We start from the raw sequence: 285,912 nt of genomic DNA, 5'->3' as shown, positions 1-285,912 counted from the left end.
CGGTCTGGCCAAGAAGGCCTTAAATGCCGCCGCTCCCGCACCTCTCCCTCCCGCGGGTGAGGAGATGCTTGCATCTGCCTGGGAGGGCCACGGCGCGGCGGGCCACGGCGGGGCCCTCCCACGGCCCCTGGCCAGGCTGAGAGCTGGCCGGCCTTCCCTCCGCCCAGCCAAGGTGGAGCGCGGGCCACCGAGGTGTGCAAGCTAAGATTCGAATTACCAACTCTCTTTTGGCAGCAGGCCCTTTTCTTTCTTCAATGTATTCGTCATGGATTTGTTTTTCCCGAAGACTGAAATGATTTGAAGAAGTGTGTTGTGGAACACTGCTGAAACAAACGGCTTTTTTACGCTACCTAAGGTGATAGGCTCATCAGAAATCCTAGCCACACTTACACTTGGGTTCCACTGAGTGGGTTAAAGAAAGACACTGGACCTATTCTATCTTTACACGAAATAGACCCCGCTCTCTACTTTACTGCTAGGTCTCGGGTCTGGTGCTCCCCATGCAGAGTCCCGGAGGCTGAGCAGGCGGCCAGCCAGGCCACATGACATTAGCCTGCCTCTAAAAGAAAACTTCAAAAACAAAACCACACTTTTGTCCTTAGGGTTGTAGGAAAGCTCTGACGTATATGGACTCCATTGATTTTTTTTTTTTTTTGGTCAGTCGTGGGGCTTGAACTCTGGGCCTGGGCGCTGTCCCTCAGCTCTTCAGCTCAAGGCCAGCGCTCTGCCACTTGAGCCACAGCACCACTTCCGGTTGTCTGAGTGGTTCATGGGAGAGAAAAGTCTCACGGACCTTCCTGTCCAGGCTGGCTTTGAACCTCGATCCTCAGATCTCAGCCTCCTGAGTAGCCAGGATGATAGGCGTGAGACACCGTGCCTGGCCTCCAGTGAAATTTTTTTTTTAACAAATGCTTTCTTTTTAAAAAATTTAATTTTAAATGGTAGCAAGGAATCAGACCCAGAGCCTCATGCATGCTAGACAAGCATTCTACCATTAAGCCACATTCCTAGCCTCCAGTGAAATTTTTTTTAAATAACTTTAATGGTTATTTTCCCCTTTCTTTTATTTATTTATTGTGTATGTGGTACCAAGGAATCGAACCCAGGGCCTCATGCATGCTAGGCAAGCATTCTACCACTAAGCCACATCCCCTGCCCTCCAGTGAAATTTTAAAAGCATCTAACTGTATTTAAAACTTCCATCTGAGAGGGAAGCAGGAAGATTACAAGTTCATGGCCAACATGGGCTTTATAGCAAGGTCTGTTAAAAATAAGATAAAAAGAATGCTCATGTGGGAGCTAAGCTCACATCTTCTGTAATAAGTGGTTTACATCTCCCCATTCTCATTCATTTTATTAAAATTTCCCATTCTCTCCAGGGATTGTACATGAAAGGCATATGCCTCTCTCCTGAGTTGTATTTAAGACCCTGCCAGATAAGTCTAGGCCTTTTTATTGTTAGCACCTCTGCTTTAAATATTTAGGCAAATATTCTGGCCACATTGTGTTGACCAGTGCTGGTTTATTTTGTATTTTAAATATTTAGAAGGTTTTTGTGGTGTTTTAAAAAATTAAACACTTGGGCTGGGAAGGTGGCTCAGTGGTAGAGCGCTTGCCTTGCATGCCTGAGGCCCTGGGTTTGATTCCTCAGCACCACATAAGAAAAAAGAAAAAAGCTGGAAGTGGCGCTGTGGCTCAAGTGGTAGAGCGCTAGCCTTGAGCTGAAGAGCTGAGGGACAGCGCCCAGGCCCAGAGTTCAGGCCCCACGACTGGACCAAAAAAAAAAAAAAAATTAAACACTTAAGCTAAAGCATGTTCAATTCTAACTTGTAACTTTAGTGTTTTGTTGTTGTTGTCTCAGCTTTTTTGCTCAAAGATAACAGTCTACCACTTGAGCCACAGTTTCACTTCCAAAGTGTTGGTAGTTAACTGGAGATGAGAGTCTCAAGGACTTTCCTGCCTAAGCTGGTTTTGAACGGAGATCCTTAGATCTCTGAGCTAAGATGACTAGTGTGAGCAACCAGCACCTACCTAGAGTTAATTTTAAATACTATCCTGATGACTACTTATTTATCCTCCAAGATGTGATGATTAGAAGCAATTTTTTTTTTTTTTTTTGTCGGTCATGGGGCTTGAACTCTGGGCTTGGGCACTATCCCTCTGCTCTTCAACTCAAGGCTAGCGCTCTACTGCTTGAGCCACAGCGCCACTTCCGGTTTTCTAGAGGTTTATTGGAGATATGATTTTCACCGACTTTCCTGCCTGGGCTGGCTTTGAACCCCTATCCTCAGATCTCAGCCTCCTGAGTAGCTAGGATTACAGGCGTGAGCCACTGGTGCCCAGCTCAGAAGCAAAATTTTAAGATGTTTTTCATTACAGACAACTCATTTTAAAAATCAGTGTGACATAGACTATGCTAAGGAATCAGTAACTCACAACATGGTGGATATTGCCACCTAGAAGCATTTTGGAAACTCATAGGGACTTACTTAGTACAGAGGGATATAACCCTAAACTTAAGTGATACAAAGTGTAAGGGTGAGGAATGGTACATGTCCTGTACACAGTGTTACCATCCACTGGAAAAGCATGTTTGTGGTTATCTAAGCCTAGCACCTAACTCAGATTTACTTCTGAACTATCTGGGCATACGTAACTTTATAAATTTATTACTTTCTATTGAATCCTTAATTTGTTTTTTGGTTTTTTTTTTTTTTTTGGGGTTCGGTCGTGGGGCCTGAACTCTAGGCCTGGGCGCTGTCCCTCATCTCTTCAGCTCAAGGCTAGTGCTCTACCACTTGAGCCACAGCGCCACTTCCGGCTTTTTTCTTATGTGGTGCTGAGGAATCGAACCCAGGGCCTCATGCATGCAAGGCAAGCATTCTACCACTGAGCCACCTTCCCAGCCCTGAATCCTTAATTTGTAAAAGACTGACTTGCATTTTTTTCAAACTCATACTAGAAGTATCCTATTTAGATTATCACAAACTATTTGATCATTTGCCATCCAATAACAATAACCAGGATTCTAGGGAAGCTCCATATTATAATGACAACTATGAATTTCAAGAGTTACATACATAGATGTGTATTATTAATTATGGGAGTTCATCGGTCATGGAGAATTGAGATGAGAAGACTATTGATATCAAAAGTTTCCTTCATGTTAAGATGCAGTGCCTCATGCATATAATTTCAGCTATTTAGAAGGTGGAGATTGGGATGGTACAGGCCAGCCCAGACAAAGAAATCAGTGAAACATCATCTCAATAAAATGAGTATGATGGCACATATTTGTTGTCCAAGCTAACAGAAAGCCATAGGTAGGAGGATGATAGTCTAGGGCCAGCCTCAGGCAATAACATGAGAAACTACCTGAAAAATAACTAAAAAAAAAAGAAAAAGAAGACTGGGTATGTAGCTAAACACCTACTTAGCAAGCATGAGGCCATAAATTCAAACCCCAGTAGCACCCCTGAAAAATGGTTTCTTTCAGCAAGTGTGGTGTGATCCCAACTACTCTGGAGGAGGAGTCAGGGAAACAAATTTCCAGCCATGCTGGAAAACCAGAGCAAAGTAAGCAGGACCCTATCTCAAAAAAAAAGGAGGATGAGTGAGGAAAAATATAGCCGTCCCCCCCCCCCAAACAGTAAAACCCATGGAGATTGTTTAAGAAGAGAAAATGGGGAGAGAGACCACCTTCATGCTAGTCTGGAGGTGTGGTTCAAGTGCTAGCGTGTGAGTTGATCAAACAAGCCTCATAAGCTTAATGCCATGAATTCAAATTCCCGTGCCAGAAAAAAAATTGCAGCCAGTATGATGGCTCACGTTTATAAGCTCAACTTCTCATTTTGGTAGTGATTAGAAGAACCACAATTGGAGGTTAGACAAGGGGAAGTTAGCATGGCAATATCTCAACAAATAAGCAGAGTATAGTGGTACTCTTTTATAATGCTAGCTGTGCAAGGTAAGTTAGGAAGACTGTGGTCCAAGATTGACTCCAGGCAAAATATCTGGGCAGTATTTAAAAAAAAAAAAAAAAAAAGTAACATATCTGGGAGAATGAAATAGTGGAGCACCTGCCTACAAAGCATAAGGTCCTCAATTCAAACTCTAGTACCTAAAAACCAAACAACTGCAAAAAAAAAAAACAAGGGCTAGTACCATGACTTCAGTGATAGAGCACATGTCTAGCATGAAATGAAGAAATCCCTAAATTCAATCCCTAGCATCAACAACAAAATATTAGTCTCTCACTAAGACCTCTAGAGTTTTTCTTTTTTCTTTTTCTTTTTTTTTTGATGAGTGGCTGAACTCTGGGCCTGGGCGCTGTCCCTCAGCTCTTCAGCTCAAGGCTAGCGCTCTACCACTTGAGCCACAGCGCCACTTCTGGCTTTTTTCTTTTTGCTTATGTGGTGCTGAGGAATCGAACCCAGGGCCTCAGGCATGCAAGGCAAGCGCTCTACCACTGAGCCACCTTCCCAGCCCTATAGAGGTTTTCTTTAATTGAAAAGGATCTCTTTTCCTAAATTCCAGCTCTCATTCAAAATGGCTTCAGAACATAAAGACAAGAGCACTTAGGCTTCTTTTATGCCTTTCTCATTCTTATGGGTATACGTACAGAACAATAAATGGATATATGTGTTCTTTCTAACCTGCTTGTAATGGCTTTATCATCACAGGAATTGTATATGAAAATCTGAAGGTGAGATACACAGAGGAGGGCGGGGGAAGCGAGCGCCATTCCTGGGGTTTAAACTCAGGTCCTGGGTACAGTCCCTGAGCTTCATTGCTCAAAACTTGCATTCTGTCATTTGAGCCACATCTCTACTTCAGCTTTTTGGTGATTAATTGGAGGTAAAGTCTTGTGGACTTTCCTGCCCGAGCAGACTTAGAACTGTGATCCTCGGATCTCAGCCTTCTAAGTAGGAATACAGGTGTAAACCTGATGTCGGGCTGAAGATGAAGTTAAAGATTGCTAGACTTTGAGAAATGCTAATGGGCTTTGCTTTTCTACTACTAAAGATCTCTGAATTCAGCCGATAATGCTTTCTATAGGCATTTACTTATCCAAAACCCTTTATTTGAAATTAACAAAATTGAAACAGGCTGTTTAGAGTTAGTAGTAAACTTTTCCTTATGGGAAGAGTATGCTTATAAAATGCAAAATCAAATTTGTTAAAACCAGAAATTCTTTAATAATAATGCATTATAGGTTTATATTCATATATGTTTACCTCTGTAGGTTTCTTCAGTTATTGGCGTGGCAATTTGGCAAATGTTATCAGGTATTTTCCAACACAAGCTCTAAATTTTGCTTTCAAGGACAAATACAAACAGCTTTTCATGTCGGGAGTTAATAAAGAAAAACAGGTATCTATATTTCAGTTTCTCTAAAATTTTGTAAGAAATCGTTGAATTTGTCTTGTGATGTTTTATTTGTGGAGGAAGTATTCTAATGGTGGTGGAAATAATAAAACTGAATATTAACTTCACAAATTTATATATTCAGTTACAAAAAAATATCAAATGAATTCTATTAGCTTTAACAAGTTTCACTGAATCTCTCACATCTTTAATAATAGAGAAATCTTTTTGTCTCAAGGCAGTTTTCTAACTATTAAATGTAATTTTCAGCTTATAATTACTGATTTTCTTAAGCATTAAAAACAGGAAGTACATATTTCCCATCACTAAGGTAATTTATTTCCTAAAGTACTAATTTTTTTTCTTTGTAAGTCAGTATCTGTTTAGCTGCAATTGAAATGTGTAGGAAGACCAAATCATCAACAGGAAAATGATACATTTAAGGTAGAAAATTCTGGGTTTTTTAAAAATTGAAAGTGCTTTTTATTTTTCAAGGTATATAAATTACACATTATTTGTCCTGATTCCTATTTGTTTTTATGTGTCCAATACATTGTAATTACATCATTTCCAGGGTCTTCCCCTCACCCTTACAAAATCTCTGTTCTCTCCCTCTATTAACTCTTTCTCTTCATCTTGTTGTTCCTCATCCCTACCTCAACCAGGCTATTGGAGCAGATAATTAAAAAATAATTGCTGCTGGGCGCCAGTCTCATGCCTGTAATCCTAGCTACTCAGGAGGCTGAGGATTGCAGCTCAAAGCCAGCCTGGGCAGGAAAGTCCATGAGACTCTTATCTCCAATAAACCACCAGAAAACTAGAAGTGGTGCTGTATCTCAAGTGGTAGAGTGCTAGCCTTGAGCTGAAGAGCTCAGGGAAGTGCCCAGGCCCAGAGTTCAAGAACCACCCACCACTGACAAAAAAAAACAAAAAAAAAAGCAACTGAGCACCAGTGGCTCACGCGTGTAATCCTAGCTACTCCGGAGGCTGAGATCTGAGGATCCCAGTTCAAAGCCAGCCCGGGCAGGAAAGTCCAAGAGACTCTTTATCTCCAATTAATAACCAGGAAAAAAACAGAAGTTGTGTTGTGACTCGAGTGGTAGAGTGCTTGCCTTGCTTTGAAGCTCAGGCTCAGAGTTCAAGCCCCACAACCAACAACAACAACAAAAAAGCAACTGCTGACTGGGGTGCTGGTGGCTCATGTTGTAATCCTAGCTACTCAGAAGACTGAGATCTGAGGATTGCAGTTTGAGGTCAGCACAGGCAGAAAAATCTGTGAGACGCTTATCTCCAATTAACCAGCAAAAAGCTAGACCTAGAGGCGTGGCTCAAATAGTAGAGCACCAAACTCAAGCAAAAAAACAAACAAGCAACACCCAGGCCCAGAGTTCAAGCCCCAGGACCGACCAAGACAACAAGAACAGCAACCAAAAAAAAAAAAAAACCAACAATTTCAGCAACTTGAAAAAAGCCAAGCAAGAGTACAAGGTCCTGAGTTCAAGCCCAGTATCAGAACACACACACACAAAATAAAAACTGTGGAACATTTCTTTGTGTCCTTTAATTTCCTTTTTATACTCATTTCCTTTTTTCATACATTTATTTCACTTAAAATATTTGTTGTTATTGTTGTCAGTTGTGGGCCTGAACTCTGGGCCTAGGCGCTGTCCCTCAGCTCTTCAGCTCAAGGCTAGTGCTCTACCACTGAGCCATTTTCCCAGCTCCATCACTTAACGTTTTTACTGAATGCTTTTCACTGCCTTTTATCTTGTAGAGGGCCCAGAGGTAACTGAGGAAATTATTTAGACTTAGAATTAGATTTGGATTTGAGTTCTGGCATTGTTCATTTAGTTGTGTTTGTTTTTGAGAGTCACTTTTCTAATTCCTAGTTTCCTCATCTGATAATTAGATATAATAACATCAACTTCAAAATTTCATTGTGAAGTTTAGATGAGATTGTATTTGATGTGCTTAGCATAATGTTTGTCTTATAAAAATAGGTATTAAAGATTCTCACCTTTTTAAGCTGACAACTCTAATAATTGGAAGTTTGGGCTCAGACTTTTCTGTGTCAAGGGTCCTAAAACTACCCTGTGGTTTAATGATTCATTAGAATGATCCATAAACCTCAGAAAAATGGTATAAACTTTGAATGTGAAGCTCCCCTCCTCCACCTACACATAGGCTCAAGTATTGAAGTGTTGGTCTCCAGCTTGTGTATTGATAGGAGAATGAATCCATTGGTGAAGGTTCATACTAAATGGGCTATAAGGAGCCAGGACCTGAATGTATGTCTGTGAAGTGCATATTTTGTCCATGGCTCTTTCCTGTTATTCTCTGTGGCTCCCATGCTGCCGTGATCTTCTGCCTCACCATGGCCCTGGAAACAGCCTAGCCAAAGGACCCTAAATGGAAACCTCTGAAACCATGAGGCAAAATAAATCTGCCCTCTTTTTGTTTATGTTGGGTATTTTGTCACAGCACTGGAAAGTGACTAAAGCTATTTTGAGGTTTTGTTTGTTGGTTTGCTTTCTTTTGTTTTACAGTGCTAAGGATTAAACTGAGAATGCTACACAAGTACTCTACCATTAAGCTATATCCTCAGCCATATCATGGTTTATTACAACAAAAAGATTCCAGTTACAAGCAGTAAAAGGGGAAGTAGCACATAGCAAAGAGTCTAGGAGAATCCAGATACAAGCTTCTAGTTCTCTTTCCTAGTAGAGTTTCATACTTCTCCCAACAACTCATGACAAAACATGAGATGTGTTCCCAACCCAGGGAGCTTCCTGAAACCTTGGTGCCTATTCAGTCAGTTGCACAAGTGTAGAATGTAACTGACCATAGCTACTCAGTATCTAGTCCCCTTGACAGGTCAGACTTAAAGCCTACCTAAAACCCAGGCACACCATAAATCACAAATGTTAACACAAATATTCCAGTAATTCATTGACCTCATTCCATTGTAGACCTTGAAATGGCTTGATAAATGTGCTCTATCCCACTTTGATGGCAATCTGACACCAGGACTGCCCACCAAGGGACTTCCCAGAAAACATAACTTTCTGTGACCCCAGAGATAGGCCTGATGATGTTGGTCTGAGCTGTAGATCCTGAAACAACACTATGATAGGATGGATTCTAGCCTTCCCTGCCCAGCTGTGGACTATGAACATTCAGCCTGTCTAAAGACCCACCTAGTGATCCGCCAGGAACCAGATGGAAGAAGCCACTTCTGTCAGCACTTGTAGTATAAGTACCACCATTTTAAAACCATAAAGCAGGGCTGGGAAGGTGGCTCAGTGGTAGAGCACTTGCCTTGCATGCATGAGGCCCTGGGTTCAATTCCTCAGCACCACATAAGCAAAAAGGAAAAAGCCGGAAGTGGCACTGTGGCTTAAGTGGTAGCACGCTAGCCTTGAGTTGAACTGCTGAGGGACAGCGCCCAGGCCCAGAGTTCAGGCCCCACAACCGGACCCCCCCAAAAAAAGCAAAAAAAAAACAAAAAACAAAAAAAAAACCATAAAGCAGTTTCTCATAGCAGAAGCTCTTGGATTAAGGTTTTGAAGACAGTCTAGTCCACTCAAGGACTAGATAGGATCCCCACCTGCTAGAGATCCTGTAAGAGGCATACCAACTGCAGTCTCCACTGAGGACACAGAAGCAGACGTTATTTGGATCTAATGCCACAATACTGGAAACAGTACCATCTGAAACTAGTATTGATGAAACTAATCAGTAAAGACTTAAAGGTTCCCACAAAACAATGAAAGGCAACATGGAAAATAAAAATTAGACAAACAACACCGCCAGAGGAAACTAATAAAGCTCTAATAACTTGCCCTAAAGAAATAGAGATATTAAACGTGTAAAAATAATTTTAAAAATCTTAAAGAAACTTAATAAAATGCAAGGAAACAGGAAACTAAAGTAAGAAAATAGTGCACAAACAAAGTGGAAACTTACTGAAGTAGAAAACAAAAAAGGGCCCAAAGTCAGATGCTAGTGGCTCACATCTATAATCCTAGCTACTCAGGAGGCTGAGGTGTGAGGATCATTGTTCAAAGCCAGCTCCAGCAGGAAAGTCTGTGATACTCTTCTCTCCAATAAAAAAGCTAGAAGTGGCACTGTGGCTCAAGTGGTAGAGTGTTAGACTAGCACAGAGAGGCTCAGGGACAGAGCCCAGGCCCTTAGTTCCAGCCCTACAACCAGCCAAAAAAAGGATAAATAGAAATCAAGTAACTAGAAAGAATGGTGACAGAAATGAAAAACTAAATAGCTTCAACAATTGATTGATCCTGCAGAAGAAAGAATGAATGAGTCAGCTGAGATTGGTCAATTAGAAAAAATAAAAATTGAGTGAGTAAAGCATGAAGACTTATAAGACACCACCAGACATTCACAGGTATGAATTGCTGGAGTATAAAGAGGAGGAAAATAGAGCTTTTTAAAGAAAATGATCTTGGATCTTCAGATTAGAGCTAATTATCAGATTAGAAAGCTTTGAAGACTCCAAGATCAATTTAAAAAGTAATACTCAGAGCCACATTATAGTTAAATTGTCAGAAGTCAAACCCAAACAATCTTGAAAGCATCCAGAAAGAAAAAAGTGTGTATAAGAGCCCTTATAAACCTATGAATGGGGTAGGGGTATGACTTAAGTTTGCCTTACAAACATGAGGCCCTAAGTTTAGACCCTAGCACTGCCCAAATTAAAAAAAAAAAAAAGCCATATGGATGGACTTCTCAATAGAAACCTTGTAAGCTGAGAGGGAATGGGATGCATATTCAAAATACTAAAAGAAAAAAAACAAATCATTCATACTATATCTGTTAAAAGTCCTATAATGATGGGTGCACACGCACAAACACACACACACACAACTGGCACTGGTGGCTCATGCTTGTAATCCTAGCTACTGAAGAGTCTGAGATCTGAGGATTGCTATTTTGCTATTTGAAGCCAACTCTGAGGGGAAAAAAAAAGTCCTTAGATTCTTACCTGCAATTAACTGCAAAAATCTAGAAGTGAAACTATGGCTCAAATAGTAGAACACAAATTTGAGGGGAAAAAAATCTGAGGAACAGTGACCAGCCCCAGAGTTCAAGCCCTAGTACTGGCACGAGGAGGGGGGAAAAAAGCCTCCCCAGAGAATTCTTTACCACCCTTGAAAGAAATGCAAAAGGGGATTCCTTGAGTTGAAATTAAAGGACACTAACATCACAAAACATACTAAGGTATAAATATCACTGGAAAAGGAACATACAAATTGAGAATATTCTAATAATGTAAAGGTCATACATACATCATTTTTTTCACAGTTGCCAGACAAGCAAGCTCTACCACTTGTGCATGCCTCTGGCAATTACAGGTTTATTTTATTTTTGTTCTCGCACTTTTACCTGGACAGCCTCCAATTACAATCCTCCTCCCTTGCCTCTACATTAGCTGAGGTTAAGTATGCCCCACTGGGCTTGTACGTCATTTTTAATTCTATTGTGTCAGCATCTAAACTACATCTCACTTGAGGGGATGGAGCATTTGGGCTAGGTGGAGGAAAGAAGTGTAATAGGATGGTGACACTAATCAAAAGGCATCGTATGCATAAATTGGCATGTTGAATCGAAACCTCTTTGTACTACTATTGAAAGATAATGATAAAAATAAGCAGGAAACAAAGGATAGGGATTAGGGGTATATCTCAGTGTTAACAGAAATTGACTAACATGTGAGGTCTTGTTTTCCATTCCCAACATTACAAAAAAAAAAGATTACATGGGTCTGAGGATATGCAGGAAAATACTTTGGTAATATGGTATGCATTATCAGACGTTTGTTTTATAAAAGCAGCTTGTGACCAGACTGCTGGCTCACTCCTGTAATACAAGCTTCTCAGGAGGCTGAAATTTCAGGATCAAGGTTCAAAGCTAGTTTGGACAAGAAAGTCCATGAGGCTCTTAACTCCAGTTAACAAAAAAATGCAAAAAGTGGATCTGTGGCTCAAGTTATAAAGTGCTAGACTTAAGCAAAAATGCTCACGGATAGTTCCCAGTTCCTGAATTCAAGCACCAAGATCGGCATACACACATAAAATAAGTGCCTTGTAAATCTAGTTTTATTTTGTTTATGTTTGATAAGAGTTTATGGATATTTTAAGTTAATTCCATAGTTTAATAAGTCTTTTCTTAATTAATACGTTTCAGTTCTGGAGGTGGTTTTTGGCAAATCTGGCTTCTGGTGGAGCTGCTGGGGCAACATCCTTATGTGTAGTATATCCACTGGATTTTGCCCGAACCCGTTTAGGTGTTGATATTGGAAAAGGTATGATATTTTTATAAGTATTCTTTCTTTTTTGTGTTATGTATTATAGAAGTAGGCTGTTTCATCATTATTGCCAGATATAGTCTAAAAATTTTATTCCCAACAAGTTTAGAATTATAGGGACTAAAGTATGCTACTTTTTTATATCTTATAGAGAGAGGGATTAGACCATTGCATTGAAAGCCTGACACAAAGCCTGCATATAACTTGGTTTCATTTTTTTCACTTAGATCTCTCCATATACCTTATTCTTGTCTACATTATGGTTACACTTAAGTGAAATGTACAGGTTTCCCTTATCCTTTTCCCAGTTTTTTTTCTGTAGTAACTTCTGGCAATTTTAGTGAAGTGTTTCAATTCAGATTGCTTGAATTAGATTGCTTTTATGATAAATTAATTTCAGTTTATTTCTTGTAAAATTCTACTAGAAATCTTGATTATACTAAAAAAATGCAAGAGTCTTGTTTGTGTCTTCATGTTAGATTTCAATTTGGCAGTTTCAGTATTTAAATCTTTAAAGTGTTTGATTTACTTTGATTAAAATGTATATTTAATATATAATGTTACTTATAGTTTTTAATGGTTTTGTTTTAGGTCCTGAAGAGAGACAGTTCAAGGGTTTAGGTGACTGTATTATGAAAATAGCAAAATCAGATGGAATTATTGGCTTATACCAAGGATTTGGTGTTTCGGTTCAGGGCATTATTGTGTACCGAGCCTCTTACTTTGGAGCTTATGACACAGTTAAGGTACCTTGAGGATTTTAACTTCTGTATATTAGATGATTTCCTTTTATTGATTGTTCTAATTAGTAATATATTCAGCATATATGATTTCTTTCTTTCTTTCTTTCTTTCTTTTGCTGGTCCTGGGACTTGAACTAGGGGCCTACACTCTATCCCTGAGTTTCTTTTGCTAAAGGCTGGCACTCTACCACTTGAGCCATAGTGCCACTTCTGGCTTTTTCTGAGTAGTTTTTTGGAAATAATAGTTTCATGGACTTTCCTGCCCAGGCTGGCTTCGAACTGTGATCCTCAGATGTCAGCTTCCTGAGTAGGTAGGATTACTTACAGGGGTGAGCCACTGGCACCCCCCTTTATGATCCTCTTTTTTTTTTTTGGTAGGTTGTGGGGTTTAAACTCAGGGCCTGGGCACTATCCCTGAGCCTCTCTATGCTCAAGGCTAGTGCTCTATCACTTGAGCCACAGTGCCATTTCTGGCTTTTTCTGAGTAGTCCACTGGAGAGAAGAATCTCACAGACTTTGCTGCCCAGGCTGGCTTTGTACCTCAATCCACAGATCTCATCCTCCTGAGTAGCTAGGGTTACAGGTGTGAGCCACTGGCACCTGGTCTTTATGATCCTTTCATATACATTTTTAGGTGATAAAATCAAAGAGAAGAAATTCTATTTACCCATGCATAATTGCCATAACCTGATTAAATGTAAATATAGTGTGGATCTGACTTTGTGTATAAAGTATGTATCAAGATATATTGATACATACTTTATAAATATAAAGTATATGTAAAATATATATATCTTCTGTGAAATTTTCACTGTATGTACATCATGTTGCTTGTGGAAATTATACCTAATTAGGCTTATATCCTAATCAAAATCTTTCACCTAAAGACATCTAACGTTTTCCTTATTTTATTTTAACTTTATTACATAGAAAGTTTATTACATTTTTTACATAGAAATAGTCAATTTACTATTATTGTGGGAAATTTGAAAATTTTAATTAAGTAAATGTTACTATGGCTTAGTTATCTGCTGGATACTGTTTCTGTGTTTTATTCTCTGGGTTTCTTGAATTTTACCTCTATTTCAGATTTTTTTTTTTTTTTTTTTTTTTTTTTGGGTCCGGTCATGGGGCCTGAACTCTAGGCCTGGGCGCTGTCCCTCAGCTCTTCAGCTCAAAGCTAGCGCTCTACCACTTGAGCCACAGTGCCACTTCCGGCTTTTTTCTTTTTGCTTATGTGGTGCTGAGGAATCAAACCCAGGGCCTCAGGCATGCAAGGCAAGCACTCTACCACTGAGCCACCTTCCCAGCACCTCTATTTCAGATTTTAATAGCACTTCCTTTAAGAAAAAGAAAAATGATGATAATGGCTACTGTGTTTAAACTATTACTTAGTTTTAGAAATCTTATACCCTTTATGTTCTGGAATGGCTTAAGAATTCTATTTGGAGGATAAGTAGCTTAGGAATGGTTAAGTAATTTATTTAATAAACAACAAGCAATAACCTTTTATTCTAAGTCACTACAGCAAAATACTTCCAAAGAGAAATAATGAAATTGTTATCAGCGTTATTTAATAAAGGAGATTAAACTTAAGGAAATTTTTATAATAATATATATCTGCCCTTCCTCAGTATAGATGTAATTGAATCTCATTTTTACTGTTGTCTGGAAAGATTAGTTTTAGTTTTTAGACAAATATGTTAATAGAAAAAAAGTATCACAGATTTTTTTTTTTTTTTTTTTTTTGTCGGTTGTGGGGCTTGAACTCTAGACCTGAGCGCTGTCCCTTAGCACTATCAACTCAAGGCTAGTGCTATACCACTTGAGCCACACCACCACTTCCGGTTTTCTGGCAGTTTATTGGGATAAGAGTTTCACAGGCTTTCCTGCTGGGGCTGGCTTTAATCTGCAATCCTCAGATCTCAGCCTCCTGAGTAGCTAGGATTACAGGTCTGAGCCACTGGCACCGGCTTCACAGAAAATTTTATGTGCACTCCATCTCTACTTTTCCCTGTTATCTCCAGTGGTAGTTGTGAAATGTGTGTTTCTTCACTAGCTTAGAGCTTTAAAGCTGATTACCAGAGTAATTGTAACCCCTCTGTACAGTATGTTCTCAAATAAAATAAAATAAAATTTAAAAAAAAAAAAAAAAGCTGATTACCAGATACCAACTACTGATGAAAATAGCTATCATTCTTTCTCTTTTATTTTTTTTCAACTCCATAAGGAAGAGACATAGAAGATTTGGTTTGATTAGTGGCTGCTACCTTCCCAGTTTTAGGTGCCATTAGTAACAAATCCCTTGTAATAGCAAGTATGCTCTTTTTTCTAAATATACCTTTGAAGTTTAGTCATATAAATCATTCTTCTTTGTTATTGTGTCTGTTACTATTAAATCCAACTAGTTTTATTGCATTTTACGTATAATTATACCTCTTATACATTTATAAGAATTCTTTTGACTTAAGAAGTTAAGATATTTTAGAAAATTGGTTACTTGATACATTTTTCTTTCCTAGGGCTTGTTACCAAAACCAAAGGAAACCCCATTTCTTGTCTCCTTTATCATTGCTCAAATTGTGACTACATGTTCTGGAATACTCTCTTATCCCTTTGACACAGTTAGAAGACGTATGATGATGCAGGTATTTCATATTTAACTTGCAAACTTAATTGAATGCTCTACTATTTCTGATATGCATGTGTAATGTATTGAAATTTCAGAGAGATTTTCACTGAAAGAGAGCATTTGTTTTACTTAGCTAAAATAAATATGTACTATTAAATTTTCGTATACGTGTTACATTCTTTTTCATCCTAAAATGGCATCAGCCAGCTGAGCAACTTCTCTGGCATCAGAACAGAAATGCCTTCTACTCTGAAAGCACATAATGCTTGGAGGGTAGAAGTGGATGAAAGAGATTGGATGAGTATGTATATCTTACACTGGAATATTAAGGAGAATAAGTCCATTGTCAAGCCATTGGCATAATTATTAGTTATAGTTTATTTTGATAAAAGCAAACAATTTTTAACTCCAAGGATGAAAGTTTATAATTGTTTGTGTTCTAAATATAAATCCCTAAACCAAAATTTTAAAGATTTCAACTATAACCCCTACTTGTTATTTCCTCAGAAAATATCAGAATACTTAATGTGCTACATTCTGGTGACACTAATAAGATAGAACCTGTACCCAAATCATAGCCTAGTATTGAAGACATGCAATTAATAGAAATGTGTCAGTTCCAGGAATGCATAGAAGAGGGATGCCCACAGACTTTAGGTGGTCCAATGTGACCTTCTAGAAAATCGCAGTAAATAAGCTATCTTTAGACAGGAAGAGAACATTCTAAGCATAGCAGTGTGGAAAAGTACAGTTTGAGAAGTTCACTATAGTCATTCACATGTTTTACAAGGGCACATGAAAATAATCACACCAGAAAGCTAAAATAGAAATGTAGTGCCTATGATGTGTCATATACTGTGCTCAAAACTATCCAGTGAGATTAGGTTACTATCATTGTTTTTACTTTTTGTTGTTGTTGGTGGTGGTGGTCATGGGGCTTAAAGTCAGGGCCTAGGCATGTTTTTGCTCAAGGTTAGCGCCCTACCACTTTGAGACACAACTCTACATCCAGTTTTTAGGTGGTTAATGAGAGTTAAGGGTCTCATGGACTTTTCTGCTTGTGCTGACTTTGAGCCATGATCCTCAGATCTCAGCCTTCTGGCTTTATCTCTGTAAACATCCTGGAAGAATCAAGGAGGGCAAATAGAAGTATAACCTCTTACTTGACTTGTGGATTACCTTCAGTGCTTGGTTCCTTTTACATATTCCTATAATTAGTTCTAGTTTAACACATATACACTTTTATAATTTAATTGATATATGTATTTATGGGTCACAGTCTGATGTTTCATTGCATATATACATGTACTCAATCAGAATAATAGCATATTAGTCACTTCAAACATTAGAACGTCAAGCATGATGCCAGTGATTCACACTTGTAATCCTAGCTACTCAAGTGGCTGTGAACTCAGGATTGCAGTTCAGATCAGCCCAGGCAGAACTAGCAAAAAGCCAGAAGTGGAGCTGTAGCTTACATGTTAGCATGCCAGCCTTGAGTGGAAAAGCTGAGGGAGAGTTCACTGGTCCTTGAGTTAAAACCCCAGTGCTGGCACCAAAAAGTAAAAAATTAAAAAAAAATTAGAATATCTTTATAGTGGGAATATTCAAAATCCTAAGTTTCATGATTTTTTTTTTGCCAGTCCTGGGGCTTGAACTCAGGGCCTGGCACCGTCCTTGAGCTTCTTTTGCTCAAGGCTTGTGCTCTACCACTTAAAGCACAGTGCCACTTCTGGCTTTTTCTGTGTATGTGGTACCAAGGAATTGAACCCAGGGCTTCATGCATGCAATGCAAGCACTTTACCACTAAGCTACCTGCCAAGCCCATCATGAGTTTTTGACAGCTATACTTTGACTAAGAAAATAATCATTGTTTTGGGAAGTATTTAAAGATGGAATGTGATATAAACAACTGCTTTCCACCTGATAACACAAAAAATTGGAGATTCAGGCCAGGCGCCAGTGGTTCATGCCTGTAATCCTAGCTACTCAGGAGACTGAGATCTGAGGATCAAGATTCAAACCAGCCCAGGCAGGAAAGGCTGTGAGACTCCTACCTCCAATAAACCACCAGAAAACTGGAAGTGGTGCTATAGCTCAAGTGGTAGAGTGCCAGCTTTGAGCTGAAGAGGTGAGGGACAGCGCCCAAGCCCAGAGTTCAAGCTCTATGACTGACCAAAAAAAAAAAAAATTGGAGATTCAAATTAATGTGTTAGAGATGCTATAATAAGTACAGGTCTCACAGCTCTAAAGGCTTGAAATCTAAGACCAGGGTATTAGTTTCTTCTGAGGGCCTACCTCAGTTTGTAGATGGCCATCTTCCTCCTGATGCTTTTCATGGTCCTTCCCTGTTGCTCCATATTAGGGTCCATTCTAGTGATCTTATTTAACATTAATTATCCTTAAAGACTGTCCAAATACAGTCCCACTCTGAGGTACTTAAGGGCTTAGTTTCCAACCTATAAATTTGGAGGAGACATATTCAATAATTAGACTGTTTCATTTTTATATTTTATTTTTATATTCTACAACTTTGTTATTCTTACTAGAAGTGCTAACTTATATATATATATTTATATATATATATATATATATATACACACTTTGAGGATTATTTACATGCATAAATGTCTAATTGGCAAATAATGATTATCTCTTTTCAGCTGTTACACCTTTAATATTTTCTGCACTCATTGAGACCTCTAATTCAGTTTTATAACAAAGAAATAGTAACTGATGATCTTTTTGTTTCTGCTTTTACAGGGGATACCTTCAATGTTTTATGTTAGCTGGCAGGGAGGGGAGAGGGGAGTTGTAATTATTATCATGTTATAGCAGTTCTTTTCTGTTTGTGGTTTACAGCTTTTCCTGTTCTGGGACTTGATCTCAGTGCCTCACCTGTGCCTTGGCTTTATTGCTCATGGCTGGCCCTCTACCACTTGACCCACACCTCCATTCTGGCATTTTGCTGGTTTTTTGGAGATAGGGTCTCTAACTTTCCTGCTCAGACTTTGAATCATGATCCTCTGATCTCAGCCTCCTAAGTAGATAAGGTTTTAGGTGTGAGGGTTTCAATTTTTATTTTATTTTATTTTGGTCATGGGGCTTGAAGTCGGGGTCTGGGTGCTGTCCCTGAGCTCTTTGGCTCTAGGCTAGAACCTACCACTTTGAGCCACAGCATCACTTAATGGTTTTCTGGTGGAGCTAAGAGTCTAATGAACTTTCCTGCTCAGGCTGGCCTTGAACTGTGAGCCTCAGATCTCAGCATCCTGAGTTGCTAGGATTACAGGTGTAAGCCACCAGCACCCGGCATCTTTTAACTTTTGATATACTTATTTTGTTTATTCTCTATTTCCTTTATTGTTAGTGGTTATTTTGTTGTTTATTAGTCATATATATTTAGGGGGGTGGGGGATGTCCGGTTGTGGGGCCTGAACTCTGGGCCTGGGCACTGTCCCTCAGCTCTTCAGCTCAAGGCTAGTGCTCTACCACTTGAGCCACAGCGCCACTTCTGGCTTTTTTCTTTTTGCTTATGTGGTGCTGAGGAATCAAACCCAGGGCCTTATGCATGCAAGGGAAGTGTTCTACCACTGAGCCACCTTCCCAGCCCCTAGTTTTATATTTTTAAAAAATGTTTATGTTGGCCATTATTTTCTTTTCTAATACTAATTAATTTCCTTATAAATTACTATTCATTTCCTTATAAATTACTATTCATTACTATTCATCTTACAGATATAGATAAGAAATTGTGTTTTCTTTGTTTTTATGGTACTTAATTTGGAATCCTTTGTGCTTTCTAGGCAGGTACTCTACCATTAGAGCCATGCCTCTAAGCCCAGTTTTCAGAATTTTCTGAAAAGTGTCTTTCTAATATCAAACTGTTATTTCTCTATGTTTTTTGCTCTTAAATTTTCGCTTAACTGTGGTGTGATAAAAAGATGAATCATAGTCTGTGGAAAGCCATCCTTTGCGATTCAGTCAGCTTTCAATGTCTGAAAGTGAGGTAAGATACGCTCACTAACTCAACGTAGTGTTACTGTTATCTATCCTTAGTGCTGCTAGAAAGCAACCTTAAAAGATAACAAGATAATACAAAAGTTTCTGTCTTTCTTTATACAGAGTGGTGAGTCTCAGCGGCAATATAAAGGAACCTTAGACTGCTTTATGAAAATATACCAACATGAGGGAATTGGTGCATTTTTTCGTGGTGCCTTCTCCAACATCCTTCGTGGTACAGGGGGTGCTTTGGTGTTAGTGTTATATGACAAATTTAAAGAATTTCTTAATATTGATATTGGAGGTAGTTCATCAGGAGTTTGAAAAATGCATGCATTTAAGTTATTAGGCATACAAACCACAGCGATGTGATAGTGTATTTTGATAGTGTATTATTACTGTCAGTATTTCTTACAGTGCTAATTGTTTAATAAAGCATAAGATTTTCAAGGATTTAAATATTAAAAATCAGATAAATGTGAATTTCCCTTCTATTTGCACTCAAACATTTCAGTGAGAAATTTTACTTTTATGTTGTATATGTTGTTTCTGTTAATTTAAAATTCTTTTCTTACATGTATGATAAAAATTAAATTATATAATGCTGAAATCTAAGAAACTCTTTTTAAGTAGTTATTCATTTAATGTTTTCCCATTTTTTAAAAATCATTTTGCCTAACAATTATTTCTTAAAGGTTATCAAAAGTTACCATCATAATAACTTAGACATAAGCTTGCTTCTACATCTCTACTAATATAGTACTTATAGTACTGTAAAGCTTCTGAAAGGCACAGATTATAGATCTGATCATTAAAAAATAATGACTTGGGGGGAAAGGTGGCTCAGTGGTAGAGCACTTGCCTTTGCATGCATGAGGCCCTGGGTTCGATTCCTTAGCACCACATAAGCAGAAGGAAAAAAAAGCCGGAAGTGGCACTGTGGCTCAAGTGGTAGAGTGCTAGCCTTGAGCTGAAGAGCTGAGGGACAGCGTCCAGGCCCAGAGTTCAGGCCCCACGACTGGACCACCCTCCCTCCCCAAAAATAATAATAATGACTTAAATGACAATATACAACTGAAGTTGGAAGATAAAATATATACAATGATTTGTCTGCTAGTCTTTAAACAAAGTGAATCTATTATCTTGGAGCAAAAAAAAAAATTCCTTACAAATTAGTTTTAACTTTCTGTATTGATAATAAAGGAAGTTTAAAATTGTTATGAGGTTTTTTCTCTCTAACATTACCTAGTAAGTAGAAACAGCAACTTTTCTGTCAGGTTCATTTTGATTTTTGTCTTCACAAAACAAAACCACTGTGTAGCCCAGACTGGCCTCAAAACTTTCAGTCTTCCTTCCTCAGCTTCCAAGGTGCTAGGATTATGGGTATGCACCACCACCATGCCTAGCTTTTGTCTTTTTTTTTTTTTTGCTGGTACCTGGGCTTGAATTCAGGGTCTCAAATTCACTATGCTTAGTTGCTCATAGCTGGCATTACACCACTTTGAGTCATGTTACAGCCTGTGTTTTTGCCCATTAATCTAGTCTCACAGACTTTTCTGTTGAGGCTGGGTTTGAACTGAGATCCTCAGATCTTAGCCTCCTGAGTAGCTAGGATTGTAGGCATGAGCCACTGACACCTAGGTAGATTTTTCTTAAAGATATATGTTTATCAAGCTGAGCATGGTGAGACCTGCCTGTAATCCAGACATTCCAGAAGAAGACTAAGAGTTCAAGACTATCCTCTCTCTCTCTCTCTGTCTTTCTCTTTCTTTCTCTCTCTCTCTCTCTCACACACACACACACACATTTCTCTATGAAGAAATAGAAGCAGCATTCTCAATGTTTTATAGAAAATTCTTAGAAAATGGAATACTTGAAATACTTTAAAGTTTTACATATTCCGTATTCTTACAATCTAGTAAAGTTATAATCTAGAGTTCATACCCTAATAAATGGGAAACACAAATAATAATAGAATGTAGAAAGAAACAATAAAAGAAAGTAAAAAGTGCTAGCATCATGGCTCACACCTGTAATCCTAACTACTCAGGAGGCTGAGATCTGAGGATCTCAGTTCAAAGCCAGCCTGGGCAGAAAGTCAGTGAGACTCTATCTCCAATTAATCACCAGAAAACAGGAAGTGGCACTGTGGCTCAAACTGGTAGAGCCTTCTCCTTGAGCAAAAAAATTCAGGGACAGGGCTCAGGCCCTGACTTCAAGCCCCATGGCTCCTGGTAGGGTGGGGATAGAACAATGTCCTAAAGAGAGGCAATAGCACAATGGCTGAATGAAGTAGAAAAACTAACAGGAAAAAGGGTTGGAAAGTAGATTCGCAGTTGTCTTAGTTCATTTTGTACTACTAGAACAAAATATTTAAGACTGGGTAATAAAAAAACAAAAAACTCGTTTCTCAATTCTGGACATATGAAATCAAAGCACCAATGTTTAAGTTATCTGGTGAGGGTACAACTCCCACAAAAGACAGATTGTTGTTCATCTCATGGCAGAAGTGCTGAAGAGCAAGCCTTCTAAGGTCCTTAATTCCATTAATGAAGCAGAAACCCTTATGGCCTAATCAATTTAAAAAATTTTTATTATTTTAAAGGTGATATACAGAGGAGGTTACAGTTACATAAGTCAGGTAAAGAGTACTTTTTTTTTTTTTTTTTTGTCCAGTTGTGGGGCCTGAACTCTGGGCCTGGGCGCCGTCCCTCAGCTCTTCAGCTCAAGGCTAGCGCTCTACCACTTGAGCCACAGCACCACTTCCGGCTTTTTTTGGGGGGAGGGGGGGGGTCCGGTCATGGGACCTGAACTCTGGGCCTGGGCACTGTCCCTCAGCTCTTCAGCTCAAGGCTAGCGCTCTACCACTTGAGTCACAGCGCCACTTCCGGGTTTTTCCTTTTTTGCTTATGTGGTGCTGAGGAATTGAACACAGGGCCTCAGGCATGCAAGGCAAGCGCTCTACCACTGAGCCAACTTCCCAGCAAGAGTACATTTCTTTATGGACAATGTCACTTTTTCCTTGCTCTTTCCCAGTTTCCCCCTCCATTCTCACCCACAAGTTGTATAGTTCATTTGCTACCTAGTGTCTAGTGAGTACAACTGCTGCATGTTTAATCTTTCTCTGCCATTTCCTAATCAAATTGTAAAGGCCTCACCTCTTAATACTGTCATATCAAAGAAGACACAGTCAAACCATAGCAAGGACAAAGCTGAAGGAAGAGCTGTAGATCTGAAGAATGAAAATTTCAGGTGGTAGAAAATCAGTGCCTTTTTAAATCAGGTGATAACAAAAATCAAAGCAATGCTTTGGAAATACTGATTTAACACTGTAATGGGCGGGGGGACGAAATGAGAACAAATTGAAGTAGAGATTTTGTATCTTTACATATTTATTGCAAAGAATGTGTTACATATCTAACAGCATGGGAGATTGTGCTAGATGTGGAAGTTAAGTCTAAACTATAAACGTAAGAAAAATTGACCAATAAATGGTACATTTAGGGGGAGAGTTCCGATGGTATAGATCCTTTGAACAACTAATAAACAGCCGAAAAAATGAATAGCAGGACTCTGAAACTTGTTTGGGTGGTAGGCAGATGGAGAAAGGACAGGCCAATACATATGTGTACCTATGTGAAATGAATCCATGTAACGAGGGAATAGAAGGGATTGGGAAAGAAGAGAACAATGGAAGGGGTGACATAGATCAAGATGCATTGCACTCATAATCTGGCTTGTTGAATTGATACCCTTTGTACAACTACTTAAAGGTAGTATTTTAAACTACTTCAAATTACATTTATTCTTAGATATGTACATGAGATATTCTGTGCAACTTTCCTTCATGGACAAAACTTCACACAGAACTCACCAACAGGTACTCCAAAACTAGTAGTTTAAGCTTTGAGATGAAACCACACAAGTGAATACAAAAGTCCATGTTTCCTATGCAGAATGCATGATCTGGTCTTGGGATAGGAGAGGTTACCAAATTCATGGCTACAGATAGCTATGACAGAGAGAAATGTCTTTGAACATCTGAGTACTATAATCTACATTAGATTATTTGTCCTTTCTTGCTCCCTTGAAAACACCAGTAGTCCAATTTCAAATGACTATAGTCATGAGTTAGCTACATGTAGTAGGTAGACTGAATGGCCATTCAGTAACCTAAATTGTGGAGAGATAGGTGACCAAACATGGATTACTACATTCATGTTTCAGAGTAGAAAACTAACAATGGTAAGGCAGTAGTGTATACTCTCAATGAAAATATATTGTTGGCATTCATAATTCATATGGCCAAAAAGGACTAGAAATATGATGTATTTTATTCTATAACAAAGTGATGGACAAGCTGCACTTAATATTTGTAAACATCATCTGAAGTTTCTGAGATTGATGATCATGTCTACATAATAGGAGATGTTGTCTTTAGAACAGAAGAGAATATTAGTCCTGAAAAGAACACCTGGACTTAAATTGTAGCATTGAACATAGCTAGCCAAGAGCTGGAGTGGCAGTTCTTAACAGATAACTGTAGAGGGAGCTTTGGTTGTTTTCATACCATCCTTTGTGTGGTGCTAGATCATCCAACTAGAAATGATTATGGGAAATATGACTTCTCCAAAGAGAAATCCTGGATAGCAACTGAAGGTAACATTTATGCAGTAGGAGGATTTGATGGCAATTTCTAAACACAGCAGAAGTCTAAAGATTTGAGCCCCTATACAAAGATTTTCTAGTTTTAACAAATTCAAGATCCTCTCAAAGCAGTAATTGTGTTTAATAGGTACATTTGTGACTAAAGTGGCTATAGATGTTGCCACAGCAAAACAATACTTCTGTATAATATTAAACTTGTCTTTTTTGTGTGTGTTTAGAAGGGAATTCAAAAATGAAGGTTTTGGGCTGGGAAGGTGGCTCAGTGGTAGAATGCTTGCCTTGCATGCATGAGGTCCTGGGTTCGGTTCCTCAGCACCAAATAAGCAGAAAAAACTGGAAGTGACGCTGTGGCTCAAGTGGTAGAGTACAGTCTTGAGCTGAAGAGCTGAGGGATAGTGCCCAGGCCCAGAGTTCAGGCCCCATGACTGACCACCCCCTAAAAAAGGTGTTGCGTTTTTGTTGTTGTTGTTGTTTTCTTTGAAAGGTGATATTTGATTTGAACACATCAAGAAGTTCCTTCTCCTCAATATTTGTTTTGCCAGTTTACACATTTGTTGACTTGTCCCTCAGTGTTTATTATTAGGCAAGAGGGAAAAAAAAGTAGCTTTTTTCAGTTGTGGGGCCTAAACTCTGGGCCTGGGCGCTGTCCCTCAGCTCTTCAGCTCAAGGCTAGCAACCTACCACTTAAGCCACAGCGCCACTTCCAACTTTTTCTGCTTATGTAGTGCTGAAGCATCGAACCCAGGGCCTCATGCATGCAAGGCAAGCACTCTACCACTGAACCACCTTCCCACATATTTTGATGTCTTGAGAGTAGGACATTTTATAGCAGTAACGGTGAAATATTTTATCTTGTGTATAATCCCCTTCTTAAATAAAAAAAAAATTCAAAATGGGAGCCTTTGATTGAAAAAAGTCATTTTAAATTGTAATGGGTTTTTAAATGCACCTTTTTTTTTTTTTTCTGCTCCAGGCACTGATTTTGGGTTTTGGGTTTTTTTGTTTTTTTTTTTTTGTTTGTTAATGGGAGAGAAGAGTGTCACTGACTTTCCTGCTGGGCTGGCTTCAAACAGCGAGATCCTCAGATCCCAGCTTCCTGAATAGCTAGGACTTAGTCACTGGTGCTCAGCTATGGATGCAGTTTTTATCAGAACTGCTTTTGTTCAGTTTTAATATAACTGTGGATAAATACTTTTGGAATAGCTAGGTGTCTTTAAGTGTGTAATGCTACCCACCTAATGTACAGGGCCCAAATCAGCATGCCCTTAAGCTTGTCACAGATGCAAAACTTAAAGGTAATTTGCAGAAAATCCTTGCAACATGGGATGTTAATACCCAAAAGATGTTTCTGTGCTCATTCATTACTAAAAATTTGAGGATATTTTTCCCCAGTAACGATGAGTTTAAGGTATTTACGGAAAATATTCACCTGGCATATCTTACATCTGAAATAAGGGATGGTGTATTTTTTTTTCTCCAATGAAAAATGAAACACACAACCTAATGAGCCAATTAGGATGAAATAACTACTCAGGAGCTCAAGTGTTAGGAAAAAACAAAATATTTCTTCAGATGTTCCACTAGTCCTTTGCTACCTTACATATTTCTTTCAAAAAGAACCAACAAGCAATTTAAAGTGTCAAAATTTATGAATTAGAAAACAGGAAAGACTGAAAATTAATGAGCTAGGTGTTTGATAGAAAAAAATCAGTAAAAATATAGAAGGGAATAAAAGAGCAGATGAACAAAAAAAAGATATAAGGAAAATTAAGCATCAAAAGCTGATTCTTTCAGCAAACTAGTAATGATAAAAACCAAAAGTAGAAGAAAAATACATAATATTAAGAATGAAAAAGATGTGTAGGTACATAATTGATTTTTAGCTTATAATCAACTATGTACCAACAAGTTTGAAGATTTACGTAAAGCTTTAAGTTTTTTTTTTTTGTTTTGTTTGTCATGGAGCCTGAACTGTGGGCCTGGGCGCTGTCCCTCAGCTCTTCAGCTCAAGGCTAGCACTCTGCTTGAACCACAGTGAGTGCCACTTCTTTCTGACTTTGTCTGCTTATGTGGTGCTGAGGAATCGAACCCAGGGCCTCATGCATGCAATTCAAGCACTCTACCACTGAGCCACATTCCCAGCCTCAAGCTTTAAGTTTTTAATAAAAATATAATCACTATCCAAAATAGCACCAATCATGAAACAAGTACAATACTAAATTTGATCAGTGATCATAAGTCTACTCATAAGGTTCAGCCCAAGATAGCTTATAAGCATATCAAAACTGCCAAAGACAAGAAACCTCTTCAACTTCTTCCATACTACTAGTGTAATTTGGTCTCAGAAGGCAAAGTTAAGGTAGAAAAATGAAAGACCCACTCTCATTTGTGAATATAGATGCAAATATCCTATGTGAAATCACCAGCCAAATCTACACATCGCGAATCCATGTCACTACAAAAAGCCTGTTATTGTTTTGGTCAGTCCTAGGCACTGAAATCAGGGTCTGGGCACTGTCCGTGAGCTCTTTTGCTCAAGGCTAGTGCTCTACCACTTTGAACCACAGCCCCACTTGCAGTTTTTTGTTGGTTGATTGGAGATAATTAGAGTCACAGGGACTTTCCTGCTGGGGCTGGCTTTAAACCAGGATCCTCAGATCTGTTTCCTGAATAGTTAGGAGTATGGATGTGAGCCACCAGCGCCTGGCCTACCTGTTAGAGTTTTTACTACTAGGTACTCTCTCGCCCTCCTGTTATTTGTAAAGAATGTGGTAACCCCTGTTCCTACCATCAACTTTTTGGTATTTTTATTTTGTAGGTAGTGGGTCTTCAACTCTGGGCCTGACGCTGTCCCCGAGCTCTTCAGCTCAAGGCGAGTGCTCTACCACTGGAGCCACTTCCAGTGGTCAGTGGAGATGAACGGGATCCTCCCCTCTCGGCCCCCCGAGTAGCTAGCATGACACCCTGCTTATATTTTCTTGGCAAAGTCATTCTTCCACCACCAGTGGAAGCAGAGCCTCCAGCGCTCCCGGTGGAGCCCCAGCGCGGATGGCGGCGGCCCGCGGCCCCGGGACGGTGGCTGGTGAGGCAACTGAGCCGTGGAAGCCGGGGACCCCCGGGGTTCTGCGGGACACAGCGGCAGCCAATCCGGCGCCGCCCGCGAGGCCCCCCAGCCCGCGCTCCTCCGAGAGCCCCGAGCCCCGCCACCCGTGGATCCCGGCGCCCGCGGAGCTGCCGCGAAGATGGATTTGCCATTCGTCCCGACCACACTGGTGGGCGCCATCGCCACGCTGGCCGCGGCCGCCCTCGTGCTGCTCCTCGTGAAATGCCTGAGCTCCGCCAGGCGGCGCCCTGCGCCCGGGGCTCCCGCCGCGCCCGGCGCCGGCCCGGCCGCTGTCACCGCGGCCGCCCACCGCGGGACGGCCCCGCCGGGCGCGGGAGGCGCGGGAGGCGCGCGGGGACCGGCGGCGGGCCAGGCGCAGGCGGAACAGGAAGGCCGGGCGTGGTGAGTGTGAGGTGCCCGGGTCACCGCGGGGAGGGCGAGGCTGCACCCCGCCCGGGCCAGGCTCAGCAGGCGCGGGGCCCGCCGGGCACACCGGGCGACCACCGCACACACCCGGCCACGCCGGGCGACCACCGCACACACCCGGCCACGCCGGGCGACCACCGCACAGACCCGGCCACACCCCTCCCCTCACAGACCCGGGCACACCCGTCACCGCACAGACCCGGCCACACCCGTCACCGCACAGACCCGGCCACACCCCTCCCCTCACAGACCCGGCCACACCCGTCACCGCACAGAGCCCGGCGCGGCGGCGGCAGGACGCGCCATCCGCGGAGCGCGCCGCGCCGCACGGGCCCCGTGGGGCGGCGAGGCCGGCGGGTGTGCGCGGACTGCGGGCGGCTCGCGGTGGCCGAGAGGCGGCGCCGGGTGGCCAGCGCGAAGGCTCGGGGCGGGCGCCGGCCGCGCCCGGACGCGGGGCCGCGCGGTGACAGGCGCGTCTCTGGTTGCCGAGCGACCGAGGAGCCGGCCGCAGACGCGCCCCGCAGCGCGCGCCGGGCCGCGGGCCTCCCAGCCCCGCCGCCTCGCCGCCCGCCTCCTCCCCGCGCGCTCGGCCCCGCCTTGCCTTCCCCTCCGGCCGTCCGCACCGGCAGCGCGGGCTCCGCTCTCCGGGTCTTTCTCGCGCCCGCGGCCGCCCCGGCGGCCGTTGCCCGGGCGCAGGCGGCCGCGGCCGAGGTCGCGGCCCCGCTGCCGAGGCCGAGCGCCGCTCGCGCGCCCCCGCGGCCGAGCGCGCAGGCGCAGACCCCGTAACCGCCGGTTGGAGGCGGCCGAACCGCAGTGGCGAGGCGGGGGCGTCGGGACGCGGCCGCGGCGCTGGGTGCGCGGCCTCGACCTCCGCAGTGGCGCGGCGCCCGGCCCCGGATTTCGGAGTCGCCACGCGCGTCCTCTCCCCTGTGCTTCTCGTAGGAGTCGCGGCCCCCGCGGCCCCGCGCCGAGGCGCCTGGGCGGCGGGATGTCCGTGGTGGGCATCGACCTCGGCTTCCTCAACTGCTACATCGCCGTGGCGCGGAGCGGCGGCATCGAGACCATCGCCAACGAGTACAGCGACAGGTGCACCCCGTAAGTGCGGCGCGAGGGGCCTGCGTGCCCGCCGCTCGCTCCCGCCTGCCGCGGCCCCGGCTGCGGGCGCGGGCGCGGGCGCGGGCGGGCGGCCTGGCCTCGGCCCCGTGCCCGCGGCGCCCTCCGCCGTGCTCCCGCTGCTCGGACCGCGGCCCCGGGGCAGGAGCAGGCCTGGAAACGGAATGGCGGGCGCCCCGAAAGCGCCCCCCGCGCTGCCGTGCGGAGGGGTCGGGGTCGGGGACTTCACGAGAGGGCTGGGCCGGGGACGCCGGGCTGGCGAGGCTCGACCCCGAGACGAGGTCGCTGCAGCCCGGGTGGCGTCCTTCCAGAACAGGACCAGGAAATTCCACTCCGCAACCAAAGGCTAGTCGCCAGACGTTTTTGTTGTTGTTGTCGGCCCCTGGTCTTGAACTCCGGGCCTGCCGCTGTCCCTCATCTCTTCAGCTCTACCGCTGAGCCACAGCGCCACTTCCCGTCTTCTGGTGGTTCATTGGAGGTCAGAGTCTCACGGACTTTCCTGCGCAGGCTGGCTCTGAACCGTGATCCTCAGATCTCAGCCTCCTGAGTAGCCAGATGACAGTGAGCCCCCGGCGCCGGCTTGTCATACTTCTTGACTTGAGGGATTCAGCCTAGAAACAAAAAGGGGTAGAGCTCAGCTGAACATTCTCTAGCATTTTAAAGTTTTATTTCTAGAGCATCAGAAATCAGAACCAGAAGAAAGATAATGAATTTCCGGGCTCAGAAACCTTCTCAGTAGAGAGTTAATGAAACTAACTTAATTTTTTGTGTGTGCCTGTCCTGGGGCTATGGCAAACAATACTGCAGTGAACTTGGTTGTGCTGATGGCTTTAGTGTGGCCCGGTTTGTGGTCCATTGGATAATGCCAAGAAGTGGGATTGCTGGGTCATAGGGAAGGTCTACATTTAGTTTTTTGAGGAATCTCAATACTGTTTTCCAGAGTGGTTGAACAGGTTTAGATTCCCACCAACAGAATGGTAGTGTTACCAGTTTGACACATCCCTGCCAGCATCTGTTACTGTTAGTGCTCTTGATAATGGCCATTCTAACTCAATGTTGTTTTGGTTTGCATTTCTTTTATGGCCAGAGATGTCGAATATCTCTCACATGTCTATTGGTCATTCTTTCTTCTTCTGAGAAGTCTTTCTTTAGCCCAGTTATTAATTGGTTTGTTGTTTCCTTGAGGATTTGTTTTTTTGGGAGTTTCATTTTTTTGAGCACTAAGTATATTTTAATAAAGATCTTCTCCTGTTCTATGGCCTTTCTATTTGTCTTGCTAGATATGTCCTTTGTTGTGTAGAAACTCATGGATGCACTCCTATTTATCCAATCTTAATATAGTACACATCTCAAACATAGATAAGCACCCATCCTAGATAAGTACGAATCATGTCTGTGTACATAAATAGTACACATCTCAAACTTGTACATAGATAAGTTATTATGTGTAGTTACTATTTTTTTGTCTTTTCTGTGGTACTGTAGTTTTAATTCGGGTCTTCATACCTGCCTCCACAGATATGTCCTATTATTGTCTTTGAAAAACAAAAATTTGGTGAACATGATGGCCTTTTTCTTTTAAATCAGATATGTTGAGGTAACTGGAAGGGCAGTCAATAGAACTTGAGTGTAGCCAAAGCTAAGACTAATTTTGAAAAAGTCTTTTAATACAAATGCAACAAAACACATCATAAATGTACTCATCACCTTTATCTTGTGGGTGAGAAATTCTGCATAGTTCCAAGAAGCCAAGGAATGGTAAATACAAGTGGTATATCTTGAGTGCTAAACATCTGATATACCACTGATAGTCTTTTAAATATATAGTCATTAGAGTAGAAATTAATGGCCATTACTATGTTCCAATAAAACTTAAAAAGAAAACCTGCTACAATGAGTTCCAGGAAGTTATAATTAAAAAGAATGTTAAAATTGTTATATATCAGTATATTTGTGTTTGTGTTGAATAAATTTTTATGACCACTTTAAAAAATTATCTAATGTAACAATATAATAATTAAATAATGTTAGTACTCTACCTGATCAGGTGTTTTGTTTTGTTTTGAGACAAGGTCTCACTATGTAGCCCAGGCTGACCCCAAACTCCCTGGCTTAGGTTAGCCTTAAGCTCATAATCCTGCTCAACACCCAAAGTTATGGGATTATAGGCATACACCACCATGCCCAGCATGTGATCAGCTTTTAAAATACTAGATCTCTATTTAAATGTCTGTATGGTATCTATTAATGGCTTCTAATGAACAGACGCCAGGAATACTCCTAAAATGCTACAGTATATACCTCTCCATTCTTCTAACCAAGAACTAGTGCAAATGTTAGAAGTGTCAAAGTTGAAAAATACTGCTTTCTGGATATCTTAGCAACCATTGTTGAAACTAGATGCCCAGCAGTTGAAAATTTGCACTTGATTTAAACCTATTGGTTGTTATCTCACTATTATTAACCAACATTATGTTGTTGATATTGTTTAGGAGTGTTGGGGTTTGAACTAAGGGTCCTGCAACTCTGCTTGCTTGTTCAGCTGGCATTCTACTACTTGAGCCACACCCCCATCTCTGCTTTTTTTTTTTTCTTCTGGTTCTGTTAGAGATGGAGTCTCTTGAATTTTTCTGCCCCAGCTCATTTTGAACCATTGGCTCAGGCGCCCCATCCCCCCGACCCCCCACCCTCCCACAGTAGTTAGAATTTCTGGCATGAGCCACTGGCACTAGACTAAGCTGTGTTTATTAGCATCAACTCTATGATAGCAGAAAAATAAAAAATACTGTGATCTTATAACTGACAAGGGAAAAGTAAAAGTAAAAATAGGGTTATTTTTAAAATGTGTATAATAAAATTGAGAGGTTTTTGAATTCTTGGTGGTAAGGAGCAAAGAAAGGAGCAAACAGCCAGGCATGGGGAATATAATCCTAGCTACTCTGGAGGTGGAGGTGGAGGTAGGAGGATCATAGTCCAAGGCTGACCTGGGCAAAAGAACAAAGCAGCCAGGCGTAGGTGGCTCACGCCTGTAATCCTAGCTACTCAGGAGGCTAAGATCTGAGAATCACAGTTCAAAGCCAGCCCGGGCAGAAAAGTATGTGAGATTCTGATCTCCAATAAACCACTAGAAAACTGGAAGTGATGCTGTGGCTCAAGAGGTAGAATGCTCGCCTTAAGCTGAAGAGCTGAGGGACAGCGCCCAGGCCGAGTTCAAGTTCTATGACCAACAACAACAACAAAAAAGAACAAAGCAGACTAAACATATGCACACACCCATGCTCAAAACATGATACTGATGGCTGGAGGATTCAAATAGCACTATGTTGGTAATCTAGCCAGGGTCCTTCAGCTGTGTCACATGTCAGAGATCCAAAGAGGGGCTTGGCTTGCCATGTGTAAAATGGGCCAAGCACATAGGAAGCCACATTTGTGACAGACTACTCTGTTGAGAACTAATCCAGTCACAGGATACCTACTTTATTCCTCTGAAATAGGTGTTAATCCCATGCAAGGGTGGTGCTTCATGATCTAAACATATTCTACTATGCCCCCACATTAATGCTGTTACAGTGAGTACCAAATTTTGAACACATGAACCTTTGGGAGACTAACTATATCCAAACCACAAGTATACCTTTGAACTAGGAATGTCTCTTTCAGCCAGACATATATATGTATATATATTTGGAAGGTCCGAGACACACACACACACACACACACACACACACACACATTTAGAGAGTGGGGGAGAAAGAGATAATATTTTTACCACCTATCAAGTCTGAAGTCAGGTTTCCTCTGGCTTTTCCTAAACCCTATTGTCTATAAGTGATGATTATCAGTCCTATAGACTATAGGTTCTCTAAGAACAGGAATTGTGGCATCTAGCTAGCTAGCTATCTAGCTATACACACAGACACACACAGACACATATACAGTTGCTTGACTGATAGTTTCTATACTTAACTAAAATCACAGAAACATGAAATGCAAAGAATTTACCTATATTCAATCTCCCAATTCTCACATAACCTTGTATTATCATATCTTCTATACAAAAAGCTGAAGCACATAATGATTATGTGATTTCTACAAGGTTTTTTAGCTATTAAGTGGCAGAGGTATGCTGTAAATTTAAGCAGCCCTTCCTCATTAAATATGGATAATTTTTAAAACAGGTCACAGAGCAATTGAATTTGAAAGTCTATTTTTGTAATTAATGTTAAGAACATTTTAAAGAATTCAACATTCTGACTTGCATTCTGTTACTTAGAAAAGTTTAAAAATACATTTTTATTTATTTAGTTTTGTCAGTTGTGGGTATGAACTCAGGTCACTGTCCCCGAGCCTTTTTGTGCTCAAGGCTAGCACTTACTTCAGCCACAGTGCCACTTCTAAAACACATAAATTTTTAATTTAAATTAGTTAAAAATTATTATTCTAATTGATTCTAATCATTTCATCTTAATCCTTTAAAATTTATTTTTGTATAAAGAGTAACAAGCATACAATAAAATGATATCATTTAAATTTTTAAAATCTCTTACGTAGGGCCTGTATATCTTTGGGATCAAGAACTCGAGCCATTGGAAATGCAGCTAAGAGCCAGGTAATTGTTATGTGGATATTTTGCCTTAGGAATTAATCATGTAACTAAGTTATAACATTATATAATTGAGATTGCAAATACCTTCATATTTGACTAGATTTAATTTGTTTATATTTTATTAGAGATACTGTGTTTGGAGTTGTAAAATATTCTTTGAATTTTATTTTTATGGTCATTCGTTTCCTATTAGTGAAAATGATAGAAAAGGAACACACTTTTAATAATCTGAGGTGGTCATCTCGAGGGTGACAAATACTCATATGGTCACTTTGTGTGAGAAATAATCCTTTTTTTATTTTTGGTCGGTCCGTGGGTCTTGAACTTTGGGCCTGGGCGCTGTCCCTCAGCTCTTCAGCTCAAGGCTAGAGCTCTACCACTTGAGCCCCAGCACCAGTTCTGGCTTTTTCTGTTTATGTGGTGCTGAGGAATCAAACCCAGGGCCTCATGCATGCTAGGCAAGCACTCTACCACTGAGCCACCTTCCCAGCCCCGTGTATGAGTAATACTCTTTTTTTTTGGTTGGTTGTGGGGCTTGAACTCTGGGCCTGGGTGCTGTCCCTGAGCTCTTCAGCTCAAGGCTAGCACTCTGCCACTTGGGCTACAGCACCATTCTGATTTTCTAGTGGTTTATTGGAGATAAGAGTTTCACGGACTTTTCTTCCTGGGCTGGCTAGAACCGTGATTCTCAGATCTCAGCCACCTGAGTAGCTAGGATTACAGGCATGAGCCACTGGCACCGGGCTCCCTGGATGAGTAATACTCTTTAAAGCTACATTTTAGTAATTAGTAAGCAATGTCTTTGCTACTAATTAAGTATATTTTAATATTTTTGTACTATAGCTTGATTTTTTTTGTACTTTATTTCCTTGAACTAAAAGCCCTTACCATTATTTTTTAAATTTTATATAAGCTACATCTATTTTTTTCATTCTCTTAAAATACTTTTCTTTATTAGGTTTTTTTCTTACTTTATAGAAATAACTGACTCTCCAGAAATTTTTGCTTATGATTTTTAGTAAGTCTGTCTTTTATAATTCTCCTATATATTTACGTTTTCTCCCTTTGTATTGGACATAAATGCTGAATTTGTGCTAAAATTACTCCCTTAAATTTGTATCTCACTTTGACTTACCTTCTAAGTATACCATAGATTATCAGAGTTTTAAAGAAAGCAGTCTATAGAATAATTTCTCCTAAGTACAAATTAATCAAGCTTCTCTATAGTTTTCATCTTATAATTGAAGATCAAGATTTATAGGTCACTAAGATACTGGATCTTGAGGGAGTGGTAGTTGGGGAGGTGGGGAAGGAAGGGATGGTAGGGAAAAAACAAAGGAGGAAGCAACAATACTTGATAGGAAATGTATTCATTACCTTTCTCATGTAACAGTAACCCCTCTGTACAGCATTTTTTCAGTAAAAAACTTATTTACAAAAAGATACTGGATCTCAGTAGTAGTCTGTAGTTTAAATTGCATAGTAATTGGATAAAATATTACTGTATAAAAATACAGGTCATTTATATATTATAGTACATGGAATGAATTTTAATTTACTAGCTTAAGAGTAATTCTCAATAATGAGATCATCATACAATATCATTAAACTTACATATTCTGAAGAAAATAAAAACTGTGTATATATGCACACAAACATATATGTAAGTTTTTTTGGTGCTAGTACTGGGACTTGAACTCAGGGACTCACACTCTTGCTTGTTTTTTTTCATTCGAAGTCGAGCTATAGCACAACTTCCAACTTTTTGGTGGTTAACTGGAGATGAGTCTCATGGACTTTTCTGCCCAGGCTGACTAAAAGTTGCAATCCTCATATCTCAGCCTGCTGAGAAGCTAGGATTACAGGCATGACCCACTAGCATCTGGCTAAAACTAGATAATAGTTTAAAAAGATAGTTTTAAATAAAAAGACAGGAAAGTAAAAAATCAAGGCTACTCACCCACTAGAATAAATATATTCAATAAATAAAGGTGACTTGTAAAATTTCATATTAATATTTGAAAAGTTTTAAGCCTTTATTCTACTTTGAAGAGAGAAATTCTTAGAAGAGAATTTGAGACAATACTTAAGATACATACATTCTCATTGCCTCATAACTTTACTCTTGGCTAGAACTCAGAAAAATGCTGTGTAATTGTAAACTTGGATGTATAGGATAAAGGGATTTGGTGGATTTAACTATTAGGATAGTATTTTATTTTGCATTTATTATATAATTGGTAATTCAAAGTTTTACCCAATGCAAGTGTTTTACTGCCAACAGATAGTCACAAATGTAAGAAATACAATACATGGCTTCAAAAAGCTTCATGGGCGAGCATTCGATGATCCCATTGTGCAAACTGAAAGAATCAGGCTTCCCTATGAACTGCAGAAGATGCCTAATGGAAGTGCAGGAGTTAAGGTAATTTTTATTTCCCTAGGGTACAACTACAAGGTCACACTAAAGAAGAAACAAAAAAATGAGTTTTGTTAGTTGTAAATTACAGTTTAACATTTGTTCCTTGGAATATAGTACGAACACACCCAAGAGCCAATTTTTGAAATCATTTTTAGTGAATGCTAAAAAAATCAAATTTAGATAATTTTAAAATCCAAATAGTACTTTGATTGTCAAGGAAGAAAGTATTATTATTTGGAGAACTCTTAAGAGGTGATGGGGCTGGGAAGGTGGCTCAGTGGTAGAGTGCTTGCCTTGCACGCCTGAGACCCTGGGTTCAATTCCCCAGCACCACATAAGCAAAAAGAAAAAAGCCAGAAGTGGCACTGTGGCTTAAGTGGTAGAGTGCTAGCCTTGAAGAGCTGAGGGACAGCGCTCAGGCCCAGAGTTCAGACCCCACGACGGGACCCAAAAAAATTAAAAAAAAAAAAAAAAGAGGTGAAAACTTTTAGGAGCTAGAGGTTAGAAGCCTATGTGGTTTGGAAAAATAGACCCCAACAATATAACTACTATGAGTTGTTAAGGGTGTGAAAATGTCATACTGTGTCCTTCCAAGTCTTTTTTTTTTTTTTTTTTTTTAAACTGGGGTTGAAATTCAAGGTGTTGAGCTTGCCTACAGGTACTCTGCTACTTAAGCCATACCTCTTTTTTTTTCTTTCACAAAGGGTCTCATGTGTTTCCTTGTACCAGGATCATATTTATTCCTCCTCTGTAGTTGGTATTACTAGCATGTGAATTATCAGTGTGCAATACTAACTATACCCATTTTGATAGTTGAAATGAGGTCTTGATCTCCAGGCAAAAAAAGGGCAAAATCCCGATGCTCTTGAGCTCTGACTTCTGAGTAGATAAGAGGCATGGACCACCAGGCCTAGCAGTCATAGTTTTCCTCCTACATTTTATCCATTTATTTTTTGTACACTTTTTGAAAATTTTCGTCTAAATTTTAAACAAAGGAATACTGTTCTGTTGTGTCTCTGTCACACTAAGACCATGGTATATGTTTTATTTCTGTCTACTTCCTTGGCTTTTTGCTTGCTTTTGTGTTTTGTTTTGTTTTTTGGTTGTGGGGCTTGAATTCAGGGGCTGGATGCTGTCCCCGAGCTCTTTTTGTTCAAGGCCAGCATTCTATCACTTTGAGTCAAAGCTCCACTTCTGGTTTTTGAGTGTCTTCAAACCACGATCTTCAGATCTCAGCCTCCTGAGTAGCTAGGATTACAGGCATGAGCCACCGGCACCTGGCTACTTTCTTGTTTAAAAGGCGATAATTTGACTAGCGTTTGATTTGAAAACAAGTGGAAATCAATGTTAGGTCTGACTTAAATCCCTATCTATCCATATTTATACACATAAATACATTATGCTCCAAAAATCTAAACTTTAAAAGTTTGTTTTATGGAATAAAATTACTCTACTCTGGAAGTCCAGAGATAAAATAAAATTTAAGTTTTTAATTGTTGCATTTAATATAGTTATATTAAATGAGTTCCAAGATAGCACTTCTGTAAAGAAATTACTTTAGGCAGGTACCAATGGCGCACACCTGTAATCTGAGGCTGAGATCATAGTTCAAAGCCATCTCTGGCAGTAAAGTCCATAAAACTCTTACCTCTAGTTAACCACCCCCAAAAGCTGGAATTGGAACTGTGGCTCAAATTATTAGAACATTAACCTTGAGCACAAGAGCTTAGGAACAATGCCCAGGCCCTGAGTTCAAGCCCCAGGACTAGCACCAAAAAAAAAAATTATTTGATACAAGTTTAGGAATTTTTACTTTTTGTGATTCTCATAAACATTTGATTACTTGAATAAAGTATGAGTTCCTCACCTATTTGATTTTATGTGCCAAAATGCAGTCTAATCATTAAAATGTAAGTCATTAAGGTAATTTTCAAATTTCCATATTCCAATACTACTACTACTACTTATTATTATTATTATTATTATTATTATTACTACTATTATTATTTTGCCAATCCTGGGGCTTGAACTTAGGGCCTGGGTTCTTGAGCACTCTACCACTTGAGCCACAGTGCCACTTCTGGCTTTTTCTGTTTATGTGGTACTGAAGAATCGAACCCAGGGCTTCATGCATACTACGTAAGCAAGCACTCTACCTCTAAGCCACATTCCCAGCCCTAACTCCATATTAATACACATTTAATTGTCTTTTTTTTTTGGTCAGTAGTGGGGCCTGAACTCTTGGCCTGGGCGCTGTCCCTCAGCTCATTAGCTCAAGGCTAGCGCTCTACCACTTGAGCCACAGCGCCACTTCCGGCTTTTTCTGCTTATGTGGTGTTGAGGAATCAAACCCAGGGCTTCATACATACAAGGCAAGAGCTCTACCACTGAGCCACCTTCCCAGCCCTAATTGCCTATTTTTATTAAGGAATTTTTTCTGATGTCTTTATTTCCTTTTCTTAAAACTAAAGTAGGGGCTGTGAAGGTGACTCAGTGGTAGAGTGCTTACCTTGCATGCATGAGGCCTTGAGTTCGATTCCTTAACAACACATAAGCAGAAAAAAAACTAAAGCTTTTTTTTTGGGGGGTCCAGTCGTGGGACCTGAACACTGGGCCTGGGTGCTGTCCCTCAGCTCTTCAGCTCAAGGCTAGTGCTCTACCACTTGAGCCACAGCACCACTTCTGGCTTTTTTCTTTTTCTTTTTCTTTCTTTTTTTTTTTTTTTTTTTTTGCTTATGTTGTGCTGAGGAATCCAACCCAGGGCCTCAAGCATGCAAGGCAAGCGCTCTACCACTGAGCCACCTTCCCAGCCCACTAACTAAAGTTTTTAATGTTAACTCTCAACTAAAGCTTTTAATGTTAACTCTCAAGAGAAATTATTTGATCTTTTTCTCCTTCATTGTTTATCACACTTGCAAAAGCAATGAAAAAAATTCCTTTTGTGGGAGGTGGAGTCGGAAGAGGTTAGAGAGGGGCTGGGAAGGTGGCTCAGTGGTAGAGCACTTGCCTTGCATGCATGAGGCCCCGGGTTCAATTCGGCACCACATAAGCAGAAAAAGCTGGAAGTGGTGCTGTGGCTCAAGTGTTAGAGCACTAGCCTTGAGCTGAAGAGCTGAGGGACAGTGCCCAGGCCCAGAGTTCAGGCACCATGACTGGCAAAAAAAAAAAAAAAAAGAGGTTAGAGACACTTGAAGATAATTTACTTGGTCAGACATTGGAACCTTCTTTTTTCTTTTTTCTTTTTTTTTTTTGTTTTTTTTTGTCAGTTGTGGGGCTTGAACTCTGCGCCTGGGTGCTTTCCCTGAGCTCTTCAGCTCAAGTCAAGTGCTCTACTGCTTGAGCCACAGCACCACTTCTGGTTTTCTAGTGTTTTTTATTGTAGATAAGAGTCTTATGGAGTTTCCTGCCCCGGGCTGGCTTTGAACCGTGATCCTTAGATCTCAGCCTCCTGAGGAGCTAGGATTATAGACGTGAGCCACCGGCGCCCAGCTAACACTATAACCTTCTAAATAAGAGTTTCAGTCACTGTTTTCAAGGAGGTAATGATTATGAAATGACAATCTTTCTTCAGTAAAACTCCCTTTATTTTGTCTTTTTCACTAACAAATAGCTCATGTATAGTGTGGATGCTGACTAAATATTTGTTGGATAAAAAATGACAGTATCACAACTTTTTGTTCTAGGTGCGGTACTTAGAAGAAGAGAGACCTTTTGCAATTGAGCAAGTTACTGGAATGCTGTTGGCTAAGCTTAAAGAGACTTCAGAAAATGCTTTGAAGAAACCAGTGGCTGACTGTGTAATTTCAGTAAGTTTTATTACTTTAGTAAATCATATTTTCCGCTAACGTTGTATAGAAAGGTTTTTCTTCCCTGTATACTTTGGTTCCTATTCTAGCAAATAACCTGAATTCTTTTTAACTTTACCTTTTTTAAAGAAATTACTTTAGGCAGGTACCAGTGGTTGCCTCCAATTGACCCAGCTTGGACCTATGCAAGATCTACATTGTGAATAGTTCCAAACACATGAACCTTTGGGGACAAACAATAGCCAAACCATACCAACCAGACTACAGAGGAAGAGTTTAGATTAGCAAAAGTTTGACTATCTTGTCATATTATTGATTGCTTTAGTGCTCTTTCTTTGGGTTAAATCTTTATGATAAAGAAATTGTGGGGGGGGAAGATAGGAGGGCAGGGATGGTAAGGGGAAACAAAGGAGGAGGCAACAATGCTTGATAAGAAATGTACTCGTTACCTTGCTCATGTAATTATAACCTCTCTGTATGGTAAATTCACAAAAAAAAACTTATTAATAATAAAAATAAAAAGAACTTGTAAAATAATGGGTCTGGGAAAGTGGCTCAGTGGTAGAGTGCTTGCCTTGCATGCTTGAGGCCCTGCGTTTGATTCCTCAGCATCACATAAGCAGATAAAGCTGGAGGTGATGTGGTGTCTCAAGTGGTAGAGCACTAGCCTTGAGCTGAAGAGTTGAGGGACAGTGCCCAGGCCAGAGTCCAAGCCCCGTGATGACCAAAAAAAAAAAAAAAAATTGTAAAATAAAAAAAGCACTAGTATTTTTTTATGTAGTGAACATCTAGTGCTCAGTCTCTCATGCCTGTAATCCCAGCTACTCAGATCTGAGGATTGTGGTTTAAATCCAGCTGGGGCAGGAAAGTCGATGAGACTTTTGCCAATTAACCACCAGAAAACTGGAAGTGGTGCTGTGGTTCCAAGTGATAGAGGGCTAGCCTTGAGCAAAAGATCTCAGGGACAGCACTACCCATGCCCTAAGTTCAAGCCCCATGACTCACCAAAAACAAAACAAAAGAAAACAAAAAACCTCTTTTGCTACAACTTACATGAGTTTTAGTGCAATTATTGTACGTTTTTTAATTGAAAAATATTTACGTAAAATCTTTTACATACAAGTGGGTACAAGTGGCTCACACTGATAATGCAAAGTACTTAGAAGGCTGAAAGCAAGAGGATCAAGGTTCAAGAACGAACCAGGCAAACACTGAAGGCCCCTTCTCAACCAATAGCTGCATGTGGTGGGATTTGCCTGTTATCCTATGTACAGGAGAGGTTGAGATGGAAAAGATTGTGGCTCCAGGCCAACCCAGGCAGAACAATTGATGAGATTCTATCTCAACAGAAAACGGTGCTGTGTGAGGGCTTGTGCTTGTCCTTCTAGCAATGATGAGAAGTGAAAAATAAGAGAAAGGCAGAGGTGTCATAGTCAGGAAGTGTAACTATATAAAAAAAAACGCAAAATAAAATGGGGGGGTTGGCGCTATAGCTCAGAGGTATAGTACTTTGTCTCACAAATACAAGGCCTTGAATTCAAACCTTAATACTGCCAAACTAATTATTATGTTTTAAATATCAGATTCCTAGCTTTTTCACTGATGCTGAGAGAAGATCTGTGATGGCTGCAGCCCAGGTTGCAGGCTTAAATTGTTTAAGACTGATGAATGAAACCACTGCAGGTAATCAGTCTATAATTTAAAACTTTTTTTCTAATTTCACAGCATCTCTTTTGATGTCTTTCTATGTACTGCTTCTTATAAGCTTGTTGCTTACAAAGCTTACATTTATACCTGAATTTGAATAATTGTTACTTTATAGAGTTATACATGAGTGGGGGAAAATTAAAACTAAATTATGAAGTTAATTTATTTTGAATCTAATAGTGTAGATTTATAGATTATTGTACTGTGTATTAAAGTACAGTATCAAAGTGACTTTTCTCTTGTTTTCCAAGTAATTGCTACACTAGAATTAACCTAATTCTTTGTTCCTACACAGTTGCACTAGCATATGGAATTTATAAACAGGATCTTCCCCCATTAGATGAGAAACCAAGAAATGTAGTATTTATTGATATGGGACATTCTGCCTATCAGGTTTCGGTTTGTGCTTTTAACAAAGGAAAACTTAAAGTAAGTAAATACATGATTTACTATATTTAACTTTAGTGATTAAGAGCACAGACTCTATAGAGAACCTTAGTAGCTGGGCTTATATTCTTCCTCTGCCCTTTAAAAATTGTGAGCATACCTTAGTTTCCTTGTCTGAGGACATCATCAGCAATTTTACGGGTGCTGTCCCTGCGCTCTTCAGCTCAAGGCGAGTGCTCTACCGCGTAAGCCACAGTGCCACTTCTGGTTTTCTAGTGGTTTATTGGAGATAAGAGTCTCATGGACTTTCCTGCCCGGGCTGGCTTTGAACCACGATCCTCAGATCTCAGCCTCCTGAGTAGCTAGGATTACAGGCGTGAGCCACTGGCGCCTGGCTTTGCTAGGTTTTTATTACTATTTATTGCTCTAGGCATTTAAGCCAGCTGTCAGGGAATATACATTATCCATAAATATAAACTACTCATACTTAATAGGAAACATTTTCTAAAATATTGCATGTTTTTTAGAAACTTTTCTATTTAGGACACTCATTATAATTTCTGTATATGTAGCATTAAATCAGTGGGCTAATGATCTTATCAATACTTGGTTTTATTTTCATTTCAGAATTACACTCTATTATATATGTGAATATACTTAAAGTGCTTTGATTTTACCTAAAAGAGTCTATTGTCTTATAGTTATAGTACTATAACATCTTTATAATAAGAAAATTAAATGCTTAAATAAGGATACAGGTTGACCTATTGTAACAATGAGATGTACAAAACACTATGTTGAAAAAGAACTTTACAACTTCGGCGGGGGTAAAGGGGCAGTTGTGGAGGAGGGAGGGAAGGGATATAGGGGGAAAACAAAAGATGAGGCAACAATGCTCAATAGGAAATGTACTCATTCCCTTGCTCATGTAACTGTAACCCCTCTGTACAGTAATTTTACAATAAAAACGTACAAAAAATTAAGGTGATGTTATTCCAACTTAATATAAGACAGTTTAGGGTATAAATTGGTTTATTGCTTGGTCTTTATCATTTTTATTAGCTTATATTAGATATGAAAGACGATTTCATTTTTATATTTTCCACACAAATTTAGTGTTTTCCAATCTCACCCTTTCTATCACTCTCCTATGCCCTGCTGCCCCAAAACCATTTCGGCAGTTTTCATTGTTCTATTTTAATAGTTGCAGATAATCTCTTTGGACAATATTCAACCTCCTTCATCCTCTTTCTTAAATTTTAACTATATTTAAAAAGAACATTGTTTTCCTTTGTAGTAGAAAATCTTAAGAGATCAATCATTTGTACTTTTTATATCATAAGAGCCTTTTAAAAGTTTAATAGATGTCTGTGGCCTTTCTTCAGAGAATAATACTCACTTGTACTAATCACCTACTAAGATCATTTTGCATGTAATTTTGGGTAATTACATTTTATAAAGTCTATGCAAAGGTTCTTTATGGTAGTCTGTTGTTAAGATATATTTAGATTGTACTTCCATCATATTGTGATTCTTCATCTCTCTCTCTCTCTCTCTCTCTCTCTCTCTCTCTCTCTCTCTCTCTCTCTCACACACACACACACATTTTTTTTTCCGGTCCTGGGACTTGAACTCAGGACCTGGGTGCCATCCATGAGCCTCTCTATGCTCAAGGCTGGAATTCTACCACTTGAGTCACAGCACTACTTCTTGTCTTTTTTCTGGGTAGTTTATTGGAAATAAGAGTCTCACTGACTTTCTTTTTTTTTTTTTTGGGTCCAGTCGTGGGGCCTGAACTCTGGGCCTGGGCACTGTCCCTCAGCTCTTCAGCTCAAGGCTAGCGCTCTACCACTTGAGCCACAGCGCCACTTCCAGCTTTTTTCTTTTTGCTTATGTGGTGCTGAGGAATCGAACCCAGGGCCTCAAGCATGTAAGGCAAGCGCTCTACCACTGAGCCATCTTCCCAGCCCCTCACTGACTTTCTTGCTCTTGCTTTCTTTCTCTGGCTTTGAACCATGATCCTCAGATCTCAGCATCCTGAGTAGCTAAGATTACAGGTATGAGCCACTGGTGCCCGGCTCACAAACATCCTAATGAAGAAATTTTTTAAGAATTAGACGAGCAGTGGAACTCACTCTTTAGTAGTGAATTTTAGTAATCATTTTACACTAGGGAGAGAGACTAAAAGTCTTGGTCCTAGAGTGCTCAAGTTCTGTAACTTGTTTACCTATGTTCACACTATAGTCTGGGAGCCTTATTGCTAAACAAATTTATTAAATTCTGTTTAAATTTTACTCTTTGCATATTTTGTTTTATTTGTTTTTATAAATGTCTGCTGGGATTTTAAAAATAATAGTAGACCAAAAGTCTAAATCCTGACTTAAATCTTTAGACCCTTTTTTTTTCAGTTTTTGGTCTTTATATATTTAGAACTGTTTCTTCTGCTGCTTTTAATTTATTATTATTATTATAAAGGTGATATACACAGTTTACATAAATCTGGTAAGGAATACATTTCTTTTTGTTGTTGTTGTTGTTCTTGGGACCTGAACTCTGGGCCTGGGCACTGTCCTTCAGCTCTTCAGCTCAAGCTGAAGCAGGCTCTACCACTTGAGCCACATTGCCACTTCCAGCTTTTTCTGCTTAGTGGTGCTGAGGAATCGAACCCAGGGCCTCATGCATGCAAGGCAAGCACTCTACCACTGACCCACCTTTCCAGCCCAGAGTTAATTTCTGTTTGGTCAGTGTCGCCCCTTTCCAGTTTTTTTTTGGTCAGTTCTGGGGCTTGAACTCTGGGCTTGAGCGCTGTCCCTGCGCTCTTCAGCTCAAGGCAAGGCGAGCACTCTTCCACTTGAGCTACAATGCCACTTCCGGTTTTCTGGTGGTTTATTGGAGATAAGAGTTTCATGGACTTTCCTGCCCCAGCTGGCTTTGAACCTCGATTCTCAGATCTCAGCCTCCTAAGTAGCTAGGATTACAGGCGTGAGCCACCATTGCCCAGTCCTTTCCAGTTTTTCCCTCCATCTCCACCCACAAGTGGTATAGTTCATTTTCAACAAAGTGTCTAGTAGTATATTTATTCACCCTTTGCCCTTCAATTTCTGTGTCCTGCCTTACCCTCCCAATTCAGATAAACAAACAAGACAAAAAGAAAACAAAAACAACAACAAAGAAAAAACCTATTGTTTCCATTTCCTGGGGTTCATTTTGATAAATATTTCTTCTGCTTTCTTAAACTTGATTTCTGCTTCAGTGCTAGTGTAGAATCACTAGTGAGTTGAGGAAGTTCTTGTTTGTTGTAATTCAATTGTTTTAGAACATTTAGAGTAGGACAATTTATAAACTAGATATAAAGAAGAATTTAATTCCAAATTTGTCACAGATTTGAGATTTGGAAAAGTCCCTCAGCTTTGTTTTAACTTTTAACCTTTTGTATTAGAAGTTTTTGTTTTTTGGTGTTTTGGGGGTTGGGGAGATAAGAAGAAAAATAAGTTCTTAAACTATAGTTGGGCTGGGAAGGTGGCTCAGTTGGTAGAGTGCTTGCCTAGCATGTATGAAGGCCTGGGTTTGATTCCTCAGTACCACATACACAGGAAAAGCTGGAAGTGGCTCTGTGGCTCAAGTGCTAGCCTTGAGGAAAACGAAGCTCAGGGTCAGTGCCCAGGCCCTGAGTTCAAACCCCAGGACTGGCAAAAAAACAAAAAAAGTTCTTAAAGTATAGTTGTGTTCTTTCCATTAAACAGGTATTGGCTACTACCTTTGACCCATATTTGGGTGGCAGGAACTTTGATGAGGCTTTAGTAGACTACTTCTGTGACGAGTTCAAGACCAAATATAAGATAAGTGTGAAAGAAAACTCTCGAGCCTTGTTGCGTTTATATCAGGAGTGTGAAAAACTGAAGAAGCTAATGAGTGCAAATGCATCAGATCTTCCTTTGAACATTGAGTGTTTCATGAATGACCTTGATGTTTCTAGTAAGATGAACAGGTGAATATATATATACATATATATATTGTTATTTTTTGTCGGTCATGGGGCTAGCTTTTCTGCTCTAGGCTAGTGTTTTACCACTTTGAGCCATGGCTCCATGTCTGGTTTTTGGTGCCTAATTGTAGATAAGAGTCTTTTCTGCCTGGGCTGGCTTAGAACCATGCTCCCCAGATTTCAGCCACCTGAAGCTATATATATTTAAGTGTGAGCCACTAGAACCCAGCCCATATTTATTTTTAGTCTGAAAACTGTGTGCTGACTTTATTGCTCACATCATATTTGTTTTTTTTTACTTGTTATTTTTGAAGTAGAAGAACTCTTTTTATCTCAAAATGACAAAATTTTATTTTCTCACAGGGCTCAATTTGAACAATTATGTGCTTCCCTCTTTGCTAGGGTTGAACCACCATTAAAAGCAGTAATGGAACAAGCTAGTAAGTGGAAATTATTGTTATATAGAAAGTATATCATGTGATAAAAGCAATTAAAACTTCATTTTCTTTAAAAGATTCCCATTTCTCATTAAAAAATTTATTACTATTATAAAGCTGACATACAGAAAGATTACATTTACATATATTTGGTAAAAAGTACATTTCTTTTGGGACAGTGTCATTCTTCCCTCATCATCTCTCATTTTATTTTATTAATTTATTAATTTATTTATTTATTGTTGGTCATGGGGCTTGAACTCTGGCTCAAGGCAAGTGTTCTACCGCTTAAGCCACAGTGCCGCTTCCGGTTTTCTGGTGGTTAATTGGAGATAAGAGTCTCAAAGCCTGGTCTGGCTTTGAACTGTGATCCTCAGATCTCAGCCTCCTGAATAGCTAAGATTACAGGCGCAAGCCACCGGCGCCCGGCATCTCTCATTTTAAAAGGAGATTATACCTCAGAAGCCAGGCAATGTGAGGAGTTATCACTTGAGCTATATCCTACTGAGCCATGCCTCCAGTCTTGTTTTTCACTCATTACTTTAGGTAGGATCTTGCCTCCCATCCAGGTATGCACCTGAGCCACTAAGATCGCAGGCATAGCCCACCACCTTCAGCTTTCTTTCATGGGAATAAATTCCTGCAGACTTTTCGTGAATGAGCTGGCCTGGTACCATGGTCCTGTCAACCACACAGCTTGAGATGACAGGCACATGCCACTGTGCCCAGCTGTGGGTAGAGCGGCTGCCTGTGTTGGATTCATCACTCCCATTTTCATTTTCCCAAGTAGTTAGGATTAAAGGCATAAGCCACCTGTACCCAGCAATATACAACCCCTCCTCCCCCAGATGGGATTACAGGTGTATTCCACCCTTACCTGGCTTATTGACTGACTGGAGTTTACTTAGATTTTTTCCTGGGCTGGCCTTGAACTGGGATTCTCTCAGCATTCATCTCCCAAGTAGCTAGGATTACAGTGGTATACCAGCATGGCCCCTTGATAAGTCACTCTTTTTTTTTTGAGGGGGAGGGAAAGGTTATTGCTATTTGGATTCAAACTCTGTGCCTTGTACTTGCCAGGCTGCACGCTGTCACTTCAGCCCATACTCCAAGCCCTTTTCACTTTCATTATTATTTGAATAGGGTCTTTCATAGACTGCGTAACAATACTTTCTTGAGTAGCTTTTATTTTATTCTTTAAGTAGTTGTGTGAAGGAGTTGGGAAGTAGTTTATAGGCATCAGCCTCCACATCCAGCTCTGTAAATCATTTTTCTTTCTTTTTTTTTTTTTTTTGGTCAGTCCTGGGGCTTGAACTCTGGGCTTTGGCGCTGTCCCTGTGCTCTTCAGCTCAAGGCGAGTGCTCTACGGAGTAAGCCACAATGCCACTTCCAGTTTTCTAGTGATTTATTGGAGATAAGAGTCTCACGGACTTTCCTGCCCGGGCTGGCTTTGAACCGAGATCCTCAGATCTCAGTCTCCTGAGTAGCTAGGATTACAGGCGTGAGCCACTGGCGCCCCGCTTATAAATCATTTTTCATTCATAAAGTAGGACAGATACTACAAAGCAAACTTTGTAATAATTTTTTCTTGTTTATTTGTTTATATCATAAGCTAATGCCCTGGGATGTTTATATGTAAGCATGGTTTTAAAATGAAATTGAGGTAGAAAATTGGCATGATTGCTTTTTTTGAAAAATTTTCGTGGTACTTTGAACTCAGGATCTTATACTTTATTAAAGATTTTTAGTATTTTACTAAAAATACCTTCAATATAGATTTGTGGGGTGAAATCAGAACATTGAAGAACTCCTTTAAGACTCAGAATATCTCTGCTGTCATTTTTCAAATAATACTTTCCAAAGCCCAATTATTTTAAAGACTATCTTGTTTTTCTTTTTAAAAACCATTTGACTTTCCAGACTTACAATGTGAAGACATAAGTAGTATAGAAATTGTAGGAGGAGCAACACGAATTCCTGCAGTGAAGGAACAAATCACTAAATTTTTTCTTAAAGACATAAGTACCACCTTAAATGCTGATGAAGCTGTTGCAAGAGGATGTGCTTTACAGGTATCATTTTCTTTTAATGTGTATTTTGCTAGAAATGGATGATAGCTCTGAAAGGGACTTTTAATGTTATCTGAACTACTTGTCAGTAGAACAAAGTAAATTATTCCTAATAAGTCTTATTTCTTGTTATGTATGTGTATAAACTTAAATAGGATAATATGTCTACATACTGAGAGAACATTTATTTTTATGAATTCTTGGGATTATGTCTATATAGAATTCCTTTTGTAAACTTACATTTTTATATTATTTTTGTAAGGTCACATAAGAATTACCTTGCTCTTTTTAAAACTTTTACTAATCATTACCAAAATGCAATAGCATTTTGTTTATTTATTTATTTTTATTTCATCTTTTCTTGCCATTTACTGGGGCTTGAACGGGGTGCTGTCTCTCTTAGCTTTTATACTCAGGGCTGGTGCTTTACCATTTCAGCTGTAGCTCCAATTCCAGGTTTTTTTGCTGCTTAATTGGAAATGAGAGTCTCATGAACTTTCCTGTTCTGGCTACCTTCAAACTATAATCCTCAGATCTCATCCTCCTGAGTTGCTAGGATTACAGATATGAGCCACCAAGGCCTAGCTTTATTTTTTGTGTTTTTGGAGGTACTGAGTTCTGAGTTCAGGGCCTCACACTTGCTAAGCAAGTGATCTCCTAGTGATCCAGGATCTTGCTGGATCACGCTCTTCTAGCTTTGCTTTATATGTCGCTGGAGGCACAGTATGAGTCATCTTGCCAAACAAAAAGTATTTTAAATGTAACAGTTTTATTGTAAGAACTTTCCTAGGCAACTAAGTCAGTTTACTTATAGTTTGTATTTGTTGATTTAAATATGATATGTTTATTTTCAGTGTGCCATTCTCTCACCAGCATTTAAGGTGCGTGAATTTTCAATAACAGACCTTGTTCCCTATTCAATCACACTAAGGTGGAAGACATCTTTCGAAGATGGAACTGGGTAAGTTGTATTTAAAGTCTTGGAAAGAACTTATAAATTTTAACCAATTAAACCTACTTGTCTAAATTATAAGAATTCTTCTTGAAATTCTGTTAAATTGATATAAAAATAATATATCTTAAAAACCACGATAGGCATATTTGTTCATATTTTTTATGAAAATAAAACATCTCGTTTTCTCCTTTCTTTACCTTTTCTCTTTTTATGTGTGTGTGAGTGTGTTCCAGTACTAGGACTTGAACTCAGGCCCTCACACTGTCACTCAGGTTTTTTTTTGCTCACAGCTGGCACCTCAGCTCTTGAACCACACTTCCACTTCTAGCATTTTGCTGGTTAATCAGAGATGAGTTTCTCAAATTTATCTGTCCTGGCTGGCTCCAAACTTCAGTCCTCATTTCAACTTCCAGAGTAGCTGGGATAGTAGACATGAGCCAAGAGCACCCAGCTTATGCCTCTCCAATGAAAACCACAATAAAAAAAAACCCACAAATTTTAAAAGACCTTTATTTGGCCATGCCTAGACTCCTTTAGCCCATTTTACAAAGGTGTAACCATTTTTAACAGGTAGTATATATGTTTAGGTCTTTGTTTTGAATATCTTTAAGTATGCATCTATTTAGTATCCATGATGTGACAGATGTGACACTGTGGCACTGTGACCCAAAGTTGTAGAGTGCTAGCCTTGAGCAAAAGAGATGAGACATAGTACCCAACCCCAAGTTCAAGCCCCGTAACCAACAAAAATAAACATAAAACTAAAAAAGCTGGGTGCCAGTGGCTCATGCCTTTAATCCTAGCTACTCAGGAGGCTGAGATCTGAGGATCCCAGTTCAAAGCCAGTCCAGGCAGGAAAGTACCAGAAAACTGGAAGTAGCACTGTGGTTCAAAGTGAGCAAAAATGTTTAGTAATAGAACCCAGGCCCTGTGTTCAAGCCTCACAACTGACCCCCCACCTCCAAAAATAAAAAGCTGACAATAATTATTTTTCAGTAGTATTTGTGCAATATTACACTTAACCCAGTCATAATTTTCAAGTGATATTTTTGTTATTTTAAGCAGTATCATTTATATATAGCTTTTATACATACAGCCTTCTCCAGTTATGTTTGGTATATATACAGAATAGCAATGTAGTACAATTTTGAACCTGAGTATATCAACTAACATTGCCAAGTTAGTCACTTAAAAGAGTATTTTTTTTAATTGTGAAAATACTGTACAGAGGGGTTACAATTACATGGGCCCATGTAATTGTATCTTGCCCATGTAATTGTAACCCCTCTACACTGTATTTTCACAATAAAAAAAATGTGACTAAAGGTTTGAAAAAAATTTCTAGACTTAAATGAAGTATTATGATGATTATGTACAGTAGTAAACTGTGTAGACAACTACAAACAATAGTCATAACATTGTATTTGCTTTGTACTATCTGAAGAATAGGAATTGCTGGGTATGTTTAAAACTTTGTGTATTAGAGAGCAGAAAATAACATTAAGGGCATTACCTGAAAATATTGTAATATGGGTGATAGGTTAAAATTAAAATGTTTATCTCTGCTGGGAAGCACACTCCCAAAGTATGTAGGTATAAAAAATGGCAATGTTTGTATCATTCCTAGGAAAAAACTTGTAAGAGTGTACATTAAAAAGTTGAACTATAAGCTAAATTTTGAAGATTATAGTTCAAAGCCTGCCCAGGCAGACAAGTCCAAGAGACTCCTACTTACTTCCAGCTAACCAGCAAAAATCCAGAAGTAGAGGCCTGGCTTATGTGGTAGAGTGCCAGCCTTGAGTAGAAAGTAGGTAAGGCCCTGAGTTCAAGCCCTAATATTGGCACCAAAAACAAAACAACAAAAAAGATGAGACACACATAGGATTTAACAAAATAATAGCAATTCTAAGTTTAGGATAATAAGGGTTTATTGTTTTGCCTTTATTTGTGTACCCTTCTGTAAGTGAAAGTATTTCCAAAGTAAATGTTTATTTTTTCAATAGCTGAAATACAAAGAAGTGCATATGACAAGTATTTTGGAAGTTAGTGAGTAGGGCTTGGTTCTCAACTGCAAGCAAAAAAATTACACTCTACATGCTGATATTGAAACATAAATATACTCAAGTATTTTTCTCTGTTTAATAGTATACGTTTACCTTATTACTATGGTAGACATTCTGAAAACTTGGAGCCATAAACTTGCCAAAATGCAAGTTTATAGCAAAATCAGTTATTTTTCTTTGTATTTGTAGAGATCTTTACAATTGAAATCAGTTTTGTTTACTAGGTTAAATAGACAACTTTCTATTTGTTTTTAAATAGTGTATTTTCCACTGCATTTTAGGGAATGTGAAGTATTCTCTAAGAACCACCCTGCCCCATTCTCAAAAGTCATTACTTTCCACAAGAAGGAACCATTTGAACTGGAAGCATTTTATACTAATTTGCATGAAGTGCCTTATCCTGACCCCAGAATTGGTAAGAGAACCCAAGGAAAACAATTCCATAAATCTTTGGCTTTTTATAAACAACAAAGAAACAGCCCTGGATTAGAAAAAAAAGATATTCCTACTTTGTTATAGCTATGCACTTTTTAGAAACGGAGCATGCTATATTCTTATAGTAACAGCAGGTTGAAATGTTCTTAAATCATTTAACGTACCTATTATTGGCTTGAAAAGTTTGGTTAAAATTGTGCTGAGAGACTAACTTAAGATTTTAAACACTCTTAGCTGGCAACAACTACAATGAGTAGATTAATATCAACCTGGCAGTACAGGACTACAGTATCCATTTTAACTTCATAATCACTTTAGATTATATTAAAAATGATGTTACACATTGGAATATGGCAAATACACAGAACTCCAGATACTCAACACACAGTGAGACCAAAAGAGGATAGTGTTAGGAGAAAATGACAAGGTGCAGTATCCAAGTGCCTCTTCAGATATGTACAAAATAATACCATACTGAAACAAACTCCAAGTATATGGAAACAAAGGACCTTTTTCTTAATTTGGTTTTTCATTTGCAGATGACTCTGTATTCTTTTTTGGGGGGAGGGGGGTACGGTCATGGGGCCTGAACTCTGGGCCTGGGCGCTGTCCCTCAGCTCTTCAGCTCAAGGCTAGCACTCTACCCCTTGAGCCACAGCGCCACTTCTGGCTTTTTTCTTTTTGCTATGTGGTGCTGAGGAATCGAACCCAGGGCCTCAGGCATGCAAGACAAGCGCTCTACCACTGAGCCACCTTCCCAGCCCTGACTCTGTATTCTTTACCTTATATATATCATGTACATCTGGGGGATGGTGGAGAAGGACACAGCATCAGGAAAATGGAGAAAGAGTGCAGCAGTGGAGCGCACTGGCTCCACAGGCTATCCAGGAGGAAAGTGAGCTATGCAGTCTGTGGGTGGAGGGGGCAGGGAAGGAATAGGTGAGAATGAGGGAACAGAAGACACTAGGCAATAGAAAGCGTACTTATTGATGTATGTAAAGGTAACCCCACTGTATGTCACCTTTAAAACAACAATAAAGTAATTTAGAAGAAAAAAAAACAGATTTTAGCCAGGTGCTAGTGACTCAGGTCTATACTCCTAGCTACTCGAGGCTGAGATCTGAAAACTGAATTCAAAAGCCAGCCCAAGGAGAAAAATTCATGAGAGTTTTTATGTAACCAAAAGAGCCGGAAGTAGAGCTGTAGATCAATGTAATAGAGTGCTAGCATGAGCAAAAGAGCTCAGGACAACAACAAGAAGCAGCCAGGCAACTGTGGCTCATAACTGTAATCTTAGCTATTTAGGAGGCTGAGCTGTGAGGATCAAAGTTCAAGAAGCCAGTCTAGGCAAGGAAGTCTGTGAAACTTTATCTCCAGGTACCAAAAAGCCAAAGTGGAGCTATGACTCAAGTAGTCGAGGGCTAACCTTGAGCTGGGATAGCTGTCACCTAGGACAGGTGAGAGGGGCCATACATGCATGTACTTGCGTGTGCGCACGTGCACACACACAAGTTTTTAAGTTTAATTTTTTTTCTATATTAACAGACTAGGGAGGAGACAAATACTTTCAAGTATATTATTAAAAGCTATATTAGTTTGCTAAGGTTGCTACTTAATAAGTACCATTGGATAGATGGATTAAAGAATATAAATTTATCATGTCAGTGATAGAAACTAGAGTTATAACCTCAAAGTAATGTATTATCTAAGGATCTTTGGGTTTGTTGTCTCAATCTGACAAAGAATTAAAGGAAAGGACACAGAAAATAGGATAAGAAGTTGAAAACTTTAGTAAAAGAGCCAAATTGTTAAAAGAGAAGTCCCACTAGATAGAGAATTAGGAGGCAGGAAGAATGGCAGTAAAGACGGCTTATTTCAAAGTAAGAGTGAAATGCCAGGGAAAACAGGAAAAGGCTCTTAGCTGTGGGTTTGGTATAAGCCCCTGACTTGGACCAGGAGGACTATCTTAACCTTATGTGGTAGAGTGCCAGCCTGGGCAGGAAAGGCCATGAGACTCTTATGTAACTCCACTTAACCACCAAAATGTAGTAAGTGGAGCCGTGACTGAAGTGGTATAATACTGGCCTTGAGCACAAAAACTCAGAGATAGCTCGGAGGCCCTGAGTTCAAGCTCCAGGACTGGTGCCAAAAAGAAAAATAAAAAAGTTATACATTGCCTTTGAATCAAGCTGTCCAATGTTAAAATCCCTTTTCTTTTTAGCTAGCATTGATGAATTAGTGCAAATTAGTTAACTTTTTCATGTCTTAATACTAGGCTTGTTATGATGAAGATAATCTGGGGAAACAAAACCTGTACCATAGCAGTTAATTAGAATATAATTAAAGTTTCAGAATTATCAAAAAGATGACATTCAAATTATTGAACAAAGTAGTTTTGAAGCTCCTATACTGATCGAATCTCTTCTTTTTCTAAGGGAGCTTCACTATTCAGAATGTTTTCCCACAATCTGATGGTGATACTTCCAAAGTAAAGGTTAAAGTTCGTATTAATGTCCATGGAATCTTCAGTGTGGCTAGTGCATCAGTAATTGAAAAGCAAAATTTGGAAGGAGATCACAGTGACACTCCTATGGAAACAGACGCTTCATTTAAGAATGAAAACAAAGATGATGTGGTATGTAAAAATCCTGTCAAGGTTGTTTCTTTAATCTATAACATGTACGTACGCAGTGTGGTAACCAATAACGAGTACTTTAATAAAAGAATGCATTGCGTCTAGAGGTTTGAATTTCTACTGTAAGATCAGTGTGATTTTGTATTTTTTTTAAAAAAAGCATTAAAGAATATCTGGGGATCCAGCTTATACCTGTAATCCTAGCTTTGCAGGAGGTTGAGATCTGAGGATCACAGGCAGGAAAGTCTGTGACACTCTTATTTTCAATTAACCACTAAAGAGCCAGAAGTGGAGCTGTGGCTCAAGTTGAAAGAGTATTATCCTTGAACAAAGCAGCTCAGGGACAGTGCCCAGGCCCTGAGTTCAAGCCCCAGGACTGTCAAAAAAATTAAAAAGAATAATCTTTCTCTTCTAAATTGTAATGCATTCCTCAGGGACTTGCACATCTTTTTTTCTTTTTTTCTTTTTTTGTCAGTCATGGGCTTAAACTCTGGGCCTGGGCGCTGTTCCTCAGCTCTTCAGCTCAAGGCGAGCGCTCTGCCACTTGAGCCACAGCACCACTTCCAGACTTGTACATCTTTTATAGCATTATACCGAACCAAGTGAATTTGACACTGTCTTTAACTTCTTAGTGTCCAGTAAAAACATTTATTTTGCCAAGTGAGAGCACAGGTCCTTGATTCAAGCCCTGGTACCACCATTTTAGGTAATGGATAAAAACAATTAAGATTAAGTTTTATACTCTGCACACATTTTTAGACTGAAAATATAAACGTCAGGGTTTAGTTAAGCAAAGGAATATACTATATATTCAGTAACATTCAAATGCAGATTTTTCTACTTTTTTATGAAAGATGGGACACTGAGTTTAGTCTTCTTCATGTATATTATGAAGGAAAATGAACGGAATTTAATTGTATTGCACTGCATCACATTTTCAATATTTTTTTGTTTGTTTGTTTTTTGGGGTCTGGTCGTGGAGCCTGAACTCTGGGCCTGGGCGCTGTCCCTCAGCTCTTCATCTCAAGGCTAGTGCACTACCACTTGAGCCACAGCACCACTTCTGGCTTTTTTCTTTTTGCTTATGTGGTGCTAAGGAATCGAACCCAGGACCTCATGCATGTAAGGCAAGCGCTCTACCACTGAGCCACATTCCCAGCTCCACATTTTCAACATTTTAAACATACTATTTGAGAATTGTTAATGGTTTTGTTAGATTTTTTTTCCCCAGTTATAAAGGGAGATCTGCCCTACAGTTTTCCTTATCTTTATGCGTGGTAGGACTGGCCTTTTTTAGCCAAGCATGGTGATATGTGTCTGTAAGTATCAGTTACACAAATGGCTAAGATGGGACAATGGCTAATGAGTCCATGAGTTCAAGACCAACCTGGACAGCATGGCATGTAACCCCTATCTCCAAAAATGAAGGTTACTTCTGTAGATTTCAAGACAATTTCCCCTTTTTTAAGCTTTTCTTCTTTCCCCTCTTTTGTCTGTTGTTACTAGCAATTATTGCATAATCTTCTAGAATGATGAAAATACAATCACTATCATATAAAGAAGTTTATTTAGGGCATGATTCATTTTTCTGTTTCCTAAGTATTATTTAGTTATCACATCATTTATTTAGTTTTTTAAAAAGGAACTCTCATTACTAATGAAATAATTTTTCATAAATTAACATGGGACAATTACGCTAATTTTATACCTATGTTAATTTAGCCCTATCCTAATTTTTTGTCTTTGGTTGGTTGTGGGGCTTGAACTCTGGGCTTGGCTGTTGACCTTGAGCTCTTCAGTTCAAGGCAAGTGCTCTACCGCTTATGCCACAGTGCCACTTCCGGTTTTCTTGTGGTTTATTGGAGATAAGAGTCTCATGGACTTTCTTGCCTGGGCTGGCTTTGAACCGTGATCCTCAGATCTCAGTCTCCTGAGTAGCTAGGATTACAGGCGTGAGCCACCGGTGCTCGGCTCCTATCCTAATTTTTAAGATTGTAATTCACAATAAACTTAAATCAGACATGTAACTTTAATCCATTAAGACATACTCTTTTGCCTTCTTAGATCAATTATTCATAATCATTTCATTTTCATTACTTCTCTTTTTTTTTTGGGGGGGGTCCGGTCATGGGGCCTGAATTCTGGGCCTGAGTGCTGTCCCTCAGCTCTTCAGCTCAAGGCTAGTGCTCTACCACTTGAGCCACAGCACCACTTCCGGCTTTTTTCTTTTTGCTTACGTGGTGCTGAGGAATCGAACCTAGGGCCTCAGGCGTGCAAGGCAAGCGCTCTACCACTGAGCCAACTTCCCAGCCCACCTTCTCTTTTTTTTGTTGAAAGAATCTCTATAGAAACCTTTAGTTTTCTCCATATAAGGTGAGTGAATCCTAGGAACTGAAAATATAGTAACAATAGTATGCTATACCAAAGAATATAGCACTTTCTACTTCCAAAAACATTCTCTTATTTACTGCTTGTTTGTCTGAGACTAGTTAAGCAAGGCGTTAGGATGATTTTTGGATTCAGACTTAAAATAACTAACCCATGAATAAAGCACATGGATTTTTGGTAGCTTTGGTCACTCAGACACTTGTTTGTAAGTATTTAAAGCTTACTTAGAACAATTTCATGTAGTTGAGGTTCCCTATATAAAGAATTTCCCTATATAAAGGCACTGGTGGCTCACACCTGTCATCCTAGCTACTCAGGAGGCTGAAATCTGAGGATTGTGGTTCGAAGCCAACTGGCAGAAAAGTCCCAGAGACTCTTTGTTTTTGTTTTGTTTTTTTTGTTTGGTAGTGTGGCCTAAACTCTGGACCTGGGCGCTGTCCCTCAGCTCTTCAGCTCAAGGCTAGCGCTCTACCACTTGAGCCACAGTGCCACTTCCGGCTTTTTTCTTTTTGGTTATGTGGTGCTGAGGAATCGAACCCAGGGCCTCATGTATGCAAGGCAAGCACTCTACCACTGTGCCACCTTCCCAGCCCTCTCAGAGACTCTTATCTCCAGTAAATTACTTGTAAAAAATAAGAAGTGGCACTGTGGCTCAGATTGGTAGAGTGCTAGCCTTGAGTACAGAGGGGCTCGGGGACAGCTCCCAGGCCCTGAGTTCAAGCCCAATAAGAAGGAGGAGGAGGAAGAGGAGGGGAGGAGGAGGGGATAGGAGAGGAGGAGAGAACAAGAAGGAGGTGAAGGAGGAGGAAGAAGGAAGAAGGAATGATTCCTAGATAGATAAAATGTTTCTAGAAATTCCTTCTACAGTTTATATAACCAAGGGAAAATAATACTTTGGATCATGTCACTCCCATTGTAGGCAAACACATTGACATATTTATTTTCTTTTAAATCGGTATGTAGCTGATACTAAATACATTGTACTTTATTTCATTATTCTTCCTAAAGTAAGGTGATATTAGTCCCTTGTGTAGAGAGAGTTCTGGGTATTTTATTTCTTTTTGTTTTGTGGGCATGGAAGCATCTCATTTTTGTTGCCCATGCTGCCCTTGAGTCAGGATTCTCCTCCTTTAGCCTCCCAAATAGCTGGGACGTACAGGTATGAGCCACATGTTACCTGAATATTTCTTAATAGTTCTGTGTAAGATTTTTTTTAACCCAATGTCCAGAGGTTTTTTTGTTTTTTGTTTTGTCAGTTGCCAGGCTTGACCTCAGGGGCCTGGGCACTGAGCCTCTTTGTGCTCAAGGCTAGTGCTCTACCACTTCAGCCATGGCACCACTTCTGTTTTTTTATTGATTAACTGGAAATAAGAGTCTCACGGGGACTTTTCTGCCCAGATTGGCTTTGAATCATGATACTCAGATCTCAGCCTTCTGAGTAGTTAGGAGTTGTGAGCCACTGGTGTCCTGCCTACCTAGAGGTTTAAAAAGAACGATTATTTATTACAAAGTCATCTTATTTTCATCTCCCCAAATGTGAAACAATCTCAGGTTTAGAGGGAAAAATAAGGTAATAAGTTGTTGTTACTCTTTCCTCACTGCTAACATTGCTATCTCTGAGACAGGTAAAAGAAGCCCAGATATATAAGAACAGTAGGAACCATTTCCCCCCAGAATGTCAGTTTCGGGCATGTTATTTAACATGCATTGCTAAAGTTTATAGATTGCCAACATTTCTTCAGTGTAAAAGCTTCTCAAAACTGATATTTCAGTTACTATCTTTATGTTATTTATCATGCTAATGTTCCACAATATAACTGTTTCTCACCTGTTGACCATTGAGTTATCTTTGTAGCCTCTTATTGAATTCACAATATTTGAGCCAGATTCAGCTGGCTCATGCCTGTCATCCTAGTTACTCAGGAGGTTAAAATCAGAGAATCTCTGTTTGAAGCCAGCCCTGGGGAGAAAAATCTTTAAAACTCTGAGGTTCTGTCTCTAATTAACAAGGAAAATGCCTTACTGGAGGCATAGCTTAAGTGATAGAGTGCCAGCCATGAGCAGGCAAGCCAAGTAAGAGCATGACACCCTAAGTATATATGTATAGTAGAGACTTTTGTAGGTACTTCAGAAATGGGGGTAAACAAAGAAGGGCTTGTAGTCATCTGTAACTTACATTCTAGTAGAAAAAGGACAGTCAAGCAATGAGATAGCATAAATACAAAGGAAGTTAATGAAAAATGAAGATATATGGCAGAAATTAGTAGTGATCATGTAGGAAGAAACTGGTGTAAACTAGCCTGAAAGATTTTTCTAAAGCTGTTTGAAAATAAGGAATACTTACTTACCTGAATTATACCTAAAATAGTGGTTGAATGAGTCAGAGAAGCCATTTAATTTTCCCACTATTGATAGTATTCCTGTGAACTGTGTGTATATGTGTGTGTGTGTGTGTGTGTATGTGTGTGTGTGTATATGTGTGTGTGTGTGTGTGTGAGTTTGTATGTGTGCACCAGACCTGGGGCTTGAACTCAGGGCCTGAGCATTTTCCCTGAGTTTTTGTGCTCAAAGTTAACATTCTACCACTTATCACTTGAGCCACAGTTCCACTTCCAGCTTTTTGAGGTTAATTAGAGATAAACTCTTGGATCTTGCATAGCTAGGATTTACAGGTGTGAGTCACTGGTGCTGAGCCTGAACTTTCTTTTTAAACTCATTTAGACTATTAATAAATTACTACCATTTAATAGCATTTATAAAATATATGAATTGTAGTGTGTGTGTATGAAATTGGTATTTAGAGTTTAGGGATGTTATTGGTTGAAAGTCTGTTCTTTAAACATAAGGTAAAAATATTTCAAAAGTTTACATTTTAATAATTCAGAGACATCTGTTTTGATGAATTTCTTTTAGTATTTTACAGTATTTCAAAAATATGTGGTTGTGTGATTTATAGATTTTGTATCTTTCATTTTATATTCCCAGTTTATTAGTTTGTTAATATTTTTATGTCAAGTTGAATGGTCTCTTGTTGGTAAGCTTACTTTTGTGAATCCTGTTTTGCAGTTCAAGAGCAGTTTTCTATATATTTCTTAATTTGAGCATAGTGGAATGACACAAGATTTGTTCATATAGCACCAAATAGGTGTTTATTTCACTTGTTAACCTATTGTTACTATTTTTATTTGAAAAGTGAGCTTCTGCTTAACTATCCTCACACATCTCAAAATAGACTTTTGAACTCTTTTAAGTGAAAGAGACTATATATGTGTGTGTGTAAATATATATAAATAATCACACGTGTTCTTTCCAGGATAAAATGCAAGTTGACCAAGAAGAAAGTGGTCATCAAAAATGTCATGCTGAACATACCCCAGAAGAGGAAATTGACCATACAGGAGCCAAAACAAAGGTTTGGTTTACTGTTTTTGTAGTTGTGAAGAGGGTGGGTGGCTATTTTGGAGTTTTTTTGTGGTTGGTTTTGAGGACTTTTTTTTTTTTGGATGTTTTTCTTTTTGGTAGAAAATGTCTCGCTTGCTTGCCCAAGCTTGTATCACTCAGAATCCTCCTGCTTCCATTTCCTGAGTAGCTGGGATTACAACCATGTATCTCTGGTTCTCATTCATGATTAACATTCTGAATTAGTTATTTGTTCACAATGCTTACTTTTAATGTACTGAATGTTATAACTCTTAGTACTATGGGAAAGTATAGAAAACTTACAGAAAAAAATTCCATTTCTGGAGGTGGGAATGTGGCTCAGTGGTAGAGTGCTTGCCTTGCATGAATGAAGGCCTGGGTTCTAGTCCTCTGCACCACATAAGCAAAAAAAGCCGGAAGTGGCGCTGTGGCTCAAGTGGTAGAGCGCTAGCCTTGAGCTGAAGAGCTGAGGGACAGTGCCCAGGCCCAGAGTTCAGGCCCCACAGCCAACAAAAAGAAAAAAAAAGTCCATTTCTGTGTTTTACTAGAGAGACTTTTTTTTGTAAAGAATAGGCCCTAATATGAATTTTTTATATTTATTTATGATAGTACTGGAATTTGAACTTAAGACTTTTGCACTTACTAGCCTAGTACTCTAATACGTCATGTTCCCAGCCCTTTTTGCTTAGTTTATTTTTCAGATAGGGTCTCATGACTGTGTTGGGGGTGGGTACCTGACCATTCCTACCTGTACCTCAAAAATGTATAGGCAGAACTCTTGTCTTTTTTATTTATTTTTGGACCAGTCATAGGGCTTGAACTTGGTGGTTGGGTACTGTCCCTAAGCTTTTTTGCTACTACTTGAGCTCCTCCTCTTCCAACTTTGTGGTGGTTAATTGGAGGTGAGAGTTTCACAGACTTTCTGGCTTGGGCTGGCTTCAAACTGAGATCTTCAGTTCTCAGCCTTCTGAGTAACTAGAATTATAAGCATGAGCCACTGGCACCTGGTTGGCCTTTTATTTTTCATTTATTGTTTTAGATAAATTCTTGCTAACTTTTTTGCTTGGGTTGGCCTTGAACTGCAATTCTCTCATCACTTCCTCTTAAGTAACTGGATTAAAGACCTGCATTACCGTGCTCAGCTCCACAAAATTCGTGTGTGTGTGTGTGTGTGTGTGTGTGTGTGTGTGTGTGTGTGTGTGTGTGTGTGTGTGTGTGTGTGTGTGTGTGTGTGTGTGTTGTGTGTGTGCACCTGTGCCTGTACTAAAGGCTTAAACTCAAGGCAACTCACTCTTGCTGAAGATGTGGAGCCTTGTAGAATTATCTGCCGAGGCTAGCTTCAAGCTGTGATCCTCCATGTCTCAGCCTCAGTTACAGGTATGAGATACTGGCACTTGGTTCCAAACTCTTCTTGCTAACATCTTTTTCATTAGAAATCATATTATATTAAGAGAAAGTGTGAAATAAACCAAATGAAGATAATTTAAATTTGTAATGCCTTGCATGACAATTAACTACTCCTTAGACATTTTGCTACATATTATACAGTATTTCTCTTCATGCAAAAATATTTTTAAATTTAAAATGTTAAAGGGTGAATGATTATATTATTGAGTAACCATCTTATTAAGATAGATAATTCTTGTTAATGAAAGAGGGAGAGGCTGGTAGCTATCAGCTGAGGATTGTAGTTTGAAGCCAGCCCGAACAAGAAAGTCTGTTGAAACTCTTATCTCCAATTAACCACCCAAGACCCAGAACTGGATCTGTGGCTTAAGTGATAAGAGTGCCAGCCTTAAGTTAAAGCTAAGAGACAGCTGGGCACTGATGACTCACACCTGTAATCCTAGCTGCTCAGGAGGCTCAGATCTGAAGATCACAGTTAAAAGCCAGCTGGACAGGAAAGTCCATGAGAATCTCATCTCCAGTTAACCACCAGAAAACCAGAAGTGGCAGTGTGGCTCAAAGTGGTAGAGTACTAGCCTCACGACTGAAAAAAAAAAAAAAGGCTAATAAGATACAATGTGCAGGACCTGATTTCAAGCCCCACTACTGGCACAAAAACAAATAAATGAGAGAACTTAACCCAGTCACCCCGATAAGTGTGGCTCATGCTTTAAACTATGATTTTCACTTTGCATAATTTTTTGTTGCTATGGTTATTATTTTTGTTGGTCATGGTGCTTCAACCTGGGCCCGTAATGTCTCTGAGCTCTCTTGTTCAGGGTTAGCACTCTACCACTTTGGGCCACAGTGCCACTTCCATTTTCTGGTGGTTAATTGGAGATAAAAGTCTCACAGACTTTCCTGCTCAGGCTGGATGTGAACTGTGATCCTCAGATCTCAGCCTTCTGAGAAGCTAGGATTACAGGTGTGAGCCATTGGAGCCTGGCTAATTTGCATAATGTGGACAGACCAGCTGAATAGATTACTTATAAGAGATTTTGAATTCTACACAATGAAATTATTTAAAATCTGAAACCTGTTTTTCTCTATATCAATTTACCTTGTTCACTCTGTATAATTTACTTATCGTATAATTAAAACATTTTAAGAATACAATTCAAAGGTTTTGGGACATTCACAGTTGTACAACCCTCCTCACAATTGTAAAACATTTTTTCACCCTTTAAGTGCTGGTACCCATTAACTATAGCTTTTCATTTCCCCTTAATCTGCTACCTGCCATCCTTAGGCAATCATTAGTCTACATTGTCTTCATACATTTGCCTGTTCTTTGCATTTCATATAAGTATTCTTAAAATTGTCTTGTTTTGCCAGGCGCCAATCCTAGCTACTCAGGAGGCTGAGATCTCAGAATCGCAGTTCAAAGCCAGCCCAGGCAGCAAAGTCTGTGAGACTCTTATCTCCAATTAACCACCAGAAAACCAGAAGTGGTATTGTAGCTCAAGTGGTAGAGTACTAGCCTTGAGCTGAAGAGCTCAGGCACAGTGCTCAGGCCCAGAGTTCAAGACCCACAACTGACAAAAAAAAAAAATAGTCTTCACTAAGCTTAATGTTTTTAGGATGTTTCAAATATTCCTTGATGTGACTTGAGAATTTTATGAATGTATTAACAGATTTTATTTATACATTCATCAGTTAAAGGGCTTGTGGTTTTGTTTTTTTGTTTTTTGTTTTTACCATTATCAATATAAAATAGTGAAAAAAAACAGCCAGGTGCCAATGGCATATGCCTGTGATCCTGTCTACTCAGAGCTGAGATCTGAGGATCATGGTTCAAGGCCAGCATAGGCAGGAAAGTCTGAGAGACTCCTATCTTGAATTAACTATCAAAAAGCTGAAGTAGAGCTGTGGCTCATGTGTTAGGGGGCTAGTTTTGAGCAAAAGAAGCCCAAGGCCCTGAGTTCAAGCTCTAGGACTGTTGGTGCAAATCATCATCATAATAAACATAGTTATGAACAGTTTACAAATGTTCATATCTATTTTCATTTTTCTGTGGCACATGAGAAGTAGAGTTGCTGCATCATGGTTTGAGAAACTTCCAGCAACTTCCAAATATGGTTACACATTTTAAAATATCAATTTATCCACATCTTTACCAATAATGGTTATTTTCCTTTCTTACAAATTATAGATGTTACACTGTGTGAGACGTTGTTATGTTTGGTTTGTTGGTTAGTTTTGTTTTGGGGGCTCCTTTTTTTTAAACCCAAGGTCTTTCTTAGCAAGTAGGTGCTCTCCCACTTGGAGCTATACTTTCAGTCCCTTTTTTGAGGTGAGGTCTCAGTCATGCTCAGTGCAGCCTGGGCTGCAAACCTCCTTTTAACTGGGTTGCTAGGGAAGAGGCAGAGCCACTGTAGCCACTGTGTTTATAATTACTCCACAGTTAGGGCAGTGTATACACACCACTGTCACTAGCCATTGATTGACATAGAGTCTCCAAACTTTTTTTGCCCAGACTGACCTCAAACCATGATTCCCCGTCTCTGCCTACCATGTTTCTAGTATAGACTTGAGTCCACTATACTTGGCTCTCATTGTGTTTTTGATTTGCATTTTCAGCTCAGTATTTTTATGTGGAAAGGGTTTAATCATACACAGAATATAAAGTTGTTTCAATACTAAAGTTTTTTTAAAATAAAATACAGAAAAGGTATTTTGTACTTTTTTTTTGGGGGGGGGGGGGGGAGTCTGGTCGTGGGGCCTGAACTCTGAGCCTGGGCACTCTACCTCAGCTCTTCAGCTCAAGGCTAGCACTCTACCACTTGAGCCACAGCGCCACTTCCGGCTTTTTTCTTTTTGCTCATGTGGTGCTGAGGAATCGAACCCAGGGCCTCATGCATGCAAGGGAAGCGCTCTACCACTGAGCCACCTTCACAGCCCTTTTGTGCTTTTTTTTACTATACTGCTAAATTTCATTTCTTTATTTTTTTTTTTGGTCCGGTCGTGGGGCCTGAACTCTGGGCCTAGGCGCTGTCCCTCAGCTCTTCAGCTCAAGGCTAGTGTTCTACCACTTGAGCCACAGGGCCACTTCCAGCTTTTTTCTTTTTGCTTATGTGGTGCTGAGGAATCGAACAGGGCCTCAGGCATGCAAGGCAAGCGCTCTACCACTGAACCACCTTCCTAGCCCTGTCATTTCTAAAATCATTCTTAAAACTAGTTTTAGCAACTTAAACTTGTTTTGAATTCACTTTACAGTCAACTTCCTCAGACAAGCAAGACCGAATAAATCAAACCATCAAAAAAGGAAAAGTGAAGAGTATTGATCTACCGATCCAGAGTAGCCTGTACAGACAACTGGCCCAAGACCTTCTCAATAGCTATATTGAAAATGAGGTATAGAAATCTGAGTTAATATTGAAAAGTGGTAATGCATGCTTTTCTAAGTCATTATCTCCAAAATATGAGAAACTAAATTCCTACAGAATCACTAAGCAGACCATCAAACAACTTTACTATTTTACAAAATACTGAGTTATAATAATGCCAGTAGCTTTCATCTTAGTTACATGAAAAACATAGATTGTCTCTAGTATATAGAAAAATCTGTTACAGGATAAGAAAACTGAATTTTAGTACCTTTCTTTCCATCAAGCTAGTAAATGACTAAAAACTAGGGTTTGAACCTAGTTTTAAATTAAGGTTAAAATATAGTATAAAAATTGCTGTTTTAGCTGGGAGCCAGTTGTTCACTCCTATAATCTGCACTACTCAGTAGGCTGAGATCTGAGATCGCAATTTGAAGCTAACCTGGGAAAAAAGTCTGAGTCTTTTTCTCCAATTAACCACCAAACAAAAGTGGAACTGTGGCTCTAGTGGTAGAATGCTAACCTTGGGCAAAAAAGCTTAGGAACAGTGCCCAGGCCCTGAGTTCAAGCCCGAGGATCACCAAAAACAAAACAAAACAAAATCTATTGTTAGATATATAGTTTCATGGCTTTATGTCACAGTGTTGTAAAGCTATCACCATTTCTAAAAGTTTTCATTGTCTCAAATATAAACATTGAACTATTAAAATAATAACTTCCCATTCCTACCTTCTTCTGGTGCCCATGGACTTTATTCTCTGTGCCTATAAACTTACCTCGTCTAGATAACTCGTAAGTTGAATTAGAATACTTGTGCTTTTGTGTCTAACTTATTTTACCTAATTATTTCAGCATTCACCCATGCTATAATTGTTGTATATATCAGAACTTCATTCCTTAAGAACTGAATAAATATTCCATTGTCTGTATTTTATTTACTCATCCATTTGCCTAGTAAGCATTCAATTGTCTAAACTTTTTTTTTTTGCTTTGCTGGTCCAGGGGCTTGAACTCAAGGGCTGGACACTGTGGTCCCTGAGCCTCTCTGTGCTCAAGGCAAGCACTTAACCACTGAGCCAGAGTGTCACTTCTGGCTTTTTTGAGTAGTTTTTTGGAGATAAGAGTCTCACAGAGTTTCCTGCCCTGGCTGATTTCAAACCATGATCCTCAGATCTTAGCTTCCTGAATAGCTAGGATTGTAGGTGTGAGCCCCTGGTGCCTGGCACATATATACTTTTTGGATAATATTACAGCTAACATTAGCATGTAAGTGTCTGTTGAGTCAATATATATTCAGTTTCTTTGGGTATAGACTGAGGAGAAGAATCAAACCCAGTGCCTCTTGTGTGCTGGGCAAGTGTTGTCACTACCAGGCTACGTATCTTCTAATGCTGTGTTTAGTGTTTAGAGGACCTCTAAACCATTTCCAGGGTGACTGTGGCATTCTGTATTGCCTCAGAAACATATAAGGGTTTCGCATCATGAACACCTATTTTCTATTTTTAAAAAATGTACTACTCATAGTAAGTTAAAAGTTGGTATTTCATTATGGTTTTGGTTTATATTTGATTTATGTTTCTCTAAACCATATTCTTATGACAGTCTGAAACTTTTTGAATAGGGGAAGATGATAATGCAAGACAAATTAGAGAAAGAAAGAAATGATGCTAAAAATGCTGTTGAAGAATATGTATATGATTTTAGAGATAGACTGGGCACTGTTTATGAAAAATTCATCACTCCAGAAGTAAGTTTGAATTTCCTAACTTTTATGAAAATTATTTAAATGGGGTTTAAAAAAATCTTAGTATGAATTATCAAGAGGTGTATGAAATTTATTGCTGTTAGTTTCCTTGAATTGTATGGGGATGGCCCTTGGGTTTTTTTGTTTGTCTGTTTTTTGGTGCCAGTACTGGGGCTTGAATTCAGGGCTTGGGCACTGTCTCTGAGCTCTTTTTCTCAAGGCTAGTGCTCTACCAATTGAGCCACAGCTTCACTTTGGCTTTCTGTGGATAATTGGAGATAAGAGGCTCATGGACTTCTCCTGCCTGGCTTTGAACTATGATCCTCAAATCTCAGCCTTGTTGAGTAACTAGGATTACAGGCATGAGCCACCAGCACCCAGTCCTTAGTTATTTTTCAATATTATAGAAATACGGTAAAACATGTTTATGAATAAGTCAGAAAAATCAGACAGGTGCCTATAACCCTAGCAACTCAGGAGGCTAAGATACAAGGATTGCACTTCCACAGACAGTCAAGGCAAGAAGGTCCTTGAAACTCTTATTTCCAAGAAACTATCAAAATAAACATATATCCAGAAGTGGAGCTGTGGCTCAACTGGTAGAGCACTAGCGTTGAACAAAAAAGCCCTGAGTTCAGACCCCAGGACTGGCACAAAAAAGTCTAAAGTTTAGCATAAAAAAGCCTCTTTCTTTTATTTCTAATTGCTAAGGAAGACATTTATAATTAGTGTCTCTTAAATATTACAACTAGGACATGAGTAAACTGTCTGCAGTGTTAGAAAGCACAGAAAATTGGCTCTATGAAGAAGGAGAGGACCAGCCTAAACAAATTTATGTGGATAAGCTCCAAGAACTAAAGGTAAATTTTTTTGAGTCCCATGTTAGTATTGAATAAGACATTTTAACTTTCCTGAAACTTATGATGTGAAAGCACAATTTATTTGTTTCATTAAATTCATTTTTATTTAATGGTCAGGGAAAAGCTGTATTTATAATATAGTATGATCTATGTTTGTATACATTGTATAATGACTTAACCACAAACTTTTATTTTTTTTATTTTTTTGTGTCAGTCATGGGGCTTGAACTCTGGGCCTAGGTGCTATCCCTCAGCTCAAGGCAAGTGCTATACCACTTGAGCCATAGAGCCACTTCTGGTTTTCTGGTGGTTTATTGGAGATAAGAGTTTCACAGACTTTCCTTCCTGGGCTGGCTTTGAACCATGACCCTCAGATCTCAACCTCCTAAGTAGCTAGGATTACAGACATGAGCCACCAGCGCCTGGCTTGTTATTTCTAAACTAATGTTTTTTTCTTTTTGGTCTTGGGGCTTGAACTCTGGACCTGAGCGCTGTTCCTCAGTGCTCTACCACTTGAGCCACAACGCCACTTCCTATTATTTCTTTCTAACGTTAATGAAAATCTAAAACTTCTAAAAATAAATTGATATTTATTTAAAAATTTATTTAAAATTTATAATATATTTTATTCTTCTAATGTGCTTCTCACTAAAGTTATAGAAGCTGTCTTAACATTTAGAGATGCTCTAATCCAAGAACTTAAAAGGAGAGAAATACTTAATATGTACTACATACTTAAAGTGTAATAATTAAATATAAGTAGATAAATTGTATTATCAAGAAGTTAGTTTGCATTGTTAGTTTGAAACCTAAGTTTAAAGAAAGTAAATTCTGTTATGCCCTATGGTTTTCTTTTTCTAATAATTCTATAAAGTTTTAGCACTGAGCTTTGAAAGAATTGTGTTTTGACTGGGACTTTGGTTTTGACTGGGACTTTCATTTTGAGAAGAATCAAACGGTAATTATAAATGATAAAAAAGGATTGTTAGTTAAGCATCACTATACAATACAGAAAAAGAAGAGAAAACACATTTTAATCTAGCTATCTTCCCTTTCTGTTTATTATCTTGTAAGCCCCAAATGGAAGTTTCAGTTAAAATTCACAACTTCTTTTCAAAATTGTGCTTATGTTCACAGAAATACGGCCAGCCTATTCAAATGAAATACATGGAACACGAAGAGAGACCAAAGGCTTTAAATGAGCTGGGAAAAAAGATTCAACTAGTCATGAAAGTGATAGAAGGATATAGAAACAAGGTGGTACCAGGCTGAAAGCCTTTCTTTTTAAGTACACATTGATTTTATTTTTTATGATAATCTCTTCAGTATCATGTTCTATTTATATATAGCTTATTTATATGTAAGTGTGAAGTCATTAAGGATGTAAGTATTTTAAGCAGAAATTTTACCAGGTTTTTTTTTTTTTTAAACAGGATGAAAGATATGATCATTTGGATCCTGGTGAAATGGAAAAAGTTGAAAAATTTATCAGTGATGCCATGAGTTGGCTGAATAGTAAAATGAATGCACAGAACAAATTGAGTCTTACTCAAGATCCTGTGGTAAAAGTATCAGAAATAGTTGCCAAGTCAAAGGTAAGACATTACAAAATTCCTTTTTTAATGTGACTCAGATTTCTCAAATAATTAGCTTGCAGAAGAGCTTTTAGAAACGCAGAATTTTAGAGTATATCTTGTACTTTGTCAGTTTTTTAAATGATTCTAGCTGTAGGACAATCTAGCTATGAGCTCTGTCCCTGAGCCATTTTGTTCAAGGCTAGCACACAGCTCCACTTGTGGTTTTCTGTTTGTTAAGTGGAGATAATAGTCTCACAGGGACTTCTCTCCTCAGGCTGACTTTGAACTTGGGCTCCTCAGATCTCAGCCTCCTGAGTAACTCGGATTACAGGTGTGAGCCACTAGTGCCTGGCTATTTCTTCTTCTTCTTCTTCTTTTTTTTAATGTCATACAAGACCTGTTTTTAAGTTTAAAGAGTAATATAAAATGAAGTAAAGCAATTTATGATTTCTGCCTTTAGATATTCCAAAGTCTTCATTGTAGTATAGGTCTGACTTTAACCTAGTTTGAAATGTATGAACTTCCATGGCAATACTCTTATTTTAATTTTACTTAATTTGAAATGAACTTTCCAATTTAGGAAACAACTACTAATGGAACATTTAGAAATTGTCATAGAAGCCAAATGTCAGTAGATTATACCTATAATCCTAACAACTGAGGCAGCTAAGATCCAGAGGATCACAGTTCAAAGCCATCATTTCTGTATAAAAAGCTAAGAAATAGGAAATACCTATATTTCATTAAAATAGTATGTTACATTAAATTTCTTACCTTATTCTTCCTGTAGCAGAAAAATTAAAAAACATTTAAAATTAAGTATTTACTTTTTATGGATTACCTTCAGCTATTTTACAAAAAGCAGAGTTGTTACTATGTATATTTACATATAATTCTGCTTATTAAAATAAAACTAATGGGGGCTGGGAAGGTGGCTCAGTGGTAGAGTGCTTGCCTCACATTCATGAGGCCCTGGCTTCAATTCCTCAGCACCACATAAACAGAAAAATCTGGAAGTGGTGCTGTGACTCAAGTGGTAGAGTGCTAGCCTTGACCTGAAGAGCTCAGGGACAGCGCCTAGGCCCAGAGTTCAGACCCCATGACGGACAAAATAAAAAATAAACTAATAGATGGAGATGTGGCTTAGTGGTAGAGTGCTTGCCTAGCACACGTGAGGCCCTGGCCTCGATTCCTCAGTACCACATAAACAGAAAAGGTTGGAATGGCACTGTAGCTCAACTGGTAGAGCACTTGCCTTGAGCAAAAGCAGCTCAGGGACAGTGCCCAGGCCCTGAGTTAAAATAAAATAAAACCACTATTATTTATTAAAATAGTTTTTGTTTTAAGAAGTTTTATACAAAAAGTAATTCTTAAGCCTTTCATAGTTTCTGATTGCCATAAACATGAGTTAGCCAGAAGGAAAATTCTCATACAGTATTTGAAGAAATGGTTATATAAGCTGAGCTACCACAACCATTTTCAGAAGGGATTCAGGAATGTGGAAACAGAGAAACTTAATGTAAAATTTTGAAAGTTAGTAGCAGGTTCTTTAATATTTTAAATATAATGTATCTCTTTAGGAACTGGATAATTTCTGTAACCCCATCATTTACAAGCCTAAACCAAAAGTGGAAGCTGCTGAAGACAAAACAAAAGCTAACAGTGAACACAATGGACCAATGGATGGACAGAGTGGAACTGAAACTAAACCAGATACAACAAAAGACAGCTCACAGTATACTAAATCTGGAGAGATGGAAGTGGACTAAGTTTTAATTTTACCTTACATGATTGAAACAGTGCAAATAACAAAGGGTCTATCCATCTTTTACATCTGGTATACACAACACATGTTCAGTTGTTCTTACCTACCTTTTGTCATTTGTTTTTTGGAGTAGTTTTGAAAAGTGTTCTATATGGAGTACACTTCTATTCATTTCCATTGCTGCTTATGTGAGCTTTAGCTGAATATAGACTTACAAGTCAGTTTAAGCTTTCCCAGTATCAAACATGCAGGATTGGTATGTAATGAATGATAGTCTCCTCTATTTAATGCTTCTATTAGATAAAGCTCAGTTCCTTTATTCAGTAAAGGTTACTGTATTACATTATTAGTACAGAAGCACAGGCTTGATTGCATTGTTCCCTTGAAAATACTGAAATTGTGTCGTGGCTTAAAGCCACCCAGGCACTGATATTTTTTCTAGGTATTTTATTGTTATAATTTAAATACCGAAACAAGAGGTTTCTTGATCTCATTTATGTAACGTGCAAATTCAAGTCTTGTCATCATATAAGTGAACTAAATCACAGGTGGAAAGTGCACAATTTTATGTAAAGGTGATACCAGCATTTTGCTTTTATTGGTAATGTGGATTGATGTTTTCTCAGGATAACTGTCTTTTTCACTTGAAAGTTTTGTTTTACTTGTCTGAAGACCAGCTGCTACTAAACTAATGCTAGCCTAATCTTAATGTTCTAGGGAAATGCTGTTGACCTACTTGGATATGCATCTGTGATGTTGATAACCTTGTTTCCATTTTAATAGTTGTCTGTTTTCTTAATTGATTTTGTTAGTAATATTTTAACATGGAGTAGGCAGAAATGGCACAAAATGCACTGCATTATATAGATTTATCATTGATTTAATGTTATAAAATACTATTACATTATAATACTTCAAAAGGAGCATTTACACCATGGTCTTAGTAAATAATGCTTGTAATAAACTTAACTGTGTTACTTAGCAGTAGGCAAAATATATAATGTTATGTAGTGTAATATGATATAATGTGATTAAATTATAGTTCCTGCTGTTAAATTACCTTTTGAAACTTTGGCTCCAGTTTTAGTGCTTTTTAAATAATTAAATGGGAGATGGGACCATCAACTTAAGATATAGTAAGGACCTAATCTGCCCAAAGGCTCGGAAAAGTTTATGGAAAAAGATTGAAATAACATTGCAACTACAAAGCAAAGAAGCATAGCTGCATAGGTGGGCTGGTCTCAGCGCCAGTTGACTAGATTGACTTAGATAAACATTTTGAAAGGCTATTTTCCCCCCCAAACTAATTTTTTCCCAAAACTAAAGGTTGTTTATTTTTAACTGAAACTTAATGAATATTAAGACGAGGCTCTATGTTTAGGGATTGTCATTTCTTGCATCCAGTTCTCTAGTGGAGATTTTGTTCCTACAATGTAGTCTTCACTAAAAGGAAAATATGGAGCAGTGCATACTTCCAGAATTTTAATTTTGCATTTATGGGGTAGATATTATTTTTTTACTTTGAAAAAATCTTATGGAGACCTGACATCTTTTAATATCTGAAATAATTACATCAAATAAGGGAAAAGAAGTACATTTTTGTATAGGGGGTGTGTGCATATGTATTACAGAAAAGGCATGGTTGTGAAGCAATATTTAAAAGTCCAAAGAGATTTTTTTATAGCTTTTTCTTGATTAGAACTTATACATACTTGCTTGGTAGCTGTACCTCAGAAACTTCCTGGGAAAAATGTTGGGTGCGTTCTACATCTGAACTATCTAGTACATCCTGACATCGCTCCATCCATACTCTTACCTCACTTTGAGCAGCTTTGTTTTTAGTTGATATAACATTTCATTTGGTAAGTTAAATACATGTAAAGATAATACATATATTCCTTCTGCTAATTCAGTGTAAATGATACTTTCAGAAACCATCTAACCTTATAATGTAATCATTATTTGATGCATTTATTGAAAATGTTAGCCTAGTATGGTTTTGAAAAGACAGTAGGTTAAGTTCGGTTCCAATCTGTGTTGAATATATGCAACACTACACAAAAGTCTCTAAATAAAAAGCTATTATTTTAGAAATTATTTTAAAAGGTGTAAAAGAATGTTACTATATGGTAAGCAAAGAAGAAATAGGAATTAACAGAATTATGAATCAGGGAAAAGAACAAATGACTTTACTTGGATTCAGAAACGAACTCAATAGCTTGTTGAACTGCAATTAGGAAAACAGGTTTTTACAGGAACATGCACTGTGGTAATCTCAGTATTTGTGGAGATTGTAGCATTTAGGAGGCTAAGGCAGGAGGTTTATGAGTTCAGGGCCAGCCTGGGCTTATACATAGTAGCCCTCCTTCCATGAAAAATAATTTGTGATGACTTGATTTCTTAGCAATATACAGAATTCTTTTTTATTTTTTTTTGGTTGGTCGTGGGGCTTGAACTCTGTGCCTGGGCTCTCTTCAGCTTAAGGCAAGCACTCTACCACTTGAGCCACAGCACCACTCCTGGTTTTCTGAAGGTGGTTAATTGAAGATGACTCTCAGGGACTTTCCTGCCCAGGCTGGCTTTGAACTGTGATCCTAAGATCTCAGCTTCCTGAGTAGCTAGGAATTCAGGTGTGAGCCACCAGCACCTGACAGAATTCTTTTTGTTATTGTTGTTTTTGGTTGTAGAGCCTGAACTCTGGGCCTGAGCGCTGTCCCTCAGTTCCTCAGCTCAAGGCTAGTGCTCTACCACTATGACTTATTCTGCTTATGTGGTGCTGAAGAATCGAACCCAGGGCCTCATGCATGTAAGGCAAGCACTCTACCACTGAGCCACCTTTCTTTTTTTTTTTTTTTTGGGGGGGGTCCAGTTGTGGGGCCTGAATTCTGGGCCTGAGCGCTGTCCCTCAGCTCTTCAGCTCAAGGCTAGTGCTCTACCACTTGAGCCACAGCACCACTTCTGGCTTTTTTCTTTTTGCTTATGTGGTGCTGAGGAATCGAACCCAGGGCCTCAGACATGCAAGGCAAGCGCTCTACCACTGAGCCACCTTTCAAACCCAGCACAGTTAAAAAAACTAAAATCCACATACTAACAAATTTTGCTAATTAGAGTAAAAATAACTTAGGTTTTAGAATAACAGTACTTTCTACTGAGGACAAAAGGAAAGAGCCTGGTGCCAGGATTTCTTACCTATTATTCTAGTTACTCAGGAGGCTGAGATCTAGGATCATGGTTCAAAGCTAGCCCAGGCAGGAAAATTTGTGAGATACCTTCAGTTAATCACCAAAAAACTGGATGTGGAGCTATGGCACAGCAGTAGAGTGCTAGCCATGAGTAAACAAAAATCAGTTAAAAAAACAAACTCTAGCTGAGTGCTGGTGGCTCACGCCTGTCATCCTAGCTACTCAGGAGGCTGAGATCTGAGGGTCACAGTTCAAAGCCAGCCCGGGCAGGAAAGTCCATGAGACTCCAATAATTATCTTCAATAAACCACCAGAAAACTGAAAGTGGTGCTGTAGCTCAAGTGGTAGAAAAAAAAAAGGTGTAAGTTCAAGCTCTAGGACTGGTACACAAGTAACAAAAGGAAAGGAAAGACACAGACTTGTTAGACATACTTTGTGTGAGGGTTAATTTTATGAAGTCAATGTGGAGCTCAATAATCAACATAAAGACAGCATTAACACAATTTAAAATTAGCACAATTATAACTTGGAAAACTGTGTAAAGCTAAAGACAGAGTAGTAGGTCAGACTGGCTAACCTTGACCTGAAATCGATGGAAGCATCCCTCATTTTCATAAATTTGTACGTCTGCCCACATACTCCAAGTAGGATTTTCGCTAGAGCAGAAAAATGTGAGCCTACTGTGCCATTACAGAGGCGAGGCGCAGCGGGGCGCTTTCCTCCCTCCCTCCCTCCCTCCCACTGCGCCTTTACTCCCACCCAGACTTTGGGAATTTAGGGTGGTTCATTATTATGTTTTGGTGCAGGTCTTAAGCTTGAACTGAGATTTTGGAATCTAACTTGCTAACAAGGCCCTAAAGTCACAGGATGCGTACGTCGGCAGTGGGTTTTCTAAGCTTAGTGCATCCCCCTCTCGGCCCTCATCCTCCCAGCTCCCTCCGGGCGCGAACACGAGGGTGGCACCCACTGGGTGCGGAAGGAATCGCCTCCCCTCACCGGGGAGGGCGGCCCGGCCCCGCCCCGCCCCGGCCTGGCGCTCCCGGCCCCGCCCCTCCCGGCCCCGCCCCTCCCGGCCCCGCCCCGCCCCGCCCCGGCGCTCCCGGCCCCGCCCCGCCCCGCCCCGGCGCTCCCGGCCCCGCCCCTCCCCGCCCCGCCCCGGCGCTCCCGGCCCCGCCCCGCCCCGCCCCGCCCCGGCGCTCCCGGCCCCGCCCCGCCCCGGCGCTCCCGGCCCCGCCCCTCCCCGGCGCTCCCGGCCCCGCCCCGCCCCGCCCCGCCCCGGCGCTCCCGGCCCCGCCCCGCCCCGCCCCGCCCCTCCCGGCCCCGCCCCGCCCTGCCCCGGCCCGGCCCGGCGTTCCCGGCCCCGCCCCGGCCCGGCCCCGCCCTGGCCCCGCCCCGGCGCTCCCGGCCCCGCCCCTCCCCGGCCCCGCCCCGCCCCGGCGCTCCCGGCCCCGCCCCTCCCCGGCCCCGCCCCGGCGCTCCCGGCCCCGCCCCTCCCGGCCCCGCCCCGCCCCGCCCCGGCGCTCCCGGCCCCGCCCCGGCGTTCCCGGCCCCGCCCCGGCCCCGCCCCGGCCCCGCCCCGGCCTGCGCCGCCCCGCCCCGGCGCTCCCGGCCCCGCCCCTCCCCGGCCCCGCCCCGGCGCTCCCGGCCCCGCCCCGCCCCGCCCTGCCCCGCCCCGGCCCGGCCCGACGCTCCCGGGGCCGCAGCGAGACGCCGGCCAGCTGGCCAGGGCCTGCCCGGCCGCGTCGCCGCCACGCACTCGGTTCCACTTCCGGGCGGGCGGCTCGCGGCCGGCGGGGCGGAGGCGCGGGCGGGGCCGGCGTGCGCGGGACTCGGCCGCTCCCCGGAGCCGGGCTCCGGCCCGGCCTCGGGCTTCCTCTGGGCGGGGTGCCCTGGACACTGCGGTGGGCCTTTCCCGCGATCCGCGGACCCAGCCCCCCGGAGCGGGCGCGGCCGGCGCCGGCTGGGCATCTACTCATCCCGGCGGGCGCCGGGGCGCGCCCGCACCCAGCTCCGAGGGTCGCGGTTCGAAGCCAGCCCGGGCCGGAAAGCCCGTGAGACTCATCTCCCAAGAGCCGCCAGAAAACCGAAGTGGGGCTGTGGCTCAGGCGGTCGCGCGCTGGCCTGCAGCTGCAGAGCCAGGGACGGCGCCACGGCCGGCAAGGGGCGTGCGGAGGACAGCTGTTTTTAAAGCGAGCTGAAAACCGACGAGGAGCCGGGAAGCTCCAGTGTTTCTCTTCGAAGGTTGACAGCCCCGGGTAACTGAAGACAGTTCTTCAGTCGGAACTACCGCCCTTCTTCGGAGTCCCTGGCGGTTTTCCTGACGGGTTAACCAGCGTCCTCCCGCGCGCGTGCGCGCCCGCCTCGGGGCCGGAGCGCGACCCGCGGGAGCGTGCGCAGCCGGAAGAGCCCTCAGCGCGCACGCGCGGCCCCTCCGCGTGACGTCACGCCGGCCGGGCCCGTCGGCTGCGGGCGCGAGATTTTCAAAATGGGGGCGCGGAGACGCCGCCCCGGCCTCAGGTGTCAGGGAGACTTTTCGGTGGCGTCGGCGTCGTCGCCGGGAGCGGCGGCCTAGAAAGCAAAGCCTGATGGGCGCCAAGACCGGGCGGCTGCTTGGAGCGTTACCTCGAAGGCGCTGCGCGAAGCGAGCGAGCCCGGGCCGCCGCCTGGGAAGATGGCGACCTGCATCGGCGAGAAGATCGAGGTGAAAGGCTGCGGGCTGCGGGGACCGGGGGGGCTGCGGGGCGGAGGGCTGCGGGGACCGGGGGGGCTGCGGGGCGGAGGGCTGCGGGGACCGGGGGGCTGCGGGGACCGGGGGGGCTGCGGGGCGGAGGGCTGCGGGGACCGGGGGGCTGCGGGGACCGGGGGGGCTGCGGGGCGGAGGGCTGCGGGGACCGGGGGGCTGCGGGGACCGGGGGGCTGCGGGGACCGGGGGGGCTGCGGGGACCGGGGGGCTGCGGGGACCGGGGGGGGCTGCGGGGACCGGGGGGCTGCGGGGACCGGAGGGCTGCGGGGACCGGGGGGGGCTGCGGGGCGGAGGGCTGCGGGGACGGGGGGGGCTGCGGGGACCGGGGGGGCTGCGGGGACCGGGGGGGCTGCGGGGACCGGGGGGCTACGGGGACCGGGGGGGCTGCGGGGACCGGGAGGACCGGGGGGGCTGCGGGGACCGGGGGGCTACGGGGACCGGGGGGGCTGCGGGGACCGGGGGAGCTGAGGGCTGGGGCTGAGGGCCGGGGCTGAGGGCCGGGGCTGAGGGCTGGGGCTGAGGGCCGGGGCTGAGGGCTGAGGGCCGGGGCTGAGGGCTGAGGGCCGGGGCTGAGGGCTGAGGGCCGGGGCTGAGGGCTGAGGGCCGGGGCTGAGGGCTGAGGGCCGGGGCTGAGGGCCGGGGCTGAGGGCTGAGGGCCGGGGCTGAGGGCCGGGGCTGAGGGCTGAGGGCCGGGGCTGAGGGCTGAGGGCCGGGGCTGAGGGCCGGGGCTGAGGGCTGAGGGCCGGGGCTGAGGGCCGGGGCTGAGGGCCGGGGCTGAGGGCTGAGGGCCGGGGCTGAGGGCCGGGGCTGAGGGCTGAGGGCTGAGGGCCGGGGCTGAGGGCTGAGGGCCGGGGCTGAGGCTGAGGGCTGAGGGCCGGGGCTGAGGCTGAGGGCTGAGGGCCGGGGCTGAGGGCTGAGGGCCGGGGCTGAGGGCTGAGGGCCGGGGCTGAGGGCTGAGGGCCGGGGCTGAGGGCCGGGGCTGAGGGCTGAGGGCCGGGGCTGAGGGCCGGGGCTGAGGGCTGAGGGCCGGGGCTGAGGGCTGAGGGCCGGGGCTGAGGGCCGGGGCTGAGGGCTGAGGGCCGGGGCTGAGGGCCGGGGCTGAGGGCCGGGGCTGAGGGCTGAGGGCCGGGGCTGAGGGCCGGGGCTGAGGGCTGAGGGCTGAGGGCCGGGGCTGAGGGCTGAGGGCTGAGGGCCGGGGCTGAGGCTGAGGGCTGAGGGCCGGGGCTGAGGCTGAGGGCTGAGGGCCGGGGCTGAGGCTGAGGGCTGAGGGCCGGGGCTGAGGGCTGAGGGCCGGGGCTGAGGGCCGGGGCTGAGGGCCGAGGCTGAGGGCTGAGGCTGAGGGCTGAGGGCCGGGGCTGAGGGCCGGGGCTGAGGGCCGGGGCTGAGGGCTGAGGGCCGGGGCTGAGGCTGAGGGCCGGGGCTGAGGGCTGAGGGCTGAGGGCCGGGGCTGAGGCTGAGGCTGAGGGCCGAGGCTGAGGGCTGAGGCTGAGGGCTGAGGGCCGGGGCTGAGGGCTGAGGGCCGGGGCTGAGGGCCGAGGCTGAGGGCTGAGGGCCGGGGCTGGGGCGCGGAGGAGGAGCCCGCCGAGGTGGCCCCGCCCCGCCCGGCTCCGCCCCGCGGGGCGCGGGGAGGTCCCGCGGCGCGGCCTGGGAGCGGCGGTCCCGCCGAGACTGCGCGCCGAGGGCCGCCTCCCGCTTCCCTCGGGACGGCGGTTGGCCGCGGCGGGCCGGGCCGCGGGTTCGGGGGCGGGGGATGGGGCTCGCAGCTCTCCCCGGGGCGCCGCCCGGGCCCAGCCTGGAGCCCGGGAGCCCCGCGAAGCGCCAGCATGCCCGCCGCCCCGCGCGCAGGCCGCGTCCAGGTGCTCGCGTCGCCCCTCCGCCCGCTGCCCTTGGCCCCCCGGCCCCTTCCCACCCTTCCTTTCTCCCGAGCGTTATCACACATGTCTGATCTTTAATTTTTAAGGACTTTAAGGTTGGAAATCTGCTGGGGAAAGGATCATTTGCTGGTGTCTACAGAGCTGAGTCCATCCAGACTGGTTTGGAAGTTGCAATCAAAATGGTAAGACTGTACTGATGAGTGCTTAGTGCTTCTCCAGTACTTGGCGAGTAAGTACAGGGCCTGCTGTTGGGGATGTCACTCCACCAGCCGGTTCTTTCATTGTGATGTAAAGACTGTATGTACACAAAAGACTAGGACCAAGTCCAGTCATGAGCTTGAGAATATTTGAGGAGAGCTTGACCTTGCTTAAATGGTTTAACTTTATTACTGTTTCATTAGAGCTGGTAGGGGTTGTAATTATGCATACTTGGAGTTGGGTCAAAACCCAGTAACTTTAGCAATCCAAAGTACTAGTCTTGAGTGTTAGAAACCAGTCTAATAAACTAAAATAAACACATGAGTTGTCTCCCTGGTGGTAGAACTTACAGGTAGAGTGCTTGCCTAGCATGAACAGAGTTGGTAAGTCCTATCTCTAGGAATTTAGAACAAGAGAAAAATTAACTATCAAAACCCGTTATAAAAGGAAAGAGGACTTTTTGTGTGAAGATTTAAGTTTGGATTTTTTCCCCTAAGGTTAGAAGAAGTATGTTATTAAAGTACTTATATTGAGAAGAGGGTATTAGAATGCAAAAGACAAACTACTGTCTGCTCTGCAGGTTGCCTGTTGCTCTGGAGAAAATCAGTAGGGCATATATAAAAAGACCCCAGTCTGTTTTGAATTACTTCTAGACTTTCAATGTTGGCTTTTCTTATTTGTTTGTTTGGTCTTAGGGCTTAAGCTCTAGGCCTGGGGCTACCACTTAAGTCTACAGCGCCAAGAGTGGTTTTCCAAGAGTGGTTTTCCGGTGGTTAATTGAAGATCAGAGTCTCAAGGAGTTTCTTGGCCCAGCTGGCTTTCAACTGTTATCCTTAGATCTCAGGCTCCTGAGTAGGATTGCAGGTGTAAGCCACCGGCACCCAGATCAATGTTGACTTTTAACAACTTTCTGTTTGTAAGTTTTATCATCAACACTTAAACTTCTCTGCTATTTTTAGATAGATAAGAAAGCCATGTACAAAGCTGGTATGGTACAGCGAGTCCAAAATGAGGTGAAAATACATTGTCAGTTGAAACATCCTTCTATCTTGGAGGTGAGTTACAAGTTCTATAAAAGTAGGTAAGGATAATGAATCATTTTTTACTTCCTTAGATTTTTGAGATAGTCTTGATGTGTAGCTCAAACTGACCTCAAACTTAAAGTTCTATTGACTTGAGCCTTCTGAGTGCTAGAATTACAGGTATGTCCTACTACCAGGCCTGAGACTAGATTTTTGCATAATTTATTATAACCTTTTACATTTCAGCTTTATAACTATTTTGAAGACAACAATTATGTGTACCTGGTATTAGAAATGTGTCATAATGGAGAAATGAACAGGTACCTAAAGAACAGACGGAAACCTTTCTCAGAAAATGAAGGTAGGCTTCTTTGTCTCTTCTTTCCCTCTCCTTCCCTCCTTGTTTTTGGTAAGATAGACATTTTGTCTTTCAGAATATGGTTTTGAAGTGTGCTGTTTTATAGTATTTAGTAAAAGTATTCAGTCATTGCTATAGGCTAGAAAAGGAGATTCTCTTTTGTGTCCCCCAAAAGCTGATAGGTTTTATAAACCACTGGTTACTGAAGCAAGAAATTTGTCCCCCCCCAAACACATTGTAAATTAAAACAACTTAACCTTTGGTAGTCATTTACTATATATTCTTTCTAGTCTGCAAAGCTTTTTTGAATGTCATTAATGGCTGTAGTGTAGGCCAAGTATAACCATTACAATAATTTATTACTGAAAATGTATAGAATTCCTTCCTGAATGCCCTCAGCTTATCACTCAACTTCCAGTTATACTCATCTTACTCTAATTTACTAAGTATTTTGAAGTAAATTTGTATTTTTAGACATACGAGTATATTTTTTCAAAATACAAACTGAAAACATGAGCACATTGTCACATCTAATAATTCCTTACTGTGAAATAGAAGATGAACTTTACTTCCTCTCTTTCCCATTTCTCTCTTTTTTTTTCTTTTGAGTGCCGGTTCTGGGTTTGAACTCAGGGGCCTGAGTATTGTCCCTGATCCTTTTTGCTCAAGGTAAGCGCTTTTCTTTTGAGCCACAACTCCACTTCCAGCTTTTTGGTGGTTAACTGGGTATGAGTCTCATGGATTTTTCTGCCCAGTCTGGCTTTGAACTGTGATTCTCAGTTCTCAGTCTCCTAAATAGCTAGCAAAATAAGTATGAGCCACTGACGTTGGCTCCCATAATTTTTTTTCTCATAACTTTTTTATAGTTAAAATTAGAGTCAAATTCTATAATTATCAAACTAATTTTTTTATCATTATATTGCTCTGTTAACAGTGATTACAGATGATAAACTGGAAAGATGTATATCAGTAATTTTCTGTACTTTCTTGTGTGTGCTAGTATCAGGGCTTGAACTCAGTGCTTCGAGTTACTTGGTGCTTGGTCATGGCTGTCTTGCTATCACTTCGCAAGACACCTTCAGTTTGGCATTTTGCTGGTTAATTAGAGATGGAATTTCCAGACTTTTCTGCCAAGGTTGGCTTTGAACTTAGATCCTCCATGTCCCAGCATCCTGAGTTAGCTAGGATTATAGATGTGAGCCTGTGGTGCTATGCTGAATTGAAACTATGGGGTTAACTAGCATGCTTAAAGAAATATAGCCTTCTGAAGAATAACTTGGAAATGTACAGGAAATAAAAGCCAGACACCACGGCTTATATCTGTAATCCTAGCTACTCTGGAGGCTAAGATCTGAGGATCAGGGTAAGCCAGTCTGGGCAGAAAAGTTTATGAGAATCTAATCTCCCATTGACTAGCAAAAAATCGGAACTAGAGATTTGGCTCAAATGGTAGGATGCCAGCCTTGAGTGAAAAAGCACAAGTTGAGAGGTCCTGAGTTCCAGCACAAAATAAAAATGTTGAGACATATAGGATAAAACAACAGCAAAAAAAGACAAGTGAGTCAGAGGCCCTGAGTTTAGTACCAGCACCAAAAAAGAAAAAACAGAATCATTCTCCAACCCACTGAATCTGTACTTTGTTTTTTAAAGGGGACTCAGATTAGAACTTGGGGTGGGCCTTGTGCTTGAGAGGCTTGTTTGCTTGGTGTTGTACCATGTGAACGCTTAAATAGCTTTTTGCTGGTTGACTTGGAGATGGGTGCTATGTACTTTTGCTTTACTCTGACTGGCTTCAAACCATGATTCCCTGAATATTAGCCTCCTGATTAGCTAGGATTATAGAAATACACCACCAGCCAGGTGCTGGTGGCTCATGCCTGTAATCCTAGCTACTCAGGAGGCTGAGATCTGAGGATCACAGTTCAAAGCCAGCCCAGGGAGGAAAGTCCCTGAAACTCTTATCTCCAATAAGCCACTCAGAAAACCAGAAGGGGCACTGTGGCTCAAGTGGTAGAGCACTTGTCTTGATCTGAATTGCTGAGGGACAGTGCCCAGGCCCAGAGTTCAAGACAGAAAAAAGAAATAAGCCACCAGCATACAGCTTGATTGTATATCTTGAATACCCTTAAGAACGAATGACTATGAGAAAGCCTCTTACATACACATAAGAGAACAAGTATCTAGAAGAATGTTTATCACTGTCTTCGTGAACTTAGAATACCACAAATGGACCTAAAGGTTCCTCAACAGCAAGTAAGCAGAATGAAGACCTGTATCACTACAAAATTACCTATGAGAACTGATGTAAAATTGGGAAAATAAGCTGTATATTTAAAATAAGCTTTAAAATTTTTTTTGTTGTTTTATACACACACATACACACACACACACACACACACACACACACACGCCAGTCCTGAGTCTTGAACTCAGGGCTTGAACACTGTCCCTGAGCTTCTTTTGTTTAAGGCTAGCACTCTACCACTTGAGCCACAGCGCCACTTCTGGCCTTATCTGCTTATATGATACTGAGGAATTGAACCTAGGGCTTCATGTATTCTAGGCAAGCACTCTTAACACTGAGCCACATTCCCAGCCCTCAGTTTTATATATATATATTTTTTTTTTATTTTTTGTTGGTCATGGGTCTTGAACTCGGCTTGGGCCCTGTCCCTGCACTCTACAGCACAAGGTGAGCGCTCTACCGTTTGAGCCACAGCGCCACTTCCAGTTTTCTAATGGTTTATTGGAGATAAGAGTCTCAAGGACTTTCTGCCTGGGCTGGCTTTGAACTGCGATCCTCAGATCTCAGACTCCTGAGTAGATAGGATTACAAGCGTGAGCCACTGGTACCTGGCTTAAGTTTTATATTTTTAAAAGTATTCATTGCAATGTGTAGATTTAAATGTATGTAAACATGCAAAAGAAAAAATTTAAAGATATACATAAGCTTGTCAATGAATAATTTTTGGGAGAGTTTTGGAGCCATCAAAGGAACTTTCTTTTTTTATAAGTTGTATGTACTTAATTGTGCAATTACAAATTATTACTTTTTGCTGGTTGCCGGTGCTCATGCCTATAATCCTAGCTACTCAGGAGGCTGAGCTCTGAGGTTTACCGGTCAAAGCCCGCCTTAGGCAGGAATATCTGTCATATTCCTGTCTCCAGTTAGTCATCAAAATGGCAAAGTGAAGCTGTGGCTCAAGTGTCAGCATGCTATCTTTGAGCATAAAAGCACAGGGAGATTGCCTACGACCTGAGTTCAGGCCCTAGGATAGACAGAGTAATAATAATTACTCTTCAGTTATTTTGGAATTCTCTTTAGTTACCTTTATAATTTAGCTACCTTTGTAAGTAGAAAGCTTATCAGTTGCAAATGGCAAAGATTAAAAGCAGTGCCTAGTTTTCTTTTAAAGGGAATCCAGTATTGTGATATCAGCAGAGTAGTATTTTGGTTGATAAATCTATGTGAAAGCTACTGTTTATCTGTACTCAGTAATATACTTTTCTTTTTCAGCATACCTTAGTTTTACAAGGAGGTTCCACATGTGCATACGGTGTATTTTGATCAGCCGTACCCGGTCCTCTGTCACTCTCTACTATCCCACTGCCACTTTCTAAAAGTTTTAACAAGTTTCATTGGTTTTTTTTTTTGGGGGGGGGGGGAGGGGTCTGGTCGTGGGGCCTGAACTCTGGGCCTGGGCGCTGTCCCTCAGCTCTTCAGCTCAAGGCTAGCACTCTACCACTTGAGCCACAGCGCCACTTCCAGCTTTTTTCTTATGTGGTGCTGAGGAATCGAACCCAGGGCCTCGAGCATGCAAGGCAAGTGCTCTACCACTGAGCCACCTTCCCAGCCCCACAAGTTTCATTGTTGTATTTTCATATATCCAAGCAAACTCTGTATACTAGTATTTTAATAAAATTCTTTGGCATTTGTAGCTAGGTTTCATAATGTATTCTGAATGCTGAATCTCTCAGATTTTCCAGATTGTAAGTTCTCCTTTCTTCATCCTCATAGCTCGACACTTCATGTATCAGATCATCACAGGAATGTTGTATCTTCATTCCCATGGTATATTACACCGGGACCTCACACTTTCTAATCTCTTACTTACTCGCAACATGAATATCAAGATTGCTGATTTTGGACTGGCAACCCAGTTGAAAATGCCACATGAAAAGCACTATACACTTTGTGGAACTCCTAATTACATTTCCCCAGAAATTGCAACTCGAAGCGCACATGGACTTGAGTCTGATGTATGGTCCTTGGGTTGTATGTTTTACACATTGCTTATTGGGAGACCACCTTTTGACACTGACACTGTCAAGAACACATTAAATAAAGTGGTAATGGCAGATTATGAAATGCCAACTTTTTTGTCAAAAGAGGCCAAGGACCTTATTCACCAATTACTTCGTAGAAATCCTGCAGATCGTTTAAGTCTGTCTTCAATATTGGACCATCCTTTTATGTCCCAAAGTTCTTCAGCAAAAAGTAAAGATTTAGGAACTGTAGAAGACTCAATTGATAGTGGACATGCCACAATTTCTACTGCAATTACAGCGTCTTCTGGTACCAGTGTAAGTGGTAGTTTATTTGACAGAAGAAGACTTTTGATTGGTCACCCACTCCCAAATAAAATGGCTATATTTCCAAAAAGTAAAAATTCAAGTGACTTTTCTTCAGGTGATGGGAGCAGCTATTGTACCCAGTGGGGAAATGATGAACAAGAAACGAGTAATAGTGGAAGGAGAAGAGTAACCCATGATGCAGAAGAAAGGCCACATTCTCGATACCTTCGTCGAGCCCATTCCTCTGATAGATCCAGCACTTCTAGTCAATCTCATGCAAAAACATACATGATGGAAAGATGTCACTCAGCAGAAGTGCTTTCAAAGTCCAAAAGATCAGGAATTGATGAAAATGAGCAGAGATATTCAACCACAAGCAGTGATGTCAATGTTTTTCACTTCTTTAAAGAAAAAACATCCAGTAGTTCTGGATCTTTGGAAAGACCTGATAACAACCAAGCAGCGTAAGAACTATACCAAAAGCATTTTATTTTTTGTAAACGTTGTACTAGCATGAATATGAAGCCACATCTAAATTATGGGATGTCCTAGGGCAATGAATATTGATTTTTATGAGAGGCAGAACATAGTTTTTGAATTATGGTTTAGGGGTCTATTTATTTTTGTAGTACTGGTGTTTGAACTGTGCTAAGAAGGTACTCTACTGCTTGAGTCATGCCTCCAGCTTTTTCTCTTTGTGGTATTGGGGTTCGAGCTTAGGGTCTCACAATTCTAGTGCGGTGTCACTTGAGACACACTCCTGTCCCTGAGTTAGAGAAGAGTGTCTATCTGAGCTGGCCTCAAACTTCTGAGTCTCAGCCTCCCACATACCTAGGGTAACAGGTATTGGTCACCAGAGTTCAACTCTGCTCTTATTTTATGTGTCTGCATGTGTCAGTATTGGGGCTTGATCTCAGCCTTGTGCTCTTCCTTAGCTTTTTTACTTAAGACTGGCACTCTACCACTGAGGCCACACCTCCATTTCTTGGCTTTTGGCTGGGCAATTGGAGATAAACGTTTCCTGGACTGACTTGTCAGGGTTCTTGGAACCAAGATCCTTAGATCTCAGCTTCTTGAGTGGCTAGGGTTACAGTCATTAGCTGGTTGTGTGGCTACTGTGGTTATTTTGGCTTTCTATAACAAGCTGGAGTGACAGGTACACTACACCATGCCTAGCTTTTTCTTTTGAGGTAGGGGGTCTCAAACTTTTTGAGAAGGTTTGTCTCAAATGACAGTCCTCCCAGATCTCTGGCTCCTAAATAGCTAGGATTATAGGCATGAGCCTCTGGGTTCCAGCAGTTCAGGTTTTTGAAAAAATGAATGTAGCTGGATATGGTCTCAGAGTAGGAAGGTGTTGAGTTTGAGGCCAGTGAATTCGAGGTCAGTTAGGATTATAGTAATACAACTGTCTCAACCAATCCCTCCCTGTAACAAGGCAAAAGAATGTGTAAATGACTTATAGAAGGTTTATTTTTTAGAAATTTTAATTTTTTTAAGTGGAGCAGGTTTCTGTGATGCACTATATATTTAAAATCTGATCCCTAAAGTACTCTAAGAACTGCACAGATTAGAAGGGTAGGGAACATTGCTCCCATGGACTGTAATAAGGCCCTGCCAAAGCAACTGCCACATTTGAAAGTCAGTAAATCTAGTGGCTTTTTCAAGAGAGATGGCTTAGGCCTGGGAATTCTGTTGTAAAACACCCAAATGGTCCTTTGCAGAGAAAAATCCCTTGGCCTTGCCCGACCAGTAGAGCTGAGTCTTAGGAGAGGATAAAGCAAGCTTTTACCTTGAAAACATTTATTTTTTGTTTATTTTTGGGTCTGGTTGTGGGGCCTGAACTCTGGGCCTGGGTGCTGTCCCTCAGCTCTTCAGCTGAAGGCTAGCGCTCTACAACTTGAGCCACAGCGCCACTTCCCGGCTTTTTTCTTTTTGCTTATATGGTGCTGAGGAATTGAACCCAGCGCCTCCTGCATGCAAGGCAAGCACTCTACCACTGAGCCACCTTCCCAGCCCTGAAAACGTTTATTTTTTTAAATAGAGCTATTTTTCTTTGTCTAATCTTGTGACAGATTTTATGCTTAAAATATGAGAGTCTTTCTAGAGATAGTTTAATTCTATTACTTTTCTACAGTTACTTTTGAAGTTTTTGGGTATTCACATCTTTCTCTTAGTGTATCTACTTGATAAAGTTGCATGAGGGCTGAATAGCAATTCTGTTTTATCTAAGCAAAACATCCTTTCCCCCAAAATAGAAAGTTGATGGATGATTTATTACTTAATGGGATTTTTCTTTTCTTCCCTCCTTTAGCTCTAATCATCTTTGTTTAGGAAAAACTCCCTTTCCATTAGACCAGAAATCTCAGATGGAAATTGTACAGCAATGGTTTGGGAATCTGCAAGTAAATGGTAAGTTTTTAATGGAGTTTTAATGGAAAATTAGTGACCTGGAATATTTGTATTTTCATGAAAAACATTTCCAGGGGGCTGGGAAGGTGACTCAGTGGTAGAGTGCTTGCCTTGCATGGATGAGGCCCTAAGTTCAAGTCCTCAGCACCACATAAACAGAAAAAGTAGTGCTGTGGCTCAAGTGGTAGAGTGCTAGCCTTGAGCTGAAGAACTGAGGGACAGAGCCCAGAGCCAGAGTTCAGGCCCCAGGACCTACCAAAAAAAAAAAATTTCTAGTAAATTTCAAAAATGCTATAGTGCAGCAACAATAGTGCATATTTAGAACATTTACTGTAAGTCAGCTACTGTTTGTACTCAACATATGATTAATTCACTAAATTCAAATAAAAAACATGAGGAAGATGGCATTATTATCCTAATTTTACAGGTGAGGTGCACAGAACTCAGTTTACAGGTGTTACACAGCCTTTTCATAGAGAAGCTAGAATTCTAAGATACATCCTAGCTCAGCAGCTTTACTTCTGAGCCTTTTGCTCTTAAAGCTTCTCTATCATAAGCATCTATTGACAGTGTCCCCACAATATTTTAAACATGATTTATTACAACTTGAAGGTGAAACAGACATTGTAGTCTAGAAACCTCTCACTAAAATAAACAGCTACTACAATTATAGAGCAGCTGTCACCAAGTCATTGTGGATGGAGTGTTAATAGTCCTCCTTGGTGAGCATAACACTCACAGAAGGCGAACTGCAAAACAATGATGGGGAAATTAACAAACATATGGAGAGGAGGAGATGTTTTTTTACCAAGTGTTGTATTACCATGTTTACAAAGAGTCCATAATGAGGCTGTAATTGAAGGGGACAGTTAAGTCGCCTCAAGTCTACTCATTTTACAAAAGAAATCGATAGGATTTTCAGATGCCTAAAATGGAATTACTCTTTTCATGTGTATTTGTTGGAGGTAAGTCAGGTTTGTTTTTGTCATGTACATAATCATACACTTCTGTTTATAAGTATTTTCATTTGGTAATGTGAATTTTGAGATGAAGAAATAACCTTTTTATAACAGTATAGCAGTACTCTTTCACTTTTAAAGTATTTTACTTGATACAATATTCTTTTGTTTAAGCCTTATAAGAAAACAATTGCTGGAAGTGGTGCTATAGCTCAAGTGGTAGAGCGCTCGCATTGAGCTGAAGAGCTGAGGGACAGCGCCCAGGCCCAGAGTTCAGGCCCCACGACCGACAAAAAAAAAAAAAGAAAACAATTGCTGTAGACTTTTAGAGCTTAGTAATTGAAAATTTTCAGGTAATCTAGTTGTATAAAGACCTTTGCAGTAATAATAGTATGGACTGTAAAATGTAAAATATAAATTGATCAAGTTCAGTAAGAACTTCTTAAAATATTGCTACAGGCACATATGTAATATTAAATATTAATAATAAAGCTATTAATGTAGCATTGCTTTTATTTACACTTTTTTCTAGGTAAAGATGGATTAGACATCTGAGTATAAAAGGAACAAATGTATATATTTTTCATATATAGAATGATCATCTGAGGCTCTTCTCAAATCTGCTTTTGTTTGTTGAAACATTGCTTTGACTTAGTAGGTGACTCTGGTTATATTTTTTACCTTAATTGAAAATTTTATCTTAAATATGTGTGTATTATATGTATATAATTATGTATATAGTAGTTAATATGGTAAGCACGTTTATGTCACTTTGCAGTAATTTACTAAACTGCTTTTTTCACTGTGTATTATAGCTCACTTAAGAGAAACTGCTGAGCCCAACAGCATTAGCCCACACCAAGATTTCCAGGGATATCCAGATTGGCAAGACACATCAAGAAATGCTTGGACTGATACTTCTGAAAATGCACATTCTGTAAAACAGCTGAACACTATAAAGTATATGACTGCACTTCATAGTAAACCTGAGATAATTCAACAAGAACCTATTTGTGGCTTAGATACTCCTGAACAAAGCAAGACCAGGGGTATGGAGTCAACTTTGGGTTGTCAGAAACGTACATTACGAAGCATTACAGCTCCTTTGATTGCTCACAGGTTAAAACCAATCAGACAAAAAACCAAAAAGGCTGTGGTATGTCTCTTTTTTTAAGTTACTATTTATTATTTTTCTTACAATTTAGTTCTTATGAACATAATTTTTAGTCACTTGTGGAGAATGTACATGATAAACTTACTTAAAAAGAAAGAAGACAATGGAATTCTATGCCTCTATCAGAAAGAATGGCATTGCCCCATCTGTTAGGAAATGGAAAGACTTGGAAAAAATTATATTAAGTGAAGTAAGCCAGGCCCAAAGAAACGTAGGTCTCATGGTTTCCCTTATTTGCAATAACTAGTATGTCTGAGACAAGCAGAAAAGGTCAGATAAGTTGATGTTAGGTGAAAATAACCCCAAGATAAGGATTCAAGTGTATTTTTTTTTCTTTCATGCGATTGTTTCTAACATATTTATAAGATGATTTCTATGTTTCTTTGTATGTCCCTCCCCCACAGCATAACCCTTGCCTTCACTGTATTTGATTTTGATATAATTTGTGGAGGGGAAGGGAAAAAAAACAAATCGTTTAAATAGGGATACAGGTGGACTCATTGCAACAATGAGATGTACACATCCTTATGTGGAAAAAAACGAACTTTACAACTTTGGCCGGGGGGCATGGAGGTGGAGTGCGGGGTTGGAAGGGTGGGAGATAGGAAGGGGAAACAAAGGAGGAGGCAAGGCAACAATGCTTGATGAGAGATGTACTCATTATCTTGCCCTGCAATTGTAACCCCTCTGTACAGTACTTTCACAATTAAAAAAAAAGAAAAAAGATTGAGTATTCATGGAAAAATAGCTCTTTTTCCCTGTAGCTTTTTGGGGTTTTGTGTTCTTTGTTGCTGTTTGTTTTGAGACAGGGCTTCTGTGTAGCCAAGTCTAGAACTTTTGGTCCTGGTGCTTCAATATATCAAGGGCTGGGATTAAAGGTGTGCACTAGCACCTAGTTGTTCCCTTTAGCTCTTTAAGGGTGGTGAATTGAGCAGCAAGGCACTGGTGGCTCATTGCTGTAATCCCAGCCACTGAGGAGGTTGAGATCTGATGATCACAACTTGAAGCCAGCTCATGAGTCCACTAAAGAGTGAGTGTGTGTCTATGGGGATGGGAGGGGTCCCTGAACTCAGTCTGGGCACTGTCCCTGAGCTGTTTTACTCAAGACTAGTGTTCTACCACTTTGAGCCACAGCTCTACTTCTGAAACAATTGGTTTATTTTTGTTTATGTGATACTGAGGAATTGAACCCAGGGACTCAAGAATGCTGGGCCAGCACTCTACCATTAAGCCACATTCCCTGCCCTTTATCTCAAATTAACCACCAAAAAGCCAGAAGTGGAAGTATGGCTCAAGTAGTAGAGTGATAGTGTTAGTGAACTGATACTTGTTATTAAGTTTTGAATTTTAAGTTACGACTTTTAAAAAAGTATTTGACTGAAAAACATTTTACTTTTTTCTTTTTTGGTCGGTTGTGGGGCTTTTGAACTCTGGGGCTGGGCACTGTCCCTCAGCTCTTCAGCTCAAGGCTAGTGCCCTACCACTTGAGCCACAGTGCCACTTCCAGCTTTTTTCTAATTATGTGGTGCTGAGGAATCGAACCCAAGACCTTGTGCGTGCAAGGCAAGCACCCTACCACTGAGCCCCTTTCCCAGCCCCTGACTGAAAAGTATTTTTTAAATGATGCTGACAAAATACTGTGTTGAATATTTTATTCATCGTTCTGATCAGTGAATTGACTTAATAACCCCTTGACTTAATTTTCATTTCTGCCTTTACTTCAGCCTCCAATCAAAAAGTTAAAGTGTAAATTTTAACAACTGAAACTCAAAAGGAATTTCTATGTTTATGTTTAGAATTTTAAAATTGTATGAAGTAGGAATGATTTTTTTGCTTTACAAATTAATTTTCTTTCTGTTCTTTCTTTCCCATTGAACTTACCTTGCCTTTGTCTGGCTTTCTATTGTCTTTTCAAAGTCCTTATTCTCCACCCTACCTTCTGTTTTCTTTTTGCTCATTGGATATCATTTCACACTTCATTATACATCTTTACCTCTCCACCTTCTGGCTCAGATGTGCTCATATTCACCTCTAGTCTTGACTATTATCGTGAAGCAGCTATTTGATTTTTGACTTTGATGTTTGTTTCTGTTATGGTTAAGTACTTTTAAGTATCATGGGTTTAGAGATGTCCTAATAAGATAATTACTAATAATTTTTGTTATTTCTTTAGGTGAGCATACTTGATTCTGAGGAGGTGTGTGTGGAACTACTAAAGGAGTGTACATCTGAAGAATATGTGAAAGAAGTTCTTCAAATATCCAGTGATGGGACTATGGTATGTAGTTATTTTTATGATCTTGAAGCTTCAAATTGTGGCACTATTTAGCATTGCAGTTTACCTTCCAGTATCAATATTTTAATATGATTTTCTTTGGAATTCAGAAATTAATATAATATTTATTTAAATAGTCTAGCTTTAAAAACCTGTAGAGAAGTCAGACATTGGGTAGATTATGCCTGTAATTCTGCCTATTCTGGAGGCTGAAATACAGAGGCTCTCAATTTGAAAACAGACCAGGTAGAAATGTCTGAAAAACTCTTATCACCAAAACAACCAGCCAATGCCAGACTGGAGGCATAGCTTAGGTATTAGAGCACCAGGCAAGCAGTGGAAGCCCTGAGCTCACACCTTAGTACTGGCAAAAAAGAAAAAAAGTACAGGTATAGGGCTGAAATAGGGACCTTGCCTCTAGGTATGAGGCTTTGGCAATAAAATCTGTAGTTTTGGTTAAGTTTTTTTTTAAAAAAATTAGAGAATACTTTAACATCTTTCAAAAATTAATGTTTTTATAATGTTTGAACCCTCTATATTTTTGTAAACAGTGTAGTACTCATAATGATGTACACTTAAAAATCTTGAAAAACTTTTACAGGTCACTGTATATTATCCAAATGACGGAAGAGACTTTCTTCTTGCTGATAGACCTCCCTCACCTACTGACAACATTAGTACGTACAGCTTTGACAATTTACCAGGTATGTAAATTTTGTTGTTGTTGGTGGTGGTGGTGGTGGTGGTAGAGGTCATGGGGTTTAAACTTGGGCCTGGGCATTGTCCCTGAGCTCTTCTGCTCAAATGTAGTGCTCAGCCACTTTGAGCCACAGCTCTACTTCTGATTTCCTGCTGGTTAATTGGAATAAGAATCTCATGGACTTTCCTGCCCAAATTGGCTTTGAGCCACAATCCTCAGATAGCAGCCTTCTATGAGTAGCTAGGATTACAGGCATGAGTGAGCAGCCTGTAGATAAGTCATGTGTGACACTACATTTGTATATCTAGGTGTGGTGTCACATGCCTGTAATCCCCATAATCAGGAGGCTAAGGGAGGTGGATCCTATGTACAATTTGGGATTGGGATTGTGGCTTAGTGGTAAGAGTGCTTGCCTAGAATTCATGAGGCCCCATGTTATTAAGGGGAAATGACTTTTAGAAGCAAGTAAAATTTGCCTAACCTATCTATATCAGAATCAAATAAGGGGCCTGGGGATGTGGCTTAGTAATAAGAGTGCCTAGTATGCATAAAGCCCTGGGTTGGAGTCCTTAACCACATAAACAGAAAAAGGCAGAAGTGGAGCTGTGGCTGTGATAGAGCACTATCTTTGAGCAAAAGATGATCAGGAACAGTGCCCAGGCTGAGGACTGGCAATAAAGAAAAATGAGAAGAGAACTCAAATAGGTAAAACTGTATGTTAAATCAACCTTTACTTCATTAATATTAGGTAATTTTTCCCCTTAGAAAAATACTGGCGAAAATACCAATATGCTTCTAGATTTGTACAACTTGTAAGATCTAAGACTCCCAAAATCACTTATTTTACAAAATATGCTAAATGTATTTTGATGGAGAATTCTCCTGGTGCTGATTTTGAAGTTTGGTTTTATGATGGTAAGTATTATTTCGAAATGCTATTTTTCCTTTGTGTTTGTAATTTAGTAGTTGTATATATATTTTTAAAAATTCATAACAGTTTGCAGTGTGTGTCTACACACACACACATATATATACTATGTAATACACATTTTATATATTCATATAAAATATGTAGTACATATACAATCTCCATTTATATAAATTATATAGCAAGTATACTATGTGTTGCGATGTTTTAACTATCTTCTGTAATAGGTGTACATGCATAGTAGTCCTTTGTCCCAATCTAGCTCTGAATCCAGATTGATAATACAAAAATTGTGCAAAATCAACAGCAGCTTCTTACGAAAAACTCAAATTGACATAAACCAAATTATGACAGCCATAAATGTGTGTGTGGGGGGGAACAAGGATAATTTGTAATAGTCCTAGTCCTAGAGATTGAATTTAGGGCCTGGGCTCTGTCCCTAAGCTTCTTTATATGTTCAAGGATAGTGCTCTATCACTTGAGCCTCAGGGCCACTTCTAGCTTTTTTTTTTTGAGTATTATTATTAGACATGACAGTCTCATTGACTTTTTTGCCCGGGCTGCCTTCAAACTATGATCCTCAGATCTCAGCCTCAAGAAGATTACAGGCATGAGCTGCCAGTGCTTGGCTGAAATGGTATACTTTTAAATCATGAATCTCTCTTAAGTAGATATGTATGTATACATATCACACAGTGCACAAAGCATGATGGCTGTCTTTCAGTTATGTTTTTGTATAAGAGCAGTGATTTTTTTTTAAAATATAAAAGTATCAGTTAAAGCAGAGAAAAATGGGTGACCTATATGATTGGATATTTTTAGAGTCTAATTTATAACATAAAAATGTTGGCAGAAATTATAATTCTGCTAATTTTTAGGAACAAAAATACACAAAACAGAACATTCAATTCAAGTGATTGAAAAGACTGGGCGATCTTACAGTTTGAAAAATGGAAATGAAGCTAACAGCTTAAAAGAAGAAATAAAAGTATATGTGGATCATGCTAATGAGGTATCTGCCTACTGAAATTAAAAAGTGATTACAAGTTAAGTAAGTAAAATACTAATAGCACTCTTCTTTTGAAATAGGGTCATCATACTTGTTTAGCACTGGAATCTATAATTTCAGAACAAGAAAGGAAAAGTAGGAGTGCTTGTTTTTTCCCAATAATTATAGGAAGGTAAATATTTGAAAATTCTAAACACGTCTTAAACACATGTCTAAAATGTCTTAAGATACGTGTAATTCTTTAAAGAAGAGTTTACTGTTTGCATTACAAATATTCCTGTTTTCTGTGGAAAGTTTTAATGGATAATATCGACATTTCTTTTTTTCTTCAGAAAACCTGGTAGCACTGGTTCACCTAAGGCCTTATCACCCTTTCCTTGTGTGGGTGCCAACTGCTCAGTGAGAGACAGACCAGCTTTGAACAGATCGCTCATGAATCGTGCGGCTTCTCCAACACAGGGACCCACACTTAAACCGTCTGTAAGTAAATACATTATTTCTGAACTTTAAGCCATTAGTGATTGCCTGACACTCTGAGTAAATTAAAATTTGATATTGGGGGAACATAGCTCTAGGGTACCACATGTTTATCATGTGTAACACTCTGGATTTGGTCCCCACAATCACAGTCAGTAAATTAGGGGGGGAGTTAGAGAGATGAAACTATATAAATTTAGAACTCTGTTAAGTAGGGATGTGGTTATGTGTTCTCACATTTGTATTCTTATCTGCATCAATGAAAACATTGCTTGGGGAAAAAAGATGAAAGACATCTACCAAAATAGATATAGCAATATATCATGCTATCTGTCTAATGTGCTGGAACAGGAGCTTGAACTTGGGGTCTTGTGCTTTCACTTGGCTTTTTCTGCTCAAGGCTGATGATCTACTACTCCAGCCAAAACTCCACTTCCTGACAGCTTAGTTTAAGTCAGGTGCCAGTGGCTCACATCTACAATCATAGCTACTAAGGAAGCTAAGATAAGAGGATTATGGTTTGAAGACTGATGGGCAGGAAAGTCCATGACACGTTATCTCCAGTTAATCACCAAAAAGTCAGAAGTACAGCTGTGGTTCAAGTGGTAGAGCACTAGCCTTACCTAAAAAGAGCTCAGGGATAGTACCCAGGCCCTCAGTTCAAGCCCTCAGACTGGCACCAAAAGAAGTTTGCTTTAAGAAATTCAATGAGTTTTCCTCTTTAGATGGCATTGGCCTATAAAATCCTGTCCTTTGTTTATAGGTGGTTACCCTGGAAGGCCCTGGCCACACAGCTACAGCTTCTAATAGTGTAAAAGACTGTCTTCCGAAATCGGCACAACTTTTGAAGTCTGTTTTTGTAAAAAATGTTGGTTGGGCTACACAGGTGAGAACTTTCTAGGGAAGTGAATTTTCTCAGATCAATTTCATTTGGTTTCCACTAATTAGCCAGTTATCTGAAAATATAAATTATTTTAATAATTTGTCTATCAGGAAGTTTTTTATACTTGTTTACATTGGTAATATTAAAATGTAATAATATGTAAGTAGAGGCCAAACAACAAAATAAATGAATCTTCACTACTCAAGAGGTTGAGATCTAGGAATATGAACTTTGAAACCAGTCTGGACTGAGAAATCTGAGAGTCATGTATCCCGTCAGTCAGCATAAAGCTTAAATCTTAGCTACTCAGGAGGCTGAGATCTATGAACAGAGGTTTACAACCAGCCTGAGCTGACAATTTTTTTTTTCCTTGCCTATCCTGGGACTTGAACTCTGGGCTTGGGCATGGTCCCTGAGCACCTTCTGTTCAAAGCAAGCCGTCTACCACTTGAACCATAGTGTCACTTCCAATTTTTTCTGTGATTAGTTGGAGGTAAGAGTCTCACGGGGACTTTTATGACTAGGCTGGCTTTGAACTGCTATCCTCTGATCTCAGCCTCCTGAGTTGCTAGGATTACAGGCCTGAGAGACTCTGATAGCCAGTTAGCCAGCAAAAAGCCCCAAATGACCACGTGGTTCAAATGGTTAAGTGCTAGCCTTAGGTAAACGAGCCAGGTGAGAGTGCAAGGCCCTAAGTTCAAGCTAGTACCAGCACAAAAGAAAAACAATTAAGAGGTCATGATAATTTGAAATTGAAGAGTGTATGGGCTGGGAAGGTGGCTCAGTGGTAGAGTGCTTGCCTAGCATGCCTGAAACCCTGGGATCAGTTCCTCAGTATCACATAAGTACAAAAGGCCAGAAGTGGTGCTGTGGCTCAAGTGGTAGAGTGCTAGCTTTGAGCTGAAGAACTCAAGGACAGCGCCCAGGCCCAGAGTTCAAGCCCTACAACCGACAAAAAAAACAAAACAAAAACTAAGTCAAGCTGGACACCAATAGCTTACACCTGTAATCCTAGCTACTCAGAGTACTAGGCAGGAAAGTCCATGAGATTCTTACTTAATCGCCAGAAAACCAGAAGTGGGGCCGTGGCTCAAGTGATAGAGCACAAAGAGGCTCGGGGGCAGTGCCCAGGCCCCAGTTCAAGTCCCACTACCAACCAAAAAAGAAATGTTAAAATTATAGCTCATCATAGTAGTTTTACACACAGTCTCTCAGTACTTGTAAATACTTTTGTACGCTTTGCTATCTTTGAACTGTGTCCATGTGTTTGTTTTTTTTCCTGTATACTTTGTGTCTTCCTGTTTGGAAAGGAATAGTAAATATTAATGACTAAAAGAAGTTTCCAAGGCTACGGTACATCATTCTCATTCAGGACATACATTCTTGAGGCCTAAGTACAAAGTGCTTTGTTTTTCCTGAGATCCTTCTTGATGAGAAATACTATATGTGAGACAAAAAGGAAAATCCTGCTTAGATAACCTACTGGAAATTAGTGAGCAGGATTCATTTAGAATCATTTCAATATTATCGTGCCTTAGCTATTGAAGGAATGGTCTAGCTGGGTGCCTAGCTACTCAGGAGACTGAGAACTGGAGGGTTGCCATTCTAGGTCAGACTGTGAGGACTAGAGGCAAGCTTCAAGTAAAAATACAGGAACTGATGGGAGCAAACAAGCCCGGTGAGAACATGAAGCACAAATAAATAAATTAAGGAATGATCTGGAAAAAGACAGTCTCAGAGTGTGTTGGGGGGGAGGAGATGAGAGGGCAGGGATGGGAAGGGGAAACAAAGGAGGAGGCAACAATGCTTGATAAGAAACGCACTCATTACCTTGCTCAAGTAATTTTAACCCCTCTGTACGGTATTTTCACAGTAAAAACTTATTAATAAAAAAAAGACAGTCTCAGTGCCAAGGCCATTATAAGTCCTAAATTTTTAGTTATGGAACTTAGAAGTTTATTTTGTTTTCTTTGTTTTATTTGAGATGGTCTATGAAGTCCAGGTTAGCCTAGAACTCACCCAGGCTGGGCGGGAACTGAAGGTTGTCCACCTTCAGCTCAGCTTGGATAATTTTTTTTAAGCTATGTAGAGGACAGGGCATGCATGGTGGTACACACCTGTAATCCCAACACTTATGCTTCTGCAGGAGGGTCATGAACTTGAGGCAGCTTGGACTACTTAGTGAGACCTTGTTCATGAATGAATGAATGACAAAAACTACATGAAAACTTAGGATAAAACTATATACCTTTTAAGAAAACGAGATCTCTACTGTGTAGTTACTTTGTATGCTTGTTTTTTTTTCTAGTTAACTAGTGGAGCTGTGTGGGTTCAGTTTAATGATGGGTCACAGTTGGTTGTCCAAGCAGGAGTATCTTCTATCAGCTACACTTCACCAAGTGGCCAAACAACTAGGTAAGTTCTTTAAACGTTGGTTGAAATGCAACCTTTTCCTGTAAGTTTGCTCTTTCTGTATTAATATAAGTGATTAATAAAGCCACTGTTCTTGTTTGTGTTTTTTGTCACGGGGACTGAACTCATGGCCTGGACACTGTCCATGAGCTTTTTCTTGGCTCAAGGCTGTACACTTTGAGCCATAGTGTCACTTCTTTTTTTTTTTTTTTTTATGGTTAACTGGAGATAGGAGTTTCATGGACTTTCCTGCCCGGGCTAGCAGCAAACCACAAACCTCAGATCTCAGCCTCAAAAGTAGCTAGGATTACAGGCGTGAGTCACTGGCGCCCAGCACTATCTTAATAGTTATATTCTCTAAAAACTTCATTATTCTTCACAGCTCAATCTTTTAAGTATGTCTTTTATGATTACTGATTATTTACATTAATGCACAGAAGTTGGTATGAGTAACCTTTCCATAATGCACTTGAATGGTTAAATTCCTTATCACCTTATGATTCTATAGAAGAGGCTGACCCACAAGGGAAACCTTTTGTTACATGTGTATTTATGCAGTACTGTCCCTAAGAACTACTCTTATAGTGAGTAGTATATCTAACAGGGAAACAGTAATCTTTTTATTTTATTGTTGGTTACGGGGCTTGAACTCCAGCCCTGGGCACTGTCCCTCAGCTCTTCAGCTTAAGGTGAGTGCTTCATCACTTGAGCCACAGCCCACTTCTGGTTTTCTGGTGGTTAATTGGAAATAAAGAGTCTCATGGACTTTCCTGCCCTGGCTGGCTTTGAACTGTGATCCTCAAATTTCAGCCTCCTGAGTGGCTAGGAAAACAGGAGTGAGCCACCAGTGCCCGGCTTCTGTGGTCATTTTTGAAACTTAACATTTAATAGAAGTGATTTCAATGAATCCAGATTTACAGCTTTAGAAATTAAAATCCTTTTTTATATAAAAGCCTGTTATTTAAATGTTTAGAAATTAATGCCTGTATCCTAGCTACTCAGGAGGCTGAGATAACAGGATCACGGTTCAAAGCCAGCCCGAGCAGAAAAGTCCATGAGACTCTTACCTCCAGTTAAACTCTAGAAAACCAGAAGTGGAGCTATGGCTCAAGGCAGTAGAGAGAAAGCTCAAGGACGCTGCCCAGGTACCTAGTTCATTACTGACAGAAAAAAAAGAAAAAATGGGGTTTGCTTCATTCAATACAGGTATCTATTCATAAATAATTGTATTGTTTTTCTTCAGATGCCTGTATCACTGAAGAAAGCATTACTTAAAAATATAATGTGGTTTTTAAAATATTGTTAGAACCAAGTTGTTTTTATATTTCTCTTTGCTTCACTTAGGTATGGAGAAAATGAAAAATTACCAGAATACATCACACAGAAATTACAATGTCTTTCTTCCATCCTTCTGATGTTTTCCAATCCTTCTAGTTTTCATTGATCAAAAAACTTCTTTTAGATGTCTACATTTAATAAACAACTTTTTGGCTGGCTTTCATATCAAGTGATTTTTTAATTTAATATAACTTCAGAAAGCCTTTCTACTAAGGATTTGAGTTACCAAATACAGTGGTCATAAAGTAAAATAGGGCTCCCTACACCCCAGTTTATTGTAGTCATATATTGGTATCGAACAACTGGGGGGTTTTTTTGTTTGTTTTTTTGTAAGTGTGTGTCAGTCCTGGGGCTTGAACTCAGGGCCTGGGCACTATCCCTGAGCTTCTTTAGCTCAAGGCTAGCACTCTACCACTTGAGCCACAGTGCCACTTTCCAGCTTTTTCAGTTTATGTGATACCCAGGGCTTCATGCGTGCTAGACAAGCACTCTACCACTAAGCCACATTCCCAGTTCCTCAAACAACTCTTGAAAGCAAAAATATAAATGATGTGTGATATGCTGTGCTTTTTTTATTGGCTTCCCCATTTTTCAGATGTATTCAGAGTCATGGACAAAATGGGCAATAGTTTTGGCATTTTTGGGTGTGTAAATAATGTACATTTGTTTTAATTAACATAAATATATATTTTGTATTTATTTTTGTAGCACCAGTGTCTGATGAAACATGTTTGCAATGTACTTTGTAAAAAATGATAAATATGTTTTTTTATCTTTTGATTTAATAAATATTTTGAAGTACTAAAAATCGCTTTTAAATTACATTAATTTAAAATTTTAGTCTTGTTAATTAAATATTAAGTATTCTGAAAGTGATGTTACTTAAATACAACAGCCTAATATTTCTGATGCTGTGTATACCAGAAGGTTTTGGAACTATTTCTATTAAGTAGGCAAGTATACAATCACCATTCCTGAGCAATTTTTTGGGAAGGGTTTTGCCTAAGCAAATAAGTTGCATATTTAATTTTTTTAAAGCCTAATAGAAAAATGGAGAAGGTAGTGGATAGTTTGAAAGGAAGAAATCCATATGATGAAAAATACAGAAACAGTACAATCTCATTAATGGTGAGGAAATGCAAACTTAAACCAAGAGAATCATTACTGTTATCAGAGTTGGTAAAATGAAAACCAAAACCCTAATGTGTCAGGCAGGGCACAGTAGATTATGCCTGTCACCCTCCCTACTCTGTAGGCTGAGATCAGGAAAACTGCTCTGAGGCCAGCCCAAATGAGCTTGAGAGATGCCCCATTTCAATCACTTAAACATCTCAGCATGGTACAGTAAGGGAGGAAAAATAGAATCCCTGTCTAGGTCAGCCCGGGGGTAATGCAAGCCTCTATTTGAAAAATACCAGAAGCAAAAGAGGATCAAAGCATGGCTTAAGTAGTAGAGCGCCTGCGCACAAGACCCTGAATTTAACCTTCTTACTTTATTTGTGCTAGTCCAGGAGCTTGAACTCAGGCTCTAAGTAATGCTTTTTTTTTTTTTTTTTTTTTGCTTAGGGCTAGTGCTTGACTTACTTGAGCCACAGTTCCACTTCTAACTTTGCTGGTTAACTGGAGATGAAGAGTTCACATGCCAGGCTTGTCTTCAGATTGTGGCCCTCCTATCTCAGCCTCATGGGTAGGGTTACAGGCACCAGCCATAGGCTTCTGCTGCTTTACATATTGTATTTCAAAATGCAATATCTGCAGACTGGCACAGAGTTTGTCTAGCAGACTTACAACTAGGAAAGGCCACACAGCAAGTGCTTTTCCCTATCTTGGCTTACTTTTTTTTTTTTTTTTGTCAGTCATGAAGCTTGAACTCTGGGCCTGGGCACTGTCCCTGGAGCTCTTCAGCTCAAAGCTAGCACTCTACCACTTGAGCCACAGTGCCACTTCTGGTTTTCTGGTGGTTAATTGGAGATAAGAGTCTCACAGACTTTGCTGCCTGGGCTGGCTTTGAACTGCAATCCTCAGATCTCAGCCTCCTGAGTAGCTAGGGTTATAGGTGTGAGCCACTGGCACCCAACTCTTGGCTTACTCTTGAATCCCCCCATGCCTCACAGAAAAGGCAACAAGTCTTTTGTATACCACTCCCAGGAGGGTGATGGTGAGTACCACTATTCCGCACACAAGGCTGAATGCCCATCTTGGTCCCAAGTAAGTATACACGTGGCTGATGAACACAGGCCCAAGAATCCTTGCTCCGCTTCCAGAAGCTGTTAGCCAGCCCATGTATACACCCTGGTTATCCGGTGGGGTTGGGGAGAAGGGACAGAAAAGTATTAGAGTTTAGTTAGTTTAATGCTGCTAGTATCAAACTGGCTAACATAATCACTTTTTCTACTATTTAAGACAAAATGCCTCTCAATAAAAAATGTATTTCAAAGCCAGGTGTCTGCAGTCCTAGCACTCAAGAGTCTGAGGCAGGAGGATGATGAGTTCCAGGCCAACCTGGATTACATAGCAAGACCCTCAAACACTTCAGTGAGTACATAAGCCTACATCACAGTCAAAGAAAAATAATTCAAGGACAGAGCTGGGAAGGTGGCTCAGTGAGAGCATGCTTGCCTAGCATGCATGAAGCCCTGGGTTCCATTCCTCAGACCACATAAACTGAAAAAAGCAGAAGTGGTGCTGTGGCTCAAGTGGGAGAGCGCTAGCCTTGAGCAAAAGAAGCTCAGGGACAGTTCTCAGCCCAGAGTTCAAGCCTCAGAACAAAATTCAGTGAAAATGACTTTAAGCTCAGGATCACTGAGTTCAACACACATTTAAGTTGTATCCAGTATGCATTATCATGCAATCACTGCAAAAATTATTTTTCCTGTATTCCTGGCACCAGGGAGGTTGATGAAGGGGAGAGGTGGAGGTCAGCGAGACTCCACAGCAAGTTCCTAGCTAGCCTGAACGACAGAAGCTTGTCTCAAAAACAAGGTTGGTTTTCCGCTTTAAAATGCTAAACATGATTAAAAAATCCCTCTGCCTGGGGATTGGAGGCTTGGCTCAGGTTGTAGATTACCGGCCAATGAGCACGAGCAAAAGCATCGGATAACCCAGAATTTGAGTTCTGGTCTCAGACCAAAAAAAAATCCTCTGTCTGTGTAAAAAAAAAAATAGAGGATGGTAGCAAGAAATGTAAGTTCTACAAGTCTATTTCACATAACTTCTCAACTTTCAGGAAAAGGGTACCTGAGGTCTGGGTCCTATGATTTTCGAATACAGTGTGTACGACATGACATTGCAGGCTGGGTAGCCTATGCCCAGCAGCCCAGCTGAGGTGAGGAGCTGGGCCAGATGGATCACCGGGGTATACAGGCACCAGGCTTGCTCAACGGGGCAGCCAGTTGGTGGTTCATTCTCACGTTCGCTGGCAGATTTCCAAAGACCAATAATAGTTTCCCCAAAGGTAGTATTAGGAACTGAATTATTATGTAAATCTGTAAAAACAAAACGGTACAGTGAACAACTTGTTAGTTTACATGATGAACAAGACTAAATAACGGGTTAATGTCAGAAATGTATGGCTGTACCTTCCCATTGTATTTTAGGCAATTGACTTCCCCAAGGTAACAGGATAAGGAAGCCTGCCAGTACAACTGTGAGTCCTCCCAGTAGAACAGCACGCTCTCCGATCCTGTTCAAGAACAGAAACCGATCTTTAAATGAAATAATATAACAGCTCTATTACTTTTGTAGCTTAAAAAATAACTTGTTTGATACATATACATAATCACAAGTGCTTTATAATATTTATTATAAAGGTGATATACAGAGGGGTTGCAGTTACAAAAGTCAGGTAAAGAGTACATTTCTTTTTGGACAATGTCACCTTTTTCCTCCCTATTTCCCAGTGAATGTTAAATATAATTCCGTACTAAAAGCAACCAAAGCCACTTGTGATGGTGCATACCTATAATCCCAACATCTGGGTAGGGGGAGGCAGGAGGATCAGAGTTCAAGGCTGGCCTGAGCAACATAACTGACACTGTCTCAAAATAAATAATAAAAACAAAAAGCCCAAAGGCTATGGGCATAGCTTAGTAGTATGCAATGTAGCATGCACAGGCCCTGAGTTCAATTACACACCTGTAATTCCAGTGTATTTAGGAGACAGACAGGAGGATTGAGAGTTTTAAGGCCAGCCTGGCTACACAGGATTTTGAGGCCAGCCTGGGCTACACAGACAGTGCTAAACAACGACAACAAAACCTGAGTCTCTCTGAAAAATCACTAATTGATTTATTTATTGGTTGGTTGGTCATGGAGCTTGAACTCGGGGTCTGGGTGCTGTCCCTAAGTTCTTCAGCTCAAGGCAAGTGCTCTACCACTTGAGCCATAGCACTTCTGGTTAATTGGCGATAAGAGTATCACAGACTTTCCTGCCCAGGCTGGCTTTGAACCGAGATCCTCAGATCTCAGCCTCCTGAGTAGCTAGAATTAAGGCATGAGCCACCAGTGCCCAACTTAGTTAATTTCTTTTTATATCAAGAAACAAAATATATATCTTAGGTCATGACTGTTAGCTAAGAAAAAAAAGGGGCTAAGCTGATTTTTAAAAACTGGTCAAGTGTGACAATGTTAAAGCAAAAAAAACCAGGCGCCAGTGGCCCATGCCTGTAATCCTAGCTACTCAGGAGGCTGAGATCTGAGAAACGCAGTTCAAAGCCAGCCTGGACAGGAAAGTCTGTGAGACTCTTACCTCCAATTAACCACCAGAAAACCGGAAGTGGTGTTGTAGCTCAACTGGTAGAGCACTTGCCTTGAGCTGAAGAGCACAGGGATACCAGGCCCAGAGTTAAAGACCCATGGCCAAAAAAAAAAAAATGTGAACACCAGAAAAAGAACTATGGGAGGCAGGGCAAATATATAGGATGAACCCTGGCTACACACTGAGTTCCAGGTTACCCTGGGCTACAAATGACAGTCCCTCAACCCGCCCCCCCCCCCCCAAAAAAAAAGGACCAGTACAATGTCTCACACCAGTAATCCTAGCTACTTAGGAGGCAGAGGGGATTCACGTCCAGCCCAAGCAAAAAGTTCATAACCAATAGCTAGGATGATGGTAAACATCAACTGTCCCTCAGCCATAGTGGGAAGTGAAAATAGGATCATGATCCAGACCGGCTGAGCAAAAAACAAAATACTATCTCAAAAACAGCCAGAGCAAAAGGACCGGAGCCATGGCTAACGTATTACAGTGCCTACTTAGCAATTGAGAATCTAAGTCAAACTCATGGTGCCTCTCCTAAAAAGGTAAGGATGTAGCAGTGGTAGTATGTTTGCCTAGTGAATATGAGACCGTGGGTTCCATTGCCAGTAACAAAAATGAAGACATGAGACTGAACTGAAATATATACTAGTTTTATAATCTAGGAGTTGACATTCTCTTACAGTTAGTGCTTGGGAATGAACCCAGGGCCCTGCTCTTGCTAGACAAGTTCTCTACTACTTGAGCCATATACCCCCAAGTCCTACTTGAAGCAGTTCTCTGCTTCACAGTTACCTTCCTCAGAATTTAACTTTGTCATGATGATGATAAAGTGTTTATAAATTGAAAACTTTAAAGTTCTAGAGTAAGTACAGTAATTTTATGAGTTTATCTTGAGAGACAGCGTCTTCATAGCTTAGGCTGGTCAGGAACTCATGACCATCCTTGTCTCTTACCTCTGGAGTAATTCAGTAATCTTTTGTATTGCCTTTTTTGTTGTTGTTGCTCACAGGACTTGAATTCAGGGTCTGAGTGCTGTCCTGAGCTTTGTACTCAAGGTTCAAACTCTAACACTTCTAGCCACAAAGCCATTTCCAGTTTAGCTGGAGGTAAGAGCCTCACGGACTTTCCTACCTGGGCTGGCTTCTTTTTTTTTTTTTTTTTTGGTTGGTCATGGGGCTTGAACTCTGGGCTTGGGCCTGTCACTGTGCTCTTTAGCTCAAGGCGAGCACTCTACCACTTCAGCCACAGCATCACTTCCGGTTTTCTAGTGGTTTATTGGAGATAAGGGTCTCATGGAGTTTCCTGCCCAGGCTGGCTTTGAACCACGATCCTCAAATCTCAGCCTCCTGAGTAGCTAGGATGACAGGCGTGAGCCACTGGCGTCCAGTCATTGTTTTGCTTTTTTGACACAGGACCCCATTAACCCAGGAGGGCAGGCCTACTGCTCCCAAGTAGCTGGGGTACAAGTGTCTATTATAATTTCAGTTTGGTAATCTTAACCAGAATCTTCAAATTTAGCACAGTGGTTGCAAAGCATATATTACCATATACAAGGACATTATTTTGTAAAATAAACTTTTAGAAATGCTTTTCAAGAACCATAAGGGGCTAGGAATGTGGCTTAGTGGTAGAGTGCTTGCCTATGAAGCCCTGGGTTCCATTCCTCAGTACCATATAAACAGAAAGAGCCCGGGAGTGGTACTGTGGCTCAAGTAGTGGAGTGCTAACCTTGAGCAAAAGAAGCTCAGGGACTGGCCAAAAAAAAAAAAAAGAGAAAAACATAAAATATAAAAGGTATGTTAGGAGACAAGTATTCCCTATTTAAGATACTTTGCTTTATCAAAGACATGCTACGGAATATATGAATGGCATGTAATCTCAATAAATACACATCCCTCTGCAAACTTCCCCCTTTTTTTTTTTTTGTAATTGAACTTGATGGGTAGGTACTGTCCCTGAGCTGTTGTGCTCGATTAGTGCTCTACCACTTTGAGCCAAGCTCCACTCTGTTTTTCTAGGGTTAACTGGAGATGAGAGCCTCATGGACTTTCCTGCCTAGGCTGGCTTCAAACCTCAATCCTCAAAACTCAGTCTCCTGAGCAGCTAGGATGACAGCAATGTTTATAAACTTTCAAGGACTGAAACATACATAAAGGAAAAGCTTTAAATTATTTTTAATACATTTACAATGTTAGCTTTATTTCATATTTTTTTAAATATAGATTTGATCTGGGGGCCAGGGACTCACATGCACAAACATCCATGAGACTCTTCTCTAATTAATCACACACACACAAAAGCCAGAAGTGGAGCTGTGGCTCAAGTGGAAGAGCATTAACCTTGAGCACAAAAAGAAGCTCAGGGACAGTGCCCAAGCCCCAGGACTGTCACGTGCACATGCACGTGCACACACACACACCCCAAAATAAACTATAGATCTGAAACAAATCCAAAAGCATTTTAACTTACGTTTTTGAAAGTAATTTAACTCCCATGAAAATAACAACTGCTTCAACTCCAAGAACAGCAAGTATTATTCCACCATACAGCACAGCCTGCTCCTGGGTCCAGCCGTACATATCCATGGTCAAAGGAGTCAGTATCCTAAGAAAAACAAAAAACAAATTATTGTCTTATTAAATTCTGTGACTTAAAATTGAGTATAAAGATGAATAATGCCTACCCATTTGAGGATTTACATCTAACAATGACACCGGCCTACAACTAGACCTTTTTGAACTCTGCTTGGGCAGTCTCTGAGGTCCCTTATGCCCAAGGCAAAAGTAAATTTTAAAAGCTACCATCTTTTCAAATCAGAATGGTTTCGGTATTTCTGAGAGCCCCTCTGTGGTAGGCTTTGTTCTCCCTGTTAAGGAAGTGAGCGTGTTTCTAGCTGCTCAGCACGGCTTCTCTTAGCTAGCAGATTGTTTTCACCAAAATTCCCATGTACTAGGGGAAAAGGTTGAAAGGGTGATGTCAAGATGTGTTGTGCTTATAAATGGTAACCCCTTTGTACGACTATTCAAAAGTAATATAAATAAACATGCTGCTAAACTTTTCTAAAGTAAATACACTGTTAAAAAACTCATCTCTTTTCATTGCAATAATACATTAATGTTAATAGAATCTATTGAATTTTTTGTCTCTTATCCCTTTCTTTGAATGTGTATATTTTTCTCTCTCACTCTTCCTTTATATGATTGTCTCCTTCCTTGACAGAGGTTTTTTCCCTCTATTCTGCCATCTTCTGTTAAACAGCTAAAAAAAAATCATTTTTATTTTCTGGTGCCCATCCTGGGGCTTGAACTCAGGGCCTAGATGCTGTCCCTGAGCTTTTTTTATGGAAGGCTAGCACCCTACCACTTGAGCCACAACTCTACTTCCAGCTTTCTAATAGCAAGGATTACACCAGTACCTAGCCCAAAAATGGAAACTTTATTCAAAATATTCTTTTTTTTTTTTCTGGGTCCGGTTGTGGGGCCTGAACTCTGGGCCTGGGCTCTTCAGCTCAAGGAAAGCACTCTACCATTTGAGCCACAGTGCCACTTCCGGCTTTTTTTTTTTCAGCTTACGTGGTGCTGAGGAATCGAACCCAGGGCTTCATGCATGCAAAGCAAGCACTCTACCACTGAGCCACCTTCCCAGCCCTATTTAAGATATTCTTTAAAAAGCAAAAGCCAGATGCAAAGGCTCATGCCTGTACTTCTGGCTACTCAGGAGGCTGAGATCTGAAGATCACAGTTCAGAGCCAGCCTGGGCAGAAAAGTCCCTGTGAGACCACTCAAAAACTGGAAGTGGCACTGTGGCTAGCAATACTGCAGAGTACCTTTTAAAAAACTAGATATTTATTTCCATCCACTATTTTCAACTCTTTACTGGTCCATCCATGCTAGTATAATAAACCAAGGTGAATGGGAACTGTGAGGTAGTTTTGGAAAGAAAAAGGTAAGTCTTCTATTTGTGAAAAGAAAATACCTTGGAGGCTAGGAATGTGGCTTTGTGGTGGAGGGCTTGCCTAGCGTAAATGAAGCCCTGGGTTGGTTACCACATACACAGAAGAAGCTGGAAATGGCACTGTGGTACAAGTGGTAACTTTAGCCTTGAGCAAAAGCAGCTCAGGGACATTGGCCAGGCCCTGAAGTCAAGCCCTAGGACTAGCAAAATAAAAAAAAATTCCTTGGATTGGAGGCATAGCTCAGTTGGTAGAGTGCCACCCAATGAGCAAAGCATCAGGTTCTGAGTTGGAGTGCTAGTCAGGAAACAAAAATAAGAAAAAAAGAAAGCCCAAAGAAACAGATGGGATCTTCTGTGGGAAAAATATTAGTGCTTAGAGTCCTTTTTTTTTGGTCAGTTGTGGGGCTTGACCTTTGGGCCTGGGCTCTGTCCCTGAGATCTTTTGCTCATGGCTAGTGCTCTATCACTTGGAGCCACAGCACCACTTCCAGTTTTCTGGTGGCTAATTAGAGATGAGTCTCATCGACTTTCCTGCCTGGGCTGGATTTAAACCACAATCCTCAGATCTTAGCCTCCAGAGAAGCTAGGCTGGAGATAAAACATTTGCTAGGTATCAGGGGCTCACGCTTTAATTCTGCTCAGGAGGCTGAGATCTGAGGATCATAGTTCAAAGCTAGCATGGGCAAAAAAGACCATGAGAATCTTACCTCCAATTAGCTTACTAAAAAGCCAGAAATGACATTGTGGCTCTAAGTGGTAGAGCACTAGCCTTGAGCAAAAAAGCTCAGAGACAGTGTTTAGGCCCTGAGTTTAAGCCCCATGACCACAAAACAAAACAAAACACTTAAAGATAGCACTAGTGTATGATCTAGAAATTACACTTCTATGTATATGTACAAAAATAATTAAAGAGCTAGGAATGTGGTTTAGTGGCTTAGAGTGCTTGCCTAGCACACATGAAGCTGTGGGTTCCTTAGTACCACATACACAGGAAAAGCCAGAAGAGGCGCTGTGGCTCACTCAAGTGGTAGAGTGCTAGCCTTGAGCAAAATAAGCTCAGGGACAGCTCAGGCCGAGTTCAAGCCCCAGGACTAGGAAAAAAAAAAGAGAATTAAAAGACAAGACTCCAGTGTTAGAACAGCATTCTTGAAAATAGTCAAAAGTGAAAACCACCGAAGTGTTAACAAATAAATGGTCAAATAAAAAAATGGTTTAGGGCTGGGAAGGTGGCTTAGTGGTAGAGTGCTTGCCTAGCATGCATGAGTTCAATTCTTCAGCACCACATAAGCAGAAAAAGCCGGAAGTGGCACTGTGGCTCAAGTGGTAGAGGGCTAACCTTGAGCTGAAGAGCTGGGACAGCGCCCAGGCCCAGAGTTCAGGCCCACAACCGACAAAAAAAAAAAAAAAATGGTTTATACTTACTATGAAATATTACCTGCCCTAGTTAGGAAATTCTGATATATATAATAACAGGATGAAACTTAAAAACATGATAAGTGAAATAAAGCAGACACCAAAGAAAAATCCGGTATGATACAATTTGTATGTGGTACTTGCATAGGCATAGTATATATATAGAAGCAGCAGGCTGGACACAGGTCAGCAGGGCTGTGGGAAAGGCAGAGGTGGGGTGGATCATTATTGAATGGATATGGACCTTCTGTTAGGGAAGATGAAAATGTTCTGGAAATGCATGTGGGTCATAGTTGTACCACACTGTACCTGTATCTAATTCCACTGAATTAGATTGATACTTAAAATGGAAATTTTATGTGTGTGTACTTTAGAACAATAAACCATTACCCCTAAAATAAGGTAAGCTGAAGCACTTAATACTTTAATAATTCTGAAAAATACATCAAGCCATATACATGTATTAGCATAAAAGTGCTACAATATGTTGGTAAGCGAATAAACCAACTTGTCCAAATGATATCATACAGTCTATGTAAGTGTAATAGTCGCAAAACACGTGTTTGAAAAAAATAAACTGAAGATCTGGCAGTGGTTACTTCCACAGAAAGTTATGGATGTGGAAGTGTAATATTTGGGGTTTTTATAATAAGAATGCACTTCTGTATAAATTTAATAGACATTTTAAAAAAGGGCTATGTGATAAAGGTAATGAAGCCTTCACAAGGTTATTAATTTTGTAATACACTTGTTTTTTTCTTTTCAGAATCAGGATTTAAATAGAGCTAAAATTTTCAGATTGAGTCCAATATACATAAGAAATTATGTCACCTAAAGCTAATTACATTATAATACAATTTATGCTTTCAATATAATATCAATAAAAATATGCTTTATATATCTACATAAGTAACAGCAGATTAAAAAACAGGTTAACAATCTGATTTGGGTAAGTAAAACTTACGTTTCAAAAAGGGCAAAAATAAATAGAACCACAAAAAACAGGACATTAGTGGCCACAACTGCAACTTGATCAATATTTCTTTGGAGAATGTGAGGTTCATCTGTACTTGCTATAAGAAAAAAGAAGAAAAAAACATACATCATTTTTCTCATGATGTTAGCATCAAGATAGTATGGAAATTTCTTACAAATTCTGTGAATAAACAATCACTTTTAGGTTTCTTTTTTTAGTGTGTATGCCAATCCTGGGGCTTGAATTTAGGACCTGGGCACTGTCCCTGAACTTTTGTGCTCAAGGCTTGGTCTTCTACTATTTGAGCTACAGCTCCATTTCTGGCTTTTTTTGGTAGTTAACTGGAGATTAAGGGTCTCATGGACTTTCCTGACTAGGCTGGCTGCAAACTATGATCCTCAGATCTCAGCCTCCTGAGTAGTTAGGATTATAAGTATGAGTCAAGGGTGCCTGGCACTTTTAGGTTTCAAAGCAGTTTAAAAGTAATAAGATTTAGGGGCTGGGAAGGTGGCTCAGTGGTAGAGTGCTTGCCTTGAGCTGAAGAGCTGAGGGACAGCGCCCAGGCCCAGAGTTCAGGCCCCACGACCAGACTCCCCCTTTCTCCCCCCCCCAAAAAAAAGTTTGCAAGATTCTATTTCAACTAATTTAAAAAATTATATGGAAATAATATTTATTATTGTAATTAAGGATATTAAGAACTGCTTGAAATAGAAAAGACACACTTGGAGCAAAGTTACTGCACTCCAAAGATCTAAAAGGACAGTTACGGGTGGCTCATGTCATCCTAGCTACTCAGGAAGCTGAGATCTGAGGATCATGGTTCAAAGCCAGCTCGAGCAGGAAAATCCGTGAAACATTTCTTGCTAATAAACCACCAGAAAACTGGAAGTGGTACTGTGGCTCAAGTGGTAGAGTGCTAGCTTTGAGCTAAAGAGTTCAGGGACAGCACCCAGGCCCAGAGTTCAAGCCCCATAACCAAAAAAAAGCAAAGATCTCAAAGTTTCTAGGGTAGTGGATCCCTGAAAATAAGACAGTTAATTTTTTTTTTTGCGTGGGGAGGCAGTACTATGGATTTGAACTCAGGGCCTCCCAAGTTGCTAGGAAGGTGCTCTACACTCCAGCCTCTGTGTTTTTCAAAGAGAGTCTCAAATGCAGGCCCTACTACTTCTACCTTCTGTGTAGCTGGCATTACAAGTGTGAACCACAGGTATGCTTGGCCTAATATTTAGCAATGACTATAATTTTCCAATCATGAACACCAAATAACTGATAAGTGCAAGTTTCTTTTAAAAACCATTTACTTTTCACCCTTGAACATGTTTCCCCATACCCACTGTTTGTCCTCAGATGCCAAATCTAAACAAACATCAGACAGAATAATTACACACATTTCAATAATGTCAACAGGCTAACAGTACCTTCCTCAAAATTAGTATTTTTACACTGTTGTCCTGAGTCATTCACACGATGTTCTCTTAAAAAGAAAAATACAACATATTATAAATGTGTGGAAATCTCTATATGTAACTAATGTAAGTTAATTTTTAAGAAAATATTGTATTTATACCATACTTAATATAAAACAAATGGTTTATTACTAGCATGTTCCCACATTCTAATATAGTTTCTTTAATAGCTTCTGACATTACTACTAGTATGAATTTAACTTATGAACTTAAAAAAATAAAAGAATATATATATTCCCCCCAGAAGTGGGGTTTTAATCCAAGCCTTGTACATGCTAATGCTATCACTTCAGGCATGCCCCAACTCTTTTTATTTCAGGATACTTTTTTAGCTAGGCACCCCAGTTTTTGCTATTGGCTGGCCCCGGCATGTTTTCTTCCTTATGGCCTTTCAATTCGATAAAGCACTCTGAAGTGACACAAACTGGCCAGAAGCCCATGGCTCCTGCCTATAACCTTAGCTATTCAGGAGGCTGAGAACTAGTGATTGCGGTTTGAAAGTCCCAGAAACTCTTATTTCCAATAAACTACTCAGAAGTACACTAGCCTTGAGTACAAGAAGTTCAGGGACATTGCCCAGGCCAGGACAGGAAAAACAAAACAAAAAACACACAAAGTGACAAAACTTTCCTAGTTGTTGAAACTTCTAATATACATAAAAGATACAAGTAACCAGGGTATGTAAGGGAGATACTAAGCCTTTAATCTACTTCAAATGCTGCTTTCATGGGGCTGCGAATGTGGCTTAGTGTTAAAGAGTGTTTGCCTAGCAAGCATGAAGCCTTGGGTTCAATTCCTCAATACTGCATACACAGAAAAAGCTGGACCGAGTGCTGGTGGCTCACGCCTGTAATCCTAGCTACTCAGGAGGCTGAGATCTGAGGATCGCGGTTCAAAGCCAGCCCGGGCAGGAGAGACCGTGAGACTCCTATCTCCAATAAACCACCAGAAAAAACCGGAAGTGGCGCTGTAGCTCAAGTGGTAGAGCATTCACCTTGAGCTGAAGAGCTGAGGGACAGCGCCCAGGCCCAGAGTTCAAGTCCCACGACCGACAAAAAAAAAAAGAAAAAAGAAAAAACTGGAAGTGGAGCTATGACTCAGGTGGTAGAGTAAAAGCCTTGAGCAAAAAAAAAAAAGATGCTCAGGAACAGTGCCCAGGCCCTGAGTTCAAGCCCCAAGACTGGCAAAAAATAAAATAAAAATGTTGCTTTCATCCCATTGTCCTACTCAAAACACACAGTAAATCAAGACCAACGCTTACTCTAGTGGCTCATGTCTGCAATCCTTGCTACTCAAAAGGCTGATATCTAGAATTGCAGTTCAAAGCCAGGCCAAGCAGGAAAGTCTGAGAAACTTTTCTTTTTTGGTTACCAGGCTTGAACTCAGGGCCAGGGCGCTGAGTAGTTAGGATTATGGGACATGAGCCACTAACATCCTGACTTGGGAAACTCTTATCTATAATTAAGCAATCATTAATTTTTAATTAAATGAGATGTGGAGCTGTGGCTAAAGTGGTAGAGCACCAGCCTTGAGCACAATAGCTCAGAAACTTCATGGGGTCATCCTTCAATAATGACATAACTTACTACATTTCACAATCTACCAAAGAAGCTTACTATATCCACCTACTTACCTTAAAATAGTAATAATCAGAATAATATTTAAAATTCCCAGGACGGCGCCAAGTAAAACTGGTGCTGTATACATGTTTATCTGCAGCTTAATCGTATCCCATGTCACACCCTTTTCTCCAATGAGTACAAAACAGGTCTGAAAAACTAATTGAAATATACACAGATGAATATGGGAGGCACAGGCCAAATATATGCAAAAGACATCACAGAACTGGAAATAACACCATTATACATTCTCAACAGAGCCAAGAAAATTGATTCTTGGTTGCAGCAATTTGTTTTCATATACAAAGCACTAATATACATGCAATAGATAAAATATATATGATTGGTGTGTTTATTTCACGGGGAAGCAATGAAGAAAAACTACAAAGACAGGAAACAATGGAAAAAGTTGAGATACTGATATTCATGAATACAAAAGATTATATCTCCTGTAATTTGTATCTTTCAAACGCGTGCGTGTGCGCGCGTGCACACACACACACACACACACACATACATACACACACACACATTCTCATTATTCACAGGTTTTTTTGTTTTTTTTTTTTTTGTCGGTTGTGGGGCTTGAACTCTGGGCCTGGGCGCTGTCCCTCAGCTCTTCAGCTCAAGGCGAGCGCTCTACCACTTGAGCTACAGTGCCACTTCCGGTTTTTCTGGTGGTTTATTGGAGCTAGGAGTCTCATGGTCTCTCCTGCCCGGGCTGGCTTTGAACCGCGATCCTCAGATCTCAGCCTCCTGAGTAGCTAGGATTACAGGCGTGAGCCACCAGCGCCCGGCTCTATTCACAGGTTTTTATACTTGGGTTACATTTAACATTTTAACCTCAAAGATTTTCCTCATTCAAACCTAAGAAATAGTAATTTGAGACACCTACCTGGCCCTAGAATGAAGCCTAGTGCTTGGCATGTACTTGTATTTGCCATGGACCCCGTTCTCTCCTCAAGAGAAGTAGCACCAGCAATATATGATCTGACAACTGCTACATTCCCTATAGAGAAATACAATAATCTACAGTAAAAAAAAAAAATCTTTCAATTTATAAAATTCAATGTAATTTGGTTTTAAGCATGAAAAAAATATTGGCTAACACTACTGTTTCCTCTCTGGGCCTGGGCGCTGTCCTTCAGCTCAAGGTGAGCGCTTTACCACTTTAGTCACGGCGCTACTTCCAGCTTTTTCTGCCTATGTGGTGCTGAGTAATTGAACCCAGGGCCTTATGCATGCAAGGCAAGCACTCTACCACTGAGCCACCTTCCCAGCCTGTTTCCTCTTTATGATCATACAAAAATGTAAGATATCTTTATTGGACAAATTAATGAATATAGTATTTTTACTAAAATAAGAATTTTTTTCAATGACAATATTTTCATTTTTTTTAAAGAATTTTAAAAATTAAAGCTACCAAGCTGTTTTCATCAGAAAACCGTATTTTACTGAGAAAGCAAACAAATGATTGTGACATTTTTTTTTTTTTTTTTGGGTCCAGTCCTGGGGCCTGAACTCTGGGCCAGGGCGCTGTCCCTCAGCTCTTCAGCTCAAAGCTAGCACTCTACCACTTGAGCCACAGCGCCACTTCCGGCTTTTTTCTTTTTGCTTATGTGGTGCTGAGAAATGGAACCCAGGGCCTCAGGCATGCAAGGCAAGCGTTCTACCACTGAGCCACCTTCCCAGCCCCAACAACTTTTTTAATACCCTACCTACACTCCCTACCTACACTGGGGGCTTGGATGCATGCATGCTTGCTTGCTTGGCCAGCACTCTACCATTTAAGCCAACGCTGAATGTCAAACACTGGTGGCTCATGCCTGTCATCCCAGTTACTCAGAAGGCTGAGATCTCAGGATTGAGGTTCAAAGCCAGCCCAGGCGGAAAAGTCCATGAAACTACAATTAACCATCCAAAAAAGCCAGAAGTTGAGCAGAAGCTCAAGTGGTAGAGCCCCAACTTTGAGCACAAGAAGCTCAGAGGGCCAAGACCCTGAGTTCAAGCCCTAAGACCAACACACATATACACACAAAGAAATAACAATTAACAAACTCTAAAAGTATCTTCAAAAGACTGCTTAAAAGTATCAAAAACTGTCTCTTAACTACAAAAGGCTTATTGTCTAATTTATGAGCAAGAATGAAAAGAACAGAAGACTATAATAAGTAAATGCCAGAAATAGACAAGTTAAAGCTCTACTAAGGGGTAAGATGGCCTGAGATGGCTCCATGTAAGAATTAGAACTTAATATCTTGAAGGATGAAGAACCATGAGAACAAAAGAGAGACCAACAGGGAACAGAGACATTATGATCAAAGAAAAACTGAGAAGGAAAAAAGAGGAGAGGGCCATAAAAGTTAGGATGAATGTGAACTGAACACAACAAGTATGCACATGCAAATACGTTACCTGCTCCGAAACCCATCAGTGCCCGAGCCATCAACATGTAGTATTTATTGTGGGCAGCTGGGACATGGACATATGCATACAGGCAATTGGCTGCCACCGAAATAAAGATGGAAACAATAAGAGGTTCTTTTCTTGGCCTATAATTAGACCATAAACCAAGTAAAGGTGAAGCTACCATTTGGCCAAGACTAAATGAAGCAATAACCCAGCCCAAAAAACTTGCATCAGCTGTCTGATCAATCTGCAGAGAAAAGTACAATGTTTTAGGAACTGTTATTCAAGAAAGGATTTTGCCTTTTGACAATTATAAAACAACTGTAAACATTTATATGTACATTTCTATGTGGACATAAGCTTTCAAATCAGACAACTGATTGCTACATCATGGAGAAAAACTATAATTAGCTAGGTAAGAAACTATCAAACTGTACTGTTTGCATTCCTATCAGCAAATCTTTCTAGTACTTTTGTTGAAACAATCTAATTATACTAACTACTAGGGTAAGTTAAGTAAACTCTAAACACACTGTTACAACATTCCATGGTAATTATTAATGATTACAAAGACATGGAAATAAAGTTGTCTCGTTATCCATAGGGTACAAAAGTTGTAGGACTCCTGAAGATATCAAAATTAGCAGATCTATAAGTCCCTTATATGAAATGTATTTGTATATAATCTATGTACACCCCGTACACGTTCTCAGCCCTTTATTATAATGCCTAATACAACACAAAGGCTATGCAAGTAGATGGAGTAACGACAAGGAAAAATCAGTCTATGTACAATTTGTACAGAAGATTTTTTTTCCTTTTGCAAATATTTTCAATCTGTAGATGAATCACAAATGTAGAATCAGAGGATAAAGGTGGCCAATTATATACAGAAACCCCCAAACTGAGGTGAAGGTCAGTCAGAAAAAGCTTTTAAGAGGAGGTGACACTAGAGCAAAGGCTTCAAGAATAAATAAAAGGTAGCCTTGAGCACAAAAGCTCAGGGACAGTGCCCAGGACCTAAGTTCAAGCCCCAGGAACCACACCCCCACCTCAAAAAGAAAAAAAAAAAAACAGAATTAGAGTTACGAGAAAAGCCAGAAGATCAATGTCATTAAAGCACTGAAGTTAAAAGATGGAAAGAACTACAATGTTAAACACTATGTGTATGCCACCTAAAGTAAGGGCTAAAAACTATATTAAACGTAAACAGGCTGTTTTTGTCATTATCCTCTAAAACACAATTTGGTTAATATTTATCTATTAACATTGTACTAGGTATTACATGTGAAGCACATGAAAGATGTAAGTAGACCACATGCAGACACTGCATCATTTTATACAAAGGACCTGGGCATACGCAGATTTTGGTACCCTTTGTGGGTCCTAAAAACCAATCTGCTAGAATAGCAAGAGGCAAATATATATTACTCTTTTTTAACAATTTTTTTTTTTTTTTTGTCTGTCATGGAGCTTGAATTCAGAGCCTGGGTACTGTCCCTAAGCATTTTTACTCAAGGTTAGTGCCACTTTAAGCCACAGCTCCACTTCCAGTTTTCTGGCAGTTAAGTGGAGATAGAGTCTCACAGACTTTTCTGTCTGGGCTGGCTTTGGAACATGATCCTCAGATCTCAGCCTCCTGAGTAGCCAGGATAACAGATATGAGCCTCAGGCACCTGGCTTTCACAATCTTCTCTGAGAACCCAAATTAATTATATGGGAAAAACATGAAATGATTCTGCATAAATATCACCTGTGCATTTTGGGAGTTTGGACTATTTCTAGTTTAGTTTCCTTTTTATCAGGAATTGGTAATAATGGGATGTAAAAGTGACCTATAAATAGATGATCAGATATCTTCTTTTGCCTGTTTCAGATATAATCATATTTTCCTGCATAACACACTTTTTTCTTAAATAATTTTTTTTTTTTGGGTCTGGTCGTGGGGCCTGAACTCTGGGCCTGGGCACTGTCCCTCAGCTCTTCAGCTCAAGGCTATCACTCTACTACTTGAGCCACAGTGCCACTTCCGGCTTTTTGCTTATGTGGTGCTGAGGAATCGAACCCGGGGCCTCGAGCATGCAAGGCAAGTGCTCTACCACTGAGCCACCTTCCCAGCCCTCTTAAATAATTTTTTATTCAGATTGATTACATAAATTTCACAAATTTCACAGTATTGTGGGATAGTGATACTTAAAAAGTCACAAACACAATTTAACCTTCACAAGGCAAATTATCATTATCATGGTCTATAAAGTTTGTGAATTCTATGAGCAACAAACTTTTATATCAATACTATTACTTACACAATAAAGTATATGCTAACCATACTACTTTTTCTTTTGAGAAATTATCTGTTATTCTAGTATAAACTACAGAACATTAACGAAACTCTCTAAGATGCTTACCTATGTAAGAGTTAACTCTACTACAGTCAATTAAGAGAAGAACAGACTGAAATGCACAAACCTTGTGGAGGTATGGCCATATTGACATTATCACAATAGAAAACCCTGTGATAGGGAAAACTTCATTAGTTATGACAATAGAATTGCTACTATAGATACGATTTTTAAAAGTATATTTAAAAATATTCTGAACCTATAAATACACACATACAAATTGCCTAACTTATAAAGAAAATGATTTTAGTTAATAGAAGAAAATACCAAATACAAAACAGCAGAAAAGGTCAGATAAATTGATGGTAGGTGAAATGAACCCCAAGATAAGTATTCAAATGTTTTTGCTTTCATGCAATTGTTTCTAACATATTTATAAGATGATTTCTTTGTTGCTTTGTATGTCCCTCCCCCACGGTATAACCCCTGCTTTCACTGTATTTGATTTTGGTATAATTTGTGGAGGGGAAGGGCAAAAACAAATCGTTTAAATAGGGATACAGGTGGACCCATGAGATGTACACGTCCTTATGTTGAAAAACGAACTTTACAACTTTGGCGAGGGGTGAGGGGGGGGGGATGGGAAGGGGAAACAAAGGAGGAGGCAACAATGCTTGATAAGAAATGTACTCATTATCTTGCCCATGTAATTGTAACCCCTCTGTATGGTATTTTCACAATTAAAAAAAAAAAAAAAACTCTATAAAGACTGATATACTAAGCCAGGCCCTGGTGGCTCATGACTATTATAATCCTAGCTACTTAGAAGGCTGGGATCTGAGGATCATGGTTCAAAGCCAGCCTGGGCAGGAAAGTCTGTGAGACTCTTATATCCAATTAACCACCAGAAAACCAGAAATGGCACTGTGGCTCAAAGTAGTAGAACCCTACCCTTGAGCATAAAGAACTCTGGGATAGCATCTAGGAACTGAGTTCAAGCCCCATGACCAATAAAAAAATAAAAATTAAAAAATTAAAAGCCAGTGTAGAGGCTCATACTTTTATCCTAGTTACTTAGAAGGCCAAGACTGGGATGACTGAAGTTCAAGGACAGTCCAGGCAAAATGTTCTCAAGATCCCATGTGAACAGTAAAAAACTGAAAATGGTGCTCTATGACTCCTTCCAGCTTCATGGGAAGCATACATAGCAGCATTGTAATCCTGGCCAGCCCAAACAAAATGTGAATCCCCACTTGAAAAATAGCAAAAAGGACTAGAGGCATGGCTCCTGCGGTACAGTGCCTAGCAATGACCAGGCACTGTAGCCTCCTCTAAGTCTGGAGTTCAAACTCAAATACTGCCCAAACAAAAACAGGACAGAAGCCACAGTCTAGATCTGACAGCAGACAGAAGCCAAGCCGCTGCTCCCAGGAGAAGTGACAGGAAGCTAGATGGTATCACTTCATAGGACAGTAACTCTCAGATCAGATCAGTTGGTTATTAACAAGTTACCAGAAAAGGTAGCAAACACACATCACACTGGCTCCTTAATAAAAGAAGTTCTTGGGAGAATAACTTAAGGATGTAACCATTTAGGTGGATATTTGTCAGAAGAAACATCTTTTTGAGGAGCAAGCTAGGTCCTATTTCACTGCATTTTACAAAGTAGTTGTGTAGTTGTTTATACTTATTAACAAAAGCAGTGGCCTAATGGATGGATCATGAATACAGTGTACTACTATTTAGCTTTATAAAGGAAATTCTAACACTGGTAAACTTTAAGGACATTATGAGAAATGATATAAGCTAGTCACAAAAAAAGTAAAAGATTTATGATTCCATTTTTGTGGTCAAATTCATAGAAATGGAAAGTAGGATAGTGTTTGCCAGGGTTGGGAAAGGAGGAAGTAAGGAGTTAATTTGATTATAATGTTTCAGTTTTGAGAGATGAAAGGTTTTATAGATTATATAGCAATGTTAATATATTTAGTACTACTGAACTAAGATATTAAATGAGTAAAGAACATTTTATAATTTTTTAAATGTGTAATTTCTAAAACTTACCTACACTGCTGAGAAACATAGTAAGATATAGAACCCTAATAGATCTCCACCGGCTCTTATAGTGTTCTTCAGTTTCTGTAACATCCCATTCTCTAGATACAAAGAAAAAGGTAATACAGGTGAGCATCAACAATTGAAAATCCAAAATACACTTAAATCTGAAACTTTTTCAGTAATGATACTCTAAATGGAAAATTCTACACCTAATCTTACATGACAAGTAGTCAAAACACAAATGTACCCAGGCCAGTGGCTCACACTTGTAATTCCAGCAAGTCAGGAGGCTGAGATCTGAGGATCACAGTTCAAAGACAGCCCAAGCAGGAAAGTCCATGAAACTCTTATCTCCAATTAACCATCAGAAAACTGGAAGTGGCACTGTGGCTCAAGTGGTAGAGCACTAGCCTTGAATTGAAGAACTCAAGCACTGCACCCAGGCCCAGAGTTCGAGGCCCATGACCACCACCACCAAAAAAAAAAAAATATTGTATAGAATTATCTTCATATATTCCAAAATTGGGAAAATCCAAAGTCTGAAACACTTTTGTTTCTAAGCACCTTAAATTTATAAGGTTGAATATACATGTTGAATATAAATGTTTAAAGCATTTTTATATAGTAATTTTTTCTTCTCTAAAATCATTAAAATGAAGCTGGTAGGGCTGGGAAGGTGGCTCAGTGGTAGAGCGCTTGCTTTGCATGCCTGAGGCCCTGGGTTCCATTCCTTAGCACCACATAAGCAAAAAGAAAAAAGCCGGAAGTGGCGCTGTGGCTCAAGTGGTAGAGCGCTAGCCTTGAGCTGAAGAGCTGAGCGACAGCGCCCAGGCCCAGAGTTCAGGCCCCATGACCGGACCCAAAAAAAAAAAAAAAAATGAAGCTGGTAACTCCTGGCTCAGGCTGTAATCCTAGCTACCATGGAGGCTGAGAAATGAAGATCATGGTTCAAAGCCAGCTCAGGCAGGGAAGATTCTTATCTCCAACTAGCCACCAAAAAGCTGACAGTGAAACTGCAGCTCAAGTGGCAGAGAGCTAGCTTTGAGTACAAAAGCTCTGAGACAGTGCCTAGCCTTGAGTTCAAGCCCCAGGACTGGCACGGAATAAACCATACGACAGGCTCATCAATAATACGTTCTTTTCTGCTACACTAGTTCATCTCTGAGTAAGATTTTTTTTAAACGTTTTCACAGATTGCATTTGTGTGTCATTGTATACAATACTTGAAAGACACAAGATGGCTTTATAAAGAAAAGACAATCTGGGAAGGTGGCTCGGAGGTAGAGTGATTGCTCAGCATGCATGAAGCCTGGGCTCCATTCCTCAGTACCAGACACGGAAAAAGCCGGAAGTGGCGCTGTGGAAGAGCACTAGTCTTGAGTGAAAAAAGCTCAGGGACAGTGTCCAGGCCCTGAGTTCAAGCCCCAGGACTGGCAACAAAGAAAAGAAGAACCGTTCGATCCTGTCTGGTCTCACTTTAAGGCACACACACAAAACAAGTACATAACTGGGAGAAAGCCAGGGAGGGATGGGATTGTCCAGAAAGAAGTGCCCTCGTCACCTGACTTCTGTAACCCTAACCCTCCTACACATTACGTTTCTTTTTACTTTGCTGGTCCTGGGACGTGAACTCAGGCCCGGCGCGGCCCCTGAGCTCCTTGGCCGGGCTAGCGCTCTTCCACGTGAGGCACAGCGCCACTAATCGGAGAGAAGCGTCTCCCGGGCTTGCCGGGCTGGTTTTGAACCCTGATCTTCAGACTCGGCGCCCGAGCTGCTAGGGTCACGGGTGCCGGCGCGCCGGCGGCCCCGCGGCTCCGCGCGCGCGTCCGGGCGGATCCCGCCCACGGGGCGGCGCGCGCGTGCGCGTCGGGGCCCGGGCTCGCGCTCCCCGCTCACGGCCCTGGCGGGGCCCCGCGGCTCCGCGCGCGCGTCCGGGCGGATCCCGCCCACGGGGCGGCGCGCGCGTGCGCGTCGGGGCCGGGCTCGCGCTCCCCGCTCACGGCCCTGGCGGGGCCCCGCGGCCCCGCGCGCGCGTCCGGGCGGATCCCGCCCACGGGGCGGCGCGCGCGTGCGCGTCGGGGCCCGGGCTCGCGCTCCCCGCTCACGGCCCTGGCGGGGCCCCGCGGCCGCCGCAGCGCCCGCGCCGGGCGCGGCATGCCCGGGGTCCGTGCAGACTCATGCAAATGCAGACGGTCAGCGCCCCGTCGGCCAGGCTGCTGTGGCCCCGCACGCGGGCGCGGCGCTCCCCGACCGCTCGCGGCCACCGCCGAGCCGGAGGCCCGGGCTGCGCGGCGCTCCCGCGGCCCCCCGCCGGGCGGCGAGCAGCCTGTCTACACCGTGCGGGAGGGCGAGGGGCGCCGGGGGACCGGGCACGGACGCCGGCGCCCGCTCACCTGCTTCCGGCTCTGAGGTGGCCTAAGAGCGGTTCCCGCTCCGCCTCAGTTCCCAGGCCCGCCATAGCTTCGGCCCCCGCGAGGTGGCGCGCGCAACTCTCGCGACACTTGCTTGCAGCTACTTCCGACGGCCTGAAGCTGTCAAAACAGGCGTGCAGCTGCGCGTGCGCAACGAAGCCAGCTACTACCGGAAGTGGGCGGTTCCTGCCGAAAGGGGCGGGACGCTGTGCTCCCGGCGGCGTCCAACCGTTGCGTCCTCAGCCGTCGGCCGAGGCTGCGCGGGAGGGCGAGCGGGGAGCCCGGCGGGCGCCGGACGGCCTCCGAGCCCTGCGCTGTATCTGCCCTGCCCGCCGCCCGCCTCCGAGGGCGCCCCGGGAAGTGCGCCGTCCGCCGCGCGGCCGGTGAGTAGCGGGCCGCCCGCCGCTGCGTGCGTGTCGGCGGCGGGACGGGGCACGGGCCCGGCCGGAGGGTCGGAGCCGGGTCCGGTACCGCGCCGGGCGGTGGCTGCGCCCGACAAGGGCAGGTGGAGGGCGCCGCGGCCCCGGGGACCGGGCCGGGAACCGGGCCCCTCCGCCTCGGAGCTGCCGGCCCCAGCCCTGCACCAGCCCCGGGCAGAGGTCACTAAAGGGCACGGCCGAGCCGCCGCGGCTCCCCGGTCCTGGCCGAGGCCGCCGCCGCGGCGGGGATGCGGGGCCGGCGATGCGGGGCCGGCGGAGGTCCTGACGCCAGGCCCGGCGGGGCGGGGCGGGGAGGCGGGGCCGGCGATGCGGGGCCGGCGGAGGTCCTGACGCCAGGCCCGGCGGGGCGGGGCGGGGAGGCGGGGCCGGCGGAGGTCCTGACGCCAGGCCCGGCGGGGCGGGGCGGGGAGGCGGGGCCGGCGGAGGTCCTGACGCCAGGCCCGGCGGGGCGGGGCGGGGAGGCGGGGCCGGCGGAGGTCCTGACGCCAGGCCCGGCCTGGCGGGGCGCAGGCTCGCAGTCAGAGGTCAGGGCTCTGCCAGCTCCCTGGGGTCCGGAGATGTGTGAGTTAGGCCTTTTTTCCTTTCTCTCCCATGAGTTCCTCCGGAGAGGTTACCTTCCCAAGACCCAGGCCGGTGGGACTGGCAGCGCGGAGGCCGAGCTGGTGTCGGTGAGTCCTGTTGTAGGCTGGTTGGGAGGTTGTGGAGTTGCTGTCATTGCTGTGTTGGCCATTTTGCCTTTACCTGAGGACCGAATCAGGCTCCTTCTTTGGCCAGTAGCGAAACTTGAAATGTAGTTTGTGTTCAGAATTGTCTTCTGAAATCCAGGCCTGTCTTGTCAATTAAGTTGTTACGACTTAAAAGAACATGTAAGATGCAAGCCGGGCACCGTGGCCCTGGCCTCCATCCTAGACACCTCGGGAGGCTGATTTCTGAGGGTCACAGTGTGAAGCTCACTCAGGCAGAAAACTGAGGCTCTTATCTCCAGTCAACTACTAAAGAAAGAAAAACCCACAAGTGGAGCTGTGGCTCAGTGGTAGAGTGAGAAGCCCAGCAACAGGGACCCTGAGTTCAAGCCCTACAACACCCTTTCTCCTAAAGAAAAAAGGTACATAGATGGACACTTTTAGCCATAATCTTGCTTTCCACTTTTAATCCCTGGAGGCTAGCACAGCTAGAGCTCTACCACTTGAACCACAGGGCCACTTGTGCCTTTTTATGCTTTTGTGGTACTGAGGAATCAAACCCAGGGCCTCATGCATGCAAGGCAAGCACTCTACACACTGAGCCACCTTCCCAGCCCCAAGCCTAGGACTCTTGACTGTTGAGTCTGTTCTTTTTTGTTTGTTTGTTTGTTTGTTTGGTCAGTCATGGGGCCTGAACTCTGGGCCAGGGTGCTGTACCTCAGCTCTTTAGCTCAAGGCTAGCACTCTACCACTTGAGCCATAGTTCCACTTCCAGGAATTTTTTTGCTTATGTGATGCCGAGGAACTGACCCAAGTCCTCATGCATGCAAGGCAAGCCCTCTACCACTGAGCCACCTTCCCAGCCCGTTGAATCTGTTCTTATTACCAGGTTTCTTGCAAAAAGAATTGCAGAAAACTGGGTGCTGTTAGCTCACACTGCTCAAGAGGCCGAAGCTGAGGTCTGAAGATCACTGCTGTAAGCCGGCCAGCACAGGAAAGTCTGTAACTTTCATTTCCAGTCAACCAGCAAAAAGCTGAAAGTGAGGCTGTGGCTCATGTGGTACTCATTATCCTTGAGCAAAAGAGCTAAGGGATGGTGCTCAGCCTCCGGAGTACCAGCACAAAAGAAGACTCTATTCCCATGTTTTCTAAAATGTCATAACATGTATTCAATTTTATGTAAACAAAATAATTTGCTACTGCATATGTATTAAGACAAGTATTTATAGGTAAGGTGGCTTATTCCTGGTCACACTGTGTGCCTTCAAGTTATATCTTTAAATCATAAAACTCATTGAGTCTGTGTACGACTTGTGAAATCTAAGCTCTTAAGTATTTCTTAGGAATACACAAATAGCATCCAGAAGAGGAAATGTTAGAAAAGGCAGTCATTTAAAAAAAAAAAGCAGTAATTTTTAAATAGCTTATCATAAAGAAAAGCTAAATTTGCAGAGTAGGTTGTTTCCTGGATGTTCTTACAGGACACAGGAGTCTACTAACTTGTGATTAGATGATACTTGTCTGGAAGGCTACCCAGAGTAGATAACCACACTGCTTACAAACTTCCTGCTTGTTTTTTTTTAATTTAATTTAATTTTATTTGTGAACATACTGTACAGAGGGGTTACAATTACATGGGCAGGATAATGCGTACATTTCTTACCAAGCATTGCAGCCTCCTCCTTTGGTTTACCCTTCACATCCCTTCCCAGCCTCCCCCCCCCCCCCCATCCCAATCCTTCTCCTTCCTCTCCAGTGTGAGAGTAAAAGGAATATACTTGTTACACAAAGATAGATTCTTAACTGTATATCTGAAGCATTTTAACCCCTTCTTAGCTGCTTAAATTTATGTTGCAGTGTCTTTGGAGATGAAGGGAAAAGTACATTGAGATTTCTTTTTTATTTCACTTATGCCTTGCCTGGTGGGGGAGGGAAGAGAGAAAGAAGTCCAGAAAATAGCAAGTTTGGTTACTTAGCTGCTACCAGAGAGATAGGAGATAATAATACCAGATGACATAATAGGTCTTGGTGTCACTGTAAAAATAGAGCTTATTTCTAGGAAAGATATTTTATACCTTGGCACTGTGTTAGCACTTCTATTTTTGTTTTGCTTTGTTTTACTCTTTCATATTGCGTATTTAAAACATCTATGTCCATTTGGCTTGGTATTTCAGAAAGGAACCTGATAAACAGAAGCTGTTGGGTGTCAGTCTAGCTTGACATAGGCATAGAAGGTGCTTCTGACTCTTGTGGCCTAATATACAGTGAATCAAAGTAATTTGGGACAATTTTCTAGAGTAGGGCTAAAAATAATGACTAAACAATTTAGGCACATAATAGATACAGAACATTATATTTACTTATTTATTTGGTCATGGGGCCTGAACTCTGGGCCTGTCCTTCAGCTCTTCAGCCCAAGGTTAGCACTCTACCACTTGAGCCACAGTGCCACCTCCGGCTTTTTTTTTTTTTCTTTTTTGGCTTATGTGGTGCTGAGGAATCGAACCCAGGGCCTCATGCATGCAAGGCAAGCACTCTACCACTGAGCCACCTTCCCAGCTCCTATAATATATTTATTAGCAGGTTTATTATTCTTAGATTTGTTTCTCTTGCAGCTTGCTACATCAATATGTCTGTCTCTAGTTTTATCTACTGTCAAGAGGGTTGAAGTTTAGTCTCAGTGGTACAAGCTATGGTCCCAGCTAACTTGAGGTAGGAGGATTATGATCCAGGACTGGCACAGGCAAAAACACAAGACCTTATATGAAAAATAAACAGAAGCACTGAAACAAAAATGACTGGAGTCCAGGCTTAAGTAGTAGAGCACTTGCCAAGCAAATATGAGACTCAAGTTCAGTCTCAGTACTACCAAAATAAGAGTTTTAAGAAAATAAAATATTTTATGAGCAGCATGTTGCTTTCCCTTTTTACTGTAAAATATAAGTGTTGGATTTTTAAATTTAATTTTATGTGCTTACTGTGCTTAATGCCATGGGTATTACAAAGGAAAACGTTGACCCTGAAAAGTAAGTGGCCTATAATACCTGCAAAAACAGATGAAATCCTGTAAAGACATGCTACTGTTTTGCAGTTTAATATACACAAAAATTGCATCAGCTATATGGATATTTTAAGGTTTTTTTTTGGGGGGGGGGTCCAGTTGTGGGCCCTGAACTCTGGGCCTGGGCGCTGTCCCTCAGCTCTTCAGCTCAAGGCTAGCGCTCTACCACTTGAGCAACAGTGCTACTTCTGGCTTTTTTCTTTTTGCTTATGTGGTGCTGAGGAATCAAACCAAGGGCCTCAGGCATGCAAGGCAAGCGCTCTACCACTGAGCCACCTTCCCAGCCCCGGATATTTTAAGTTTTAAAAGTTCCTTAAACCGGGTGCCAGCGGCTCACGCCTGTAATTCTAGCTACTCAGGAGGCTGAGATCTGAGGATGGCAGTTCAAAGCCAACCTGGGCAGAAAAGTCCTTGAGACTCTTACCCAATTAACCACCAGAAAAGGAGAAGTAGTGCTGTGGTTCAAAGTGACCTTGAGTGAAAGAGCTCAGGGACAGCACCCAGGTCCTGAGTTCAAGACCCACAACCAACCAAAAAAAAAAAAAAAGCAAAATAATCATTATTCTGTTTCTTAGTGATATCAAAATACTCAAGAAAACTGACTTAAGTAAAGGTTTGTACTGGCTGACAATTTCAGAGGGTTTTTGTTGTTCTTTTAGTTTTGTTTTTTTGTTTGTTTGTTTATTTGTTTTGCCAGTCCTGGGCTTTAACTAGGGCCCTGAGCACTGTCCCTGAGCTTCTTGCTCGAGGCTAGCACTCTACCGCTTGAGCCACAGCACCACTTCTAGCCTTTTCTGTTTATGTGGTGCTAAGGAATTGAACCCAGGGCTTTGTGCATGCTAGGCAAGCACTCTACCAGTAAGCCACCTTCCCAGCCCCTCAGAAGTTTTAATCCATGCTCTTTTGACCACTTTGTTTTGGCAGTCAGGTAAGCCAGAATATCCTGACTGGAAGTATGTGACAGAGAAAGTCTTTTTTTTTGGGGGGGGTGGGGGGGAGAGGGGTCCGGTCATGGGGCCTGAACTCTGGGCCTGGGCGCTGTCCCTCAGCTCTTCAGCTCAAGGCTAGCGCTCTACCACTTGAAACACAACGCCACTTCCGGCTTTTTTCTTTTTTCTTATGTGGTGCTGAGGAATTGAACCCAGGGCCTCATGTATGCAAGGCAAGTGCTCTACCACTGAGCCACCTTCCCAGCCCCAGAGAAAGTTTTTTTACCTTCCATCCCCTGGAAAGGGTGGAGTATCCCAGTATCACCCATATATATTTAAAGAAAGGGTTTCTTGTTTGGAATATATAACACTAGTCAGAATTTTGTCAAAGAATGAACTAACCATTTCCACCCCAGCTGGATGTGTTTCAGTCTGATAGCTACCTCAAGTCACTGCAGAATCCCAAGTTCAAGGTACAGTCCTCTTGATGCCACTACCTCAGGTCCCAGTCACTCCGGAGTCTCCATGCCTCTAGAATGGTAACTTCTGAGTAGCTTTAACCTCAAATTTAAAGGTTCTTAAATCCCGAGTGGGTCAGTAATTTGCTAGAAGACTCATAGAGTTGAGGGAATCTATGCACAGTATTTAAAATCACTATCATATATTATAAAGGGTACAATTCAGAAACAGCCAAATGAGGAGACACCTCTTGAGATCAGCAGTGTGGAGTTGCACAGGCCCCTTCCTACAGTCTCTTACTAAAGGACTCTCCCTGTAGGGTGTGGCTCAAGTGGTAGTGGATAAGGGAAGGTTACTGTTTAATAGGGTGTACACAGGTTGTTTTTTTTTTTGGTCCAGAGTTCAGGTTTGTTTGTTTGGTGCCAGTCCTAGGGATTGAATGCAGAGCCTGGGCACTATCCCTGAGCTTTTGTGCTCAATACTAGCACATAGTTACTTCTAGCTTTTTGATCTATATGGTCTGAGCCATACTTCCTGTTGTTTTGTTTCTTTTTTTGTCAGCCGTGGGGCTAAGCTCTGGGCCTGGGCACTATCACTCAGCTCTTCAGCTCAAGGCTAACACCCTACCAGTTGAGCTACAGCCAAAAAGCCACTTCCGGCTTTTTTTCTGCTTATGTGGTGCTGAGGAATCGAATCCAGGGTCTCATGCATGTGAGGCGAACACTCTATGACTGAGCCACCTTCCCAGCCCCTTGTTTTGTTTCTTTTTGCTTATTTTTCTAATAGAGTCTCACTTTTTGCCTGGATTGCAATCCTCTTATGTACTCTCCTGAGTAACTGGGGGGTTACTATGTGGTACCATTTATTTATTTATTTGGTTGGTCATGGGGTTTGAACTCTGAGCCTGGGCACTGTCCCTGAGCTCTTCAGCTCTAGGCTAGTGCACTACCATTTGAGCCACAATGCCATGTCCAGTTTTCTGGTAGCTAATTGGAGATAAGAGCCTCATGGACTTTCCTGCCTAGGCTGGCTTTGAACCGTGATCCTCAAATCTCAGCCTCCTGAGTAGCTAGGATGACAGGCATAAGCCACTAGTACTGGATGTTCTTCCATTTCTGTGCCCTCCATTATTCCCTAAAGACAGATAAAGGAACAGACAAGGCAAAAAGAAAAAGAAGGGCTCACTTCGGCAGCACATATACTAAATTGGAATGATACAGAGAAGATTAGCATGGCCCCTGTGCAAGGATGACAAGTAAATTTGTGCAGTATTCTATACTAAAAGAAAAAGAAAACAACAAAGATAAAACCTTTTGTTCCCATTTTCTGGAGTTACTTTCTATTATTATTTTGTATGGTCAGATGCGCATAGGTATTGAAGCTCCTCCTATAAGAGTAACCTCCTTGGACTGGGAAGGTGGCTTAGTGGTAGAGTGCTTGCCTAGCATGCATGAAGCCCTGGGCTCCATTCCTCAGTACCACATACACAGAAAAAGCCAGAGGTAGCACTGTGGCTCAAGTGGTAGGGTACTGGCCTTGAGTGAAAACAAGCTCAGGGACAATGCCCTGACCCTGAGTTCAAGCCCAGGACTGGCAAAAACAAAACAAACAAAAAAGATAAATGGTATACAAATAGCAGCACTGCTTTTGCTTTTTATTCACTGTTATAGAGTCAGAGTTGTATAGAGGATCTAGAGCTCTGTGCCTAGAATTAATCTAGGTCTGTTTCATACTACTGATAGGGGACTTGGGTGAATCACCTGTTGTCTGTATCTCAAGTTCCTCTTCTGTACAGCTGGGGCACTACATCTTTCTCAGGGTTGTTGGAAGGTCTAAATGAGAGAGAGAAGAGAGAGAGAGTGAGAGTGTTACAGCTTTTTAAAATAGTGCCTGGCTGACAATATAAAGTACTAGGTAAGTATCACTTAGTGTTGCCACGTAGTGTTATCCCTTTATATCGTCCAACAAATTGTAGGTGCTTATACTGAGAATGGAAAGATGATGCTCTACCCAGTTCACTGCAATTTGAGGCTCTTCATTTTCTTTTCTTTTTCATCCCAATTTGTTTTTTTGCTAAATTCTGTATGTTGTTTTCAGAGAATAAATTCAAGTATTTACTCTCAATCTTTTAATTTATCTGATATTTAGAGGTGGTTAGAAAGTTGACCTGCTGCCTTTATTGAACAAATACATTTTAAAGTCATTTAAAATTCTTCTTCCAGATGGTATTTGCTACTGATGGGTGTAAGCAAGTTAGATGTTCTATACCGTAGACTTCTCCTCACAAAACTTTTTATCAGAGGATGGGGAAGGCCAGAGGATCTCAAAAGGTAATTTTTTTACTTGAATACTTGTTTTGAATTTATTGCTTTAGTAAACATTTTAGATTTTAATTTAGGTACAGAATCCGTTATCCTTAAGTAAAAAATGATTGTTCAGGAAATTAAGCATTGCACTATGTAAAAAATATGATTCCTTCTTTCTTTTTTTCTTTTTGATTTTAGTAACATATGATGGGCTATTAAAAAGGACAGTGATTTAAAATAAACACAAACTGGATTTTTAAATTCATCATTTTTTTCTTTTGGTCAGGCCTGGGCACGTGAGCGATGGCACCCAGCAAATTCAGCATTATTTAACTAACTAGAATTGTACATTGTTTCTAAGCACTGACTTTTCTGCAGTACCTTTTATGTGTAATGACTGTAAAACTGGAATGTTCTATAGCTCATGGGAAAAAAAAGCAAATTAATTTTCAGGACTGGTTCCTTTGAATTTCATCTAAAATGTGCTAATTACTGTTGGACAATATCATATCTTATTTTTCTAAGATTAGTGTTTAGTTTGAAAAAATCTTAATAGCCTACTCTTTAATGATGATAATTAAGCTTTAATATGACTCATAAACTGTATTTGTTCATTTTTGTCACTATCAGTCTATACATTCAATAAAATGAGTGGTATAAAAGTGAATTTTTTTCCCCTTTGTCTCTTTTCTATAATAGACTCTTTGAATTCAGAAAGATAATTGGAAATCGAGAAAGATGCCAGAATCTGGTTTCAAGTGATTATCCAGTATACATTGATAAGGTATTCAAATGAAAAAAATGCATGTGTAGAAATTTTGGTTTAACATAGATATATGCCAGGAATAGATTGAATGTCAGAGTATAACAAACAGTAACCCCCAAGACACTAGTGCACTGGATGTTTTTCATTTAATATTTAAAGAATGCTATTTGTACCCTAACCAGATTTTTTTGTGTGTATGTGTGCTAGGTTTGGGGCTTGAACTCAAAGTCTGGGCACTGTCTCTGAGATTTTTTGCTCAAGGAGAGCACTGGCACTAGAACCATAGCTGTACTTCCAACATTTTATTGGTTACTTGGAGATAAGAGTCTTATGGTCTTTTTTGCCAGCTTCGGCTTCAACTTGTGATCCTCAGATTTTAGCCTCTTGAGTAGGTAGGAGTACAGGCATGAACCACTCTCACCCAGCACCTAGATATTTTTAATAACTAAATATATACATATTAGGCTGGATCTTTCTTAGTCTCATTTTGTGTCCATAGGCTCAAGAGGGTTAAAATAAATTATTCAATATTAGAGAAGAATATTAAGGAATAGTATTGAAATATTGCAGGGGAATGATGTATCTAGTTGATGAGTTTGCACATAGGAATTATTTTCAAGGCAAAAAAAAGGCAGGGAAAAAGTATTATGAAATAGTTAATTGCTAAGAGAATGGTAGGAACAGAATGCTATAAAATTACATATAGAGATGAGACTTCTCATATTATTTCATAAGCAACCAATTTTTTTCTGTAATCTATGGTTTTCTGTAACTGGATCTTTGGTAACACCGTTGGAAGCCACGCAGATGGCTGGACTTCATACATCCCTCACTGACTTGTAACCACAGTAACTACTTGCATGTCTTATTTATCAAATAGCTTTAGAAGGTTTTGTTTTTCAAAAGACTGCATACTAGCTGGGCACCAGTGGCTCACACCTGTAATCCTAGCTACTCAGGAGGCTGAGATCTAAGGATCACAGTTCAAACCCAGACCCCAGCCTAGGCAGGAAAGTCCTTGAGATTCTTATCTTCAATAAACCACTAGAAAACCAGAAGTGGTATTGTGGCCCAAGCAGTAGAGCGCTCGCCTTGAGCTGAAGAGTACAAGGACAACACCCAGGCCCAGAGTTCAAGACCCACTACTGACAAGAAAAAAAAAATATTTGCATACTAAAACTAAAATATTGTCCTTGAAAATTCTGTATCAAAACTTTTGTTTCTGTATCATCTGTATTTCAAATATTTTTCCTTTATTCTAATTTTGGTAAATATTTCTATTTTTTTGTTTTCCTTTCCCTTTCCTTTTTTTTCTTAACTAAAATATAGACGTTTAAAGTGAAACCGTAACAAATAAAAATCAAAACTCTCCTTTAGTCTCTGTCACTTTTTACTATTAATTCCTGTTCTTTCAGGGAGTGCTGTTAATTTTTCTGAGATCAGATGAGATCAGGCATGTTCAGGGTGCCATGGCCATGGAGACTCAATACATCTTATAGATGTCTCTTCTGGCTTAAAAAACAAAAAACCAAACTTAGATATCAAAGCAGGGGACCAGTGGCTCTTGCATGTATTTTTAGTTACTCAGGGGTGATATCTGAGGATCACAGTTCAAAGCCAGCCTGGGAGACAAATCTGTGAAACTCAAGCCTTAGTATCTTCAATAAAAACAAAAAAATATCATTTACATATCTAAATTTACCTTTTTTTTTCTTTTGTGCCAGTTCTGAGGCTTGAACTCAGGGCCTGGGTTCTGTCCCTGAGCTTTTTTGCTCATGGATAGTGTTCTGTTGTACCTACCACTTGAGCCACAGCTTCACTTCTGGCATTTGAGTGTTTAATTGAAGATAAGCGTCTAATGGACTTTCTTGCCCAGAGTGGCTTCTATCCTCAAATCTCAGCCTCCTGAGTAGCTAGGGTTGTTGGTGGTGGTGGTTGTGGGACTGGAACAAGGGGCTGGGTGCTAGAACAAGGGTCCTGGACCCTTTATGTGCTCAAGGCTAGTGCTCTACTACTTCAGCAGTTAATTGAAGATAAGAGTCTCACAAGGACTTTTCTGTTGGCTTCAAAAGGCAATCTTCAGATCTCAACCTCCTGAGTAGGATTACAGGCATGAGGCACCAGCACCCTGCTGTTTATTTTTTGTGGTTATTGGTGCTTATTTGTCCCATTGCTTTTGTTGTTTTTTTTTTTTTTTTTTTTTTGGGTCCGGTCATGGGGCCTGAACTCTGGGTCTGGGCATTGTCCCTCAGCTCTTCAGCTCAAGGCGAGCGCTCTACCACTTGAGCCACAGCGCCACTTTCCAGCTTTTTCTTTTTGCTTATGTGGTGCTGAGGAATCGAACCCAGGGCCTCAGGCATGCAAGGCAAGCGCTCTACCACAGAGCCACTTTTTTCCAGCCCTGCTTTTAGTATTGTTTTATTGGTTAGTTTTTCCTCTCTTTTTGAGGTAACATCTCACCATAACCCAGTGTGGTCTCTAACTCATTATCTTCCTGCTTAAACTTGCAACATCTGGGCTTTCAAAACCATATACTACATAAAGCTACAAATTGCCTTTTTAATACATAGAAATCATGTTTTTCCTTAATTTGTTGACAATAAGACATTACATCAATACATTGCCCAACGTTCAACCACTGTAACATAGTTGATATCGTCTTATTTGCGTGTGGCCAATTATGATTGCAATTATAAATCATTCTTAGGATTATTTTTATATTTTTTAATGCTATTAAGTTCTCTTAACTAGTATTTTATCTTGGGCTATTATCTGTCAATGTATGAATTTGAGTTATTGTTTATTTTCCAAACTAGATTGTAGTTAAGAGTGTGTAAGGAAGCCAGGCACACCAGTGGCTCATGTCTGTAATCCTAGCTATTCAGGAGGCTGAGATTTGAGGGTCGAGGTTCAAAGCCAGCCAGAACAGGACTCCTATCTACAATTAACCACCAGAAAACTGGAAGTGACACTGTGGCTCAAGTGGTAGAGTGCTAGCCTTGAGCTGAAGAGCATAGGAACAGGGCCTAGGCCCAGAGTTGAAGCCCCATGACTGACAAAAAGAAAAGTGTATAAAGAAAATATAAAGCATGTATGTAGAAGCAATGTCTTTTGAAAGCAAAGTAAGACTAAAAGGAAACCATCGTATGTACTGAAAATAGATTTTAGGGAAAAAAATTTTTAAATGGAAATAGATGTATACCTAAAGTGATAGATTGCCATCCTTGAGCAAAAACTCAATCTAGATAGGAAGGCCTTGAGTTTAAGCCTTCATACTGGCAAAATGAATAAATAAATAAAATTTTAGCCTAAAAAAAATTCTTTTTTAGAAAAAGTTCTATGATAAACCAAAGTGTATCCGTCTAATTGCATGGCTTTCTTTGTTTTAGATGGAGGAACAATCAGACTGTAAGATTTTAGACGGACACTTTGTTTCTCCCATGGCCCACTATGTGCCTGGCATCATGCCAATTGAATCTGTTATTGCAAGGTAAGAATATTTGTCTAGAAAGTTAAATTAGTAAGTGTGTGTATATGTGTATGTTTTCCTGGGGCTTGAACTCAGGGCCTGGGTGCTGTCCCACAGCTTTCTGGCGCAAGGCTAATGCTCTGCCACTTGAACCTCAGCTCTACTTTAGGCTTTTTGGTGATTAATTGGAGAAAAAAGTTTCACAAACTTTGTTGCATGAGCTGGCTTCAAACCATAGTCCTCAGATCTTAGCTTCCCGAGAAGCTAGGATTATACCAGTGCCCAGCTAAATTGTTTTAAATTTAAGTCAATGTTGAAAACAGGTTATCTCCCAATTTCTATTTCTTTCTTTCTTCTTTTCTTTTTTTTTTTTTTTGATCATGGGGCTTGAACTCTGGGCCTGGGCACTGTCCCTCATCTCTTTAGCTTTAGCGCTCTACCACTTGAGCCACAGCTCCACTTCTAGTTTTCTTGTGGTTTATTGGAGATGAGAGTCTCATGGACTTTCCTGCCAGAGCTGGCTTTGAACCATGATCCTCAGATCTCAGCCTTCTGAGTAGCTAGGATGTCAGGCCTGAGCCACCAATGCCTGGCAGCCATGAGATTCTTATCTTTAATTAACCAGCAAAAAGCCAGTGAGTCAGTAGCTCAAGTGGTGCTGTGCTGGCCTTGAGAAACAAAGCTTAGGGACAGTGCCCAGACCTAGAGTCTTAAGTTCCAGTATCTGCAGAAGTAAAAAAAAAACAAGTTACTTTACTGTTTCTTCCCATATATATTACTGATGATAAACATTTGCTAATTTTAATATGTTGTTTTTCCTTTAATGTTTTTTGTTTTTATTTTGTCAGCCCTGGGGCTTGAAGTAAAGGTCTGAGGGCTGTCCCTGAGTATTTTTGCTCAAGGCTAGCACTCTACCACTTGAGCCACAGCATCACTTCAGTTTTTTGGTAGCTATTTTTTGTCGATACGAGTCTCATGGTTTTACTACCCAAGCTGGCTTCAAACTGCAATCCTGAGATCTCAGCTTCCTAGGTAGCTAGGATTACAGAGCCACCAGCGCCTGGCTGTGATAGAAATTCTTACGTGTCAACTGCTAAGGAAATTAAAAAGAGAAAGAAATCTGTTAGCCAAATCATGTTGTAACATAGTCAGAAAGCTCAGATCCCTAGATCTCAATTCAAAGCTAGCCTGGGCAGAAAAGCCTATGAGATTCCATCCCCAAAATACCCAGGAAAAAGCCAGGCTGGAGGTGTGGCCAGAAGAGGTAGAACACCAAACAAACAAACAAATAAGCTCAATAAGCAAAAGACTCTGAGTTCAAGCCCTAGTACTGGCAAAAGAGAATCCATTTAGGAATATGAAAACATTTTGAAGATGGATAGGTAGTGATAGCTGGACAACAGAATGCATGCACTGAATACCCCTATATTGAACACTAAATGGTAAAAATGCTAACTTTTGTCATAAAAGTCACACAGGAAAATACATTAAATAAGAGAAAGAGAGCCTGGCACAAGTGGCTTATACCTATAGTCCTAGCTACTCAGGAGGCTGAGTAATGACAGTCAGGATTGAAGCCAGCCCTGGCATACAAATCTTCCAGATTCTTATTTCCCATTAACCAGCCAAAAGTCAGGAGAGCACTCAAGCGGTAGAGTGCCAGTTGTGACTGAAAAAGCCAAGCAAGAGCCTGAGTCCTTAAGTTCAGGCCCAGTACCACATATAGAGAAGAAAAGAGAAGATGACAAGTAGAGAAAACTGCTTACTTTTTTCACTTTTTTTTCACTTTATCTCCCAGTTCCAGAATTTTAATGAATCAGATTCTATCATATACTACAAGGGTAGAAATAGAAATAAATTATTTTGTAGTTACTTCAACAGCTTGTATAGCAAAACATTTTTCCTATGAAGAGAAACAGCAGATCTATGTCTTTAAGCTTATTAAAAATTCATCAAGCTGGGTGCCTGGTGCTCATGCTTGTAATCCTAACTACTCAGGAGACTGAGATCTGAGGATAGGGTTCAAAGCCAGCACAGGCAGGAAAGTCTGTGAGACTCTTATCTACAGTTAACCACCAAAAAACTGGACATGGTACAGTGGTTCAAGTGGTAGGGTGCTAGCCTTGAGCTGAAGAGCTCAGGGACAGCTCCCAGGCCCTGAGTTCAAGCCCCAGGACCAACTAAAAAAAAAAATTAAACATTTATAAAGTTTTGACATTAAACTAGGTAAAAAATTATGTATTAATGTCGAATTGAATATTTAATATACTGATAGCACATTTACTTTGTAGGTTTTAGTTTAATCAATCACAAATTAACTTAAAATTCTACATGATACTTTTTTTTTTTTTTTTTGCCAGTCCTGGGACTTGAACTCAGGGTTTGTGTTCTGTCCCTGAGCTTCTCATTGCTCAAGGCTAGCACTCTACCACTTGAGCCACAGTACCACTTCTGGGTTTTTCTGTTTATGTGGTGCTGAGGAATGGAACCTAGGCATGATGCATGCTAGGCAAGCCCTCTACCACTAAGCCACATTCCCAGCCTCTATACGACCCTTTTCTTGGAAATAACTTCAAACATTTTAAGATTTGAAGCTGGACATGATGGTATACACCTATAATACCTGCTCTCAGGAGGCCGAGGCAGGAATATCTTGAGCCTCAAAGCCGGCACTCTACCATTTGAGCCACGCTTACACTTTCAGGTTTGGGTGGTTAATTAGAGATAAGAGTCCCATGGGTTTTTGAGCTGGCTTTATTTTAAAGAGAATTTCATTTTAAAAATAGGTTTCAATTTATTGTACCTAAAGAATGGAACAGCAAACACAGACCTGTATGTATTCATCTTGCTGGAACAGGAGACCATGTAAGACTTAATTTTTATATTGCAATCCCCAAATAATTTGTTTGTTAAGTATTCTCCTTAACATATGTGGTGATTTGTGCTATTTAAGTATGTTATCTTTTTCTTTCCATAGCATTACTGGAGGAGAAGGACGCTAATGGCCCGTCCTATGATTAAAGAAGCCCGAATAGCTTCTTTGTTGTTAGAAAACCCATACTATATCCTTTTGTGACACTAAGAAACTTTTCCATATCAATGACATGTAATAACTTTTCCAAGCTAGTTAAATTCAGTCATTAGTGCAGAAAATATTTAAAAATCAAGAACAAAAAGGAATATAAGGTTATTTTACATCTCTTAAAATTCAGGGGACGGAGTCTGATGTGGGAGCTCATTCCTGTAATCCCATCTGCTCAGCAGGCTGGAGCACAATGATTATGTATGTATGTATGTATGTATTTATGTTTGAGCCAGCCTAGGCTGCACAGTGCACAGTGGCACCTTATTTAGGGAAAACAAACTAAGGATTAGACTTTAATTGTTCATAATAAAGATGCATTTATTTTTTTCTTCAGATACTTATGGATGTTAATTTTAATAGTGTTTGTTAGCAAAGAAACTCATGTTTTAAGTCCATGTGCAAAAAGGTGGAGGTTTAGAACAGTACTTAACTAATCTTCAAGATGACGTCAGACTATTCACTGAAGAACAGAAACTGATGCACAGCTATAAAGAAATGTTCAACATTGCTGGTAATAAAAGAAATGGGAATGTGGCTTAGTGGTAGAACGCTTGCCTAGCATGCTTCAAATGAAGCCCTGGGTTTGATTCCTCAGCACCACATAAACAGAAAAAAGCCAGAAGTGGTGCTGTGGCTCAAGTGTAGAGTGCTAGCCTTGAGCTGAAGAGCTAAGGGACAGCGTCCAGGCCCAGAGTTCAGGCCCCACGACCAGACCAAAAAAAACAAAAAAAAAATTACATAATAGAGAACAATTTAGTAAACTAGTTCCTAACACTGGAATTGTATTTATTATGTTTATTGCTCTATTTCTGACCACTTTTGTGATCTCTCAGACCTGTTATTTACCATTTCTGTACCTGTTTTCTCATTGATAAAAGAGAATCATCTCTTAAGTTATTCAGAACATTAAATACTATCTAGAAAATTCTTAGTAAATATTAGACATTCAAGGAGTTTATGTGGCTATTTTAAAAGTTGCAATGTGTGAAAAGAATGATTTAAAAGCAGGATATAAAACTGTATGGTGTCGGTGGTAGCATGTGTGCTTAGCATACAGCACCACAGCCATGGGCAAACAGGCCACACAGGCAGCAGCCAGTGGTTTTAATCCCTAGCACCAAAAACAAAATCAGACCATAGTGCCTGGTGTAAGTATGCAGCAATTGAAAACAAAACTTGCGTACAAGGGAAATACTGGGGAGAAATACACAAATGTATGAATATTATTGTATATAAAATAGTTTTCTAATTTTCTTTATTTCCTCCTTTAATAAACATAATTGCATAAACTATATCAATAAACATTTTAAATTGAAAATGAATACAACTCTTTGAATATACTTAGTACATTAAGTTTTATACTTCAGATTGGTGTATTACTTGCTATAGGATTGTATATCTCAATAAAGCTATGTAAACCTGAGAAGTTCTGAGTAGCCTATTTAGGTAACTGAAAGTTTTTTCAGTATTGTGTCTAAATGTAACTGCTTTGCTTATGTTAATGTTTTGTGACAGAAGTATGTTTAATTATTTTAAAACTTTCTCTTTGACCCACAATTTTAAATGGCTGCAGAAAACCCAAGGACCAAGTGTAAGTGCATATTACTTTCATTTTTTCAATCTTTGTATCATATTTTCAGCAATATTAAAAATTTTGGTAGCCTTTAGTTAACTATACTGAGTTTTAATATCCATGTATTATGGGGGGGACAGTAAAACTATAGCAAGAAGTATTGGCTTCTTACTTTAAGGTTATGTCTGCAAGATGATATAGTAAGAAAGTTCTAAGGCATGCTCCAGTGGCTCATATCTATAATCCTAGCTATTCAGGAGGCTGAGGTCACAGGTTTGGAGATAGCCTGGGCAGACAAATCCAAATGACTCCTATTTCTAGTTAGCCAGAAAACAAGTGAAACTGGAGGTGTGGCCCAAGTTCAAGAACCTCAGTTGAAGCCCAATACTGGCACCAAAATAAAAGGAGGAGTCAGGTGCCAGTGGCTCATTCATGCCTATAATCCTAGCTACTCAGGAAACTGAGATCTGAGGATCATGGTTCAAAGCCAGCCGGGGCAAGGAAAGTCCATGAGTCTCTTATCTCTAATTAACCACCAGAAAACCAGAAGTGGCGCTGTGGCTCAAGTGGTAGAGGGACAGTGCCCAGACCCAGAGTTCAGGCCCAGAACTGACAGTCAATCAATGAAGGAAGGAAGGCAGGGAAAGAAAAGGAAGAGAAACATTAACAGGCTGACTTAACGATTCTTTTTAAAGTACATTTACTGCTGGGTATGGTGGCTCATAGCACTCAGGAAGTAGAGATAGAAGGATCAAGAGTTAAGAGGCGGCCAGCCTGGGCTGCATAGAGAGACCATGTCTAAAAAGGAAAAAGTACATTTCCTTTACTTTTTAGTTTTTGTAAAGCACAGTAAAACATAGTATAAAAATCTGAAGATTGACTGTATTTTTCTGGTCTTTTAAAATGATAAACTAGACTAGAAATAAGTAATACAGCCACAATAAAAGCCAGGTGCCTGTGGCTCATGCCTGTAATCCTACTTACTCAGAGGCTGAGAGGTTCAAAGCCAGCACAAGCAGACAAATCTGAGAGACTTTTACCTCCAATTAACTGGCAAAAAGCTGGAACTGGAGGGAGATGTGGCTTAATTAGTGGCATGCCATACTTGACTGAAAAAGCTACATGACAGCAAGAGGCCCTGAGTCCAAAGTTCAGATACCAGTACCTGTACCAAAGGAGAGCCAGTGGGAGGGGGAGGGAGAGATACCTACAGGAAGGAAGGAAGGGAAGGAGGTAATGAGAAAGGAAGGAAGGAAGCAAAGAAAGAAAATGACAAGGGAAGCCAGAAGCTGGTGAGTCACACTTGTAATCCCAGCTACTCAGGACGCTGAGATCTGTGGGTCACCCTGGGAAGCCAGCCCAGGCAGGAAAAGTAAACACCAAGTGGGGGATAGTAGTACGGAAGAAGTCAGAGAAGTGGTTAGTTTTACTAAAATTGCTGTGGGAAATGTCTGGGAGATTTTAAGATGAGTGGCCTGATGATGGAGTTTTATTTTTGTTTTGTTTTATCTTGATACGAGGGCTTGAACTCTAGGCCAAGTGCTCTTGCTTAACTTCTTTTCACTCAAGGCCGGTAGTTTACCACTTGAGCCACTCCTTCACTTTCAGCTTTTTGCTGGCTGGTTAATTGGGGATAAGAGTCTCTTGAAGGGACTGGGAATGTGGCTTAGTGGTAGAGTGCTTGCCTAGCATGTATGAAGCCATGGGTTCAATTCCTTAGTACCACATAAATAGAAAAGGCCAGAAGTGGTGCTGTATCTCAAGTGGTAGAGTGCTAGCTTTGAGCAAAATAAGCTCAGGGACAGTGCCCAGGCCCTGAGGTCAAGCCCCAGGAAAGGCCAAAAATAAATAACTAAAAAATAAAAATTAGGGGCTGGGAAGGTGGCTCAATGGTAGAGCGCTTGCCTTGCATGCATGAGGCCCTGGGTTCAATTCCTCAGCACCACATAAGCAAAAAGAAAAAAGCCGAAGTGGTGCTGTGGCTCAAGTGGTAGAGCGCTAGCCTTGAGCTGAAGAGCTGAGGGACAGTGCCCAGGCCCAGAGTTCAGGCCCTACGACCGGACCACTAAATAAATAAATAAATAAAATGTTAAAAAAAATGTTAGGCCAGGCGCCGGTGGCTCATGCCTGTAATCCTAGCTACTCAGGAGGCTGAGTGAGATCTGAGGATCACGGTTAAAGCCAGCCCGGGCAGGAAAGTCCATGAAACTCTTATCTCCAATAAACCACTAGAAAACCAGAAGTGGTGCTGTGGCTCGAGCTGTAGAGCATTCGGCTTGAGCTGAAGAGCTGAGGGACAGCGCCTAAGCCCAGAGTTCAAGCCCCATAAACTGATCAAAAAAATAAAAAGGTTGCTGGACGCTGGTAGCAAAAACTGTAATCCTAGCTACTCAGGAAGTTGAGATCTGAGGATCACAGTTCAAAGCCAGCCCAGGCAGGAAAGTCCATGAGACTCTCTATCTCCATTTAGCCACCAGAAAACCAGAAGTAGCTCTGTGGCTCAAGTGATAGAGTGCTTGCCTTGAGCTGAAGAGAACAGGGACAGCTCCCAGGCCCAGAGTTCAAGCCACAGGACCAACCAAAGGCGGGAGGGGGGGGGGGGGGGGGGGGACCACACAAAAATGTTAGAAGCACTCTAATTCCATTCTGATCCTTTAAAAGAAATGTAGCTGTCTGCTGTAAATGTAATATTGAAACAAATTGAAACAAATACAGGTGTTAAAATGTAAATGCATGGAATAAATCATTTTCTGTTTGTTTTCTGAGGCTAGGAGATCCAGTTTAAAAAATGTGTCTGACCTTTTCGTGATGGGAGGAGCTCTTGTTTTAGAATCTGCTGCTCTCTTGCACTGGTTAGAGAGGGAAGGCTATGGCCCTCTTGGGATGACCGGCATATCCATGGGAGGACACGTAAGCCTTCTCATTACCACTTACATTTCATTATCTGAGTTAGTAAGATCTAGGGAAGAGAGTTACTTTAAAAATTCACTTTAGAGCTGGGCGCTGGTGGCTCACGCCTATTATCCTGGCTATGCAGGAGGCTGAGATTTGAGGATTGCAGTTCAAAGCCAGCCCAGGCAGGAAAGTCCGTGAACCTCTTATCTCCAATAAACCACCAGAAAACTGGAAATGTTGCTGTAGCTCAAGTGGTAGAGTGCTTGCCTTGAGCTGAAGAGCTGAGGGACAGCGCTCAGGCCCGGAGTTCAAGCCCCATGACCAACCAAAAAAAAAATTCACTTTAGTTATATTGACTAGTTTTTTTGAAAATAGGAAGCAGAAATAATTCCAACGATGAAGTAATGATACTTTTGTATGATTTATATAAACATTTATTGTGTAACCCCCCTATACCCAGTTATAGTTCAGATGTTTGGATTTAATATTTTATTAAAAAGTTATTATATAATTTTAATTTTCATGTGTCAAGTTATACTTGCCCACTTCTGCTGTTAAATTGGCTAAGGTTGCTAAATTTTAACTACCATTTAAATTATGCATTAATTGGGTTAATGGGTCTCATTTTGACATTTTCATACATGTGTAATGGTATGTATGTTTATAACACCTATTTTGCTGGTTCCTAGGGCTTATGCATGTAACCCTGCTAACTCAAGAGGAGAGATCTAACAATTGAGGTTCAAAGCCAGCCCAGGCAGGAAAAGTCTGTGAGACTCATCTCTCCAGAAAACTAGAAGTGGAGCTGTGGCTTCCAGAGTGGTAGAACACTAGCTTGAGCAAAAAGAACTCAGGACAACCCCCAAAGCCTGAGTTCAAGCCCTATCACTGACAAAAACAACCTACCTACCTATATACATATATATAATTCTATTTTACTTTTGTCTAGTACCCAGCAAAAAATAGTAGTCTTTAACTCCTATTTCCTACATTGCAATTAGGAAATACTTCTTCTTCCATTTCTCCCTACTTTACTCTGCTACACTAAAATAAATCCTTTCTGACACTTTCAATAAATTTCTATCATATTTTGTAACTTTCAAAGGAGAAATTGTTATTGTTGAATTTATGTATCATAAGGTCACAGGTATTTTCAGATTTCATGTTTATGTAGTCTCTCACCAATTGCTGTAGAAAGTACTTTTGAGTATTAAATGTTGTTCATTTGAATAATAGGAACTTCACACTGAAGCTCTCTGTTCCGTTACAGATGGCCTCCTTAGCAGTGTCCAGCTGGCCTAAGCCCATGCCATTGGTTCCTTGTCTGTCTTGGTCCACGGCCTCTGGGGTCTTCACTACGGTAATTGAGTTGCAATTAAAGTGTAAATAGCAATAAATATGTAATTAAAAATAATTGCCTTGAGAATCACCCAAAGTTGCCCTTAGGGTTGGCAATTCACTTCGAATGAATAAAAACTCAAACATATGATTTTATTTATTTATTTTGGTCAGTTGTGGGGTTTAAACTCTGGGCCTAGGCGCTGTCCCTGAACTCTTCAGCTCAAGGGCAGTGCTCTACCACTTGAACCATAGTGCCACTTCTGATTTTTCTGGTGGTTTATTGGAGATAAAGGGTCTCACAGACTTTTCCTGCCTGGGCTGGCTTTCAACTGAGATCCTCAGATCCCAGCCTCCTGAATAGCTATGATTACAGGTGTGAGCCACTGGTGCCTGTCTCATCATATATTTGTAGTTAGGATTATGTCAGAAGGATAGGACACATACATAATCAAGAAAGGGAAAACATTCTTGAAGCAAAACTTAGTAGAAAAAAGTGAAGCTGTGGCTCAAGTGGTAGAGCACCATCCTTGAGCAAAACAGCTCAGGGACGGTGCCAAGGCCCTGAGTTCAGGCTTCAAGACCAGGACGCACGCGGGCGCATAGACACAATTAAAAATTAAAAACAACCCAGTACAAGCTTCTGAGAGGTCCAGTGGAATCTCAGTTTATGCTTAATTCTTCCAGCAATAGGTTGTGAAAAATTGTGTGTTCATCGCATGAGCCTAGCATAACAAGGTTTTTAATCTGAAGTCAGTGATTTGCCTAGAATATACTAAAATTGCAGAGGAAGTATAATGTTAAGCAAAAACTACATTGCTTATACAAAGAGCACAGGCATAATGGCTCGCTTTTATCATTCAAGGAAAATTGTATGTTAAAGTAAGAACTGTTTATAAGTCAAGTTCCCAGACTGTAATAGAGGGTAAATTTTACAAGCAGGCTTTTCTGTGGATAGGCAAAATCAGTCTGTGATTAACTTTTACTTGATAATTTAAGAAAAAGTATTGTATTAAAAAATAGTATAATTTGATCCTAATTTAGTTTCTTATTTTAGGGTGTATTGAGTAAATCAATTAATTGGAGGGAGCTGGAGAAGCAGTATTATACTCAGACAGTTTATGAAGAAGAAATAATTCATATGCTTGAATACTGTGGAGTAAGTATTTTAATTTCCACATAATGTTAGGAAAACTTCATTTTCTGAATAAGTTGTTATTTTCTATGATAAGTTTTGAAGCGTTATTCTAAATTTCTCATTTTAACTAGATATGGTAGTTCATACTTGTGACCCAGCACTTAGGAGGTGGAGGCAGGAAGTATGAGTTTGAGGCCAGTGCCAGCTATATACAAAGATCCTTTCTCAAAAAACAGGAGGGGCTGGGAACATGGCTCAGTGGTAGAGTGCTTGCCTAGCATACATGAAGCCCTGGGTTCCATTCCTCAGTACCACATACACAGAAAAAGCTAGAAGTGGCGCTGTGGCTCAAGTAGTAGAGTGCCAGCCTTGAGCAAAAGAAGCTCGGGAACAGTGCCCACGGCCTGAGTCCAAGTCCAAGAACTGGCAAAAAAATATATATACATCAATATATATGCAAAAATTTATATATATATATATTTTTTTTTATTTTTGCCAGTCAGACACGGTGTTATACCTTGGTAGCAGACATCTGTAATCCCCTAACACTGGATAGGATTGCAGTTTTGAGGTTAGCCTTGGCTACTAGCAAGACCCTCTTTTAAAAGGAAAAAGAAAGGAAGTTATTTTTAAATAAATCTTATACAGAAAACATGTAACACAAATGTACGGCCTATTACATGCATCAAAATGGAAACACACTGTAACTGTTAACTAGGTCAAGAATAAAACTTGGCCATCCAACCTAGAAATAGCTATCTAGATAGACAGAACTTTCTCATCTTCCCAAACTTTAGAACAGTAGCGCCTAGTCCCTCTTTTCTCAGCCGGTGGCAACTAACCATTGTTTTCTTTTCACCTTTATTAATCTGATTACAGAGAAGGCCTTATAGAAGTGGGACAGTATGATAGTGCCGTTTTGTGTCTGGCTTATTCATGTGGCATATTGCGTTCAAGATCCATTTTATAGCATGGCAGAGATTGGGAGGATTGAAGTTTGAGACAGTCCAGGCAAAAGCTTGAACTACTGGCTGACAAGGAAGCTATATCAAAAAGGCTCATAGCATGGTTCAAGTGACACAACAGTTGCCTGGCATGCACAAGACCTTTTGTTCAAACCCACCTACCACCACCAAATTTTTTTAAAGGGGGGGGGGAATTAAAATTTTTAATTTAAAAATAAAATTTTGCTACGTACAAGTGGCTCACACCTGTAACTGTAGCTATTCAGGAGTCTGAGACCTTAGGATTGTAGTCCAAAGCCACCATTTTTCTCTAATTAACCACCAAAAGCTGGAAGTAGAACTTTGACTCAAGTGGTAGAGGACCAGCTTTGAGCTTAAAAAGCTAAGGGACAGCGCCCAAACTTTCATTACTTAAAACAGTATTCCATTGCATGAGTACAATATTATATTGTATCCACTGATGTGTTCTTAGATTTTTTTTGTTTTAAAAAAGTGAGGGGCTGGGAACGTTGCTCAGTGGTAGAGTGCTTGCCTAGCATGCATGAAGTCCTGGGTTCCATTACTCAATACCACATACACAGAAAAAGTCAGAAGTGGTGGTGTGACTCAAGTGGTAGAGTACTAGCCTTGAGCAACGAGAGGCTCAGGGACAGTGCCGAGGCCCTGAGTTCAAGCTCCAGGACTGGCAAAAAAAAAAAAAAAGAAAGAAAATTAAATGAACCTTCGGTCTATATTAATGCTTTTTTTTTTTTTTTTTTAAATACAGACAGATTCTTTCAAAATGGGACAAGAGTTTGTGAAATACTTCCCTAACGGTACAGACAAGCTAACTAACCTTAAGCTGGTTCCTAGAACTTTAAATTTAGATATGAGAAAACAAACTGTATCCCCAAAATATGTTGGATGTCATAATTCTAGTAAAACTTCCACCAGTGTTACATCAGAAGGACTCTTGATGCAAGATACCTCTAAGACAGAGTGCTTAAATCAAACACTTTCAACCAACAAAAGTTGTTATACAAGTTACAACCCTTACTCCAACCACCTGCTCAACAAAGAACAAAGAAGAAACAGTCTTCAAAGGGAATCTTTAATATTTATGAAAGGAGTCATGGATGAATGTACTCATGTAGCCAATTTTTCAGGTACTAGTTTCTATATAAAATTGATAGTATTAGCTGGTATTTATTTGTTAAGCATATTTAGGAATGTTTTACAAGGTAATTTTCATATTTCCAAAGATAAAGGGTTTTTGTGTTGTTTTTAGAATGTGTTTTTCAAAATAAATAGGTCATTTTAAATGTATCATCTTATACAATTAAGAACATCGTGTATATTCAAAAACACATTGGTAAGGTATCTTTAGTGGTTCACACCTAAAGGCTCAGCACTCCGGAGGCTGAAGCAACAGGATCTTGGATTCAAGGCCAGCCTGGACTACGTAACAAGACATACATTTATTCATTCATATATTAGAAGGGTTGGCATATGCTTCAGTGATAGAACATGTGCTTAGTATATATGAACCATTAGAATTCGGTTTCCAGCACTAATAATAGAAAATGCATTGATTATGTCTTTAGAATACGAACCTCATTGTGTTGGATGAATGTTATGATAATCACCAGTACTGGAGCTTGAACTCAGGGTGTTAACACTCTTGCTCAACTTTTTCTCTCATAGATGGTACCATTTGAGCCATACTTCCAGCCTTGGTTTTTTGCTGGTTAATAGGAGATAAAAGTCTTGAGGGTTTGCCTAGACGGGCTTTGAAACTTGATCATTAGATCTCAACCTTCTGAGTTGCTAGGAAGGATTATAGACTTGAGCCACTAACACCTGCAAGAGTTGATCTTTACTTTGATCAAAAGGGTTTTAGAAACCAGGTACCAGTGGCTCATGCCTGTAATCCTAGCTACTCAAGAAAAACCAGAAGTGGCGTTGTGGTTCAAAAAGAGTTTTAGTTTGACAGCTGTTTCACTTACTCTGTCTTGTGTGGCTTTGTTGTTTTGTTGTTGCTAAAATGACTTATGAGTTAGCACAATAATCCTAGAGCTTTTTAATGTGTCAAAAATCTTTACTTAGTTCCAGTTGACCCAAGCCTCATTATAGTGGTTCAAGCCAAAGAAGATGCCTATATTCCACGAACAGGAGTTCGAAGTCTACAAGAAATTTGGCCTGGTTGTGAAATCCGATATCTAGAAGGGGGTCATATTAGTGCATATCTTTTTAAACAAGGACTCTTCAGGTAAATTGAGATAGCTATTTATTTGTTTGGGGGCTATTTTTCACTTCAACAAATACAAAACAGTATTTTTAGTGTTTTAGTCCTTTTTCCTTTTTTCCTCTCATAAATGTCACATTGAGGTATTTTCTCTTTTGCTATCCCATCTGTTTTTTTTTTCTTCCAGAGTGCTAGGGATATAAGATATCTTAAATATCCTTTATCAAGTTGTTTTTATTATCCTCTTTAAATAAGGCTAGATATTTTAGGGTATCAGAAGGATTGTTATGATTTGTAAGATCTGTGACAAGGTTTTTGGTTTTTTTCGGGGTTTTTTTTGGTCAGTTGTGGGGCTTGAACTCTGGGTCTGAGCGCTGTCCCTCAGCTCTTCAGCTCAAGGCAAGCACTCTACCACTTGAGCCACAGCACCACTTCTGTTTTTCTGGTGGCTCATTGGAGATAAGAGTCATGGACTTTTCTGCCTGGGCTAGCTTTGAACTGCGATCCTCAGATCTCAACCTCCTGAGTAGCCAGGATTACAGGTGTGAGCCATGGTTGTGGTCTGGCGCTTAAGAGTTTTTCCAGGCACGTGAATAATTCTCTCAGAATGACTTTGGGATTTGTAAAATAACCTAGCAATGCTTTGTTACTAGCAAGTGAATATTAACTGTTAATGACTTTGGACTTACCAATTTTTTACAATTCTGGTATCCCTTGTAATTTTTATTTCTATCCAAGTTTGAACAGAAATAGTACCATTGGGCCAGGCCCTGATGGCTCACGCCTATATTCCTAGCTACTCGGGAGGCTGAGATCTGGGATTGCAGTTCAAAGCCAGCTTAGGCAAGAAAGTCTGTGAGACTCTTAGCTCCAATTAACCACTCAAAAACTGCAAGTAGAGCTGTGGCTCAAAGTGGTACAGCAATAGCCTTGAGCAAAAAAACTCAGGGACAGCGCTCAGGCCCTGAGTTCAAGCCCCACAACCAATAACAACAACAACAAAACCAGCACAAAACAGAAGACTAGCGTGGCCCCTGTGCTTGCTCCATTGAAGGGAGGGAGGGAGGGAGGGACTTGTGAAAAGTGGCATTTTGACAGTTTCTCCTTTTCCATATTTTTTTTGTTTTCTGACTACTGTAATGAAATTGCTTGTTCTTGTATTAGAAGAAATAAACTTTAAAACATGTTTTATGGAGCAATAGAACAATTTTCCTATTCCTCTTCAATTGAAATACTAAGATTCCTAGTGAAGTTAATGTAGGAAACAAAGACTTGATTTAAGTTTGGTTGCCAGTAACATATTCTTGGTAATCAAAAAACGTGTTATACCCTGTCAAATAAATTTCAGATTCTGAAAAGTTATGTAATTGATTTTCAACAATGATAAAAATATTACATCTGTTTATATATAAAGTCACAAAAAGTGCTTCATAAAAAGATGCTCCTGGAGCTATTATCTCTTGGAACTGCCAGTAGTGTGGTAAAGTTACCTGGATCCATACACCACTCAGGTACTTGACGCTCTTATAGCTGTTTATAGAGAGGAGCACAGATTGTAGACCATAGATAATTTTAGAAATACAGTGGAAATACTGTTGGGCCCACTATGTTTTCTAATTATCTGGGTTTTGTTTTTTCATTTTAGACAAGCCATCTATGACGCATTTGAACGCTTCCTCCATAAGTATGCTAACTAATTGGATCATTCTATTGTAAAACAGTACAGCCATCAAGGTTTCTTACAGAAGGAGTTTTTCATCCAGTGATGATAAGAACATGCAGATAATACTAGTAATATAACAAGTTAGTATGGAATTCAGTGTTACAGATCAGTCTATTATAAACTTTAAATATATTTCGGTAATTTAAAAGAATATTTCAATTACATGTTAAAATATTTTGTTATTTTGAGAATCCCATGTATTCATTCTTTTCTCTTGTTACTGTTTATGAAAACTTAAATTTTTAATTATGAACAATTTATGAAAAATAAATTTATTCATAGGAACAACATTGATTTGTAAAGGAATTGCTAAAACAAGTAAGACTGTAATATGTAGCCTGTACTGTGACATTTTGCTATTCACTTGATTTGAGAATTGTGTTTCCTTTCTAGGCATATGGCAAGTTTATAATCTAGGGTTTGGGGGGGCGGGGGGTTAGCTTTAGCTTTTTTTCCATAGAAATTTTTATGGTATGTAAAATTGGAAGTCTTAACAACTACTGATTTTTTTAGGTAATTGCTTTTAATAATAAAAATGAATGCTGAAATACATATAAGATTACTTAGAATGGGCTAGACTTCACATTTTTATTAGAGACTGGTTTAGAGAGAAACTAGGAAGCTAAGGATTTAGCTCATTAGAGTGCTTACCTAGCTGTCTGAAGTTAGCATTGTCCAAAGAGAGAGAGAGAAAAGCCAAACATTTCCTCAAGTTTTGGGGCTGGGAAGGTGGCTCAGTGGTAGAGTGCTTGCCTTGCATGCATGAGGCCCTGGATTCCATTCCTCAGCACCACATAAACAGAAAAAGCCAGAAGTGGCACTGTGGCTCAAGTGGTAGAATGCTAGCCTTGAGCTGAAGAGCTGAAGGACCGTGCCCAGGCCCAGGCCCAGGCCCAGAGTTCAAGCCCCACAACCTACAAAAAAAAAGTTTCAAGTTTTGAAAGATGGAAATAATGATCTTTATATTAATTGATGGATTCTGTGTTTAAATTTTTTGTACATTTTTTCTCTTCTATTTTTCTAAACATCTGATTTTAGTTCATATACTTCACAACTTTAGCTTGTTAAAGTAAGAGTTGAATAGCTATAAAGGAAATTGATTTCTCCCATATAAACTTTAGAGACTTAAAAAGTTTTATATATGAACTACTCACTCTTAAATGTGATATTATATGACTAGATTTGGTGCTTTATGTTAAACTTCTTTAACTGAAAGTTAAAATGCTAAAGAAAGAAGAAAATATTTTGGAGTATCATGTGGTTTGGAGTAAGTGTATTTGAATTTTGTTTGAAATCTGTGTTGTCCATGAATTGTGTAAAAGTAGTCTAGTAAAGCTATGTGATTATGTGCCTTTCCAGCCTTTTTAAAGATTTTGTCATTCTAATAGCTCTTTCATAACTATCAAAAATTAATAGGAACTTATTAATGGCAGACAAACTAGTAACTTCTTTGGAACTGCTTTTACATATCAAGGTACAGCTATTAGAAACTATACCTTGTGTGTGTGTGTGTGTCTGTCTGTCTGTCTGTCTATCTGTCTTTGTATGCCAGTCCTGGGCTTGAACTTGAGGCCTAGGTATATCTTAGTCTACCCCCCCCCACACACACCCCACACACATACATTACATCCTGAAGGCTGGTGCTCTACCACTTGAGCCACAGTTCCACTTCTGGCTTTCTTGATAGTTAGGGATAAGGGGTCTCTGAACTTCCCTGCCTGGTAGTTAACTGGAGATGAGAGTCAAGGACTTTCCTGTCAGGGCTGGCTTTGACTCTAAATCCTCAGATCTCAACCTCCTTAATGGTTAGGATTACAGGCACTAGCCATTGGTGCTCAGCTACATTTCATCTTTTAACCAGATGTTTTAAGAATATATAGAAAACAGCATACCTTGTCTCAGAGCTTTAACCTATTCCCCTTATATATAGCTTAAGTAATCTTACATACACACAGAAGCGCCAGCTGCCACCTTCCTTCGATTTTAAGGATTAGATACAAAAAATCTTAAAATTCATTTAGACAAGAATTATAAACTGGTAAGTCACACTAATGAGTTACCACTTGAGCTACACTTCCAGCCAACTTTTATTCATTAATTGGAGATGAATTCTTACGGACTTTTTTCTGTCTGACGTAAGTTTGAACTGTAATCCTCTAGATCTCAGCCTTTTGAGGTGCCAGGCTCACACAAGCCAGTTTGCCCACAATTTTATTTGGGGTAGATGTTTCAATTAGAAAATTCTTTAGTTTGAGTATGCCATTCCCAGGTTTGCCACTGCTTCTCTACTTTGTATTTCCTACCCAGCCCTGAAATTACATCTAAATTTGAGACCTCTCATATTGGTCAGTGGTTAGAAAGTTTCTGAATTTTTAACTTGTTAATAGTTTTTATTAAAATATTTTGGCATATGCATTTTAGATTGTGTCTTATAAAAATATCTTTTTAAGGTGGTGCTTCCTTTTACAAAGATTGTTAAATTATCCATGTATATTTTTTAAAATTCCAAATATTTTATTTAATAAAGGTCTTCAAAAGCTGATTATTTCAAGTGGTATTATTCACATAAGGATAAATGTCACATTTGACTAATATACAGACACTGAGCATATGTGTTTCTCAGCTGTTTTTCAATTTCTATTTTTTTATTATTATAAAGGTGATATACAGAGGGATTACATGAGTCAGGTAACAAGTAAACTTCTTTTTGGACAGTGACACCCTCTCCTCTGTTACCTTCACAGTAAGGCAGAAATAAGTGAGGGAAGCTCTAATACAATGGTATTCTTTTTTTTTGTTGTTGGTCGTGGGGCCTGAACTCGGCCTGGGTGCTGTCCCTCAGTTCTTCAGCTCAAGGGTACCACTTAACCACTTGAGCCACAGCACCACTTCGAGCTTTTTCTGCTTATGTGGTGCTGAGGAATCAAACCCAGGGCCTCATGCATGAGAGGCAAGCACTCTACCATGGAGCCCCCTTCTCAGCCCCTAGTATTCATATTTCTATAGCCATTTTTTCCTTGAAATGTATGTGATCTGAGAACAACAAGCAATCTGACAAACCTAGTTATATGAATGCTAATTCAATTTTGGATATGATTACATTTATCTGATACATTTATACTTCAAACAAAACCAGGAGGTACCAACCTAGGGACTCACTTGGGATGAGAATGCTGCCGTGAGAGCTGGGTTTGGTAATGTAGAGAAGAGTATGGCCAGTAATTGTGGCAAGTACATTTTGTCCATTTTGCAGTAGGACACCTGATTCTAGGAATGTTCTTAGCCAGATCCTAGAAAACGGTTTTTGTGTGAAGGATTATGAAAACAAACTAGAACATTTGAACCAAAATCAGCAGAAATTCCTTTCATTACTAAAAGCTGATTAATAAGTGGCCTCAGGAAAAGAAAACGTAGTCATATAAACGTAAAAGTATATAAGCTTGTGTATAAGCTTCTATGTAGTACCTGCATAAATCCACAAAGAAAACGTTGCTACTCAACATATGATCTGTAGATTAGCACACTTTTGGGAGCTGAGAAACTTAGATCTTTTCATAAAGTTAGAATTTGTGATTGCCAAATGCTTCAAATAAATAGGAAGTTTCCAAAATCAGGAACTTGGTCTGCATAATTCCTTGGAGTCTTAAAAAAAAAAAAAAAAAGCCAATTTGGGGAGCCAGCCACCAGAGTTTCCAATCTATGAAGTGGGGAAATTGCATTCCTAGGGTACAAGTATTGTTTTATCTAGGAACCCCACTACATCCAGTTTCAAGGGAATCTCAACACGGGCTACAATTAGAATCACATTCAGATTCTGTTGGTTAGAGGTAGTTTTAACTCTAATGTGCAAGAAGAACGAACCCTGGTATCTTGCATGGTGGCACATACATACCTGTAATCCCACTGTTGGGAGGAGACACGGCAACCTAGACTACATAATGAGAAAGGTGGGGGTGGGGGGGAAGGATGGGTAAAAAGAACTTGACTCAAAACAGGAACAGCTGCTGAAGGAAAAAATGAAAAGGTGTAGTCACAGTCAACATAGTTTTTAAGTTTCCGAGTGTTATCAGTACCCAAGAGGAAATGCTAAAAGGACTTGTATTTGTTTTTTTTTCCTTTTTCTTTCTTTTTTTTTTTTTTGTTTGTTTTTTTGGGGTCCAGTCATGGGGCCTGAACTCTGGGTCTGGGCGCTGTCCCTCAGCTCTTCAACTCAAGGCTAGCGCTCTACCACTTGAGCCACAGCGCCACTTCCGGCTTTTTTCTTTTTGCTTTTGTGGTGCTGAGGAATCGAACCCAGGGCCTCATGCATGCAAGGCAAGCGCTCTACCACTGAGCCATCTTCCCAGCCCTGTATTTGTTTTTTTTCTTAAATTAACATTATTGTTAACTTTATTGAGGTTACACGTAAATACACTACTCAGTTTGTAAGTATATTTCCTTTTTTTATTTTTTTGGTCCATCCTGGGTCTTGAACTCTGGGTCTGGCCTCTGTGGCTGTGCTATTCAGCTCAAGGCTAGTGCTCTACCACTTGAGCCACAGCACTACTGCTTTTCTAGTGGTTTATTGGAGATAAAAGTCTCACAGAGTTTCCTGCCCGGGCTGGCTTTGAACTGTGATCCTCAGATCTCAGCCTCCTGAGTAGCCAGGATGACAGGCATGAGCCACTGGCTCCCGGTATCCTTTTTTTTTTTTAATCTTTTTTTTTTTTTTGCTGTTGTTGGGGCTTGAACTCAGGGGCTGGTGCTGTTCTTCAGCTCTTCAGCTCAAGGCTAGCACTCTGCCACTTGAGCCAAAGCGCCACTTTTGGTTTTCTAGTGTTAACTGGCGATAAGAGTCGCATGGACTTTCCTGCCTGGGCTGGCGTTGAACCGTGATCCTCAGATCTCAGCCTCCTGAGTAGCTCGGATGACAGGCCTGAGCCCCCGACACCCAGCTTCATTTCCTTTTGTACAGTGTCACCTGGCCCCTCATTCTCTCCCATTCCCTCCTTCCTATCTCCACCTACCAGTTCACTTCCATCAGCGTCCAGTGTGCTCCACTGCTGTCCTTTTCACCTTTTCTCCTTCGGTTTTGTTGGGATCCATGAGTGAGAAACAAATGAGCAGGAGATGAACACCGTCCGCTCCTCTCCCACCCCTTCCAGTCTCCCACTCTTCTTCCCTCTCTCTGACCTAAGTGTAGCCCCTCTGTGCATCACTTTGTAGGAACGGTGGGGGTCTTCGTGAAACTAGAGCGCGGGCTTCCTCTCCCCGTCTCCCGCGGATGCCTGGCCCTGCGGGGACGCAGGGGTGAGGTGGGAGAGCGGCTGGGCCGGGGTTCTCAGGTCTGAGGCCCGGCCCCGGGTTCCCAGCCGGCCCGGCCGGGAAAGCCCGGAGACTGATCTCCCCGGAACCACCAGACGCCGGGGCGCCCGGCCGAGTTCGAGCCCCGCCGCCGGCCAAGCAGGGAGCCGGCAGGCCGGGCGCGTCCCGGCCGGGCGCGCGGAGCGCGGCAGCGGCGTCTCGGGTCGCGGTGCTCCTGGCGTCCGGCGGCTGCCCGGACATCAGGGTCCCGGGCTTTCCCGGCCGGGCTGGCTGGGAACCGGGGTCCGGGCCTCAGCCCCCGAGGAGCTGGGGGCCGGGCGAGCCCGGGGCCCGCGGCGCCGCGGCCTCGTGCGGGGCGCGGCGGGCTCGGCCGGGCGCGCGGCCCGGGGCGGCCGTTACCTGGGCCGGCGCGCGGCCGCGGCCGCCGTGGGCTGAGGCGGGGCGCCGGCGCTACCGGGGTCCCGGGGCGGACCGCGGCGTGGGCCGCGAGGCTGAAGCCGGGCGTCAGCCGGGGGTCCGCCAGGGCCGCTCGACCGCGGCCGGAGAGCGGGGTGAGAGAGGGCGCCGCCGACCCCGGCGCGGGTCTGCGGGGCGCGGGGCGCGGGGCCGGCGCCGCGGGAGCCTGCACGCGGCAGAGTTTCGGGCGCAGGAGCCCCAGGGCCGCGCCGGGCGGCGGCTTAGCCCGACCCGCCGCCCGGGGCGCCGGGCCGAGCAGCCCCGGGCCCGCCGCGGGAGCCCGGCCTGAGGTGCCGCGAGTCCCAGGGGCCGGGTGCGGGCCCCCACCGGGCGCCCGCGGGAGGCCGACGCCGGCGAGCCCGCGGGCCGCCCGGCTCGCCCCCGCTCGCCCTCGCCTCGGCCTCGGCCGGCCCCGGGGGCGGGGCGTGGGGCGGGGCGAGAGCGGCAGCCGGTGAGTGGCCACGTCAGTCTCCGTAGAGCCCCGCCCCCCGCGCGCCCCGCCCCCGAGCGTTACCGGCTCGGGCGCTCGAGCGCCGACTGGGTCTGAGGCGCGCCGTCCCGCTCCGGCGCTCCGCCGCTCCGGCCGCTGTCCGCGCGGGCTGGGGCTCGAGGCTCCGGGCGGCCCGGCGCGTGTCGGCGGGCTCCGGCCGTGCGCTGCCGCGGAGGGCTGGGCCGGCGGGCGGTTAGTGCTCCGTTCGTCGCGGGGAGGGCGGCACGCCGGGCGCTGCACTGCCTCGGCGGGCGGCGGCCGGGCTCCCGGGGTCTGCGTCCCAGGCCCGAGTCAGTCGCTGCCCCCGTGGGGAGACGGGCGGCCGGGCTCCCTGGTCCCGGGCCCTCCCCGGCTGGGGAGGCTGGGGCAAGGGAACCATGTCCGCTCGCGCCCCGGTGCCCGCCGCTCGCCCTCGGGAGGACCCGCCCGCGGCGGCGGCGGAGCGGGCGTCGCTGCTGGCGGCCGGCCGGCCGGCGGAGCCGCCGCCGGAGCGGGAGCGCAAGGAGGCCGTGAGGGAGGAGAGGGCCGCGGCGGCCACCAGCGCGGGGGCGCGCGGGGAGCCGTCGCCCGCGCCGGTGCGGGGCCACAGCGTGCCCCAGGCGGCCGTGCCCGTGCGGCCGCTGGCGCTGCACCTGGCGCACAAGGCGCGCGGCCCCGGGGGCGCCTTCGGCGGGGAGCCGCCGGCCGAGGACGCCCGGGAGCCGCCGGCCGCCGCGGGCCCCGAGGAGAAGCCGCCGCCGCCGCCGCCGCCGCCGAAGGAGAACCCGTGGACCAGGAAGCCTCCGCGACACCTGTCCCCGGGCGGGGCGGGCCCGCGGCTGTCCCCGCTGGAGACCCTGGAGGCAGGTCGGTGCTGCGCCGCGGCGGGCGGGCGGGCGGGCGGGCCGGGGCCGCGCCGCGGGGAGTGCAGGCCCGGCGCCCGCGGGCCCCGCTCCCCACCGCCCGGGGGCCGGGCTCTCCGTGTCGGCGCCGCCGAGGACGCGGACCTCGCGGAGGCAGCGACGGAAGGGGCGGGGCCTCGGGGTCCCCGGGACCGCGGGGCGCCGGGGTAGCCGGGCCGGCGGCCCCCACGTGTCGGCGCCTCGGTCGGGCCGCGCGCCCCGGGCACCGACCCGAAGGCCGACGCCAGTCCGGAGCCGGGGTCGTTTGTCCGGGAAGCACGTCGGTGTTCAAGGGGCGCGGAAGCCGAAAGTGCCGTGCCGCGGAGTCGCTGCAGGCGAGCTCCGAGCGGCCGTGGCGGCCGGAAAACGCGGGAGGCAGGGTGGCGGAGCGCCGGGCGCGGAAGGCCCGCGCGAGCCCCGCGGCCCGGGCCGCCGCGGAGGTGGTGCGCGCAGTCGGGAAAGGAAGACGGTGGAGCCGGGCGCCGAGGTGAAGGCTGCGGACCGGCAGCCGGGAGCTGCCTCGGACCAGCAGACAGGTTCAAGTGGAAAGGGCCGTGTGAATCAGTTTGGCTTTCTAAATTGGGCTGAAGCACGCTAAAGTCTTCAAAGTTCTCTCGACCTTTAATATTGATGGAATTTCTTGTAACTGCTTATGTCTATTGGTAACTGAATAGAAAAATGTTAAGCAATGTTCTTAAAATTTAGAAAGCCCAGCAAGTCACTTCATTGGCTGTCTCACTTCTAGATTTATACACAATATAATATATATAGTATTTCATGCACTACCAAGAGACATGAAGTCTTTGTAGGCAATAAAAGCAGTTTTGAATGTTTTAAATTTTTATTTATTTTTGTGCCCATTCTGGGGCTTGAACGCCAAACCTGGGTGCTGTCAGGAACTCTTTCACTCAAGGCTAGCACTTTGCCACTTCGCTCCGCCTTCAGCTTTTTTGGGGGTGCTTAATTGGAGATTAGAGTCTCAGACTTTCCTTCCAGGGCTGCCTTTAAACTATCATCCTTAGATCTCAGCTTCCTGAGTAGCTAGGATTGCAAGCGTGAAGCACACAGCACCAGTTTTATCTTTTAAAACTTTAAAAACCTTGTGAGTTATTTAACTGCAGAGGATGAAGCCAGAGCCTTGCATGAATCTGCTAGAGAAGCACTCTACCACCAAACTCAGCCTTGAGACTAGGGAATTTTTCCCCCTGAGCTAAGGACTGAACTCAGGGCCTTGCACTTGCCAGTGCTTTTCCACTGAGCTAAACTCCAGGAATCTCCCCCCTTCCCCCCCACACCCACCTAGACACCATCACTGAGTTTTTTGCTCAAGGCTAGCACTCCACCCCTTTGAGCCACAGCTCCACATCTGGGTTTGTGGTTGTTGGTTTTTTGGTTTTTTTTTGAGTAGTTTATTGGAGATGGACTTTCCTGCCCCAGCTGGCTTTGAACCAGGATGCTCAGATCTCAGCCTCCTGAGTAGCTAGGATGACAGGGGTGAGCCACCAGTGGCTGGGTGAAATTCAGGAATTTTAATTGCCAATTACTTCAAAAACTGTGTTTATATGATATTAATATTTATTGATCCCTTTGTTCTCTAGTCTATTTGAAGGTTAAGAACAAGTTGATACTTCATAAGGCATAGATACACCTGAAATCCCAGCACACAGAGATCAGGAGTAATCAGAGCCCATCTTGAACTAGTGAAATACTGCCTCAACTCCCTCAGCTCCTCCCCTTCCTAACCCAGACCCTGCACTGCTTTCCCACAACGTTTAGCATTTAAGTAACTCAGGTAACTTAGATAAGAGATTGTAGTGTGGAAATGCGCTGCTTGAGAACTGGGTTTTAGTACTGGTATTACTAACTAGCTAGGTGACTTTTGCTAAGATTTCTGGATCTGAATTCTCTTTCCCAGTAACTGGGATTATAGGTATGAGCCACTATGCCCAGCTCTTCACATCAGAGAGCCATCTACATCCAGTCAGCCTGCTTTGGCTTCTTATTTTCTGAAGTAAATTTTTGCCACTTCAAGAATAAATGTATAGAGGCTGGGAAGGTGGCTCAGTAGTAGAGCGCTTGCCTTGCATGCATGAGGCCCTGGGTTCGATTCCTCAGCACCACATAAGCAAAAAGAAAAAAGCCGGAAGTGGCGCTGTGGCTCAAGTGGTAGAGTGCTAGCCTTGAGCTGAAGAGCTGAGGGACAGCGCCCAGGCCCAGAGTTCAGGCCCCACAACTGGATCCCCCCCAAAAAGAATAAATGTATAGTGCCGTGTACCTGTACCACCGGTACTCCAGAAGGTTGAGGTCCGAGAATCATTTAAACCAAGGTGAGACCTTCTAAGTAGCAAAATAAAGGGGAAAAAATAATGATTTGAGTATGTAGATCCAGACATTATTTAGGTCAAATGAGGGTAAAAATTAAGGATTGTTAAGTTAGCATTCTAGGATACCTGTAGAATTCATTCTACAAAATAGGTTATTCTTAGAGAAGGAAGGATATTAACTCTCCTATAATAGCAGACTTAAACCAGTTCTATTCTGGCTAAATTTAGGTTTACTGATAAATCTTATTAATGAGGTAAAAGAATTCAATCCACAGAAGTTTGGCAAAAGGGTTATTTTAAGTATTATAGAAACATTATGGGAAGCATGAAGGAATTTAGTACATGAATCATGTATTATCTCTACTTTAGAACCTGGAGCTGTATAATTGAGATAGATTCTTGGTGCCTCATTATTGTGAGATACATTTTTTTTTTTTGGATCGGTCCTGGGGCAAACTCTGGGCCTGGGCTCTGTCCCTCAGCTCTTCAGCTCAAGACTGGTGTTCTGTTCCTTGAGCCACAGCACCACTTTCGGCCTTTTCTATTTATGTGGTGCTGAGTGGATTGAACCCTGGGGCCGGGCCTTATGCATGCAAGGCAAGCACTCTACCACTGAGCCACCTCCCAGCCCCAAAGCTTTGACATTTATATATGGAACAATCATTTTTTTTTTCTTTTGTATTGGGGATCAAACCCATGACGTTGCACTTGCTAGGCAAGCCCTTTGCCGCTCGCTGAGCTACATCCAAGCCCTTGAGATGCATTCTTATAAAATATTATCTGATAGTTCTGGCAGTGTGTTGTTTGTGGAAATCAAGTTGAAGCACTCTTGTTCCCCATTGTTTTCAGTTAAAGTGTTCGCTTATCTTTTTTTTTTCTTGACATTGGGCTTAATTTTGAAGTTCTCACATGTTCTGCTTTCTACTTATGGCGGGTGCTTTACCGTTTAAGCTATTCCTCTAGTTACCTACCACATTTTCCTAGTTATTTGGAGATTAGAGTGTTTCTCTGAACTTGTTTTTAAGCTCTCAGCCTCTTGAGTAGCTAGGCTTGAGTCACTGGTGCCAGTTTAGCTGATTTTTTTTTTTTCCTTGTCAGTTGTGGGGCTTGAACTCTGGGCTTGGGTGCTGTCCCTCAGCTCTTCAGCTCAAGGAGAGTGTTCTACCACTTGAGCCAAAGTACCACTTCCAGTTTTCTGGTGGTTAATTGTAGATAAGAGTCTCACAGACTTTCCAGGCCAGGCTGGCTTTAAACCCAGCTCCTCATATCTTAGCCTCAGGAGTAGCTAGGGTTACAGGTGTGAGCATGGGTGCCTACTTTAGCTGATCCTTTTTAAAAAGAGGAGCTGACAAGGCTAATTTAGCTCTCCCCCTCCTCCCCCCAGGCTCAAGGCTTGACCTCGGGTAGCTTTTCTACTCAAGGCTAGCATTCTACCACTTGAGCCACACCTCCACTCCATCTACCTTTGACCTGTTGATCAACTCAGCAGTTTCAAATTTCTTAGATGAAACTGAACACTGTGGATGTATACCTTTCCATGGTGTGGAAGCGGAACATCACGGGGTACTTGTTAGTTTAACTATTGCTTATGCATGGAGAATTTAACTCTTCTTGATTACATTTTTAGACTACTCTTCACTACAGGGTCTTTGTGTAATCCAGTCTGGTGATTTACTTAGATTTTCCCCCTTAATCCAATATGGAACTGAGGTACTGTTGATGAGTTTCTTTTGTTTGGGTTTTTTGCCAATCATGGGGCCTGAACGCTGGGCCTGGGCGCTGCCCCTCAGCTCTCTAGCCCAAGTAGCGCTCTGCCACTTGAGCCACAGCGCCACTTCCAGCTTTTTCTGCTTATGTGGTGCTGAGGAATCGAACCCAGGGCCTCATGAATGCAAGGCAAGCACTCTACCACTGAGCCACCTTCCTAGGTCCTGTACAGGTCCTGGGGCTTGAACTTAGGACCTGGGTACTATCTCTGAGCTTTTGTGCTCAAGGCTAGCTGTTTACCACTTGAGCCACAGCTCTACTTCCAGCTTTTTTGGTGCTTAATTGGAGGTGAGAGTCTCACAGACTTTCCTACCTGGTCTGGCTTTGAGTTGTGATCCTCAGATCTCATTCTCTTGAAAAGCTAGGATTACAGGTGTGAGCCACCTGTATCTAGCTTAGTGAAAACTTTTTTTATAAGAATTATGATCATGAAAATTAAGGTGATTAACCCTTGTATTGCAGGATTTGAGTATCCAAACTCTTAAAAATAGTTTTTTATTTGCTGAAATTGTTTTAGGAAGGGAGAAAGGAGTAAGACTAGTAATAGAAAGTGAGAAATTGAGTGGGAATGTCACAAGGAAAGCCTCTCCTTGTTTAGCTAATGTTGTACTTGCCAGGTACTGGTGGCTCATACCTTCAATCCTAGCTACTTGATGACTGAGAGCTGGAGGACTATAGTTCAAAGCCAGATGGGTCACAAGTCTTCAGGACTCCATCTCCAAAATAACCAGCAAAAAGCAGTTGGAGAGGTGGCTCAAGTAGTAGAGCCCTCGCAAAGCAAGCAAGAACAAGCTGAAGACTTAGACTTCCAAATCCTACTACTGCCCCCCCCCCCAAAAAAAAAAAAAAACTTTCCTGCCAAGCCATTTTTCCTGACCTGCTTTGAATCATTTCTCTATAGATTTCCACAGCTTAAAGAGGAGTATCTTAGAAAAGGGGGAAACAGCTTAGTGCTGGAGCAATTACTTCATTTTCATGATCCCCGGCCCACACCCACAAAAACTGATTATTGACATATTGTTCAGAAATGTATTGAAAATAGAACAATGAAATCTGTTAAATCATTTTAGGAAGGAGAGAAGAGGGTAAAAGGAGTGAAAGTGACTGGAATACATTGTATTCTGCTACACATGTGTCTTGTAAAATGTGTTAGAGATGTCTCAAGTTTTCCCCACTAATGTATGCTAAGAGTAATAAAGAATTGTCTACTGGCATGTAGCGTGCAACCATTGATGTTTGAAAAACAGATATATGGATCACATGCTCGTGTGATGTATTTGTTTCTAGGTTTTTGAGGGAAAGGTATTTGAGCCTGGACTCTGGTGGCTCATGCCTATATTCCTAACTACTCAGGAGGCTAAGATTTGAGAGTCACAGTTCAAAGTCATCCCAAGCAGGAAAATCCCTGAGACTCTTATCACCAAGTAAGCAACAAAAAAAGCTGGAAGTGGATATGGCTTAAGTGGTAGAATGCTAACAATGAGTCAGAAAGCTCAGGGACAGTCTCCTGGACCTGAATTCAAGCCCTAGATCTGGCCCACAGAAAAAGGAAGGAAGGAGGAAAGGAACCATACGTTTTTTTGGTTGGTTGGTTGGTTGGGTTTTTTTTTTTTTTTTTTTTTTGCTTTTTTAGAAGGGGAACAATTGATTGGGATTGAAACTATAGCTTTGTACATGCTAGGCAAGAGCCGTAGGGCTCATCTATATGTTACAGATCCTTTAATTGCATTGTATATTGTGAAAGTCAGAGTGTTGGCTTTGATTTTGTGTGGTCAGAGTAATTGTCTTCAATTTCTGATTGTGCCATAGTAATGTCTAGTTTAGCTGGATATGGTTACCGAGGAGTATAATCCCAGCACTCAGGAGGCTGAGGCCCGGGGATAGTGAGTTGGAGGTGAGCCTGGACTATATAGACAAGTGAGAAGCCAGGATGTTTCAGCTTCCCTTACACCCTCCCCCCAGCTGCAAGCAATCTAATTAATTTGTAATAAACATAAAATTTGCTGAGATAACCTCTTATGTTATTTTCCATTAAACCAAGTAGTTTGTATATAGCTCTATTTTATAATGTTTACTCATGAAATCAGCATTTGGAACATACTTTCCATGTTGTTGAGGGAAATATCTCCTCAAAATTGTGTACCAGGTAACCTAGATGATTTTTTTTCCCAGTCCTGGGGATTTGAACTCAGGGCCTGGGCACTGTCCCTGGGCTTCTTTTGAGCTCAAGGTTAGCACTGTACCACTTGAGTTACAGTGCCACTTCCAGCTTTTTCTGCATATGTGGTACTGAGGAATTAAACCCAGGGCTACATGCATGCTAGGCAAGCACTCTACCCTAGATAATCTTTAAATACTATTTTGTTGTTGTAGTTTGAACTCGGGGCCTGGCACTGCCCTTGAGCCTTTCTGCAGGAGGCTGGCAGTCTACCACTTGAACCACACTTCACTTCAAGCTTTTTTGTTGGTTAATTAGAGATAAGAGTCTACCACTTTTCTGCTTGGGATGGCTTTGAACTACAATCATCAGATCTGAGCCTCTTGAGTAAATATTGTCTTTATTAGGGATTTAGACCTTTTTCCTCCCTATGGGCTTCCTTTTTTTTTTTTGTCCTAGTTGCCTGTATTTTTTTCTCTATGGCATTTAGTTTTTCTTAATGAAATATGTACATGTTCATAATGTACATGTTCATAAGTATGCACTTAGACATATTTACATAAACTATAAAGACATAAAAAGCAAACCCTGTGTATTTAACTATAGTTTAAAAAATAGAATGTAAAGTTAAAGAACTCTTGTATGTTCATCCTGATCTCATCTCTTCCCTCCCTTCTCTTCCCATTTTGTCGTCCCCTTTCCTCCTTCCCTTCCCATTTCTTCTTCCCTCTAAACCATCCCATCCTCTTTTTAAAATTAGCAAAGATTTATTTAGTTAGTATGTCAGGGCAAAGTTGGGAGAAATAGAAAGGGGAAAAAAAACATTCCTCCGCAGGAATGGCAACAGAGAAACTCCTGTTTTTTTTTTCTTTCTCTTTTTTTTTTTTGGGTGGTTGTGGGGCTTGAACTTGTGGCCTGGGTGCTGTCTGAGCTCTTTTTTGCTCAGGGCTAGTACTCTACCACTTTGATCCACAGCACCACCTCCAGCCTTTTCTGTTTTGTTTTTGTTTTTCTGATGGTTAATTGGAAATGGAAGGCTCATGGAATGTTCTGCCCGTGCTGTGATCCTCAGGTCTCAGCCTCCTGACTACTAGGATTATAGGCGTGAGCCACCATCGTCTAGCTCTTTCTTGGTTTTGTTCTGTGAAACTCAGTTTTTGCCTCAGCTTCTGCAGTAGTTAGGATTTCTCATATATGATGTCACTTCTGGCTACCTTCTTCCTTTGATAAGTGTTCTATATCTTAAACATGCTTCTAGATTTTTAACCTACTTCTAGATTTCTTTAAATTTATCTTCAGCCAGTCCTGGAGCTTCAACTCAGGGCCTGGTCACTGTCCCTGAGCTTCTTTTGCTCATGGCTAGCACTCTACCACTTAAGCCACAGTGCCAATTCTTTGTATGTGGTACCAGGACTTCATGCATGCTAGGTAAGCACTCTACCACTAAGCCACATTCCCAGCCCCCTACTTCTGGGTTTTTAAAACTACTTGTTCTCTAGATTGGCTGTTGCTTTTTACTGTATTGTGTTATCTATAGATGTAGATCTCAAGTCTGGTATTGGTTTTTGAGAACAGGTCACAATATTTTATTTTGTTTTGTTTTCTTTTGGGTCCGGTCGTGGGGCCTGAACTCTGGGCCTGGGTGCTGTCCCTCAACTCTTTCATCTCAAGGCTAGCGCTCTACCACTTGAGCCACAGCGCCACTTCCGGCTTTTTTCTTTTTGCTTATGTGGTGCTGAGGAATCGAACCCAGGGCCTCAGGCATGCAAGGCAAGCGCTCTACCACTGGGCCACCTTCCCAGCCCAGGTCACAATATTTTTAAGGCTGGCCTTGAACTCACTATATAGTCCAGGCTGGGCACCAATGGCTCACACCTCTAATCCTAGCTATTCTGGAGGTTGAGATCTGAGGATAGCGGTTCAAAGCCATGTGGGGCAGGAGAGTCGATGAGACTCTTATCTCCAATTAACCACCAGAAAACTGGAAGTGGCTCTCAAGTGGTAGAGCACCAGCCTTGAGCTGAAGAGCTGAGGGACAGTGTCCAGGCCCGGAGTTCAAGCCCCACAGCCAACAGAAAAAAACAAAAACAAAAAACAACTTGAGGACTTAGCCTTAGCCTTCTGAGTATAGGGATTAGGATGATTCCATCTGGTCATCTTGCCAGATAATGAGCCAAACAAAAAGGCAAAATAAAAGTGATCACCTCATCTGAAGCATTGTATTGGTTTTTTTTTCTGTCAGCCTCTATGCTTTCATTCAGTATAAGAACAAGTGATGATGCACTAATGCCCTTTCAAATATTTCTTTTTTCTTTTTGAGGAGACAGTGCTAGGGATTGAACTCGGGGCCGTACATGGCTAAGTAAGCAAGCATTCTTTTATCATTGAGCTACATTACCAACCCAAGTTACTGTCTTTTATGGCTTGAATCTGGGTACAACCTGTTAGAGTTGCCAAACCTGTTGTGTCCTATAATGAGGAGTTTAGTCTTTTGACCTATTTTTCTGAACTTAGTTGTATAAGAAAGAAAATCCTAATATAAAGTGAGTTGAATTTAAGTGATATTTCTGATTTTCTCTTGTAGTCTATTTGATTGGTATGCCAATTCATTTGTGTGTATTATAACTTAATATTTCCTACTTCTTGGTTTGGATATGGCTAATTAATCTGAATCTACATATTAAGTATTTTTGATGTCTTTGGGATTTTGGCAATATTACTGGAGTAATATTTACTTTGCTAAATAGGTTGAATGAAATGATTGTAACAATTATGTATTTTCTTTAGAGCTCAGTTCCCCAAAAATTATAAAAGCAGGAAAACTCAAGACAAAGAAATCCAACAAGGTATGTATTTATAAGAAATGATTCTTAACTATATTAATTTTGCAAGTTCTTTGGGAACTAACTCATAAAATTATTATACATGTTTTCTTCTAATTATATCATTTATGTTCATTTAAAGATACTCATAATCCCCATATGCCACTATCATATGAATCTCAATTTAATTAAAATCATTAAATTCTTGAAGTTTGATCATAAGACCAAAATATTTTTATTTTAATATGTTCTGTGTGAAACATTTGAATTAATGGAGAAACACTGAATTAATTTGGCAAAGGTCTACATATAATTACATGTAGATGATTTTTAAAATTATTAACACTTTGAGCAAATAGTTTTTCTATTTAAAAATTCTAAATATTTGCAGGCATAATACTTATTTGTTACTTTTTAGGCCAGTGATTTCAGTGATATGGCAAATTGGCCAACACCAGGTGAATTAGTGAACACTGGAGTAAGTATTATTTTAAGACATTTTTACATAAAAAAATAAACAGTAGCATGTTCTCATTTCAACATGTAGAATTTACTTAAAATCTAAAGAAAGCTGGGTATCATGGTATATGCCTGGAGTCCCAGCACTTGGGAGGCTGAGGTAGGAGGGTGTGATAGGGAGATTATGTCTAAACAACAACAAGCAACTTTCTTTCTCCAGGTCTGAAATCTAAAGAATTACTGCCATGAAGGACATAAAGACTTGATTAATCATTAAGATTACTGTTTTGTTTAACAGTTATCCTGTGGTGCTGCTGCCTATAGTATTAGTAACCTGGTAGCTTCAAATGTATCCAGAGTAAACTTTGCCTATTTTTCAGTAATAATTTTAGCACATATTAAAAATTATGTCAAAATATTTTATTACTTCCATTATTACTATTACATTGCAATAATGACAGTACATTTTTGTTACTATTACATTGTTACTAATATAATTTGCCAGTAATATTATTATTTGCTTGAACTCAGGGGCTTCCTCCTCAGCCTTCTTGCTCATGGTTGATTGTTTACTGCTTGAGCTGCCTGCAGCCCGGGTTTTGGTTGATTAATTGGCGATCTGGGTTGGCTTCAAATTGAGATCCTCCTGGTCTCAGTTGCTTGATTATAGTTGTGAGCCACTGGCAGCTGCCTCAAAATGTTTTTGTGAGTCTGTATAACCTGACATTTACCCTTTTTATAATTGTACTCAATCCAGATACATTATTTCATTTACATGTACTCATCTAGAATTCTTCGGAGGTGACCTTACGTTTGCATGTGGTAGAGGCATATGGTTGTCATCATTCTGTAATACTTACAATAGAGTGTGTGTGTGTGTGTGTGTGTGTGTGTGCGCGCGTGCGTGCATGCGTGCGTGCACACACCAGTGCTGGTGCTTGAACTTAAGGCCCCTTTCTCACATAACTTTATCAGTCAAGGCTGGCACAATACCACTTGAGCCTCAGCTCTGCTTTATTGCTGGTTAATTGGAGATAAACATCTCAGATATGTCTGCTTAGGCTGGCTTCAAACCTCAGTTCTCAGATCTCAGACTTCTGAGTAGCTAGGATTATAGGAGTGAGCCATCAGTGCTTGATGAAGCCTATTTTATATATTAAAATTTGTGCTGTTATGTTTATATTTTCTTTATAATCTTCAATATATGTTAAAGTGCTAACTACACACATATACACATGGGTGCATGCATATGTATAAATGAATGTGCAATTGCTAGGTGGTGGCGGCTCACACCTCTAATCTTAGTTACTAAGGAGGATGAGATCTGAAAATCATGGTTGAAAGCCAGCATGGGCAGGAAAGTCCTTAAAACTCTTTTCTCCAGTTAACAACTAGACAACCAGAAGTGGAGCTGTAGCTCAATGTGGTAGAGAACTGGCTTTGATCAGAAAAGCTCAGGGACAGCTCCCAGGCCCTGAGTTCAAGCCCCATGACCTAAAAAGGGAGAGAGAGAAAGAGAGAGAGAGAGTGTGTCGGTGTGATCCATGGACTTTTCCCTTTGAATCAGGTAGAATTTCACCATATAACCCAGGCTGTCCTCAAACTCATGATTCTTTTATCTTAGCCTCCTATGTGCTTGGATTTCCACACTTGACCAACTATGAAAGGTGCTACTAAAATATCCCACCAAGGGCTTCTCAGAGGAGTACCATATATTTATCTGGCTGGCTTCATTTTTTTCATTTGACGCTATCCTCCTTTTCACTCTGTCAATGCGCAGTATCATTGGTATATATTAAATAACTTAATTGAAATATGACATAGAATAAACTGCATATAGATACATGAAATACATAACTTGTAAGGTTTGGCCTAAAAACCATCTCCAGAATCAAAATAAAAACCATTGTCTTCAAAAGTTTTCTTAGGACTTGTCTTGCATGCATGAGGCCCTGGGTTCGATTCCTCAGCACCACATAAGAAGAAAAAGCTGGAAGTGGAGCTGAGTGAGGGACAGTGCCCAGGCCCAGAGTTTAGGCCCCACAACCAACCAAAAAAAGTTTTCTTATACCCTTTTGTAATTCTCCCTGTCCCATCCATCTTCACTATCTTAGCTGCCACTAATATGTGGTCACTATGAATTAATTTGCATTTTCCATATATGTAGATTTGTGTGGTAGTTAAAACCATAGTTTGGGACAGATGCTGGTGGTCTTCTCCTGTAATCGTAGCTACTCAGAAGGCTGAGATCTGAGGATAATAGTTCAAAGCCTGCCTGGGCAGAAAAGTCCCTGTGAGACTCTTAACTCCAATTAACTATCAGAAAACCAGAAGTGGTCCTGTGGCTTAAAGTGGTAGAAAGCTAGTCTTGAGTGCAAAAGCTCAGGGACAGTGCCCAGGCTCTGAGTTCAAGCCCCATAACTGACTCCCCCCCCCCAAAAAAAAAAAAATCAGTTTTTTCCTTCGTTATACAGAGGTTTGGATTTAATGCTTCATGCCGTTGGGCAAGTGTACTGTTCTGCTGTTTGAGCCACATCTCCAGTGTCTATTCACTTATTTTAGATGGACATAAGGACTGATGCCAGGTTTTGGCCATTAGAAATACAACTACCATATAAAACTTGGCTATACAAAATTTTGTATGCATATATGCATGTATGTTTTTCTTGGGTTAATATTTTGATGTCTCTAGATCTCCAGTAACTATTTGGCTTTTGTGCTGTGTGTGCATGCACAGGGAGAACTAGGGTATGAGCTAAACACCTGTCCCTGTCCCTCAGGTTTTCACTCAAAGCTAGTGCTGTACCGCTCGAGACACAGCTCCACTTCCTGCTTTTTTTTTTTTTTTTTCCTTTGGTTTAAGACCAAGACTCAGGCTCAGTACCTGATGCTTTGCTCATTGGCTAACACTCTAGCAGTGGAGCCAAGGCTCCAACCCCAACTTCTAGGTTTTTTTCTGGTTAATTGAAGATAGATATGTCATGGAGTTCCTGCCTGGGCTGGCTTTGAATCTCAATCCTTAGATCTTACCTTCCTGAGTAGCTAGAATTATGGGTGTGAGTCACCACCAGTACCTGGCTTGTTTAAGAGACTTCCAGACTTGCTGAGAACCTTCACATACCTCACATACCTCCTAGCTATTCAAGAGGCTGAGATCCGAGGACCATGGTTCAAAGCCAGTCTGGGCAGGAAAATCTGTGAGACTTTTATTTCCAACCAACCAGCAAAAAGCTGAAAGTGGAGCTGTTACTCAGTGGTAGAGCACTAGTTTTGTTCACAAAAGCTCAGGGATATGGGCTGGAAAGGTGGCTCAGTGGTAGAGTGCTTGCCTCATACACATGAGGCCCTGGGTTCAATCCTCAGCACCACATAAGCAGAAAAAGCTGGAAGTGGAGCCTTGTCTCAAGTGGTAGAGTGCTAGCCTTGAGCTTTGTCATATATGTTTTCCATTGCTGTATCTTATTTTAATGTTACTAGTGCTCTAACCCAGAGGTCTCACACCACTATCTTATTTCTAGCTGCAGCCCTTCCATATATGTTTGTTGTTTGTTTGTTTTGTTTTTTTCTGGTGTCCTGGCTTGAATAGAGGTTCTTGAGCTTTCGGGTTTTTGTTGTTGTTTTGTTTTGTTTTCTTCTTTTTTTTGTTTTGTTCTGTTGCCAGTTCTGGCCCTTGAACTCAGGGAACTGGGTGCTGTCTCTGAGCTTTTATACTCAAGGCTGGCGCTCTACTACTTGAGCTGTGTAGCTCCACTTTTGCCAGTTCTGGTAGTTGATTGGAGATGAGAGTCTTACCAACTTTTCCTACTTGAGCTGGCTTTGAACCACAATCCAAATCTCAACCTTCTGAGTAGCTAGGATTACAGGTAAGAGGCTATTGGCGCCAACTGTTTTTTTTTTTGTTGTTTTGTTTTGTTTTTCTTTTCTTTTTGTTGGTCGTGGGCCCTGAACTCTGGGCCTGGGTGCTATCCCTCAGCTCTTCAGCTCAAGGCTAGCACTCTACCACTTGAACCACAGCACCACTTCTGGCTTTTTTTGCTTATGTGGTGCTAAGGAGTCGAACCTAGGGCCTCATGCATGCAAGACAAAGCACTCTACCACTGAGCTACCTCCCAGCCCGTGTTTTGTTTTTAATAAATAATTTTCTCATTTGTTTGGTAATACTTAAGTAGCATTTATTGCACAAAATTTTGGATGTTGTAAAACCATTAATGAAAGTGATTTCATTAAGAACATTTTTTTTTTTTTTTTTTGGCAGTCTCAGAGTATCATCAGCCAAGGAAATAAGAAGCTACAAATTAGAAAAGAAAAAGAAGAAAAGATTGAAAAGAGAAGTAATGGCGAAAGCAAAGAAAATCGGGAAGCAAAGTCAGATGGTCCTGGCGAAAACATTAGTGAGGATGAGGCTCAATCAAGCAATCAGCGGAAGAGAGGTCAGTTCTTTTTCTTTATTGTTTTTGGTCAGTTGTGAGGCCTTACCCTGGGTCTGGGTGCTGTCCCTCAGCTCTTCAGCTCAAGGCGAGCGCTCTACCACTTGAGCCACAGTGCCACTTTGGGCTTTTTCTGCTTATGTGGTGCTGAGGAGTCGAACCTAGGGCCTCATGCATGCAAGGCAAGCGCTCTACCACTGAGCCACCCTCCCAGCCCCTCTCTGTGTACATTTTTGAAGAAAGTTGTAGTAACAAATTATTTTAATCAGTTAATCTTGAGTAGTAACCAATATGATTTGTATTTCTTCAGAATCAGTCGTCAGTAATAGTAGCTCACTTGTTTTTACAACACTTATAAAGTAGGTTTCCCCATTTTCTGCATTGTAGTATACGCAAGAAAATAGAATGAAGCTCTATGAAATACAGTTGTAGATACATTCTTAAAGAATTAGATGATAATTATTCTGTTAATTCTCTCTTTTGAAACTGCTCCTAGGAGAAAATTAAATTCTTCATTTTTCTAAGAGAAAATAGGATAATTGTAGTTAAGTTTTTCCTTCAAAGCACCTTCATTACATTTCCCTATTAAAAGAAACTGGGAAAATAATTTTTCAAAAGGAAAATTCTTGTCTTATATCGTTTTCCATTTAAAATATAAGTAATTTTATTGCTATTATAAAGGTGTTACCTAGAGGGTTAACATGTTACAGTTCAGGTGCTGTGTGCATTCTCTTTTAGACAATGTCACGCTTTACTTTCTCCCAGACTTCCCCATCTGTCACTGCCCACATGTTACATAGTTCTTTTTCTACATAGTATATACACTAAATACCATGATTGCATTTGTTCACTTTTCCCCCCTCTTTCTGTACCCCTCTTTTAGCTCCCTAAGAAGCAGAAGATAAAAAAAAAAGAGAGAGAGAGAGAAAAGCATACACAAACACCACTGCCAACAACATAAATAATCCACGTTTCTGTTTCCTGGAATTCATTTTGATAAATAGTATTTTAAATGTTCAGGAGAATTGTGCCTTTGAGTTCCTTCCCTACTGGTGGTATCCTCCTTTGGTCTAATTCTGTGTATTTGTATGCCTTGAATCCTTGTGTAGGTTATCATGTTCAGTTATATTTTAGATCTTGTTTCTCCATATGAAAGAAAACTTGCTATTTTTCTCTCTGAGCTTGGCTTACCAAACATAACACAGTTGTTCTAGGTCCATACATCTCCCTGCAAATGGCATCATCTTATTCTAATAAGTAAAATTCCATTGTGTATATGAACCACATTTTTTGGATCTATTCATCTACTGTAGGGCATCAGGGCTGTTTTCATCATTTGGCTATTAGGAATAATGCAGCAATAAACATGGATGTGCAAATGTTTTTATCGTATCATGATTTGTAACATTCTGGGTAGATGCCCATGAGTGGAATTGGCTGGGTCATAGGGAAGTTCTACATTTAATTTTTTTTGAGGGACCTACAGATTGCTTGCTAGAGTTAGTGTGGTTATAGTAGTTTACATTCCCCCCAACAGTGCACTAGGGTTCCTTTTTTATATTCTTCACTGAAACTATAGGTTAGCAGGATTTACAGAATATCAGTACTGTAGATACACATTAATAATGTTTCTTGTCCTTACATTACTTTGGTAGTTTTTGCTTTGCATCTTTTTAATTTTTGGTAGAAAATGTAGATTGCACAACATAGTGTTTTAAAACCTAAACTATGCAACTGTGTAATCTTCAGAATTTTACTATTTATTTTTTTGGTTGGTCATGGGGCTTGAACTCCGGGCTTGGGCACTGTCCCTACACTCTTCAGCTCAAGGCTAGCGCTCTACGGCTTGAGCCAAAGCACCACTTACAGTTTTCTAGTGGTTTTTATTGGAGATATGAGTCTCACAGACTTTCCTGCCAGGGCTGGCTTTGAACCGTGATCCTCAGATCTCAGCCTCCTGAGTAGCTAGGATTACAGGTGTGAGTTACCCGCGCCCAGCTATTATTTATTTATTATAGCATAACCATAACGTGGTTATAATGTGGATTCTCAGTAAAAGTTAACTTACTTGCATTTCCCTCCTTCCTTCCCTCTCTCCTTTTTTCCCTCCCTTCCTCATTCTCTCCCTCCTTTTTCTCTTTCTCTTTTTCCTTTTCTCTTTGTTTCTTTCTCTTTTTTTTTTTTCTTTAATGAGATGTGGAGGCAGGGACTTTCTATGTAGTCTAAACTGGCCTTAACCTTGTGAGTATTGGGATTATAAGCATGTGTCACCGTGCTCATCTTTTATTTCCCCTAATTAGGAAAATGCATGATAGCTGTTTTTAAAAAATCCTGATATATTTTATATTTATCTGTCCCTTAAGTTTTGGGAAACATCACTGAGTAGTAGTAATCTTTGGTTAAGTTCGTGTTTTAGACTGCTCCAGAATTGAGTGTGTTTTTATCAATAGTCTTGGTTCCAGCTGTGTAAATTATGCTATGTAAAGCCTAAGAATCAGATATTAGCAAGAGATAGTGTTATTTGAATTAAACAGAAAGGTGAACACTTCACTTACATGAAATAATTCCAGTGATAACTTGATCACTTGACTTTCGTTTGCACAAACAAGTTTACCAAAGCTCTATTCTGTGTGAGAAGGAAAATGAGTCTTTTGGTACCTTACAAATAATTCCTTTAAAGGCAAGTAAATTATTAAGTGTGTGTGTGCGCGCGTGCATGTGTGTGTGTTTGCGAGTGCGTGCTAAAGCTGGAACACAAGGCCTAGGAGCTGTCTCTGCTTTTTCACTCACAGCTGGGCTCTACCACTTGAGTTATAGCTCCACTTCCATATTAATTAAAATTTAGAGTGCTTTCTGAATTGCAAAGCTTTAGTGAAAATTTTGTACTGCCATTATGATTTTATTTTGTTTTCTTGAAGCTAATAAGCACAAGTGGGTACCGCTCCACTTGGATGATGTAAGACCAGATAGTCAAGAAAGGCCTGGATCTCGGAATAGCTCAAGATGTCAGCCTGAACCAAATAAATCTGTGCATAATAATAGGAGAAATGATACAAGAAGTAAGTAAAATTCTAATGGAAAAATGACTAAGCAAGGAATTCAGTTTTAATGCTTAGTATTTTAAGGACTATGTGTGGTATATTCTTTTGAGGTTAGTTGCAGATATATCTACTCCTTTAGTCCTAAATACCTTCTGAGTATATTTTATAAAAATAGTATATCCAGGGGATGGGAAGGTGGCTCAGTGGTAGAGCGCTTGCCTTGCAGTATGAGGCCCTGGGTTCGATTCCTCAGCACCACATAAGAAAAAAGAAAAAAGCCGGAAGTGGTGCTGTTGCTCAAGTTGTAGAGCACTAGCCTTGAGCTGAAGAGCTGAGGGACAGCACCCAAGCCCAGAGTTCAGGCCCCATGACCAGACCACCCAAAAAATAATAATAAAAATAGTATATCTGTAACACAGCAGTGAAACTTAACAGTAATACAATGTGATTGTGTGCAGGCAAACATTTATCTATCTATCTATTTTTGTCAGTCATGGGCTTGAACTCTGGGCCTGGGTGCTGGACCTGAGCTCTTCAGCTCAAGACTAGCACTCTACCACTTGAACCACAGCACAGCTTTTAGTTTTCTGGTAGTTAATTGGATATAAGTCTCATGGACTTTCCTGGCTAGGCTGGCTTTGAACTGTGATCTGCAGATCTCAGGCTCCTGAGTAGCTAGGATTACTGGTGTCAGCCACCAGTGCCCAGTTCAGGCAAACTTTTAAATATTTCTTATAATTTCCCTTCCTGCTCTTAGTTTTTCTTTTTCTTTTTGTGCCAGTCCTGAGGAGCAGTTTATTGTAGGTAAGAGTCTCATTGACTTTCCTGCCAGGGCTGGCTTTGACTGTGATCCTCAGATCTCAGCCTCCTGGTAATTACAGACATGAGCCACCATGGCCTGACAGTTTTTCTCTTTAATCTTCATGATTCCCTATCAGTTCTACTTTGTCTTTCACTACACTTGGATTTTGTTTTTAAAAAAATAATGGGACATTTGTACTGCAGAGATTTCTTACTTTGGATTTTCAACTTTTTGTTTTTGTTTTTTGTGGTTGTGAGGCTTGAACTCTGAGCCTGGGTACTCAAGGATAGTGCTTCAGGAACACTTGAGCCACAGCACCACTTCACTTTTTCTCAAGTGAATATCTGTGCCTGGACTGCTTGATTTTTATGGTGTGCTTTCTTGTAGTATAGCAATATACCTAGTATACACAACTTATTTGGTAATAGTTTATTCTGGCACATTGTTATACAGGTTCAAGTCCAAGATATGGGCCTTTGGTGAGTACAGCATATCATGATGTGGGCACATCAAATCAAATCGTCAAATTTGGTGTCAGGAAGCAGAAAAGAGTTGGGTGCTGGTGGCTCACACCTGTAATCCTAGCTCCTCAGGAGGATGAGATCTGAGGATTTCAGTTTGAAGCTAGTCTCTTTAGACTCTTATTTCCAGTTAACTACCAAAAAGCCAAAAGTGAATCTGCTATGGCTCAATTGGTAGAGCACCATACTTGAGCAAAAAACAAAATGATCTCAAGCCCCATGACCAGCACAATTCCTTCCAAGGAGCTAAGGATCTAAGGATCTCCCACTATGTCCTGCCTTCAATCTCACAGTAACTCCTTTCTGGATACTAACTTTCACACATGGGCCTTGACACACTCATCATCCAAATTACATGTCTTGTGCCATGTGACATTAATTTAGTTGTTTTATCCTGTTCCTCTTTTTGTTTTAGCCTTTCAGTTTTGACTTTTTATTCCTATACAGTGACTTTTATTAGCATATATTAGTTGTACAAAGGAGGGGGGTTACTGTGATACTTTTACACATTATAAACCATATATCCAGATAAGGCTACTCCCTCTGTCCTTCTCTTCCCTACTCTCTACTCCCTCTTCTTAAAATACTCAGTCTAGTCTTGAACCACAATCCTCCTAATAGCTACCTTCTTCAGTTCTCCTAATCTCTACCTCCTTAGTAGTTCGAATTATAGGCATGAGCCACCATGGATGCCCATCTGGAGTTTTATTATTATTATTTGGCGGGGGGGGGGGGGGGGGGGGAGAGGGGGCTGAACTCTGGGCCTGGGTGCTGTCCCTCAGCTCTTCAGCTCAAGGCTAGCGCTCTACCACTTGAGCCACAGCACCACTTCCGGCTTTTTTCTTTTTGCTTATGTGGTGCTGAGGAATTGAACCCAGGGCCTCAGGCATGCAAGGCAAGCACTCTACCACTGAGCCACCTTCCCAGACCCCATCTGGAGTTTTATATAGTGCAAACTCACTAGGTTTTGGATTTTGTAAATATAGAACTAATATGTTAATTACTTAATAGAATGTCTTCATCATATACCAGTTCTTTTATGAACCCTCCAACAAATTCATGTCATTTCTTAGTGTATATTTATCTAAAGTTTGCCTGACTACTATAAACTAGTTATAATAGGGGGGGAAGTCATTACTGTATTTTATAATGGTGATTATATTATTTTATTATAAATTGGAATGTTTTTGTTTAAAAGGTTGGAGAAGAGATAGAGAAAAGAGAGATGATCACGATGAAGTGTCCAGTGTGAGAAGTGAGGGAGGTAATATCCGAGGTTCCTTTAGAGGCCGAGGAAGAGGCCGAGGACGGGGAAGAGGACGAGGAGGAAGAGGAAATCCTCGATGTATGAAATGACTTTTTTGTTTGTTAAATAAGATGGACTTGGGAAAAAAAGGATTAAGTGTTCCTTCGTAGTTTTTTACATTATCCTAATTTTTGTTACTGTTTGTGGGGCTTGAACTCTGGGCTTGGGTACTGTCCTTGCGCTCTTCAGCTCGAGAGGAGCACTCTGCCTCTTGAGCCACAGTGCCACTTCCGGTTTTCTAGTGGTTTATTGGAGATAAGAGTCTCACGGACTTTCTGCCCTTCCTGCCCGGGCTGGCTTTGAATCATGATCCTCAGATCTCAGCCTCCTGAGTAGCTAGGATTACAGGTCTGAGCCCCTGGCACCTGGCTTATCCCAAATTTTTTAATTAATTAATTAAACTAAATTTTTTTAATTTATGGCTGAGATGTAGCTCAGTGGCAAAGCACTTGTTTAGCAAGTGCAGTTGTCCTGCATTTGATCCCCAGTACCAAAAAAGAAAAGACAAAAATTCAGTAATAAAGCTAGCTTAATATTTATTTTCCCTTCAAGTACTTCAATTTGGATTTAACTTTTTAATCTGTGGCCCCTTTTCTTTCCCTTCACATCAAGTGAACTTTGATTATTCATATGGTTATCGAGAACATGGTGAAAGGACTGATCAGCCATTTCAAACAGAACCTAATACCAGTATGATGTATTATTATGATGATGGTACAGGTGTGCAGTTGTATCCTGTGGAGGAAACTTTGCTTAAAGAGTATATTAAACGTCAAATGTAAGTAAAATCTGTTGCAATATCAAGTCTTTTTTCTTTTTTCTAACAATATCAACCTTTAATGTCATTGGTTAGTAAAAGCTGAAGGATGATTATTTTGATTTTTTTTTTCCTCCCTAGGACCAATTAGTAAATGGGTAAAGTTTTTCTTTTTCTATTTGCTTTTTGTTAATATGCCATCTGTTTTCCCTTCTGTTCAGATTATTTCTCTGTATAAAATATTGCATCATATGAAAAATATTGTAATATAAAATTATACATATTATTTTAAATGAAACAGTGAACTTTTCCTCATTATTTGGAAGTAGATATCTTATGGTAAAATTTAAATGAACATCTGGGCATACATCTGTAGTCCTAGCTACTCGAGACTGAGATCTGAGGATCATGGCTCCAACAGCTGGGGTACTACAGGTGTGACCCACCAGTGCCCAGCTAGCGGTTGACTTTAATTCTTTTTTTTCTTTTAATATTTACTTTCTTTGTGACATATTAAAAAGTGACTTAATCCTTCAGTTCAAACTTTTTTTGCATGTGTGCTGGTCCTAGGGCTTGAACCAGGTCCTGGGTTGCTTTCCCTGTTTTTTTGCTCAAATCTGGCACTGTACCACTTGAGCCACAGCTTCTGTCATCCTAGCTACTCAAGAGATTCTATCTTTTTTTTTTGATCCGTCATGAACTCTGGGCCTGGGTGCTGTCTCTTAGCTCAAGGCTAGCCCTCTACCACTTGAGCCATAGCTCTACTTCTGTTTTCTGGTGGTTTATTGGAGATGAGTCTTATGGACTTTCCTCAACTGTGATCCTCAGATCTCAGCCTCCTGAGTAGATAGCATTACAGGCATGAGCCACCAGCACTGATTACTAACAAAAAAGTCTCGTGGACTTTTCTTCCCAGGCTGTGTTGCTCAGATCTAAGCTTCCTGAGTAACTAAGATTATAAGCATGAGCCACTAGACTATAGTTTTTAGTATCATTTCTGAAGCTTGAACTCCAGGCCTGGACACTATTCTTAAGGCTAATTAACTCTTACCACTTGAACCACAGCTCCACTTGTTGCTTTGGGGTGGTTAATTGGTGATACAAGTCTCACAGACTTAATTGTCAGGCTGTCTTTGAACCACAATCCTCAGATCTCAGCCTCCTGAGTAGCTTGGATTATAGATGTGAGCCAACAGTGCCCTATATTGTAGTTCTCTTTAGTTGCTTTCTGGTACTAATTTGAATTCAAAAGAGCTATCCATTTATTTTCTTATCTATATGGAAAAAAACCCTTTGCATATTATTAGTATTGCATGGAATATTTTGCATGGATACATAATATATTAATATAAAACCTTCCCAAGTAATTTGCTTAACTAACTTGCTAAAATTTCAGAGTTTTTAGTTTCCTCTGTCCAAATAAGGTGAAGGGAAAAGGGCCAATTTTGAAAGACTTGGCATTTTTAAAAAGCACTTAAAGCATTTAAGAGAAAGTGGAGCCTACTCTGTTACTAGAATATTCGAAAATAATTTCTGCATCAGCTAAACATCTTTTTTGTTTTGTTTTGTCAGTCATGAGGCTTGAACTCAGGGCCTGGGCCCTGTCTTTGAGCTCTTTTGCTCAAGGCTAGTGCTCTATCACTTTGAGCCACAGCTCCACTTCTGGTTTTCTGGTGGTTAATAGATGATAAGAGTCTCATAGAGTTTCCTGCCATGGCTGTTTTTGAAGCAGGGTCCTCTGATCTCAGCATCTTGAGTAGCTAAAATGACAGGTGTGCCCCACCTGTTATCAAGAGAGCTAAACATCTTGTGGATGCCTTCATTCCATGGATTTGATTGGCTTACAGTGCAGAGCAGCTCATTTTTGTTGTTGTTCTTGCTTTTCTGTTATAATTGAAGCAAACAATGAAGAAAAGGGATTTTTTTTTTTTAATGGACAGAAAGTATGTGTCTATCAACTTCATACTGTCTTTTTCTAACTTTGGCTGCCAGATCCCTTGTAAGTCCTGTCAGTAGACACTCCCTATCAGGATAATCAGCTTCTAGTGTGCTCATACAAGAGAGGGAGGAGCAGTGTTCAAATTTCTGTTCATGCAGTGTAGAATGGAGAGCTTCCAGGTGTAAGACATGATATATTCCCTAGGACACTTAGCAGAATGTCAATGTGGCATTAGTCATGACTTCTTTTTTGTTACTGTTTTCAGCGGTAGAGTTTTTAGCAAATCTTAGTAAAGCATTAGGTTAAGGGTGGCTTGTTAGCTTTCATTGATTTCTGGAGATCTTGCTTTGAAGAGTGGTGCTTCATAACTGTCAGTGACACTAAATCACTAAGGGTTTGGGGATGTAACAAAAATCAAATTTTTATTTTTTTAATGACTGAATTTTTGTCTCTTCAGGACTTAGGAAGAGTAAATAATTGTGCTTCTAAGATGTCAATATTTCAGTAGTTTTGTAAGAGCTGTTTTCCTTCTTCTAGAGAAGTAGAGCTTAAAATAATTATTTTTAACAATATTTGCCTAGTTCTTCAAAGTAGAATTTAGCCTAAGTAGTTGAAAATTGCCTAATCATTTACTTTTGTTGATGTGGGTCGTGGGTCTTGAACTCTGGGCCTGGGTGCTGTCCCTCAGCTCTTCAGCGCAAGGCAAGAGCTCTACCACTTGAGCCACAGCTCCACTTCTGGTTTTCTGGTGGTTTATTGGAAATAAGAGTCTCATGGACTTTACTAACCAAGCTGGCTTTGAACTGTGATCCTCAGATCTCAGCCTCCTGAGTAGCTAGGATTACAGGCATGAGCCACTGGTGCCTGGCCTAACCATTTACTTTTATATTTGTACTTTTTCATTACTCTGTTAAAAACTTTGTGATTTGGGGCGCTGGGGAGGTGGCTCAGTGGTAGAGCACTTGCCTTGCATGCCTGAGGCCCTGGGTTCGATTCCTCAGCACCACATAAGCAAAAAAAAAAAAAAGAAAAGAAAAGAAGCCGGAAGTGGCACTGTGGCTCAAGTGGTAGAGCGTTAGCCTTGAGCTGAAGAGCTGAGGGACAGGGCCCAGACCCAGAGTTTGGGCACCATGACCAGACCCCCGACCCCCCCCCCCCCAAAAAAAAAAAAAAGAAAAAATTTGTGATTTGGGCATAAAGTAAGATTACTAAACTATAGACTATCTCCTCGTTGATACCACTTTTTGTTTTAATCTTTTACATATATATATATATATATATATATATATATATATATATATATATATATATGTTTGTTTGTTTATCAGAGATAGGAGGAAGAGGGCTGGAGATATAGGTCAGTAGTAGAATATCTGTTAATTATGCAGATAGTCCTAGGTTCAAAGTCAAGCACCGAATTTTTTTTTTTTTTTTTTTTTTTTGCCAGTCATGGGCCTTGAACTCTGGGCCTGGGCGCTGTCCCTCAGCTCTTCAGCTCAAGGCTAGCACTCTACCACTTGAGCCACAGCACCACTTCTGGCTTTTTTTCTGCTTATGTGGTGCTGAGGAATCGAACCCAGGGCCTCATGCATGCAAGGCAAGCGCTCTACCACTGAGCCACCTTCACAGCCCCACCGAATTTTTTTTTAAAGGCAAACTTGAATCATCATTTAAATATATAATAACTCTGGGTATACTCATATGTCTATGTGTTTATCATATTTTATTCAGTTTATGCTCGTTACTAGGGTTCAGAAGCATTACATGATGCCATTACTTTGTCAGTTTAGAAAATGTAGCAAACTATTGTACATTTGAATGTGAATTCAATAAAATAATTCCAAGTATTATATCCCATTGTTTTAGGAGGCAGGGAGGTGACATGTGTACTGTTGTTCCTTAGTGTTCAAGTGAAGCAAGTAGTGGTGGCTTTGTAGTGGAATTTTTCACTGAACTGACTCATTAGAAAAATAAAATACTGACCAGGTACCAGTGGCTCATACTGGTAATCCTAACTACTCAAAAGGCTGAGATCTGGAGATCAGAGTTCAAAACCAGCTCAGGCAGGAAAGTCTGTGAAACTTGATATCTCCAATAAAATACTGTAAAGCCGGAGTAGAGCTATAGCTCAAGTGGTATAGCACAAGCCTTGAGCAAAAAAAGAAAACTAAGCAAACAAAAATATCAACTATTGGTGGATTCAGTATCTTACACCTGTAATGCTGTTGCTCAGGAGACTGAGATTTGAGAATCAAAGCACACCTAGTTAGAACAGTTTATAAGGCTCCAATTAACCACCAAAAAGCTGCAAGTAGATGTATAGCTCAAGTGTTAGTACACTAGCCTTGAACACAAAAGTACCTAGCACTGGTACTGGTACCAAAAAAAATTTTTTTTTAACCCAAATGTTTTAAAGTAAAATGATTATTGTCTTAGGTGAAGCTGATCTGAATAGAAGTTAGTTTTAGTTATTTAAACAGTACTTTGTAAAGTTTACACTTATTATTCAGTAGGCTTTCTTTGCTGTTATACCCTGTGTTGTATAAAGTCATCTATATTATGTCTATATTGTAACATTGCTACGAAAGCCAATTATTTTCATAGAAGTTGATGATATATACTCAGTGGATATTTTTATACTATTGAATAATGGGTGAAATTTATGTTTACTTTTGTCAGTGAATATTATTTTAGTATAGAAAATTTAGAACGAGACTTCTTTCTTCGGAGAAAAATGGATGAACAAGGTTTCTTGCCTATTTCCCTGATTGCTGGTTTTCACCGTGTCCAGGCTCTCACTACAAACCTTAATCTCATTTTAGAGGTAAGTATTCATTAAAAGATCAATCTGTACTTTCAACTCAGTTATCCTGTGAATGTGAAGCTTTTCTTAAAAAAAAGGTAAAGAATGTTAAAAGCCTGGTGGCATGTTTCTTTTTGTTTTTTTTTATTAATGTTTTTGTTATTGTGAAAATACCATACAGAGGGGTACAATTATTTGAGCAAAGTACATTTCTTATCAAGCATTGTTGCCTCCTTTTTTTCCCCTTATCATCCCTGCCCGGCCAGAGTTGTAAAGTTCGCTTTTTGATATAACATCTTGTACGTCTCATTGTTACAATGGGTCCAGTTTCTATAACTATTCTGGAAGTAGGACCAGGAGGATTGTTAGTGTCAGCCAGCCTGGACTACATAGTGAAACTTGTCTAAAGGTCTTCTCCAAAAAAATGTATATGAAATATAGTGTTGCATATCTATAGTCCTAGCTCCTCAGGAAGCTGAGGTGGATGAGTTTCAAAGCTAGTAAAAAAAAAAAAAAACATTTAAAGTAGATAATCTGCCTTAGTGTCAGTGGCTCAAGCCTGTAATCCTAGCTACACAAAAAAGCTGAGATCTGAGAATCTTGGTTCAAAACTAGCCCAGCCAAGTAAGTTCCTTGAGACTCTTGTCAGAAGTAGAGCTGTGACTCAAGGGAGAGAGTACTAGCATTGAGCAAAAAAATCTCAGGGGCAGCGCCTGTACCCTGTGTAAGCCCTATGACCTACGAAAACAAAACCTGACAATCTGAAGTTGACTTGTTCTCAGAAAACAACTCATAGCTTCTATTTTATAAAACATAAAATAAATGCCTTAAGCCAGGCACTGATGGCTCACGCCTGTAATCCCAGCTACTCAGAAGGCTGAGAGCTGAGAATCACAGTTCAAAGCCAGCCTAGGCAGGAAAGTCCTTGAAACTCTTACCTCCAATAAACCACCAGAAAACCAGAAGTGGTGCTGTGGTTCAAGTCATGGAGCTCTATAGTTAAGCAAAACAGGCCCTGAATTCAAGAGCCAGGATCAGCTCATACACACACATAGAGAGGTTTTTTTTTTTTTTTTTACCTTGTGTGCCATTCATTTCTGCCTATACCTCCTAGCAACAACCATTGATACCTTTTTTGTCCCTTTAGTTTTGATTTTTAATTTTTTTTAATAATTTCCTCTTAGCTAGAATTGTGGCTTAGTAGTAGAGTGCTCACCTAGCATGCATGAAGCCCTGGGTTCCATTCCTCCGTACCACATAAACAGAAAAAGCTGGAAGTGATGCTGTTGCTCAAGTGGTAGAATGCTAGCCTTGACCAGATGAAGCTCAGGGAGAATGCCCAGGCCCTGAGTTCAAGCTCCAGGACTTGGGGGGAAAAAGTAGCTTCTTCTACATTACTAACTAGTATTTTATAGTATAGTTGTTCCTGTTTATATACATGTTTTGTTAGGCATGTAAATTGTCTTTTTTGAGATATTATGAGTACAGCTTTGTGTGGATATACATTTTTATTTTTATTGGGTGAATATCTAGACTTGTGATTGTTAGGATTGTAATTCCAAGGTACTAAGGAGCCTTAGATCTGAGGATTGTGATTCAAAGCCTGCAAGGAAAGTCAGTGTAACTCTTTTTTTTGCCAGTACTGGGGCTTGAACTCAGGGCCTGGGCACTGTCTCTGAGCTGCTTTTGCTCAAGGCTAGCACTCTACCACTTTAGCCACAGAGCCACTTCCAGCTTTTTCTGAGGAATATAGGGCTTCATGCTAGGCAAGCACTCTACCACTAAGCCACCTGACTAGCCCCTCAGTGAGATTCTTTTTTTTTTTTTTTTTGTCGGTCCTGGGGCTTGAACTCTGGGCCTGGGCGCTGTCCCTCAGCTCTTCAGCTCAAGGCGAGCGCTCTACCACTTGAGCTACAGCGCCACTTCCGGTTTTCTGGTGGTTTATTGGAGATAAGAGTCTCACGGTCTCTCCTGCCCGGGCTGGCTTTGAACCGCGATCCTCAGATCTCAGCCTCCTGAGTAGCTAGGATTACAGGGGTGAGCCACCAGCGCCCGGCCCTCAGTGAGATTCTTAATTCTAGTTAGCCAGCACAAAGCTGAAGTGGAGCTGTGCCTCAACTGACAGAGCACTAGTCTTAAGTGAAAAAACTAGAGGATAGTGCCCAGGCCCTGACTTCAAGTCCCAGTGCTGGCATGTACACGCGCGCACACATACTGATAAAAGTTGAAGGCTGGGCTGGGAAGGTGGCTCAGTGGTAGAGCGCTTGCCTTGCATGCCTGAGGCCCTGGGTTTGATTCCTCAGCACCACATAAGCAAAAAGAAAAAAGCCGGAAGTGGCACTGTGGCTCAAGTGGTAGAGGGCTAGCCTTGAGCTGAAGAGCTGAGGGACAGTGCCCAGGCCCAGAGTTCAGGCCCCATGACCAGACCCAAAAAAAAGTTGAAGGCTTCTATTTGGTCCCTAAATGACTATTCTAATTGTGGGGGGAAAAAGTTACCTGGTAGAAGTTAAATCAGCATTAAGTACAATTATTTGCTATTTTATAGGAACAGTTTTAAAATTCACTTTGTTATTAATAGCTATTTGTTTCGTGGATATTTTTACAACTAATAACTGCAAGGTAATCTGCAAACTTCAGATCTATAATATTTAGGTTACTCCAACTATAAGATGCAATTAGTTTTTTGAGTCAGTTCTTTAATAGCTTGAAATTTCTATTTTTAGGCACTGAAGGATAGTACAGAAGTCGAAATTGTGGATGAGAAAATGAGAAAAAAGATAGAGCCAGAAAAATGGCCAATCCCAGGCCCTCCTCCACGAAATGTGCCACAAACAGACTTCTCTCAGTTGATTGATTGTCCAGAGTTTGTACCAGGCCAAGCCTTTTGCTCACATACAGGTAACAGCTTTTCTTCTACAGCAAACAGCATAACAGTGGGCTGTTTGATCCATTTTACTTATCTTCTTTATTTTATTGGCTTTTGTAGAAAAATTAAAGATAACTAAATGATTTATAATTTTCTTCATCCTATTCACATTGTTTCCCACACAGAGCTATAACTTAATTAAGGATCTAAGAATTATGGATGGAGCTCTTGTGTTTCCTATTAAAGTACATGTGTATTTTTATTATCTGTGGAGTTCCTACCCATCTTAATTTTACTGAATGACTATAGATATGTCAGTTTCTCCTCCTGTGAGATTTGAGTAGTCTAGAAATTTTGACTCAGGAGTGGGATAGCTTTCCTTTACTTTTGCTGCCAATATGCATTAACCTTAATCTTTGAAAGATAAGATGACCCACCTTCTAAAGCACCATTGGGGTTCTATTTAATCTGGTTGTTTATAGGGTTTCCAAAAACTACTTTATTATTAAGATTTTTTTTTTCCTGGATCATTTTAAAGACATTCCCTCTTGGGAAAAAAATGTGTGCTTAAACTTTTTTCAGTCAGGGTGATGATCTACTGATGCTCTTGGATGTCATTTGGTCGGAATACGCAGTGGAATAGGTGACTCACTGACATGCCATTGTAAATATTGGAACAAATTGTGCTGCAGAAGTGAGAGCGACCAGACTGCCTTCTGTGCAAGAATATCTACTCTCAACCCCTTGTGAAGGAGGTTGGGCCAGCACTACAGTGGAGATAACCACCTTTGGGATGATGTGAGACAGACCAGAAGACTGCTATTGTTATTACAGGAGCTGCCTATTTCTGTGAAATTAGCCTGGGCTTCATGGGCTACTTTTATTCACGGTGGGAAAGTTAATTTTATCATTGTGGAAATACTGCAAGATTCTGTGTTTTGTTTCCAAGCATATATACTTGTGCCCAGATCAATAAAGCAGAAAGAGAGGATTGAGTAGCATTTCCCAGGTTGTTAGCTCCTTTGCTATTTGATTTTCCTTTCAGTAAGTACAGTGCAAAACACATGTTGTCATGGTGTTTCACATGGACTGTAAGATTATTAATGTGGACACGTAAGTAGTAAGAAATTTAAGAAATAAATAAGGGTATTTTTTCCTTTACTCTTAAGAAATGTATTTTTATACACCAGTATGAGAGAGCTGCCCATCAATAAACCATGATGGACAGTTTCAAAGATACTTTTATCTCATATTTCTTGTTAGTCTCTTCTATTTCCAGTTAGAAATTTGGGTGAGTGTTTTAAATGTTGAAGAAAAGTGACATTGTTTTAATTTTTTTGTTTATTTTTTAAAAAGATATAATGACTGTATAAGTTACATTTATTTATTGTGTAAACTTGGGTCCAAGATGATATTTTTCAGCCATCTTATGAGCAGTTGTTGGGTAAGTGGGATACAATAGAAAATCCCTTTCCCTCAGGATAGCAAAGATAGGTCAGTCAAGTTGGTGATGCCTGTCTCTTAACCATTTGTGCATTATTAATAAAATTGCAAGAATAAAATCAACGCTTTGTACATTTTTGTGATTTTTTTTTTAACATACTAATGACATTCACATACATCTACAAAAAAGTCAGGGAATAATAAAAGTTCACAAATGTTATGAGTGTGTGTGTGTGCGCATGCGTATGCATGTGTGTGTGCATGTCTCACAGTCCTGAGGCTTGAAGTCAGTGCCTGGGTGCTATCCCTGAGCCTTTTCACTCAAGGTTAGTGTTCTACCACTTGAGCCACAGTTCCATTTTCAGCTTTGGTGGTTAATTGGAGATAAGAGTCTCAAGGACTTTATTACCTGGTGTCTGGCCAAATATTAGATTTTTTACACAATGTTATAAGAAGGTAGGTGATTAAATGAATGAAATAAAGAATGGAGTGTCATAGAATTATTATGTTGATTTATTTTAGGTCATAGGACTAAATATGTATATAAGCTTTCTCTATGAATCCCAAAATTTTGACTGTAACAATTCACTTTTGATAAGAAAGCCTAGTTTCCTAAAGTCAATGGAGAACTGGTGTGTCACCAAAAAAGTGAAGTAGAAATGAGATGAGAAGTCACCAGGAACCAGTGGCTCATTCCTGTAATCGTAGCTGTTCAGAAAGCTGAACAGCCCAAGCAGGAAAGTCCATGAGACTCCTATCTCTAACCAGCAAAAACGAAGTGGCTCAAGTGGTAGAGCACCAGCCTTGACTGAGAAAAGCTAAGGGACAGAGCCCAGACCTTGAGTTCAAGCCCTAGTACCCATACAAAAAAAAATGTTTTTAAGGAAAAAGAAATGGGAAAAAAAGACTGTCAAGTGTAGCTACCTTTAAAAACATAACCTTGGACAACATAACCTTTCAAGATTTTAATATTGTAAAATATTATAATCCATCCTCTTTATCAAAGATTTAAATTCTATTTTTTCCTCTTTGGAGGTTGAATTGTAACATGGGTTGACATTTGCACTGAGCAGAAGACCTTAATGCACCACAAAAGGTTGATTATGAGACTGGTAAGATGACTTTTGAAATGAGGTTTTCCTCTGTTAGTGGACGTAGTGTTGTACTATCAACTTAAGGATCTTAATCATCAAATTGAGAACTCGGTTTCCTGACAATCTTGATTCTGTTTTTCCTTTAAAAATCATGATTATTAAATAAGTGGTGTGATTTCCTTTGAAAATGATACGATACGCGGAAATGTTTGAAAATGCCACACAAAAACTATATAATCCTTTGGAAAGTGCTTGTAGTTCTTCAGAACTGTGATCTCCTAATGAAGGGAAAAAAAGTCATACTAGATAAGAGTATATATAGCAATTTATATTTGGAAAGCCAAGCTGAAAATTTTAGTGGAAAAGCGGGAAAGGTGAATTTTCTGTTTTCACAAAACGTAACTAAGAAATCATTAAAGTATGTGTCCTAATAATTTTTACATCTACATAAATAGATTTGATAATTCAAGATTTGTGGTTGGCTGTTAGTCTTAAACTCTACCAATATATCATTTAGTATATTTTTATATACTAAATAAGGGTGTAGAAAACCATACAGCGCATTTGTATAAGCCAATATAAAACATCCTATTAGAAGTCTTAAATTTTCATCTTATCCAAATGCTTTGATATCTTAATGTAATTCTATTTCTAAGAACATATGTTTTGCAAACAATGAAACATGGTGGAAGTGTAGTTCAAGCTAAATGAACATTTGGGGATGATTACATGACAAACCATGAAGTGGATGTTAGAAGATTACGTTTCTACATTAAAATAGTAATTACTGATTTTTATACCATATGCTAGTTGCTGTTCTTGTCATTCGTAAATGTATAATTCGTATATGTAGTAATTTAGGTATTTCACACAGTAGTTGTGTAGGGAGCAAAGTCATTCCTCAAATGCTGCAGGATAATGTGATTGTCTCCTTTTTAAAGTTTTATTTACTATATTTACAAATTCATACTGTTAGGAAGTATCCATGAATTCATATTTTTTTTTCTAACCATGCAGCTTTAGCATTGTGAAGAAATCTAAGCCTTGTATTGCATTTGAATTATTTGTAAAGGACCGGTTGAGGGGCTGGGAATGTGGTTTAGTGGTAGAGTGCTTGCCTAGCATGCACAAAGCCCTGGGTTTGATTCCTCAGTACCACAGAACAAGCCAAAAGTGATGCTATGGCTCAAGTGGTAGAGCACTAGCCTTGAGCAAAAGAAGCTCAGGCACTGAGTTCAAGCCTCAAGACCAGCCAAAAAAAGTATCAGTTGATATACCGGGTCAAGAATGATTATAGAACAGCAGTATCCAATAGAAATAGTTGCTACAAAACATTTAAGTTCGCTATTTTTATTAAATGTTTTATTATATCTACATATTATTTACAACATACACTCAGTGCTAAACTTTGGTAGTATTTGAGAAGGTAAGATACCAGGTATTTTCTGATACACATTTTACACGTGTTCTGAGCACCTTTAAAAATTACTGACCTTTCAAGAGGTCAGTAATTGCATATAGCTAGTTGCAAAATTTTCTTATTACTTTTTCAAACAATTTTAACTTGTAATTTATGCACATCCAGTTTAAGAATATATAGTTCTGACCAGTATACTATTGTGATTCCAACAGTACAATTAAGATATAACAAATTCCTGTCACCTCCAAATCTTCTGGTATCTTCACAGTCAGTCTGTACCATTCATACCACTCTCCAGCCCCAGCTAGCCACAGATGTGGAAAAAAATTGATTGTTGTGTGTTTTAGCTTGTTTTGTGGCACTGGATATTGATCCAGGGCCTCACATGGAAGGCAGGTTCTCTGACACAGCTATACCTACAGTCAAGGTCTACTGTATTGAAAGCAGAGTTTTAGAAGCTTTTCTTTTCAGAAATATGTCTCTTTTTAAAAGTAAAATATTCTGGGAGAAGTACTAAAGCCTTCATGTACATGGAAGTAAAAATTTCAGAGCACTTTTACCCAGTCCTGCAGTATACCTCTAATAAATGAAAAGATTGTTGGTATTGACTTATTTCAGCTTTCTGATGTAACATTGAACTGTGTAGTTTTCAATGAATTGAGGATAAACAATGACTTTTGCAGTTTTACATTAAAAATTTGTGTTGAAAAGGTTTGTAACATGTTTCAATATGTACTTTTAAAAACAAGTCCATATTGCATCATCTTTCTGAGCATGAAAATATAAAACTTAAAAATGCTGTAGCTTTTAAAAAATATAAAGAAAACTTGAATTTTATAGAAATACATTTTTATTTGAAATAAACTGGCATTTCTAGTATGGAAAAGAAGGACCTTTTAAATTCCAATAACTTTTAGATATTTTGAAAGTTATTGCTGAAGTTGTACACTTCAGTATAGTGACATTTACTTTTCAGTATTCATTATGAGCCAAGATGATATTTGGATAGTCTTCATTTAGTACATTAATCTTGTTAAATATGTAAAGTAGGAATAATAACAGTCCTAGTGAAATAATAAACTAATTTTGACTTAGTGCTATGGAATAACTATGATGTAAGAGCAGTTGAAATTTGATTTAATTATAACTTACTGGTCTTAATCTTTACTTAAAAAGATTTCACTGAAAAAAAAAAGATTTCACTGATAACTTGATTCCCAAATAGATTACCATCATAATTAGTTATTCATACTGATACTCTTGAAGTTAGAATGCTTGTGAAAATGTATTTCATAAGCAAGGAAAACCATTTTAACATAGAACTAATTTAAAATTGTAGGGTCTGCCCCAATTTCTCCAAGAATTGGAAGTCCATTGAGCCCACATCAGAAGAATGAAACAAGTAATCTTCAAGCAATGTCTAGAGGTTTATCTACCAGTTTACCTGACTTGGATTCAGAACCATGGATGGAAGTAAAAAAGCGACACAGCCCATTCCCAGTGAAATTAAAGGTATGTTATACTAAGTCAGATGAACCATGGTGTAACCTGAGTACAGAAGTACAGTTGGTGATGTTTTTATTTGTCAGATACAAGTCTAAAATTTGGAAAAGTTAAAATGTTAGAATTGTTATGTAGAAGAAACCCATTTTATTTTTAAAAAAATTGTTGCTGGTACTAGGGCTTGAAATTAGGGCCTCATGCTCTTGTTTGGCTCTTTTGCTCAAGGCTGGTCCTCAACTATTTGAGTCACATGCCCAGTTCTAGCTTTTTTTTTTTTAAGATATGAGAATTTCTTAAATACAAGAATTTTCTGTCTGGGTTGGTTTCAAACCTCACATCTCAGCCTCCTAAGTAGCTAGGATTACAGATGTGAGCCACTGGTAGATACCCAGCTATTATACTAATTTTTTTGTTTGTTTGTTTTCCAGTCCTAGGGCTTGAACTCTAGGCCTGGACGTTGTCCCTGAGCTTCTTTTGCTCAAGGTGAGTGCTCTACCACTTGAGCCACAGTTCCACTTGAGGTTTTTTTGGGTAGTTTATTGGAGGTAAGATTCTTATGCTTCCAGATTTCAACCACCTGAGTAGCTAGGATTATAGGCATGAGCCGCTAGTGCCCAGCTATTGTACTTATTTTTAAAGTTCCTCTTTCATTTTTGAACATATTTAAGGTAAGTTTTCAGGATTTCCTTTTGCCATATACGCTCTTTGTCCTTTTCCATCCTTGGAAGAGTTTCCCAACTTTTACTATTTTAAAGGAGAAGGCACTTCACATATCCTAATCTTATAACATTTAAAAGGAGGTATAGTGGGGATAATTTTCCTGTTTCTCATCTGTTCTACTTCTGGCCTATCTAGCAAGGGAACCAAAAGGTCAGTTTTCTTTTCTTGTTTTTAGGAAGTGCTAGGATATATTGCGCTGTGTCCATCAAGACTAGAAGACATCAAACTGTTCTTTTTACTAAGAGAAACATAAAAAGCAATGTTTGTGAAAACCTGGACTTTCTATATAGACAAAGCTGATTTAATATATTTTAAAAGAACAATAAAACATTAAAGATTGTGACGTTAATTGACAATACTTCCCATTCATAAAGAGCACATAGTGGATTGATAACTACTCCAAAGATGGCAACCTAAGTCTGTTTATTTTAGATTTACTGATTAAGTTACAGCTACCCTCTGTGAACAGTGTTTTACTTTAATGTTGAGTGTCTCTGGGAGGTGGGAGGTTGCTTTAAATCCTGTCATGACTCAGAAGCAAAACTTTTTAGTCCTTGATTTATTAGGCTGTTTTTGAAATATAAATCCAAGAGGCATGTCTGTGGATACAGCAGCATCTAAGAGTTTTTAAAAATAAGCATAGGCTGTGTAATTTTCCCTGGCTTTGAATGAGAACTTTCATATCAGCCTTGCCTTTTAGTTGCATATAGAATGGTAGTTTATCTAGATCTGAATTTCCCGTGCCTAGGGCAGATACCAGTATACCTTTTAAGTTTTGAGCAGCTTTTTTATTGCTTTCCAGCCAGGTCCTGGATAATCTTAAAAGGGACTTAGTCATTTGTGTCAAGGCCCAGGCATTCCACAGGTAAGTTTTGAGCTGTTTCTCCTCAGAAAGTTAGGAAAAAAATTAGATACACTGAAGTTAGAATGTGGGCTAGGAATTTACCTACACTTTGTTTAGAGGGATTTATGTCTTTTGTGGAGAGATGCAGTGTCTACAGACCCCATGAAATTAAGGAAAGATCATCTGCATACTGTAATAAGTCTCCACAGGTTAAGGTCACAGACCTCAGCTTCCTTGCTGCTAAGTGTTTCCAGTTTTTTAATTTTTCTCAAAAGCAGTTCATTTAGAATATGATACACTACATTAAGCTGTAGAGAACAAATTTCATTAGTGTCCTTGGCTATTTTCAGCATCAGAGTCAATGTTATATAAATAGAACCAACCTTATAAACAAGTGCTTACTAGAGTTGTTTTCCATGAATTTACTCATAGATACCATAAAGAAGGATCCACACTGACAAAAACTGTGGTTAAAATTTGAAAAACAGCTTAGTAGTTGACAGAACAGGCTTGTTATTTATAGTACATATGGCATTTTATGAATGATGACATTATACCTGTACCATTAGGTTTTCTTGGTTATGATTAGGAACACAGACACACAAACGTACACACAAGGGTACAATTTAGAGGTGACTGGCTTGGCGAAGTGCTCTCCCATGTTTGGCAGTTTAGGATTATATACTTTTGTTTGGGAACACAAATATGTTGAATATATAAATGACCCACCAACAGTTACTAACACAGTTAAAATAGATGTCACAAAAAATATTAACTTGTGGAGTAAAATTTAGAGCTGTCTAGGTACAATAGAAGTGTACTGTATAGGACTGAGAAACATCACAACTCACACATTTAGTGAACAATAACAGTGAGCCCAAGAGACTTGTGTCAAATTGTACAAATGAATCTTCTATACACAGTAGTGTTCATTTAGCTTAATGTACATAACATGAAAAAGAGCACTTAGCATTTTGCATACATTAACCTTATATTTTAACTCTGCAAATATGTGAACATTTAGATAGAAATTAAACACATAGCTTAACGTACCTGTAGTTATAGACCTATGGAATTCTCTTAAAAATAATAGCTGTTCATTTAACCACAGTTGTAAGATTGTCATTAAAAAAGAGAGAGAGATGAATAAAAAACAAAAACCTGTAATCCTAGCTACTAAGAACGCTGAGACTGGAGGATCTCTTCTTGAAGCCTGCTTGGGCCGGAAGCCAACTAAGTGGTCTCAGCAACTCACTCCCATTCTCTCTCTCTCTCTCTCTTCCCCTCCTCCCTCCCCCTCTCTTCCTCCCTCCCTAGGCCTCATAACCTGTGGTCCTAGTTACTCAGGAAACTGAGATTTGAGGATCTGATCTCTGTTTTAGGCCAGCCTGGGAAGAAGAGTCTCTGGGACTCTTCTTACCTCTAATTAACCAGCAAAATGCCAGAAGTAGAGGTTTGGTTCAGCTGATAGAGCACTAGCCTTGGGGGAAAAGCAAAGTGACAGTGAAAGATGATGTGAAAATCGGGACAATTAGGGTGGGATAGGGAGCAATATAGAGGGATCAACTAAGAGACTATTGTATTGTGAGATGAAAGGCAATCAGATTAGCTGTTGCTAGTATAGCTCATGCCTGCAGTTCTTGCTACTCAGGAGGCTGAGATGTGAAGATTGAGGTTCAGAGCCAATTTAGGCAAATGTAGGGTACTCTTAGGTCCAATTAGCCAGCAAAAAGCTGGAATTGGAATATTTGCTGAAGTAGTAGAGCATCAACCTTGAGCAGAAAAGGCCAATCAAGAGCTTCAGTAGCCCATGTATTTACACATATGTCCACATACAAATACATATATTTAACTATATATACACATATGCATATATGAAAGCAGTTTTAGACTACCAAAGGACACTAAACCTGAAAGTAACATGATGGCTCACATCGTGTAATCCTAGCTGAGAACCAGAGGATCAAGGTTGGAAGCTCTCTCAGGCAGAAAAGTCTCTAGACTCCCATCTCCAAAATAACCTACAAGTGAAAAACAAAACAAACAGGGCTGGGAGCATAGATTAAGAAGTATAATGCCAGCTGAGCAAGTGCAAGATTCTATGTTCAAATTCTGAATTAATGGGCAAAATAAATTCACCTCTCTAGGTGTCTCTCCCCTTTTTTATTATTATAAAGACAATATATAGAGGTGTTATAATAATGTAATCAGGTAAAGAGTACATTTCTTTTCAGACAATGTTACCCCTTTCTGGCATTTTTTTCATGGCCTAATTGAAGAGAATCAGTTCAATATTAGGATGATCTAAGGACCATCCCAAATCTAAAAGACTTTATTATAATCCTCTTATAATTAAATTTCATTTTTCTTTAGTTTTCTATTTAACTCTGAATTTAATGTGCTGTCCCTGAGCCTCTTTGTGCTCGAGCCTAGTGTTCTACCACTTTGAGCCACAGCACCACTTCTGGTTTTTGAGTGGTTAATTGGAGATAAGAGTCTCAGGAGGACTTTTTGCCTGGCTTTGAACTGTGATCCTCAGATCTCAGCCTCCTGAGTAGCTAGGGTGATAGGTGTGAGCTACTGGTGGTATCCAGCTTTAGTAATTCCTTTTATTAGGCCAAACTAATACTACTAAATTTTCCTTTAGAATTTGTCTGCTAAACTAGTCATTAAACATACAAACTTGATGTTACCTATTTATAATATTGTTATATCACATTTATTTTAAAAGTGATAGAAACAGTCTTTCATAAAAATCATGTTTTTTTTAACTTCAGGAATCAGTATCTGTATGTGAAGAGACATCAAATCAGCTATATTTTCCAGTAGAACAAGAACCTAATTTTTTATTTGATGAAGAGATGGAACAAATAGGACCAAAAAACACACTTAATGATTGGTCTGATAATGATTCTGATTATGAAATTGATGACCAGGACTTAAACAAGATTTTGATTGTAACTCAGATACCACCATATTTGAGAAAACATCCTGGAGAAGATCAAATAGGCAACCACACATCTCGCACAGAAATTACATTGGAACTTGCTAGAGTTATCAATGATGGCTTATATTATCACGAACAGGATCTATTGTCAGAAGAAGACGAAAACTCACTCACAGCCATAAAGGTAATAGTTTCTGGCCAACATCTTTCTTCTGATTAGTTGTATAATAATGCTTGCATTTTGTAAACTGCATTACTTTATGAAATTTTTAATATAAATAAATTATATTTAGTTTGAAATGTATTTGATGTATTTGATAGTCACAATCTAAGAAATAATTTTAATTGACAGTTTAATGAATATTGTAATTATGAAAAAGTCTTTTTCTCATTCATGCTCGCTCTTTTCAGGTGGAAATAAAATGACCCTTCCTATGAAGAAATTAAAAAGTGAAGTTATCGTGGATAGATTTAATTTATGTACTCATTCCTAATGTGGCTATTACCACAGCTGCATGGGCTAGTAGCTCTAGAGATCCCGCTTTATCTTAGTCTGTGATGTAGGCTCTGCAACAGTAGAAATGGTGTGGGGATAGGAGAGTGTTAAACTGGCCATTTCTCCTTGCTCAGCCACTACTGTGGTGCTATAAATATAATAAATACCTGAAACCTAATTTACATATTACCGTAAAATGTGGCTTTTGTCCTGGTAGCCAAGGTAGAATAATGAGATATATGCAATAGTTTACTGAGTAACTGCATTTCTTTGGAAATGAATTAAAGGGCTACAGAGATAACAAGGGATCTTTTTCTGCCATTAAAGTTTTCAGAAAGGCCCTGGAAGTTAAGTAGTGAGATAAAATGATTAGGGAAAGTTATATAACATTTTATGCCAAACAGGAAAATTATACTGGTCAGAAATAGTTACAGTTATGGAAGGGAAAGCTGGTCGGCTATGGTAGAATAGAGGGAACTCCTTGCCCATGGGCCTCACATCATCAATTAGATATATGCTTTCTGTTTTGGCTCCTCATTTCTTTCTTCCTTTTCCCTTATATGTTATATAATTTGCATATAATATAAAGTAATCTTTGTCACCTAACTTTAAGCATTATGGATATATCTGAGCATCTATCCCATCTTGACCTGATTCTTACCTGTGTAATCAGTGTTGCTTCACTTTCTTTGGTGTCACTTCTCGTAAGACTTATACTTTTCCCATGGGTATATTGAAAAGAAGAGAGATCATTTAGCAAATGTTCCAGATACTTAAATAACCATACAGTAAGTACTCAATCATTAATAATGATAAATATTATTTTTTAAAAAACTCAAGATAGTGTTGCATTAGGTGATCGGGGAAGTCATCTGATAGAATCAAGTTATAGTGAAATCTGAAATGCAAGGATTAACCATGCAAAAGCAAGGAATCATATCCCAGGAAGAAAGGAATAAATATCCATGATCTGGAGTGGGAAAGAATTTGGCATATTTGCTGGGCACTGGTGACTCATGCTTATAATCCTAGCTACTCGGGAAGCTCAGATCTGAAGATTGTGGTTCAAAGCCAGCCCGAGGAGGAAAAACCATGAAACTCTTATCTCCAGTTAACTACTAGAATACCAAAAGTGGAGCTGTGGCTCAAAGTAGTAGAGCACTAACCTTGAGCAGAAGAGCTCAGGGACAGCGCTGTGGTCCTGAGTTCAAAGTCCCATGACCAACAACAACAAAAAAGTATTTGGCATATTTGAGAAACTGAAAAAATCTGTCCATGGTGTAAGGTTATTATGAACATATAGGCAGTAGTTTGATTATGCACCAATATTTGGACTACATTACATAGTTTAGATTTTTTTTTTTCTGGTTCTAGCCTTGAACTTTGTGCCTGGGTGCTGTCCCTGAGCTCCTTTTGCTCAAGGCTTCCACTCTACCGCTTGAACCACAGCTCCTGAGTAGCTAGGATTACAGATATGAACCACTGGCACCCAGCTTAGCTTGGCATTTATTTAAACTTTACATGCAGAGTTTTACACATGACCAAGAATGGATCGGGAGAAGAGTTATAGAAACTAGCACGGAGAACCAAAGATATAGAATATATACAAAGCAGAGCTTTGCTACTACTAGATAAATGTCACATCATTTGTATAAGCTAGAAATTCTTTTAGGAGGCTGTTAGGAGAATAGCTATCTGTAAATGGATGTTTGTAATGTAAGGTAAACTAGTGACACAGGAAATAAAGAAATGAGAAAACTCAGATCTGAACCCTGATGAATTATTACATAGTTGTATAGGAAAGTATGATATGTAGATTACAAAAACTGGCTTAAAAAGGAAAGAATATCCAGAGATCTGCATGATAATTTATTATTAGAGAAATGGAATACTGAGTCAAGGTTTGCTATTAATATCATTGAAGAAGGCTGGGCACCTGTGACTCATGCCTGTAATCGTAGCTACTCAGGAGGCTGAGATCTCAGGATCACAGTTCAAAGCTAGCCTAGGCAGGAAAGTCCATGAGACTGATCTCCAATTAACCACCAGAAAACCAGAAGTGGCACTGTGGTAGAGTGATAGAGTGCTAGTCTTGAGCTGATGAGCTGAGAGACAGCCCCAGGCCCAGAATTCAAGCCCCACGATTGACAAAAAAAAAAGAAAGAAATACACACAACACACACACACACACACATGCGTAGAATATGGGGAATCTGAATAGGTCACCCTGGCAAAAACTATACAAACAGGTGAAAGACACAAGCCTGGGATCAGCCCAAATTGAGGATTTTTTTTTGTCTTTTTATTTATTTATTTTTTTATTATGAAAATACTGTACAGAGGGGTTACAATTACATGGGCAAGGTAATGAGTACATTTCTTTTTTTTTTTTTTTTTTTTTTTTGGGTCCGGTCGTGGGGCCTGAACTCTGGGCCTGGGCACTGTCCCTCAGCTCTTCAGCTCAAGGCTAGCCCTCTACCACTTGAGCCACAGCGCCACTTCCAGTTTTTTTCTTTTTGCTTATGTGGTGCTGAGGAATCGAACCCAGGGCCTCAGGCATGCAAGGCAAGCGCTCTACCACTGAGCCACCTTCCCAGCCATGAGTACATTTCTTATCAAACATTGTAGCCTCTTCCTTTGTTTCCCCTCCCCATCCCTTCCCATCCTCCCCCTGCTCCCCCATCTTCCCCCCCCCCCCCCGAAATTGAGGATTCTTAAATAAGTTCTTGTGCTATTAAATTTATACCAAAAAGGAATAAGCTGTCAGTAAAAGATAACTTAATTTGCTTCCCCACCCTCTTCCTTATGAAATACAGTACTCCCTGGTGGTTCTGTGTGAAAAGCTGGAGTTAGGCAGCCTGGATTCACACCTTTTGGATGAAGATTCACACTATCTTGGTGACTAAAGTAACCCCTAATTGTAAATTTAAAGTGACTGTAGCCTATTGGTTTCACAGACAACTACCATAAGCCAATGAAGATCATATTTCAAGAAAAGAGCAGCACACAGAGTTAATAATCAAATAAGGAAATGAAATGTCACACCTGAGAATGAGCAAAAACAATAGAACCATACCTTAAAATAATAATAGAATTTGGTAAGTTTTGGATCACTTGTAAAACCTTGAGTAGATTTTGTTATAAAGCCTTTTAGTTTTTGAAAAAACAGACAAGCAATAAATTTGAAATACATAGAGTAATAGAGAATGTCTATAATACATATTTAGTCAGAATTCCAGAAATGAAAAAGGTATGGTGAAGAGCCAATATTTAAAAGAGGTAGTCTATAGAATGTTCACAGAACTGAACAGTAGCAGAAGAATCATATGAACAACGGAAGGACAGTTCTAATATGGCCAGGAAAAATGACTATCAACCTAAAACTGTGGGCCTTGCAAAAATACCTTTCAAGTAAGGTGTTAAAATATGAGCAACTGTAATCAGAAAGGTCTCATTAAAGGAAGTCCATGAGGTAAAAGAAAAGTTCTAGTTGTCAAAGAGCGAGCAAGTGATGAATACATGAATAAAACTAATAATGTACAAAAGAGCAATTATGTGTTATTAGTATATTTAAACAGGTTTCATATAACATCCTATTGGGATAGTGCAGTAAATCTAGTATTTAGAGGTACACATATCTGAAAAAAAAATACCTGAAAAAAAATTTTAAAGTTGTTGATATTTTCACATTACAATTTGAACCACCGCTGTTTTTTGTTGTTTTTGTTTAGTGGTTAAGTGAAGAGAAATGTCTTAGGGACTTTGCTGAAGAGGCTGGCTTTAAACCTAACAATGATCCTCAGGTTTCAAACTTTTGAGTAACTAGGATTACAGGGGTGAGGTATTAATGCCCAGTTTAAATTCAAGTATTTTAAGTAGGTAAAGTGGTTATTAAGAGTTTACGGCCTGACTTAAGAAAGTGAGGTTTGAGAATCGAAATACAAAAGCCATCCTAGGCAGGAAAGTCTGAGACACTTAAATTAACTACCAAAAGAATAGAAGTAGAATATTAACCTTGGGCAAAAAAGCTCAGGGACAGCATCTAGGCCCTGACTTCAAGCCCCAAGACTGGCCAAGAAAAAAAAAAAAAAAAAGTTTATATAAGTGTACTAGTTATTTACATGAAACACATCAAAAAAGAAAAAAATAAGTTTATTTTTTTGCCAGTTCTGGGGCTTAAACTCAGGGGCTTAAACACTGTCTCTGAGCTGCTTTTGCTCACGCTAGCTCTCTACAGCCACAGCACCACTTCCAGCTTTTTCTGTTTATGTGATACTGAGGAATTGAACCTAGGGCTTCATGCAATGCAAGCCACATTACCAACCAAAAGAGCAACCAATTCTTTTTTTTTTTTGCACAAAATTAATGTTTATTCCACCTTTGTGTCATATTCCTGGATCCTTCACCAATATTACATGAGGAAAAAACAAATGAAATACTGAACTCAGAATCACTAATGTTATCAAGTAGGGAAACAAATAAATTAAAATCTAGCAGCCATCAGCAAGAGTACAGCAAAGATACTACTGTAAAAAGAAACAAAGAAAATTGCTAGAAAACTGTATGCATCATATTCTTTCAAACCAGCAAAATATGCTCCTCCATAAAATGGAACAGATTTTTTTTTCCTATTAAGGTATAGAAGCTCAAGTTCTTTTCGAATATTGTGGATGGGCAAATGTGTTTGTAATGGTAATTCTACTAGGCTTTTACAGAATGAGCCAAGAACACATTTATAGATTCTGGGGATGACATGTACTGTAATTCTTTGATTTGTATAGTGGACACTCTAACAAAAGTTTAAAAAAAATGAACACAGAAGTACAAGACAAAGGCGAATGAGACTTCTCTTATATCTTAGTAACATTTAGATGGAATCAAATTTAAATGCAGTCCACTCTGCTTTGATGAGGCTTTGGTTCAGCTAAGAGCAACCAATTATAACCAACACATGTGCATAATCCCTGTTAGCATAAAAGCCTTTTTTGCCCCATTTTTCAGGATATGAATTCATAGAGAAATTCGAGTGACTTAAGGTCTGTTAGAATAATCCTAACTTACAGCTTGAGCTTTTAGCTTTTTCACTCACAGCTGGCAGTCTACTACTTGAAACCATACTCCCAGTCATTTTGCTGATTAATGGAGATAGAGTTTGGAGACTTACGCCAGAGCTTGCTTTGAACCTTGATCCTCAGATCTCAGCCTCCTGAAATAGCTGAGATTACAGGTGTGAGACAGATATACACAACCAAGTTGAGCCCCTCTCTACACATTACAAAAAAAAAGTCAAAATGAATTAAGTGTCTGAAGAGCAAAAACTATAGAACTTCTTGATTTTTGTTACTGTCTTTGTGGTAGAAAGGACAGAGCCAGAGCCAAGCACACACACTGCCTAACTGAGCTGTATATCTCTAGTCCTGTCACCTGACATTTTGACAAAGGAGCAGACGTAATCCAATGTAGAAAATGGTGGGGGGGGGAGGGGAAGGAAAAAAAATAACCTCTGTATAGCATACTCTTCAGAAACTGTAGAGGTAGAACTGTGGGTCAAGTAGTAAAACACCAGCCTTAAGTGAAAAAGCTAAAAAGCATCCTGAGTTCAAGTCCCAGTACAGGCAAAAAAGACAAAACCAGCTGTGCTCATTCCTATAATCCTAGCTATTCAGGAGACTGAGATCTGAGGATCACGGTTCCAAGCCAGCCCAGGCTGGAAAGTGCATAGACTCTGATCTCCAATTAATCACAGAAAAAGCAGGAAGTGGCTCTGCGGCTCAAAGCAGTAGCACGCTAACCTTGAGCAAAGAGCTCAGGAGCAGCACTCAGGCCCTGAGTTCAAGCCCCATGACCACCAAAAAAAAAAAAAAATCTGAGTTACAATAGTGAAAAGATCTAGAAACAATTCATGGAAAAAGCTAAACAAGTGTAAAGCATGCATATGAATAGATGGTCCATTATCATCTTTCTTTATGGATTTGCAAGGATCCATGCAATAATGTGATAGGATCTAATTAGGACTGTCAAAATCCCACAGACCAAGATAAGGAATGAGAGGAACCTCTCCTTAGGGTAGATGCAAAATATTACAGCTACTTTGGAAGGCAGTTTGACAGTTGCTGATGAAATTAAACCAAATCAGTAAATTTCCCAAATAAGTTGAAACCTATAACTACATTGTAGTACAACCATAAAGACATGTGTATTAGACCAGTGGAATAATATTCCCAGGTTATTAATTTTTAATAAATCATAATTGATAATTAATCAGATTATTTATATTCTCCCTATATAGGCTTATGTGTTTTAACAAGTATACCAAGACCACTAAATTGGGAGAGCCTCTTCAAATTGTGTTGGACAAACTAGATTTAGACATTTACTTTATACCATATTTAAAAATTATTCTTGGCTAGTTCACGCCTGTAATCCTAGCTTCTCAGAAGGCTGAGATCTAAGGATTGAAATTCAAAACCAGCTCAGGCAGGAAGGTCCATAAGATTTTTGTCTCCAGTTAATCACCAAAAGAGCTGAAGTGGAACTGTGGCTGTAGTGGTAGAAAACTAACCTAAAGCAAAAAGAAAAGTCAGGTCTGGCAGGAACTTATATACAATTGGGCACCAAAAGAAGCCTGAAGTGGAGATGCAGCTCAAGTGGTAGAGCACTAGTCTTTTTTTGTGTTTGTTGGTGGTGGGGCTTGAACTTTGGGCCTAGGCGCTGTCCCTCAGCTCTTCAGCTCAAGGCAAGCACTCTACCACTTGAGCCATAGCACCACTTCCAGTTTTCTGGTGGGTAATTGGAGATGAGTCTCAAAGATTTTCCTGCCTGAGGTTGGCTTTGAACTGCGATCCTCAGATCTCACTCAGCCTCCTGAGTAGTCTCACAGGTGTGAGCCACCTGCACCCAACCTAGAGCACTAGTCTTGAGCAAAGAAACACAAGGACATTGCCCAGGTCCTGAGTTCAAGCCCCAAGACCAGTACCAAAAAAAAACTCCTAGCACCAGTGGCTCGTGCCAATAATCTTAACTATGTGGCCAAGATCTGGGGGATTGGAGAAAATAGCTGAGCAGAACAGTTGACAAAATTCATCTCCAAAAAGATGTGCTGGAGACATTGCTCAAGTGGTAGAGCATAATCTGAGCAAGTACAGGTCCTGAGTTCAAAATGCTGTACTAAGAAAAAGATAAAGTAATTGGAACTGAAAATTGAAATGTGTAATACCTAAATAGTAGAACACAATAGAAAAATACCTTAGGATGAAGGCCTCCTGACATTGGAATGTCAATGGTTCATTAGCAAATTTATCACTACTATGTTATAAAAATTGACAAATTGGGGCTGGGAATATGGCTTAGTGCTAGAGTGATTACCTAGCATGCAGGAAGTCCTGAGTTTGATTCCTCAGTACCACATACACAAAAAAAGCCAGAAGTGGTGCTGTGGCTCAAGTGGTAGAGTGCTAGCTTTGACAGTGCCCAGGCCCTGAGTTCAAGCCCCAAAAGAAAAAGAAAAAAAAAAAAGCTGGAAATGAAGCTGTGGCTCAAGTGGTAGCTTTGAGACCAAAAAAAAAAAACACACAGAGAAAAAGGATGAACTTTTTTTTTTGTTTATGAGTGCTGGTCCCAGAGCTTGAACTCAGGACCTAGGAACTGTCCCTAAGCTTTTTTTGCTCGGGGCTAGTGCTCTACCACTTGAGCCACAGCTCCACGTCAGGCTTTCTAGAGAGAACAGTAGAGATAGAAAGACCATTAGTCATAAGAATTAGTAATAGAGCCAGGGGCTCGTGGCTCACTCCTGTAATCCTAGCTGCTCAGGAGGCTGAGATCTGAGGATCGAGGTTCAAAGCCAGCCTGGGCAGGAAAGTCCATGAAGCTCTTATCTCCAATAAATCACCAGAAAACCGGAAGTGGCGCTGTAGCTCAAGTGGTAGAGCGCTAGCCTTGAGCTGAAGAGCTGAGGGACAGTGCTCAGGCCCAGAGTTCAAGCCGCACGACCAACAACAACAAAAAAAACGTAATAGAGTGACTGGGAAGGTTGCTCAGTGGTAGAGTGTTTGCCTTGCATGCACCAGATCCCAGGTTCAATTCCTCAGTACCATATAAGCAGAAAAAGCCAAAGTGGTGTTATAGCCCAAGAGGTAGAACACTAGCCTTGAGCTGAAGAACTAAGGGACAGCACCCAGACCCAGAGTTCAGGCCCCACAGCCAAAAAAAAAAAAAATTACTAATAGAAGGGCTGGGAATGTGGCTTAGTGGTAGAGTGCTTGCCTAGCATGCATGAAGCCCTGAATTCCATTCCTCAGTACAACATAAACAGAAAAAGCCAGAAGTGGCACTGTGGCGCAAATGGTAGAATGCTAGCCTTTAGCAAAAGAATCTCAGGGACAGTGTCCAGGCCCTGAGTTCAAACCTTAGGACTAGCAAAAAAAAAAAAAAAAAAAACTAATAGATACAATTATATACAATTTCCATGAAGAAGACAATGTTTCTGTGATCATAGCTAGTAATATATATTTTATTTCACCTGAAGCTTTATTCTTTCTGCTTCTTTTTCTTAGGTCATGTTTAACCTTAAAAAAAAAAAAACCCTCTTATTGTTTACTATCCTTCCATCAAATTCTATTACATCTTGCCCTAAATAGGAGGTGAAAAGTCGAAGCACCTGTGGCCCCCTTCAAGAAACCAACAGAGGGAAATACTTACTGGTCTAACTTCCTCTTCTATTTGTGACAGCATAAATTCCAGATAGAATGCATACATTTGAACCTAAAGTTATTTTCTCACTGATTTTACTACTATCATTTTGTATTAATAATTCACATCATTTATTCCCTCCAAGTCTTTGTTTTGAAAGCGTCAATAAGTTTTCAAGATCATACTGGGTATGGTGACTCACTTGTCATCCTGGTTACTTGGTAGGTTAATTGGTAGGATCATGGTTTGAAGCTAGTCTGGGTAAAATATTCATGAGGCCCTATCCTCAACCAATACAAAGATGTATGCAATGAGTTATTCCAGCTACACAGGAAGCATAAATAGGGTTGTAGTCCAGGCCACCATTGGCAAAAAGCAAGACCCTTTTCGAAAAGTGATAAGAACAATAAAGGCTGGGGGTATGGATCAAGTAGTAGATTACTTACTTAGCATGTAGATTAGCCTGCAAATGCTAGGCTCCGAGTTAAAATTCCATATCCTCAACAAAAAGTTTCAAGAAAATCTGAAACAAACAACAGGATACCATTCACCTAAATTATTACCACATTACTATATAGACTCTCAATAATGTACATTTTCCTGTATGATTTGGGAATTGTTGACATATCACTATCTGTATTCACATGTTCTTTCTCAAAAGAAGTAAATTCTTCTAATATAACCCTAATTATCAAACATAAAAAGCTCAGCATTTTAGAATGCCATTACTGAATCTGAAGTATTGTTTCAATATGTTTTATAATTGTCTTTTTAAAAATATTAGTTCCAACCAGCAATCACACATTAGTGTTCTTTCATTTAGGGGAGTTCCACTGCCCTATTTTAAATTTTTTATTTTTAACATTTATGAAGATTCCAAACCAATAGTTTGGGAAATACCTGAATTATCACACAAATAGTTTCAGGTTAATATCTTTTACAGGAGCATTACATATATGACGCAGTCTCTTCAGGGTACCTCAAGAGATGCATAAATGATTGATGTGGTCAGAATTGGTGATTTGGTCCTGTGGTTATGATGATGTCTACTAGATTTCTTCATTGTAAAGGTACTTTTCTCCCTTTGTAATTAAGATTCTTTGAAATTATGTCCTCAATGGACTGTATTCAAACGTTTTTGGCTCTTAATATAAAATTGTGATCTTTATGTTAGCACTGTCTGTAAAGAACTTTGCATTCCATGTTAATATTGAAGCGCACCCTGTGCCTTTATGGATTCTGGAATCGATTCTTCTCCATTCCTGTCATTATTCATTTGGTTAAAAAATGCATCTTCAGCCTGGGTGCTGGTGGCTCAAGCCTACAATCCTACCTACTCAAGAGGTTGAGATCTGAGCATTAAGGTTTAAAAGCAGCCCAGGCACACAAATTCAGAAGACTCTTATCTCCAATTAACCAGCAAAAAGCCAGAAGTGGAGGCTGTTAGGTTTTTAAAAAGATGTGGCCGAGTAAGAACAGCACCACACGTGGTATTCAGGTAAGGGGTAGGTTTATTCAACGTTCCGGCTGGCACCAGTCCATCTTGGTCCTCCACAAGGTGGGAAAAGGCCTGGGAAAGAGAGAGAAAGAGAGAGAGCTGGGGAAAAGAGCTAAGAGAGCGCTAGAAAAGAGAGAAAAAAAGCTAGAAAACAGCAGAGAGAGAGAGCAGAGAGAGCTAGAAAAGAACAGAGAGAGAGAGAGTCTGGGCCTGGACTAGGCCTTATCCTAGGGTATGGGCGGAGAAAGGTGTGGCCACATCAAATTCAGATGTGACCTCAGCAGATGCAGATGTGACCTCTTCCAGGTGTCCCAGTTGCCTAGGTAACGCAGGTACTGGGTAGAGACTTTGCTGCGAGGAGGGTGGAGTCTGCTCGCCATCCAGGAGCAGACCTTACAGAGGCATGGCACTGATGGTAGAACAATACCTATGGGTGGAAATGCTGAGCAAGAGTGTGGAGTCCTGAGTTCAAGCCCTTGTACTGGTAGAGAAGAGAAGGAAAAAAAAATGGCTTCTATTCCCATCTGTTTAATACTTTCAGTACTTACTTTGTTTGAAGATTTTAGCAAGGATTTATTTTAGTATAACAATTAAAGTACACAAACAAGAAAAGAGAGAAAAGTTACATTAAAGACTCAAAAATTGCAATTCTTAACTGTAGCTTTTAACCCTTTGAGGATAAAACAGGAGGTCCTACAACCCTCAATTCTTAAGACTTTGGTTTGGAGTATTTTAAGTTGGGTGAGGTCTACCCAAAACAGTAATGACCTTCAAGACTTTTTTTGCATTCTGATCTCTTTCTTTTTTTTTTTTTTTTGTCAGTCATGGGCCTGAACTCTGGGCCTGGGCACTATCCCTCAGCTCTTCAGCTTAAGGGTAGTGCTCTACCACTTGAGCTACAGCACCACTTCCGGCTTTTTTCTGCTTATGTGGTGCTGAGGAATTGAACCCAGGGCTCCATGCATGCAAGACAAGCGCTCTACCACTGAGCCACCTTCCCAGCCCCGCATTCTGATCTCTTTAAGTCTCTGAACATTCCTAGAATTCCCAGGTTTTTACCTAGGTTTTAAAGGGTGAGAAAGATTTAGATTGTCTCAAAGGGGAAAAGAATCTTAGGTAGCCCCTCTCTTATTTTCTAATCTTGTAAATTAACCTTGAAAAAGGAGGTTTGGAGGGAGAAGGGAGGATTCTAACCTCCAAGTTGCTACCAAAAACCTGTGAATGGCACTGTGGCTCTGAGTGGTAGAGCACTACTGCCCTTGAGCACAAAAGTTCAGGGATGTCTAGACTGGTAAGCATGCCCCTGTGCACACACAAATAATCTTAAAAGAGGCATGGAAGGTTGACAATCTTATCTTACATTGTGGTTCTACTGAGAGTGGATTATTTGCTCTACTAGGAAAAGAGGAACAAAAACATTTTCTTACATAATTTAGGTGGTAAAAAGGATGGCAACCTTTTTATCTAACTGTTGTATATCTAGTATAGATGTGTACTTATTTTTGTGACTGTACTGGGTCGTGAACTTAGGACCTGGGCACTGCTCTTTAGCTTTTTCTCTCAAGGCTGATGTAACACTCCAAGAACGTTTTTTTTTTGTTTTTGGGTCCGGTCGTGGGGCCTGAACTTTGGGCCTGGGCGCTGTCCCTCAGCTCTTCAGCTCAAGGCTAGCACTCTACCACTTGAGCCACAGCACCACTTCCGGCTTTTTTCTTTTTGTTTATGTGGGGCTGAGGAATCGAACCTAGGGCCTCATGCATGTAAGGCAAGTGCTCTACCACTGAGCCACCTTCCCAGCCCATCCAAGAACATTTTTTAGAGAGGATAAAGTTTATTTCTGGGGACCCAAACCAGGCTGGAGACAGAAAGAAGTTCTAGATCCTAAGGGAGGGGAAACCCTAGGTTTTATTTATTTATTTATTGGTCTGGTCGTGGGGCTTGAACTCTGGGCCTGGGCCCTGTCCCTCAGCTCTTCAGCTCAAGGCTAGTGCTCTACTACTTGAGCCACAGCACCACTTCTGGCTTTTTCTGCTTAGGTGGTGCTGAGGAATCGAACCCAGGGCTTCATGCATGCAAGGCAAGCGCTCTACCACTGAGCCACCTTCCCAGCCCCCTAGGTTTTATACAAGCCCATTGCACACAAAATAGGCATTAATCAGATATACGAAAGGTCAGACAGCTGACTTCAAATTCTGACCAGCTGGACAGTTCCTTTCTAGTTGTGCAGAATTCTTGACCTCCTGTTACTACCTCTTCTGTATTGTTATTTTTAAAGTACCTGTGGGCTTCCCACTGTAGTTCCAGTAGCCTCCCCTTCTCTGCCCCAACCAGTAGTCAGGAACTGCCCCACAGGGCCGTTTTCAGGCACCTGCAAGCTGGAAAGTCTCTTCGCCTCAGGGGTAGCTTTGTCTACTTCACTCACAGTTTTGTTTTGTTTTTGTTTTTAGGCAGTCCTGGGGCTTGAACTCAGTGCCTGGGCGCTGTCTCTGAGTTTCTTTTGCTCAATGGAGCACTCTACCACTTGAGCCACAGCGCCACTTCTGACATATTCTGTTTATGTGGTACTGAGGAATGGAACCCAGGGCTTCACGTATGTGAGGCAAGCACTTTACCACTAAGCCACATTCCCCGTCCTCTTTCTCTCTCCTTTTATTATTTTTATTTTGTTGATCGTGGGACTGGAGCTCAGGGCTTGGGCACTGTCACCGAGCTTTTTCCACTCAAAAGGCCAGTGCTGTATCACTTGGAGTCACGGGCACTTCCAGTTTCCTGGTTGTTCATTGGAGATAAGAGTCTCAAAGCCTGGAATGGCTTTGCTCCAGGATTCTCAGATCTCAGCCTCAGGAGTAAGTAGGGTTACAGATAGAAGCCACGAGCCTGGGGGGCAGAAAAGCCCCAGAGGGTCTTATCTCCTGGTAACTCCCAACTCTGAGGGCTACTAGGGTTATAGCCTTGGATTATAGCAATGAGTTTACCACGGTTAATGGGATTATAGACAAGAGCCACCTTTACCTGGTTTAAAATGAAATTACCAGATCCAAAATAGGAACTTAGAGACCAGAGAGGGACCTCTAACAAGTCATTTATTTATTTATTTTTGCCAGTTCTGAGGCTTGCACTCAGGGCCTGGGCACTATCACAGAGATTCTATTGCTCAAGGCTAGCAAGCTACCACTTGAGCCACAGCACCACCTCTGGCTTTTTCTGTTTATGTGGTACTGAGGAATCGAATCTAGGGCTTCATGCATGTGAGGCAAGCACTCTACCACTAAGCCACATTTGCAGCCCCAAGCTTTGGGATTTCTGAAGAGATATATCCTAGAAATTATAGTGAAAAAAAGACCTACTTTTAGCAAAATAAACATTAAATGGCTTTTAACCATTTCTGTGGTAACAGCTTGATAATCCATCTAGCTGCTTTTTGTTGTTGTTGTTGGGTCTTGCGTGCTGTCTCTGAGCTATAGCTCCAATTCCAGTTTTCTGGTGGTTGATTGGAGATAATTCTCTTTGGACTTTTCAGCTAGGCTGGCTTTAAACCACAATCTTCAGATCTAAGGCTACTGAGTAGCTATGATTATAGACATGAGCCACTAACACTTGGCTCCATCTAGCCATCTTAAAGCAAAAAATAAGTCTTTTCTGGTTGGAGGGGTGGCTTAGTTAGTAGAGTGTTAACAAATGGGTCAGGTGCTGAGTTCAAGTTCTGGAACAAGAAAAGAAATCTTTTCTGGAGGAAAATACATCATAGGTCTCAAATTTTCAATAGTGATTGTTTGGCTCTCAGAATACAATCAGACGTATGAAAAGACAAGATGTGACAGGAAAAGAGATGATGAATCACAGATAATAGAAACCTACTCATAGGGACCCAGAATATAGTTATTGAACATAGCTTAATGTACCTGGTTTGTCTCTGTGCTCCTTTGCTCAAGGCTAGCACTATGTCTTAATAGAAGGATGGAGAATTTCTTCAGAGAACTGGAAACTTAAAGCATGGGATAGAGATTCCAAAAATAACTGAAAAATACAGCAATGAAGTGCAGTGGATAAATTTAACAATACAACAGTATAGAACTCAAAAATGGGTTGAAAGAAAAATATGCTGGGTGCCAGTGGCTCACATCTGTAATCCTAACTACTTAGGAGGCTGAGATCTGAAGATAGTGGTTCAAAGACAGCCAGGCAGGAAAGTCCATGGAACTCTTCTCTCCAATTAACTACCAGAAGACTGGAATTGGCATTGTGGCTCGAAGTGGTAGAGTGCTAGCCTTGAGCAAAAGAGCTCAGGGACAGCACTCAGACCATGGGTTCAAGCCCCACAACCAACAAAACAAAAGAAGAAAGAAAAACGTGGGTTGAAGCAAAGAGAGAGAGAGAGAAGGAAAATAAAGAACCTAAGTGACATAGGAGATGTAGTCAAAATGAAAGAAAGAGAAAACAAGGAAGAAATACTATTTGATGAGGTTATACTAGGGAATTTGAAACCAAAATATAGCCAGGGACAAATTCAAGCCCCCAAATCTCCAAAGATGACAAATATAAAAATGACCATATCAAATACATCATAAAAGTACTGAATACAAAAGTCAGGAGATATAGATAGGTTTTAGGTATTAGTTGTAAGGCATTTAGCTGACTTTTCTGCAGAAATATGGACATGAGAAAACAGGGAAGTATGAGGAAACAGTGCCCTGGAATGAAGGTAAACAAGACTCAGCAACCACCCAGACAGGCTTCTGGTCCTCAACTACTTCTCAGCTCTTCTTTGCAGCAGATACAGAGGAGTGACCATATGTCATTAACTCATACTTGTTTGGCTACATGCTATCCACAAAGTAGACATAGTAAGAATGCTTCAGAATGATACCTGTCAGTTTGAATGTAGGAAGGAAGAATGGAATGCTTACCGAATTTATAAAACATTTACTTCTTTTAGATAAAAGTTCCATTTCATCAAAAGATATCAAGAATGTGAAGAGGCAAACTACAGATGAAAGACATTTACAACATTTTATAAGAAACTTTCTTTTTTTGCTGGGCACTGGTGGCTCATGCTGTAATCCTAGCTACTCAGGAGGCTGAGATCTGAGGGTTGCCGTTAAAAGCCAGTCCAGGCAGGAAAGTCTGCGAGACTCCTATTTCTAATAAACCACTCAGAAAAAGCTGTAGTGGCACTGTGGCTCGAGGAGTAGAGCACTAGAGCGCTAGCCTTGAGAAAGAGAATCTCAGGGACAGCGCCCAGGCCCAGAGTTCAAGCCCCATGACCAGGAAAAAAAAAAAAAGAAAAAGAAACTTTCAGCCAAAGGAAGACACCTTATAGAGAAAAAAGCAATAGAATTGAATAGTCACCTCACAAGACACATTCTAAATCAACAAACTTAAGGTTTCAACCTTATTTATAATGACATAAGATAGGTACAAATTAAAGCCACTGTAACACATGGGTTCTTCCTTTGATTTTCTCTCTCCAGACAGTCTCACTATAGCCCAGGTTGCCCTTAAACTGTGATTCTTCTGACTCTGCCTCCCAAGTGCAGGGATTACAGAAGTCTCCTACACATTACGTTTTTGACCAGCTTCTTCAAATTAATTGCCTCTGAATCCTATGTTTTATGACTTAATAGTCACTGATAATGTTTTGTTTTGTGGCATGAAAAGATGTCTAGGTCTTCTGTTCTACAGTTTTGTTTTGTTTTTTTTTGGGGGGGGGGGGCGGAGTCCGGTCGTGGGGCCTGAACTCTGGGCCTGGGCACTGTCCCTCAGCTCTTCAGCTCAAGGCTAGCGCTCTACCACTTGAGCCACAGTGCCACTTCCAGCTTTTTTTCTTTTTGCTTATGTGGTGCTGAGGAATCGAACCCAGGACCTCAGGCATGCAAGGCAAGCGCTCTACCACTGAGCCACCTTCCCAGCCCTTTACAGTTATTTTTTCAGAAAGTCTTTTTTTTTTGTTTGTTTGGTTTGTAAATTCACACTACATAGCTCAGGCTGATTTCAAACTCACTATGTAGTAAAGCTAGCCTCAAACTTTAAATCTTCCTGCCTTTGACCTACCAAGTAGTTGGATTACAGGTGTATGCTACCATGTCTAGCTAATATCTGAAATTTTTTGAAATAATTATAAACTTACAGAGCATTGAAAATAATACAGAGAGGGCTGGGGACATGGTTTAGTGGTAGAGTGCTTGCCTATAGCATGCATGAAGCCCTGGGTTCAATTCCTCAGTACCACATACACAGAAAAAGCCACAAGTGGCGCTGTGGCTTAAGTGGTAGAGTGCTAGCCTTGAGCAAAAGAAGCTCAGGGACAGTGTCCAGTGTTCAAGCTCCAGGAATGGCAAACAAAACCCCCCAAAAAACCATGAGTACCCTTCATCTAGTTCACTAGATGAAGGTTGGTTATATCTTAGTTAACTTAATTAAAACAAAGAGACAGGGTTTTTCTTGTTGTGCTGGCCCTCTATACTTGTATGTTATTTTGAGACTGTTCTGTGAATGGAATCATGTAACAAGTGATTTTTTTGAGTTTGGCATTTTTAAATCATAATACCTTTGAGATCTGTCCAAAGTGTTGTATATTCATGGTGTGAGGTTAGTCAAATGGCTTCTAAAATTTTAATATTCATTTGTTAGAATGCAACAAAATGTTAGGTTCACAACAGAATTGATCAGAAGATAAATTTTTTCCCCATATATCCCCTTTCCTCACATGCATGTAGCTTCCCCTGTTACTAACAGTCCACATTTGAGTCCTGGGTTTGTTACCATTAGTAGTGAGCTTACACAGATACAGCAGGACCATCCGAAGTCAAAGTTTACATCTGCTCTTGGTCAAAATGGATTAATAATACCAAGTACTAATAATACAGTTTGAGAAGAGGCATACTGTCTGATGTTTGACAGTTCCTAAAAAGTACTAAACAAAAATTTGTGTCTTTTATGAAAAGCAGTTTTTGTTAAAATATAGCTACTCATTTGTAAAAAATATGATCAAGAAGGGACTCGTGCTCATCCACACAGTAGAATTGATTTTGGGGGGGGTGCGGGGGGGGGGGTGGGAATGGGGGAGGTTGGTCTTGAAGCTTCAAGTCTGTATCTAGGCACTATCCCTCAGCTCTTCAGTTCAAGACAAGGGCTCTACCACTTGAGCCACAGCACCACTTCTGGTTTTCTGGTGGTTAATTGGAGATAAGAGTCTCTTGGGCTTTCCTGCCCAGGCTGGCTTTGAACTGGGATCCTCAGATCTCAGCCTCCTGAGTAGCTAGGATTCCAGGTATCCGCTACTGGCTAGTGGAATAGATTTTAAAGGTTGTGTGCGGGGCAGGATGGCTCACACCTGTAATCCTAGCTACACAGGAGGTTAAGATCTGAGAATCACAGTTCAAAGCCAGCCTAAGCAGGAAAATTTGTAAGACCCTTATCTCTAGTTAAGCACTAAAAAGCTGGAAGTGGAGGTGTGGTGCAAGTGGTAGAGCTCTAGCCTTGAGCAAAAAACTCAATGGCAGTGCCCAGGCCCTGAGTTCAAGCCCTAGGATTAGTGCTCATGCACACGCGTGGGGGTGTGCACGCGCACACACACACACACACACATTGTGTATTTATTCAGGAAAATAAGAGTAAGAATATATAAACATTTGGATAAAGAGATATGTAGTAGAATTTTGTCTGTAGAAACAATTCATCTTTATAGTATAGTTAACTACACTGAAAAGATGCATAAGTGTGGTGTTCCAATGAAATCATTGATAAAAGCAGACTTTGGACTTGGGGGGGGGAGTATAGTTTGCTGGCTAATACTGTGGAGCCACAAACTATTACACAGTATACTTACATGGTGTTAGAGCTGTGGTTCAGTTGGTACAGTACCACAAATGAGCAAGAGTGTCAGGTACTGAGTCAAGTCCTGGTCTCAGGCAAAAAACAACATGATTCTTTTTTTTTTAAATAAAGTTTGAGAGAACATGCAAAAAGAGCTTATGGTGTTGAAGGCTGCATACGACATATCTCTGAGGAAAGAGGAAGTAGCAGTGGGATGAATCATTGAAGGAGCCTTTAATGTGTGATAACTCTGTACCTAAATGGCATTTGCATAGTTCTGTGCAGTTTATGTACGGATTGAACCCTGGGCCTGGGCCTCCAGGGCAAGCTTTCTATCCTGAGCTATACTTCCAACACTCAGATTCACTTTCGTGTTTGTGTGCCAGTCCTGAGGTTTAAACTCAGGGCCTGGGCACTGTCCTTGAGCTGCTTTTGCTCAAAGCTGGTGCTCTACCACTTGAGCCACAGCACCACTTCCAGCTTTTTCTCTTTATGTGGTACTGAGGAAGCAAACCCAGGGCTTCATGCATGCTAGGCAAGCACTCTACCACTAAGACGCCTTCCCAACCCATTGCATTCACTTTTGAGTATGTTCTGAGATGTGTTATATTTATCATTGGGTGCTTCTCTAGTTCGTATTTCAATTAGTTAATTAAAATACTAAAACCCCAAACATCCTCAATGTGATCCCATCTGAATAGACTTTTTATTGATGGCATGTGGTTAATATATAATTTCTTTATTCAATTTTAGTAGCCAACTCTATCAAGGTAAAGTTCAGTGAAAAATGAATATGTACATAATGGTTGATTTTTTTTTCCCTTTTGTTTTTTTGGTTAGAGCTCCAAGCATTGCATATGCTAGGGAAGTGCTCTAGTGCTGGCCCCCAGCCCAAGAGAATCTTCTATCTGTCTATTTATCTATCCATCTATCTAATTTTTGTGCTGGGGATTGAACCTAGGACCTTACACATGTTAAGCAAGTGTTGTAACACTGAGCCACTCTCCAACTCCTAGTGAAGACTTTTGAAGAAGGAAGTATATAGGTGACAAGCAGGAACGGAAGTAATCATTTAAGATACTTTAAAGCAAAGACAGACTAAAGTCTAAAAAGCTAACTGGGTCTAATAAATGGTGTGACTATACAAGTAATCTTATCTGAAGGTTGCAGACTTCTAAGGTTAGATAGTAAGAGCAGGTTTCTGCAACTATTTTGTAGCAATATTTAATTTGCTTCTCTGGTTATTATCTTATTAAAGGTCATTTACCCATTAGTACCACATGCTATACATGTGATCTGGAATTTATTGTGGAAAACTTGGAAGTAGTGAATTGTAAGCATTCCCTTGAGGTCTTTTTGTATTCCACAGCTGAACCGGGCAAAGATGGTCTTTGTGTACTATGGCCAAATAACCTTGCAACAGAGGAAGGTCTCTACCTCTGTAATAACACTCTGCATATTCATAGTCACACTCTTACCTCTGTGATAACATTGCTTATTACTGATCATAGCAGGAGTCATCTCAGTGACTGTGTAGTTAGACAGGAGGAGTCTTCAGAGCCTGAGCTGAGGATGGTCCATCCCCTTCTTCCTTTGAGCTTACAACTCAAGCTGCTAAGTTACTAAAAGATGTTTAGAAATGAATCTCTAGGGCTACTAGGTTTATCTTTTATTACGGATATCCCATTACCGGAAAATGAAGTGAAAACGTCTCAATTTGCTAATAAAGGTTTCTCAATTCCTTTTTCCAAATTCCTTATTAACTCTTTCTACTCAAGATTTCTAATTCATGTAATTGTTTTCTAAGTACGTTGCTTTAAAAAAAAAAAAAGCTTCACTGGACGCCTGTAATCCTAGCTACTCAGGAGGCTGAGATCTGAGGATCGCAGTTCAAAGCCAGCCCGGGCAGGAAAGTCTATGAAACTTGTATCTCCAGTTAGCCACCAGAAAACTGGAAGTGGTGCCGTGGTTCAAATGGTAGAGTGCTAGCCTTGCGCTGAAGAGCTTAGGGACAGCACCTAGGCCCAGAGTTCAAGCCCCACTACTGACAAAAAAAAGAAGAAGAAAGGGGGGGGGAAAAGCTTCTTGGTTATATTTCCCAATCTAGAATGCTTTCTTCTTTTTCTAAATTCATATCCTTTAACATTGCTTTTGTCCAGTTTCTTCTTGAGTAAGTCCCTGATTGTCTCAGTCTTTATTCCAAATCCTCCCCCCCTTTTTTGGGGGGTGGGTCATAGGGCTTGAACTTGGAGCATAGTTGCTATCCCTGAGGTTTTGTTTTTTTGTTTTTTCTCAAGGCTAGTTCTCTATCACTTGTAGCCACAGTTTCACTTTGGATTTTCAGTGGTTAATTGGAATTTTCTGTGGTTAATTGTGGAATCTCAAGGACATTCCTTCCTAGGCTTGCTTCAAATCACAATCTTCAGATCTGAGCCTCCTGAGTAACTAGGATTACAGGTGTGAGCCACCAGTGGTTGGCTTTCCAAATCACTTATTTTGTTTTTAACTTTCTTTTGGTACTGGGGATGGAACCCAAGACATTATACTTGCTAGGCAAGCAATTTTCCACTGAGCTGCATCCAAGCACCCCAAAATCACTTTTTATATATTGCATAATTACTAGTTTTCATGGGTACATTTATTCTCATCCAACTGAAAAATTCCTTATGGATAGGTTCACTGATTACTTTGTAAAGTCTATATCTAGTGCTCTTGTGTATAAATGCCCAACAAGTAACTGATGATTAATATGTATGCTTTTATAATGTTTCCTTTTTTTTTTTTTTTTTTTTTGCTGGTTGTGGGGCCTGAACTCTGGGGGCTGCGGCACTGTCTCTCAGCTCTTCAGCTCAAGACTAGCACTCTACCACTGAGCCACAGCATGCAAGGCAAGCACTCTACCACTGAGCCATCTTCCCAGCCCCTTTTATAATGTTTTCTAATCACAAGCTATTCATAATGTTTTAGGGTCTCTGTGCCTCTTTTAGACTGAATATTGTTATTACTGCTAGATTCTTTATTAGAACATTTTTATATCTCACTGTTTATATTTCCCTGTGTTAAAAGCTCATTTTTGATATTGGTATCAATTACTGTTTGTTGGTTACTCTTACAGCCAGTTTAGTAATTAGGTTCCTCCATTCTACTTCAGCAAGAAGTTGAGAGCTTTAAGAAGCAAAATCTCATTACTGAAAAGCACTTTGAAAACGTAACACCTGAACTTCCTTTTGAGCCAAACCCAGAAGTTGAATTTTTAGCACCTTCACAGCCCAGGCCAGGTATGTAAATCTGGTTTTGTGTCTACAGAGTGCTACAGCAGTTCTAAGAAATTTTTGAATGATTGCTCTTCTTTTCCTGATTGTAGTACATGTTAGGTACCTGACACAATACCAGAGTTTAAAGCTTCAACTTTTGTATACATGTTTTAATTTTCTAAACACTTTAAGATTAGTAAATGTGAAAAGCCTGAGTTTAACCATACTGATAGACAGGTAATCATAAAGGTGACCTATGAGTCATCTAGATCAGGCTCAACAAATGCTAAGTGGCCAGAATTAGTTTTTAGTATATCTGCTGTGATTTTAAGATCGTTAGAAATGTTTCTTTTCTCAAAGATCCTTTGAATACACTACAAGAGCCAGTCTTTTAAGCCCTTAGCTCTATGAAAATATATATATTTGGGAAGGAAAAACTGGGAGAGAGAAAAGGGTTGACATTATTCAGAAAGAAATACATCCTTGCCAGGTGCTGGTGGCTCACGCCTGGAATCCTATAATCCTAGCTTCTCAAGAGGCTGAGGTCTGAGGATTGCGGTTCAAAGCCAGCCTGGGCAGGAAAGGGCAAGAGACTCTTATCTCCAATAAAGCACCAGAAAACCAGAAGTGGCGCTGTGGCTCCAGTGGTGGAGCGCCAGCCTTGAGCTGAAGAGCTGAGGGACAGTGCCCAGGCACAGAGTTCAGGTCCCATGACCGGCCCCCCCCCCCCCCCCCAAAAAAAAAAAAAGCCGAAAGTGGTGCTGTGGCTCCAGTGGTGGAGCGCCAGCCTTGAGCTGAAGAGCTGAGGGACAGTGCCCAGGCACAGAGTACAAGCCCCACGACCAATAAAAAAAAGGGGGGGGGGAATATATCCTTTGCCTGTCTTATATAACCCTCTCTACATCATCTTTATGAAAACAATAAAAATTTAAATAGAAATATATATATATGTATATATTTGAGAGATTTGTAAATTAAATCTGATAGTCTCCAGAAAGTACAGCTAATTTTTTTTATAGTCTTGAAGATGTTTTAAAAGAGAGAGTTATAAAAACTTCAAACATGTGATGAACAAATTAGGTAATGAAACCCTTACACACAGTGAGTCATTCTGTCTTTAAGAAGATAACTATCAGGCTGGGAATGTGGCTTAGTAGTAGAGTGCTTGTCTAGTATGCATGAAGCCCTGGGTTCCGTTCCTCAGTACCATATACACAGAAAAAGCCAGAAGTGGCACTGTGGCTCATGTGGTAGGGTGTTAGCCTTGAGCAATAGAAGCTCAAGGACAGGGCTTGAACTCAGGGCCTGGGCATTGTTTTTGAGACTCTGTGCTCAAAGCTAGTAACTCTACCACTTGAGCCACAACTCCACTTCCAGTTTTTGAGTGGTTCATTGGAGATAAAGAGTCTGCTGGGGACTTTCCTGCCAGACTGGCTTCGAACCATGATGTTTAGGTCTCAGTCTCCAGAGAAGCTAGGATTATAAGCATCAGCAACCAGTACCTGGCTTTGATTTTGAACTTTTGCCTTGATCTTCTGAGTATCTGGGACTATAGTTACGTGCCACTGTGTTGACTGAGAAACTAGTTTTTTGGCCATGCTGTGGATGAAACCCAGGACTCACTGTATGATGACACTATGCTCTTAGCCTCAGTGAGTGCTTTGACCAGCAACATTTCCCCCTTTTGTTTATGAATTTGATTTTTTAAAAGCAAAAATTAATTAATTTTTCTTATGTTTTTATTAGTCTGTGCTATCTATTCTAACTTCTTTTGATCCTCTTGCTTGTATTTATGTTGCTCATAATTTCCTAGTTTATTAGAGTAGAAGCGTAGATAACTAATTTAATACCATTCTTCTTTTCTCTCCTTTTCATGCCAGTACTGGGGAAATAGCATAAATGTTCACCTCTGTAGGAGAATAGATAAATCGTGATGTTATATAATAGCACACCATTCATTTAGAAATAACTAAATGATTAAAACATAAAAACTTAAAGAAAGTATGAAGCATTATTTAAAGTTAATTGTGCAAAATAATATAGTATTCAAAATACCAAATATAAGAGTTTAGTTGTTGCCTGGCACTGGTGGCTCCTGCCGTCATAGCAGCTCAGGAGGCTGAGATCTGAGCATTGAAGTTCTAAGCCAGCTGGGGCAGGAACATTCCTGAGACTCATCTCCAATTAATAACCAAAAAGCCAGACGTAGAGCTGTGGCTCAGGTGGTAGAGCGCTAACCTTGAGCAAAAATGCCCAGGCCCTGAGTTCAAAACCAGGACTGGAACCAAAAGAAAACAAGAACTTTGTTGTCTCTGGGGAGAAAAACAGAAAATAAATGAGATTATAGAAAATAACACAGTGAGTTTCAGCCTTTCTTTAAAAAGAAAAATGCCATAAAACAAAATACAAACTTTTTTTGGGGGGGGGGGTCCGATCGTGGGGCCTGAACTCTGGGCCTGGGCGCTGTCCCTCAGCTCTTCAACTCAAGGCTAGCACTCTACCACTTGAGCCACAGCACCACTTCCAGGTTTTTTCTTTTTGCCTATGTGGTGCTGAGGAATCGAACCTAGGGCCTCAGGCATGCAAGGCAAGCGCTCTACCACTGAGCTACCTTCCAAGCCCCAAAATATAAACTTTTTAAAGGTAAGTGAAGGTTGCCAAGTATTTGGGTATTTAAAAATTCTAATACATTTGAAATGTTTCTAGTGAAAAAAAATCCTTTGGACCTGGAAAAATACAGAATTTATTCTCAAAGTGAAATATTTTCCTAGCATTGAGCTATTTTTCTGGTTCCTGATAAATGAGCTCACAGGTATTTGATATTTCAGAAGCAACTTCAGCAATAATGGCTCATATGTTATCCACGGCAGTTCCAGAATCTCCTAGGAGTTATCCAACAAGGACACCTAAAACACTCCGAACATCCAGGTTACAAGATCCTCACAAAACACCTAGATTTTATCCTGTTGTAAAAGAACCGAAAGCCATTGATTTAAAGGTACACAAAACAACTAGGGTTATAAAGTCTGCATTTTGTACCCTTCCACATTACAGAATGAGACCTTAAAACAAAACAAAAAAGCAAAAATTTTTCACTTTTTTTTTTTTTTTTTAAATCATGGATGGTGAACTCAGGCCCTTATATTCTATCAACTTCCTCAGCTGGAGCTCTATTTGAGACAGTCCTACAGCCCTGCTTTCTGCTGGTTATTTTCTATACTTTTCTGTAGGTCTGGCTTTGAATTTAAATCTCCCGGATCTCAACCTTCTTTAGTAGCTAGTCTTAGAGGTGTGAGCCATCAGTGTCCAGCTTTCACATTTTTTAAATGTGCTTTATTTTTGGTTGATCATGGGGCTTGAACTCAGGGTCTGGGCACTATCCCTGAGCTCTTTAGCTCAAGGCTAGTGTTCCACCACTTTAAGCCATAGCACCACTTCTTGTTCTAGTGGTGGTTAATTGGAGATAACAGCCTTTCCTGCCTGGGCTGGCTTTGAACCATGATCCTCAGATCTCAGCCTCTTGAGTACCTAGGATTACTGGTATGAGACACCAGCACTCAACTAATGTGCATTATTTTCCACCTGTTCTAGGCTTGAACTCGGCCTGGGCACTGTCCCTGAGCTTTTTTGCTAAAGGTTAGTGTTCTCCCACTTGAGCCCCAGGTCAGCTTCTTGCTTTTTGCTACTTTATTGGAAATAACAGTCTCTCACATTTTCCTGCCTGAGCTAGCTTTCAACTTGAATTCTCAGATCTCAGCCTTCTGAGTAGCTAGGATTACAGGCGTGGACTACCAGGGCCCAGCTAATGTGCATTTTTTAGATTGTAAGAATTTATTTACAATGGTCTTTTCTTGGGTTAAGAAATAAGCTTCTTTAGCCAGCTTCTGGCTTATTCCTGTAATCCTAGCTACTCAGGAAGGAGTCTGAGATCTGAGAATTGCAGTTCAAATCTTCAAGCAAAAAAGCTCAGGGACCATATTCACTTCCCAACTTCAAGCTCAGGACTGGTGCCAAAAAAAAAAACCCAATAATTTCTTTTATACTTGAGTGGTGTAATTAGAGTGCAAAGTGTCTTGTTTGTTGAGTTTTGTAACATATGTGAGATGCTTGAGTTTTGTGACTTCATATGATTTCATAATGTGTCATCCTCAGAGTCAGAGGGTTTTACTTTTGAAGTTCACACTACCAAAAGTAATTGCAATGTCTGACTTTTTTGCCTTTAGTGTCCACGAAAGAGAAAAACAAGGCACAGTACAGACCCCCTCTAGAGTGCCATGTGGGTTGGGTGATGGATTCCAGAGATCATGAGCCACGAGCATCCTCTGTCAGGTACCCTATTTGCTATTTTGTTCTGATTTGAAGTTGGTTAAAAGTGGTACTAATTTGATATTTGGAAATATTGAAAAAATATCAGCAAACTGCAAAACAATGAAAATAAAAAGAATCAGAAGAAGGGGAAAAACTCAAGACAGTTTTAAAATAAGTATATTAGAGGAATGATTTAGTAGGGCAGTTTGTTTTCCATTTAAATCATTTTTTACAAATGTGGATTCTTAGATTTATAATGTGTATAGGTCTTTAAAAGTTACCTTTGGGAAGATCCTAAATTCTTAGTGGTATTTAGTAGGTTCTTGGTAAATATTTATTGAATTTACCTGCTAAGCAATCTACTCAAACTATACAAAGAATAAGGAAACAAAATACACTATTTTGAATTTTTTTCCTTTTAGGTGGAAATTGTTTTGGTTATCTGGTTACTTGCATGAAATGTGTTTTTCACTTAGCTCTAATAAAAAGGCTGTTTATTTCCCTTAGAAAAAGACCATTGGGCAAACCATTTGAGTACCAGTTAGGTGCAAAGCAGTATGATGTGTTTTCTCCTTTCAAAAAGATATAGGGATGATGCTTATTAATATTTAGCTTAGTTAAAACATTTAGGTAAAGAAAATGTTACAATTCATATTATATGGTATGTATCCTTTTTTTTTTTTTTTTTTTTTGTCGGTTGTGGGGCTTGAACTCTTGGCCTGGGCGCTGTCCCTCAGCTCTTCAGCTTAAGGCCAGCACTCTACCACTTGAGCCACAGGGCCACTTCCAGGTTTCTGAGTGGTTTATTAGAGGTAAGAGTCTCATGGACTTTCCTGCCTGGGCTGGCTTTGGGCCTCTATCCTCAGATCTCAGCCTCCTGAATAGCTAGGATTGCAGGTGTGAGCCACTGGCACCTGGCTGTGTTTCCTTCTATCAATTAATGCAATAGAAATGTACACATTCCCAGCTACAACCTCACAAAACAGAGACTTACAATATAATTTTCCAGGTACTGAGTATACAACAGGGAACAAGATAGATGTAGTCCCTTCTTTTGGAACTTAATTCAGGGATGACAAGAATTTACAATAATGAGTGATAGATTATTTTTACTAGATTTTATATTTTAAAACAGTGTAATGGCTCAGAGTAAAATGGACTGGGGATCACATCTCCCCCAATCCCATATCATTGCCTTCCTCCATATTATTGTTTCATCCTTGAGTGGCACATTTGTTACATCTGATAAACCCACAGTAACACTGCTTTATCAGCCAAAGCACATAGCCTCCAATAGACATTTTGTCATCTTGCCAATAGATGTTTTATGTGTTTGAACAAATGTATAATGACATATATCTACTACTAGAGTATCATATAGAATAGTTTCATTACCTTAAAAGTCTTCTGTACTCCACCTGTTCATTCCTTCCTCTGGCATTCTCTGATCTGTTGACTGTCTCCATAGTTTTGTCTTTTCAGAATATCTTATAGTTGAATCACATTGTATATATGGGTTCAGATTGGCTTCTTTTGCTTAAGAATATGTTGTTTGTTTGTTCTTGTTTGTTTGTTTGTTTGTTTTGGTCTTGGGGCTTGAACTCTGGGCCTGGGTGCTGTCCCTGCGCTCTTCAGCTCTAGGCGAGCCCTCTACTGCTTGAGCCACAGTGCCACTTCTGGTTTTCTGGTGGTTTATTGGCGATAAGAGTCTCATGGAGGGGTTGGGAAGGTGGTTCAGTGGTAGAGCGCTTGCCTTGCATGCATGAGAACCTGGGTTCGATCCCTCAGCACCACATAAGCAAAAAGGAAAAAAAAAGCTGGAAGTGGCACTGTGGCTCAAGTGGTAGAGCACTAGCCTTGAGCTGAAGAGCTGAGGGACAGCGCCCAGGCCCAGAGTTTAGGCCCCATGACCGGACCCCCTCAAAAAAAAAAGTGAAGAGTCTCATGGACTTTCCTGCCCAGGCTGGCTTTGAACCGTGATCCTCAGATCTCAGCCTCCTGAAGAGCTAGGATGACAGGTGTGAGCCATGACACTCCACTATCCTTCACGTATTTTTATGGCTTGGTAGCTCATGTCTTTTTAGTGCTAACAGTCTTTTCCTTGGATAACCACAAATTCATTACCTACTCACCTGTCACAAAACATGTTGGTGGCATCCAACTTTTGGCAATTATGAATAAAGCTCTGTTAAAAAATCTGTGTGTAGATTTTGGTATGGACATGTTCTCAAACTATATTCTAAAATAACTACCATTTTATATTCCCACCAATCTCATTTTCGCTTGAAAAGTTGAAGTTTATCATTAGAATCAAATATCCAGTTGTTTTCATTTTGTCCATTTTCAAGGAAACGAATGAAAACCAATAATATCTATAGTCTGTTGGTTTCTCTAGTTAAAAGTGGCACTCCAAGCTGAGTGTGGTCATTCACATCTGTACTGTCACATCTGTAATGTCTACAGACAAACAAAAAAGGCCAATGTGGTAGCATGTACCTGCAATCCTAACTACTCCATAGGTAGAGATAGAAGGTTCTCAGTTGAGGCCAGGTTGGGCAAAAATGCAAAACTTTATCTGAAAAAGAAACTTAAAGCCAAAGAATGGCTTGGGATGTAGCTGGGGCTTAGTGGCTTAGTGCTCTAGCCAGTGAGTGAAAATGGCAGGAACTGAGTTCAAGTCCTGGTCTTGGACCTAAAAAAATAAAAAGAGAGCGAAGTAACTTAGAAGCTTGATGTTCCAGTATCACCACAAGAAAGAGAGACAGGGAGAGGAAGGGAGGAAAGGAGCAAAAGGAAAGGAAGGAACAAAGAAGGAAAAGAAAGAGAAAGAAGAGAAAAAGGGAAGGAAGAGAGTAAAAGAGGAATGAAGGAAATCATACAAATACTTTATGTTCATCTTAAGACATCCATTATTTGTTATTCATTCATTCTCTTTCTTTGCTTCCTTCTCTCTCTCTCCTCCCCCTTCTCTCTCCCCACTTTTTCTTTTTCTTCTTTCTTTTCTTTTGTGCTAGTACTGGTGCTTGCATTCAGGGTCTGGTTGCTGTCCCTTAGCTTTTTCTCACAAGACTGATAATCTGTCACTTGAGCCATGGCTCACTTCCAGCTTTTTGGTAGCTAATTGGAGAGTAAGAGTTCCAGAGACTTTGCTATTTGGGCTGGCTCTGAACCTGGACCCTCAGATCTCTGCCTCCTGAGTCTCTAGGATACAGCTATGAGCCACAAGTGCCTAACTACACTATATTTTTTATTTTTTTTTGCCAGGCCTGGGGCTTGAACTCTGGGCCTGAGCACTGTCTCTGAGCTTCTTTTGCTCAAGGTAAGTACTCTACCACTTGAGTCACAGCACTACTTCTGGCTTTTTCTGTTTATATGATACTGAGGAATCAAACCCAGGGCTTCATGCATGCTAGGCAAGCACTCTAAGCCACATTCTCAGCACTGCAATATATATTTTTAATATGCTACAAAAGGACTTTTTGTATTTTTATAACATTTAAAAAATCACAGTAGAAATCACAGTTTGCTATATGGACCATTTTAAATTGCAGAGTTAAACAAATCTATTAAAATATTAGCATTTCCATCCTTTTTTCTTTTTTTTTGCCAGTCCTAGGGACTGAACTCAGGGTCTGGGCCCTGTCCCTGAGCCTCTCTGCTCATCTAGCACTCTTATCACTTGAGCCACAGAGCCACTTCTGGCCTTTTCTGTGTGTATGTGGTACTGAGGAATGGAACCCAGGGCTTCATGCATGCTAGGCAAGCACTTTCTCACTAAGCCACATTCCCAGTCTGTTTCCATCCTTTTTTTAAGTTTTTTTTTTTCATCCAGTCTTCCATCTTGTTTTTGTCATATACAAAAAAAAAAAAAAAAAAAAAAGATGGGTACTCAAAGGTTGATTTCATTAAGTTATGTTTTCTGCTTCATGGAGGACATCTTTTTTTTTTCCATGTCAGTCAGTCATGGGACTTGAACGCAGGGCCTGGGTGCTGTTCCTGAGCTTTTTGGCTCAAGGCTAATGTTCTTCTACTTTGAGCCATAGCACCATTTCTGGTTTTCTGATAGTAAATTGATGATAAGAGTCTCATGGTCTTTCCAGTCTGGGCTGGCTTCGAGCTACGATCCTCTGATGTCAGCCTCCTGAGTAGCTAGGATTACAGGTGTGAGCCACTGGCTCCTGGACATCAAGGACATCTTAAGTTGAAGTTGGCATTATTTTCTTTCTTTGACAAGTATGTAGCAGTGAAAGTATATCACTAGTAAGAAAAGTTGTGTGCTAGTGCCTCAATTCATATCAGTAGTTGTGCCATCAGAACAAATTAACAAACAATAGAAAGGGCAAATAGTGTCTTATTGCTTTATGAAAACGGTTTCGATTTGGTGACTTTCTGAAGGTTCTTAAGATTCCTCTAAGGATCTGCACTTTGAGAACCACTGATTTAGATCCTTGTCAGGAAGATCATTTTAAGTGAAAGAAGAGGGAGGTCTGCATTTGAGTAATGGAGTACAGATGAAAACAAAGGTAGGTTTGGGGGATATTGCAAAGCTGAAGTGAATTAAAGAACTGCAAGTTTGCCTTGGAAAAAATTACTTTTGTCTTTGTTAGTTTCTGACCCTCATTTCCATGTCTTCATTGTTACATTAATGTTACTTAAACTGAAAATTTATTCAATAATATAATGATAATAAAAACATAATCTTGACTAAAAATTCTAGATCTGAGAAGGTAATGAGCCTAGTTATCTTCTTATTGTTTCAGTTTGAAAATTTATGATTTTGTTCTTTATCACCATCTGAATTCACCTGTGTGTTGGACATAGGTAGATGTATATGTCATTAGTTGAGTATTAGGGACTACTTTCTCTTATACTGCTCAGGCAGATTACTAAGGAAAATAGTTTATGTCCCTGTTTCTTGCTATTTCCATTTGAAGGTTTTTTCCCCCTTCTTAAACAGCAGTTCAAATGCTTCACCTTCAGAAGGTGCGCCACTGATGGGAAGTTGTGGATGTACTCCTCACTCATTCCCAAAGTTCCAGCACCCTTCCCATGAGCTTTTGAAGGAAAATGGCTTTACCCAACAAGTATATCACAAGTATCGTCGAAGATGTTTAAGTGGTAAGATGCTTGTGCTTTACCTAAATATATTTGAAAATAAAATGTTTTAAAAGTTGAAATTATTTCACGGAGTATCTGAATAAGATATTCTTTAATTTTTTTACAAGTAAATAATGACTTTAAGTAAATTTATTTATATATATCCATTTATTATAGCTTCGACACATTAGTAAATGAAACTTAGTAGGTTTTTTGTTACTTAATTTTTTTCTAATTTGAGCAAATATATCATAAAATAGGTTAGTATTGTCCTTTGTTTTGAGAAATGCAATTTTGAGGATTAGTATGTTTAGCTTTGTTCATTTTAAGCTATATAAAATACCAGTTATCTTGGCTTTTATTTATTTTTATTTTTATTTTTTGTTGGTCGTGGGGCTTCAACTCTGGGCCTGGGCTCTGTCTCTGAGCTCTTCAGCTCAAGGCTAGCGCTCTACCACTGAGCTACCTTCCCAGCCGCTGTCCCTGAGCTCTTCAGCTCAAGGCTAGTGCTCTGCCACTTGAGCCACAGCACCACTTCGGCTTTTTCTGTTGAGGAATCAAACCCAGGCCTCATGCGTGCTAGGCAAGCACTCTACCACTGAGCCACCTTTCCAGCCCCCTATCTTGGCTTTTAAAGGTATATTTAATTTTGAAATGCTTTGTTATTTGTATTTTTTCCAGAAAGAAAACGCTTGGGAATTGGACAGTCCCAAGAAATGAATACTCTCTTTCGTTTTTGGTCCTTTTTCCTCAGAGATCACTTCAATAAAAAAATGTATGAGGAATTTAGACAACTTGCTTGGGAAGATGCAAAAGAAAATTATAGGTAAAAAAGTTTCTAGTTATTTTATACTTAGTGAGTTTAAAAAAAATGGAAGAGGGGCTGGGAAGGTGGCTCAGTGGTAGAGCGCTTGCCTTGCATACCTGAGGCCCTGGGTTCGATTCCTCAGCACCACATAAGCAAAAAGAAAAAAGCCGGAAGTGGCGCTGTGGCTCGAGTGGTAGAGCTCTGGCCTTGAGCTGAAGAGCCGAGGGACAGCGCCCAGGCCCAGAGTTCAGGCCCCACAACCGGACCCCCCAAAAACATGGAAGAAACAAGTACCAAAGTAACCTGACTGAAAGTAGTACAACATAATGGAAATGGATCCAGTGTTTTCTGTTACCCACAAACTCGGAAGATTAAAGCAAACATTAAGTCATAGCTTCTAAGGATCAAGACTCTAGGATCCAGCTCTCTAGGGAGTCCTGGCCCAAGATCTCCCATTGGGTTCAATCAGTGTTTTTGATGGAGTTGGCATCAGTGAAGACTTAAATTGAGCTAGAGAATCTCCCTGAGCTCCATCACGTGGCTGTTGGGCAGAGGTTATCAATTCTTGGTCACAACAACCTCCCAAAAGGTATTTTACAGCTTAGCTTCAGACACAGTGAGTGATGTAAGACAGAAACATAGCTTTGAGGTCTGTATCTTGTATAATCTACATACAGAAGTGACATACTGTCACTTTCCTACCATATTGTAGTGTTCATACAGACCAGCCCCACACTGTAGGAGATCATAAACAACTGATGATATGATCGGTAGAAACCTTAGAGACTGGCACAAGGACTGAATATAATTATAATAATTTTCAGGACTGGGAAGGCGGCTCAGTGTTAGAGTGCTTGCCTTGCATGCCTGAGGCCCTGGGTTCGATTCCTCAGCATCACATAAGCCAAAAAAAAAAAAGCTGGAAGTGGCGCTGTGACTCAAGTGGTAGAGTGCTAGCCTTGAGCTGAAGAGCTGAGGGACAGAGCCCAGGCCCAGAGTTCAGGCCCCATGACCTGACCCCCCAAAAAATTTTTCACTACTAAGCCAAGTCCCGGTGGCTCACACCTGTAATCCTAGCTACTCAGGCGGCTGAGATCTGAGGATCATGGTTCAAAGCCAGTCCGAGCAGGAAAGTCCATGAGACTCTTATCACCAAGTAAGTACCAGAAAACTGGAAGCGGTGCTGTGGCTCAAGTGGTAGAGTGCTGAGGAGCTGAGAGCCTAGAGTTCAACCCCCACAACCGACAAAAAAAAAATAATTTTCTCTCCTATAAACAGGACATGAGGGAAGCCAGGCGCTGGTGGCTCACGCCTGTAATCCTAGCTACTCAGGAGGCTGAGATCTGAGGATCACGGTTCAAAGCCAGCCCAGGCAGGAAAGACCGTGAGACTCTTATCTCCAATAAACCACCAGAAAACCGGAAGTGGCGCTGTAGCTCAAGTGGTAGAGCGCTCGCCTTGAGCTGAAGAACTGAAGGACAGTGCCCAGGCCCAGAGTTCAAGCCCCACGACCAACCAAAAAAAAAAAAAAAGCTGGTGGTCTACAACTTGAGGCACAGCTCTACTTCCCAAGTTTTAGTGTTTTCGCTTCATGAGGCATGAACTGAAAGAGCTAGTCACTTGCCTCTGCTCTTTTCTCAAGCAGTTAGGTTGCATATTTTAGTTGTGTTATTAATGGAATACTCTTGGTCTTTGAAATAATCTGTTAAAAAAATAAGAGTAAAAATCCAAATATGGCCTAATATTGAATAAATTCACAGGTGATTTTAGATAAGATTGAGACTCTCTCATTCTAATATAATCAATATAAGATAATCCCATAAGAGGAATGTCAAGGCACATTTGTCATTCTGTGTTTCAGTCCTTCATCGCATTTTTTTTGGGGGGGTGGGCCAGTCCTGGGTTTGAACTCAGGGCCTAGGCACTGTCCCTGAGCTTCTTTGGCTCAAGGCTAACGCTCTACCACTTGAACCGCAGGACTGACCACTTCCGGCTTTTTCTGTTTATGTGGTACTGAGGAGTCAAATCCAGGGCTTCATGCATAGTAGGCAAGCACTCTTACCACTAGGTCACATTCCCAGCAGATCATGTAACTTTCAGCCATACAAGCTCAACCAATTGCATCACTTCTGGATGCCAAAGCAAAGGATTAGAGTGTAAGTATATAGTTGGCATTGTGTGTTTCTCTTACTGGCTTGCCAAGAAGCCTATTTATAATTTTGGACAGACAATCACTCTGAATACTTGAGTCACCTGTCTAAGGGTTCTTACTGACATTTTAGCGGCTGTGCTCCCTTTCGTGGGTTCTGCTTACCACTGTTAGGTGAATGTTGAGCCCATGCTGTTGGCTAACCCACTGTACAGAACTTGTCTCAGGTTTTCTAGGTAGCTATAGAAAAAAGCAAATAAATTTGTTTTCTGATTTGTGATCTTTTATCAGGGTATGTGCTTTTAATTGTACTTAATAACCAAAGCAGAGAATGTTCTGTTAGGCCCCATTTCACTAGGTTTTTACTTTTGTAATTGAATGAGTCCATCACATCAAGAGTGGTAAAGCACCTGGCCTTGACTCCAAAGTACAAAAGATTAAGAGTGGCCTTGTCTTTTTAGAGTTAAGATCACATTCAAGAGTATTTAATGCTATAGAAAAACATGTGGTTATACATTCTAAGAAAAATTGAAAATATTCCAAAGTTCTACAGAGATAGCCGGGAGAGACACACTGTAGGTCTGAAGCTATAATCAAAGACTATAGATTCTCAGACACTTTGACTATACTGAGTCATCAAAAACAGTAGCAAAGTCATTAAAATATTACTAATTAGCATTTCTCTTAAAAATCTAAATGTTAAACCTCATTTCTTGCTTAGTTATTTGTGTTATATATGTTTATATTAATGCCACTGATTGTTAATGATTAATGTGTTATTTTGGAAAAAATAATTATTGTAAAACTTCTGTTTCCTTTTCATAGGTATGGGTTAGAATGCCTGTTCAGGTTTTATAGTTATGGACTGGAAAAAAAATTCAGACAAGAAATTTTTAAGGATTTCCAAGAAGAAACCAAAAAAGACTATGAATCTGGTAAAAAAAAAAAAAAAACAGTTAATGTTTGGAAATTATAAATCTGAATCTGTCAACAAATAAGGAATTTATAATTTGTGTCTTCATAGTAAACCATTTAAGATCTTCTATTATGGTTCGTGGGCAAAGGATGGAGCACATTAATAGTAACATCAGGGGCTGGGAAGGTGACTCAGTGGTAGAGTGCTTGCCTTGTGTGCATGAGGCCCTGGGTTTGATTCCTCAGTACCACATAAGCAGAAAAAGCTGGAAGTGGCGCTGTGGCTCAAATGGTAAAGCGCTAGCCTTGAGCTTCAGAGCTGAGGGACAGCGCCCAGGCCTCTGACAAAAAAAAAAAAAAAAAGTAACATCAGTGGGTAAGCTTGAACTGGACGGGTACAATTGCAAGTGATAAAAAGTACAAGGTCTAAGCCAGATCCCTAGGTCAGAGTTCTATTTCCGGTGCATAGTAACTTTATGACATTGAGTAAGTTCCTTCATCTTCATCAACAGCCTGTTAACAGATTTATGATTCAAATTAACATGTGTATCTTATATATGCTTAAATGTTTGTTATATACACTCAATAAGTGTTAGCTACCATTATTGTTTGTTCATTGCATGTCTTATTTTCAAGATCTAAAAAAAGTATATATTGAAGAGAAATAATTTTACTAGTTGAATCACATGTTTAATATTGGTCTTTTTTTTTTTTTTTTTTTTTTTTTGTCGGTCATGAGAATTAAACTCTGAGCCTGAGTGCTGTCCTTCAGCTCCTCAGCTCAAGGCAAGTGCTGTACCACTTGAGCCACAACGCCACTACTGTTTCCTGGTGGCTTACTGGAGATAAAGAGTTTCACAGCTTTTTCTGCCCAGGCTGGCTTTGAACAGAGATCGTCAGATCTCAGCCTCCTGAGTAGCAGTAGCTAGGATTACAAGTGTGAGTCACTGGCGCCCGGCTTAATATGGATCTTTTGGGGCTTTTATTTTTGTTTTGTTGAGACAGGATCTTACTATGTAGCCCTGTTGGCCTTAAACTCAGCATTCTGCTTTAGCCTTCCAAATGCTAGAATTACTAGGGTTACAGTTACCACTATGCCTAGCCAGTTTAAAGGAATTCCGTGTAACAATGCGTATTCTTCTTTGTTATTAGGTCAGCTATATGGACTAGAAAAATTTTGGGCCTATCTGAAATATTCTCAATCTAAAACACAGTCTGTTGACCCACAACTTCAGGAATACCTCTGTAGGTTTAAGAAATTAGAAGACTTCCGTGTTGATGTGAGTTCTTTATTTTTTTAATTAATTTTTTATTGTTATTGTAAAGGTGATAGATGGAGGGGTTACAGTTATATAAGTCAGGTAATGAGTACATTTCAATTTGGACAATGGCTCCCTTCCCTTGCTTTCAGTTTTTCTCTCCTGCCCCCATCCACAAGTAAGTATCACTGCTATATCCTCTTTTCTTTTTATTACTCATATCTCCACCAGAAAACCAGAAGTGGTGCTGTGGCTCAAGTGGTAGAGTGTAGCCTTGAACAAAAGAAGCTCAGGGACAGTGCCCAGGCCCTGAATTCAAACCTCAGGACTGGGGGAAAAAAAGGTAGTACCATGCAGTACATAATTAAATATAATAATAATAATAATAGGAAAAGAGTCTCCCAGACTTTCCTGCCTGGGCTGGCTTCAAACTGTGATCCTCAAATCTCAGTCTACTTAGTAGCTGGGCACCTACTACTACTTTTTTTTTTAATTGCTTTTGTTTCTTGTACTGAGCATTAAAACCAGTGTTCTGTGCATGTTAGGCAAATGCTCTGCACTGAAGTCTGTCTACAGCCCCCAAAATGTCCACCTTTTTTATTATTTTAACCCATATAATTTTTGTAACAGTTCAGTGGTAGAGTGCTTACCTACTACGTGCAAGGCCCCAGGTTACATGTCCAGCACCACACAAAATATATAATTATAGCTAGTTTCATTAAGGCAAGGCTTGTTATGTGCAACAGGAAAGAAGACTATAATCAGTTTGATTTCATAAGGAAAAGAAATGGGATGAATGTAAGAAGTAAGGACAAAGGAGAAAATAAAACTAATACAGAAATGAGGAAAGAATAAGAACTAAAATGTAGAGCAGAAAACTAAGTGGTGGCTGGAAATGTGGCTTAGTGGTAGAGTGCTTGCCTAGTATGCATGAAGCCCTGGGTTTGATTCGTCAGTACCACATAAACAGAAAAAGCTGGAAGTGGTGCTGTGGCTCAAGTGGTAAAAGTGCTAGCCTTGAACAAAAGAAGCTTAGGGACAGATCCCAGCCCCTGAGTTCAAGCCCTATGACTAGCGCCAAAAAAAAAAAAAAGTAAATGGAAGATGAGGTCCACTCCTGCTTTGGGTTGTGATTTTTGGTCTTTTGGTTCTGGGTAAGTGGCTTTGATGGCTCAGGAATGGAATCAGTAGAAATGCATATGTCTGGAATTAAGCTACTTTTCTTACACTCTGTTCTGTAGCTCAAACCCCAAAACATGGGAGCTTTATGAGTATCTGTTGAGTGAAAAAGTGAGCCTCTGATTTAGTTAAAGAAGAAATTTGAGTTTAATACTTTAAGTGCTATAAGGAGTCATTGTAGTAAAAAGTCTACTGAAGCACCAAAACAGTTTCTCCCTGCTGGAAAAGTCTGGCCTTAGATTCTGAAGGAGGGAGACAGTAAAATACGCCACCTTTCATGATTTGCAGCACCCTATTGGTGAGGAATTTGGAAGAAAAAGACATTCATCTACTTCTGGTGAGGAGCGTAATCGTCATAGATTTCCATCTAATTCCTCTACAAAACCACCAAATGGTGCTAAGCCTACATCTGCCAGTGAACTACACATCGCAGTAAAGTCTCCCAGAAGGAATACTTCGTAAGACCCTGCAACAGTTATACCAGACTAGTGTGACCTCAGTCTCAACAATGCCTGAGAAATAGACTGTTATGAAAGTTGTGTATCCTTGAAATCAACATTTACATCAGTATTTATGTTGGGAAATCTTCTGATGTTTAATTGTGATAACCAGATAAAACAAAAAGGGAGAAAAGCAGTAGCATTTTTTTCTAGCAACATAAATTTCACAAGCACTTACCCTGATTTCACAAACAAGGATAGTTTGTATGAGCCCTCTGCTCAGTGATGCACTTTGACCTCAGTGTTTCTTTAATGCTATGTTTACAAGACAGAATTCCTTAAATACACTTAAAAGTAACATGAGGAATACCTGATATTTCAGCTCATACTTCTTAAAGAAGATATATTAAGTTGTATTCATCTCTTCTATAGAGCTCTTAAAGAAGCGAATGACTTCACTATCAATTCATATTTGGACGTGGAAAACAAAGGAAGATGATGTGTATATTTTTTAAATTCACAAAACAAATATATTTCTTTTTGGTATATAAAGAAAGCTTTTTTTAAAAAGTAGAAATATATAGTTACATTGAAGTACATGTACTTTTGATGCTGAATTTTGTTTTTTTTTTCCCTCCTTAGTCATACCTCATGATTTTCGTCATTGATGTGTTGGATAGAGTTTTTCTGAATTGGCATAAAGTAGTTATATATTAGAAAAGATTTAATTTTGTGATTCTGTTAAACCTTGTACATGGAATTGGGATTATTGGTTATATTGGGATTGGTTGAAATACATATATTGGGAATTGGTTATATTAGGATTGGCTGGAATATTGCTATAAATAAATTAAATGTCTGTCTGCTTGTTTCAAATGTATCTCCTGTTAGTACATCTGCAAATGGGCATGTCACAAGTAGCTAGGTTATCAATTTAAAGGTAGTGTTCTTTTTCCTTTTTGTTCTTATAATTTTTGCTTTATGCTTATAAGAATTTTTACAAGTTATAACATTAATTTCTTTTTTGTTGTTATTGTAAGTGATGTAAATGATAGTTTTTGAGTTTGGGTGGGATTTAAAAAAATAAAAATTTTAAACTTTATTTAGAATATACTCATATTCAAACTATACTAGTAGAAGACCTTTGTATTTTATAAATGAACTTTCAGTTATTAAACTTCTGTTCATTTTCTTGAGCACAATAGGAGTCACAAGTATTTTATGTATTGGCAGAAATGGATAGTTTTTGTTCACTAAATGTATTACTTTATTTTTGTGTCAACCCACATGTCTTCTTAGAAATAGCAATATTAAAATATAGCTGGGGTGTTGTTTACTGGTAGAATACTTGCTTAGCATGACAATTCTCCCCAAATCCTAAAAACCCCAAGACATATAATCTTACATATTCTTCTTTGGATAAAAGGGTATTCATCAGTAAATACATTTGTATTTAGTTATTTTTCATGTGTAAGTGATCATCTTTTGAAGTTAAATTTATTCTTTGGGGGTTAATTCTGATGTGCTTTAATTTTTGGAAGCAGGCCAATTTGAAATTTATTATTCAGAAAATAAATTTACTCATGTTATAAAAAAGGATGCAAAACCATCAATATTTAAAACAATAAACCCTGAAGTGTTTGTGTTTGTTTATATGCTGGTACTTGGATTTGAACTCAGAACCCCAACTTGGGACCTCATACTTGGTTGGTCACACATCTAGCCTAGCTCCTTGCTGTTTGTTTTGGAGATGAAGTCTTGTGGATTTTTTCTACCCAGGATGGTCTCCAGCCCCCTCCTCTAGGTCTCAAGTCTCCTTAGTAGCTAGGATTATGGTCAAGAGGCAAATGGTCTCGGAATTTAAGTTTTAAGTGGGGTTTTTTGGTTGGTTGTTTTGTTTTGGGTGGTTTTTGTTGTTGTTGTTTGTTCTGGGTTTTTGTGGGGGTTTTTGTTTGTTTGTTTGTTTTTGGTCTGTCATTGGGCTTAAAAATAGGGCCTGGGCGCCATCCCTGAGCTCTTTTGCTTAAGACTAGTGCTCTACCACTTTGAGCCAGAGTGCCACTTTGGGTTTTCTGGTAGTTAATTGGAGATAAGACTCTCACAGACTTTCCTGCCCAGGCTGGATTTCAACCATGATCCTCAGTTCTCAGCCTCCTGAGTAGCTATAATTATGGGCTTGAGTCATCAGCACCTAGCAAGTGTTTTTTTCTTTTTTTTCTTGTCAGTCATGGGGCCTGAACTCTAGGCCTGGGCGCTGTCCCTCAGCTCTTCAACTCAAGGCTAGCATTCTACCACTTTAGCCACAGTGCCACTTCTGGCTTTTTCTGTTTATGTGGTGCTGAGGAATTGAACCCAGGGCCTCATGCATGCAAGGCAAGCACTCTACCACTGAGCCATGTTCCCAGCCTAGCAAGTGTTTTTTTTTAAAAGAGGTCTGTAGTTCTGGATTTTTAATGAGAAATTTCCAAACCATGCTTATTAGCTTTAAATGGTCTCTTGAAATAATTTAAATTTTTTCAATATCATTTTTGTGTTGAACACATGCATGTGAAATTTTAAGATTGTTTCTACTCAACTAAATATGAAAATGTAAATTTGGGGAATTGTATATTTTTATGAAATAAATTTTATCATATATGTTAGTAATTTTGAAAGCAATATATGTACACTGGAAAAGTCAGAAAAGCACAAAGGAAAAAAGTTACCTTCTTTAAAAAGAAAAAAAAATTAGTATTACACTATATGTATACAATTGAGAATTATAACTTACTCTTTTAATTAATGGAGTTGAACTGATGTTTTGATAGTTCTAAATCAAAACTTTTTTTTTGCTAGTTACATAGTATTATAGCATATGACTACAATTTACTTAATTGCCTATTGTTGAACTTGAGCTGTGGCAAGGTTGGGTCTTAGGAACAATTATTTAACTTGCTGTGTTATATCCTTTACAAATCAATTTTGTATATAAACATGGGGTTTTTGCCTAGAATAAATTCCTAAAAGCTAAAACTCTAAATTGAAATCAATTTTAAGATCCTCTAAGAGGGTTGCATCCTTCATCACTGATTATTGTACATCTTTGTTAAATTAAGAAGCAAAAATCGTGTCTGATCATTTTATCATCATTTCTGTTTTATTTGTATTTTTATTACTAAGTAGTTTGTATGAACGGGTTATGAGTCAGGTTATGAATACAATGCTTCTTGGTCAATGTTACTCCTTTTTGTTGTTGTTGTTGGTCATGGGTCTTGAATTCAGGGCCTGGGTGCTGTCCCTGAGCTTTTGTGCTCAAGGCTAGAGCTCTACCACTTTGAGCCACTGCACCACTTCCAGTTTACTGGGGGTTAATTGGAGATAAGAGTCTCATGGGCCAGGCACCAGTGGCTCACACCTATAATCGTAGCTTTCAGGTGGCTAAGATCTGAGGATCTTGGTTCAAAGTCATCCTGGGCAGAAAAGCCCATGAGATGATTATCTTAAACACTAGAAAACCAGAAGTGATGCTGTGGCTCAAGTGGTAGAGTGCTAGCCTTGAGCTAAATTGCTGAAAACAGCACCCAGGCCCAGAGTTAAAGCTCCATGAACAACAACAAAAAAAGAGTCTTATAGACTTTCCTGCCTGGGCTGGCTTCGAACCTGTGGTCTTCAACTCTCGGATATTAGCTTCCTGAGTAGCTAGGATTACAGGCGTAAGCCACTGGCACCTGATTTCCTTTATTTTTTTGTAACATGGATTTTAAGTTTTTAATGATTTGCTCTTCAAAAGCAAGTCTGGCTTGTCAGGAACTTTCATATTTTTAAAGATTTTTTTTATTAACATACCTTAGTGTACAAGAGGGGGAGTATTTATTGTGACATTTCTATACATTCATACAGTTTACCCTGAACAAATTCACCCCCTCTATCATGCTCTTACCTTCCTCCCCAACAAGTTTTATTGTTTTATTTTCATATCGGCAAATAAACCAGCTTGACTTTATTAATCCTTCTTCATTCTCTCCTCTCTTGCTGTACCTGCCAGCCCCAACAGAGCCCATGTTACTTTCCTGTCATTCATTTCTTTTGGTGTGCATGAATTGTACCAAGGCGTCACACATGCCTGTATTATATTCTAATAAAATAATCCTTTATCTTGGTTTTTCTTTCCCCAGGCCCTGTTAATCAACAGCTTTCAGAGAGTTCTGCTTTAGGCCATCTTTATATAGAGTTGCAATGTATTTCCAAAACTAGCGGAAAAAAAAAAAAGTCCTATATATTTTGCTGATCACTGTTGGTTCATGTCTGATATAGCAATTCAGGATGCTGGAATTTGAGAATATGGTTCAAAGCCAGCACAGGCAGGAAAGTCTGTGAGATTCTTGTTTCCAATAAACTACTCAAAAGCAAACAAAAAAGAAAAAGGTAGAGCTGTGGCTCAAGTGGTAGAGCACAAGCTTTGAACAAAAGAAGCACAGAGACAGTGCCCAGTCCCTGAGTTCAAGCCCAGGACCAGCACAAAAAAAGAATCCTGTATATATCCTACAAAATTAAGAAGGTGAGGGAGGGGTCCATGGGGGAGGGACAGGTGAAAAATGTTGGAAGGAGTAACATTGATTAAGACATATTGTGTTCATGAACTGCTTTCTTAAATGGCAACTCCTTTGTACAGCTACTTAATGATAAAAAAATACAAGACACCCGTATATTTTTATACTTATTAACTATCTTATTTATAGATTTCTTAAGCATATCCTTTATGTTTTCCTATTGGAGTGCTTATCTCTTTTAGATTGATTTCTGAGCTTTTTTGTTTTCTAATTTTGTTCATGTATATTTGACATACAGATTTTTCAGTAAAATTTAAAATTAAACTCTTTAAATTCTAAAGGTAAAACTCCAGCATCTAAAAATGTTGTTATTCAATGAAAAGAAGAACATCATTGACTATAAACTACCAAAAGTTTAAGTCCCTAGAGCCCTTAGCTATTTCCTTGTTTATGATTTTGCACAACTTTTAATTTTATTATAAAAATAAGAAAAAGCAACATTAAAAATATTTGAATCTAGAGCTGGATGCCAGTAGCTCTCATCTATAACCTTAGTTACTCAGAAAGCTTAATTCTGAGGATCATAGTTCCAAACCAGCACAGGCAGGAAAGTCTGAGACTTATCGCCAGTTAACCACCAAAAAGCCTGAAGTGGAACTGTGGCTCAGTTGGTAGAGCACCAGTCTGTGAGGAAAAGCTAGGGGACAGCACCCATGCCTTGAGGGCTGGCATACACAAAAAAAGTTTGACTCTGAGCTTCCTACCTTGTTAAAGGAGTAACTGATATTGTTCATGGAGAAGAAATTAATATTAAAAGAGAGACATGTTCGCTTTTAAACTTGCATATCTATTTTTGCAGTAGGGTTGCTGTTGCTGTTTGACTTCCAATTTACAATTCTTCTGTCTCGGCCTCTGGCGTGCCAGATTACAGGAACATACCACCACATTTGGCATAGATTATTTGTTTGTTTATATTGCTGGAACCAGGGCTTTAACTCAGGGCCTTGTGTTCACTTGGCTTGCTTGAGCACAGCCTTCAACTCAGCTTTTTGCTGGTTCTTTTGGAGAGAAAGTCTTTTGGACTTTATTCTCTGGACTGACTTCAAACTACAGTCCTCCAGGTTTCAACCTCAAGAAGCTAGAATTATAGGTGTTGAGCCAGCAGTAGTACTAGGGTTACAATTTTTTGGTGTGTGTGCCTGTCCTACGGCTTGAACTCAGGGTCCGAATGCTTCCCTTTGCTTCTCTTGCTAACAGTTGGAGCCACAGCTTCACTTCTGGCTTTTTTGGTAGTTTAGAAGAGATGAGAATCTCACAGATTTTCTGGCCTGGACTGGCTTCACACTGCAATCCTCAGAATTCAGCCTCCTGAGTAGCTAAAATTCCAGGTGTGTGCCCCTAGCGCCTGGCTGGGTTTTGGGTTTGTTTTTTTTTTTGGGTCCGGTCGTGGGGCCTGAACTCTGGGCCTGGGCACTGTCCTTCAGCTCTTCAGCTCAAGGCTAGCGCTCTACCACTTGAGCCACAGCGCCACTTCCGGCTTTTTTCTTTTTGCTTATGTGGTGCTGAGGAATCGAACCCAGGGCCTCAGGCATGCAAGGCAAGCGCTCTACCACTGAGCCACCTTCCCAGCCCCAAATATTTCTTTTTTTTTTTTTTTTGTCGGTCGGTCGTGGGGCTTGAACTCTGGGCCTGGGCGCTGTCCCTCAGCTCTTCAGCTCAAGGCGAGCGCTCTACCACTTGAGCTACAGCGCCACTTCCTGGGTTTTGTTTTATTTATTATTTTCCTTTGTCAGTCATGGGGCTGCACCCAGGGCCTAGATGCCATCCCTGAAAGCTAGTGTTCTACTAGTGTGAGCCAGAGTTCCACTTCCTGTTTTTAGGTGGTTAATTAGAAATAAGAGTCTCAAGGCTTTTCCTGCCTGGGCTGGCTTGAACCATGGTTCAAGATCTGTAGATCCCCACCTCCCGAGTAGGATTACCCCCAGCTCTAGATTTTACTTTTTTTAACTTGTTTTGATAGGTTGAGATTACACTCTGGCCTTCTCCTGTGCTTCGTGCTGTTGCACTTTGTGGAAAGTTGTGACTTACCCTTGTGCACTCAATATTCTTTCAACTAATTTCTTAGGTCTTAACTGAATTTTATCATTTTATTTTTGCATGGGACAGTGATACCTAATGATATTGCCACTAGATGGCAGAAGAGAATGTCACATTTGTAAATGACAGAAGGGAGGGAAGGAGAAAGAGAAGAAAGGAGATAGGGAAAGAGGGAGAGAGATGGTGCTTTGGCAAACTCCTACTCCATTTGTGACAAAAGTTACATTGATTACTCTTGAATTCCTAATCATCTGTGTCTCAACAACTCATTACCTTTTAGGCCATTTCCTAGTTTTAGGAAATAGTTATTATTTCCAAGTTATTAAGAAATAGTTATTTCCTAGTTATTAGCATGAGCTGTTTCCTTATTGATAAATATAGATTTGTGTATGGTTAGAAATGATGAGTGAAAGCTGAGCACCGGTGGCTCACACCCAGCTACTCCAGAAGCTGAGATCTGAGGATCGGGGTTCAAAGCCAGCCCAGGCAGGAAAGGCTGAAACACCAGAAAACCAGAAGTGGTGCTATGGCTTAAAATGGTAGAGTGCTAGCCTTGAGCAAAAGAGCTCAGAGACAGCGCCTAAGCCTGAGTTCAAGCCCCATGACTGACCCTCCCCCACCACCAAAAAAAAAAAAAAGATGAGTGAAAATGCTATTGCATATTTTGTCCTTTCAACTTAAAGTTTGTGACCAAGTCTCAAGAATATTCAAGGCAAACAAATGGTCAGATATTACTGTTGTTTTTGTTGATCATGGGGCTTGAGCTCAGGGCCTGGGCACTGTCCCTAAGCTTTTTTCAGGGTAGCGCTCTACCATTTAAGCCACAGTACCACTTTCAGTTTTCTGGTGGGTAATTGGAGATAAGAGTCTCATGGACTTTACTGCCCAGGCTGGCTTTGAACCATGATCCTCAGATCCCAGCCTCCTGAGTAGCTACGATTATAGGCATGAGCCACCGTGCCCAGCCATGGTGAGTCTTATCTCCATTTAACCACTCAATAACCAGAAGTGGCACTGTGGCTCAAGTTTGTAGAGTGTTTGCACTTGAAGAGCACAGGGACAGTGCCCAGGCCCAGAGTTCAAGCCCCCTGACTGACCAAAAAAAAGAGTCTCAGGGATTTTTCTGCCCAGGCTGGCTTCAAAATCCTCAGATCTCAGCCTTCTGAGTAGCTAGGAGTGTAGGCATGAGGCACTGGCGTCCAGCCAGATAGATCTATTTAAGTGTCTTACATGGCTATGTAATCGCACAGTAAGTCAAAAAATGGACCCTGCTGGAACACAAGACTTACGGTTAAACTGGAACCAGTTAACACATAGTTTGTTGAATGAATGAGCTTGGATTTAAATTCAAGTAGTATGACTAGAGCCCTAGCTCTTCATCTTAACCAGATGGTTCTTTTTTTTTTTTTTTTAAACCAGATGGTTCTTAAACAGCATGCAGTATGGGAGAGCACTCTAAAGCCTCAGTATGATTTTGTGTGTGTGTACCTGTGTGTCCCGTGGCCTCAACTCATGGCCTGGGAGCTGTCCCGCTATCCTGAGCCTTTTGCGTATAAGGGTAGTGCTCTATACTTGAGCAACAGCACAGCTTACAGTTTTTTTCTGAATAGTTTTTTATAGATAAGAGTCTCAGGTTTTCATGGCCTGGCTGGCTTCAAACCAGGATCCTGAGATACAAGTGTGAGCCACTAGCTCCTGGCTACTACCATGATTTTTTAACAAATATAAACCAAGGTTAGATCTTGTGATTTTCACTAAATTTATACATGGTAGGCCCCCTCTGCAGCAATGACTTACACGTACATTAAAATCATGTGATTAAAACTTGAGGTGGAGAATGATTAGGAAGCAATACAACTTGTATATTTAAATATGTTCCCAGAATAGATAAAGTAAAATGCAAACTCAACTGAAAATTTACTCAGAATATGCTTGGAAATTTCTCATTAGTTTAAGTGTTATTGCCAACTGAAGATTCTGTGTTACTCAGAAATAATCGTTTTCTGGTCTAAAGGTTAAACAGAGAAATACTACAAGATTAACAAACTACCTCTGTCGTCTTCCTGTTTGACAGTTTTCTGAATTTTTTACAATGACTTTTTTCCCCCTGGCCAAAAAAGAAGGAATTGATTAATAAAATTGTTTCTAGCAGTATGTCATCTATTGCTTCAGTAAATTCCTTGGTGGTGGTGGTGGTGGTCGTGGGGCTTGAACTCTGGGCACTGTTTCTCAGCTCTTTACCTCAAGGCGAGCGCTCTACCACTTGAGCCACAGCACCACTTCTGGTTTTCTGGTGGTTAACTGTAGATAAAAGTCTCACAGACGTTCCTGCCCCAGCTGGCTTTGAACTTCAGTCCTCAAATCTCAGCCTCCTGAGTAGCTAGGATTACAGACATGAACTACCAAAGCCAGCTGCTTCAGTTTCTAAAAGTCAGTGTGCTATTGTTTTTTGTTTGTTTTTCCAGATGATATTCCACGTCTACAAAATTTAGTACATTTCTTGGGGCAGAGTTGTTTTATTTCGAAACAGGTTCTCCTTGTAGCCTACACTGGCCTTGAACTCCAGGTTTTGGAAGGCAGGAGAGGTTAGCTCTTCACTTCTAGACCTAGTTATGCCTGTACCTGTGGCCATTTTGCTTTTCTTGGAACTGTGGGGTCCAGATGTTGAAAACAACCAAAGTCCAAAATGAGAGAACCTCTCTGAATCAGCATCTATGCTCTTTGGGGACTGCATATAGAGAAATTGTCTTATAGCATATTAAGTCTCTTAATGCAATTGCCTTTTAGTATATCAAGTCTTCTCAAGATTTGGAGCTACTACTGTTACATTAGCTGTGCTCAAATAATAACAAATTTACTATTGTGTTTAGTAATTTCCAAAATGCATTTATTTTTGTCATCTTAATTATATAACATTTGTAATAATGAAGATATATTTTGTCAGTTAGAACCAGTTATCAGGGACAAATAAAATTTAAAAGTATATGTTTTTATTGTATACATATATATAATATTCTGTATATATATTATTATACCTAATACATTTACATATACATTTATTGCATATATACAGAATATATATATATATATATTGTGTGTATATATATATAGAGAGAGAGAGAGAGTAGAGTTTTAAACATAAAACATTAGGAGCCAGGTGCTGGTGGCTCACACCTGTAATCCTAGCTATTCAGGAGGCTGACATCTAAGGATCATGGTTCAAAGACAGCCCAGGCAGGAAAGTCCATGAGACACTTATCTCCAGTTAGCCACTAGAAAACTGGAAGTGGCGCTGTGGCTTAAGTGGTAGAGGGCTTGCCTTGAGCTGAAGAGTTCAGGGACAGCGCCCAGGCCCAGAGTTCAAGCCCTAGGACCAGCACATACACACACACACACAATCACAGCTAGTGAGGTACTTTGCCATAGAGCTTGGATATGCCAGTTATAAGGGGCGTGTCAAAGGACAACAGAAAAATTTAAGATGTAGGAAGCCATGTCGAGGATTGAGGTTTGAAGCCAGTTCAGGCAAGAAAGTCTAAAAGACTCTTATCTCCAATAAACTATCCAAAAAAAGCCAGAAGCGGAGTTATGGCTCAAGTGGTAGAGCATTAGCCTTGAGCAAGAAAAAGCCCAGGAGTCAGAGGCTGCTCCTGCACCAGCCATACTGAGAAACTGAGGATTGGGAATTTCTGCAAAAAAAGAGCATAGAAACTTGGACTTTGGCTATGTCAGTTATGGGGTTGAATTCAGGGCCTAGGCTCTGTCTCTAGACTCTTTTGCTCAAGGTTAGAGCTCTACCACTTTGAGCCACAGCTCCACTTCTGATTTTTGAGTGGTTAATTGGAGCTATGAGTCTCAGGAGGTCTTGTCTGCCCTTGCTTTGAACTGTGATCCTCAGATCTCAGCCTCTTGAGTATCTAGGATTACAGTGGTGAGCCACCAGCACCCAGCTTGTCATTTAGTTTTTTCTTTTAAATCTTAGCTTTACCCCCTGCCCATAGCCCCTCAGGTTTCTATCTTTATGTCTACAAGTGGAATTCTCATTGTGTTCCTACCCTTACACCTTACCGTGCCCTCTCCCGCCATTCCCCCACTCAGCTGTCCTTCATTAGCTCAGACCTAGGGACTAGATTACCTGACTCAGCTTTCTTTTCTTGCTCAAGGCTAATGCTCTACCACTTGAGCCGTAACTCTGCTTCTGGCTTGTTTTGGATAGTTTATTGGAGATAAGAGTCTTTTAGACTTTCTTGACTGAACTGGCTTCAAACCTCAATCCTCAGATCTACAGGTTTGAGCCACCGGCACCTGGCTCTGACTTTTTTTCCCCTTGTTTTACTCCTCTTTTTTCCTTTCTTTTGTCTTTCTTGTGAATTGTGTTGTGTGTTTTTTTTTAATTTATGTGTGTGTGTATATATGTATGTATGATGTACGTATGTAAATAGGTATAATTGTATAAGTATAGATGTATATATATATACACACACATAACAAAAACAGATCACACTAATGCTAAACTCTCATTTTTCTTCCTCTACTTCCTAACCCAACCCAAGATTAACTTTTTTTTCATTTATCTTATTCCACCTTAACTTTTACCATAAAGCTTAGCTCCTAGGCTTTCCCATCCAGATACCTAGTACTAATCCATTGGGACTATCTTCTATATCTTCACCTTATTTATTTATTTTTGTCAGTTGTGGGGCTTGAACTCTGGGTCTGGGCACTGTCCCTCAGCTCTTCAGCTCAAGGCTAGTGCTCTACCACTTGAGCCACAGTGCCACTTCCAGCTTTATCTGCTTATGTGGTATTGAGGAATTGAAACCAGGGCCTTATGCATACAAGGCAAGCATTCTACCCCTGAGCCACCTTCCCAGCCCTGTATCTTCATCTTACTACAATCTAGGTTAAGAAAAGTCTTCCATGGCCATTAAGATAAGCCTTGGATCTTCTAGTCATCTAAAAAGATGTAACGCCATATTTCCCAAGCTTCCTCAGCTGAGTGGAGCAGAGTCCAATAGTCAATGTCTCAAGCACTATTTGTCAACTAAGATCCTCCCTGGGAGTCCAAAACTACCACCAACCATCACTTCATCTTAATGAAGCTGCAAGAAACAACCAACGGAGTACTCAGGAGATTGAAACCACTACAAAAATTCTAGAACCAGATGCAGAAATTCCAGCAAAAAATCATGAAATTCATGAACAACCAATGCAACATGTCTCCCTCAAAATAAAGCCTCAAGTAATGAGATTTAACTAAGAACAAAGTCTGAATAAGGCACTCATGAAAACAATGTTCATATTGGCTAATGACATAAAAGAACAGAAAATTTAAAAACAAATTCAAAGAGGATTTGATTTAAAAAATGAGGAACAAGTGAGAGAAATCCAATGAGCAAGAGGATACAAAAAGTGGAAGGAACTAAGTGGGTAATTCTCTCATGCATGAGAGAAACCTTGTGTGTGTGTGTGGGGGGGGGAATCCTGGAAATGAAGATCTCAATTGCCTAGATTAAAAAAAAAAACTCAATTTGAAAGTAGGAAATAGTTGAATATAAGGTACCAGAGGTTGACGATCAAGCCAAAGAATTAGGTCAAGGTCAACAAAATTCTAGAGGATAGCAAGGCCTTTCAGAGTCCATCTAAAGAGCAGATCTGCATTATAGGAATAGAAGAAGAAGAAGAGAGCCTATTCAGCAAAATGATGGCAGAAAATTCCCCCCCAATTTCAGGAGTGCTCTGCATGTGATGGGATTACAGAATTGCAAGATGAAAGAAGAAAACCCCTGGAGACACTAACTACAGAGAAAGAAGCAAAAAAGGAAGCAAGTAACTGAGAATGGCAAGCCGATTAGAATCAGATTTCCTAACAAACACCGAATGGAAAGAGGGCCTAGAAAGACATGGTTCACATCTGCAGACACATCTGCCAACTTAGACACATCTGACAACAAAGTTGTGCATGATAAAAGGGAATTTATGACTTATGAACCAGAACTGCAAAAAAAGATACTTAAAGGAATCCTACCTACAGGAGGAAATTTTAAAAACAAAAACATAAGAATAAAACACTCTAGAGGAATAGACTAGCAAAGAACCAGGAATCACAAAAACAAGAAAATACATGTTAGTGTTAGCATGTGTTCTAAAAGAGATTAATTCTAAAAGAAATTTTAGAATTAAATGGCACCATAGACGAAATGGAATTAACACATTATAGAATATTTCATGCAGTAGCAGCACAATATACATTTCACAGCCCATGGGACTTTCTCCAAAATAGAACATACCCTAGGAGATACAAGGCTGAGCAAATACAAAAAACTGAAATATCTCCTTGTGTTCTATAAGACCATAATGAAGTTAAGAGCTCAATAGCAAAAGATACTACAGAAAATATTCAAACACATGGAGGCTAGACACATTGTAGAATTCCTGAAAACTAATAAAAGTGAAAGCAGTTCCTACTAGAACCTCTGGAATACACCAAAACAGTGTTGAGGACATTCATAGCCATGAGTACCAACATTTAAAAAATAAAAATTAGAAAACAGCACTCAAAAGAGCCTTATGATTCAACTCTTCTAGAAAAACGAATCAAACCCTTAGTCTGGAGATATAATAAAAAAAAAATTAATCAAAGACTTAAAAACTATGAAAAAAGTTGGTTAAAAAATAAAAGATTTAGCCAGGCACTGGTGGCTCATGCCTGTAATCCCAGCTACTCAGGAGGCTGAGATCTGAGAATCAGGGTTCAAAGCCAGCCCAGGCAGGAAAGTCCATGAAGCTCTGATCTCCTATTAACCACTAGAAAACCGGAAGTGGCACCATGGTTCAAGTAATAGAGCACTGGTTTTGAGCGGAAGAGCTGAGGAACAGCTCCCAGACCCAGAGTTCAAGCCCTATCACCAACAAAAAAATAACATAAAAAATAAATACAAGATTTGGGGCTAGGAATGTGGGTTTGATCCCTCAGTACCATATAAACAGAAAAAGTCAGAAGTAGCACTGTAGCTCAAGTGGTAGAGTATTAGCCTTCAGCAAAAAGAAGCTCAGGGACAGTGCTCAGGTCCTGAGTTCAAGCCCTAGGGGAAAAGAAATCCAAAACAAAAAAATATTTAACAAACCCTTAATTTGATGAAAAGGGAAGATTCTCAAAATTACAATAGAAAAAGAACCTCACAGCAAATACCAAAGAGATTTTTAAAGCATCATGAGGGAATACTTGACAAAATATAACTGGAGCCAGGTGCTGGTGTCTCACAGTTGTAATCTAGCTGAGATCTGAGGATTGCAATTCAAAGCCAGCCCAGGTAGGAAAGTTCATGAGACCCTCATATCCAATTAACCACCAGAAAACCAGAAATGACACTGGCTCAAAGCGGTAGAGCACTAGCCTAGAGCAAAAAAAAAAGCCCAAGGACAGTAATAGGCCCTGGGTTCAAATCCTATGACTGATCTAAAAAGAAAAATGGAAATGAATACATTTTATATAGAACATCCACTAAAACTGGATGAAGAGAATATAAACCACTTAAATTGAGTGTTAGCAAGTAAACATAAAGCAATATGAGTCTCCCTAGCCAGGTACTGGTAGCTCACACCTGTAATCCTTCATATTTGGGAGGCCAAGAGAATCGCTGTTGGAAGCCAGCCTGAACAGAAAGTTTCATGAGACCCTGATCTCTAACCAGCAAAAAAAAGTGAAGATATGGCTAACGTGGTACAGTGCTGGCTTTGAGTGAAAAATCCAAGCAAATGTTGAAGCCCAGAGTTAATGTACTAATACTGGAATAACAGCAAAATGGTCTCCCAACAAAGAACACCTAGTGAAATTCATAGCCCAATTTACCAGAACTGGCACTGATACTCACACTCCATGGTGGATCTGTTTCTGCCTTCCGCAGTCCTGGCTGCCATGGCTTGTGCTGCCCTGGACTTTTATAGAACCTGTTGTTTTGATCCTTCTGTTGACCCCAGCATATGTGGCCTTCTTGAGAGATTTTTTTTAATGGCTCTAGGCTCTTATTTTCTTTGCATTTTGCCCCTAAAATAATCTCTTAAGGAAAGCTTCACTTTAAAAAAAGACATTGAGCCAGGTGCTGGTGACTTATGCCTGTAACCCTACCCACTCAGGAGGCTGAGATCTGTGGATGGCGGTTCAAAGCCAGCCCAGGTAAGAAAGGCCTTGAGACTCTTATCTCCAATAAACCACCAGAAAACTGGAAATGGCACTGTGGCTGAAAGTGGTAGAGTGCTAGCCTTGAGAACAAAAGGTCAGGGACAATGTATAGGGCCTAAGTCTAAGTCCTAGGACTGACCAAAACAAGACTGTTGACTGCATTATACCGTTTACACATGAACAACCCAGATGCACAATGTTGGCTCACATAAATCGTATGGAGAGTGCGGTGGAAGGACTGCAATGCCGCACCAGGCTGTGGGTTTAGTGTGCCGTGAGGAAAATGCCCTCTCACGCCCTCTGTGCCCCTGTCCCCTGGGGTTCTGTGGCAGTGGTCTGCCCACGACGCCCCCACGCCCCTCTGTACCCCTGTCCCCTGGGGTTCTGTGGCAGTGGTCTGCCCATGACGCCCCCACGCCCCTCTGTACCCCTGTCCCCTGGGGTTCTGTGGCAGTGGTCTGCCCACGACGCCCCCACGCCCCTCTGTACCCCCTGTTTCCTGGGGTGCTCTCACGGAGGCTTGTAGGTGGTTGAGAATGAAGTTGCTTATTAATTTATTTAGCCTCGACCTGAATATGGTTGGATGATCATGGGCCATTTGTCCTCCTTAATTAACGTGCAGAGATGAAGCAATTTCTCTCTGTCTTCTACGGACTGAGTGTTAAGCTATCAAGACAACCCAGTGGGACTTGCTCCCAGAGCCCTGCCCGTTGCTCCTCAGCGAAGCCCAGGAAGCCCAGTGAAGGGGGAAAGCTTTTGCTGTTTTTGCTTATTTTATCTTTTACAAAGACCTCTGCTGTGACTAGCCCTGGCTAGTCACAGGCAATAACACAACGGGATCAGGAGGGGGAAGGACAACGTCCCAGAGGACTGCAAGCTTCACCTCCACAGGCTTCACGCTTCCCATGGGTCCCCTCCCTGGTCGGCGAGCGCCAAAAGATTAAAGCCGTCCAGTTATAGGGAACTGCTTCTAGGTATTGATATATGAAGGTTACAAAGCTCCTGCTAAGACACTTAGAAATGAACCAGCTTTCATGACCAGAAAGTCCTACTTAATGAAAAGGCCTAACCAGAACACATCACATAACCGAGTGGTGTGGGTATGACATAGCTCTATGGCCCAATGCAAGGTATCAAATGGCAACCATGTCACTTAGTGTATCTCTGAGAGGAAGGGGAGGTAGCAGATACAATTCCTCCACGGCAGACTGAAAATAAAAGAATAAGCTGAAGATAGGAAGGGCCTTCGGAAGACAGTTTCTAGGTGTAGAGTTGGGAACTAAAATCCTAACTCTGATCCCCTTAATCAGCCTACCTTCCAGAGTACCTCCCAGCTGTGGTCCACAATCCAACTGTACTCTCAGGTGAGCATGTTCCTGTCCATCACACCACAGCTGCACAGTCCAGGTGAGCATGTTCCTGTCCATCACACCACAGCTGCACAGTCCAGGTGAGCATGTTCCTGTCCATCACACCACAGCTGCACAGTCCAGGTGAGCATGTTCCTGTCCATCACACCACAGCTGCACAGTCCAGGTGAGCATGTTCCTGTCCATCACACCACCACAGCTGCACAGTCCAGGTGAGCATGTTCCTGTCCATCACACCACAGCTGCACAGTCCAGGTGAGCATGTTCCTGTCCATCACACCACCACAGCTGCACAGTCCAGGTGAGCATGTTCCTGTCCATCACACCACAGCTGCACAGTCCAGGTGAGCATGTTCCTGTCCATCACACCACCACAGCTGCACAGTCCAGGTGAGCATGTTCCTGTCCATCACACCACCACAGCTGCACAGTCCAGGTGAGCATGTTCCTGTCCATGACAACACCACAGCTGCACAGTCCAGGTGAGCATGTTCCTGTCCATCACACCACAGCTGCACAGTCCAGGTGAGCCCTGTTCCTGTCCATGACTAGACAGCTGCACAGTCCTGGTGAGCTGTGTTCCGGTCCCTCACATGACCGTAACTGCACTGACCAGGTTTGTGATAAGTTCCAGTCTGATTTAAAGGACATGAGATCTTGCAAAAAACGTGAAGAAACACAGGTAATGAAACTCTGTGGCATTGTCATTCATAGAGACAAGTGGAATTGAATAGTCTAGAAATAAGCCTTCACATACACAATGAATTTTAACATTATTTAGTAGAGAACTCTGTTTCAATAAATGGTACTAGAAAAACTGGGTATTTACATACAAAAGAATAAAGATATGTACTTTATACCATATTCAGAAAATAACTGACAATGGATCAAAGACCTGCATTTAAGAAGTAAAACTATAAAATTCTTAGAGGGTAAAATCTCCATGATCTTGGATTTTATGGTGGATTTTTTGTTGTTATTGGTGGTGGTGGTGGTGGTCATGGGGCTTGAACTTTGGGCCTGGGCACGGTCCCTGCACTCTTCAGCTCAAGGCAAGCGCTCTACCACTTGAGCCACAGTGCCACTTCCAGTTTTCTTGTGCTTTATTGGAGATGAGAGTCTCACAGACTTTCTTGCCTGGGCTGGCTTTGAACCGTGATCCTCAGATCTCAGCCTCCTGAGTTTCTAGGATGACAGGTGTGAGCCACCGGCCCCCTGCTTTTATGGCGCATTCTTAAGGCACAGGCAAAAGAAAGTTTGAGTATCTGTTCATCAAAGGATACTATGAAGAGATTGAAACCCACCGAATAGGAGAAAAAAACTATAATTCAACAACAAAACAATTTAAGTGTGGGGAAAGACTTGAATAGACATTTCTCCAAAGTAATGTAAGTGGTGCTGTAGCTCAAGTGGTAGAGCGCTAGCCTTGAGCTTAAAAGCTGAGGGACAGCGCCCAGGCCCAGAGTTCAAGCCCCACAACTGACAAAAAAAAGAAAAAAAGAGGCTGCAGCAATAGTACTGCCGTAAGTATGGCTGTGAGACGTCTCCATCGTGTGCTGACTCCCGTTCCTTCAGACACAGTCCTTCGGTTGGCCCTTGAGTGGGCTTGCGGGTATGGTAGATTTATCTTTTTTTTTTTTTGAGGAGTCTCAACTTATTTCCATAGTGTCTTTATTAATTAATGTTTCCACGAACAGCATAAAAACTCATTTTTCAGGGCTGGGAAGGTGGCTCAGTGGTAGAGCGCTTGCCTTGCATGCCTGAGGCCCTGGGTTCGATTCCTCAGCACCACATAAGCAGAAAAGAAAAGCCGGAAGTGGGGCTGTGGCTCAAGTGGTAGAGCGCTAGCCTTGAGCTGAAGAGCTGAGGGACAGAGCTCAGGCCCAGAGTTCAGGCCCCACGACCGGACCCCAAAAAAAAAAAAAAAAAAAAATGTGGTATATATACACAATGGAATTCTATGCCTCCATCAGAAAGAATGACATTGCCCCATTTGTTAGGAAATGGAAAAACTTGGAAACAATTATATTAAGTGAAGTAAGCCAGGCCCAAAGAAACATAGGTCCCATGGTTTCCCTTATTTGTAATATCTAGTATATGTATGAGTCAAGCGGAAAAGGTCAGATAATGTGATGTCAGGAAAATGAACCCTTAGATGTGTATTTTAATGTTTTTTTTCTTTCATGCATGTGTTTCTAACACATTTATAAGATTATCTCTTTGTTGCTTTGTATGTCCCTCCCCCACAGTATATCCCCTGCTTTCACTATATTTGATGTCAGTATAACTTGTGGAGGAGATGGGGAAAAACCAGTTGTTTAAGGATACAGGTGGACCTGTTGCAACAATGAGAAGTACAAGTTGTCATGTCCAAAACGAGCTTTACAACATTGGTGCGGGGGGGGGGGGGGGGGGGGGGGGGGGGGAGAAGGATTGGGATTAGGGGGGGAGGGGGGAGGCTGGGAAGGGATGTGAAGGGTAAACAAAGGAGGAGGCTGCAATGCTTGGTAAGAAATGTACGCATTATCCTGCCCATGTAACTGTAACTCCTCTGTACAGTATGTTCACAAATAAAATTAAATTAAATTAAAAAAAAATTTTTTTAAAAAAAAAACAAAACACCATTGAAATGTTGATGGGAATTGTGTTCATTTGTAGAGCAGTATTGGTAGGCCTTGAGCTTGGGAGATCAGTGATTGCAAACAGATTACCTTTGGGGAAAAACTGCGTGTTCAGGATACATAGAGTTCAGTGCTCTAAAATACTCAAATTCACATGGGTGTATGGGAGGTCTGAGACTGCACAGGATAGGATACTTTTTTGTCACAAAATGACTGTCCTACACATTAATGCTGCTTCCCAAGACCAGATCTTATTTCATTTCATGCTGTTTTCTTTTCTTTTTTTTTTGGGTCCAGTTGTGGGGCCTGAACTCTGGGCCTGGGCGCTGTCCCTCAGCTCTTCAGCTCAAGGCTAGCGCTCTACCACTTGAGCCACAGCACCACTTCTGGCTTTTTTCTTTTTGCTTATGTGGTGCTGAGGAATCGAACCCAGGGCCTCATGCATGCAAGGCAAGCGCTCTACCACTGAGCCACCTTCCCAGCCCCTCATGCTGTTTTCTTGTAATATTCCAGGTGCTTGCTTCATTTTTCCCATAAAACTGCCCAGTTCCACCAAAGACATGCTGACTTTCAACAAATATAAAAATTTCCCTTTAGCACTTAAATAAGAACATTTAATGTCCTGTTTGGCTTGATGTCTTACCATAGCTTAGTTCTTTGGGGTTTTTTTTTTGGGGGGGGGGGGCAAATTTGCCTTTTAGCAGGCATATTTTCACAAAAGAATAAAGAAAAAGATCACGCAGGACTGACAGAATCTACATCAGCTGAGCTGCATCATGCACACAGGAATTTAAATTCTGTTTTGAACTTTTGAAACTTTTTATAACACTGGATTTTTTCAGTATTGAGGTTTTAGCTCAGGGTGTCATGCTGTAGGCAAGTGCTCTCCTAGCTAAGCCATGCTCCCAAACCACTTTGATTTCCTTATTTCTGAGGTGGAGTCTCACAGTTAATCCCCTAGGTCAGCATGGACTGTGGTCCTCCTATTTCACCTTCCCTGGGGTGTGGGGTGGATGGCGTGTAGCTCCATGTCCAGGCTTTTCTGTTGAGATGGGATCTTGATGACTTTCTGTTGGTCCCATGGTCTACCGACCTCCACCGCTGGAGCAGCCAAGAGTTCAGGTATCAGAAACCGTGACTGGCCTCTATTATGATCATTATTTGACTCTGGTTAAAACTATGTGTAATAAATCCAGAAATAAGGCCTGATTACCTTACAATGATTCATAATATTCTGCCAGCAGTGAAAAGGTCAAAATAATGCTTGGCTTACTAGAATATTGTTTTGTTCCTTTACTCTATACATTTGGATGAAAAAATATACTGTACATTAACCCTTAAGACTCACTTGAAAACTCACAAAGACTCAACATTTGTTCCTTTTTTTTTTTGTCGGTTGTGGGGCTCGAACTCTGGGCCTGGGCACTGTCCCTCAGCTCTTCAGCTCAAGGCGAATGCTGTACCATGTGAGCCACAGTGCCACTTCTGGTTTTCTGGTGGTTAATTGGAGATAAGAGACTCTCGGACTTTCCTGCTTGAGCTGGCTTTGACGTGCGATCCTCAGATCCCAGTCTTCTGAGTAGCTGGGATGACAGGCATGAGCCCTGGGCCAGCTCCATTCCTTTGTTTTACATGGCATGGTGTTTGCCACCTTTTATGTGACCTGTGAGGGCTCTGGCTGGGATGATTCCTGCACAGCTCACTGTCTTCTACCAACAACTGATGGTATTACATGCCCAGTGGCTGGTCAGGCAAGCTGTGTGTACACTTTTGAGAAGCATGATTGTTGTGAAAACCTTTGCCACAGAAACAGAAACAAGGCAGTGGCTCTTACAAACGCCAGCAACTTTACTCTAATAACCTCTGCAACACAATTGCATCAGCTCAGACACATGTCTGCTCAAATATGATCTGGTCAAGAGTGATCCCAGCTAGACACAGGTGGCTCACATCTGTAATTCTAGCTACTCGAGAGTCTAAAATCACAATTTGAAGCTAGCCCAAGCATGAAAGTGTATGAGACATTTACCTCCAAGTAAACACAAAAAGCTGGAAGTGGAGCTGTGACTCAAGAAGTACAGTGCTGGGCGGGAATGTGGTAGAGTGCTTGCTTGGCACATACAAAGCCCTGGTTTCAATTCCTTAATACTACATAAACAGGAAAGCTGGAAGTGGCACTGTGGCTCAAGTGGTGAGCACTAGCCTTGAGCAAAAGAAGCTCAGAGACAGTGCCTAGGCCCTGAGTTCAAGCCCCAGGACTGGCCAAAAAAAAAAAAAGCTTGGGGACAGTGTCCAGAACTTGAACCTGAGTTCAAGACCAGACCTACCAGTGAAAAAATAAGAATAAAAAGAGTGTTCCAAATGCCCAGGTAGGCATCCTTAATTCCTCAAAGTGCATATGCACGGGTTCTGGTCTAGCCTTGTAAACGTGGGTTCACCCTGGAGGACTCCTCACTTCGGGTACACGTCTATGGAACAGCTTTCAGGGCTGTTGCATTTTGGGGGCAGTTGTGACAAAGGTGGTTTGAGGTGATTGAGCTTAATCATTAATTGGTTCACAATATTGGGGGCTACAGGTACTCAGTATGTGCTGCTGTAGTGAGATACCGGACAGGGATTTGCATTCTCATTCAAGAGATCTGGCCGATGGAGACTGAGGTGCCCGCAGGTTTGGTGTCTTGTTGCTCACAGACTGCAGTCTGGCATCCGTAAGGATGGAGGGTGGAAGGCAACCCTTTTCCCAGGCTCCAGTCCATTCCGGGCAGAGCCTCCACAGACCCACACCATGAAGGCTGTCTCCTGTCACTATGTTAGAGTTCAGCGTTAGCACAAACTTTCGGAGGGAACACAACAGCATGAGATGAGGTGGTGGCAATTTCTAGTCCTTTTTGTTTCCAAAAGGAAACCTCATCCGTGTAGCCATACCAGTCATTTGGGTTTTAGACTTAGGTAGCCTTATCCAAAGCAGTGAGGTCACAACTCAAGTTGCTCGGAGGAGGGACTGAAGGAACAGAGTGGTCACTGCCAGACTACTCTGCATCTTTGGTGAGCCACTGGCTTAGTAGGTGTGAGATTCAGAAGACAAGCACAGGCTGCTGTGGTGGCCAGGGCCACTTTCAGTTCACGGAGCTCTGCCAGTTCAAACCATATAGGAACAAAGGCAAAAACTACTTGGGTCAGTGAAGCTAGGCACATATGAAAATGAGATTTGAAACTGGAAATTCCAAAGTCATTAATGAATTAAAAAACATTGGTGACAATCCACAAATCTAATGTTTATGTTAGTAAGAAGAGGGAAGGGAAAATAACAGCTAGTACTTTGTGCTTATCTTGTGCCCGAGGCAGTTTGGGTGAATGGATTAATTTGTCCTCTAAACAACCTGAGAATTACATACTACTGTTATAAGGGACAGTGGAGAAGAAGACTTATTTAGTGTCTCACCCAGAGTAATGCATCCAGTCCATGTTGAATCAGGATTTAAATCAGTACCTGACATTCAGGGCCTTAACCTTTGCAGAATACCCATGAATATAAATGCATAGAAAAAGGGCCAGAAATATATTCATTTTTAAATTTATTTTTTATTTTTTTTTATTTTTTGGGTCCGGTCGTGGGGCCTAAATTCTGGGCCTGGGCGCTGTCCCTCAGCTCTTCAGCTCAAGGCCAGCGCTCTAACACTTGAGCCACAGCGCCACTTCCAGCTTTTTTTCTTTTTGTTTATGTGGCGCTGAGGAATCGAACCCAGGGCCTGAGGCATGCAAGGCAAGCGCTCTACCACTGAGCCACCTTCTCAGCCCCCAGAAATATATTCATAATTTGAAAATTGAGGTCATCTTTGGAGAAAGCTATGAATTAGAGTTCTGCAAAATATATCCAAACATTCCATTAGTAGCAAGTGTTTAAGGATTTCTTTTTTATTTCCCAAAGAAGCTTCATGGTACTTCTGGAGTTAAAATGACTGGATTAGGCTTTTCAACCTAAATGTTACCATAGACTGGTGACATTGAGATCAGAGGGATTGTTTCATCTTTCCTCTTGGTACATCTCAAGACATCTGATAAAATCTTCAGAGATTAGGTGAAAATTTATTTCTGGTTTTAGAACAATGCAAGGCATATTAGTAAATTTAATATTTCAGAGATGAAATGTATTTTGGAGTTGAGAAACTGAAGCCAATGTGGTCATGTCAAATACAGTATTAAATACTAGAAAAAGTCACGTTACAAAAGAGAGAGAAAGCTTTAAAACAATCTCATAATGTATTAGGAAATATAAAGTAAGTTTGCTAGGGAATTCAGAGACAGCTATTTATTTTTTAGACTTGGCTCATTGTTGTGAATTTTGAAATCCGTAGAGTTGGCTGTTTACAAATTCAGGTAAAAGTTGATGTTGCAGTCTTGAGTCCAAAACTTACAAGGAGAGCCAGTAGACTAAAAGCAGGGATTCTGTGTTTAAGTTCTGAGGCAGAATAGCTTTATTTTGTTTTGCTCTTAAAAGTTGTCAAGAGATGTAACAGTTTGAAGCATTCAGAATAATCTATATTGGTTGTTGTCAGGCAATGGTGGCTTATGCCTATAATCCTAGCTAGTCAGGAGGCTGAGATCTGAGGATTAGAGTTCAAATCCAGCCTGGGCAGGAAAGTCCATGAGACTCTATCTCCAATTAACCACCAGAAAACTAGAAGTGGTGCTGTGTCTCAAAGTAGTAGAGCCCTAGCCTTGAGCAAAAGAGCTCAGGGACAGTGCTCAGGCTGCAAGTTCAAACCCTACAACCAAGAAAAGCTGATTGCAAGTCTTATTTATCTACAGATATTTTTACAGCAACATCTAAGACTAGTGTTCAGACTGGGCACCACAGATTAGTCGTTAACAAATGAAAATTATCACGAGCAGATTCCAACTTGAACTAAATTCTGTCTGCATAAGACTATGCAGACAGTGTGAGTCTATTGATTTTATTTGTTTAGGATTGAACAGTTTTAAGAGGCTCAGTCATTTGAGCAAAGTTCTTGAACAAGATATATGCCATGTATTTTACTATTTTAATCTTAGTTTTTTGTAACACAGATTGAGTTATGATGTGATTCTGAACTATTTTGTGGCAGTTGAAAGATCAGCTAAAGGAAGGCACACAACTTTGTAAGGTGAACAGGAAACACACTAGTGAACTCGCTGCTGTCATCTTGCTCCTAAGAATACCTCACACACCATGTGTTCTATGTGCTCTACTACTGTTGTCCAGGGAGGGTGCTCAGTCACGTTTTCACAGATTAACATAATCTCTCAGTACCAACTCTGAAATCTCAACTACAGTTTCACCATTATGCAAATGACTTCAAGAAACTCCTCACCGAATGAGTCTAGGTTTAAAATAAATAGGGAGATACCATGTTGAGACTTAATAAATGTGGAAACTATATTTTTGCTGGCATTATTGCTAAACTTTTGGGGGCGCAATACTAGGGCTTGAAATCAGGGCCTTGTACTTGTTTGGCTGGTGCTATACTGCTTAAGCTACACCTCTGGCCTTGCTTTTTGCTGGCTATTTTAGAGATAAGAGTCTCACAGACTTTTCTGCCTCGGCTGACATTTCAACTTACTGAGTCCTAGGGTTGCAGACACGATCCTTTAGTGCAGTTTGAGCTTTTATCACTGAAGGTTACCTTCAGTGCTCCATCATTACTTTATTTCCAGGTAAATGGGAACATTGTTCAGATTTGGAACAGTCTGTTAATTAACAGATTAGATGGTTACAAAAGAAAAAGACTTACATGCCACCTAGATACTAAGTCCCTAGATACTTGCCCAAATGCGACTAGCTCACCAGAAAGCAGCCAGCTCCCTCCTGGACCTGAGTTTTCTCTATTTCAGACACAGCCTGAGACACACAGAGTAAGGAAAACGCTTCTTGTATTTCTTACAGAAGAAAGGTGACCTTCAAGGCATTCCTTCTCTTTTTATTAAGTCTGCTGCAATTTGTTTTTGTGAAGGAAAATTAAAATGTTCTCTTTTTTCTTCTCTCCAAGTTACTACTAGGGTAGACTGGGACCTGCACGCAGCCCTGGGAATAGGCTGAAGAGGCAGGAAGGTGCGAAAGCCCAGGTGGGTGCGAACTTCAACGGGAAAAGGCTCAGGGAGTCAGTCCTTCCTTCCCTACTGGTGACCCAAGTGAGCAGCCGCGCGCATTCTGCCAAGTACATGTGGGGCCTGGGTTCAAATCCCGGCACTCAGAAAAGAAGTACCTGTATTTTAAGCACCTCAAGTGATAGACAGCAAATGTAGGAAACAGAGGATAGGGAGAGGGTGTCCACATATAACCAAAATTAAGGTCCCTCACTCAGACTAACTACTACATCCAACTGGAATTAAAGAATTATCTCTAGAACACAGTTTATTTCAAGCCCCAAACACAAAATAACCCATCTTTCTTAACAGATCGTATTTCATTTTTACTGCATGAATACTTAAGGTTTCTCTCTTCACAAGTGCAGATTATTGAACTTCAGGCCCAAATGACCCAGGCATTATCAGTTCTCTACAGAGGACATGTACCTTAACCATTTTGAAAAAAAAGTTGTACATAAAAACACTCAAAGCATTTACCAACACTTTTCATAGCCATTCTGTAGCTCGAGTGAATAGAATGTTGTCCTTAGAAGTTTCCCTTTGATGGTTTCTGCATGTGTTATGCCAAAGACAAGTCTGCAGTGACCATGTCTTTTGTTTTTATTTTTGGTACAACTTCTCCCTATGGACTTCCACAGTCACGATGAAATCAAGTAATCAACATACACAGGGCTTTGGGAGGGTGTTTTCAACCTAATACTTGAAGAATTTAGTATCTATTGGTAGAATAGCCTTTTACTGTTTTGTTTAATAACTGCCTGCATTGCTATTATTTCTAATATAACCAGTTGGCATCAAAATACAAAGTAAAAATATGTACTTTTAATATATCAATTCTTACTGAGTCAGCTAGGATCTCTTGACTGTCCCACAAAAGTGGAGGTTCTGAACATTACAACAAACCTGGTATAATGTACAACTTGGATACCCAGTGCCCACTTTCCATTGCCAGGATTTTCCCTCATCTTGAATCCAATGCACAATCTTATTAAGATATCACAATGCACTGCCTTACAATTTTGCATATTTTGGTTTATTGTCCATGCTTTATTAAAATGGTACTTGTATTTACAATATCGCGAGTCCCTTCCAAGGCGCGCACACATCCAGACTCACCCAAACAGACATCCAAACCTCGGCCCCACACACCCAACACCAGTGAGATGTGAGGGTCAGATTCCTGTTGGGGGAAAAAGAATTGTTGGTTTGTGGGTGTTTTTGTTTTTTGTTGTTGCTGTTTTTGATTTTTTGGAAAAGAGAAAAGCACAAGGGGGAATGCATTTGGCCATTACAATGCTAATTAAATTTGTGTATATTAACGTATGGCAGTTAACACTGAATAATCCTTTTACATTCTATATACACAGAATGACATCAAGGTTTTGCAGTCAACAGAACATTCCAACCTCAGTCTCAACCTGCTTGTAGTGACTTCGGAATTCACATAGGGGCTTTCCCTAAAAATAATTCAAGTTTATGGAAGTGAAATAAGGCACAATTAATATTGATTTGACCTAGGGGAAAGAACAGAAGGGATAAAACTAGTCTCAAATGATCTTGTTGGGGAATTGCTTTGATTTCAATCCACCTGAAATCCATTCTAATTTCCAATGGATTCTTAGGAATAAGTTTTATTTTTTATCCCTCCTTGACAAAGCCCAAAGAGAAGCTTGGGAATTCACATTTTAACATTTCAGTAGCCTGAACCACTCAAGCTGATGTGCAACTTCCACCTCCCTGGCCAGGTCTTCCTGTCCCTCAATGATAAAAACATCAGTTAAAGAAGAGTCCCTTGCTGTTTTTTGTTTGAGATTTGTACAGTTGAGTAGCAAATACATATGTGGCTGTCTTTGATACTTTTTTTTTTTTTTTTTTTTACAAAAAGGACAAATTCAAGAATGGAGGGAGAGAGGGGCAGATGAGAGGGAGAGAGGATAGAGGGAGAAGGAGCGGGGGAGGAGGAGGAGAGTGAGTGAGATGCCCTAGCCTCACGACCTTCTTGCCATTTAAGAAATCCCTGTCTTTCTCTCAGGATGATGAAGCCCCACCAGACATTACAAACAACTGCAACAAAGGGGTTTGGCAACATCCGGTTTTCAAATCTTCACAGCAAGACTCACTTCTCTTGTACACAATTGGTTGAATGTTTTTTCGCAGCAGGTGAATCAAATCCAGAGACACTGGACATTCTGTGAAAGGGAGTAAGAACTGCAGTTCTGAAGGCCCCTGACTTTGGTGGTTTGCAAAGTTCAATCCTGTTTATTGTGATCCTTGGTATCTTCTTCATCTGTATATTCTGAAGGCTCTTCTCCTGGTTTGAGAAGTCTGCCTACATAATCATATTTTTCTGAAAAATAAAGCAAAAGAAGATCGGAAGTGATCAAAATTTATTTCATGATTCCATTACACAGAGGGAAGGCGCTTGCTTCGTCAGAACTGTATGGAATAGGCTAAGTTCTTCCTGGTACTTTACTATGTCTGGTCTTTGTGTATATAGGGAGCCCAGAAAGCATGGGCATTAGCCGGGCACTGGTGGCTCACACCTGTCATCCTAGCTACTCAGGAGGCTGAGAGCTGAGGATTGTGGTTTAAAGCCAGCCCAGGAAAGAAAGTCTGTTGAGACTCTTATCTCCAGTAAACCACTCAGAAAAAACTGGAAATAGCACTGTGGCTCAAACTGGTAGAATGCTAGCCTTGAGCAAAAAAATCTCAGGGACAGTGGTCAGGCCTGAGTTTGAGACCCCTGACCAACCAAAACCGCCCCCACCAAAACATGGGACTTAGTCTTTACAGGAGTGCTCGTGGCCTTTTTCAGGGTCACTGGGAGACCTTTTAAAACACACACATTCAGCCCACCTCAGAGTAAGCTGAGTAGCTCACAGCCAGTTCACCCAGCCCAGCTCTGTGGTCCAGTCTGGACATGTGTCTGCACTGTGTAGTGTCGGATGGCCATGTGAGGATTAGAGCGATCTTTGAACCTTTTCTGTGTGTGCTGTGGCTGACCCAAAGCCCCTACGTGTGTTAGGTAGGTAGTTGTACAAGTTAGCTATATTCCCCAGCTCAGGATTTTAACCCTTCATAGCCCAAAACATTATAATTTAAATGACAGATTACAAAGTAATATAATTAAGGATATTAAAGATTACAATTGGCAATATAGGGAACTTCTAAGTTATTTAAAATTTGTAAATATACTGGAGTTTGCATAGAAGTGGTATTTAAAAAAATCTAGAGCTAATATTTTGGGGCACATGAAAAATGAAATGGTGACTTTCTTTCTTTTTTTTTTTTTTGGGTCCGGTCGTGGGGCCTGAACTCTGGGCCTGGGCGCTGTCCCTCAGCTCTTCAGCTCAAGGCTAGCGCTCTACCACTTGAGCCATAGTGTCACTTCCGGCTTTTTTTTTTCTTTTTGCTTATGTGGTGCTGGGGAATCAAACCCAGAGCCTCATGCATGCAAGGCAAGCACTCTACCACTGAGCCACCTCCCAGCCTGAAACAGTGACTTTCTTGACCTGAGGAGTTTTGGGGCTGGAACAGCATGCGGTAGAGAACCATATAGTAAACAGATAAAACATGACAGTAGGCCAAGAACATAAGCCTAACGAGGTAAGAGTAACTCAGGGGCTTCTGTGTGTTCTCTGAGGTCTCAGTGTGTGGCACATTGCTCTCCTTCCTTTCCTAACTGTCTTCTTGCCTTTATGCAGGTAACACATGTTGGTATCAACTCCCTGGTAAGTGAATTAAAGCTAGGTTAAGTGACTTAGCTGTCAGAAGGAACATACAACAGGATCACTTCATATCATGGTACTAGAACAAGTGCCAAGAACCCAGAAGAGCTGTTCTGAGGGACCCAGGGTCTGATACATGTCAGATACCCTGGCACACAGTGGTAAAAAACTATCAGGGTGTACTAAAGGATTCCTTCCTTAAGGTTAAGATCATTTAGAATACATTATATAATCATAGTATTGATATCATACCACGGATCCAGTTTTTTGTTTTAGTGGTGATGAGGGCTGGAGCTAAATACATGGTCTACTACTGAGGTCTACAAGTCTAGATAATTAGTATTGTTGTCGCTGTTGTTCTTAAAACTGTACCTAAAAGTCCTAAAAAAATTAAAACTGTCTTTTTTTTTTTTTTTGCGGTGGGGAGGGGGAAGGGTTGGGCAGTGGGGGTGGTTGTGGGACTTGCACTCAGGGCCTGGGTGCTATCCTTGAGTTCTTTTGCTCAATTCTAGTATTCTACCACTTAAGCCACAGTGCCACTTCCAGTTTTCTGGTGGTTAACTGAAGATGCCCAGGCTGGCTTCAACTGTGATCATCAGATCGCAGCCTCCTGAGAAGCTAGGATTACAGGGGTGAGCCACCGGCACCTGGCCAAAACTGTCAGTTTTTAAGACTTTAGCTAGTACACGCATGTCCTACTATACCTGGCAATAAGTCCATTTTCAAATACAAATTCTCATGTTACTTTTTATGATGCTTAGAAACGTCATTAAAATATATGCTGGGAAAGTGGCTCAGTGGTAGAGCATGCCTTGCATGCATGAAGCCCTGGGTTCAATTCCTTAGCACAACATAAGCAGAAAAAGCTGGAAGTAGTGCTGTGGCTCAAGTGGTAAAGTGCTAGCCTTGAGCAACAGAAGCTCTGGGACAGCGCCGAGGCCCTGAATCTAAGCTCCAGGACCCACCAAAAAAAAAAAAAAAGACACCTAGCCAGGTGTCCGTAGCTCACGTCTTTAATCCTAGCTACTCAGGAGGCGGAGATCTGAGGACTGCGATTCAAAGCCAGCCTAGGCACCATAGTCCATGAGATTCTTATCTTCAATAACCACTCAGAAAACCAAAGTGGCACTGTGGTTCAAGTGGTAGAGTGCTAGCCTTGAGGTGAAGAGCTGAGGGACCCAGACCCAGAGTTCAGGCCCGCCCCAGGACTGACGAAAAACAAAAAAGACTTGCTTTGGCTCTTTACATAGGCCATTCAACAAAGCAGTTTATGAAGGCATTCTGTTGTCATTCTTACCCACCTGTCTGGCTCCACTCTGTCCTAGGAGATAGTACACACTTCCTTTGAATACATATTTAATTTCCCAAAGAACCCAACAAAATGATGGAGGTACCTTTAAACTGCATTTCCCATTCTCGAACACTCTCCATTTGAACTGCATTCAAGTCGGAAAGGTCGTCATACTCATCTCTGAGAGCATCCTTGTCTAGGCAGAATGTGGCCAGGCCCCTGGAGGCATCTCTACCAGCAAATATCCCATATGGACCAGCTGCAAAAAGAAACAACAACTTCGTTTGCTCAATGTGAAAATTTTAAAAAACCCTTGCCACGTCTATTATTTGTCACCCAGTTTTAATTTCAAAATACGTAATAGACAAAGCGTTGAGAAAAGGTTTGATCAAAGTAAAGCAATGGAGCCACATTACTTCAGATACCCTCAAATGCATTCAACACAACAACAGTGAGGCGGTGAGGGCAGGGAAGAACGTGCCAGTGAGCCCTCGTTCCAGTCCTGTTGTGTGACGCTCAGCTCATGCACGCCCACCACACAGCTCCTACATGAACGTCCAGCTCGGCTCAAACTCAGGACTTTGTACACCTGCTTGCCTTTTGTTATCATGGCTTCTGCGCTACCATTCAATCCACAGCTCCACTCTAGTATTTGGAGATGAGTCTTACAGACTTACACCTGCTTGCCTTTTGTTATCATGGCTTCTGCGCTACCATTCAATCCACAGCTCCACTCTAGTATTTGGAGATGAGTCTTACAGACTTTTCTGCCTGGGATGGTTTTGAATCTTGACCCTCCAAGTCTGTCTCATGAGTAGCAAGGATCAGAGGTTTGAACCATTAGTGCCTAGCTAGGACGTTGCTTTTGCTTGAGCCGGCTTGGACTTTGATCCTATTAATGCTTCCCTCTCCAAGAATGAGTACCTACTACTGCACCCTTTTTTTTTTTCTTTTTGTCGGTTGGGAGGCCTGAACTCTGGGCCTGGGCGCTGTCCCTCAGCTCTTCAGCTCAAGGCCAGTGCTATGCCACTTGAGCCACAGTGTCACTCTCGGTTTTCTGGTGGTTAAATGGACGTAAGAGTCTCATGGACTTTCCTGCCCAGGATGGCTCTGAACCGTGATCCTCAGATCTCAGCCTCCTGAGTAGTTAGGATGACAGGCGCAAGCCACTGGCACCCAGCTGCACTCAGATTTTTATTGGTTGAGATGGATTGGCTCTAACTTTTTGCCTGATCCCCACCTCAGATTCCTGAGTAGCTAGGATTTAGGCATAACACTGTGTCAACCATTGTGCCACTATGTGTCAGGTGCTGTGCTAGTCTTGTTATAATTTCTGGGAACCAGATGGAGTAGGTCTAAGAATTAGTTCCTAACACATTAAATAATAATTAGCTTAAAAAAATTTTTTTTCTGGTATAGGGATTGAATGCATGGCCTTACACCACTTGAACTACGCCTCTACTTCTTTCCCCCTCCTCCATTTTGTCTTAGATATCCAGAGTTAACTTCATTCAAGCCAGCTTCCAACTTGTGGTCCTCTTTTTTGGGGGGCGGGAGGGGGTCCGGTTGTGGGGCCTGGACTCTGGGCCTGGGCGCTGTCCCTCAGCTCTTCAAGGCAAGCGCTCTACCACTTGAGCCACAGCGCCATTTCCGGCTTTTTTCTTTTTGCTTATGTGGTGCTGAGGAATCGAACCCAGGGCCTCATGCATGCAAGGCAAGCGCTCTACCACTGAGCCACCTTCCCAGCCCCTGTGGTCCTCTTCTGTGTATCAACTGGTGTTGCAGGTGTGTGCCAGCCTATCGCTATGATGAATGCTTTATTTCTTTGGGAAGGAATGAATAACTGACCCAAGTGAAGCATTCCTTGTCTGTTCTCCAGAGCAGCCACTGTCTTGTTCATCTGTCTTCAATGCCCAGGCCAGTGGCTGGCGGGAGGAATATAATTTCTCTCAAATTAGTTAGCTGTACTTCCAAACAGGGAGAAACTAGATTTGACCCTTTTAAACAGATCCACTTATGAAAGCAAAATCCAGACCCACAAGAAAAAGAGACACCATTTCTGGAGAATGAAGAGAAAGTTTTACGCGTGTAGCTGGCAAGGGCCAGCTGTCTGAGAGTGTTGGCAGTACTGGGTTGAACTCAGGTTCCCCGGGCACTCTCGGCGGGCCTTCTCAGCTCGGATGCTCTACCACTTGAGCCACACCTCCAGCCTGGCTCTCTACTGGTTACTTTTGGAGATGGGGGTCTCAATAACCTTTTTTGTCTGGACTTATTTCAAGTTATGATTCTTCAGATTTCTGAGTCTGGAGGTGAGTGAGAGCCACTAAAGATATTTAGAGAGTTAACTCTGTCTTCATTCTTATCTGCAGAATGGAACAAGTAGATTTTTCTGTTTTCTGTTTCAACTTTAAAAACAAATGATGCAAAGGCCAGGTCAGACATGGTAGTTCACACCTGTTAACACCTGTTACTTGAGTGGTGCGGGTCAGGGGGCTGTAGTTCCAGCCCAGGTATAAACCTTTCCAACAATAAACCAGATGTGTCGGTGCATGCCTGTAATCCAGGTCGGAGGGTCACGGTCTGAGGCTGGCCCTAGGCAAAAAGCACAAGACACGATCTGAAAAATAAAAATAGAAAGGGCTGGGAGTGTGACTCAAGTGGTAGAATAACTGCCTGTCATGTGCGCGTGCGCACACACGCACGCACACACACACACACAGATATGCTAATAAGGAACAGAACATAGTTTTACAAAGGATAGTAGCCTTCCTGCATCTATAAGGCAACTATATATGACAAAGGTCACAGTTTAAAAACCAGAATTTCTGGTTTTACTATTATGAATTGTTCTAATAAGAGGGCTTATTAGAACAAAGCTTTTTCTAATGAAAAATAAAGTTGCTTGATTTATTTAAAATGACTGCAGTAAAGACTATACATATATTTAAAGCATTTACATGCCAAAAAATATTTTTTGATATCTTTTGATACATTGAGACAAGAAATCATTGTTTCACCTTAATAAACAAAAATTAATGAAAACCAATTTGAATTCCGACAGTAATGCAGTTCATAAGATAAAAGAAATTATAACCGGGCGCCGATGGCTCATGCCTATAATCCTAGCTACTCAAGAGGCTGAGATCTGAGGATCACGGTTCAAAACCAGCCCAGGCAGGAAAGTCTATGAGACTCTTATCTCCAATAAACTGCCAGAAAACTGGAAGTGGCACTGAGCCTCAAGTGGTAGAGCACTGGCCTTGAGCTGAAGGACAGTGCCCAGGCCCAGAGTTCAAGCCCTATGACGACAAAAAAAAAAAAAAAAAAAACCACCAATCAAAAACACCACCTCAATGAAAGCTGCTGATCAATAGGGGCTGGGTGGGGAAGAGAAGGGAAGGGAAGAGGCTCTGTTGGGGGCAGGAGGGGAGTAGCAAGAGGGTTGGAGAGGGCTGGGAAGGTGGCTCAGTGGTAGAGCGCTTGCCTTGCATGCCTGAGGCCCTGGGTTCGATTCCTCAGCACCACATAAGCAAAAAGAAAAAAGCCGGAAGTGGTGCTGTGGCTCAAGGGGTAGAGTGCTAGCCTTGAGCTGAAGAGCTGAGGGACAGCGCCCAGGCCCAGAGTTTAGGCCCCATGACTGGCAAAAAAAAAGTCTTTTCAGAGAATCCAGAACTACAGGCACACATGCCTAGCTTGTTATGAAAGGGCTTGAGTTTTTTCCTAGGCCTGGCCTTGAACCATGATCTTTCCCATCTTGGTCTCCCTTGGAGCTGGATTAAAGGTGTGGGCCCCAAGGCCCAGCCCTTACTTAGAAGGCCATTTTAGGGCCATTTTTATTTCAAAGTTTAATATACCAACGCAACATCACAATAGTTGGAACTTATACTCAGTTATTACTTTTTTTTTTTTTTTGGGGGTCTGGTTGTGGGGCCTGAACTCTGGGTCTGGGCGCTGTCCCTCAGCTCTTCAGCTCAAGGCTAGCGCTCTACCACTTGAGCCACAGAGCCACTTCCAGCTTTTTTTCTTTTTGCTTATGTGATGCTGAGGAATCGAACCCAGGGCCTCATGCATGCAAGGCAAGCGCTCTACCACTGAGCCAACTTCGCAGCCCAGTTATTACTTTTTAAGAGTTAACTTGTAGTTCATATTTTTACAATTTAAATCAGCAAATTTAGTTACTATGCCTTGAAACATGGAATTGGGTAACATACTTTAAAATTTAAAGTTAGTGAACAATCCAAGCTACTCAGTCCTAGTTGGCTTCCAAGCAGGAGGCTGGGATAGGAGCTGCATTATGTAGACTATCCATGAAATAGTTGTCTTTATGTTGTCAACTCTTGCTTAAACTGAATTTCTGCAAAATAAGTGTTAAAATTAACACACTGAAGATGGAGTTTAAAAAGGAGGAAAAGAACCAGGAGCCAGTGACTCACTGCCTTTAATCCTGGCTACTCAGGAGGATGAGGTCTAAGGATCGTGGTTCAAAGCCAGCTGGGACAGAAAAGTCGCGATTCTCACCTCCAAATAAGCCCCAAAAGCTGGAAGTGGAGCTGTGCCTCAAGTGGTAGAGCCAGTCTTAAGAGAAGCAGCTAAGGGACAGCAGCACCTAAGCTTCAGTATGGTGGGCAGGCAGAGGCAGGTTCACACATGTGCATACACACACACACACACACACACACACACACACACACACACACACACACACACACACACACACACACACACACGAGAAAAGACCCAAAGGTACATGTGCCTTGTGCTCCTTTCCCAACTTCCTAATGATCAGGAATCTCAGAGTTGTACTTTTTTGTCAGTTGTGGGGCTTGAACTCTGGGCTTGGGCGCTGTCCCTCAGCTCTTCAGCTCAAGGCGAGCGCTCTACCACTTGAGCCACAGCGCCACTTCTGGTTTTCTAGTGGTTTACTGGAGATAAGAGTCTCATGGACTTTCCTGCCTGGGCTGGCTTTGAACCAAGATCCGCAGATCTCAGCCTCCTGGAGTAGCTAGGATTACAGGCGTGAGCCACCAGCGCCTGATTTCTGGCTTCCTTTAAGTCTTCAAAATCCCTTATGACTTTCAATATGATATTCCAACTATCTCTATTATCTCTGATCATCATGTAGAATTGGTGGGAAGCTCACCTAAAACCGGCTTCTCTACGCTCTCCTTAGCTTGTCACTCTTGTTCGCCTCTGACAAGAGCCGCTGCCTGTGGCTAAGCCATCACAGACCACTGTACTTTGTACCAAGACTTTACCTCAGCCAGGTGAGACGGGTACAATGACAGACCTTTTAGCCAAGCTGTATACATGTAGACTATTTTTATGGGCTTCTAAGTCAACTCCTCCATATACTGTAAAGCAGTGGTGAAAATGCTTTAAGTAGTCACAAAACACTGTATAAATCCTTAATTAAAAAACTTCAGCAGCCAGGCGCTGAGATCTGAGGATCATGTTCAAAGCCAGCCCAGGAAGGAAAGGCCATGAGACTTTTTTTTTTTTTTGGGTCCGGTCGTGGGGCCTGAACTCTGGACCTGGGCGCTGTCCCTCAGCTCTTCAGCTCAAGGCTAGCGCTCTACCACTTGAGCCACAGTGCCACTTCCAGCTTTTTTCTTTTTGCTTATGTGGTGCTGAAGAATCGAACCCAGGGCCTCATGCATGCAAGGCAAGCGCTCTACCACTGAGCCACCTTCCCAGCCCCGCCATGAGACTCTTATCTCCAATAAACCACCAAAAAACCAGTACTGGTGCTGTGACTCAAGTGGTAGAGCACTAGCCTTGAGCTGAAGAGTTCGGGGACAGTGCCCAGGCCCAGAGTTCAAGCCCCACAAGTGACAACAACAATAACAACAACAACTTTAGCTGATCAAATACTGTAGTTTGGCCCTATTCTCTACTCCTACATGCTAATAAATAAAAAAGTATTAGCCATTTTAGCTGATGACAATAGGAAGAGACATCTGTTGTCTCGGAAGGACTGAATAGATACACACAAGCATCCAAGAAAGTAAATAGATGGATTCCCAGGCTGCCATCTAGCAAGCAACAAACCAAGCACTTGCAGAGTATCATCCAAGCCACGTAAGCACACGTATGTACTCACAAATGCCAATTAATCCCAAATACTACAAAGATTAAGGAAACCAGCAGATCTTCCTACTGCTGGATGCATTCTTTCCAGGAATGGGTCATTTTAGGTCTCAAATTCCATTACTTACTGTACAGTCTTAGTAAAGGTTAGCATTTACCACTGCACAGCCTTGATAAACCACGTTGCTGAATTTCTGGGATACCAACAAGTTCCATGTGCACAACCCGAAGGGTGCCTTCCCACCACACTGCAGCAGTTGGGGGTAGAAGCAGAGCTACGCATCCTGAGCGGCAGGGAGCGGGTCTTAACTTACAGCTCTTCCACCTTCCCGTTTGTCCTACACTGCTAGGCAAACCATCAAAGCGTATGTGGTTGGATACTTGTCTCCGTACTCACACACAGAATAACACCCCAGACAGACAGCCTGCTGAGCGCCCAGGAAGACCCGCAGCCCAACCCGCGGCCACCTTGGACAGCATCCCTGAGCCCCACCGGTTCAGAAAGCGCCCAAGATGGGCTGGGCTGGGCTGGGCTGGGCTGGGCTGGGCTGGGCTGGGCTGGGCTGGGCTGGGCGTGCTCCTGAGCCGGCCTTAGAGAAGAGCGAGGCCCAAACCGCCAGGTCCTGGAGTTACTCTGGAAATCACACCTCCCGAATGACAACTAGAAATGGGGACACTCCAGCCCGAGAGAGAGGGGAGAAGTGGGGTGGGGAGGGGTTCTGGGGGGGCCTGGGGTGGGTGACAGTGGGTTGGGGGGCACTACCTACAGCTGCGGCCTTGGGAGCAGGGTCGGGTGTCCTGAGGGGCCATGGGGCCGTGGGGGGGGGGGCGTGGGGCCGTGGGGGGGGGTCGCGGGGCCGGGCCGTCGGGGGGGGGGGGTGCGCGGGGCCGGGCTGTCGGGAGGGGGGCATGGGGCTGTCGGGGGGGGCGCGGGGCCGGGCTGTCGGGGGGGCGCGGGGCCGGGCCGTCGGGGCTGTCGGGGGGGGGGCGCGGGGCTGTCGGGGGGGGGGGCCGCAGGGCCGGGCCGTCGGGGCCGTGGGGGGGGTCGCGGGGCCAGGCCGTCGGGGGGGGGGTCGCGGGGCCGTCGGGGGGGCTGTCGGGCACAGAACTACAGGCACACATGTCTAGCTTGTTATGAAAGGGCTTGAGTTTTTTCCTAGGCCTGGCCTTGAACCATGATCTTTCCCATCTTGGTCTCCCTTGGAGCTGGATTAAAGGTGTGGGCCCCAAGGCCCAGCCCTTACTTAGAAGGCCATTTTAGGGCCATTTTTATTTCCAAGTTTAATATACCAAAGCAACATCATAATAGTTGGAACTTATACTCAGTTATTACTTTTTTTGTGGGGGGGTCTAGTAAACCACTAGAAAACCAGAAGTGGCGCCGTCGGGGGGGCGCGGGGCCGGGCCGTCGGGGCCGTGGGGGGGGGGGGGGCGCGGGGCCGGGCCGTCGGGGCCGTCGGGGGGGGCGCGGGGCCGGGCCGTCGGGGGGGGGGCGCGGGGCCGGGCCGTCGGGGGGGGGGGGCGCGGGGCCGGGCCGTCGGGGCTGTCGGGGAGGGGCGCGGGGCCGTCGGGGGGGCGCGGGGCCGGGCCGTCGGGGCCGTCGGGGGGGGGGGGCGCGGGGCCGTCGGGGGGGGCGCGGGGCCGGGCCGTCCGTCGGGGCCGTCGGGGGGGCGCGGGGCCGTCGGGGGGGGCGCGGGGCCGGGCCGTCGGGGCTGTCGGGGGGGGGGGCGCGGGGCCGTCGGGGGGGGCGCGGGGCCGGGCCGTCCGGGGTCCCGGCGCGGGCCCTCCTCCCTCCCCCCTCCGTCCGTGCGTCCCGCCTCACCCGGGCCGTAGAACTTGCTGCCCTTGGTCACGTCGAAGACCTTCCCGTTGACGGCCAGCAGGATGCGCGGCGTGCGGGCCCCGTCGTACTGGCGCAGCTGCTCCAGGCTGAAGTCGCGCTTCTTCATGCGGGGCAGCGCGGCGGCGGGGCCGTCGGGGCCGGCGCCCGCGCCCGCGGCCCGCGCGCGGCGCCCCCAGCGCGCCCACAGCCGGTAGGCCCCCAGCAGCACCAGCGCCAGCAGCGCCACGTTCAGCAGCGTCTCCCCGCCCCCCGCCAGCAGCGCCGGCGCCGCCGCCGCCCAGCCGCCGCCCGCGCCCGCCGCGCCCGGGCTCCCGCCGCCGTCCCCGCCGCCGCCGTCCCCGCCGCCGCCGCCGCCGTCCCCGCCGCCGCTCCCCAGGGTGCCGGGCTTCACGGCCCCATCACCCGCCGCCATCACGGCCCGCCAGCGCCTTCCTCTCCTCCCGCCCCCGGCCCTCCCCGACCCGCGGCAGGCCCCGCCCCCGGGCCGCCGCGGCCAATAGCGCGCGGGGAGGAGGCGGGGCCGCGCCGGCCCCTGATTGGAGGGCTGCCGGGTGACGTCGCCGCCGCCCCGCCCCTCTCCTTCTTTTGAGGGCTGCGCTCCCGCGCGGAGCCCCACCCACCTCGCCCCACACTTCCCCGCTCGGGCTCCGGCCGCCTCCGGGGGAAGCGCAAGAAGGGGGCGGGCCCGAGAGAAAGGGCCGCGCGAGGACACCACCGCGCGTGCGCGTCCTGCTCCTGCCTCCCGCCACGCGCGTGCGCCCTGGGGTCACGCCGCCCGGGCTGGCGTCCGCGCGCTCTTCCACCTTCGCTCTCGCTCTTGTCTGGTTCGGAACTTCGGGGGCGACGGCGGCGGGCTGGGGGGACGCGGAGGCCACAGGGGCGCGGGGGCCGGCGGTGGCGGGGGCCGGCGGGGGCGGGGGCCGGCGGGGGCGGGGGCCGGCGGTGGCGGGGGCCGGCGGTGGCGGGGGCCGGCGGTGGCGGGGGCCGGCGGTGGCGGGGGCCGGCGGTGGCGGGGGCCGGCGGTGGGGGGAGCCGGCGGGGCGCGGGGGGCCGGCGGGGGCGGGGGCCGGCGGTGGGGGGAGCCGGCGGGGCGCGGGGGGCCGGCGGGGGCGGGGGCCGGCGGTGGGGGGAGCCGGCGGGGCGCGGGGGGCCGGCGGGGGCGGGGGCCGGCGGTGGGGGGAGCCGGCGGGGCGCGGGGAGCCGGCGGTGGCGGGGGCCGGCGGTGGGGGGAGCCGGCGGGGCGCGGGGGGCCGGTTTGGACTGGGGCTCTGTGGAGACGACGCAGGTGTGAGTGGGCTGAGGTGTGAGCGGGCCGTGGGCTGAGGTGTGAGCGGGCCGCGGGCTGAGGTGTGAGCGGGCTGAGGTGTGAGTGGGCTGAGGTGTGAGCGGGCTGAGGTGTGAGCGGGCTGAGGTGTGAGCGGGCTGAGGTGTGAGCGGGCCGTGGGCTGAGGTGTGAGCGGGCTGAGGTGTGAGCGGGCTGAGGTGTGAGCGGGCCGCGGGCTGAGGTGTGAGCGGGGCTGGCAGCGTCCTGAGGCCGCACGGCCCGCGGTGGGGGGCGCGGGTCCCCAGAAGGATGTCGGCCAGGACCCGGACCGTCTTGGCGAGGGCGAGGACGGGGTGGGGGTGCGGGCAGGAGGGGTGCGGGCGGTAGTGCAGTGGTCGCTGGGGTGCGGGCGGTAGTGCAGTGGTCGCTGGGGTGCGGGCAGGGGGGCAGTGGTCGCTGGGGTGCGGGCAGGGGGGCAGTGGTCGCTGGGGTGCGGGCAGGTGGGGCAGTGGTCGCTGGGGTGCGGGCAGGGGGGGCAGTGGTCGCTGGGGTGCGGGCAGGGGGGGCAGTGGTCGCTGGGGTGCGGGCAGGGGGGGCAGTGGTCGCTGGGGTGCGGGGAGGGGGGCAGTGGTCGCTGGGGTGCGGGCAGGGGGGGCAGTGGTCGCTGGGGGGGGCAGGGGGGGCAGTGGTCGCTGGGGTGCTGGCAGGGGGCAGTGGTCGCTGGGGTGCGGGCAGGGGGGCAGTGGTCGCTGGGGTGCGGGCAGGGGGGCAGTGGTCGCTGGGGTGCTGGCAGGGGGCAGTGGTCGCTGGGGTGCGGGCAGGGGGGCAGTGGTCGCTGGGGTGCGGGCAGGGGGGCAGTGGTCGCTGGGGTGCGGGGAGGAGGGGTAGTGGCCGCTGGGGTGCGGGCAGGGGGGGCAGTGGTAGCTGGGGTGTGGGGAGGGGGGGCAGTGGTCGCTGGGGTGCGGGCAGGGGGGGTGGGCGGTAGCACAGTGGTTGCCGCCTCCCCTCACTCATCCCAGGGACGCGGGCTTCGCAGATTGCACCAGTGGTACAGCGCTGGCCTGGCATGCAGGCAGCAGAGCGCTCGCCTTGAGCTGAAGAGCTGGGGGACAGCGCCCCACGACCCACCGACACAAAACTGTGACCTGTGATCTTTGCTCTCCAGGAGGCTGAGGTCCAAGGTCTGCAGCCCAGGCAGAAAAGCCCACAAAACTCTTATCTCTGCTGGGTGCCGGTGCTCATGCCTGTCATTCAGGGACCAACAAAAAATCTCATCTCCAGCTAGCCACCAAAAAGCTGGAAATGGCACTGTGGCTCAAGTGGCAGGGCGCTAGCTTTGAGTGCCAAAGCTCAGAGACAGTGCCTAGCCTTGAGTTCAAGCCCCAGGACTAGCACAGAATAAACCATATGACAGGCTCATCAATAATACGTTCTTTTCTGCTACACTAGTTCATCTCTGAGTAAGATTTTTTTTTTTTTGGGTCCGGTCGGGGGGCCTGAACTCTGGGCCTGGGCGCTGTCCCTCAGCTCTTCAGCTCAAGGCTAGTGCTCTTCCACTTGAGCCACAGTACTACTTCCGGCTTTTTTCTTTTTGCTTATGTGGTGCTGAAGCATGGAACCCAAGGCTTCATGCATGCAAGGCAAGCGCTCTACCACTGAGCCACCTTCCCAGCCCATAAGATTTTTTTAAAAACGTTTTCACAGATTGCATTTGTGTGTCATTGTATATAATACTTGAAAGATACAAGATGGCTTTATAAAGAAAAGACAATCTGGGAAGGTGGCTCAGAGGTAGAGTGATTGCCCAGCATGCATGAAGCCCTGGGTTCCATTCCTCAGTACCAGACACAGAAAAAGCCAGAAGTGGCGCTGTGGCTCAAGTGGTAGAGCGCTAGCCTTGAGTGAATAAAGCTCAAACAACACCCAGGCCCAGTTCAAGCCCCAGGACTGGAACTTTTTTTTAAGCCCACTTAGCTAAAGGCATGGCTCAACTGGTACAGCGTCCGCCATGTGTAATTTGTGTTAGGTGTAAACATATATACTAAGCAGTTTTTTGTATTTGACTTGAGGTGTCCATTAATACTTAGGAGGGAATTATAATTCCATACATGCGTGGGGGCATCACTCAAGTTCGCTCTCCATATGTTCCAGGAGGGAATTATAATTCCATACATGCGTGGGGGCATCACTCAAGTTCGCTCTCCATATGTGCCTCCCTTCTACCCTTTTAATTTTGAACATTGTCATTAGAGCCAGGAGAGTGTTTCCTCTGCTGCCTCACCTCACACGCTCTATAGGAGCCTGCCCTAGCAGGGGACACTTGGGTACACCTAACAGGATGCCTTTCTGGAGAAGGGAAGTTTCTAGTTTGGGGAGCTAAGTTCATTTCTGGAGAGTGGACATGAATAATATTGGACTTTAACATGAATGAAGTTGGCACTGATTCCTTTGGACTATAATTTAGAACAGAAAAAATTTAATCTCTACAATTAATTTCTCCCTGGAAAATGTATATTGCACGAGGGGCAAAATCAAATTGGGAAATCTTTTTGGCTTTTAGTTATGAAAGTGTGCTGATTCTCTTTTAAGGAAAATCCCATAATGTTAGATAAGCTGGAGGGGTATAAATTGAGATAGCCATAGATTATGAGTTACGGCCTTGGGCACAGGCTGGTTCAGTGAAGGTGTTCTCTTTCAGGGCCTTCTGGGACAGACTACCATTGCGAGTGGCTTCAGAAGGTCCTAAAGAGAATTTGGTGCTGGAGAAGGGGAGCATGGCTACCCTCTTTTTTTGGGGGGGGAGGGGTCCGGTCGTGGGGCCTGAACTCTGGGCCTGGGCTCTGTCCCTCAGCTCCTCAGCTCAAGGCAAGCGCTCTACCACTGAGCCACCTTCCCAGTCCCACGGCTACCCTCTTGACTGCTGACCTCTTTCATGCGAATATTTGGATCCCAAGTAATTTTTCAGGTGTAAGTTGGAATGGTTAAGGCAATAGTCTCTACACTTTTTTGCTGATATAACCCCTAAAATAATTTTGAAGTAGACACATGAAATTTCTTTGTCCTAAGTTTAGTTGCAAAAGATGTAATTTTTAGTTTAATATAAACATGACTTTTAAAATTAAAGACATCACTTAAAATGTGTTTAATGACATCTAAATTCCAAAGAAATTGAATACTCCATTTTCAAACAAATTTTGCATAACTCCTTTTCTGTTTGAATTTTTATGCTGACTCTACTTCCTTCAAGAATTTTTTAAGCTGGGTGTCAGTGGCTCATGACTATAATACTAGCTACGTAAGGGGCTGAGATCTGAGGACTACAGTTCAAAGCTACCCAGGCAGGACAGTCTGAGACTTGTCTCCCATTAAGTACCAAAAAAGCTGGAAGTGGAGCTGAGGCTTAAGTGGTAGAGCTCTATCCTTGAGCAAAAAGAGCTGGACAGTGCCCAGGCCCTGAGTTCAAGTCCCAGGATTGGCACAAAAAACCCCAATAAGTTTTATGTTCAAATATTTCATTGATTACTATATCATTATTTGTTTAATAAGTATAATTTTTGAATATTCTATGAATGCAGGGGTCTAATTGTCAAAATTTATTTTTGACTGAGTCATAATTATACTAGTAGTTTATTATTGTTAATAGGTATGTTGGCTTTGAACCTGGATCCTCAAATCTCAGCCTCTAGGATTACAGGTATGAGCCATTGGTGCTAGATTATCTTCTTATTTATAGATAAAAAGATCTGAACTCTAATACCATGCCAGGCATAGTTTTTGTTCAGTAAACATAGAGAAATGAGTGAATTAAAAAATAACTAAGCTATAAAAAGTGCTTTTGGTTCCAAGAGTCACAACACCTAGCATCAATGTAATTTTTAAAAAATAATTTCTACAGGCTCATGCCTATAATCCTAGCTACTTCTTATACTCCTAGCTATTCAAGAGACTGAGTGAGATCTGAGGATTGCAGTTTAAAGTGATTCTTATCTCTGATTAACCAACAGAAAGCCAGAAGTGGAGGTGTGGCTGAAGTGTTGGAGTGCCAACCTCGAGTGAATAGGCCAAGTATAGGCCTGCCGTCCTACAGCGAACAGGCCGCGCATAGGCCTGCCGTCCTACAGCGAACAGGCCGCGCATAGGCCTGCCGTCCTACAGCGAACAGGCCGCGCATAGGCCTGCCGTCCTACAGTGAATAGGTCCTATGTCCACCTATGTCCAGTCCTTTTGCTTTCTAGTTTGTTTTTTGTTTTTGTTGGTCATGGGGCCTGAATTCTGGGCTCGGGCGCTGTCCCTTAGCTCTTCAGCTCAAGACTAGCACTCTACCACTGAGCCACAGCGCCACTTCTGGCTTTTTCTGCTTATGTGGTGCTGAGGAATTGAACCCAGGGCCTCATGCATGCAAGGCCAGCACTCTACCACTGAGCCACCTTCCCAGCCCTCCAGTGTTGTTTGTTTTTTGTTTTTTTTTCCAGAGAGGGTTTTATGCTTTTGCCCAGGTCAGCCTTGAATAATCTTCCTAACTCTAATTCCTGAGTAGCTGGATTATAGCCATTTATGATCACATAGGGCTGTTTAGCTATCTACTCTTCCCATTTTTCAGTTGATTTACAACTTTAAAGGGCCACAAATCTATAAGCACCTGGATCTTAGAAAGTGGGCTGCCTTTTAGATTGAAAAAAGAAAGGAAAAGAAAAATATTTTCTGAGACTTGAACTTGTTCTCTGACACTTTGACTCATTTGCTCCAAAAGTCTTATTTTAATGCAAAGAAACAGTTCTTGAATCCTCTAGAAGAAATAAGTGTTGTTTATTCTAAATAAATAGTTTATTTTAAAATAAACTATTGAGTCTGTAAGGTTTGTTAAGTACAAGATCATATCAGCAAATAGGGAGCATTCTTATTTCTTTATTTGAATCTTTTATTCTGCTTTACTGCTCTGGCCGGTAATTCTAGTGCTGAATTGAGTGAGAGTGAGGAGAATGACATCTTTGTCTGTTTCTGATGTAGGAGATATGATTTCTGTTTTTCCTGTTTAATATGTTAGATGTATGTTTGTCATACATAGCCTCTATTATGTTCAGGTATGTCACTTCTATTACTAGTTTCTTCAGAGATTGTATGTAAAAGGATGCTGAGTTTTGTTAAAGACCTTATCTGCATCAATTGAGGTGGTCTTGTGACATTTGTTCTCCGTCTTATTTATATCATTTATTAGATTTATTTATACATATATTGAACTGTCCTTGGATGAAACCAACTCGATCTGGTGTATGATCTTTTTAATGTGTTATTGAATTTGGTTTGCAAGGATCCTACTGAGAATTTTTGCATCAGAGTTCATTGATGAGACTAGTTTATTATTGTCTTATTTTGTTGTCTCTGTCTAGTTTTGGAGTGAATATAATGCTTGCTTTATAGAATGAGTTTGGGAGCATTCCTTTTTTTTCCATTTTATTGAAGAGTTTGGATATATTGGTATTAGTCCTTAAAAGTTCAATAGAATTAGGCTATGAATCTATCTAGCCCCTGGGCTTTTCCTTGTTGGTAGAGTATTGTTGCTTCAATTTTATTACTTATTATAGCTCTGTTTAAGCAGTTTATATCCTCTTGGTTCAGTTTTAGTGGGTCAACTACATCTAAAAATTAACTACTTCTAGATTTTAGAGTTAGCTTTTTAAAGTAGTTCCTCATGATGATTTGGATTTCTTTGGTATTTGTTGTGATATTTCCATCTTTACCTCTAATTTTATTAACTTGAGCCCCTCCTCTTCTTTTCATCAATTGAAAAGGGGTTTATTGATCTCATTAGTATTTTTCAAAGAACCAACTTTCTGTTTCTTTGATATTTTGTATAAGTGTTTTAGTTTCCAATCCATTAATTTTTTTTTACCTAATTTTTACTATTTCTATCTGGTCTGGTTTGGCTTATTCCTATTTTTGTAGAAATTTGAGTTGCATAAGAAAGCCATTTATTTGAGTGATTTTAAATTGTGTGTGTGTGTGTGTGTGTGTGTGTGTGTGTATGCATGCATTTTAGCTATGACTTGCCCTCTCAAAACTGCCTTTGCCATATCCCAGAAGTTCTGGTAGTATGTATTTTTCGTTTTCATTAGTTTCCAGGAGGTTTTGGATCTTTCCCTTTATTCAGTCATTCAACAAGATGTTGTTCAGATCCCATGTGTTGGAATGTTTTCTAAAATACCTTTTACTATTGAGTTATAGTTTAACTCCATCATGATCTGATAGAATACAAGGAATTATTTCAGTTTTCTTGTATTTGGTCAGACTTGCTATATGTATGTCGTAGGGTATGATTTATTTTGGAGGAAGTTTGATGGGCTGCTGAGAAGATTGCACTGTCAGGGCTGGGAAGGTGGCTCAGTGGTAGAGTGCTTGCCTAGCATGCATGAAGCCCTGGGTTCCATTCCTCAGAACCACATAAAAACAGAAAAAGCCAGAAATGGCACTGTGGCTCAAGTGGTAGAATGCTAGCCTTGAGCAAAGGAAGCTCAGGAACAGTGTCCAGGCCCAGAGTTCAAGCCCCAGGACTGACAAAAAAAAAAAAAGAAAGCACTGTGTAGTTACTAGGTGAAAGTGAATGTTGGGTTAAGGAGCAGGGGAAGGAATGTAGGAGAGTTTAGTAGATATATATGCACACATAAAAAATAAAACTAGACGGGCACCAGCACTCAAGGATGAAGAGAACAAAAAGAGAAAAACAAACAAAAACCTAGAATGCAAAACACCAAACAACCAAATAAATATTCGGGCAACTCATGTCTAATTTTCAGATATGAGTTACATGAGGAAGAGTCAGGGGTGGAGCCTAGGGTATTAGTATGAGTGGGAGGGGAGCTCTACTTGTAGAACGATCCAAAGCACTGGTAGGTAATGGGTTTGACAGGAAGAATTAAGGTCCATGCTAGAAGATAGACGCCACAGAATAAATTGCTGGCCGGCACCAGCAACCCACTCCTTTAATGCTAGCTGCTCAGGAGGCTGAGTACCATTGTTTGAAACCAGCCTGGGGAAGGAAAGTCCAAGAGACTTATTTCCAATTAACCACCACAAGAGCTGGAAATAGATCTGTGGTTCAAGTGGTAGGGAGCTAGAATTGAGTGAAAAAGCTGGGAGACAGTGCCCAGTTCTGAGTTCAAGCCCCAGGACCCCCTCCCCCAATGCTTTTTATCTGATAAGCCATTCATTTAAGCAAATGCATTAAAATATAGTGAACCTAAAGGCTTTTTACAACAAATATGAATACTCAATTGTTCTTTGTATGGCTATATACATAAAATTTATATATAGTCTTGCCCGCAGGATGCAAGGGTCTGCTTGAACGTGGATTTACATGGAGTCAGGGACTAAGGAGTTCAAGTTAGTGGCTGATGGTCCAGGCCTCTGTTGTTTGGCATAGCAGGGAGTCCCAGGGCTGCTGAGTGGCCAGTGATGGCCACTGCCTTTGCTGCCAGGCACCAGAAGCTTCTGAGCTGCAGCAGGTGGATGGCACGTCCCATGTGTGCTGTATGTGTGGGGGTGGGAACTCTTCAGTATGTTCCTAACAGCTTCTACACAGATACTTCTGCTCTCTGGTTGAACAAGAATTCCCAATTTTCCATTTCCCAGTATAGCCGCCTGCCAGCTTCTGCACCTCTGGCTTCCTGGTTGCACTACAACTTTCCAAACTTAATTTTGCTTTCTTTTACTCCTTCCCCTCTCCCTCCTTCCTTGCTTCCTTGTTTCCTTCCTTCTTCCCTCCCTCCCTCCCTCCCTCCCTCCCTCCCTCCCTCCCTCCCTCCCTCCCTCCCTCCTTCCCTTCCTCTTGTCCTTCCTTCCTTCCTTCTCCTTCCTCTTTTTCTTTCCCTCCCTCCATTCCTTTTTTTCTTTTTCTTTCTCTCTTCCCCTTCCTTCTTTTCTTTCTCTGCTATCTGACGTGATGCCCCTCGAGGTGTCCCATACTGATTCACACCCAAGTTCTATGGCAAAGTGCCTTATGAGTGGTTAAGCTATGACTGGTTCTTGACCCTGGGATCCCAGAAAACCTTTCTCACTCTCTGTCCACTCTCAGGGATTTGAGGGACACAGAATCTCTTGGTTCCCTACATCCCAGCCTCTCAGTAGCTTAGTTCCAAGTACCTGAGCTGGTTGCTCTTCCTTTTCTTACAGCTGAATCGATGATTCCTTAGTGGGACCTCCTCGGTTTACTTAGGAGTTCAGTCTTGGGGGCTCTCTCCCTTGTGTGAGAGAGCTGGACGCTTACCCAAGCCATTTTGCTTAACCATTTGTGTTCTGCTGTCCTTCTCTATAAATCTCTCGTAGCCTTGTATTGTGCTCCTTTCTTCCACTGGTTACCTTCATGCTATCCAATTCTCATTCACAGAGTGAACATGGTCTCTGCTCTTGTCTCTAACCTTGTTCCTCCCCTCGTTTTCAGTTTATCTGTCTATGTGTTCTGTGTTTAGTATGCTCAGGCATATTGATTTGTGAAAGTCAGATCCTATCTCAAAGAGTTTGCATTTGCTCTTCTGTAGGCCTGGGATTCTTTTACCTCCCCAAATTTTGCTCATGGCTGACTTAGTTTTCTGACTCAAGTTTCAGCACAAATACCCAATTCTCAAAGAAGATCTATCTTGACCATATCTAAAGATCTCCCACTCCTTCTCATTCAACTTTGACAATTGTCTATTTTGATTAATTTTCTTTGGACATCGTTTGCTACCTGAAAGTACCTTGATTTTTACATGTTTCTCATCTCTCCTTCTGTTAGACTGCAGTGGAGTGTGATTCCATGTTGGTCTGTTTAGTTCTCTGTTCTATTTTTAAATCTTAGGGCAAAGGTTAGTACTTGGTAGGGATTATTGCGTATTTTCAGAATGAATTGAGAAGTCAAGGTCCTGCTATCCCCAGAAAAGTCCTCTCAAAAGGACACAGTTGGAACTGTGTCCTCCCACTTTTTTTTTTTTTTTGGCTTCAACTCAGCTAGATGCTGATTCTTAGCTTTTCACTTAAGTCTGTGCTCTACCACTTGAGCTACAGCTCTACTTATGGATTTTTGCTGGTTAAATTTAAGAGGCTCATGGACTTTATTTATTTATTTATTGCCAAGACCTGCTCTAGCCCCAATCCTCAAATTTTAGCCTCTTGACAGCTAGGGTTATAGGTGTGAGCCTGAAAGGCCTTTATTATCATTATTACTACTACTACTATTAAGTAGTTGTACAAATATTCTTTTTAGATTCTTTCTAGGGTGATAGAGGAGAACTTATAAGGGGAATGGAGAAGTAAATGTGTGGCTCAGTGGTAGGGTATTTTTTTTTTTAGCATGGATAGGCCCTGTACTAAGTTCCCATCTTATTAGGATCTGGGGTAGATGTAAGGGGTTATTGAGGAAGGAAAAGAATGAAGTGGTCTTTACATCACTGTGTCCTGGCTTCAGCTTCTTACATATAATGCAATCATATGATAAGGCCTCATCTCCATTTAGAGCTATTAAAATGGAGAGGCTAAAAGATATCCCTAATATTACATAGTCTATAAGGGGTAAAACAGACACCCAATGGCATAATTTTCTAAACTAGAAATTTTCTCCCATACCCAGTTACAAGTATTTCTGTGTATTTGTTCATCTAGACCATTACTAATTTCCACAGGCATAGGATATGTCTCATTTTGAGAAGAAAATAGTCCAGCTGTGGTGGGGGAACTGTCTTCTCTAACTTTTTTTTGTTGTTGTTGTTGGTAGTGGGGCCTGAACTCTGGGCCTGGGTGCTGTCCCTCAGCTCTTCAGCTCAAGGCTAGTGCTCTACCACTTGAGCCACAGCGCCACTTCCAGCTTTTTCTGCTTATATGGTGCTGAGGAATCGAACCCAGGACCTCATGCATGCAAGGCAAGCACTCTACTACTGTGCCCACTTCCCAGCCCTTTTCCAACTTTTTAGGTCTCTAAATTCTTTTTAAATGTTCCTATTTCCCAAATCGCTGCCTATGGTACTAAAACAGTAATAAGAAAACACACCAGTGAGTTGGGTTAAGGTGTTCTGGTGTTGTGGAGCAACGTAGTCCTTGATGTCAGTTAAGATGGGTGTGTTCTGAGTAAGAAGGTAGAGGATTATGAATGACTAGGGATAGCAAAGTCTAGATTTAAAACCTTTTTAATTCTTTTATTCATTATCAGGATAATTCTAGTCACCATCCTCAACGTAAAGGAGACCATTAAACCTCAAGCTGAAATATAAAAGGAAACATTTGTTTTTAATCTAAATTCTTTTTAGTGAAAATATGAATCTGAAAATTTCATTCTGAGTGCCCTGCCATTCTCTATGAAGTTAATTGGGGGGGGGGGGGTAGGGGAGAGGAGGACAGGGGGGTAGGAGAAGTAATCTTGAACTAAAGTCCAAATTCCACACCTTCCATTTTTAGTCTTTGAGAGGAATGTGAAAGTTCAGTTTTGCTGATCTGGCCTGAAGCACACAGTTACACAGTTATATCCCCCTTAAGAAATCTCCTGGAAGCTGGGCACTGGTGGCTCATTCCTATAATCCTAGCTACACAGGAAGCTGAGATCTGAGGATCAAGGTTCAAAGCCAGCCTAGGTAGGAAGGTCCTTTTGTGAGACTCTTATCTCCAGAAAACTACTCAGAAAAAGGCAGAACTGGTGCTGTGACTTAAGTAGTAGAGCGCACTAGCCTTGAGCAACAAAGCTTAGGGATAGCACCTGGGCCCCGAGTTCAAGCCCCACAACTGAAAACAAAACAAAAATTCTGTGGAGTTAAAGATCCATTAGACTGTTGTGATCACAGAAGAGAATGTTCCAGAGCTGTGCTGATTACAACAGCATGAGCTCAACCAAGTGTGTGTGAGAACAGCCCCTCCAGGACCCGCAGCCCGCAGTGCATGCCTGTCTGCTCACAGCTATAGAGCAGCAAAGCTGCATATTAGCATCATAGCATAGTTTCTCCTCATCTCCCTCCATCAGCCACGATTCCCCCCCATTCCAGAGCAGGACTGAAGCTCCTCCCTCTGGTATCAGTCAGTTCCATTTGTGGCCTCTCTGAGATAATTCTTCCAGCCCACCACCAGACACTTGCTCTTCTTTTATCAAAACATGGAAGGACCATGAGGCCAGATGGAAGACCTGTCGGCTCCGGCCGGAGGTGCCTGAGACTGGCCCTCAGCCCCAGTCTGCACCCTTGCGCCGCCTGATCCACAAGGTGGTGGCAAAGGCTGAAGCCGCCTCTCGGAAGCTATCCTCTTGCCAGTCTTTCTTGCCCCCAGCCCCCTCAGCCTTACTCTCTCCCTTCATGTGGAGTCTTCTGTGGCATATTTAAACTTTTCCGAAATGCCTATTGTTATTTTAAAAATAAGTATTTTCAGATTGTATAAAGTGTTTTTTTAAATTGACATAGGACTCTCAGTGTCTCATGTAAACAAGAATGAAGTTTAGGAGAAAGGAATGTCATCTTGAACTGAAACATTAGTACACAGACTTGGTCTTTGTACTTGACAACATAGTCTTAAGGGTTTAGAGGCATGCTTGGTTGGTAGCATGCAACCAGCAAGCAAAAGCATCAGGTATGGAGTTCATGTTCCAGTCTCAAACCTAAAAAAATAGTCTTGTGTATGTAGCCAGTATTACATGACTAACCATTAATAACGGCTGAGTTCTTATTTACTACTGTCACATTAAAGTGAAAGTTAATGAAATAAATATAGTACAGTTTCACTTACAGCCCGTTGCTTCATACGTTGCTCCTTTTACCTTTCTTCCACGTCTAGACCATGTATTGTAAGGCTGCTGGATGGGACTCTGGATGTAGTTCTGGGGGAAGACATTCTTGTGAAAAGTAGAGTTCCATACTTTAAACTAGCTCTTAGGTGCATCTATGTTTTAACTTGCCCTATCAACCCATTTTAGTTTTATTATCTCAACTCTGGCTGCGCCATTATAATATAAGATGCATTTTTGTTGGTCATGGTGGAACTATGATTTTACAATCTCATATTAAGGAATACCACCAGACTAAACTGCTTGACATTAGATCTTCATTATATATTTACAAAAAGCTGGTGAGCCTGGGCATAGTAATAGGCCTTTGTGGGTAGGAACTGTATTCCCTCTTTATCTTAGATTCCTGTGTACTTTTTTTGGTGGGGGCCAGTAATGGGGCTTGAACTCTGTGCCTGGGCGCTGTCCCTGAGCTCTTCAGCTCAAGGCAAGCATTCTACCACTTGAGTCACAGTGCCACATCCAGCTTTCTGGTGGCTTATAGGACTTTCCTACCCAGGCTGGCTTTGAACCATGATCCTCAGATCTCAGCCTCCTGACTAGCTAGGATTACAGGCGTGAGCCACTGGTACCCAGCTTGTGCACTTTTGGCAGTATGGAAAGATTTCAGCTCCAGACAGACAATGGGATTGGGCCCTAAAGTAATAATCTGCTTTATTCTCCAAATGGCCAGTAGTATATATTCCCCTCTAGTTTTCCTTCCTGGTTTCTTCCTGAGATTGTAGATTTGGTTTGTTGAGGTTTGCAAAATTTGCCTGGTTATAAAAAATTATTAGAAACAGTTTTCTGGGTCCTTCTAGTCTTATTGGCAGTTCTGAAGGGTGGCTTGAGTTAGGCATACTGATATTTGGGGAATGAATTTGTTTCAAGCCAAGCCATGCCTGTCAGTACATACTTTGACTCAGTTCACTTTTAAAGAGAGGTGGCAGCAGTTCCATGCTTAGGATACCATGGCTAGTGAGGTCTTGTGCTTACAGCCTCAGTTCTGCTGTGGTCATATGAAAGTGTGGGAAGACAGTCTTCCACACCCAGAGTCAGAAAACTTACTACACTCTTCATTTGGTCTCAGTGAAGAGGCAGAAAAATACAGATGAGATTTTTTTTTACGTTACTAGCCAAATCTCGAGTTATAATTTGTATATTATAATGTGTGCATAGTTTTTCATCACGCTTTAAACAGTAGGTTATTGTTTTAATTTAGTGTATGAATTGAAAATGGCTCCTCACCAACACCGCATTATTAGTTTGTAAAATAAGCATCGTTATACAGCTCCCGATCTTGGCCCAGAAAGAGGAGTTACTCCTGGAAGTAGGCCAGTCCCAGGATTGGGAAATAATGGGACTTGGAATTTGCACTCACTTGCCAGGTCCCCCCTTACCCTGATGGATCTGGATCCTCTTGCTGGTCTCCACTAGTCTGCCCTGCTACTTCTCTCTCCATCCTCCCACAGTGGGGCTCCATGCCTCCAAGTTACCCTCTCTTCCCTTTTAAGTTACTGTGTTGAAAAATAAAATGAAATACCATAGCGCATAACCTAACAACTCTTATCCTCTAGATTTGATGACCCAGCCAGGGAGTGGAAGAAAGAAATAGATGAAGTTATGTCAGCGTGAGAATGACCAATTGATGACCTACTGCGTTGGAGAACTGTCCTGCGGATTTACATTTTAAGACAGTACTCATTAAATTAAATAACTAGGCCTCAAATACAAGGATGCTGGGTGATTTTAAACTAAAGGGGGAATCTGGGGCAGAGGGATCTTTGAATCACACCACTAGGGCCATAGTTCACTGTGCTACCAGAGGTTGACCATGGTTCCTGGAAATGTGTTGATGTGACATTCAGCCAAGAAGGTGAGGGAAACATGGTTGTGTCTGGCTAAAGGGCAGGTCCAGCTCTTGCTCCCTGCCCTTTGTCTCTCTCGTTTCCAGCAGGGCGCTGAATGGGTGTACTCTGAAGGATTAGTTGTCATAAGAGCAATTGGTTCCAGCTGCTAGTTCAGGGTCCACCCCCAAAAGACCGTGCTTCTGTTCCTGAACATGGCGACGACTCTGCCACCCAGAGTCAGAGCCCTTGAATTTTGTTATCCAAGGCTGTTGACTTGTAGATGCAGCACCTGTCAGTTACAACTCTGGTGTGTGGACAGAATCGAGAACCTTTGGTACAGGCTCTTATCACAGTGTCTAAAGGTGAAAAATTGATTAGGCTTGAGTGGAAGGAGATGTGATATTTTATTCTTTCCCAGTCTCCATGTCTTTCTGTGGCACTAAAATAAAAACCCAGATATAACCAGGCAGAGCTTTTCATTAAAAGACTTTGTATTTTGAAATGTGAATGTTAGCTGGGTGCTGGCAGGAAAGTTTGTGAGACTTTCTCCAATAAACCACCAGAAAACCAGAACCAGTGCTGTGGCTTAAGTGGTAGAATGCTAGCCTTGAGCTGAAGAGCTGAGGGACAGTGCCCAGGCCCAGAGTTCAAGCCCCATGACCGCCAAAAAAACAAAAAACAAAAAAAAGAACAGTGGAGAAGTTTAATTTATATCATTTTGAATTTCTTTTCATAGTGATAATATATTTCTATATTATTTTGTATAATTGAAAC

General features: G+C 41.5%; 9 protein-coding genes, 1 long non-coding RNA gene and 1 other non-coding gene across 18 annotated transcripts in view; 7 read left to right on the top strand and 4 right to left on the bottom strand.

Annotated features, from left to right (window-relative positions):
* The window catches only part of Slc25a31 (solute carrier family 25 member 31), a 20,426-nt gene extending 901 nt beyond the window's left edge, over window positions 1-19,525 (top strand). Inside the window, exons 2-6 of the mRNA XM_042684809.1 lie at window positions 5,246-5,373; window positions 11,572-11,689; window positions 12,284-12,438; window positions 14,958-15,083; window positions 19,190-19,525. Coding sequence (XP_042540743.1) covers window positions 5,246-5,373; window positions 11,572-11,689; window positions 12,284-12,438; window positions 14,958-15,083; window positions 19,190-19,390 — 728 coding nt within the window. The 3' untranslated portion in view covers window positions 19,391-19,525. The remainder of the gene's footprint in view (window positions 1-5,245; window positions 5,374-11,571; window positions 11,690-12,283; window positions 12,439-14,957; window positions 15,084-19,189) is intronic.
* Window positions 19,526-26,690: 7,165 nt separating this feature from the next.
* LOC122111993 (collagen alpha-1(I) chain-like) lies at window positions 26,691-28,049 on the top strand. Its single transcript, XM_042684804.1, has one exon. It carries the CDS (start codon window positions 26,691-26,693, stop codon window positions 28,047-28,049), a length of 1,359 nt encoding a protein of 452 aa, XP_042540738.1.
* Window positions 28,050-28,100: 51 nt separating this feature from the next.
* Window positions 28,101-71,483, top strand: Hspa4l (heat shock protein family A (Hsp70) member 4 like). The gene is made up of 19 exons (XM_042684808.1): window positions 28,101-28,358; window positions 32,928-32,985; window positions 35,267-35,407; window positions 39,088-39,210; window positions 40,794-40,893; window positions 41,213-41,346; window positions 45,048-45,292; window positions 45,653-45,729; window positions 47,647-47,798; window positions 48,650-48,756; window positions 51,095-51,228; window positions 53,684-53,883; window positions 59,585-59,683; window positions 64,354-64,491; window positions 66,085-66,210; window positions 66,960-67,067; window positions 68,205-68,324; window positions 68,501-68,662; window positions 70,225-71,483. Exons 1-19 carry the CDS (start codon window positions 28,252-28,254, stop codon window positions 70,411-70,413), a joined length of 2,520 nt encoding a protein of 839 aa, XP_042540742.1. The 5' UTR covers window positions 28,101-28,251; the 3' UTR covers window positions 70,414-71,483.
* Window positions 71,484-76,003: 4,520 nt separating this feature from the next.
* On the top strand, window positions 76,004-99,088 carry Plk4 (polo like kinase 4). Of its 2 annotated transcripts, none has more exons than XM_042684810.1 (16): window positions 76,004-76,292; window positions 78,295-78,390; window positions 79,366-79,461; window positions 79,675-79,789; window positions 83,805-84,825; window positions 86,673-86,770; window positions 88,545-88,885; window positions 91,077-91,181; window positions 91,780-91,882; window positions 92,644-92,793; window positions 93,685-93,818; window positions 93,896-93,987; window positions 94,148-94,295; window positions 95,056-95,178; window positions 97,484-97,590; window positions 98,932-99,088. In XM_042684810.1, exons 1-16 carry the CDS (start codon window positions 76,263-76,265, stop codon window positions 99,029-99,031), a joined length of 2,859 nt encoding a protein of 952 aa, XP_042540744.1. In that variant the 5' UTR covers window positions 76,004-76,262; the 3' UTR covers window positions 99,032-99,088. The 2 variants fall into 2 exon arrangements, with proteins under 2 accessions (XP_042540744.1, XP_042540745.1); XM_042684811.1 differs by having other exon boundaries at window positions 76,006-76,292; window positions 83,805-84,696.
* Window positions 99,089-100,481: 1,393 nt separating this feature from the next.
* Mfsd8 (major facilitator superfamily domain containing 8) lies at window positions 100,482-122,480 on the bottom strand. 4 transcript variants are annotated; one of them, XM_042684814.1, is made up of 13 exons: window positions 122,315-122,480; window positions 119,928-120,019; window positions 117,991-118,034; window positions 115,528-115,768; window positions 114,008-114,121; window positions 113,127-113,271; window positions 111,446-111,501; window positions 110,016-110,124; window positions 106,154-106,288; window positions 102,504-102,607; window positions 102,163-102,410; window positions 101,004-101,217; window positions 100,482-100,750 (listed from the first exon to the last, which is right to left on the bottom strand). In XM_042684814.1, exons 1-12 carry the CDS (start codon window positions 122,377-122,379, stop codon window positions 101,011-101,013), a joined length of 1,560 nt encoding a protein of 519 aa, XP_042540748.1. In that variant the 5' UTR covers window positions 122,380-122,480; the 3' UTR covers window positions 100,482-100,750; window positions 101,004-101,010. The 4 variants fall into 4 exon arrangements, with proteins under 4 accessions (XP_042540748.1, XP_042540750.1, XP_042540747.1 ...); XM_042684816.1 differs by lacking the exon at window positions 100,482-100,750 and having other exon boundaries at window positions 100,932-101,217; window positions 115,528-115,617; window positions 117,930-118,034; XM_042684813.1 differs by lacking the exon at window positions 100,482-100,750 and having other exon boundaries at window positions 100,932-101,217.
* A 134-nt stretch (window positions 122,481-122,614) lies between these two features.
* On the top strand, window positions 122,615-150,126 carry Abhd18 (abhydrolase domain containing 18). 4 transcript variants are annotated; one of them, XM_042684818.1, is made up of 14 exons: window positions 122,615-122,715; window positions 123,369-123,440; window positions 130,127-130,234; window positions 130,910-130,994; window positions 134,366-134,466; window positions 137,232-137,310; window positions 137,423-137,507; window positions 139,094-139,121; window positions 141,875-142,013; window positions 143,269-143,358; window positions 144,394-144,495; window positions 146,206-146,584; window positions 147,525-147,687; window positions 149,309-150,126. In XM_042684818.1, exons 3-14 carry the CDS (start codon window positions 130,143-130,145, stop codon window positions 149,358-149,360), a joined length of 1,395 nt encoding a protein of 464 aa, XP_042540752.1. In that variant the 5' UTR covers window positions 122,615-122,715; window positions 123,369-123,440; window positions 130,127-130,142; the 3' UTR covers window positions 149,361-150,126. The 4 variants fall into 4 exon arrangements, with proteins under 4 accessions (XP_042540752.1, XP_042540753.1, XP_042540754.1 ...); XM_042684819.1 differs by lacking the exon at window positions 123,369-123,440 and having other exon boundaries at window positions 122,631-122,715; XM_042684820.1 differs by lacking the exons at window positions 122,615-122,715; window positions 123,369-123,440; window positions 130,127-130,234 and adding an exon at window positions 131,476-131,529 and having other exon boundaries at window positions 130,930-130,994.
* Window positions 129,082-129,187, top strand: LOC122112005. Its single transcript, XR_006148082.1, has one exon. It is a non-coding gene; the product is annotated as a U6 spliceosomal RNA (small nuclear RNA).
* A 124-nt stretch (window positions 150,127-150,250) lies between the features above and the next one.
* LOC122112003 lies at window positions 150,251-165,860 on the bottom strand. The gene is made up of 3 exons (XR_006148081.1): window positions 165,850-165,860; window positions 154,442-154,446; window positions 150,251-150,882 (listed from the first exon to the last, which is right to left on the bottom strand). It is a non-coding gene; the product is annotated as an uncharacterized LOC122112003 (long non-coding RNA).
* On the top strand, window positions 156,347-234,031 carry Larp1b (La ribonucleoprotein 1B). Its single transcript, XM_042684812.1, is given in 20 exon segments — window positions 156,347-156,482; window positions 165,554-165,612; window positions 166,007-166,066; window positions 170,303-170,477; window positions 173,393-173,533; window positions 176,037-176,183; window positions 176,757-176,922; window positions 181,520-181,664; window positions 184,367-184,541; window positions 189,806-189,978; window positions 194,311-194,664; window positions 216,129-216,255; window positions 219,060-219,229; window positions 220,455-220,485; window positions 220,488-220,560; window positions 225,497-225,657; window positions 226,318-226,462; window positions 229,419-229,528; window positions 230,661-230,788; window positions 232,235-234,031. Coding segments are annotated over 18 exon segments (2,637 nt in total). The 5' UTR covers window positions 156,347-156,482; window positions 165,554-165,612; window positions 166,007-166,024; the 3' UTR covers window positions 232,409-234,031.
* A 24,521-nt stretch (window positions 234,032-258,552) lies between these two features.
* Pgrmc2 (progesterone receptor membrane component 2) lies at window positions 258,553-270,687 on the bottom strand. Its single transcript, XM_042684823.1, has 3 exons — window positions 270,240-270,687; window positions 262,434-262,589; window positions 258,553-259,658 (listed from the first exon to the last, which is right to left on the bottom strand). The coding sequence occupies exons 1-3, from the start codon at window positions 270,670-270,672 to the stop codon at window positions 259,561-259,563; spliced, it is 687 nt and encodes a 228-aa protein (XP_042540757.1). The 5' UTR covers window positions 270,673-270,687; the 3' UTR covers window positions 258,553-259,560.
* On the bottom strand, window positions 270,672-274,300 carry LOC122111992 (vegetative cell wall protein gp1-like). The gene is made up of 2 exons (XM_042684803.1): window positions 274,180-274,300; window positions 270,672-272,359 (listed from the first exon to the last, which is right to left on the bottom strand). Exons 1-2 carry the CDS (start codon window positions 274,298-274,300, stop codon window positions 270,672-270,674), a joined length of 1,809 nt encoding a protein of 602 aa, XP_042540737.1.
* Between the last annotated feature and the right edge of the window lie 11,612 nt (window positions 274,301-285,912).

The sequence above is a fragment of the Dipodomys spectabilis genome, unplaced genomic scaffold (assembly GCF_019054845.1).
Source record: "Dipodomys spectabilis isolate Male_0828 unplaced genomic scaffold, ASM1905484v1 ptg000090l, whole genome shotgun sequence".
Lineage (NCBI taxonomy): Eukaryota > Metazoa > Chordata > Mammalia > Rodentia > Heteromyidae > Dipodomys > Dipodomys spectabilis.
This window is presented reverse-complemented; position numbering and strand designations above follow the sequence as displayed.

What these genes read in the sequence shown, in the direction of transcription:
- LOC122111993 (XM_042684804.1), top strand. Translation starts at nt 26,691, where the DNA reads ATGACACCCTGCTTATATTTTCTTGGCAAAGTCATTCTTCCACCACCA.
- Hspa4l (XM_042684808.1), top strand. Translation starts at nt 28,252, where the DNA reads ATGTCCGTGGTGGGCATCGACCTCGGCTTCCTCAACTGCTACATCGCC. An exon ending in GAAATGCAGCTAAGAGCCAG is followed by an intron (nt 32,986 to 35,266) that starts GTAATTGTTATG and finishes TACTGCCAACAG; the next exon opens with ATAGTCACAAATGTAAGAAA. An exon ending in AAATAGTTGCCAAGTCAAAG is followed by an intron (nt 68,663 to 70,224) that starts GTAAGACATTAC and finishes GTATCTCTTTAG; the next exon opens with GAACTGGATAATTTCTGTAA.
- Plk4 (XM_042684810.1), top strand. Translation starts at nt 76,263, where the DNA reads ATGGCGACCTGCATCGGCGAGAAGATCGAG. An exon ending in CCTGATAACAACCAAGCAGC is followed by an intron (nt 84,826 to 86,672) that starts GTAAGAACTATA and finishes TCCCTCCTTTAG; the next exon opens with CTCTAATCATCTTTGTTTAG. An exon ending in AAAAAACCAAAAAGGCTGTG is followed by an intron (nt 88,886 to 91,076) that starts GTATGTCTCTTT and finishes TTATTTCTTTAG; the next exon opens with GTGAGCATACTTGATTCTGA.
- Mfsd8 (XM_042684814.1), bottom strand. Translation starts at nt 122,379, where the DNA reads ATGGCGGGCCTGGGAACTGAGGCGGAGCGGGAACCGCTCTTAGGCCAC. An exon ending in CTGATTATTACTATTTTAAG is followed by an intron (nt 111,502 to 113,126) that starts GTAAGTAGGTGG and finishes TTTCTTTTTAAG; the next exon opens with AGAACATCGTGTGAATGACT. An exon ending in ATTTTTGCCCTTTTTGAAAC is followed by an intron (nt 106,289 to 110,015) that starts GTAAGTTTTACT and finishes TGTTTTTCTTAG; the next exon opens with GATACTGACTCCTTTGACCA.
- Abhd18 (XM_042684818.1), top strand. Translation starts at nt 130,143, where the DNA reads ATGGGTGTAAGCAAGTTAGATGTTCTATACCGTAGACTTCTCCTCACA. An exon ending in ATTGAATCTGTTATTGCAAG is followed by an intron (nt 134,467 to 137,231) that starts GTAAGAATATTT and finishes TTTTAAAAATAG; the next exon opens with GTTTCAATTTATTGTACCTA. An exon ending in AGAAAACCCAAGGACCAAGT is followed by an intron (nt 139,122 to 141,874) that starts GTAAGTGCATAT and finishes TTCTGAGGCTAG; the next exon opens with GAGATCCAGTTTAAAAAATG.
- Pgrmc2 (XM_042684823.1), bottom strand. Translation starts at nt 270,672, where the DNA reads ATGGCGGCGGGTGATGGGGCCGTGAAGCCCGGCACCCTGGGGAGCGGC. An exon ending in CAGCAAGTTCTACGGCCCGG is followed by an intron (nt 262,590 to 270,239) that starts GTGAGGCGGGAC and finishes TTCTTTTTGCAG; the next exon opens with CTGGTCCATATGGGATATTT. An exon ending in ATGGGAAATGCAGTTTAAAG is followed by an intron (nt 259,659 to 262,433) that starts GTACCTCCATCA and finishes TTTATTTTTCAG; the next exon opens with AAAAATATGATTATGTAGGC.
- LOC122111992 (XM_042684803.1), bottom strand. Translation starts at nt 274,300, where the DNA reads ATGCTCCCCTTCTCCAGCACCAAATTCTCTTTAGGACCTTCTGAAGCC. An exon ending in ACCAGCCTGTGCCCAAGGCC is followed by an intron (nt 272,360 to 274,179) that starts GTAACTCATAAT and finishes CCCGCACCCCAG; the next exon opens with CGACCACTGCCCCCCTGCCC.